The sequence below is a fragment of the Dromaius novaehollandiae genome, chromosome 16 (genome assembly GCF_036370855.1).
Source record: "Dromaius novaehollandiae isolate bDroNov1 chromosome 16, bDroNov1.hap1, whole genome shotgun sequence".
NCBI classification, from domain to species: domain Eukaryota; kingdom Metazoa; phylum Chordata; class Aves; order Casuariiformes; family Dromaiidae; genus Dromaius; species Dromaius novaehollandiae.
The window spans coordinates 19,035,899-19,320,808 of NC_088113.1; the positions used below are offsets into that span (position 1 = coordinate 19,035,899).

General features: G+C 43.5%; 7 protein-coding genes and 1 long non-coding RNA gene across 23 annotated transcripts; 4 read left to right on the forward strand and 4 right to left on the reverse strand.

Moving 5' to 3' along the window:
* Window positions 1–7,758: 7,758 nt before the first annotated feature.
* On the reverse strand, window positions 7,759–24,895 carry YTHDF1 (YTH N6-methyladenosine RNA binding protein F1). Of its 2 annotated transcripts, XM_064521620.1 has the most exons (5): window positions 24,468–24,894; window positions 24,000–24,024; window positions 22,385–22,464; window positions 15,988–17,514; window positions 7,759–9,240 (listed from the first exon to the last, which is right to left on the reverse strand). In XM_064521620.1, the coding sequence occupies exons 1-5, from the start codon at window positions 24,492–24,494 to the stop codon at window positions 9,214–9,216; spliced, it is 1,686 nt and encodes a 561-aa protein (XP_064377690.1). In that variant the 5' UTR covers window positions 24,495–24,894; the 3' UTR covers window positions 7,759–9,213. The 2 variants fall into 2 exon arrangements, with proteins under 2 accessions (XP_064377690.1, XP_064377689.1); XM_064521619.1 differs by lacking the exon at window positions 7,759–9,240 and having other exon boundaries at window positions 12,207–17,514; window positions 24,468–24,895.
* A 73-nt stretch (window positions 24,896–24,968) lies between these two features.
* BIRC7 (baculoviral IAP repeat containing 7) lies at window positions 24,969–59,297 on the forward strand. 5 transcript variants are annotated; one of them, XR_010391949.1, is made up of 9 exons: window positions 24,969–37,290; window positions 39,470–39,569; window positions 40,808–40,889; window positions 40,989–41,034; window positions 42,095–42,313; window positions 43,332–43,403; window positions 43,878–44,088; window positions 51,240–51,352; window positions 58,553–59,297. XR_010391949.1 is itself a non-coding variant. In XM_026092853.2 (8 exons), exons 1-7 carry the CDS (start codon window positions 36,657–36,659, stop codon window positions 44,078–44,080), a joined length of 1,356 nt encoding a protein of 451 aa, XP_025948638.2. In that variant the 5' UTR covers window positions 24,969–36,656; the 3' UTR covers window positions 44,081–44,088; window positions 58,553–59,297. The 5 variants fall into 5 exon arrangements, 4 of the variants coding, with proteins under 4 accessions (XP_025948638.2, XP_025948640.2, XP_025948637.2 ...); XM_026092853.2 differs by lacking the exon at window positions 51,240–51,352; XM_026092855.2 differs by lacking the exons at window positions 51,240–51,352; window positions 58,553–59,297 and having other exon boundaries at window positions 24,969–36,671; window positions 36,762–37,290; window positions 43,878–45,172.
* NKAIN4 (sodium/potassium transporting ATPase interacting 4) lies at window positions 46,982–101,499 on the reverse strand. 5 transcript variants are annotated; one of them, XR_003258068.2, is made up of 8 exons: window positions 101,271–101,496; window positions 74,112–74,249; window positions 72,904–72,984; window positions 63,999–64,196; window positions 56,669–56,729; window positions 53,332–53,416; window positions 48,808–48,892; window positions 46,982–48,345 (listed from the first exon to the last, which is right to left on the reverse strand). XR_003258068.2 is itself a non-coding variant. In XM_026092874.2 (7 exons), exons 1-7 carry the CDS (start codon window positions 101,322–101,324, stop codon window positions 48,336–48,338), a joined length of 627 nt encoding a protein of 208 aa, XP_025948659.2. In that variant the 5' UTR covers window positions 101,325–101,495; the 3' UTR covers window positions 46,982–48,335. The 5 variants fall into 5 exon arrangements, 3 of the variants coding, with proteins under 3 accessions (XP_025948659.2, XP_025948661.2, XP_025948660.2); XR_003258069.2 differs by lacking the exon at window positions 53,332–53,416 and having other exon boundaries at window positions 101,271–101,495; XM_026092874.2 differs by lacking the exon at window positions 48,808–48,892 and having other exon boundaries at window positions 101,271–101,495.
* Window positions 101,500–109,249: 7,750 nt separating this feature from the next.
* On the reverse strand, window positions 109,250–113,083 carry LOC112979012 (uncharacterized). Its single transcript, XR_003258071.2, has 3 exons — window positions 112,960–113,083; window positions 112,735–112,832; window positions 109,250–110,112 (listed from the first exon to the last, which is right to left on the reverse strand). It is a non-coding gene; the product is annotated as an uncharacterized LOC112979012 (long non-coding RNA).
* Window positions 113,039–138,686, forward strand: ARFGAP1 (ADP ribosylation factor GTPase activating protein 1). Of its 3 annotated transcripts, none has more exons than XM_026092857.2 (14): window positions 113,039–113,170; window positions 113,659–113,798; window positions 117,627–117,690; window positions 118,592–118,701; window positions 120,226–120,397; window positions 121,537–121,637; window positions 122,342–122,431; window positions 123,128–123,224; window positions 125,304–125,360; window positions 126,365–126,397; window positions 129,730–129,786; window positions 131,829–131,888; window positions 133,508–133,584; window positions 134,052–138,686. In XM_026092857.2, the coding sequence occupies exons 3-14, from the start codon at window positions 117,631–117,633 to the stop codon at window positions 134,404–134,406; spliced, it is 1,269 nt and encodes a 422-aa protein (XP_025948642.2). In that variant the 5' UTR covers window positions 113,039–113,170; window positions 113,659–113,798; window positions 117,627–117,630; the 3' UTR covers window positions 134,407–138,686. The 3 variants fall into 3 exon arrangements, with proteins under 3 accessions (XP_025948642.2, XP_025948644.2, XP_025948645.2); XM_026092859.2 differs by having other exon boundaries at window positions 122,345–122,431; XM_026092860.2 differs by lacking the exon at window positions 129,730–129,786.
* An 8,306-nt stretch (window positions 138,687–146,992) lies between these two features.
* LOC112979005 (DEP domain-containing mTOR-interacting protein-like) lies at window positions 146,993–176,579 on the forward strand. 4 transcript variants are annotated; one of them, XM_064521622.1, is made up of 11 exons: window positions 146,993–147,143; window positions 147,409–147,543; window positions 158,829–159,027; window positions 162,404–162,582; window positions 166,075–166,198; window positions 167,508–167,686; window positions 168,328–168,513; window positions 169,358–169,498; window positions 169,827–169,897; window positions 172,210–172,314; window positions 173,510–173,789. In XM_064521622.1, the coding sequence occupies exons 4-11, from the start codon at window positions 162,546–162,548 to the stop codon at window positions 173,633–173,635; spliced, it is 969 nt and encodes a 322-aa protein (XP_064377692.1). In that variant the 5' UTR covers window positions 146,993–147,143; window positions 147,409–147,543; window positions 158,829–159,027; window positions 162,404–162,545; the 3' UTR covers window positions 173,636–173,789. The 4 variants fall into 4 exon arrangements, with proteins under 4 accessions (XP_064377692.1, XP_064377691.1, XP_025948652.1 ...); XM_064521623.1 differs by lacking the exons at window positions 146,993–147,143; window positions 147,409–147,543 and adding an exon at window positions 152,928–153,484; XM_026092867.2 differs by lacking the exons at window positions 146,993–147,143; window positions 147,409–147,543; window positions 158,829–159,027 and adding an exon at window positions 152,924–153,484.
* Window positions 176,466–240,290, forward strand: COL20A1 (collagen type XX alpha 1 chain). Its single transcript, XM_026092843.2, has 40 exons — window positions 176,466–176,588; window positions 180,292–180,379; window positions 183,212–183,322; window positions 185,872–186,015; window positions 186,265–186,423; window positions 187,634–187,834; window positions 189,617–189,772; window positions 190,672–190,791; window positions 190,965–191,129; window positions 192,868–193,032; window positions 194,387–194,559; window positions 195,754–195,883; window positions 196,523–196,668; window positions 198,721–198,844; window positions 199,307–199,446; window positions 199,671–199,800; window positions 200,338–200,480; window positions 201,601–201,733; window positions 207,384–207,526; window positions 208,225–208,354; window positions 208,665–208,721; window positions 211,745–211,783; window positions 215,096–215,234; window positions 217,167–217,309; window positions 217,697–217,806; window positions 221,025–221,183; window positions 223,466–223,543; window positions 224,180–224,266; window positions 227,067–227,120; window positions 228,111–228,206; window positions 228,657–228,710; window positions 229,374–229,427; window positions 229,773–229,826; window positions 231,227–231,298; window positions 231,995–232,030; window positions 234,013–234,079; window positions 234,813–235,001; window positions 237,331–237,408; window positions 238,303–238,458; window positions 238,971–240,290. Exons 2-40 carry the CDS (start codon window positions 180,304–180,306, stop codon window positions 238,982–238,984), a joined length of 4,425 nt encoding a protein of 1,474 aa, XP_025948628.2. The 5' UTR covers window positions 176,466–176,588; window positions 180,292–180,303; the 3' UTR covers window positions 238,985–240,290.
* Window positions 240,291–248,190: 7,900 nt separating this feature from the next.
* On the reverse strand, window positions 248,191–270,407 carry CHRNA4 (cholinergic receptor nicotinic alpha 4 subunit). 2 transcript variants are annotated; one of them, XM_026092904.2, is made up of 6 exons: window positions 269,905–270,406; window positions 268,625–268,776; window positions 264,934–264,978; window positions 264,734–264,843; window positions 254,938–256,318; window positions 248,191–248,774 (listed from the first exon to the last, which is right to left on the reverse strand). In XM_026092904.2, the coding sequence occupies exons 1-6, from the start codon at window positions 269,963–269,965 to the stop codon at window positions 248,649–248,651; spliced, it is 1,875 nt and encodes a 624-aa protein (XP_025948689.2). In that variant the 5' UTR covers window positions 269,966–270,406; the 3' UTR covers window positions 248,191–248,648. The 2 variants fall into 2 exon arrangements, with proteins under 2 accessions (XP_025948689.2, XP_025948688.2); XM_026092903.2 differs by having other exon boundaries at window positions 264,734–264,978; window positions 269,905–270,407.
* Between the last annotated feature and the right edge of the window lie 14,503 nt (window positions 270,408–284,910).

The following is a 284,910-nucleotide window of genomic DNA, read 5'->3' on the forward strand; positions in this document are numbered from 1 at the left end:
GTCCGATGTGCTTTTACAGTGCGGGCAACCGCGCGTCCCATCAGACCGCTTCTCTGACGAAGGCTTTTCAAAAAGGCAAAAAAGGGTTTCCCTGCTTTGCATCTCAGAAAATAATCTCTGATGTGCATCGTGCCTTCCAGACCTCCTCCCTCCTCTGCAATTTTACTTCCTTTTTAAACATTCCGCATTTCTCTTTGTTATTATTAATACTTTAATTGCCTACTTGTGACTGGCAGTGAGTGACCTAGTTGAAAAATGCATTCCACACAAAAAAACAGAGTCAGCTCACCAGCTGGTGGAAATCAGCACAGTGTTTGGGGCCACGTCAGTCCACTTCAGCGCAGACACATAGCAATACCATTACTGTCCAAAAGGAAAAGCCAACATTATTTCTTACTCTCTCTCTCTTCAAAGTGTATGAATGTGTATACGTAGACATATAAACACACGCTAGTATCCAGTGGGAGAAATCCCAGTGTTTAGTCCAGAGTTTGGTTTCTTTGAAAGAAATAATTGCTCATATGGTACAGAATGTTCATATTTTACTGAGAATGAAAAATGCCCTGTGGAATTAAATCTAGGAAAGCTACAAAACTAACTGCATTGGAAATGATGAAATGAGATCACCAAAAACCTCGGGTTCCTGTTTGTACAGTATTTCTTCCCTGTAGGCCTCCAGGAGCTGTGGACAGTACAGGCAGAGAGATACTGTCCATAAACTCCACCTCCGTGTGATGTGTTGGCCCTTGTAACATTTTTTGAGCTGATCCAAGGTTTGCTGTAGTTCCTATGCTATAGGTGCTTTCTGCCTCCAAACTTTACCAGACCGACTAACAGCATAACCGGGTGCCTGGGAATAATTCAAATGGCTTCTTTATTGTTGTATGAGCAACAACTTGAGGCACTGTTTAGTAGCCAAGAGCCTCTCAGGAAAGCATGCATGGGCTCCCACAGCAGATGTTTTGGAGAAGCTGATGTCCATACACATTGTGCAACAACTATTTCCCTTCCCCTCCCTCCTATCTTTCTATCTAAGACTATTTCCAACATAATCACAACCTCACAGTTTAAACGGACATGAATAAAAGTCACAAAACTACTTTGGTACGTGCCACTGTTCCACTCGCTGTGCTCAGGTGCAGCTTCCCTGGCCCCCAGCTGTGTCTTTCTGCTCACGCTGCAGAACCGACAGGGAGGCATCTCTTACTCTCTGCTTGCAGACTAATCTTTTCTGCAGGCTTTTGACTACTGATGACCTCAATGCCCAGAGTATTCCTGAATGAAAAACTGCATACACCAGTGACTGAAAAGCACTACTGAATAAATGCCTTATATCTTGCTACTTACCCTCTTCTCTACCCCATGGACCAGTTACTTTCCAGAACACTACTAGTCCGTTGGAGGAGGTGCTGAAGAGAAACTGGGCTGCACACTCTAAAGACCAAACATAGGCCATGTTCACAGAAGCGGAGCATAATTTTGTACATGTTTCTGAAGCTGTTTACACCTCACAATCAACTTTCATTTCACTAGGAGTCTTTTGAAATTCAATAAGAGGAACATCCATGTGATTTGCCGTCCTCTCCAGATTCAGATCCCTGGTTATATTTATTATTTAACCCACATAGATTAAAAAAAAATCCATTAAAAAAGTCACACTATCTGCCAGTCTTTCACGAATTCACTTCTAGGCTTTGCCTTCAATTATCACATGCTTTGGAATAACTGAACTAGCAATATCCAGTGTTTTCCTATCCTCAGCAGCTTTAGCATGTTAAGGAAAAATCTGAAAAGATATCTGGCTCATAAAATCACTCTTCTTCCCCGTCTAGCATTTCACTCTCCATTGGCAGATTACATTTCCCATCGGAGCTCATTACTGCTGCTCTTTGCTTAGCATCAGGAAATCTTTTGGAGTTCTCTCTACTCCCAGATGGTAAAAATTGCTTTTTGTTTCTTCTCCCGACTTACTGCCCTCCCTTCCTCCCTCCTCCCCCCAACTAGATATCTGAAATTGCATGTTTAGAAAAATGGAGTTTGGGAACAAAAAAAAAGTGCTTCTGACCCTGGAGATGACAAATTAACTGTCACGCTATGTAACCAAGCATGCAGCAAAGGATCAGTGAAAGAGACTCGTACTAGACTAACAGGTTAAAACTCTTCCTTTGCCCCTTATCAGATCAAACAAGAAATTACTATTGTTATTTTAATGTCTTAGTTGTAATTTCTGTTTTACAGAGGCCAAACACATAAAGCTAGAGGACACAAAACACTCTCCCTCACTTTTAAATTGCTGCACACCTATGCGACACACAAATAGACCTCCTTAAATGTTTCTTTTGTTCTAAACTTTTCTTGCCTGATCTAGCGGCAATGAAAAAGCATAAATCGTTGCAACAGCTTGGCTCCAACGCCAGGCTATTGTAACTGATGATGGAAAATAAGCTCGCTTAGATAGGCATAGAAACCAAGGAATAATTAAATAAATAAAAGGCCCCAAATTCGGTATGATGAAGTGTACGATTGTCTGACTGCTGCACACAGTTCAGTTTCAACAAACTACAGTTTAATATTTTGATTTAAAAGGAGATCTGAATAAGCTATGCAACCACCCTGAGGTGAACTGGAAAGGGTAAAGTATTAGAAAACACCCACAACTTACCAGTGGCTTATGCCAGAAAAGCTGCCCGTGTACCTCAATCTAATACAACCCTAGAAAGCAAGTTCCCACTGCTAACTTCTTCATTTGTAACAACTCATTGACAGCAAGCAGCCTCCAACCTCAGAGCACCTATGGGAAAGTCCAGAATATCTCACTTGAGGACTAAACTGTGCAACCTTTAAGCAGAACAGTTACCACAGACCTGTGCAATGGCACTACTTTCTAATTCGTCCTAACCTGCAATTGCCTTCCAAGCTTCGTCCTGTCTCAAAACTGAACAGGAGAAATGGGAAGGATCACAGCTTCAGCATATTCCAGAGAATTAGAAAGGTTTTGTAGGACTAAACCATTGGAATAGAGGTCCACCAAGCTTACCAAATAGTAACACTTAAACATTTCTAGTTTTCCATGCTAAATAGGGATAGAAGCTGCTGACATATTTATGAAGATCATCACAGGTCAAAACATCGAGGTACCTCACCCTTCCACAAAAGTATTTTCAAGCGGATACAATAATCACTTTATTTAAAGGTGGTCAAAAGCCTCTGCTGACAGTTGTCAAGATCACAAAAGCATTATTTTGTTACAGAATTCTGAAGAGTTCTTCCCCTCTGCCCCAACTTAGAAAAACTGAAGTCAAATAATTGTATTCTACCTATACTTTACAAATTACATGAAACAGATTTCTATTAGAAAAGGATTTCCATAAGCACCAGGGGGATAAGATTGCCACAAGTCTCCAAAATCCCCAGACTTCCTTAAATTCACTCTTATTTCTAAATGTGCTGATTATCCAAAAGCCCAACTGGAGTGAAAAGGAAGCTGCTCAGCCCAAGACAGCTGCCGTACCATGAGCTGGCATGTCTAACTTGAGACTTTCACTTCGCAGATTTTGGCCCTACTACATGGCATGTGAGCTTCCACAGCCAAGCAGCACTGGCTGCTCTTCCTTAGCCTGCACACAGTCTTTAATTAGGAAGTGAATCTCTGGCAAGGTGTAGACACTGGTCTGTTTTGCTTTTCATTACCTTCCCCCACCCCAAATTCTTAATAGAAGTGGGCTAAATATTATTTCAGTGAAGTGCCTTCTGTTGCAACAATGTACAGTGTCTCTGTCATCTCTGTTTCAGAAAACTGTGTTTTCAGAAAACTAAAAGACGTTGCTACAGCAGAGCTAACAGCAGTAGGAACACTTCCTATACTGGCGGTTTCAAAAACACATTCGTAGACCACTACCTTTTCCAGGCAGATGCAGACCTCTACAGAGTAAGTCAGATACCATCAGCGATAGACTTGCTTTAGTTACAATTTACAGATTCACGTGAAGTAGTTCATTGGGCTGCCAAGTATACAAATTCAAAACTACTGTGCTATAGTTTACAGCAACGCTGTAAAACTGAACATAAGACAGAGGGGCTACACAGAAGATACAAATGACAAGAAAACTCCCCTACCTATATACATATAGATTGACAGATCCCTTATAACATTTACTTTCTTCCTGTTCTCTCTCATCCCACAGAATATTGAGGGAGGGGAGAAAAATCAAGACAGCTGCTTGCAATTTATTTTTTTTACCCAATATATTGCACTTAATTTAAAAATACTTGGAGAAAGACTCAAAGCAGGTATCTATATCCCTTTCAGTGTCTTCATTATTGAAACCACAGCAAAACAGCATATCCTACTGTTGCAGCAGCAGTTGGACAACATTTAGAAATGCAGTTCATGAAGACATTATGAACCGTCTGTTGTCATGGTAACATCTCAGGTAAAAATAATTTCTTGAACAACTTATAAACCAAAACCACATCACTTCCATATGACAGATGGCATAAAACCTTCTTACACTCTCCAAAAACAAAAACAACAAGAAAACCCCCCCAAAGACAGTTTAAATGCTAGTTCTATACAATTCTGTTTGTTGAAGAAACCACTGCTCCAAGATCTACTTCATACTGTCACTCACTCACTCCAGGAACTTGAGCACAAGATCGATCAGGGACAGCACAGGAAGAATAAAGATGACATGGAAGAGAAGCCAGCACCCTTCTGTGTAGGATTGCTCAAGGTGCCCTGAAATTATGATCCTGTATAAAACAGGGAAATTAATCCAGTAGCATACCAGGCAACACAACTCAGTCTCGTAATTCCTAAAGCTCTGCCCTACTTTTACACTTTCTAGTAAATGAGAAACGTTACAGACTTCCATCACAGAAGCAATGCAAAAAGCAATGCACAAGTCAATTTTATAGGTTTTTTTCAGCAGAATTTTTTTGAAGGCAGGAAAGCTGTGAAATCAGTAACATCCATACATAAGCAAAGACCATCCTCTTCACCATACCGTTACGTCGAAGTGCCAATACATGTGAACTGGAAGTATCAGTGTGTAAATGATGACAGCAGTCAAATAGTTCATTGGACTAAACCACACAACTCATGAAATCATGAAATTTCATGAAAACTCATGAAATCTCTCTCTGCCAAGTCATGCTCTAATGAAGTCATTTCAACATTTTGACTCAACTCCCCCACTTTTACAAACAGGCAGAAGAAGAGCTGCTTCCCTTTCTCAAAAGGGCTGAGGACAAGGTAGGCTACAGATGAGGTAGTCATTATTAACACCCCACCACCACCATTGCTACACTCACCCTATCACTGGACAGCATCACAAACCACAATTAAAAAACCGCACTACTCCAAAAATAGCATGCAGCGTTCATTCTTATAAAAGGAGCAGGTGCTGATCACTACTGTCAGAAGAAGCCAAAGATTTTTCCAAGTGAAGCAGATTGTTCAACAAAAAGAATTGAAAGTACTCTGGGAGACCAGGAAAAGGAGTGCTAGACCACCCCTCCACCCCCCTCCCCACAGACACATTATTTGTGCTTTACTTTTATATTTATCTGCTGTTTTAACTAAGTTTCCTTCCCTTCTCTCAACTACTTTTCTCAACAGGTGCACGAAAAAAAAGGCAGTAGGATTACAAAGGTTATTTTCGTTTTGACAGAGTACAGAGTATGACAGTATCTTTGACTACAAGGTTTTAAAGTCCACATTAATTGGAATTTTCTGCCGTGCTTGGCCAAATGAAGTCATTCTTTATTATTAGATTGGAAAAGCAAAGACATTCTTTCACGACACTCATCATCTCTACTGCAGTGGAGTCAGTCTAATGCTAAATAACACAGACTGCTCTTCTTCACTTAGAGCTTGCCGGTATCTATGACTTAATGCTCTAAACAAAAAAGAGTATTTTGTAAAGAAACACCTCCATGCTTTAAAGTCAGCAGTTCTTTAAAAGGTGAAAGAACAGAAAAAAATATTAGGATTTTTAAATTTTACATCCCTAGATATTCATCTCCAAGCATGAGTGGGGTAAACAAACTCTAACCTTAATTTACAAGCACACTGTGTTGCGGCAGAGCAATAATCTTGAACATAACTTTGTTTACTCTTATCTGTCTGTTTCCTTCATTACATCTCAGTGTAGCTTTATCGCGGCCATTTTCTCTAGGAGCTCAAATCACTTAAAACCATCCTTTGCAGCAACAAATATAATCATAAAGATTAAGTATTCAGTACTATTACATTTGATATGACTATCTGCGGATGAAAACATCTTTCTTCTAATGATGTAATGTTCAAAGCTATAAAACATTTACACTTCAGAGCAACACAATGCGCTGCTGTGTCTGATCAGTAATTGAACCAGAGAAACAACTTCGCTTAATTCTGTAATCAGTATTTGGTACTATCTAGTACAGTGAGCTACCTTCTGCTTAAAAATAGTAGGCAGAAGAAACACTCTCATGCATGTACACATTCTAAAAACATCAAAAGTTACTCATTTAAGGAGTGAATTTAAGCACAAGCTCAAAAAAATATATATACTCACAAGTTCTTTTAGAAATATTACTTGGATTAAAGAAAGAATAAAACAAGACCTGTGACATTAGGTTATGGTAGAACAGATGCTGGAAGAATGTTCCCTCCTCCGGCAGTGTAATTCGAACACTCCAAAATTCAAAAGCTAGTGAATAAAAGGATGCATCTTTAAACTGAAAAGGCAGCTGCATGAGAATGAACACAACTAATAGTCTGCTTGACCTGAGCTATCTTACCACTACCACAGTAATAATGAAAAAGGGATTTTTTCACTCTGTTCAACATTTTTCCTCCACTTTAAATCAGATATTGCTGTAAAACACAGCCCCAGCACTGCAATACTTGGAAGAGAAACCTCTGCATATTGAAGCTGTAATAATTTTTTCTGCTACCCACAAAACCAGGTAGCAGGTTGAGACACACTGTATTTTTCTCAATAATACAGCAAAACAGGTTTCAGCTAAAGGGTTGTTTTTTTAAAAGAGCATATTTACACTATGTCAATAGTTCAATCACAGCAATGATATTTCTTTTTTCCAGGTCAAAAAAAAAGAACAAAAACAAAAAAAAACAAACATGAAAGAAGGAAAAATAAGACACTTGTGTAACTAACTTCTCTGTTCAGGGTCTAGATGGAACCAAATCCATTTTGGCTCTAGAATTACCAGTTATAAAAGTGTCCTGTCTTTAACTACAGAAACTAGTACCATGTGCTTCATTAGATGGTAACGCAATCATAAATGCAATATTGTTCAAAAAATCTAGTAAAAAAACAAATTATGAAAGTTAGAGTTGTGAAATACAGCCAACACCCATAAAAGAAAGAGTTCAGAGAGATTTACTTCTATTTGAAAAGTTCTATTCTCAGCCCAGTGACCCAGGTCTTAATACCTTCTCCTGAATGCTGCAGGTCAACTTCCAACTCTTGGAGCATCTCTACCATACAAGGAGAATGGAAAGTACAAGTGACAACCATTTTAAGTGCACATATTTCCTCTGAGGAACGGTAACACTCAAAGCAGCTCGAACCTTCTCTGCAGAGTCCTGTGAAAGATTTTAGCAAATATAAAGTGTGCTGAGAGTGAACATCTATGTCATTCAACCAACACATTTTCAAATTAGACTTAACTCATGAGTTTGTATAAGGGGTTATTGTAACATAGGAAGACAACTCAAAGTAGGGGAAAAAAATGAAAATGACATCAAACTTGCTAAATATGTATTGTTTATTAAGGCTTGTATTCTCCTAGAGGAAAAAGTTAATCTGATGCTGTCCATTACCCCTTACAGGCAGTAACAGTCCAGAGACAGAGTTATACGTTCTAAATACAAGTCTAAATGATACAGCTTAAACTTTATTTAAATTGGAGATCCTTTTGGAGTAAATAGTTTTCAGAAGATATTTGCTTTCTAATATAGTAAAAGATCCTCTACAATAAACACGTGCAGATCAGTGTGCTAGAGCAGCGGACATGAGCACCATTTCCATGCTTAATTGGAACTCCAGTTGGTGACAGGTTCTCCGAAGGTCCCCTCACTCCACAAAAACATGACAGCAAATTCAGTTTCTTAAAACAGGTTTTTTTACTCATCCAACAGAAAAAAATTAGACATACACACTGTCAATTTTAAACATCTGAGGCATAATCCATCATATTATCCGTACTATTAGTTCCTACGTTAAAGCTCAGCATTATTGGTATAAAAACTTTAAATGTAATTAGGATTTGGGGTTGGGGGGAGTAATGAAGGGAAAGATTAAAAATGATCTGCAATTAACTAATAACACCTGAAAGCTGAAACAGGTTTAAACACATTGTCCAAAACCCCTGCAAAGTTGATAGCATCACATTATTATTTAATTATTAAGCTACGAAACCATAAAGCAGAATTATGGCTGAGAAAAAGCATCTCGCTCACTCTCAGCAGGATATGGTATAACAAATGCACACTGAAGCACTGGTTAACAGAATGTGAAAGGGAAATATTTTCCAGAGAAACAATTTCACTGACAATTTGATTTTCTACTAGACAGAAAAAAACAACATGGCGCATTAGCAATTTTAAAAGTGTAATTGTACAGATAACTAAAGAGGCATAGCAGCTGCACAAAGTGATCTGAAATTTATTTTTTTTCATTTCAAAATTCTGAAGTGCAGTATCTCAGCATTTTAAATGACAAAAATTAATGCACGGTTTCTTACGTCTGCCATGAAGAAACAGGGTTTGGGGTGAAGATAAAGGAAGATTTGTCATGTATTCTCCATAACGTCTATTAACTGGCTAGGAACATAATTTGAGCCAAAATAAAGTCTTTGGGAAGCATTAACACTTTAATATGCTCATGTATAGGTCCACAGTAGGTTAATATAACTGTTTAGCAACTTAAAAAAATAAAAACAGTCACACCTTTATTAATGATTTCTACAGAATTTTACATAGAAAAAGATACAAATGAATGCAGATCCACTTGGGCAAAAATAAACTACAATGTACTTAAAGATGCAACAACTTAATTTCCCCTGCACGAGAAGATATATTGGAGCTGAAAGCTTTAGTTTGTCCTGATGCCAGGATACAGCACCAGAATACTTAAATTTTGTTTCTCATAGTCGAATTTAATATCAGTTCTAGTATATATAGCAAACTGTATATGTTTATTCTTATTGTTTGTTTCGATTCTGACGTTCCTGCAAAGAGAAAAAAACAGTTAAAAATAGTTAAGAAAGATTCTAGTCAAATTAACAAGCAAAAAGTTTTAGATAAAAGTTTAATCGGACTGATGTGATCCCCAAGTATGATCATACACTTTTTATAAAATGCAGCAGCAATTATTTACCAGATATCATATATACCCAAGTCCAAAGATTTGTAAAGATTCAAATCTTAAAGTGCAGCTTCATACGGAGCAGCACAGTTACTCCGAACTGAAAGCAGATGAAGGCCACGGCAAAAAATGTGTGGAATATCAACATGCACAGGTGGAAACAGGACCCTCAATATTTCCCTTTCTGGGTTACTTCAGCTACTGCAGTAGCAGCACAGCCACTACAACAGCAGTTCGGGGACAGTAGATTAATGAATTCCACAGAAGAAGTAGAATTTTAACAAACAAGTGACTTAGTTTAGTCACATTCAAAAAATAATAGGATTTGAGCTTTCTAAAAAAATCTGTTCCCAATTTTTTCTACCAATTAACTGCTGTAGAGGAGACTGTGGAATACTTGACAAGTCACAGAGAAAAAAAGATCATCAGGTGGAAGAAGAGTTGTATGCTTTTGCATGGTCTGATAATACCAGTGTGGCTAGACAGAACAACCCAAGAACTTCTAAAAGCATTCCAGTTCAGAAGCTAGGAGCTCTCTTAAGTCCTTCTCAAAAGTTTCTGCTAACCACAAATAAAGAAAATAGATAAAGGTAATCTAAGGGATACCTGCAGGTGTCCCTCAATTACTCTAAGTCTTCATCTAACTTGTGCTACAAAAGCAGTCAATAGCAAGAGCAGATGTCTCAAAGTAAAATAAGCAAATAAAGCTATTCAGAGCAGAGGCTCTAGAAAAGGGCTTATATGGGCTGTTCAGCAACACAGTAACAAAAGGAGAACTTAGCAATTGCTTTAGGAGCACCATAAGTTCCAGAAGTCCCCCCCAAAAGCATCCATAGGTTCAAATTTAGAGCTCCAGAAAGGGCAATTTACTGCTATTAAAAACTCAAAAATATTATCATATTTTTCTTAGAATACAGCAATTTATAAGCTGAATACGGATAGGCTGACATTTGCCTTTGTTTCCCAATTATATTTTTCCTATCCTAAAAAGCCCACAACTACCATAAAACATGTTGCAGTATTTTTAGGCCAGTGCATTCTTCCAATTTATTTTAGGTAAGACACCATACAGATTGAATAGAAAGAGCTCCACCTAACTGATTTTATTTTCATCCTAATAGTCTTCAAAGCAAAATATATACTGCAGAATAGGCATGTAAAGACTCAACTTGAATACATACTGTATTTGAACGACTCAATATGGCTTCAAACCATGATCTACAATACCCCAAGCATCATCGTCCAATGACCAAAATGAAGAAAATCTACTAGATGGAACTGTTGAACTTAGTAGACTTCATGCTGTTGCATGACATGACAAGCTGAGGTCCCCAGCTGTGCAGAATCTACTTAGTAAAGTAAAACCCTCTATTTCAAGTAAGAGGATTGTGAAATAGTATAAGCATAAACAACAGTCAAATCCTAAACTAACACCTTCAGCTTCTACTCAGGTTTTACTTGTTCTGTGGAGTCCTTCCATACAAAACTCATCTCCTAATCATTTCCCTTGGAATGTAAAGCTTGTTTAGAAGTTTACAAAACATTTAAAAATGGTTCTGATTTTATGCTGTGACCAACTGAAGGAGCACATACAGCCTGTTACACTTGCAAATGAGCTAGGTTAGTTTCTGCCTCCAGGCAGAATAATATTAACATTTGCATTTTCATAATAAAATGAAGTCAACACAAGTCTAGTAAAAGTTCTTAATGTAAGACTTAAGACCTAAGTAAAAATACTGAAATTGTTTTACAGGATCAATAAAACAGACTGTGTAAAGTGGTATAGATTTTTTTTTTTTTAATCTATACTCCCCCTATCTTCTAACTGTTGACTTATTATCAACTGTCAACGAAACTCTTTTCTTAGTGGTACGGTATCAGAACGTATTAAGTGTAGTATGTTCTTAATGAAAAGAACTTACAGCTGCTTGCCATTTCAAAAAAAAGGTGGTTAGAAAGAGGCATGCCTGGAATAAAACTGCATCAAAGCAAACCTGTTTTCAGGCTTCCGAAAAAACAATTGTTCATTCTCCTTCCTTTTTTAAGGTGAGAAATACCCTTTCTTCATTTCATTGAGCTACCATGCTCTCAGGCTATTCTTTCCCATTTCCATCTTAAGTAACTTTAGAAAGTTTATTTTGTAATCATTCACTGACTCTCATAATCCCATTTTCTTCAAAAGTCTAAGTCTCCCATTCTCATGGACCAGTGCCATATAACCAGGACATGGGCTAGCACTGGACACTTCCACCCTGTATCTGAAAAGTAGGTGGAAGGCTCATGGCATTCAGAGAGTCATCTTAGGCTTTATACTTCAGTAAAAAGTGCTATTTATTGAGCAAATTTATTCCATAGTTCCCTCCTACCTTGTTGCTCTTTTCTCTCTCAGAGGCTAATCTGAGTCTTCCTTTTTAAAAGTGTCTGAAACCACAGAAACTGACAAAGAGTCTGACGCCAAAATTCTTCATGCTCTTGAGTATGGCTGCTTTGTGGAAGAGCTAACTCTCAGATTCTCTCCCTGATTGCTATTTAGTGCTACCGCAAGCGAGAGCAAGGAGTTTTCTGAGTAACTAACACAGCTTTGTTCATTTTGGTTCTGAAGATCCAACTGGAGCGTTCATAAATTCTCATCTCCTTGGGAATTCTCTGGTATCCCAGAGGGGAGCTCCTGTTGCACTTCTCACTGGCGACATCAGTATGTATAGTCTTCAGATACAGGAAAGACTGATTTTCACAAAACTTGCAGAAACTTCCATTTTGAGACACCTATCCCTGTCAAACTTTATTCCCTATGCTCCACCCCAAAGTAACTGTCAACCTTCCTGCTAAGCCTTGTCTGTCAAGATCAGCAGGATGACAGTATTCGTCTTCGCTGACACAAAAATATAAATGCTATCTTTAAATCAGGAAACATAATTAGTATCAATCTTAAATAGCAATGAAAAGCAATGAATTTAAAATAGCAATGAATTTAATTTTTAGTTTTGGAGGAAGGACAGTATTCCATCCTTAGAAGTTCTGCACCAACGCACATGCTCAGAAAAAGCACGCTGCAGGGAATATCTACACACGCCAGAAGAAAATGAGTGTTCCAAACTGCTAACATGTACTAGCTAACACTTTACTGTATTTAATAAAAGTATCACCCAAAAGAAGAAATGACAAATTTGGGGATTCAAGAGCTGAGATGGACCACACAGCTCTTTCAACATAACACCAAGGTCTACACATTGGAATAGCCAAGTGCCTTGACGCAGACCATACACAGAGGTGGTAGTACAGCAGTCCTGGTTCAATAATTACAACCATCTAGTTAAAAACAGATTTGTGAAGATGAACTGCTGACTTTTTACAGCAGGTCAAACCCTTCTGTCACACCAAATGCCACATGATATGCAAATAAAAAACCCCTAAAATCTGCAACAAGTTTATTTTCTTTACTAAGCTTTTTTGGTTTTGGAGGACAATTTTGTAAAGAGTATGCAAGCTCGTTTCTAGGGAATGTAAATAACTAATACTACATTATACCACATTTTCTTTTTAAATACGCTTTCTCACAAACTTTGCAACTATTTGTTGCTTTAAGAGCATGAACTTTGATCACGTAAATTAATTCCTCAACATAAAGTCAGATTGTACTGGCTGTGGGCACTGAATTTACTGAGAAGAGAATGTGGGGTTCAGGAGAGATTTCATGCCCCTCATTCTGTGGTTATTTCATTCCATACATCAGTATCCTTCTATTACTCCTTTACCAGGTTCTGGGCCACTAAAATGGGCTAAGATAGTTTATTACTATGGCAAATCAAAAGCTGGACTTACATCCAGCCATGAACAAATCTTCCCCCAATTCTACATGATGATACAGTCCTTAATGTTGGTAATGCTTATGAACCTTCGGCACTTCAGTAACTTCATCCAACATTACATTACAGCTAGCTAATTTGACAATTGTCATTTGACAATTGTCATTTGACAATTTAGCGTTAACGCAGAGGTTCCTAGCTCAGTTAAACTCACAGAACACACACTGAACCATACTCTGCATGTGTTAAGGAAACATTGGATAGCAACAAACTGAAACTATATAAAAAGGAATTTAAATATTAATGGCTCGCATTGCATAGATTACATGAAAACATTTTTTCCTACTGAACATTTACTGTGTAAATGAAATAATGTTCGAGCATTCCATGTGCAGATTTTTAAGGATTCCAGCCCTTTGTAATGATGACAGGGATGAAATGGAAGCACAGATTTTTAACAACTAATATTAATGATAAATGAAGTATGAAGAGTGAAAGTATATGGCAATTTGAAAACCAATTAAGATGGTACATATATAAACAACAGAGAAGCCATTTTGGCTGTGAGAGAGTTACCTTAACTAGCACTCAGATCCTTCAGAAATTATTGCTAAAAGAAACTTAATTTTGGAATGCCAAGGATGATTCAACTTCAATAGCAGGAACTTCTCAACAATTAGAATTTAGTTGTGTGTATATCCTGCAAGAAACTCTTCTAGCAGTAAACTGGACTTTTAAAATTTGTTTATTCAAAGAAGGGGGAAAAACTAATTAACTTGCTAGATAACAGTTTTATAGACTGCAATACAATGAGCAGTATCTGTTATTTTTTACTCCATCATTATTGATTTACTTTATCTCTCTAGCGCTACTATCTTCCCCAGTCTACTCTGATTGTCTATATACTGTCCTATTTTCTAAGTTGTTCAGGTGAATCTAAGAAATGTGAAATTAGACTTAAGAGTTTATTTCTGGATGCATCACACAAGCTAGATCCTTGGCTTTAAATGTGGCAGAAGAAAACACGCATTTTTGGAAAAACTGCTCTTGTTAAAAAGCAGTGACCTGGTTAAAAATACTGCATATCCACTTGAACAGAAGGTGGGAAAGATAGTGTACATTAAAATAACCCAAAGTGGGGCCAGCCCAGTAGCTGAGATCAGCACAGTAACTACAAAACCACTTCAGCTTTCAGCATGCAGCCTGCTGAACTTCCTTAGGCCAGTAAGTTAACTCTTCCAGAAGAGGAGATCTCATACCACTTTCACTACTTGATGTAAAAAAGCTCCAACTGTTGAAGCTTTCCCAGTAGCCCCACCCCTCAAACACACACATTATTCTTCCCTCCAGACTTGGCAGCAAGTCACAGAGAGACTAAGTGTTAAAAACAAAGCCAACCCCTGACACACTGTAAACACTTGACGAAGGAACCCCGGCTTTTTGACTCCCATTCAGGATTCCCTCACGCATAAAGAAACTGCTCTTCTCGAGGAAGAGGTTGCATTAAATATAAAAATTGGTAATTGTCTGCTGAAGGAACAAAGTATTGAGGTAAAGGCATTTAAGCTTTAGCTTGTAGAACCCCGCAGAAAGCACACAAGATAAACTTCAAATCTTAAACTCTCATTTCCTCTACTGTACTGAGGTGTGCTAGGTATATCACACCAGATGCCTAAAAGAACCTGAGTTAAAGTTCTTAAGACATATCTCTTTTTCTCATAATTTAAGGGTACATTCTAGGAAGACACTTTAAAGCACTCTTATCTGCACTTTTAAATGGTAGTAAAGCCTTTAAAATGGCAACTTCAATTTCAACTCCAGGAACATGCCTTAAGCCTCTGCTTCAAAAACATTTTGAAGCAAACGTGAACTGCACTAAAGCAGCCTGTCAAATAAATGCTCTATTTGAAATGCTATACAAAAAAAAGTGTATGAAATACTATCAGTATTAAGCAACTCTACGTGCTACTTCGCTAGTAGCCATACATCCCAACACCTACTATTCTGTCAGTCCATTACTTTCGGATGGCCTAGAGAAAGGCATTCTCGAAACTGGGGTTGTGGGACGGGTAGGGGACAGATGATTCTTGGGGCAGACTGAGGGTCACAAAAGCACATGTAAATGTTTTTATTACACTTCCCCAGTTACTGCCCAAATTTCTCTCACTACATCCTCACTCAAAACTTCAAGAACTAGTAGACAGATTATACCTGGGAACTGAAAGCCTTTATTGACCCAAATAATAATACACGAAACTTCAGCAGAAGAAACACAAGCTTTCTAGCATTACTTCAGCAATTTTACGCAACTCTTTCTTTTCCAGAGAGACGAACTGAACAGAAAAGGTGAGGCTGCAGTCTGATTGCTCTTAAAGCTTATGTACAAATTTCAGATGCCAACAAGGGCATCGATTTTGATAGCCCAGTTCTGGTCAGTGTTAAACACCTCGCATTCATGAGGCAAAAAGCTTGTTAAGTGGCAATCACTGTCAGAATCCAATACTGAAACAGAAACCAGTTTCTACTATTAACCATTTTAAAATAAAACAAAGTCCAAAAAACCTGGACATAACATTCCTTTACCTGTATCACTGCTTAACTTTTTGCTTTGAAACTCATTAACCTACGAAATTACGTCACAGACAAATAAGCGTAGAGTTGTTGTGTTGTTAAACACACAAAACCAACAAGCTGAGATGCACTGAAAACATTTTGAATTCCTACTTACATTTTTCCACCATAGCAGCCTTCACATCTCATTTTCCCCATATCTGTGTATAAAATAAATTTTTTAATAAGTTTACCTTCCGCACCACCTCCTCCTCTTCTTGGCGCTTTTCATAATGAGAAAAGTCATCAAAGATGGAGGTCGTGTGCTTGTAAGTAGCAATAATTTTAAGCACTTGTTTTGCTTTTTCTAAGGGCACCTCCTGTGTATCACGGGAGTTTGTAACTGGTTTGTTGTCATTGTTCTCCAGCCTGATGTGTCGGAGCTGGTTGTTGGGCACATCCTTCACAAAGATCCACTTGACATCGAATTTCCCCTTCCACTTGTCCTGAGACCAGACACCTGCACTTGTGCCATAGTCCACAGGCGATTTCATCTCTGCTACTCCACAGAAATGTCCACTGCCATTGACACTGAATAGCAAGTAGACCGGACCCTTACTATTCATGGAACGAAAAGCACTGTCCAGGCGTTTGTTGCCATGTTCCGTACTACACCAAATAGAATACTTAATGGAACGATGAATATCATCCTCAGAATAGCTTTTTATTATGAACACACGTCCATTTTTAAGGTTCCACTCAAAATCTTTAGGGTTATAGCTGTGAGCAGCTTTCAGTTTTTCAAGAACAGGATGGGATTCGCCGCTTGGAACAGGGTTAGGCTGGGTACTGCCAGCTGAGTTGCTATCGTTACCAGTTCCTCCACTTTGGCCAAAAGCTGCATTTCTGTTGCGAGGAGCTACCCAGCGATTCTGGGGTGGCTGCTGAGGGCTCTGATACTGTGGTTGGGTCAATGGAGGAGGCTGAGCTGGAACAGGCTGAACAATTTGTTGCTGTGGCTGCGGAACAGACTGAGGAGAAGGTATCTGTTGGGGGGCAGGAACTTTTGCCACGGGACCCTTATTGTCCCAAGTACCTATGTCCATATTGTGTTTTATAGGTGGTGGAGGCAGCGCTCCTCCAATTACAGGTCCAGTTTTCGTTTTCATTTTAGGCTGTGGTTTTGCAGGCTTGCTAGCTATAGCAGCCCAAGAGGTTGGTTTAGATACTGGCAAGTTTACACTAGATCCACCATTACCAGAGAGGGCACCTGTCATCCCTGCACTGTTGACAACAGAACCTACTGTTTTCACAGCAGAAGTTGTAACATCTCCACCAATCTTAAGTCCAACCATTCCCTGTTCAATACTGTTCATTCCAGGAGCTTTATTTAATGTGTCATTATGAAATCCTGTTTGTCCATCCACAATGGTACCGCCCAGTGAACTAGGTGGATAGCTGTAACTGCTCCCATATGCTGAACTTTGAGTTTGCTGTCCTTGGGATCCACTTGTTCCCCAAGCTGAGAAGGCAGGATTTTCAGGGAAAAAATTAAACCGGTGTTGATAGATATTATTTCCAAGACCCCCAGGCTGTCCAAAAACAGCATCATGCATAAAATGGTGATCTCCATTACTGAGCTGTCCATAGGTGGTGAGATATGGGATAGGAGGATCTCCTCCTGTAGACCACGGTGCTTCACTGAGAGAATAGGGGAACCCAATAGATGGCGGATAATAACTGGACAGATAGGGATCAGTCATTGATGGATAACTATTGTTCTGTTAAAGAAAAAAAAAGAGGTAATTTCAGATATAAGAACTTTGTTTATAAAAAACACAACACTGTACATCAAACAGAAAAGAACAATAGGGCCAAAGTAATTTTATTTCTAGTTAAAGATTTTAATTCACACTCCAGGTTTGCTATTCCACAAACCGTTTAATCCATTTAAAATGGTATTATTGCAGCTTGTTCATTTGTATACCAGAGATGCAGTTTTCACATTTTAAGCAATCAAGAAGTTAAAGTATTTGTAGCTCTATAAATCAAATTATCAGCATTATCTTCCTGTCCATGCTAGTTGTATTTCTTGTATTTAAAAAGAAAGATTCACGGCTAAAATACAATATCTGCACATTTAAAATTCGGTCCAGGAGTATTGCCTCACAGTGAATTTAGTACTTGAGATTTTGAGACCATGTAAGCTCAGCTACATTACTATAGGCTATTTAGTGGCTCCATCTAGATTTTTTTTAATCTATCAATATCATAAAATATTTCAAGGTACTTATATAACAGAATACATTTTGTGACTCATAGCACTTGTGATGGTAAATATTTTCTGATTGCCAGAAGACAGCTGCATACAAGTTTTAGATGAAATGCTTTAATAAAACAGCATATATAATAGAAAATATATAATAGAAAATGTGATTATAGTCCTTATTATGGAATTGTTTTGAGGTACCAACTGTTCCTAAGAAGCAAGATATACTTCAAGTGGTAAAACACAAAAAGGCTACTTCTGACACAGATGCAACACCACAGTGAGATCACACACAAAAGTGTGCCAAGTTTGGTATAAGCAGACCTAATTACTAGAAACTCAGATTACAGGTGACTGGTAGGCTAAAGACAAACACAAGCAAATACAGCATGTGATATATGCCAGTAAGCCATCCAAACTCTGACTGACCCTACTCAAGCTTCTGCAAAGGTCTCCTTCCCTCAGTAGCAAAGTTACAAGCGTGCAGAACTGCTTCTGACAGGCCTTCCAAACTGGCTGTCTTTTCCACTCCAGGAAATAGAGACTGACTTGTTGTAAACCAGCAGAGCCTTCTTCAAAGCTCTAGCTTTTCCTCCCTTTTCTCCCTCTCAACTGCTTTTTAGACCTGAGGAATCTCTCCTTCCACTCTAAATCTTCAGCTGACACTTTTTTTTTTTTTTTGAATATTCTATGTTTTTCTCATAGTCAGCAATGCAAAAGAATACAGACTATTCTAAAATAGGTAGTATTCTTCCTTATAAAATTTGAAACACAGATCCTGGAGCCCTTCCAGAAAGAAACTGTAAATGTAATTGCCAGTGAGGGGGAGGGAAGGTCAACATCTCCTGTTAATGAGTCAAACAGTAGCTAATCTTCCCTTACTCACAGAGAAAGATGATTTTTAAGAAGAGGAACTAAGACTTCTGTCAAACCTTAATTAAAGTTCCAAAATTGAACAAACATATTTTGCAGAGTCAGCTAAATTGCACTGACATTTTAGTAATTTTTCCAAACATAAGATTATTTCTCAGCTCAGTCAGAAAACTAAGTAAGGAACTCCTTGCTAAAGATATAAGCATAATACCCTGATATATTAGAGTCATTTTTATTGCTCATTTTTCAGTGACAGCCTTCCACAAAACCCAGAAGCCAGACTAATTCAATATCCTTATTTTCCATTTAAAGAATGACTCCATAAAATGCCAAGACTTATACACACACCACAGAAACTACTGAGATTTAAACAGCCTAAATCTAATGTTATCCATTTTTGATTCAAGAGACACATCATCTCTACCACTTCTCTTACTGCCTTTATGTGCAAGCTCCATCATTAACAAGAGGTACACAAGCCACCTTTCTGTAAGATGATGATTCTCTAAAATGTATTAAATTTTCTAAGTCTCCCAAGCTAAGAGAGTCAATATTCAACGTATTAAAACATCCTTTCTCTGAGAGACTTTGAGACTGGTATCAATGTGTTTTATCTTGAAGCGTTAATATAAGAAAAACAAAAATAAATGCTGGTAGAAGGTAGGAGCTGTAAATAGTTCTTAGGTAGCACTTATTACCTTTACATATTCTACAGATTTAGTTTAAGATCAAAAAGAATAAGCCTAGACAAGGCAGGTGTTTTGTCCTAAAATATTTCTAAGCGATTCTACACAATTCCTTAGACTGTTACCTTCTGTACACACAGCTTGTAAAGTTTCCACAAGGGTTTTAACAGGATTAGAGGAAAGTTTCAGCAGACATCCCCACAAAATATTCAATCTATTTTGACTGGCTTTATGCCACAGAGCGTAAGAGAAGCCCTAATGAAAGTCCTTCACCGCAACAGTGGTATGTTTATTTCGACAAACTTCTTCTTGACCTTTCTGCACCTCTTCTCTACCTTTTTTAAACCAATCTTTGTGTTAATTAGGAAGGGAATCCTTTCTCTCGAATACGCTCTCACTTACAAAAAAATCTTTTGGTTCTGGATGACAGTACATCTGGGATACCTTCCTTCCTTCAAGTATATCGTATGCGTATACAGTACCTCATTCAGTTTCCTCTGCGTTCAAAAACACTTTTAGTGTGCTTAATAACAATCATCTATCACACTTCGAATCTGATCTGCACTAATTATTACTACTTGAACACTAGACTTTTTTGCCAAGGAAAAAACAGGTGCCCTTAATTAGGTACAGTTTTCCATACAAAGATAGGAGACAAATTACATTTGATTATTTAATATGCTTAATACTTATTTTAAAGACTAATTTGTATTTTTAAAAGATGAATTTTAATACAGTATCATCACCCTATGTTTGATCTTTGATGTCCAAGGTATTGGTTGTGTCAGCAAGATTTTTAATTTCCTTAAGTATTTTTAAAAAATTCAGTTGGTTTCAAGCTTTTTTTTAACATCAGCTATATCTTACAGTAACTTTAAAGGGCATATATCTGACTGAATAAGTAGATAATAAGGCTTTGTTCAGAGATATGGTTGTCTTTATTGTAGAATCTCAGAGAATCCTAATTAATGCTACTGTCACTTCCCACTGAAAAATATAAGACAACCTACACAATTGTTTCTTATAGCATGCCAATTTCTTGTGGCATGCCCATTTCTTTTTGCATTTATAGCTCAGCTAACGGAGCTATGCTTTCATGTATCATCACTTTATTAGAAAACGAAAATTAAGTTATGGAATTCTATAAATCATAGTAACTTTGTACATTTAATCCTAATAATTGGGCTTATTGACAGCTAACAAACATATTACTTAGAATTAAAGTATAACAGATGGTTCTACTTTTCATCTATATCAAGTAGAATGTTAAGTGTACTCTACATTAGAAAACATATCTTGGTTTTAAATAATTAAAAATTACATACAAATATAAGGAAGTGGGATGACAAAAAATCACAGAGAAAACAAGGAGAGATACACCAAGAATATACACAGTCTTCTCTCAAAACTCATTTTGCATAAAGGGAATTTCACTTTATTTTATCTTAAACTTCCTGCATTTGCACTTGCCACAGTATAGTAATTCCAGAGAACAGGACACATTTCCCAGGAAATCACATTAACTTTGCACAATTTGGGAGAATGTGACTAGGCCACACAGAACGACGAAGACCTCTGAGCTCAGTTCAGGAACTAGAGCCCTCAAAGCACAAATCTCAGAACACAGTTCATGTTATCATCTATGCACTTGCCCTGACTTCCACGTTGGTGTCTGTAGGCTGCTTCTAGGACTGAGATGAGCTCAGGTATCTCTATACTGCGCTAGAATCTGCGGCCTCCTGTAAGCTGCTATGATCCAAATCAAATCTGTAACACAGTTCCATCTATCTTGCTTCCCTAACACAGCGTTTAATACAACTGGAGAATAACTGACACATGGTACATGAATTGATAGTGTTCACTTTTGTGTTCACATTCAAGATTCCATCACAATTTCCACAAATGAAACAATATATCACATTACATACTATTTTATTTGTGTGTAGAACAACATTCTTTTGCAAACAAGCTCAGTGATGTCACCAGTATTAACAGTGGCATCTATCAGCTTCAGATTGCTGAATTGTAATTGTCCCGTTTAAAACATACTCCTTAGCCTTTTTGCCAAGAAATAATAATGTGCCTCTCCTAGGTCTTTCTCTCTCACACTGTATTTTATATTTGTGAAAGAAAACTTTTTTTTAGTCTCCAGTTCCTAGACATTTTATTCATTTAAAGATTTTAAAAATACTTGAATTAGAAGATAATTTTTATTATCATGATAATTAAGTCATGGATGTTTAGTGATGTACATTATAATGAACTAGATCATATTCAGAGCTCACATTTCAGTGCCTTACTCTTAAAAAACACCACATTTTTAATTCTTAAGATATTTCAGAGAACACAAAAGAAGAGCAATGTTTGCTAAAGTGTAATAAGCGAGTGGAATCACTCTAATCTTTTCTAGAAAGCACTGAAAACAAATTTCAACTACAGTAATTTTCAGGCTTATTTTAAAGACAAATCAGGACACCCGTCAAAAACAGAACCTCCAGACTCTCATATGTAACTCATCTATCAAAGAACTGCAAGATCAAGTAGTCTGTCACAGTCCAACTGTATCGATAATCTGCAATTTGAGAAGCAATCAGTAGACAGCAGTTGGAGCATTAACTTCATTTTCACATGTGGCCATCTGGATACCCATAGTAATATTAGCTTCATGAGCACAAATGCTAGTTGTAGTACTAAGTAACACAATGCACTAGTCATTTCTTTTTCCATTTCTATTTAAGGAATTTGCTCCCTCAACACAATTCTACAAATTGGTTGCCAATATAGCATGCCTAAGAAACAAAAATAAGTTACAAATACACTAACCTGATTTGACTGCCCAGAAAGGTAAGGTTCAAAATCGTTGTCGTGAACTGTATCCTTCTGGTGTAATGAACCATTTTGTACTGGAAGAAAAGAGTTGCAACAAATTACAACACTGCTTAGTAGCATTTCAGTAAACAGTTCCACCCTAATGTTATTTTATGAAGAGGCATATGCTTCTTCGTGGCACAAAGAAACTTCAAAAACAAAAGGATCACGCTTGTCCCCAAGTAATTTCTTTGCATTATTGCTCACAAAATTACATCTGAATAAGTTTAAACCCCTAAACTTAAAAAGTTGAGTTTTTCTACAGATGAGTGGATCAACATGTCATGCGAACTACTTCTGAACCAAAAAATAATAATCCTTGACAAGAATTTGGTGAAAAATATTGAGAAACCACACCTAAGGTCCTAGTCCATCATTAGAAATCTCAGAAACTAATTAACTCCCTGCATGTATTATTTACTGCTTGTTTAAGTTAAGTTGGCTAAAATAAGAAAATCAAATGAGGTTGTATTTAATTATAAAAAATGACTGCTGCATTTCTTGATATCGTGAAAATACTTTCAAGCAAAATTTAAGTCTCACCTTTCTCATGGAGGTATCCAAGAGATTGAAATATTTGCCTTAATCAAAGGCCTACATAAGCATAAATTAATGTGAAAAGCATTCAAAACCCATTGCTGAAAGATATTACACAAAAGCAAAATTATTAGGTCAGTTCAAACAATTTCCACTGTTTGTTTTAAATTAAAAAAAATATATGAGATCATACAGACTATGTGGTGGGAAAATAAAGCAACTGTTTCATAGAATAGCTAAATTAAAAATAAGGCTACATGAAATAAGATGTTTAACAACAAGTTTGGAAATTTATGAGAACATTTTGAGAAAGTTTGCCAGTGAGAACACCATGTAGAAGAGTATTGATAAACATGGGATATAGAGTCAAGCTTTTGAGACTCCAGACAATTGGATTTTAAATGCTTTCTACTTTACCTTAACTGGCCTATATGAAAGGCAAGATTTAGTTAGTTTCTAAGCCTCAGCAGTTACACACCTATTAGCAATCACAACAATAAGAGTATTTACTTAAAATACTTGCTATTTAATTTTAATTTCAGATTAAGTACAGGAATTGCCATAGTCTTACCTCATCAGAAGTAGGTTAACTATTGTTATTTAAAGTTACTTAAGTGAAGTTTGTAAACTTATGTATTATGACAACTAGCATATATATATGTCAACAGCAGTAACAAAATTGTATTTATATAGCAAGAAAACAATGTGCAAAAGTATGTGAAAATATATCTTGAGTAGGAGGTTTCTGTTATGTTGAAAACTGCTTTAAGGAAATTAGAGCATTATTATAAGCATGCTTAGTGCTAACACACCGTCCTTCCCACTGTAAACTCGGTAACAATAAGTAGGATGCAAACAAGCTCCTACGAGTAACAGCTCATGTTATTTTTGAAACTAAGCACAACTTCTTCCTTTGTTCCAAATGTTACCCATGGGGACTAACAGCAACACCTATCTGTTCACAAACAGTTACCTGTGTGATTGATCTGTTATAGCAACAATTTAAATGGTAAGATCTCAGCATGTTCCTTACCTTTATTATCCTGCCCTTTCGGTCTCTGGGAAGCCACAGCATATGATGGAGTAAGAGGAAAAATGGGGGGGAAGGGGGGAGAAAAGAGAGGGAAACAAAAAAGTTAATTTTGGAAAAATGCTCGTACTGTCATTGCCAAACACACAGCCCATGGGGAGGAAAACAGTCTCTTCAGAAATGGCGAATAACGAGTCGGGGTTTGTCTAACCCGGGGGCAAGGAGTTCATTTCAGGTATCACTCAGCGCCGGCCTTCCTTGGAAATGGCCACTGCCCTGGAAAGGCGGTGGGAACGCGCTGTGCTGCGGGGTTGGCTAGCAGAAAGACGAAGCCCCAGAGGAGCCGGGAGGCAGCGGCAGAGCCTCCCTCGGGAGCGGGGCAGGCCCCGGGCTGCGGCAGGACCCCCACGCCGGGCCGGGGGGGGGGGGGGGGGGGAGGAGGCAGGCCCCGCGCCCAGCTCCCCCGCTTACCTGAGGGTCAACGCTTGTGGCAGACATAATTCATGTACAGGGCCGCCGTGGTTCAGCAGAGAGGGCCCGGGCAAAGGCAGGGCCGCCCGGCGGGGCGCGGCGCAGGGGCGGCGGCGCCTCTCCCCTCAGGCGGCGGCCGGGGAGGCGACGGCGCCGGGGCCGCGGGGAGGGAAGGGGGCCGCTGGGGCGCGCGCACCGCCGCTCAGCGTCTCCTCGGGGGGGCGCGGAAGGCCGGTGCCGCGCCTCGCCTCGCCCTGCCGGCCCCGTCTCCTCACATGCCCCCGGCCCGCGCCGCGCCGCGCCGCCCGGGCCTGCTGCCGCCGCCGTCGGGCCGCAGCGAGCGCCGGAGCCGGAGCCTCCACCTCCAATGGCGGCGGGCGCCGGGCTGCGGTGACGTCAGCGCCGAGCGCGCGCGCGGCACGCCGGGAAAGCGCGGCGAGGCGCAGGCGGGGGGAGGGGCGCGCGGGCGGGGCGGCACCTGTCGCGCAGGCGCAGCAGGGCCGAAGGGGCGGCGGGCGCCGCCATTACCGTTTCCCGCTTCCCTTCTCCCGGTGTGCGCCGGGCGGCGCGCGGGCTCTGTAGCCCCGGCCCGAGGGAGGCTGCCCTCCCCTCCCCTCCCCTCCCCTTCCCCGCACGCCGGGACGCGGCAGCGCCGCCCCAGCCCTCACAGCCTCCGCAGTCGCCTCCGAGTCGGGCGGTTCGGCGCGCTCGGGGACGAGCGAAGCGGCGCGGCAGCTCCTGGCCTCCCCCGGGCCGCCGCGCCGCGCTCCTGGCCCGCCCGCGTTTGGCCGCTGAGGAAATGGCGGCGGCAGGCCCGCGCGCGAGGAGAAGGCGCCGTCGCGGCCGCCCAGGCGCGGGGGCGAAGGGAGCCGCCGGCAGTGCCCGCCCGCCGCAGCCGCTCTCCCGCCGCGGCCGCTCTGCCCCTGGCTTTCTGTCAGGTTAACTCGTTCCGTTGTCCTTCCCGCTGCGCGGGGTGAGGCTGTGGCCCCCTTAGCAGAGCTTAGGTTGATTTCAGCGGGGCCAAGAATTAAAACGGTGGTTTTCGGGGAGGCTTGTGATCCCCCGCCGAGGGGAGGGGGGGAAGTGAAGCCTTAATATGCGCACAGAGCTGTGTTCAGTGCTGGTTTATGCCAAAGTTGCGTATAAGTAGTTGAATAGAAGTAGGTTTTAGGGAGACTTTGGCATTTCCTTAATGGGAAATTGGATTTAATGAAAGCAATGCCCTTTTCATTTCTAGCATTTGAATTCCAGTTGTTTCTCTGCTTCTTCCTGCACATTTTTTTTTCCAAATGGATGGGATCTCTAATGACCAGAATTGTTGCTAGTTCTTGTTAGTTTTTTTGGTGGTGCTTAATGTCCCTGGGTCAAGGGACAGTTTATAGACACTGCACAGAAGAAAAAGACAGCCCTTGCCCTTCCCAAGGCCTTGTAGTTTCTTAGATTACTGGTTATAACATGGAAAAATGTATGATAATCTGTTTCATATCTGTTTCAGTTCTGATGACTAAACCATAATGTTCATGGTGAAACAGGAATCAGCACTGTGCTGCTGTCTTGTTATTTATATTGTAGTAGTACTCAGAGGCCTCACTGTCCTACTGTCCTTGTAAATAGAGCAAATGGTAGTTCACTTGGTGCCCAAATAGAGTGTGGTGGACTGGGAGCCTCTTAGGCCAGAAAAAATAAAACATCATCTCTCTTCTGAACAACAATAGTACTAGAAGATAATCAGCAGCTATTGGAGATTTGTAGAATATGATTTTCTCTGTCCAGTGTCTTTGGGAACCAGTGTGGTAACAGGATTTATAACAAAGAATTATCAGTGATTAATAATATGTTACTGAAATTATCTTTTACCATGTAACAGAGGGGTCTGATGTCTGTTTAGGAAATGGAAGTAATTGACGATAAATTGGCCAGAAACCTCGTATTTTTTTTCTTGAAGGTATCAAAATACCTGCAGAGATTTAGTTTGGTCAGTCTCTTTTTCCTTTGAACATGCCTCTTGTTTGCAGTTTTCTTGACATAAACAGGCACCATATGGTTACCACATGTGAACGGTATAAGAACGTACAGGAGAAAATATGAATCTAAATCTGGCTGTCAACATGCGTGTAATACGTGTAATTGCTTGAGGTAACAACATATATGATACCTAGTAATGAGTTTTAGTTTAGATCACTATTTGATGAAAACAAATAATTTCCATTGTGTTCCATATTTCTCCAAACAAAAGTCTGAGTGGAGGTTGGGCATATCCAGGTTATGCCTCAGTTCTGGTACAGTCAGGATTCCCCTCCTGTGGTGTTTCTCATGCTAAGCAACAGAATACCTACTGTGAAATGGAGCTATTCTCTTGTCACTTGGGTTATGTCTAAAGTAGGCCTAGGACCAACTTGTGTGATGTTGGAATTTAGTCTCATTACTGTCTTACACAGGTACCTAGAATTCTGACCAAATTAGTTAAGACTCTGACGTATCAGATGGTGGTTCCAGAGGTTATAAAGTCCTGCTTGTAACATTTCTATGTTGAATTTTTTGGAGTAAGAGTAGAAAATTCTAGCCTGCATGAAAGATATCAAACAATGCAATCAACCTTTCTTTAGTTAAAGTTAGAAACAGTCTTCCCTGTCTTCAGAAGGTCAAGAATTGTTGAGGTTTGCATTTGTTATTTTGATAAAATACCTCGATCTATAGAAACAGATTGGGCCACTTCCCTGAAATGAATTCCCTTTGTCCTTTTTCTGATCAGTCACCATGAGGTAAGGAAGAAAGATTATTGCATTAATGCCCAGCACCTGGAGGTATTTTAAGTGCTTGGGTTGCAAGTAATAAGTGGCTTGTTGCATCTTAATTTTGTTTGCCATATAGTATAGCTATGGGCAAAGTTAGTAGGTCTGTGCTCTTGAGAGTCCCTGGATGAGATGGAGAGGCTATCCTGAAGAGCAGAGCCTCAGAAAGAAATGTGAGGAGAAAGCAAGCAGCATGAGATGAGAATGGACCATCTGTGTGAAAGAAAGAAAGGCTTGTCCTGGGTGCTTGGGTGGTGGGCATGGTTTTGAAGTCCATGTGATCGTGTATGTTCACTAGTCTTGATATAGAAACTATGTGACTGTGAATCATCCTCGCCATGACTGTGGTGTAGGCAGAATGTTAGAACCGTATTTTCTTCAGGATCCTGTGTTATAGGGGATTATAGCTACTAGACTATATGTATTATTTTAGGCTCAAAGATAGAGCTTATTAAGGTGTGTACACACCGCACCCCCCCACACACCCCTAATGTCCCTAACTCCATATTTGTGGGAATATTTTTTTCTTTTGCATCAGGAAAATGTGAGTTATTGCTTCTTCCTGGTAACTTTAAGAGGAATCTTGCCCATCCATTAAGAAATACACAATCTTTTAGAAACTAAACGAATAAGAAAAGAAGTCTGTATTAAACCATATAGATGTAAACGATATTCAGAATGATATCAACTAAACAGAATCATTTTACCTCAACCCAGCCTACTCTTGGAGAGTAACATTATAACGTACAGCATAACAGATTTTTGTTTGGTTTTGGCTGTGTTGAGCGAAATATGGTCCTATGTTCTCCTAGTGTAACAAAAAGTAAGGCTAACTTTTTCCTCCTTGGTTAATGCTCTGAAATCTCAGAAGAGCTAATGTGTGAATTACAAAAGATCATTTTTGTTACTTAGATATTACAGGGATTTGCTGCAGCCCTTTTTGCAGCAAAAATTTGGGAGTTTGCTTTCAAGCAGGGGGTTAAACATTACCATGCTGGAATCTTCTCTGTTCCTCTTATGGAATGTAACTGAAGCATAGCTCCCGCTTTAATTTCCATCATTTTAGGGTGAAAAATAAAGGCAGACACACACAAAAATAGTATATTTTCTTCTTTTCTGTTTTCATGTCACTGGCCCGCTGTTCTGTGAAAATATGAGAAGGGAAATCTTATCCAAAGTGTGGCCAGTGAATAGATACCATCACCATCACAGACTCGCTGTTATTTACACGGCAACTTCATTGTAAAGCTGTAGCAAGAAGCTCAGCAGAGCAAGGGCTGACCTCACAGCTCTCCCAAGTGTTCCTCTTGATCTTCACTGGCAACTCTTTGTTGCTGTTATCATTTAGTTTCCATTAAATTGTAAGGATGATCTGGTTTTGCTCACTTCCTAAAATTGGGTCACCCATTTTTCACTTCAGAATTCTGCAGCATCCTTCAGACTGATCTGTCATCTTCCTCATTTGTCATTCTTGCTATCAATTATTGGTAGAGAGACAAAATCAACCTATTTGAGTGAATTTATGTGAGGGAAAACAGATGATTGCTAGTGTAAATAGCTCAAGAATATACCTTTTTGCCTGTCATCCCAATAATATTCAGGCAGCTAGGCACATCTCTGTGCAGTATAAACATGTTCCAAGCTATGGCAGAATTTAATTGGAAAATTAGATGTTCCATGTTCCTTGACGGCTGATTTTCCACCAATTAAAAAATGGGATGAGCTCCATTAGATTCATAACAATGCCTGACAAATCCTTCTTTAAAGGTAATTAATGGCTGAATGGTGGAACATACATTAGTCACAAGCTGATAGCAGTATTTTCTGAAGAGCTTCATTATGTTTTTTTTCCTGAACAATCTGGAGTAGCAATGCCACGCAGTTTAGGTGAGGCTTCACCATCTTTCGCTCCCTGTACCTCCTGCTGGGCTTTGAGTTGGTAGAGGGAATGCAGCGCAACTGCGAGACGCTTCCCCGTTGGAATCGGAGGGCAACAGGAAAGGTTGAAGGGGTGAGAGGGAGAGGCAGGCGCAAAGAAGGCAAAGCATGACTGATCTTTGAGAAAGTCAGCCAGATCCTGCTCAGAAAGGGAGGAAGAAAGGCAGTATCTTTCATACTTCAGTGCTAGCTGTGGGAATTGTTCTTAGCTCTTTGCTTCTCTCCTTAAACTGTAAATCATATCCCTAGTCTCCTTTTATGACCATGGAAGCTTCTACAACTCAAGCACTTTACTGCTGTTCAGCAGAGTGATAATTCATTAAATTTGGGGCAGTATTGAAATTCTTCAGGGATTTTTTTAAGCGTTCAAAATTTGGGGGGGAACAAAAATAAAGTAAATAATGGGTTGGGTTAGTTTCTGTGCTTTTTTTTTCCTTCTGTTTTTCCCCCCTAATGTTTGTATTCACTGGCAAAAAGGAGAAAGGGTAGAAAAAGAAATAAAGAGAAAATATCTTTGAAAGTGAACTCCTGAATTTTTCAGCTTCAGAAGCCATGTAGAAAAGTAAAACACTTTCCACAAAAATTCTATTTTTTACCTTTTGAAAAAGTACTAAACACAGTTTTTAAATCCACTGTACCTTACAAAGCGGACTTTTTTTAAAAAAAATAACAAGCTGGACGCTGAACTCTTGATGTTGTGAAACTGAGAATAAAACAGAGTAGTGACTTATGGCAGAAACACTTTGGTTTTCTTTATTCCAAGGAACCTAGCATGTTTTCTTTTCTTTCAAATCACAGCAGGATTTTAAGGCCAATTCCTCTACTGGTTGTTTGAATATCTGCTGTACTTTGCAGATTTTTTTTTTTTTTTTTGGTATGTACTGTGCTCTGTTCCTGTGAGCTGGTATATTAATAGTATTTGATTCTCAGCACTCTTATGAATAGTATTGCAAGCTACATTTTTAGCTATTTGCAACTGTTACAATACATAATGCTTTGAGGCAATGGGGTGCTATGGTAGTGGAGACCATAAGAGTTAGAGGATGAGGCTGGAAGGGTGGAATCCTTAGGAAATCACTTAATAAAACATATGTTTGTTTACTCACCTGTGTATTAGTTCTGGTAGTATATATTCATTGTATGTGTATTTACTTTATAGCTATGTTTTTCAGGCTTCCTGAATTAGCAGTGAATTTCAGGCTTCCAAGCATCTTTGAAGGGACAAATCTTTTATTATGTTATTAATGTGTTAGATTTGGTTTGTTGTAAATGTGTCAATTTTTTTCATTATTATTGAAAAATTCAGTGAGGAATTAAAAGAACCATCAGGTGGAAAGTGCAGTGAGGGAAACGTTGATAAGCAAGCAGAGAAGAGAGCACTTTCAATGTATAGTAGTACTTGTTATGGTTAAAAAAAAGAAGCACCTTGAGCTGAATGAAGAAGCCAAGTGAGACTTTTAAGCTTTGCCCTAGGGGAATGGCTCTGTGTTTCTCTCTGGTGTGACCAGTCACTTTTTGATGTGCCTTGTCATTATTCACTGGGTTACATCATGCTGCCTCTCCGCAGTGGAGTTGTTTTATGAATGCCTTGGAGTTTCATGTCAACAGAGAGCAATATTCTTCGGTCCCTCGGTGCTGCATTGGAAGGCTCGAATTGGGGCTGAACAGACAGGCACCACCGAAGATTTTACCGATGCGGGAAATAGAGTGCCAGCAGCTCTTATGGGAGCAGCAGAGCACAAGTGTTTCGCTGCAGGATGATGCCAACCAGCTGGCTGTTCAGTGCGAAGGGAGCTCGGGGACGATAGACAAGGAAGAGGCAGCCAGAAGAGGAAAGGCAAGGCCATAAATGGAGTCACAGAAGCAGTTACCTACTTCTGGGGCAACAAATTGAATGACGCTACCTACTCTGCCTCAGCCTGGCAAGCAGTTATACCACCAAGTCTGAGCCAAATCCTGTTTTCTTCTCAAAAAATAGATCCTTATCTTCTCGGAGAGGTTAAGGGTGGTTCTGGACAAATGGGAACAGGAATTTTGCTATAAAATTCCTCGATATTGAGCCCACTTACACATCAGTTGCAGTGGCAAGCTATGGCATCTGCATTCCTATTCCCAGCCTCTAGGCTTCATAGATAATACCAAGTGATGTGATTTATTTTTTTTCTTTTCTATTACAAAAGCCTCTTTCCTCAGGAGTTTTTTATTCACTCTTAATTTATCAGTGAAAGCACAATAGTTGTCTTTGAACTAAATCAAACAGAACAGCTTCATCATAGTACGGCTGCATAGAGCCTCAGGATTAGAGATGCTGAACTCTTTTGGAGTTCTTCCAGAGGTTCCAGTCACTTCAGCCTTTTGGGCTCTTCACACTATCTCCAGCTATACTCTGGCCATTGTATTTATTGATTACTTTCCTTTGAAATCAGGGCAATAGTAACAATTAACTATTTTCAATTAGTTATGTTTGCATTCCTTTCTTCTTAGACTTTCAAGTCACTGGCTAGGACAGGTTTCTGGTTAGCCCTGGCACGAGCTCAGCAACATGGAATTTACTCTCTTGCTTGGGGGCAGGCTGGTAACATTTCCACTTGTTATCACCGAACTGTCCTGGACGCCTGGACTGTTGATGCTTACTGATTCCCATATTTTCTTTTGTCTTTAGCTTATTACCCTCCTTGGTTTAACGAATGTTCAGAAGTTCAGTAGGACATTCTATTCTCTAAAAAGAAAATGAAAGAAATTGCTGAAAACAGAAATCTTAACATTTATACATAATTACAATACAAGACAATATTACTTGCATATGTCACGTTACGTAATACATTAAATGCTGTCAAACATTGTTAGCCTTCTAAAATAAACCCCATCATTTGTTCTGGAGTGTGCTGGCTTATTTTTAGTTTCTCTCTGCAGCAGACTTGGTGCCACTTCATGTTCTCCTGCTACAGTCGTCTCACTGGTTCTTCTGAACTTTCCTTTGTTTATGAAATGATCCCCCCAAATCTATTGCATGAGGGTCTCCCCACAGAAAATACTAAACATATCTTGAAGCTTGTATGAAGTTAAAAGAATAATATGTTAACAACAAAGCTAATAGTGCCAGAATTGGTCAAATTTTGTGAATTAGAGGTCAGTGTCAAGAGAATAAATACGAGAGGAACTGTATCGTGGAAGAATAAAAACCAGATTCACATGTTACAAAATTCTGTAAACTTTGCAAATAAGCACTGCCCCCTACTGCTGACAAGTTTTTCATTAAAGTGTATTTAATTAAAAATATAAAAGAGAAAATGCCAACACCAATCTTTTTAATTAAAATGTTTGTATAGGTTTACCTGTAAGAGAAAGACTTACAACTCTTTCTAAAAAAACAGAAAGCTGAATTTATTTTTTACAAGCATGAAGCACCTGTATTAACTTGGATAGTTTATGTTTTGTCAAGCACATAGTATAGAATAAGTAGTTACGTTTATCTTCTCAAACAGAGAAGTAGTGGAAGATAACACATTTACAAACAATTTTACTTTTCAAAACTGACCTTAAAATCTTTCATTCTCAATTATGACCATGGAACAGCAAAGAAAGATTTCAAATTTTAGAGATGCAATGGAAGCAAAAAAAGTCACTGTCTTTTGCTGAGGTAAAGCCCACGTAAGTCATTCAAGCTGCCATGAGTAAATTCTTGTTGCTGTTGTCTATTAGTTTTAAAGTACATTTTCTTGAAAATTATGAAGTGCAAAACATATGTGAGAGCAAGGTGAAAAATTTATAGTAATAGGTTATTATACAGTCACAGAATCACGGAAAGGGCTAGGAGGGCTGTCATCATCTTTACAGGGCACTGTTGTCATGCCCCCATATGACACATGCTCCAGCGTAGTTAACGTGCTTGTACCTTATGGCTGAACAATCCCCATTTAGAATAGGATTATGTTCATCTCTGTGACTATATCAGTAGAAAATAAAGAGAAAATCATGGCCATACAAAACATTAACAGTTCAGAGAAAGAGTAGTTCTACTAAGAACAATTTTATTTCCAGTAGCCGTTGGTGTTCCCAAGGCTCTCGCACTTGTCCAGCGTGGAGTAGAGCCGTGTCGTCTGCTGCAGTTCTGAAAGGCATAAGCAACTCCCGCAAAGTATCTGAATGCATCAGTGATACTTGGATCTGATTTAGTTGACAATAAAATTCCTCTGTTTCACTGTAGGTTTGGAAAGCAGTCTTAAAGTGGGTGTATATTTGCTGTAGAGGTATTTCCTGTCCACTTAAGCACTCCATTATGTTGCCAGCATCCAAAGGGATCTTAATGTACATCAGAATGAGGCTTTAATTAATCCTTAGGACGCACTTCTGAAGTAGAAAATTTAATAGTCTTTATTTTAGGGACAGGGAAATGGGACAGAGCCTTTGATAGTCTCTCTCAAGCTTCTAAACAGCTTAATGCACACCAGAAGACTGCTTTCATATCTGCAAAATCAGGAGCATGCTGATGCTCCTGATGCTGGGAATGTGCAGCAGGGCCATCCCAGGGTGGAGCCTTTGAGCAGTACTGCAATGCCATATTCGCTGCTGCTGCTACCATTTGTTTCAGCTGCTATCCATAGGTCTCTGAAAGTGCTTAAATATGTTTTGTTTCTACATAAGGACAAACATTCTAGGTCCAAGTCATGTCTGCTAACTCAAAATAAGTCTTGTAAAAGAGACTAAAAATGATTTTCCTAGGAGATCCTAGAACACAGAACAGAAAAGCTGAGTATGCTTATGAGATGCTGTACTAAAGAGAAGGAGCAACCTCAGACCTTTTTGTTCAGCCACTTGATAGAGTAGCAAAGCTACTGTAACAAAATAAGAGGATTGCAAATAATATCTGGTGGGATTCAAGATGTGGTGACTGGAAGATATGTTAGATTTTAACCACACGACAAGGCCTTGTTGTTTTTTAGCTGCTCAAACAACTACATCCTGGAGGAAGTTTGAGGAGTAACATTATGTGTTTCCCTTGTGACACCTGCTTAGGCAGGTGAAATTTGGACCATTGAGCTGATAGAGGATCTCAACACAAAGCCAACCAATCAGGGAAAATTAAGCATTAGAAATTGCTTCCCTGCCAGGTGGAATCACTTTTGTATCGTAAGGATTTCTAATCCTCTGATAGAGGCCTCTGCATTACCTAGAGAAGAAGAAAGTAGCTCAAAGTTTGTGTGAGTGCCTTAGCTATCAGAAGGGGTGCGTGCGTGTGTGCGCTCATAAGTTTTGCTCTTTTTTTAGTTTCTGTCTTGCTAAATGTAGGAAATTGTTGATGTCAACTGCAATATCCCTTTGAAAATGTATTACTAAATAGGTATGAGTAGTGGATTGTGGGAGAGTACTGGCTTTTAGTTGTGTTGTAGCTTTTCAAAATACCAATTTTTTTTTTTTGGGGGGGGGGGGATTTTTTTTGTCAGGGTTGTTGGATCTTCTGTAGAATGTATACAAATGTCTTTAACATGGGTAAACCATAGTGGATTTCTCTATGAGCAAAAAAGTGTGTGTGTGTGTGTATATATGCATACACACACGTTTGCTCTCCTATGTTATGCCTCTTACTTAAAAAGCTTTGATTTAGCTGTTTGGGTTTTGCATAAGATAACTCCTTTCCTTTCTCTGGCTGTGAACTGTGATAACTTTTGCTTGCCTCCTAAGTGGAAAGCAACACTTGTAGTTCAGTGGGAATAACAGTTTTTTTGCTTTGACAGAGCAGAAGACTAGAGCAAAACTGATACTGTAAAACTGCCCTAGTTGAGGAAGTCTCTCTGTTGCCTGTTTGAGTTCTGAGAGCAAAATGAGTGGCGCAGGCTGATGCCCTGCATGCTCATGTGTTTGCTTAGTCTTTAAATTCTGCTGTATATCAGTGAGTAACAGGGCTTTTCTTGTTGTTCTTTCTGTATGGATTTTTCTTTATGTGGGAACATAGTTCTTGAGTAACTGCTTCAGTGTAAGTGAAAACACAGTTCCTAAAATGAATATTTAGAGCCTTGTTTTCTCTACAACGCTGGTTTCTGTGATTATAGTTACAGAATAAAATTCTGCTTGCTTTTTTCTTGCTTTCTTATACTGTAAGAGGCATGTGACTGAGCAAGTTATCTTTTGCTTTTAAAATATCAGTAAATACGGAATGCCTGAGCATTTATCAACTTTGCCTATAGGTCTTGCAGCTAAAGTGTTCTGTTACTTTCTCCCTTAAATGTGCTGCAGTGCTTATCTGGGAGAAATAGTCCTGCAGAGATGCTGGTAGCCAAGTGTCTCTCAACAGTCACCTGTGACTGTGCCTACTATGGGGTAGATGTGCCTATTCAAAAGGGAAAGAATGCAGCAAAATGGTTTTCACCTTAACCATATTGTTTGTATACCAGCTTTTTTATAATGCTGGGTCTTTTGGGGTATATATGTGTCTATCTCCATTTATTCTTCCTGATTTAGTATATACCTGTATGATATATTGGATCTGCCTGCTTAGCTCTCTGATAACCAGTATAATCTGCCTTTCCCTGGGTTGAAGTGACATATTGAGTTAGATGGTGAATGGATTGTCAGAGCACTTATTTAGAAAGTGGATTTGCTTGTACCTGACACTTATCTACATGTGTAGGGACTTCTCTTCAAAGGAATTTCTCAGGTATTAGTTAAATCAGTCTTAATTCTCAGTTGTGTTATTGTGTGACCTTTGAAAGTGTATTTGCCAGTCATATAGAAAGCATTGGAAGCAGTAGTTAATTTAAAACTTAGCTTACTGGTATAGGGGAAGGGGCTACTATATTGGGTAAGTAGGATGGGGGTTAGATAGGCATTCTGTAACTCCTTAATTTTATTCTTCTTCTCATATAGAACTACCACAGGCAGAAAATGTCTTGTCTTTCTCTTTAGCTTAAGAAAACATCTCTCTAGAAACTGGGCATAACTATTTCTAGACTGCTTTCTGCAGAAGAGATATTCCTGTATATTCAGTATTTAATTAGCATAATAAAGTCATGGAAAACCTACCAGAAGTCTGGATAATGTTTGGCTATAAACTAGACATTATGAGATAATGTTTGCTTTGGTTTGGCTGTTCTCTACTTTGTTACGGTTTCTTAAATGTGCTTTTAGAAGGGGCGAGAAAAGTTCAGAGCCTTTTTAACATCAGTTTAAAGGCTGAGCAAATGACTGAGCATTTGTCACACAGTTTGAGGGCTGGATTGGTTTAGCCGGAGGGGCAGCCTAGGTTTCGCCCTCTCCCGCCATCTGTTCCTGCAAGCATCTTTCCTGTAAACTGACAGAGGAGGTCAGAAAGTGCTAGTCTCTTCCCTCCAGAGACTAGTGAGGATTCAGCAAAAGCTCAGGGGAAAGCAGCAAAGCGTTGAAGCACTAGGTGCCTGATTGGGTTGCAGTTCAGGAACGAGCTTGGCTTTGAGACCACGAGCTTTCCAGAACGTGCATCGGGATGAGCTGTGGGGAGGTACAATGCGTGACGCAGGCTGGCGGCCTGATGCTGCCTGACATCAGGCATCCAGCTGAGTGCTCTGGCTCGTCTAACCCTCTCTTTCAGAACAGGAACATGGGGGACACAGCCCTGCCGCAGGAGACTCTGCTCAGGACAGCTCGTTGCCAGCTGTTCAAGTTCATCATGAGGAATGAAGCAAGAAGACTGAGAACTTTTTGGCAATGGCCAGATAGCTCACCTGTGTCTGCCCAAGACTTGGCCAAGGCTGGCTTTTTCTTTGTGGGTCCTGGAGATGAAGTACAGTGCTTCTGCTGTGGTGGCATCCTGAAGGATTGGGTACCTGGTGATTGCCCTATAGTAGAGCACCTGAAGTTCTTCCCTTCCTGTAAATTCGTTTGTGGTGAGGATGTTGGGAGCCAACAAGTGTTTCCTCTTGAGGAAATATTTGACTGTGTGGATGGGCAGTTCCTCAGTCTATTGCAGAGGATAGACAGTGAGGAGACAGCCCTTCCCAATCAACCGGAATACCCAGAGATGGGAACAGAGGAGATGAGACTATCTACTTTTCAGAGCTGGCCACAATATACTGAGGTGCATCCTGAGCAACTGGCTAGAGCAGGATTCTTTTACACAGGTAGGTACACTGGGGAAAGTCTCCCTCCATGTAACACTGTAAAACTATGTTTGTATATTTTCCTGTGTGGGAATCCCTAGCTAAATCTTCTTTCAGTGCACCAAGTGCTGGGAATAAATGTTAGCCCATAGCCAGAACTTTCAGTTAGAGGATTTGACTCAGCGTGATGCAAATCTTGCTCAGCTGGGCCATTCTGCATGACAAACAGTCATTCAGTGCAGGGTTTGGAAACTGAGTGATTTGGTATCTGGATAGACTTGCTGCAGTGCAGGGTGAATGCTTTGATGGACAAAAGGACCCAACATACAGAGAAAGGCGTGCTTACTAGAGGGCTTCCACAGAGTAAATGTGGTCTCTTGTAAAGCAGCTTTACTTGCATTTACATCTTGCTGTCATCACAGTATCTTCATTCTAGATAAAGGCATATACTTATTTGTGTTGCAATGGCATCTTCAACTATTACTTGCAGTGCTATTAAAAATTGATGCCTGGTTTCAGGTGTTGCTTCCTTAGATGCTGCTTATGGCTTTATATTGAAGCATTTTCAAGCTTTTGGGTATGGAAGCTTTTCTGGCTCTCTTCTGGTGGTATGAACTAGTACAGTGAAATAGAACAGCTTGTAACTCCTAGACATGAAAAGAAACCTAATGAATTTGATGCTTTTCATCTGAGACATTGCTTTGAAAGCTGCTAAATTATAAACCCCTGTTCAAGTTAATTTTTGAAGATGTCACTATGTCTCAATGCTATTGCTTGTCTGAATAGTTGTATGCCCTTGGAGCATGCTTAGAAACCAGTTTCCTTCTTCAGCCTGGGCAGTTGCACTTACTGTCTTCGCCAGAGTTTAGTTCCACGCTTAGCTCCTTTTTGGGCACTGAAGAGTCTGTTACTGGATCTTCCTTTTCATTACCAGCAGGAACAGAAAAAGTGGCGTGTTTTTAGTGGATGTTTTACTGGCAGAAAAGTGTACAGTTCAAGATACAAAAAACCCTGTTTATTGCTAGCACTTTTAGAAAGACTTTATACGCTTGCTTGGTGTGTGACACTTCATGTAAGCTCTGTGTCATGCACCGCAGCCTTCTCTTCTCAAAAGCCCACATAAAGCTGAGTTAAACCTTTAGATGCTGAGCCCATTTAGCTCTCATTCTGGCTTGTTATTGCCATAAGGATTCTAGACTTGTGTTAGAGAACTAAAAGATATTACATATTTTCTCAGAAAAGTGCTTCTTGTTTAGTTGAATTTCAGTTGTTTCCCCTTGAGAAGGCTTTGCTAGTTAGTTAGTAGATTTGAATAAATACTGTTTATTGGACAGAGCAGTCAGAGCAGATATTTACAGTGTATTAATTCCTAACTGTGATTTAAATATTGGTGGGGAGAGGTTCCTTCTCTGTGTTTTGGAATCTAATGCTCTAGTGCTATTTCTCTGTAGAATATAAATGTGACTCCTTCCATATGATGAAGGAAGTTACTGGGTTTTATATTTACACATCAATGAACTGAGACATGAAATGAAGTGACAGGCAGAGTCCGTAAACTAAAGTCTTCTCAGGAGCAAACCTATCCTGAATCCCTTGTGTTCTTATCACGGAAGTAAAACTGAATTGCCCGCTTCTCCATTTAAGCAGTAGTTGTTGAGCACAGTTCTTACCTGTGCTTGGTGGTTCCCTCCCACCCTCAGCTGAGAAGATAAGCGCAATAGCAGGTTGGAGAGCTTGGGACCATGTTGTGGCAAATTTCTTTATACCTATGAAACAAGTAGCATAGATTGTCTGACCGTACCAGGAACTCGTTATCCTGAGGAGTAGCTTGTGGTGCAGGAAATGAAGTGTGTTTGTGGGTATAATTAATTAGAGCTCTACTCTAAATGCAAGTAAGAGGGGATTGAATAGGGATGTACATATGTGAAAGGTATGATGCTGACATGCATGCTACTTGTTAGCTTGTGACCCAGTGCTGGAATAATCTCAATCAGCCGCAGCTCTGGGAGTTCAATATGCTCATCTGATTCCCTGCCCCTAAACAACTTGCATAACGCTGGTAAGTTGTCATGTGCTCATCTGTTCTGTCCTGTGGCCTGTGTTTTGTACTGCATCTCTCCCTAGCTGCTGATCCTGGGCTTGTATCGCATACAGTGTCTCAGATGTCAAATTGTTTCTTGATGTTTTTTCCTCCTTCCAGGACAAGGTGATATGGTGAGGTGTTTTTACTGTGATGGAAGTGTGAGGAACTGGGAGTTTGGAGATGACCCTTGGAGAGAACATGCAAAATGGTATCCAAGGTAACTCGGTCCTCGCTGATAAATGTCTCTTGTAGCAAGGCCAAAAGAGTTCACATGTTCCATGGTGTGTGGATCCTTGCTTTACAAGATGGGAGTACCACCAGTTGAGAGGCAAGTGTACTGGTAATAGTAGGTATTACCTCCAGGCTCTGTTATTAGCTTAGTTCCAGCTAAGCAGAAAAATTTAGAACTAGGTGATCAGCTAGTTGGATATGTTCAGTCTTGCTTAACTGCATAAACTGCCATAGTCTGTAACCTTCTGGTATTCTCTGAAATCTCAAGAGAAAGGTTCTGAGTCACTGAGGTCAGAATTGCACGGCAAAAGACCATCTTCAAATCCTAGTAGTGGGTAAAGAGGGAGAGCTCGTTTGTAGGTCTGTCTTTAGTTTGTGTAGTCTTCCAAAAGCATCTACCTCCCACTCCCTCCTCACAGGTGGGAGAATCAATAGTTAGCTTGAAAGGCTTCCTGGCAAACCTAATCATCATTTCCTTCTCAAACACACGCACATGAAAAGTGATTTATGTGTGTTTGCAGTCTCCCTACGTCTGTTATCCCTTACGATAGGTTGCTGACTCCAGGACAGTCAGCTTCAGTCCCTTAGCTAGCTGGCTTTCTGTCCCAAAGGTTGATTTGTTAACCATCGTAACCATCATCAAGCAGGTTTCATCATTAAAAAGATCTATACAAAGAGAAGTGACAAAGCCTATACATCTAGACACTCTCACTTTAAAAGTAAAATCCAGCCTTCAAGCTGAGGTGGAATGGCATAGTTCAGACCTGAGCTTTTTTTGACTTGATCTAGAGTTCACCATCCATGAGGTCAGTTCCTATAACTTTCCCTGACATCAAAGAGTAGCCTGGCTTCCTACTGTTCTCAGGTACAAAAGGAAAGATACCATAAACCTTGTGGGTTTTTTGTGGCAGTTCCTGTGGTTTTCTGTGAACTGTTTTATTAAGTTTTCTGTGGCCTGTTCCAAAGGATTGTTGTTCCATTGGATGTTGCAATTGAGCTAATCTTGGAGGCCAAACATGAAGACTGAATTAAGGGGGGGCCATGAGCCTCTTAATATTGTCCTTTTTTATGCAATGACAGGAAGACCATGATAATCCCTCTTCCTTACCAAATATAGCAATTTGGCTGTCAGCTGATAGCACCATTGCTCCTAAACTTCAAACCACTACTACTGCTTTTACTCAGAGATCATGTGCTAACCTATTTAAATCTTTCTGCTCATAGGTGTGAATTTTTGTTGCGATCAAGGGGAAGAGAATTTGTTAGTGGTGTTCAGGAGTCCTATTTCAGCACTCTGGTATCTCCAGTGAGTCATGTGTAGTTTGTGTGTAGTGGATGGGAGTTTGAACAACGGGGGAGCTTTGAACGCGTGCTTCTCTTACGTGACTATCTTGTGACATTTCAGAGAGATTCCTGGCACCAGGCTGACCAAGATTCTTCTGCTTCCCAAGGTTGGTGCTGTGTAATTGCATGATGTTTTGCCTTCTGTTGAAAGTGTTGTTCTTTTTCAGCTCCCCCATCTCAGCTTCTGTGCACTCTGTAGACCTGGCGTTTGAGAGATGTTTTGATGTTCTAGAAGGTGTTTTGTGTGGGGTTTTTTTTTTTTTTTTTTTTTTTTTTTTGGAAATGGTTTCTAGCACAAGAAGTAAAAGTGCTTGCTCTTGTGAGATCTTTTTGCATATGTAGCTATATATATCCAGACTAGCTAAATGTCTTTGGTCTTAAGGAAAAAAAAAAAAAATCTTGTGACTTGTGGACATTTGCCTACGTTTCCTTTGGTTTGTCCATGTTCATGGTGTTTTTGTCTCTGAAGAGTCTTTGTCAGACTGTAGCACTTAACACATGTTTGGTATGAGACCTGAGAATAACTGGAGGGTCCAGCTGTTCATGAAAGCATTGATCCTGGGGATCTATTCCCATTTATTGGCTGCTTCTGGAAACTTAAGTAGGTAAAAATCTGGTTCTTGGAATTGTGGAAAGCTGATATGCCTTGTTGACTTGAAGTTGCAACACCTTCATTGGCCTATGATATATGGTGAGCTTAAGAAAACCTTAAACCTTTTGAAAAGATTGCCAGCTGAATTTCCCACTTCTGTGTCTACTGCTAAATGGGTGGGTGAGCTAGATGGAGGTAGGAGAGGCTTCACTTGGGATATTCTTCTTGATCTCCATGAAAGCAATTTTGAGCCTTCTGTTCTAGGATGTGAAAACAAAGGCTCTGGACTGGTGACAAGCCTGGAAGACTTGGTCCACTGACACTGTAGAATGACACATTGCAAATTAAAATCTTCTGCCTTTTATGAAATTGCTTGTAATGACCTTTTCCTGTGAATCATGATCAGAAGCAACAAACTAAATCTGGACACTGATAGCTACATCCATCTATATATATCAATATATAAATATATGGCTGTTACTGCCACTTTATGTATAACAGTTTTGGGGAGTGGCATATTTTGTTGCCTGAAAGCTTCCCCCTTTTTGGTAAAGTATCTGCTCACTGCTTTACAGATCTGGTGAGGAACTGGGAATTGCAGTCTCCTTCTGCCCTGGATCAGTTTTCTGTAGTGCAGAATATCCTGCAGATGGGTTTTGACCCCACCTTGGTGGCTAACCTGGTAGAGAATAAATACGTGCTGACTGGGACTTGCTACCTTTCTGAGTCTGAACTGATTTCTGATCTGCTTCAGACAGACTGGGAAGGGAGCAGCAGTGCAGAAGGAAGCAGAGGTATGCCCAGCTTGCCTGCCTATATTCTTGGTGGTGGTTTAACTTCTTATTCACTTAGTCTTGAGCACTGCTGTGAATTTGTCTTGCAGGTCTGCATTTTCTCTTCCTAGGCTGGAGTTGAACGTAGTAACGTATCCAAGCCTGCCTTTCTTTGAGAGGCTGCAGAATGAGACTGTGCTTTCATGATGCCTGAGAGGCTGCAATTACTGAACTACTAGTAACTGTATCTGTCTCTAGTAGGGTGTGGTGTAGATACTCTTCAGTCTTTTTTGCTGCCCCTACGTAGCTGGCAGCTCACTATGTGGAGGCTTGTCCATAAATTCAGATCTGTTGGTGCAGACAGTTAGACGCAGGCAGTTGTCTGAAGGAAGGCTGCTGGGGTGAATGCGTGCTCCAAGCCTATCTAAAGTTGAACCAAAGGCTTGGTCAGAAATAGTTGTTTTTCATTTGTTTGGATAATGTACGTTCTCCTCAACTTACCTGCATCTGTGTTGTTACCTGTTCTGCAGAGTCTATTTGCTGAGTGAATTTATTTGAAGGTGCAGTTCCACATGGGGTGTGTGTGATGTGTGGCTCCCCCCCCCACCCCCTTGCCCCCTTCCTGGTAGCAAGCTCACTTTCCAAAGCTCTTGTCTCCATGTGACAATCTACCACCTCTTTAGCTATGTCAAGGCAAAAAATGGTTCCCACCAAACTGAGGGAGTGAATAAATTGTAGCACCAGAGCAGGAATGAGCAGCTGATAGTTACCACTGTCCAGGAGAACTTAAACCAGATTCTCTGAGGAGAGTGCAATGTGGACATGTATGTCAACCTCCTTACCAGGATGTGCAACTGCCTGGGACATCGGCAGAGAACATCAGCTTGGCCAGGCTGTATGTGGGGCTGACAGCTCTGTAAAGAGGTGTTTGATCTGAGGGTAGTGAAACACAGGATGTTACATCTCTTTAAGCACAGCGCTGTCTGAAGAGGGAGGGAAGAGGTAGCATTTAATGTGATCTTCCTTCCTGTTTATACAGACCCTGTTCAGCGAGAGACCGAAGCATCGCATTCAAGAGAAGAAACGCATCCTGTGCAACAGAAGGAATCAGGTGCACTGGAGTGACAGTGGTGGGGAAATCAGGCCAAAACTAGGATGGCTCTTATAGCAGCTATATTAGTGCTCATTATGTTCATTTTTTAATCCTGAAAAGCAATGCATTCTAGTTTGCGTGGTGACTGAACATTAGTTATTCAGGAATTAGGATTCCACTGTGAAACAGACTGTAGTACCAAAAATTTGGCTTATAAGGGATAAATTACATTATGCAATATAACAATGTTGATCACTTCCCACCTAGCCAGTCCAGCATGTGTAGATGAATGTGGAAGCAAGAGTCTAGAGTAGCTGTGGGGTTTTTCTCAGCTTGAAAAGAAATTGCCCGAGAATAGTACTTCTGCCATTTTCAGTCTCTGAACAAAATGATGAGCAAGTTGCAGGAATTTATGGCCTCTGCATATCGTAGGCTTGTCACTCTGCAATAACTGTATTGCTAACACTTTGGGCTTTTTTTCCTTTGTTAAAGATGAGACTCCACTGAGCACAGAAGAGCAGCTCCGACGCTTGCAAGAGGAGAGGATGTGCAAAGTGTGCATGGACAGAGATGTGTCTGTTGTCTTTGTTCCTTGTGGTCACCTGGTAGCATGCGCGGAGTGCGCTCCCAACTTGAGACTGTGTCCAATCTGCAGAGCAGTCATCCGGGGAAGTGTGAGGACTTTCATGTCCTGAAGCATGAGGTACTTAAGGGGAAAGATGGTCTGTAAAATCCACTCATGACACAGCAGATGAACAAAATAAGCAAACAGTTCAACTGATGCTGGAGCAATCTTATTTGCAGGGTAGCTTGGCCTAAAGGCAGGCATTCATCAAACTTGAATGTGTTCCTTTGCACAGCGCCTACAGTGAGAGTTGCTGATATGCTACACTCTTACTGACCTTGCTGGAAGATTGCTCCAGGAAAAACTGTTAGTTTCCTTTACCCACCAAAATGAGAGATTTCTGTTGATAGATTATCCTCCTCCGAAGTCTTGCACATTCAAATGAATCCCAGCTCTGTGTTGAAATCAAGGACTGCTTTCAGTGGACTGTCTCCGATTCTTTTTCTTCCATTTAGCAGTTGCTTAGAAATGATGAAAATAATTAGCTTATCCCTCTTGGGTTGATGTCTTGCCTCCATAAGTCTAAGTAAAAGTTAGACTGTTTTTGTAACAAACACATTCCTCTGAGAGTAGAATACTGAGCAGCATGTATTGTGGGGAAGCAGTGAGTGGGTTTTGTTTTTTTTTGTTCTGAGCTCTTTGCTGTGAGGGGGAAGAAGACTGGACAAATGAAACCATAAATGGGGAGTTGTCTCGTTGAACTGTCAACAACTAAGAAATGTTTCAGTAATACCCAAATTTACATAATTAAGTGAAAACCCTGATGTATTTGTAGATTTTTTTTTTTTTCCAAACTGTATTGTCAGCTTGATGACCTTCCTCACTAGACAGAAGGTGAAAGACTCTTTGATCTGGGTTACTGGATGATGTCCTGCAAGTTTCTTGTGAAGCCTCTTCCTTGGCTATTGGAGACTATCCTTCTGCTAGAGGATAGCTCTGGAAACTTACTCTTCTTAGGACTTATGTTTGCTGGCTAAACTGATGATTCTTAGTTCAAATGTGGTATTTTATCATGTAGCTGTTCCCCCACCCCCCCCCCCCAAAAAAAAGTTTTGTCAGTGATATAGCCTGTTAATAGGTTTGCTGGCTGCAGGGGAAAGGGAATGTATGTTTTTAAAAAAAGTGTTCTTTTTTGCTGAATAAAAGGTTTTTCTTTTGTTTATCTTATGGAGGTCGAAGTATCTGATTCTAGTATAATGCCTTACTTAGGGGGGATCATAGGATGTATAAGAGGCATCAGGCAGTAGAGTTGAACTTCCGTCCTTCAGTATTATGTAGGCACGGGTGAAGGAAGCAACTGTTTTTAGCATGTGTCAGTGGCTTCCTTGGGAGCCTGCAAAAGTGTGTGTGTGTCCATCCTCCATACTCTTCAACTGCAAAAGGAGGGAAATGTCCCTTGAACTATCAGCGAGTCCCAAGTGATGCCTGTGGCCAATAGAGGGCACCCTTATCCTGGCAATAAGGGAACCACTTGAGCAAAACCTTCAACTGCTCTTTTTTTGTTATGGCATGAGAGATGCAAAGGACTGGGAGTTGGTACCCTAACCAGATGTGATATTATACAGACCTGCAATACATGTAGGTATTGCACAAGTAGCCAGGAAGAAGGGATGTGAGAGCATGAGAGGTGGATGGTACTGCTATTGAAAACCTGAGAAGGTAATTAAGTGTAGAATAGGATTCCTAGTAGTTTCTCTACCTGTCCCTGCCTTGTACTGGGCTTGATTTAAGGCACTTGCTGAAAATGAATTTACATGCTTACCTGAACCTTTATTTTACTTCCAGTAAAAGATACTTACCTGTGTACCTCATAGGACAGAAAGAAGGTTTAGCGGTTCTGAAACTACCAGATCATGACACGTATATTTACTTAATTGACCCTTACTGGTATATGTCAAAGCCAAAAAGTATGTTAAGTTCATATTGCTAGAGATATGGATACTTAACCTCTTTAGACTACTTAGCAGGTGTTTTGGTTCAGTTTTCTTTGTAAAGGTGGCATCAAGGCTTGGTCAGTTTGCAAGGTATTCTGTTAAAAACATGCAGACCTGAAAATAATTTGAAGAAATCTTTTTGACTTCATACTGCCACCTACAATAATTCCTTCCTGAACTGACTAGTGAAATATTCTAGCTGTTCAAAACTGAAACCATGCTTTGTCCACCATCTGTGCTGAATTTTTTTGCACTCGAACAAGGCCAATAAAGAATGATGGTATATTATGGACAACATATCTCTCTCCAATAACCTTCTTCCTCAGAAGAGGAGAATTTTCATTAAAACAAAAGTGTAAAGTCAGTATTTTCTAATCAGGAAAGGGAAGATTAACTTTAAAATCCCCAGTCAAATGGAATGTTTTTTTGAACAGTCTGTCTAGAACATGTTTATTCTCCCATTCCTTTTTCTGCCCCTCCAGGGAACGTCAGGTGGGCATCTACAAATGAATGTAATACACAAAAGAACTGAACCGAAAAAGGGGTGAAGAAAGTGCCAAGTGACTGTACCCACACTGCTGTGCATGTTGTCAAATGGCATAGTAGCTTGTGTCCTGCTATTAACAAAAAACCTTTTTTGCAGTGGCACAGTACTGACCGATATGGGAAGCAGCATGTTTTGTCTGGCAGATCTCTTTCAAAGAGGGCTGTGCTTTTTCTTCATCAAATGATGAAATGGGTGGCAAAGCAGGTGCCATGTCAGCTATCCTTTTGGATATGTACTCAGGCTGAAGCTGTGGCTCCTACTGGTGAAGAGAAGGAAAACTGACCTTAGCAGAAATTGCATCCCTGAAATAGTTTCACTTATGTTGGCACCTGATCAGAATGCAAAGTTTCAGGTGGCTGTGGGTATCGTGAAGGGAAATGGCACAGAAACAGTGTGTGTTCTCTTACTGCTCATGTTTTTAGCATTACAGAATAGTATTTTGCCTCCTGGATCCTTTGGAAGGAGACAAAGAAAGGTGCATTATTCCATCTTTAGCGCTTAATGTTTTTATTTCTTTAATTCTTCCCTCACACTTCCCTTCCCCAGCATGGCTTCAGGCTTGACTCTTCTGAAAAGCATTGTTCCAAAATCCCCAGTGATCTTAAACTGATTAGGCAAGACAAAGAATTACAACAGCACTTTAGAATATACCAGCCAAAGAATAACAGGAATGGCTGTACAAATGTTCCTTCTCCACTTGACACTTGCATGCTGGGAGATGTAGCTAACAAAACTGGTATTACGTGTGGTTTTTTCACAATTAATTACTGTAGTCCATTAATGCAACTTAATTGCACCTATATTTCCCATTTGTTCCTCCCCTCTAAATTATCCTGTTGCAAAAAAAAAAAAAAAAAAGACTTCCGGAAGGATGTTGTCAGGCCTGTGTGTGGAATAAGTGTGGCTGCCTGATCAGGAAAGCAGGTACAAAAAGTCTGTGATCCATGAAGAACTAGGCATTTTCCAGTGTCCTGCAGCAGGTGTCAGTTGTGTATATGGCTACACCAGTGTTAAGTTAATGTAGATGAGCAAACCCAGAGTGAGTTACAGCTGCTCTGAGATTGGCTTGGCATGTTGAAATGGGGCTAAGCTCCATGCTGAGCAAAGACTTGGTGCTTGTACTAGATTTTAGCAGTTCAGTGTTGTAGTAGTTAGGTCACAGATCATTGAAATCCAGGACAAATTCCTACTGCTGAGGAGTCCACCACTTAAAAGGGTTAGAGAATGAGGAAGGGAGTCCTGGATGAGAGAGAAATATAAAAAGGCAAGAGCTCTCATCTATAACTTAAAAAAAAAAAAAAAAAAAAAAGTGTGTGTGGGGAGGGCACCTAAACAACTGCAATGTAAATAGCCCCCACCTAGTTTTGTAGAGGCAGGGAGGAGATGATGTTGTGTTAGGGGATTTAGGCTCACTTCAGAACAAGGCGAAAGGAGAGGGGAAGAAACTAACTACAGAACTTCTGAAATGTCCCAGGGCGATGTGCAGCACTTCCTTCATCGATCTGTGGCAGAAGGAAGCAGCTCCTACTTGAACTGTGTCCCTTGAGAGAGGCTTCCAGTGGGCTTGTTCTGCCTCAGCCTTAGGCCTGTGCCATTTGTTGGCTGGAATAACCAGACTGTGGTAGGAATGGTTCGTCAGGGCACTCGTAGATTTAAAGACAAACCACGTGGCCGTTCTTCAATGTACATTCGTTGCATTTGAAAAGAAAACAAGAAACAAAAAATGGAACTGAGTTCACCATTCTGCATTTCCTCTGCCGCAGATCCAGGCCGCAAGGATTGTTTCCTGCAGCACCTTTGACAGTGGAGTGCAAGCTTTATCCATCCTCCAGCATCCTCTTTATTTATGCAGGCCTGCAGAAAGAAGGTGGAGGGAGGGAATCAACCTGGAGCAAGCAGTAAATTGTTTACTTAAAATGACAGAAATGGTGTGGAAATAATGAGGACAAAATTCAATTTTTTCTTTTTTTTTTTTTTTTTGTAAGTACAATTGACTGCAGATAAAGAACAGGATTGAAAGCTCAGATGTAATGTGGTTAAGTAGTCTTCAAGTCTAGAAAGAATATTATGCATATAACGAACCTGAATATACTGCAGTTAGACTAAAGAAACGTGTGAACCAAAGTGTTAGATCCAGATGTCCCCAGCCTTTGCAGCTGCATAAAATTTGGCATTTTAGAAGTTGGGGATCATCTCTGGAATAAAATAACCTCTTGAAATTGCAGTGATGTGCTTTTTGGTGTAGATGCAGTATAAGCAGATCTACTTTTGTAGCTAGCAGTAAAGATGAGTGAATGTTTTCAGCTGAAACATCACCTCTTAAGCCTGCAGCTTCAGGTTGATCAAAAGAGTTTGCAAATTCATGTTGATGTTCAGCAAATTGTTTGGGAAAAAAGTCTACCTAGAAAGAAAAGCAGAAATGTTTTGGTTTTTTTTTTTTTTTTTTTTTGAAAGAAAGTGAATTTTTTTTCCCATTAAGTAAGTTTCCTCTGCAAAGTATTCCGGTCATTAAACAAAAACTTGAAAAGAAAAATTTCAATCCAAAAGATATTTTGTTTCTCCCCCTCCCCCAGTGTTTCACTTTGGATTTTGAACTGAAGATTGTTATTTGCATGCTGGTACTTATCAGTTGCCAGTTGATCTAGAAGAACCTACTTTGAACCAATAAGTGGATGCCTGTTTTATGGGTTTTAGTCCTTTAGTGCTGCATGCCCACAGCTGCTTCACACCTTTGGCTAGCAGACAGACCGCACTACAAAAGAACTGATTAGGGAGCAATTGCCAATTGGAACCTTAGATCATTCAATCAGCCACTACCTCCTGCTGCTCATGTGTCAGTCCTAAAGTCTACAGCTGATAAAAGTCACACCCTGCCTGTTAGCCTGTGACCTCTCCTGAATGGTAGGTGTGAGGAAAACAGGGTCAGTGAAATTGGCCACACAACTAAGATGAAATTAAAGCTCTTAACTTTATTAATTGGATAGGGTATCCAATGTGCTAGATTGCAATAAGTGCTAAGGAAAGAAACCTCACAACTGTGGAATTCTCTGCTTGGTTCTGTAAATGACGTCCAAATGTGGGTGGACCTATTGACTATCTCTCTGTCCTTTAAATAAACATAGGCTAATTATTGTCACCCAGCAGGTTCTTGCTTTAGTGCTAAATCAAGTAGAAAAACATGATTCAAGACTATTTTGCTTTAGAATTAAGATGATGCAGCACTTTGTTTCAAAAAAAAAAAAAAAAAATTCAGAGAATGATGCCCTCTGGCAAAAGACTGAATGGACTTAGCAGGCTGGAAGTGATGATAAGTTATCGTGATGATCTAGGTCTCCTAGTGCCTTGGCAAGTATTTCAGGATACTTGGAGATAACAGCTTTAGTCAGAATCTTCAAAGTAGTGCTGGTTAACCCTTGGAGGGTTATTGCTGCAAGAACACCTCCTTGTTTTAAATGAGGGGTCTATTACCACAACCAAGAGGAAAAGCAAGCCTGAACTGACGTGCTTTCCTGTGAAGCCAAAGAGGAGACAGTGTTGCAAGCAGTTATGGCCTGAGGTTGAGCTTTAGCTGATGCAGGGTGAGAGTTCAGCCTTTCCTTCCTGAAAACTCAGTGGGAATGTGCTGTCTCTTGGCCTCAGGAGACTGACTTCAGTTTTCAGTAACCAAGGGATAATATATTGGTTAAGTACTTTGACCCAGAAATGCACACTGAAAACATTAACATACTTCCTATCAAGATTCCCAGTGTATTATTGATAAAGCTAACAGTCCAGTGCCTTGACTGGGAAGCAGCAGTGAGATTAAGGGCAACTCTTCTATGCGGTGAGGTTTCAAACAGTTTTTCTATGCTCAGTTGAGTCTGTTAAATTTGTGACTTGAAATAGAAATTATCGCAACCAAAAACCCCTAGAATCAATGAAATGTAGAACACAAGCAATTGTGGAAACTGAAGTACAAATGATTGTATTTATAGAAATCATTGTTGCGGTGTGAGTGTTGGAGGTGCTAATTGAGATGAAACATATTTTAATCATGCCTTTGTAAGCAACAGGATGAAAATATCAGTTGGAATTTTTTTTTTAAAGAAAATTTACCAGCTGATAACCACTGAAGTGGGTTACCAGGGAAGACAGGAGTTGCCATTTGAAATCTTTGAACTGTGACAGAATATTTAAAAATAAGCTAGCTCAGATGCTGTGGCCTTGGTACAGAGGCTATGGGGGTGGGTCTCAGACTTAGGCTATGCAAGTCAGCCTAGATCAGCGTTGTTCTGTGGAGCCTAAAGATCAATGAAGATTCAGTGTTTGGAGAAATGAAGAAGAGGGACAAGAGGAATATGCGTGCCAGGACAAGGGAAAAGGGCACATTAGGAGGAGAGGAAGGAAGGTGATCTCATCAGAAAATGATAGATAGAACTGGAGTGATGGGGATAATCCCATTAGCCAGGCAATGATTGAAAGTGATCCTGTTAGAGGGAGGGAGGGTTGCAGCAACAGGGCAAGGCCATTAACAGGAGAGCAGCTGACTATTGACAAGGGGGGGACGCTGTCCTAAAATGAAAAATGACAGTTCGGTGTTGCTGTCTGCCCTGACTCAGTAGTTTCAGAATGAATTTGATTTCATTCTAGGCTTCCTCCAACAAAAAGTAGAAAAGACAAAAAGTGCCTGTTCCTGACCCCTAGTTGCTTTTAAAATTTAAATCTGAAAGAAGTTGGATGTTTTTATTGTTTTGCATCTTTCTGAACAGGGTATAAAAAAAGAAAATGCCTTCAGTCATCATGAAACTGTTTTCACAGCAGGACAACAAGGGCATCTGGCACTCGGTGCACCAGACACAAAACTCAGCAGCAGCACCATTAGGTGAGAGTCATTCTACTCAATAATCAGCTGTTCTTCTCACTCCTGCTCATGCATGTAGAAGAAACACAAGAACTAGGCTGGAATAAGCAAAAATAACTATTTGGTGGTTGCTGTGAAATTTATAGATGGTTGCCTTATCTACTGCTCAGCAGCTGTTTTCCTCTCCAGTTAGCCAGAAAAAAATATTATATTGTGCAGACAGAAGCTATCAATACATGAGTGATGCTCTGAAGAATGGGAATGAAGAGTGACAGAACTACCTCTGCACTTTATTAGTAGCTTACCATCTTAGTGAGTGCCTTGTAGGGAAATTTTACATTACCAGCTTCTGTTCATATTATCACCCCATATAGAAAACTTTAAAAGAAGCTAGTACTTTTTATACAGACAAAACTATCATTTTAAAAGAAAAGCAGCCCAAATCCTACACTGTAAAAGTGTGATGTTTCTTCCCTATACTGCTGTGTCGAGCTAGTAAATCAGAGAACTGCCTGAAGCTCCACAGCTTCTGCACGCTATGGAAAATTGCATCCCACCGTGACAAAATGAGAGGGAAATCAATATTTAATCTCCTGTAGCATCCCTCCTAATAATGCTATTGCACCCCCAAACTTACAGGGAGTTTAACTGCTTGGCAGAAATGACTTGTTCTCTTGGACTTGTGCTGCATGCTGCAGTGAGAAAGTGTGTAGTAACTCTGTACTGCATTACAGAGGCACATCTGCAAATCGATTTGGGGGCGGTTTTTCTTTTCTCAGCCCCACTTTTCTCCCCCATCCTCAAATCTTTCTTTTTGGCAGAGCTCTCTGGTAATATTTTCAAAAAAAAAAAAAAAAAAAAAAAAAAAGACCTCCCTTGACAACTACTCTTAATTTCTGCACGTTGAATTGCCTTCTTGCAGTGTGGATATAAGGAGTATCAGAAATTCAGATCTTATTGCTGCTTTAAACAGATAATGCTGGCCTTTATGTCTGAGAATCTCATTAAGAACCAGCTTTCAAGTGGACTGCATGAAAGCTCTTGTGCATTGAATAGTGGAAGGGGATTATCAGAGGGCAGAAATTGGGATTCAACAACGGGTCTCTATTAGGTGCATGAGGGGAGCTGCTGCAGACAACTCCCTTTTCTGCTCCCCTCTCTCATCTGAACTCCTGTGTTGTGCCACACATACAAGCCACTATTCTTGTAGGAAACAGAAGTTCAACAAAATGAAACCTTCCTGCTTAGAAACCATCTAATGCTCAACTTAATTCAACTCTGGTGCATTAGCTTTGTACTCCACAGGTCCCCTAGGAGTATGAGCAGATACAGGGTGACCCTGCAACCCTGTGCCAGTGATGGAGTCAGAGTCAGTGGTGCCAACCTGAGAGAGGATTATGGGAGGATGGCAAAGATGTGGCCAGGAATCAAAATCATATGGGTACATAGATCAGAGTGTACAGAGTTCTGTGCACAGAACTAAGAGCTTAAATAACTGTAGAAGTTGCATATATTTTCTGTATGTAGAGGTCTGTAGTTGAGGCTCTGCCTGACAGACCACAATTCAACCTTGAGATGAAGAACTACATTCTGCTGTTGCTATGGCTTATCCCCAGCAGCCACTGAAGCTGACCCTTCCCCACAGCTCCTGTCTTTACCTGTTTGGGCAGCATTAACTGCTGAAAAGCCTCACTTTGCTTTCTCCAAGGGAAAAGTGTCCACTAGTTTTTCAGGATTGCTGTCCTACAGCTGGCCCAAGTGCTTCCTGTCAAATGACACTGTCCTAAGTACAGCAATGCCACCTTCACCCTAGCAGCCTTGGGCTGAGCAGAGGCAGTCTCCCCCCTTCCTTCTGTGTTCTGCTGCTTGCTGGTGCCCTCTACATCTGAAAAACCTGCTGGAGAAATCAGCTGCAAAGGAGGAACAAACCCAAGCCCATGGCACCCTTGAGCCAGACTAAGAGGGGTGCGTAGCCTCTTAGCACAGGACACAATACTTACAGGTATGTCTGCTTGAACAAAAGGTTGGTGGGCTTTTCATTGACATGGTAGAGAGGAAATGGATCAAATCCACCAATGAAATCAACTGAAAAAAAATTAAAACTGAAATAAATAAACAAACATGGCCAAGATGTTGAAAGGAAATGAAAAAGAAAAAAAGTTGGTGCATGTCATGACATAACACAAAAATTAGTGAGAGAACAGAAAAATGATTTTTCAGGTATGGGTTGCCCAGTGCTATTTGGAAATCTCTGCCTGTAAAGACCTCTTTTCCCCCCATCTCCTGGGGTGGGAAAGTGTTCCAAAATAGGAGATTTGTCTAACACAAGACTTAAAGCCCAGAGCTAACGAAAGAACCGAACCAAACCAAAACAAGACTCCAGGAAAAACAAGAGGGCTTCCCTCAGCCTCTTTGGGTATTACCGCCACACTGCAGAGACACATGAGAATTGAGCTGACAAAGCCTCAGCCATTCAGCAGCATGCTGAAAGGAGGAGGCTGGGGAGCAGCGGGTGAGTGAATGCCAGCAGGAAAGCTGGCAGCACAGCAATCCCCATGAAGGTTATATACTGAAGTGGGAATTTTCTTGCCCCACTTGTCTTTCTTGCAAGACAGACAACAGCAGCTTTGGAGAACTGCAAATACCCCATTCACTATCTTCAGCTCTGATATTTTTCAGGTCCCCTCTGCCAACTCAGTTTCTTTTAAACCTATACAAATAGGAACAATGCTTCCTTTTTCCAGTATTCAAGAAAGGGCAATGTAACTAAGCAAGGGATGTTTTAAGTGACAATTCCCTTAGTGCCCATGGAAGAATTTTTCAAGCCTCTCTTGGTTCCGCTGAACTTAGGCCAAGTCTATACTACTGAGCTGGCCAACACAGCTAGGTCAGTAGGGGTATGATTTGCGACTGACCTAGCAGGCCTTGCAAAAACCTTTAAAATAAATTCTGCTTAGACCACTTTTCCGTGCCATTAGTGTATGTTGTTTGGAAGTGTGAAAGCTTATATCCCATACAAATGCCATTTAAAAACAACTGGAGAGTTTTATTAACTGTATAAGTGCCTGTTCATTTTTCTTTCCTGAAGGTGGCACTATTATTTCAGATTTTAGCTATATATTGCTAAGGATTTTTGGTATTTTTAATCAAACAATAAAAAAATCAGAAAAAATATAAATATGAAGTGAAAATAACTCTTGAAATTTCTAAAATAGAAATTTGAGGACAATATATCCTCATAAATTCCATCCTCATGGATAGCTTCATGCTGATACCATGATTCTGGAATGACTGCCAGTTAATAGGTGAAATCTGTAGCGGTCTTAAGTAAATCGGAAGCATAATTCTTGGTGGCTTCCAACGAGACCTGGACTCTTTTCAGCCACTTCTGAAAATGTTTATTTGAGTATTTTAAAACTAAAACAGTCTGCATTTTAAAAAACAGTTGCTAACTGCATTACCTCAGTTGTGGAATGTCTAAATTAGGAGACCTTCAAGACACACAGTCTTCAGTAACTGTCTAGCTCCTTGAACAGTCACCTCATCTGAGCACCCAACTGTGGAAGCACCCAAAATATGAGTCACTTAAAAAAAAAAAAAATCTTAACTATAGTTCATTGTCACTACCAGCCATACATTACAATGCATTAGCAATCTAAAATATTCTTGCTCACAAGTCAGCATTAGTAGATCCCTACTGCTGTGTTTTCTCATGAAAATCACGTTAGCATGAGCTTCCTGATTAATGTGCCTCAGCACTTATAATTACTTCATGCTGCATATCAAAGGAACATTTAAAAGAAACCACAAATGGAAAAGAAAATTAAAACGCAGCTCAAATTTGTTCGGGTCACTGGAAGGATCTACCACTGTGAGTGTGAAATATTGATGGTTTGTCATTGTTAATTATTCAAGCTGGCATTTTAACTCCAAGCTGGGAAACTGGGAGGGGAAAGGAATTTGCTAGTGGAAAAAAAAATATGTATCCTGAAAATAACAGCTCTGCATTTCTAGATAATGCTTTCTTCCATGTGATTGCTTCTCCTAACAGATCCCTGCCATAAAAATGAGCTCTGTCAAGTTATTATTTTACAATATTAAAAGGCAGCTCAGAACTCAAACTGGTTAGGTAAAGGGAGTGCTATAGGGCAATTAAAAGAAATATTACTTATAACGTAGCACCTTCACAAAATGCATTGCCAAGCTCCAAATAATCAATAAAGCCAGTAGACTCAGTTCAACCACACAGGAAACAACAGGAAAACATGCAGGCAAGTCAGACCAGCAATTCATCTCATCTCACCCCTTTGAAATAACATTCTTCACATACTTTCAAATGTCCAGTTCAAAGCTGTTATTTTTCAGCTAACATCCATGCCAGCTGCTCTTTACAAGGATAGAGCTACTTGCACAACCCTAACGAATGTCTTGAGGAAGTGATACTGGGATATGAAACCTTTGGATCAGATCCTTAGCTGGAGTAAACTGGCCTGGACCCATTGATTTGAATAAAACTACTGATTCCAACATGCTAAGAATTCAAATGTAGAAAGCAACACATTGCCAAAGCAAGCAGACTTCACATTTATTTGAACCCTATGCATCCATCCTTTTGTGTCAAAAGTATTGGTCTCAAAGGGAGTTTTAGAAGAGCAAAGTAATCCAGGACCAGATTATAGGTATCTGGATAGATCCCACAGACCCAGCCATCCATGTGCTTTCTTCTTTGATTCTTTGCTCTTCTCTGACACTCTCATAGCAAATGCATGACACCTAAGAGAACTGCCTACTGACTGCAAGGGAGTCGGTTCATTCATCCTTCCCGTAATTCAGATATAGTGCTTCCTCTGCTTTTAAGTTAAGTGGTCAGGTCAGTTCTTGGCATGAAACCTTGCTCTCTGCTTCATCCTCAGCTTGTGGCATATGATACTCAGCATGTGGCCTTCCTGCCTAGCTGAGTACCGGGCTGTATCCTCCGCTGTAGGTACTCCTGCTTACACTGGGAATATTTCAGCAGTGTTATGCTTGAGCTATACCAGCTTGAGAGCAGAGGAAGCTGCCCTCTTTCTCTAAAGCCTAACTTAAGTGAGTAGCCAACACCAAGCTTTTCTGTGCTGAAAGAGTAACGCGATTATAGCAGCCAACACATAATGATGCAGGGGGAAAAAAAATCTCATAGTAAAAACAGCCAGTCCTTGAAAGGTAGTTACTGCTGTATCACATAGATGGAGAGATGGAAAGAAGCCTGATTGCAACTCATTGCTGATAGATCAACGTCTGAGAGAGAAAGAGAATTTAATAAAACCTTTGCCAAGGGATCTGTTGATAAATACTTACAGCTGTCTTCTTCTTCTGTAAAAACACTAACAACATAACAGGCGTAGACAAAGCCCACCAGCTGGAAAACACAGAGAAGAAATCATTTTAGCATCGGTCTTGTGAGGTTGGTCAAAACCTGCCTGGCATGACTTCAACAGCCCATATTTGCTCTAAACTTGGCAGCACTACTGTAACAGTGGAGCCAAGCTGTATTTGCTCTAAGGTAAGTGGTGCAGGGGTAGGCTTAGGGGCAGAGGCTGCTGGGGGCAGACTCAAAGCTCAGAACTGCAAAACTGCAAGACCCATCCTTACCTTCAGAGTAGCAGCCTGCTGCTGCTGGAATGACTCACGAGAAAATGGCCTGGTTTTGTTGACACTGCAACTACTGTGCTATGTTTGGTGAGGGGGATGAAGCAGAGTGCCTGATGTAACGTCTTAGATGGACCACTACATACAAGGAAGACACACAGACATTTGGGGTAGGCGTTATTAACAGAGGTCCAGGGACAAGAACTCCTCAGCCCACAATCCCGTCACAAGGGTCATGCAGGGAAAGAGACACTACGTTGGTGTAGGATCTACCAACAAGATGGGACCAGTTTTTATGGAGATGAGATAAATAGCAACTGGTGACTTACTGGCAGCATATACTCAGAAATATTGCAATCTTTAATATCTTAGGCTTGGAGATCAAAAATTCATTGGAATGAAATCCTCGTCTTACTTTAGGTCTAAACTTTCTAAGGGTCTCTTTATCCTTGGTACTGAATGAAAACTGCATGGACTAATCAGGCATTGGGCTTGCAAAGGAAATGGGCCAGAGGACGATAAGAAACAAGCAAGATGATAGTAATGGTTTTAATTCACAAATCACATAGGCTAGGGATAAATCACCACCTCCGGGGAATCAGACAGGAGCAGCGAGGGAACGGTAACACAATAGGGTCTCTCTCAAATAGCAGAGCCTTCCCGGTGCAGTGCAGCCTGCATGCCAAGCAGTTGCCCAGAGCAGTGTCTAGAGCAAAAAACTACAGTGAACATTAAAAAAAGCAGTTTAAGGTATCCTGGTGGCTGTGCACTTAGCAGATAGTTGGTAGATGCTCTGAAGCGTTACAGCCAGGCTTTGCTGTCCTTGTTCAGCCTCAGGAGCAAGTCATTATCCAGCCTGAATAAAGACAGAAGCTTCTGGTACCATGGGAATTGAAGCATTCTAGATCCAGCAGGGTTTTATTTTGCTTTGCTTTCTTCCTGTTAATCAAATATCCTCTCCATCCTTCATTTTACATCTTTACATAACACCCCACTTAGCAAGATCTTGGTTGACACTAACTCTATTAGTAAAGTTATTGTGAGACGTAATTGTTTTCCACTGTGAACTCAATTCTCTGGAACAAGAGTTAGAATGTAACATACAGTGACTCACTCCCAGGGAAGACAGCATGATGCATGGTGCGGCTTGAAAAGTAGAGTCCATTCATTTTTAATATGACAGAAAAATACATCACAGCAGAAAACAAAAGGCAAGATAATGAGATTTCTACTAGGGAGTTATAAGGCATTCCTGGTTTCTGCAGCTCTCCTAGACAAAAAAACCCTTGTTGGAAGGAAATGGAATATTTTTTAAAAAAACATCAGTAAACCTCTTATTTCCTTTACAATTTCCTATAATTGTATGAGAGACAAGCCAGCTCTCTCTTCTGCTCGTGGGTGGGCCCTGTGGCAGCCTGTCCCAGGACTGCAGCGGAGGAGAGGTGGCTCCGTGCACTCACTCTCCTGCTCTGTATTTTCCCAGACAGGGCTGCTTCACGCAGGGCGCTTAACTCGGAAGGAAACCCTTCTAAGTGCAACGGCAACCGCAAAGTGATGGCAATGGCCAGTGCAATTTTACCTTTTGTCTTCCAGAATTAGTTCGAGTAGAACAAGAGCTCTTTGACAGCAGCACAACCCCGCAGCCTTCACCCCTCCTGCTGCGGTGCTGAGCAGCCCCCACGGTGCTGAGCAAGGATCCGTCCCAACCCCTGGCCCTGACGCCACTCGGCTTTGCCATCGCAGCTCCGCGGAGGAGCTCCAGGCTCGCAGCCACGTGAAGCAGCAGCCCTGAGTTCAGTCCCTGCATTACACTCGACAGCGCGTGGAAACAAACCCTAAGTCTGCTGTTCCCCATAGCTGTGCCAGGGAACCCCTGACGTATTAACAACGAAAATCACTTATCTGCCCGCTTTATGGGTAGAATACACAAACACTTATCAGCTGCGCTATCATGGGCAACCTGTTCAACCTCTGAAAACTGGGTTCAGAGTTGGAAGGAGCCAGCGAGCAGTGAGATTGATTTGCAAAGTTTATTTTGCACAGAAATTAATGCCTCATAACCCCCAGCCATCACTCTTCTCTCCCCACATTTGTCTTCCTTTTACAGCCAAGGGGACCTTTTACACTCATAAACAAACAAACCAAAAAAGAAGCAAGTGAAGTAAATAAACTTTGCAAAATCTCTAATCCCAGCTCCATGGAGGCTTATTTATTTATTGTTTCCCTGGACTTTATTTCAAAATGACCTGCTTCGTTTTTAAGATGTACTCTGCATTGACCTTATAACCCATTTCTTCTTGGCATGAGTTTCATCAATAATAAATTACTGTTTATTCAATGGCTTGTTTTCTTTTTATTCAAATAAGTTCTGCGAGTCTCACAACCTAGTCAGAACAGGAAAATTTCAGTGAAAAAGAGGGGAGAGACATACAATATGAATGTGAGTTGCATTTTCACACTGGCTGAACTAAACTATAATTAAACCTATCACCTCAGGGATGAAATGAGCTCCTGGGATCTGCTCTGTGTCTTGCCTCCTTCATGAATTATGAATGAATACAGTTACAGAGGAGAAGTGCTGCTCCTTTTGTCCCATCCTTTTCACTGGGAGTCTGCTAGAACGTGGGCTGAGCAGACTCCAAGAGACACCTACGGTTCCCTTCTGACTGCATCCTTGGTGAAGATGCATCAAGCCCGAGAACATCACCAAGTGATTAACTGCGAGCAGAAAGCTTGACAGATGTCAAAAATACAGAAGTAATTACACTTTTGCTCTGAATGCCATCTTCATTGCTAATTTCAACAGGGAAGGGGGTTTTAAGCCCTATTATGCCAGTGAAATATCAATAATTCTTCCATTTTTGCAACTACATAGGGGAGGTGGGAGAAGAGAAAATAGTCAGTGATGTTAAATGACACTAAGCTATTGCTCTAGTTCCCCAAAGAATATTCTCAGGCTTTAGCCTCTGCTGCTGTTTCCTCACTTGTTCTGCCTGTTCAGTACCAGCTTCCTCCAGGCTGCACAAGTGTCTGACTAAGGTTTTTTATTGGGAACACATGTTGCAGGCAGGTGTGCTCAGTCCGCCTGTCAGGCAGCCTGGGAAAGCACACGCTGCCAAGGAGGAGAGGATGGAGCTGGGATGTCCCAAGCGTTCTGCAGGCAAATGCACAGGGCGGGGGAGACAGGTGGGGACAAATCTGCCCAAAGGAGCTAGGGAAATGGAAGTCCTTTCCATCTTTCTGCCTCGGTCATCTGAAGTTAACAGTGAGCTGAGAAGTGTTCCCCCAAAAGCAGCACTGAACGAAAGTGCTTGAGCTAGAAAGACTGAATTACAGGAAGATCTAAAGAAAGGGACCAGCTGGCTCTAAGTGTGTTAAGCATATGAAGGATGGGAAGGCAGATTTTAGGAGCTGTCACCTGCTGCTTGTGCTAAGTCTTGGCCTTAGTCTACAGCTATCCTTGTGAATATTCTGCGCTCTTCAACTCTTCTCTCGAGATAAGAGAGAAACTTGTCATTGTTTTTTTTCCACCACAAACTGTGCAGAGTCCCCTTCTTTAAGGCAGACGTATTCTAGGTTTCACTTCTAATCAAGGATAATGAAGTGTGTTTGCTCTCGTCAGTGTGAGAGGGAAAGTGAAGAGATTTCTGCCCAATTCCGGAGCTATGAGAAGGTACTAACCAGCTTGAAAAAAAGCTACTGTGATCAGATAGCCAAACAGAGGCAATCAAAACCCTTTGATTCCTTGACCTTCTTTGCTTTTTGGATGCAATTAGGACCACTGAAAAATCCAGCTTCTGCCAACAGCAAAGCATCTCTTGTGCCTTGCTTCTCACATAACATCTGCTGTCAGAGCTTGCCTTGCCGCCTTTCTGGGAACCTTCCAACCTGTCAGCTTGAGTGAAAACAGCAGACAGGCAGGCAATGAGTTCTCTCAGCTGGGAAGACATTTCCAATTTCCATCCCATTCAATGGGGCCTCAGGAATAGCCTGTCCTTCCCCACTCCCAGAACTACCATATGGACAGACCAGAACTATGCCAGGTATTTCAAAACCAGAAAACACTCTTCTCGCTGCTGGCTGACAAGCTCAGGGGATGTGAGGTGGAGCCTTGCTGAGATAAAAACAAAGCAGTTTTTTTCTTTTCTTGACAAACTGGTTTCTGTTGAATTTCCTAATTGGGTTGGTAGGATTAGTTTTACAGTGACATTTCTATACAAGTGCAGACTCTGTTTAGGAGGTTTCATTTTAGAAAGCCTTTTCCTCCAATGTTTTCTGTGCTAAAACACTGAGCAGGATTTACATCTGCATTTCTGCCACAGAATCTACCACCAGCTCTGTCCCATTTGTAACCTTTTCACCTTCAAGAGATGTGGGTTCAAATCTCAACAGGAGGATGTTTGAGATATCTGATGGATTTTAATCTAGATCCTGCAGCTACTTGTATCATGCCTGGTGACCGGTATGCCCATTTGATCCCACTCCAGATCAAAGGAGTTGCTCTTCCCTTCAAGGGGTACAGAAAAGCTCTAAGCAAAGCAGACTGAGACCTTATGTATCTTCTTCAAATGTATACACAGGATCAGAATGATACAGCCAGCAGGATCCAAGGTGACAGCCAACATTGCGCTCACCATATGGGCCAAGGTTTTCCTTCCCCCTCCTTTGGCATGGAAGATCAAACTCCGTGGGATGAACTCAGCCTTACCCCAGCTACCCAGCACGGTGCACTGCGGTTCCTCAGGAGCCTCAGGGAACTGATCTCTCCAGAAAACAGACAAAAAGTCCTCAACCGGGTAGTCCACTGTTAAGGAATGAGGACTTTATATCACTGTATCTGGAATAACTCCCCCTCCCCCCAACTTCTAAAACATTAACCAAAGCCAAAACTACAGAAAAGGGCAATTTTGCCCCTCCCCTCTCCTTCTAAATAGGGTGCTGGCTATTCAGGTCTCGAATGCCTAGCAGACATGGAAGGAACTAGGTCATGTCCCTTGCTGTATCCCCCAAGTCTTCGGTTGCTAGTCATGTTTTTTGTACTATTGATCTGGTCTTCCTGCCTGTCTGCAGCACGGAGTAGCTGCCAGGCGCTCTGGGAAGGACAGCAGCCTGTAATGAAATCTGCCTTAAAACGAGATAAAGAGAATAGAAGAGAAAAAAAAAAAAAGGAAGAAAGAAAAGAAAAACCACTGGCAGGGATCAAAGCGTTTGACCCTCAGAGACTAAAAATGGTGAGGACAGGCTGGCTATTTTCAGGCAAGGTTTAAGTGAGAATATATCTTTCTTTCTGTCTTGCCTCAGCAAAGCAGAGAGGAAAAACTCCATTTGTCCCTCTACATGAAATAATTACATAAGCATTTCAGAGCTGGCAGGAGCTACAGGCCTGGGGCTTCAATATTCCACCTTTATTACAGGACAGGTAAGAAGTTATTTCGCTCTGCACAGCTCAGCCCATATGGGCTTCTCATATCCAGGTATTCTAGCCTCATATCCAGGGTTTAGGATGCAAAAATCTACTGCAACTTAAGTCTCAGGAAGAAGGAGAAAGAAAATATTTACCTAAATCCTATCTTATCTTACAGTTCCCATGCCTTTCTCTCCATCTGGCACCTTATGGTGTTCTGCGCGTGCAGAAAGAATATTCTTATTTGCCTTAGGGAAGCAAAGGAGAAAACACTCCCGGAGACACAGACTAGTCACCTTGCCTCCTATACATCAACATGACCACTCAGCTTAGCACTGTGTGCTAAGTCAGTAAGGTGCCATAAAACAAACAAACTCAGGGCAAGACCCTACCATTTGCTGGCTGAACCTCTGGCCTGGGGCACAGGGGCACGTGCTGTCTTGGGTATCTGGGAAGGATGCTAACAGCGACATTTCTGCACTTAAAAAGTCTGGGATAGTCTGACTTCACTATCTGCCAACTGTTTCACTGAACTGGAGGAACAGCACCAGCTCAGCAACCTCTATCCTATTTCAGCTAACAGTCCTTTATAAAAGAAACCAGGCTCGACTCTTTCGGATACCTAAGTTTTCATTTGTCATACACAGGCAGTGAAGCAACGCTCAGACACTTTAACTCAGATAACTTTCCCTGAAGGAGAACCCCCCAAATATTAACAGCCCTCAAATATTAACAGTCATCTCAGCTAAGAGAAAACGCAGGATCAAGACAGCAGAATGTGGTACCGAAAATGTGCAGAGAAGTAGTTGGCATTCCAGAAGCTTGGAATTTCTCAGTATTTGTTATCCTTTAACATTTAAACCAAAGCAAGTTGCCCTTTTTACAGCCAGACCTGAAATGCTGCAATATGGACGTTTCACCAGTACACGTTGGTCTATGTTTAAAGCCATCAACCACAAAGTAACAAACCAAAGCAGATTAAAAAGATGCGGGCTGCTGACTCTAGTGCAGCTACAAAATGCAGGAGCACCAGCGGAGTAAGGGAAACAATGGACATTTTGTTTCAGTTAATTTCACAGACAAATGAGAAACAATTAATTAACAGTGAACATAAGGACACTGAATTACTGCGGAGTGTTTAAAAAGCCTGGGGAAGACTCCAATGAGGAAACAGTTGATGGAAACATTTAATGCATATCTTAGGTGTCAGCAGAAATAAAACATGCTCCTTTCTGCTTCCTTAAAGTTTGTTTCCTTTTCTGGAGATAAGGATTTTCTCCCCTTTACTTCATCACAGGCACAAACAAATATGTGCTCCCCCAGCTGCCACCAAGTCCTGAGGAACAGAAGAAATCCTTCAGAAGAAGGGTTTCTGTCCTTGTCAAAACATGACATGTTGTTATTGTGAGGTTGCATATGATACATTACTTCAAGTGTTAGGTTGCTGGTATTAGCGTCCAGTTCTTATTAGCAATATTGTTGGTAAGAGAACAGGGGAACAAAACCCGTTAGCTTTCAATAGCATTTACAGAAGCCTTCAGGATCAGATGAGATGAAGTGGGGTAGAAAATATGGGCTAGTTTCTGTGCCTGGAAAGACAGACCATTGCCCTGTGCTGCCCTCGCCGACACTCACCGCGATCAGGATCTGCAAGGAGCTGTGCATGACCTCGATGTAGCGATACTCCAGGGCACAGCCTATCACGGAGACGTAGGAATGGCTGTCCAGGCCCTTGATGCCCGACGTTGAAGCCTCCTTCCTTACACAGCCAGGGCCATTTTCACTCCACCACGATTGGTGCCGGGAGATATTAAATGTCAGGAGTTCACTGTCCTAAAGAGAGAAAAATTGCAAGATCTCCATTTACTATACAAGAGTGTCTGACATGCTGTTTTAATGGAGCTTTTATTAAAACCAGTGGAAAAAATCTAAAGTTTTTAAATCCCCACCATCAAGAAATGCTAGCACAGATCAAAACACATTGGCTTTTTAAGCCTTATTAAAAAGCATTGCTCAGACAGGCTTCTGTGATGGGAACCAAGTCTGAGGCAGCCCTGCAACACTCCAGCAAAGACATTTCACATTCACACAGCAAGTTTTGGAAGCAGGTCTGAGCAGCTCCTAAAGCAGAAAGAACAGTTTCTAGGTTCCAGGTCCAAGAACTCTCTGCTAGTGGCTCCTGCACCTGGAAAAGGACCCTCAAGACTTGGATTTGGGAGGTTAACCTTGCAAATCTAGAAGAAAAGGGTAGACAACGCAGCACTAAGCATCCCACGCCAGAATCACATGTTCACAGGTACACCCTTCCCCAAACTGGAATCTACACAGAGCAGAACTGAAAAATATGAACTTCATAACCCCAAAATGAACTTCAAAACCCAACAGTTCTTCCTCTGTCCCCAGCTTTTAACACGTCTAACAAGTTCCCCTACCATTCCTGACTCTCTGATCTCCTTCCATGCTCTAACATATGGGGTTTCTAGGTTTTCTATTGACCACCGTCAGCCTCCTGTCAAACTACCCAGCCGAGCTAACCTCACTGTGACGACTGCTGCTCCTCACAAACACTTTCCCAGCAATTCTGCAACCAGGTGCACATCTGAAAATAACATTTCCCTCACACTTGAGAAAAGTGTGGCATGTGCTTTGGGATTTTGAGCTTTCAGCGCATTGCAAATCCGTCCCTGCAGATGGGAAAAGAAAAACTTAGGGCCGGCAGAACAGGGCAGGAAACAGCTCAGCTGCATCACTCACCAACACGTGCTAAGTGCTGGATGTCCCAGCAAGCCTCTCCATTCACTTTGATGTGGAATCAACAACCCTTTTTGACTACAGACACAAAGCAGGGTAAGGGGCTGGAAGTTTTGTTTTGTAGGGTAGATTATAAAATGGATCAGGCACAGAATCTAGGTGTCTCTACGGGGTAAAAAATAAGTGCTGGATATACACACCAACCTAGCCACTATTAAGACTTTTAGCACCTACCTGTACGCTACTTAGCACTGGTCTTGCCAGGGTCCTACACAGTCCCTATGGGGAAGGACCAGCTCCCAGAGTAGCAGCATTCAGAGCTGGGAGTATTCACACTTTCCAGCATGGAAATCCTCATGCAGGAAGCTTCTCTGGCTTAGCTCCCTCTAGCATCTAGGGGGAACAACAGATTCAGAGTAGCTAGTCTAGGCTCCTGCTCTGACTTACCCACTGGAGACATCACTTGTCTCCGCTCCAGCACAGGGAGCCTGGCCTGCAGATACACCTCTGCACGTCCACATTTATTTTCAGGGGCAAGCTTGAATTACAACAGCAGGAAGCTTAAATGATAGATAACCTGTGAACAAAAACCAGCTACCCCACTGGGCACATTGTGTAGGTAGCCTCCAATCCACAGCAAACACTCAAAAACAGTTTGTGGAACTGTTATTAAGATATGCTGCAGGAAGCACATGCTAAGAAATGTGGACAATTAAGTAAGAAGACAGCTGCCAAGCTCCTGACATAATCACCACGACAGATGGGATGGATGTGTTTTACAGTAGATGCAGGAGGGCATGAGGATGAAGTGTGGCACCAGTGCAAAAGCAGCCTTAATAGCAAAGGAAAGACAACAGGGAAAGCTGTATTAACCGTTGGGAGTTTGAAAGGGAGCTGTCTGCATTTTGAAGGCTACAGGGAATAATTAGATTGGCAGCTACAGGAGAAGGTACACAGTGCAAGGCACTGGGCTGTCAAGGAAAAACTTCCAGAGACAGTTTTCTTTCGCAGCCTCCTGTGACTTCGGCAGAAAAGTCTTTGGCCTGCTCCCTCTGCCGGGCATTGCTCTTCTGTGGTCCACAGATTTCCCACATATGCACAAAATCGCATCCTCTCTGAGATGCTTGCTTTCTCCCCCAGCTTCACCTGCTCTGGGATGTGTGGATCTTCCCCAGCGAAATCTCTTCCTCGCAGAAACACCCAGCCCTCCAGACTGCTGTTCTTCCTCTTAAAAGCAACTGGGTGCTTCGGTTAGCAAAGCAAAGAATCATCTCTCTCACAAAAAGGACTCGGTTGCTGTTTCTTTGCCTGGGGCTTCTCCCAATTAGCACAGAAACAAAGCTATTCCATGGCGTCCTGTTCCCGGTCCCCAGGGATTTCCCTCTCCAAGCAGATGGTGCTTTCTCAAACCTTCTGCTTCACAGAGGCAAAGAGCCCCTTCGGTGTCCTTCCCGCTCCTGGGTACCCCCATATGGGCACATCCATGCGCATTTGGCTAAATAAGAAACAGGCTGCTTTCCTTCCCGAATCTCCCTCTTGCCAGTCCTTACAGGATTGGCTCTGGCTTAACTTCAGTGCTGAAGCTGAACTTCATTGTGAATTAAGCCTAAAAAAGCAGAAGAATGGGTGCTGGGTACTGGATGGAGGTGGGCAGGTGGAAGAACAGTAGGTCCTAACCAGCACTCACTGCTTTTTGCCAAAAATCATGCTCCAACTCTGTGCAAAAAAATATTATACTCCAGTTAAGAACAGCTTGGAAAAGCTGAGCACATTTGAATTCCAAAAGCACCGCGATGGCTGGTGCGCACGAGCCATCCATCCCACGGCTCACCGATGTAGCAGATACTGATTGCACACTGGGGTCACGGACACCCTTGGGTTCACAACGCAGAGACACCTTTCTAACAGATGTCTTTTTGCAGCGCTGCAGGGCCAGAGGGCAACGCGAATGAAGGGGTCTCAGCACACGATGCTGCTCCTTTGCTTGCATCCCTGGCTGGGTCTCCTTAGAGGATACCAGCACCGGGATGTAATAAAAGAACATTTAAGGAAAACACTTGATTGACTTCCAGTTGTTCAGTGCTTGCTCAGAGTCCAGGAAAATGATCCCTGGATGCCTTCTGCAGCTTGCCAGCTTCATTTGTGAGGAGACGGCTGCAGAGAAACAGAACTAGGAAGCAGGAACAGTGTACCAGAACCAGGAGGATGACGACCCCCAACCCCTGCCTCCAAGAAAAAAAAAACTGATAGGAAGAAATTTTAGGAAACAGCTATTTACCAAAACTACTTCACAGAGCTTTTGAAGCTTGAACACACTGGAATCCCCCCCAAAGTAGGGGCAGCTTGGAAGGGACTAATCAGTCCCAGGAGCAAGCAAGCCCTGCTGCAGGGAGGGGGAGTGATCGGTATGTAACCATGCTCCCCTTGGTTCTTGACAGGCTGCGATGTGAAGGGCCATCGCTTTCTCCTTAACCTCCAGCCTGCAGAGAAATATGAGCAAAGAGTGATACAAGCTCCTTCTCAGGAGCATGCTGAAGGCCAGCCAAAAAATCACATTTCACTAAACTGTTGCAGCACCTGGTTGCTATCCATTTGCCATCACCATGTGGGAAGGAAGAAGACAGCACTAAAACCGTAGTACATACATTTCAAAGCCTCTCTTTTCTGCTCCCGCTCTCACCCCACTCTTTCCAGCAGGGAAACTTGCACCCAGCTCCGACACCCACAGAAGCAGCTGTGTTTGGAAAGCCTCCCTTTCTAAAATACTCTTCAAAAAGCTTTTCAAAAAGGCTGTCAGAAGCAGTTTTATTTCTTGTTAGCAGCCTTGTGAACCTCCTCCCCCAGTATTTCCTTAATTATCAGGCAAGCCAACGCTATAATGGCTCTGGAAACAAATCGAGGCCTGTATGGGAGCCCCCAGAGCTTGAAGGCAGAATCATTTTACATCTTTCAAGTTGGAAACGTTTATTATCAAAATGGGAAATATAATCTTTATCTTTTAGTCACGTGTGCCAAATAGCTGCATCGCCCCAAGACAGCAGGAGAAACACTTTTGTTGGTGCTCAGCAGGGTTGTTGATGATGCCACAGCATTTAAAGGCCAAGTCCCAGACTTCCATTTTCTAAACGTAGGTGGAGTTGAGGGATAGTTGTAATTAACTGTGCTTTTATCCATCCTCCTAACAGTACTTATTCAGGTACTAAGTCATCCCAAATATGCCATCCAGATTCTCCTCTGGAATACAAATAAATACCCCTATGACTAATAAGAGCTGCCTCCATTTGTAGAGGAGACTCAGACCACCACAGCCCTGGGTCCACATCAAAGCACTGGGCAGGCATGAGAGAATATAAAGGGGGAAATAAGTGGAAAAAAAAAAAATCACTGTTCCAAGATGAATAATTCCAGAGGGAAAAGACAAAGAGCAGTAGGTCGAAATACACCACACCAATTCCTGAAACCTCTCTGAATGCTTCTCAGATACATGATGAAGGGTCCATCAGCATGACAGCTGGACAGACAGATGCTCATGTCTTACCAGTAGGATTTTAATAATTAACTCAGACTTACAGTTCCTGCTGGGAGGGTGGCAGGATGGAGTGTGTTTCACACTGCCGTAGACAGGGAGAAGCTTAACATGTTATTTCAAGCTCAGCCCAAATACCTAAGTGAGCTCTCAACAGCTCACCTAGCTAAATGGCCAGATGGACAAAAAGGAGAAAGGGAACACAAACAGACCAGAGGAGGAGAAATGGCAGCCTGGAAAGCAGGCTATCTGCGAGTCCCACCCCTTACAGTGATAGTGCAGTGGTGCAGCACTTTCAGAGAGGCAGTATTTCACCCCGATGCTGAAAGCGTGCTCAGAACTGCGAGGGAGGAGAGACAGCAAGGCGCCGCTGCCAGACCCGCTCAGAGGCTCATCATCATCTCACGGCTGGTGCAGAGGCAACCTTTCCAATCCAGATTGCTCAGTCTCTTGCCTGCTTGCTGGCAAAGCACTTGCAGGAAAGCTGGCATAGCCCAACGTGCTTAGGGAGGCCTTTCCAGCAATAAAGGAAGTGCTTTCTTAGGCATTTCTCTGATGATCCATTTCTCTCCTGCCCACCTAATGAAGTTCTGCTGTGCCATATTTCATATTCTCTTATTTTTACTATGAAAAAGTTTCAAGACAAAGAAAAAAAGACAGGATAGGAAAATAAAAATAAGGTCACAGCTGTCAGTTTAGCTTTTTCAAGAAGTAGAGAATGGATGAACATAGAAGAAAAGAGCATTCTCCCTTTAAAATAAGTCAGAATAGTTATAACTACCTATTAACCACTAGTTACAACTACTCAGGGTGCTGCTGGCCAGGATAGCCATCCTCAGGGTTTCCTTGGCCGGGCGAGAGCAAGTGCTCTTGGAGGGAACTGGGTGGATAAAGGAGCACTCCAGGAAATGTTGTGGAAGGCAGGAGGAAGGAGAGCATGAAAGGTGAGGGCAGACACTGCAAAGGAGGAAGAAGCAGTGGAAGAGCAACTGTTTAGTGAAAAAAGGCTAATAGCCAGCCCCATAAGATACAGTTCAACAAATATACACCTATCAGCCCATTTTCTGCTGATGTTGTGGTGTTTATAACCAGGAGGTTGTCTCTTGGCCTCTTTGCCGAGCTGCTTACAGGTTGACGGATGGGAGGGCTCATTCCCCTCACCTTGCGGGCCCCATGGGCATGGGGTCCCTGGTTTCTCTTTATTAGAGCATCAGACACCCAAAGCAAGGGGGACACGAGAACAAGCATCCTCGCTTGCCTCTGGTCCGTACTGCACAGCACTTCCCTGCCCTCATCCGGCACTCCCTCCCCACCGTGAAATCAGATCTAGGCACCACAGCACGGAGAATTATTTGCAATAAGGTCACGTCACAGTTGCCTCATTTTTATCAGTTCTCTGGGCATTTCCTAAACTTGTTACAGCAGGAACACTTGGGTTCTTTCTCCCCTTTCTCACCCCACCTGAGTTATCACCTGTCTCGGCTGCACTGGGCTGTCATTACCAGGCTAACAAACTCCATCCTTTCTAGCTCGCTGCCCTTTCTGCATTTTGTCATTATAAATTAGCTAGCTGCTGACAGAGATGTCCCTGGCAGGCCGCACTTGTCAGCAACACGGCGGGCAGGAGCGGTGCAGCCAGGAACGCCGCTCGCCCGCTGCCCCAGCACAGGAATCACGGGGGAAACCCCGCGACTGAAGACCTCCTGCAGAACTATCTGCCCCTGAAGGGGCTTGCATGGAAACACAACCTGGTCTGAGACACTCCCGAGCACATTCACACTTAGTCCAGTGGTTAATGAGTTAGCATTTACCTGACCAGCCTGTGTCAGCCCTGCTCCCCCAAAGCTCGCTCTTCTTTTTGCAACCTACCTGCTTGCTGCCAGGATAATTACAAGCTTTGACTTCTTACTAATAACTAGGGGACAGCTTCCTCCCAGGGCTCCTGGGTGAACACAGAAGTCCCTGCTCCTCTGCAGCACCGCTGCTGCAACCCCCAGCTGATGCTACACTGCCCTCACCACCTCCCAGAGCCTGTTCGAGACACCCTCATCCAAGCACAGGTGTCATCCTGGGGTCAGATCCCAAGCTATGGAGATCAATAAGACTCTGCAGATGTCAGCTGGCTTGGGATCAGGTTTCTAGACATGCAGGGAGAGACCAACACCGCTCTCCAGTCCTGCCTGCCTGCAAAACGCCATGCAATCTTATGGAAAGCTTCCCTCCTGTTCCAAGCGTGCCTTTTGCTCTCCTGTGGAAGCGAGGTTTTGTTTTTCCAGGAGATGGGGCACTCCTGGACAGCAAGGTCACATGGACACAAATAATTTCTGCTGAAGGAGGGAGGGAGGAAAGAAAGAAAGCAAGCAGCATTATGAGTTTTTCTTACAAGACAGCCTCTTTAAATGAAAGGAACTCATGAAGAATAGAGGCAAGGCTGCAGAACGATTTTACTCTCTCACAAAGCCAGCACTATTATTCTGTTATTTTTTCCAGTTGCCACCAAACTAGCAGCATGAATTTTTCATTGCATCTCTGGAGGGAAGTCCACTGAGACAATAACAACATACGCTGCAGCCCAATCCTTTCAAAAAAGTCCCCAACCACAAGAGTCATCCTGTAGGCTAAATAAAGGTTCTCTGTGTGCTGGCTTTGCTAAAATGAGCCACGACGCAGAGCAAGGTTATGAGATGAAGCTCCTCTGTAGTGGAGAAAGTGGAGTTTGCTGTGCTCTGTTTGAGCTGCAGAACAGCAGCCCCTCGTGATGCAGGGCAGGTTGGGATTAAACACAAGAAACAGACTATCAGGAAGCAAACACCGGCTCAGGGAAGCTCCCAGAGCAGTTTATCAACCCAATATTTTCTCCTCAGAAGGAAGTTTTCAAATAGCTAAATAAGATTTTTTTTTTTAAGTTGGTTACAACTAATGCTGAGATCATCTTAGGCTTGCTTTTAGACCAATAGTCACCCCTGTTTTAAGCAAGAACTCTCTCAGAGTTTCTATGAATACTAGTGAGGGGAAAATGGAGATTAATTAAGGAATTAGGAAGTTAAATTTTCTTATCTGCAAAGGATTTATGCTGTCATTCATGACTTGCTGTAAGCCTGATTAAAAAAAAAACCACAAAACTTAGTGCTGTTCCAATTATGACTGTAACTTAGACATGTGACCTGGGAATTTAGGGCAGACGTAGTGTTCTGAAGTGAACCTGTATCCCATAATTACTCCAAGTCTGCTAAACTGCAGCAACATTTAGTAATTCATTGCTTACAGTCCAGGCTTAATTTAGGGCCTGCCTCCCATTGTTGTTATTTCTGACTCACCCTCATTAAGCAGACAGCAATACTTAGCTTATCTCACCTTCAAAAAGCTTCACAGATACTAACACACAACATCCCTGGACAAGGGCCAAGGTAACTACCACTGTTATTAGAGAAGGAAGAATTAAATCAGGAAAGCTGCATCTCTCCCGCAGCAGCACTGGAAGGAGACGCGCCAGCCTTCAGAAGGTCCCTCTGGTTTGTTCTCTTGTCCAACACAGGAGGATCCTTTTCCAAAAGGTGTGATGGGAAACACTTTGCCTGGGGCAGCAACAACCAGACACCCACCCCTGCTATTGAACTGTGCTAGGTCTCTAGCAACACTGGGAGGGAGGAGGATTGTAAGAGAGGGTCAGTGAGGGAGTTGCAGGAAGGTGCTTGGTCTGGGCCAGCCCAGCTGGCCAGAGTCCCTGGCTGCAGCTCTTCTCTGGGAGAAGTTGTTAGAGGGAGCATGTAATTACTGCCCCCAGGGCCTTCCCCTCCAAGTCACACACCTTCTTTTGAAGGTGTCATCACAAGGGCATCAGCCATGATCTAGTTGGCTTGGAGCCTGCCTCAGCCACCACTGAATCATGGCTGGGAATTAACCTTCAAACCCCATCTCCCCTCAGGATAGTTCTGCCACCAGGCTAGCTCTGTCCTTTAAAAGCAAATACAGTTTATCCCCCATAACAGACAGGGCTTATTCCAGTCATTAGCTGCACTGACTGGTGAAGGATCCCAGAGATCAGTACTTGCCCCCCATTTTTACCATACAATAAGCACTACTACTCCATCCCCAAGGAAGTCAGCCCCCTCTGTACACAAGAGGACAGGACCTGCTCCAAGCCAGCCCCCAGCATCTCACCTTAAGCACACAGCAGCCTGCCAACTGCTCCCTCAGCTCACAGCTAAGCTCCATTCCCTTTGATAAAAAGGCTGTAAACTCATCCATAAAACCCCTACTCACCTTTGAGAGTCCTCCCACTTCTAAGTAAAAGCAGATGATGAAGATGTTCCAGGTGACCCAAATTGCAGTCCAGATGGCATACTAGAAAGGGAATGGGAGAGAGAGAAGCAATAAACATTAGGAAGTCACTGCAATTAGCTCGTATATATGTGATCCAGCTGGGGACAGTTAAACGTCCTGAGTCAGCATTGTAGTCTCTCTTCCTCTGTTTTTTTTTTTTCTTTCTCCATTCTGAGCTTTACCATCCCTGTGTTCCTCTTCTGAGCAGAATATTCTGATCTGCTTCTGAGAGGTTTGGCAGGGCAGTGCATCACCTCTACTACCTGCAGTACTGGGGCCAGGTTCCTAAGTGGCATCTCTCAGCGCAATGAATTTAGAGCCGCTAAGACAGGCTGGCATCTACAACTGAGGTAAAACACAGTGCCTGGTTCAATAGAGCTATACAGAGGTTTCCTCTTTGGGGGTCTGTTCCCTCTGTGTGCAGGCTGGAGAGGGAGGCTGGAATGGAAAGAGCTGTTCTGTTAATCAGGGCAGGGAGAAGAGGAGAGAGACTCTGAGGGGAGCCATGCCCTGCCTGATGGGGTGATAGTGTCTGATCTGGAGGACAGGCACAGAGAAAAGTTAGGGGAACTGAAAACTATTTGGGGCTTTGGCTGAGTCTGGAAGGATCTTCCATTTAGGAGTGCTATTACCAGACATGCAATATATGACTTTCCAATAACAGTTAGCCTGGGGAGCCTTACATCAAAATAGGGAGACCTTCTGCTGTAAAGAGTGCAGGTGCTATAAGGACAAGTGATGTATGTGTAGGCAAACCCCATGATCAGGCTGCTCCTCTACTGTGAGAGCACTTTTCCATGCGCAGGAGGTCCCTTGCTGTTAGAGACACAGCACCAGAGAGGAACTTTTGCTGTGCATTTGTCTAGGATCTAGTTCTTCCTCTCTGTTGTGCAGCATCTAGGTGTTACTTTGGTACCACTATTAAATATCCGAAGTCTTCCAAGTTTGGAGTAAGTACAGCAAAAATGTAGCATACTGAACAATGCGTTCCTCAGCACAGCCAGGCACCTCCCACTAAAATTGCTTGCGACGCTTATGCCTGACTTTCCAAGGGCTTTGCTCAGTTCCTCATCCCTTGCTATATCCCCTCAGAGTGAGGTTGTGGATGGATGTCTGTGGCTCTGATTCATAACACAGATGTTACTCACCACTACTATGTAGCGAGGTCTATATTGAATGGTGCCGAACAGGCCAAGGATAACAATGATGATGTGGAGGAAGTTGGCTAGAATAGGGGCCCACTGGTATCCCAGGAAGTCGAACACTTGCCTCTCCAACGCAGCAAGCTGGAAGGGAAAAGGAGAAGATGAGTTACAGCTTCTGGACTCATGACATTCACGCTCAAGGTTTTGACGCGCTCACTGAGAAAATCACTGCAGCAGCTGAAGACGTTACTCCCTTCCCAGTGCAATTTACTGCCCATGTGCAGGGTCGGTGGGACAGGACATGTGCATGCACATCCCCTCCTCCACTTTGCACTCTCCCACCTCCTCCCACGGCTAAGCTAACGTGTGAGCTGGAGTGTCCAAGCGTGGACAGGGCCTCCATCCAGTGCACTTTGCATGGGGAAGGTAGCCCTGGCAGAGCGCAGGGGTGAGCAATGGACAGTAACATCTCAAATGGCTGCAGCAGGACTTTCAAGAGCTCGTTTGTCAGAGCCCTCAGCACCACTCCGTCATTCCCAATACGGATCGTGTTTCTTGCTCTCAAGCACACATCTCTCAGGGTGAGAGGGAGGGGGAAACTCTTTTCTTCACTTTCTCCCAGCAGAAAATGCTGCCACCCAGCAAAGAAATTCTGCAAACACATTGGTTTTCCAGGAGGACAGACTGTGTTCCTCTTTCGCACTAATTACTTGGTTCAAGGCTAAAACTATTTTCTAGAAATAAATCTCCATTACTGTTGAAGTGCTGGGCCTGATTTTCAAACCATATCTGCATAAATATGAGCTTTGATTTGACCATCAGCTGTGTATCAAACAAGCAACTGGTCATCTGGTTCTGAACTGTTACGTGTGCAGCTGTAAGAGCAAAATAAACACGCCATTTCATGCCAGCCTGAACATCCTCACAGCCTGGAAATGTCATGTTTACAGGCAAACAGGGAGTGGAGGGGGCAGAATGGCACCTGCAGGTTTTCCCTGGGTGCCCAGCCTTACGCAGAGAGCTTCTCTTTGCTAACACGGTGCACGACCCCCCCGCCCTCCACCCCACCCAGGGATGTTGCTAGTGCTAAAGCACAGCAGGAGCTTTTCCTATCAGGGTAAGATTTCAAAGTGTGTTTAATTATCATAGTAATATACTGGGATTTCATTATGACATTTCATATTTATTTTCACCCCCCAAAATCATTACAATTTACCATCGATAGTCAATATTAATTTAACCACTAATTAGATATTAACCACAGACGATCCTGGTCTACTATGTGCAATCAGCTGTGAAATGTGACATCTTTTCCTAGCTTGGCTTTTAAGTGGCAGCTTGGTGCCAAGCACTGGGGTTTCTGTACTGGCTTGAAACACTTCGGGATGTGCATGGTCACGGGCCCCACCGAGGCTGTACGATGAGGGAAGCCACATATAGCAAATGACCGTTATTCCTCCTTTTTCCCAGATTGGTGGTGAAATCACCTTCACACCTCTCTTGGGGTAAGAAAGCATTGCAATTCCCAACACTATCTTGGAGATTCAACAAAACTGTATTTCAAAGAAATGCGTAGCATCCCCGGCTAGGGGAGGTCAGTCAGTGGGGTGGTCAGCAGCTTTCCCTCACCAACATCTCCCGTCGCTGGAAAAGGGGTGTCGGGAAAGGGGGGAGGCAGATGGAGGCGATCTCAAACACTGTCTCTTCTGCAAAGCAATTAGTCTTCCCTTCGAAGCACCACACACTGCCCCATCGTGACCAATTCAAACGGCCTAGAAGATGCTGTGCAATGTGCTCCGTGGCTGTGTGCGGCCAGCGTGCTGCACCTCCGAGGCCGGAGCAGGGCAGGTGGTGCTCAGTTCGCCGTTCAGCTCGGTCTCCTGCCGAGCACAGGAGATTTTCTGTATCTCCTCAGAAGCAGCAGTAATAGGTTAAACGCGTAATCTTTTAGAAGGGGATTAGCGCACATACCTTAACGATATTTGGAAATCTTGAACCCTGACTGGCTGGCAGCAGGTCACTTGACTGTGACCACTTCATCCAACCAGGCATTTAATTGGCTTTGTGAGTTACATTAGCGCAGGAGTATGTGCCGTACGGCGACAGCACCTCGCTATATCAATTAGCTGAGGGGACACAATGGGTGTATGTTCTGAAGAGATAACACCCTGCCATTGCGGAGGCGATGAAGTGCTTAGCTTCGCCTCTTGCCTTCAGACCCTGCAAAAAGGGATAAATACAGACCCCTCCTACCCATGCCTCTTTGCCATGAATGTTTGCTCTCAAAAATAGAAGCATCCATGCCCAGAAAAGTGCTTCCTTCTCACAAGTGAACATTTGCTGTTAGGGTTATCTGAAAGGGAGAAGTTTGGTCTTTAATTTCTCCTTCTGGTAATGATGTTTACTGGCTTGTTTGCATGAGGTGAAGCATTGGCTTGTGAAGTGGGAGGTGCCCAATAGTCCTGGAGAGGATCCAGGTGAGTCCCTGCAACCTGAGTGTGAGAAGACCTCTTGCAGAACCTGCCGGTCGTCTTGATCGTTTCCTGCTATCGCTCTTGTCTCCAGCTTGTTTCCATCCTGATTTACATGCCTTTTCCACTTTCCCTGCATTTTTAAATGTTTTTGTGTCCCTGGGAGCTGCCAGTGTGGCTCAGCTGGTGCAGAGAGACCTGCTGTGCCTGCCTCTTAGTTCAGCTGAGGGAAGAAGGATCCTGGGTTGATTCCCTTCTGTGTGACGTGAGAGCTCAGGCAAGCTGTTTCTTCATTTGTAAAAATAAAAGCAATTTTCTGTAAGATGTGTATTGATGACAAGCTCAAATGTTAATGATGAAGCTCTACCCTGTATTACTGACATCCAAGCAATGAGTCTGCACTGCGATCCAACTGTCAGAAATGCAGCCCAAGGTTACCCCAGGCTTGTCTCTAATCCCCCAAGAATCCAAGATAAATACAAAAACATTTGCTAAAAATGAACAGATAAACAACCATTTCACTCATTACATACTGTTGTGTATGTAAAGCATACCCATTAAATACTGCTGAGATTTGCGGGTAAACAGGGCTGATACTTGTGCTAACACAGTCTCGATTTGGGATTGGTAACAAAGCAATAAATGTAAAGAGTGTAGTCCCACTCTCCAGATCTGGTTCCTTGAATTTGGCCCAGAAAGGGCAGGGACTGAGTTTGCCCCTGCCTACGTGTACCAATATACCTACACCCTCGTACTGAAGCTCTCTTGAATCACTCTGAACTTGAGCTTCCAAGATTGTCTAGTTGAGCATGGGAAATGCCATCCTTCTCTGCTGCTGCTGCTGCTGCCGAGTTACAGTAGAACAATATTCTTGCTGTAATGTTCTTTATGATGATTCACATGGTTCTATTGAGAAATCCTATTATATTCCAGAGGTACTGGTTGTAAAGAGAAATTTCACAGAGTGTGGTGCTGGTTTCAACCTATTCAAAGCTGACAGGACCTTTCCATCAGGGAGGAGAGATTTTTCTTCTTTATGACTATTCTTATTAAAAGTAGGAATCCTTTTGCTCTTTTTGCTTCTCTAGACAATAGAACGTTTTTACCTTTCACTCCTTAAGTTAAATGATTTGTTGCAGTACTAAAATCAGAATAGTTGCAGCAGATTTTCCTCTCCTGAAATAAACCACATTTCTGCTGATCTGGATGAAACTGGAATAGGAAATAATCAAGTGAAGCAATTGTTAGTCAGGAAAACAAAACAAGCCAAAGCTCTCTCTTGGGCTATCCTTCATTTATATGGCCAAGAAAAATAAGAAAGGCAGAGAAGCTGTTCTGCAGTTTACAGAAAGTCCTACCATATAGCTCACATAGCGGGAGCAAAGGAAGGCTTTGTGAGCTGGCAAGACAGGACATGCTCAAGGTCTTCACACTATTAAAACTTCACCAGCGAGGGAAGCTGTAGCTGAGCTGGAGGGGAAGTTTGCTTGGTGGACCCTACCGCAGAACAGGAGAATGATCTTAGAAAACACCTCAAAATGTGGAACTGCTTCTTTGTGGAGGGTTCAAACAGTTCAAACTGTGTTTGTGATGGCTCTGTTGATGCCAGCAGAACAGTCTGAGCTGATTCAATGTGGGCTGGAGGGGAGGGACTTATTTAAATTCTGGTCCCCCAAATCTTCTCCAACCCAACAGCCTCATCTTGGTCTTCTGCTGCTCCAGTCATGCTGGTAAGCTGAATAGTCCATCCTGTTCCCCTTGTGCCTCCATACTGCTAAGGAAGAAGGGAAGCTGTTAAACAAGTCAGAGTTACCTGCAATCCTTTAACTCCATGTCCTTTATACCCTACTATCAAGGCCATGTTATCAGCTAGATTTCTTCTTCCTAATTTATTAAGCTTTTAAAGCCTTTCATCTTATTTGTTTTGGAACTGTGTCTTTCACTGTATTTCTGAAATCGATTGAGACAAAAAATAACAAGTATCACTTGCAAGAGGTTGGCATGACTGTACAAATGCAATAAAGATGAACAAAAAGCCCAAAGATGGGTTCAGATATGTAGACAGGTTGTCCTGGACACACACATGCATGCAGCCATCTGTATCAGTTCCTGCAGGCAAAGCCGCTCTTACATTTTCCAACCTTAACTTTAATCAAAGTTTTTTTTTTTTTTTTAATCTACATGTTAGGAGAGAAGTTACTAGTGTGCAGTAAATGGAGCAAATGAGAAAGGCTGTTCCTATTGTTATAGGCCAGCCAAGACTTGAGAAAGAGGCAAGGAATGTTTTTATGTAGTGTCTTAATAGTAGAAAGAGTTCTTCAACAAATTCACTGAATCATCTCAATTTCAGTTTTCCGAAGCGGTAATGGCTCCAGCTGTTGCTGAGAGGTTTTACAGTGAATTTTAAAAGGTAACAGACATGAACACTGTGGGTTTGGTTTTTATTTATGTCAAGGTCTTCTAGCTCACCCTGCAGTCAGCTTGACAGTTTGTTCTTACTGGAGATAAACGTTCCCAAAACCCAGTGCTATTTAGCCTTGGGAGGTCATTTTAGGTTTGTCTTTGTTTTTGACGTATCTTTGTGATTCGAGTTTATCAGAATATCACTTCTTCCACAAAAGGTTTAGACTTTGCAGGAAGCGAGTCTCAAGAGGTATAACTGATGGCTTCGGGTTTTGACATAGCAGAATTTTCCCTAAGAAAGGGAGACACTCCCTGCAAAAAATAAATTGAATTGTTTCATCCAGAAACTTAGAAAAATTTCCACTTGTATTATAAAAAAGCAACTTTAAAAGTCTTCTGCATCTCTTTGTCTTTTAACACAGAAAGGACAGAGAGCTGCATAGACAGCTCAAACTCCTGTGCTGCCCTTGTTCAGTGGATGTACACAGCTGCCTTGGATCCCTGAAGATATGTGTGTGTATCTGCAGCTTAAACACAGACCAAATTTGTGACTTAAACCCCCATATTTACTTTCCCTTTGGCCTGAACTGAGAAAAAGCCTCAGCCAGCACCACTCGCTCCCCACTGCACTCCTGTGATTTTCTTTCAAGGCTGATTCCCTACTCGTTGATTCAGCTTTTGATTTCCTGCCAAATGGCTTTGCTTTTTAAGAAGATGCTCTTTGTTTGTCTACTCTGCAAACACCATCAGAGTGGCCAAGACTTTCACTGAGAAAGGTCACTGGTCTTTTCTTGGGGGAAAAATTGCATTGATTTCCTGAGGTATTTTGGCCAAGCAATAGTTGATGACTCGAGTTCAGAGCAAAGTCACAGCATTGCTATCCCTACAAGACATAAGTAAGGACAAAAATATGATTCCAGCTAGACAAAAAAGCAGGAGGAAATTACAAAAACCTTGTACCATTTTAAAATATACCTATTTGTGTTTTGAACACAAGTATCTTCATTTTTTGTTCTTTCAAATAGCAAATACTGGCAAATACTTGGCAATACTGGACACCTGTTATTATACTATAGTCTTCTGTACAGTTTCCTTGCTTTTGTAAATAGTGAAACAATGCTAGATATAAAGAACCCTAAACCCAAGCCCCAGTATGGTGAAAATATTAGCAGTGAGTAGAAGACTACCTTCTGTATGCCAGGGCTTGAAAAGCAAGGTGGAGAAGATTTTTGTGGTACACAGTGACTGTATTTCTAAATAAATATTAATGGTCATAATAGCTGTTTAATTAATTTATCTGAAAAAGAACAGTTGTTCCCTGAGCCACGACTTCACAGCCCCTTAACTGAGAGGCTAGTTCTGCCAGGCACCACGTCCTTGTCTCTTCCTAAAGCACTCTTGCACTAATGCACACTGCGTTCATGAAATCTCATTTTTCTTCAGTAAGTGTTGTCAAGGAAACCTTCCTTGGGGCCTTGTAATCCACAGCCCCTTTCCCAGCATCCCTCACTGAACCACAGAGGTCAAAAGACTAATTGAACAGGAGGTCTCTGTTTGTCACTTTGTCTCTAAGACATGTTTGGTCATTATGGCCACTGGATACAATAAACCCTGTTCTCTTACTCGGTATGGTCCATTTCTTCTTCAGGAGCTGTTTAAACTGCCTTTATTCACACAAACATTAGAGAGATCTCCAAAAGTAGACCTTGCATCTTTAAATCATTTATGTTTCAGAAGCAACCCTCTGTCACTCTGATGGCTTGCAAGACAAATGCCTATGAAAGGCTCCCACAAGGTAGCTGGAGAAGTCACTGTCCCTAGCTGTGAGCCCCCGATCCACTGCTACAGGTCACTGTTCTGTACCAAGGAGCCAGTTCTAGGGTTTTATGCTCCAACAAACATAGCTTCCAGACTGTGCAGTGTGATAAAAGTGATAAAAGTGACAGCTGAAGATCAGACATGTCTTCTTCCACCCCAGTTAAGGTCCAGCAGAGAGGCTGTGCAGACTTAACCCCCCTCAGCACAGTTCAGCACAACTTCTCTGCTGAAGCCCAGAGAAACGAGCTGTTAAGCAACTTGGTGTTCAGTTCTCACTGCGTTTCTTGTCCTCCTGGCTGGGCACCCCTCCGCTCTGGAGTTCCCCCTCCAGGGTCACTGTGCTAGCTGACAACTATGCTCTCAGGAGTGCTGGTGCTTTGACCTTCATCCCTATACGTTCTGCTGCCAGTGCCTTTCAGAAACAACCTAGCTACAAAGATGTGCAATTATTCAGTCCCACATGCCTGAATGCTGCTTAGTATTCCAGGAAAGGCATGCTCCTTGGTAAACATCAGGGAAGAGAGTGGCACGGAAGTGGTGCAGAAGCCTGTTTATTTGTGCCTTGTGATGTAAGGCAGTAACTGGTAGCACTTTTTCCAGCAAGACTCCATGGTCCACAGCGCCCCACAACATGGAACGTGCCCAGCTGCAGCACACGCGTTGCAGCCCCTCTCCTGCTCTGCAGTCCTCTAAGTGGAGTGGGCAGCAGTACAGCTGGATTAGCTGGCTTTTGCACATCAGGTTGCAGAGGAGGAAAGAGGTCACCCAGCATGGCCTGTCTGTCTAAAGGTGCTCAGAATACAGCTCCCACGAAAACAACTGGTTCCTGGGAAGAACGTTTTAGTAAAATTATTGCCCTATTGCCTAAGAGTGACAGGTATACCTAGTGAAAGGCCTGTGTTGCCTAAACTTCTCCCAAACTGGAGTCAGCAACATGCCTGGAGAGGCTTGTACTCTGTACATCCCACATGGCCTCTGACGTGTTTGGTTTTCTTGGACCACATCTTGCCCTCAAGGCTATGTTGGACCTGAGTGGTTGCAGATGCCTGTCTGTGCAGCAGCAGCAGGTACCTGAGCTACTATGTTCCCTTCACTCCTGCTTGCGTCTCCTGATAGCATCTAAGTACCGCATGCTGCTATGGTTGCTGATTGCTGAGATTAGCAATCACACTAAATTAATAAGCAGGTCCCTTTGTGATCCAGACAAAAAAAGCACTCTGACAAGGATGACAAACTTGTTCTATTTGTAACCTACATCAACACTCAAACTCAAGTTTCCCAAACATAATTAAATTAATCTGTTGTGCCCATAATCTGTCTGCCCCAGCCCAGCTTTTTCTCCTCCCTCAGTTTCATAGCGCAGCTTCGGCTCTCCAGCTAAACCCTCGCAACAAAGAGGGAGACACTGGGACGAAGGCAACGTGACTGTATTTACAACAGATACAAAATAATGAGCTTCCTTCTTCAACAAGTGCCTGAAAGGTTTGTTAGCCAGATGCACTGTGAGAGTTGTTAGGAACAGCCTTATCCCAGACTCTGGCTCCAAATTTGTGGCAGTCTCGGCTTTTCCTCACCTGTTGGACAACTTACACTCCTATCTTAGTCCACCTAGTTGGGTGACCTCATACTGATGACCCTGGGCGAATGTCTTTGCTGCTCCCCACAAACAGTGTCTTGCTTGCTGGATAACCCTAGCACTAGAGGGGAGACCTTGGTCCACCAGTAGCATGAATTTCACTGTTGAGTCAAGCATATAAAAGATGTGTCGTTAACTCACCAGTCATTTCCCAGGGGAGATGTGCTACCATTTATGAGGCCATCTAAACACTATAAAGTCTGTGAGGCAGAGCAGTGTTAGAGATGAGCAGGAATTTAATTTTCTAATAGAGAGATTTATTTCCCACCAGCAGGGCATTATATTCAGTGATCTCTTCCCTCGCTCAGCCAGGAAAGGCTACCCAAAGTTCATTTTTGCTCACATGGGGGGGATGTGGGGAAAAAAATGAAACATCAAAATTAGCAAGGGCCAAGTCCAGACATCATAAAATTTTCCATTCAATAGGACCGGTGCAATGCAATGCTGGAGTAGGTGGCTGGCTAGAGGGGCCCTATACCCTCTGGACCTATTATTTTAAACATTGTCTGCTTACTTAAAAGAGATGGATAATAACTTGGTCTTGGAGCCCTGATGCTGAAGGGAGACAGCAAACACATTGACAGGTCTTGTGACTGTTTGGGCCAGGACTGCCCTGCCTGTCTTCTAGTGCTGCAGCTCTCTGGAGTCTCATGGATGTGGAAGCAGCTGTTTGGCAACAGCTCACAGGGGCTGGGAGCTCTCAAGTGCACTAGGAAGACCTAAAAATCACTGAGTGATTGGATGGAAACTCAAAGGGTATATGAAGCCCATGCAATACCAGTTGGACTCCCCCCAAATTTAGACAAAATTGTTGTTATCCTTGCTATTTTATAGGCACTTATTGCAAACTGCACCTTTATTTTGCTTCTGGTTACCCTGAGGTTGAAATCATGACCTTAAATATTCTAGTGGCAGTTTCCTAAGGAAGGAAGAAACTCTTGCTTCAGGCTTGGAAAGCTGAGCTTGGTTCTTCCTCCGTCCTGTCCACACACAGTCTGAGAAAGACTCGTGTCAGCATCACCAAGAACTTCCCCAACCTTTAGTTTCATGGGCAAAACTGTTCACATTTGATGTCCCCTGCAAACCTAATTCATGGCTGGCATCTCCAGGACTTTCTCCTCATGAAGGCTCAGCTGTGACCTGTGAGTTAGAGAAATGCCTCTCTGAGAACACCTGAAGCTGTTTTTCTCACCCAGAGGAACACAAGGATGGGAGTTTCTTAGTGAACATACAGCACGTCCAGCAGAGTCCCACTTTCCACATAGGTCTGCGTGTCACAGCACTCCTGAAATCAGCAGGTTGCTTTCCAGTGCATGTGCATAAAAGGTCTCTGTGTCACTGGTCTTTTGTAGAAACTCCCTAGGGCCTTGGCTATGCTATTTAAAGCTCCCCCCACTCCCCTTTGCTTGATGGTTCCTCTCCATGTGATCCTCACCTCCCTGTCCCCATCCCCATCCAGGCCAAGTCAGTGGCTGCTCTCCCCACTGCCTCATTCCTGCACATTTTAGTGGGAGCTCTAGCACTTGATCCCTTTAATTAGGTCACAAATGGATCACACGTAAAAGACTTATGCAGGCTAGGAAGGAAAAACACAGGCTAGCTCTGCAACCGGGGTAAAGCTAGGGAGGGGATGGACGCCCAAGCTGAAATAACTCTTCAAAACTTTGTCCATAGGAAAGAGCAGCACCCTGTTTCAGTTTCTGCTCAACAGCTGGGTCCCCCCCTCCCTGACACTGTCACTAAGCAGTAGTGTTGCTTTAATTTCCTCTTGCTCCTGCTGCAATGCCAGATTGCTTGGATATTCATAAACAGAAGGAGTTTAATGAAAATTATAATTAGAGCCCTGCGGTGCTCTTGCAGGTCGCCTTTACACTGGGCTGCCTATTTACATTACAAATCAGGCTGGTGTCACTGCGGAGTCTACAGCAACAGAAGAGAATTCATTAAAATGGAAGTGCAGGGTGGGTGAGAAATGGCAAAGGAAAAAAATGATACTGTTATTATTAATAATCTAGGAAATTGGGATCTGCCACGGTCTTTGCTCGTAGAAGAAAAGCCCATTCGTAATCATCTTGCAGCAGGAGGGAAGAGATAGTGGCTGCTCAGAAATTTCCATTGGTAATTACTGTACAAACGGATCCTTTTTCATGGAGCATCTGTTTCTTATGAAAAGCAAAGAGGCGACAAAGACTTTATCTGTCCCACTTGGATACAGAAAAGTGCTCTTAGCACTTCTGCTTCCTAAAACAGAGCTGTGAAGTTGTGGGGGTCAAGGAAAGATAACACGTGAAGCCAAAGACATGGATTCCCCATGATTTTATGGCTTTCCCCTTCCGCTTGCCAGGGGCTATGCGTGACACTTTGTGCTCCATTGTGATACCATGAGCAGCAGCTCCTTAAGAAAGACAGAAGCCGCCATTCAGTGAAGCACTTAAGCATCTGCTAACCTGAAGCACCATGTACTTCCAGCTGAAGTCAAGTGCTGAAGCGCTCTGTAAGATCTGCGCCTGACTGAGCAGGAGAGAAGAGCCAGTGAGGAAGAACACGGATGCTCTCTGCGCCTGGGTATCGATCCACTGACACCCAGCTTGGCTCGGCCGCACAGACAACCCCAAAGGAGCGTTACCTCCAAATACTGATGAAACTCCTGGGTTTAGGTCTGTTCCTACTGCTTCCATCAATGCGCTCCAGTTCCTGCACGAGTGTTAACGTTCTGTTTTCCCATCTCTATTATGGAAATAGGAATAACACCCTCACTTTACACAGATGATAGTTGGAGACTTAGGTTATGTTTGTAAAAAGCTTCTTTAATATTCCATGCTAACGCATCAGCAGAAACCATATCATCAGTGTGATGGTGGGTTTTTTGGATCTCAGAGTGTCTACAGTGATAAAAAGAAGTGGCATTTCAGGTTGGGGACCTTCCATTGCCAATCCCAGCACCAGCCCCTTCACCCTTCCCTTCTTTGCCACATCACAAAACAGAGCGGTAAACTCACCCTGCCTCCACGCCTGCATCCCCCAGATTCCAGCCCTGCCATGGCTTCTGGACATACAGGCTAAATCCTAGCACCGGCCAGGCACCCCGCTGCTGCTTGTTTCAGCTATTAATCTTACCTTGCCCTCCACATTTAGAGGAAGTAACTTTAGTCTAATAAACTGCTGGGAAGTCAGGACAGAGCAGATGAGCAAATACTGCAGAAGCGATCGGGTTTATATATCAAAACAGACCCAAGAGGCTTTCCCCTCTGCACATCATGGCAATATGCAGATAGTTTTCAGGAAAATTAGAAGCTGGGCATGTTTTAGCAGTTCGGATACAAATGGGCCAAGTGATTCGTTTGCATTTCATACAGGATATCGTCAATATAAAATGACTCAAAACTGTGACAGCTGACTTTCAGTAACAGTGTAGAACTATGCTGTGCAAAAAAAACTAACAACCTAAAATGAAAATGTGTTTATTTCAGTGCAAAAAGTACAAAAGGAAAATGTCCCTTGGATATTTATAGTTAAAAAAGTAACCATTTGTCAGCTGAAAAATAAATATCAGTGAAGAAATACTGACAAACTTCCACGCCTGTCATCAAAGCATTAAATAAGAGAGAAATGGGGAGAAAATAGCATTTTGGACTTGAAGATATTTAACAATCCAGCTTTCGGTTCCAGTAAAATGCTTTTGACAGGAAGAGTTTTAAACTGGAACAAACAGGAAACAACTATTTTGTTACAAATAGGGACCGTCAGAGGCTTTCAGGCCACGGCAGAAATTATCCAATAACCACACTCCCCACAAACAACTTCCCTTCTATAGAGTGGCTAGAAAATGAATCAATCACTATGGATTTTCATCTTCTGATTGCTTCACTGGAAGGAAATCAATTGTACTTGAATAATTGATTAATTACCTTAGTAATTACAGGTAACAAATCTAGATTCCGTTGCCTCCCTCTAGACCTGTAAAATAGGGTTTTTTAAGTTTTCCAGTCACGCTGGGAAGCAAAGCCAGTTTTGTGCCCCTCCATAGACTGATCCTGACCAAGATGCCACCCACCAGTTGCTCATCCCCTTGGCATGGCCCCCCCAGGGCATCCCCAGAGCTCTTGGAGGTGGGGGAACACTGACCGGCTCCTCGGCTTCTTCCTTCAGCTGTAACCTCCACTAGAGCATTACAGAAGGGAAAGTAGAGTTCCCGTCCTCTTTTTCTTAAGTGAATAAAAGCAAGAAAACGGAGATACATTAACTGCTCAAACAGATCAAAAAAGAAATACCTAAGTGGAAAGTTCAGGCACACACCTGAGGCTGAACCTCAGCCTCTCTGTTTCCCTGCTTGACCGAGCAGCTTGCGAAGCCCAGTCTGCCCTGGGCAGTCATTAAAGGGTAGCAGCACATGTCTGCTTCAGACTAGATCCAGTGCTAGAAATAAGTGCTTTGGGGTTGAGAGTCTCGGGTTCAAAGCGTGTGTATGAACCTTGACGGATGTCACTAAACCTGTATTTTTCTCATTCTCATCACTACCCAGAGAGGTTTGCCTGCAGAAATCAGATCATGTACTTGAGAAAGTTCACTTGAGAGAGGGTGCTATGTAAAGGAAGATCCTCATTAGGGATCTACTAGCAATCCAGATTCATACTAAAAATGCTAAGATTTAACAAGGCCTCTGACTTGTATTTACAGCACTGGCCATATTACTTTTTGTGTAGCATTCACTTTGCTTTTGCATTTCAGTCCAGGTAGATGATGAAATGAGACCCATGACATTCACATTAATGCAGGTTAGGCTTTCCAACAGTGTAAATAAGGATTCAGTACCTTTTAAAAAGCACTATTTTTAAAGGAAAGCCTTTTGAGTGAGGGCTGGAATGGGGTTATTTTCCACATGACCAAGCATCAAAAGGAGAGCAGCAGCCCAGTCCACACTCGTATCACCCTCCCTGAGTCACCCACTAGATAGATTTGTCACAAGGTGAAATAAGAGCAAGGCCTCAATTTATTATCATTTTCTACTTGTCCTCCTTAACGCAGTTCCTGCCAGGATGAGTTTGCTGTGGGAAAGTGGAATGAAACCAGGCCTTTCAGTTTGCTACTAAATAGGACTGGGGGGAGGCTGCCATGGGGGAGGGAAATCTTCCTCATTATAAAGGGAAAATGTGCAACACAGAGTTTTCGTCGGATGCTGCCCAGCCTTCCAATTAGGAAAGCTGAGACAAACAGTGGTGTTATTATATGTAACTATTTATACAATGTCACTCAGCCATTGTTTATTTTATGAGCATAATTTATCTCTTCTGTTGTGCTACTCAATTTGTTTGGATTTCCAGTCCGGTCGAGTGTCTCTGTTTTATTGTATGTATCTTTTGGCCTCCCACCAACCGACTCTCCAATTAAGTTTCCGAGAGTGTCTCACAATGGCCAGGCCCCTCCTGTGCTTCATTTTTCACATTACGTTTGCGTTCCCTTCATTTCTGCGCTATTCTCCCAGATCGGCTCCTGTCCCTCCCCTGCTGACTCGCTGCTCCTCAATGGCTCATGGTTTATTCAACAGCAAAGCTGAATTTCTCTTTTCCCTCTCTTTTTCTTTTCCTTTTAAATTAGAGGCTTGTCAATAGATGCCACTTTCAGCAGCCCTGGAGAATGAAGCTCTTTCATGACAAATCTGGACTGGATGACAGCAGTGCAAGAGTTTGGTGACCTTGCACGGACTGAACTCCTAACCACGGGGCGATAGCTCAGAAGCAGTGCACTCATGAACTCTTGTATCTCCTCTAACCACGAGAAGGGAACAAAGACTTGCCTTCTATTAACATGTGTTACAAAAGCTTCCTCCACACATTGCCCAGCGGCTCTGTCTTCCCGCTAATGTTATCACTCCCCTTGCAAGTGTGAGACGATTCCTCAGTCCCCAGAACGACTGTATCTTTGGCCTGTCCCTACACCAAACTTCTTGACCAGTTTTTCCAGGTCTTTTGATCTTCAGGTCTGTCTGCAGGGATTAGCTCAATAGAAAAGTGCTAATCCACACTATGGATATTGAAATCTTTGTTGCTTCGTTAAGTTATTTCAAAGAATTTTAATCTGGAAAGAGACTGGGTTGAACACTATTATTTTGAATGATCACAGTACCCGTGCCTTGACTCTTTCACTAGTGTAAATGTACTGCAGGAATAATAAGCGGTGTTATTCTCCTTAAGGTAGCAGGCTGGAGACTACTGCTCTTTCTGATATGACCTAGCAAAATCCCATTGAGTTCTCAGCCCTGGATTACAGCTGGACAAGGATTTTTCTGCTGCATTCCCATTCATTCTGACAGGACTAGTTTTCCCAAGATTTCTATTAGAAAATCTTTGTAGTGTCTCACCCCTAAACACTGGGACTCCACCTGAAATGCCCTTTGTTTGTAGGTTAGCATCCAAAACTGTGAGTGAGGAACTTTACACGGCCATGGGAGCCACCACGAGGAAAAGATTTGGCAGATGTGAAACTTGGGATGCTTTTCATTCGAGGAAAGCATCCTTTGGATAAGTGTTCTGCAAAGGAGTTTATGCCCTCCACCTCCTGTCACTATGAGCTGCTTCAGAAATTCATTGTACTTTAAACGATTCACTCAAGTATCCATTCAGTCCCAGTTCATAGATTGCAGAGCCTTTATTACACAGCCATATATTTAGCACTGGAATAGTTCTCAGCAGTTGTAACAGCTCTGTCATCTAAGAAATAAAACAAAGAGCCATTATTCATCAGAAGGGAGACATAGTCTTTATTGTCTGAAGCCTTGGCAGACTTTTCATATCACCCTATCTATCCTTTCAGGCTGTCACACAACTCAGTTTTAAGCCATTTCAGTGGCAGCCCTGGAAGTCTGAACGCTCCTGTAACTTCTCATATCTAGCTTTCCAGCTAATGTTGTTTTAAAACAACAGCAGGACTGATGCTGAGCACACTAAAGATAGCCAGTTACTTAAGACCAGGAAAGCTAACCTTTCCAGAAAAGCTTGAGGTAGATGTTAGTCTCTGCCTAGGTGAGTTAGGAATGAAAATCATGCAGGATTCCTTAAAAACAGGAGGAAATACAGTCATGGAGAAACAATGGATAAGCTTGTATTTTGTGCACTGATTATATCCAGAAGATCTGGGTTTGGGCTCTGGTTTGATGACAGAAATTTATGTAGACTAGAGGTTCCAAGAACGCACTGAGTTGTGCATACGAGCTGTCTTGACCTGGAGCACAGCAACCCTCTTGGGCAGTGCCATGGTTTCCTCCATGCATGGATGCTCAGAATGGAGTCAAAGGCATGCTCCAGATAGGTGCCCTGGATCTAGGCACCTGGGGGATTAGTACCTTGAGATGTACTAAGCATGAACCAACCCACTGTCCTGCCTTGAAGCTGTCCGACTTCCTCTGCGTCTCTGGGAAAACGCACTTTAGTTTTCTGGGCCAGAACATGCACCTCTCCAGTGCAAACAAGCCCATTAAATGCAAATGAAGCAGCATCATTCACAAAACCAGCTACCATCACTTTTTCTGAGGCCTCTGAGAGCATTTGGGAATCTGTTTGTGTCAGCACAAACGCACGATAAAGAGCACGCAGAGAAGATACGTCTGAGAAGGTGTTCTGCGTGGGCTCTCACCAGCTGCCTGCACAGCAAGGCAGGCCCATCCTTCCTTCCAATGCTTCCACACAGAATAATGAGATGGGAAATTTGAAGACCCAGAATCCTAAAAAGTGGCATATGCTTGAAAAAGAATTGCCCTTTCACAGCTTTGTAATTTGTTTTAAGACTGGCAATCACATCTCCAAACCCCCATGCTCACTTTCCTCCACATGCTCAAAAAGCAGAGGGCACATAACAGACCAACTGCGAACTCCTGTTACGCTTCTCCCAACACCCGCTCTCCTCCCTGCTGAACAGCCAGCAATCTCCCAGGCTAATTAGCCAAAATGTATTCCGAACATATTTAGCATTTCTGAGTAATTAGGATAATCAGATTTCTGCTGTAATTCTGCACATATACATCATAAGCAGGTGTATTGTCTTTCCCACAGTGCTGTCACAAAAAGCGCGTTGTCTACTGGACTTAGGGATGCCAGCCGCCTGTCAGAGCCCGTTCTTATCTCACACAGGGAAATCGGCTGCTAACAGATTACTAGTAGCCATGGGAAATTAGGAACTGGGCTTGATTTAGGTAGGTAGCCAACAGTTCAGATATTCATTCAAGCTATCTAAACGTACAAAATCTTCAAACCTGGCTAGAGATTTGGCCTTTCTCTTCCCAGTCACCAGGGAAGCACTGCAAGAATAGTTCTTCTGAGGTACAGTTAAATAGAGATGTTTGGTGCAGAACCTCAAAGGTGTTTTGGTTTCAGGGAAAGTGTAATAGTCCATTTGAGCTTGATGACTCACGTCTCAGATTGCTGTCATTCTTCACAAGGTTAATCAGCAAATATATCTAGACCTTGGCTCTCTGAGCCTGTTAGCTGGTAAACAAATATATATGGTCTCTGCCTCTCCCAAGGCCTTTAAGTAAAGGTCAAGGCCAGTCAGGCCAGGCCAGCTCTATCTTGTCTTGCTGATGCAGGGTTTTTGGTTCAGGAGGAGTTTCTCTCCAGCCCAGCTTCACTTAGTAATAACTCCGTCTCAAGGGAGCAGACAAGTCGTCTAGGTGCCCATAACTACATTCTTGTTCTGGTCCTTGGACGTTTGGACTTGGTGCTCCCACCACAGTGGGAATGTTTCCCTCTTAGTGGAGTATGAAGGGTCCAGCACCTCTGAAAGAGGGAAAGGGTACTCACAAACACCATGGCATGGAGTTAGGCACTTCTGAGTATTTAGACTATAAGTAATAAGAAAGAAAAGACCCTTGCACATACCTTCCACAAAAGGAAAAACATCTATCTATCTGCTGAGCTTCACATAGGAGAAAAGTTTGCTTGCAGAGTTTAGAGTACAACCCAATATGCTCCCCATATGAAGAAACCATTACAGGACCATTGCCACCAGGAAACAAAACACAGGATGACACTCTTACTGTAGTACTGTAGAAATAATGTCCAAACCTAGTAAATAAGAACAGAACCAACCTGGATTTAGATTCCTACTGATCTCCAGGTAGGTTAACCTTCTTAGCACTAAGACTGAGCTCTAGTTACTGCAGAGATAATTTTCAGGTAGAGCTGAAGACAGTGACAAACTGTTAATTGCAGTGAGGCTGTTTATCCGTGATGGATGAACACACCATACAGAGCACTCCATGCACAGTTACACTCAATATTTTGTAAGTTCTGTATGGGTAATAAAATACTCTGTCCCCTTCTTTAGTGCCCTCTATCTCACCTTCCCTGTTCAGCTGAAATGGCACTTAAAGATGAACTATCTTCAGGGAATAGCATTTGGAAAAAATAATTCAGCAGCAGTCAGTTTAATGGGTCCAAGGCTGTTGTAAGGGTCACCATGGACAAAGGACAGGTCCCTCTTCCCCAGAGAGGCGTCACAGGAGGCATGTTCCCAAGTTTGTGTACTCGCTGTAATTGTGTATTCATCTACGCACCAGGATTCACTTTTTTTAAGTGTAGTTAGCTCTTGAGGGGAATTTTAACTAAACTCTCCTCAGTAACGTTCAATTCTTGTTCTTTAATGTCTTTGATTAGGATGACTGGTTGCCCAAGTGCTCAGTAATGAAGAAGAGCATCTTTCTTGCTCACTTGCCAATTCTGACCTATCTTCCTTAGGTCAATGATGTCCCAAATCCCTCAAGAATGACATAATAATGGTGAAAAAGCCTTGGGGAACTGTGCTGAGAAAAGTGATCATGTCACAGAGCAATAGCCTTCTAAACCTGGGAGCCTGAGCTCACGGGCAGCTGATGGGGCTCTCAAGGCAACTGGGAAGCACAGAACAGTCCTGTGCAGATTCACTCACATCAGGGAAGTCCACAGCTGCCTTTCCTGTATCCTCTGAGAGCAGTGCAAAGGGGAATAAGTCTGCACAGCGAGGCTCTACCCTGAAGTGCAGAGCAGGATATGAAGGCTGGATGACCCACGTTCAGCCCTCCCATCCTGCCGACGGTGCAGCGAGGATTGCCTGCTGCAGCAATGAGGTGGCAATTTATACTCCCACACTTCTGGAAACTGGAAGCTGGAGGGGATGTCTGTGTCCTTGCCCCACTGGCACAGAGAAAGTGATGAGTGCCCTGTTATTCTAGAGTTTCTAGTGTTGGATGAAAGAATTGGAGAAGGAAAAATAAGGGAGAAAGCAGCTATTCTACTGGCCTGAGCATGGCTGGAGAGCAGGTGGAAAGCTGCCTGCTGAGCTGGCCAGTCACTGAGAGGTGGCAAAGGAAGCTGGCACAAGGACTCCCGACGTCTGCTTTCTCCAAGCAGGTGACGGAGGCAAGCTGTCGCCTTGATTCCCACAGTACATTTTCATTAAGGCATGGCAGATGGCAGTGGAGGTCACCATTTCCACACCATCATCCTCTCAGCCGAAAGGTGTCAGGGAATCTGACACCTCAATTACTAAAGCTGGATTCATCCAAACGATGTCCAGGAGGAAGGGGGAAGGGAGGACAGAAAAGCTGCTCTCAATTTCTGTGAGTCCTCACCTTTGAGAGAAAATCTGGGATGTGAGCTTCCCTGGTAAACAACATATTTGTGTCTAACATCCTGACACGGAAGCAGCTGTGCTGCGAACAAGCCACTGACACCAGGAAAATGGCAATTAAATCCTTGTGGAAATGAGACCAAAAAGCATTCCTTGGAAAAGAGTTGATGTAAATGAGCTACAGCGAAGTCCAGGGAGGACCTATTGATCTCATCCCAGCTGAGAACTGCTGCCTGTTCCTCTTTGGTCTGTGAAACTCAGAACATGAAGTGAAATAAAACTTATGTTCCTCACCTTAAAGGGACTTTCAGAAGTGGACCCTGGGCTCAGTTAATCCAGTGAGAAGCCAGAGAAACATCACCATTGACTTTTCTGTGTTTATCATGAAACACAGATGTGATACACTGATGAGAAACAGCATCTTTCTTGAAGCCCCATCTCAAAGATTTTTGTTAGGTATTTCAATGATTTCATTTTTTCTCATCCCTATTATTAATCCCTACTTTCCTGCTATTATTTTAGTATAATTATTTCTCTACTCTTTACTACTATTAATCCCTGCCTTCCTAATTCCTACTATTATATCTGGTAATAATACTGGCTATGAGAAGATGAAATAAGATTCTGACCCTCATCAAAGCTCAATAAACTAGCCAAGCAGAGTCATTTATTATTATTTTGAAATCTCATGAACCTTAAAGTAATATTATGAGTCTGGAATTACTATGAAATATTCCAGACTGGCAGTTTTGCAGGGCATTATTTACTAAATTTTCTTCAACAACAAAAATACCGAAAGTGTTGGCTTACAGAAAATAATACATTAACTCAGCCAGCCAATACACTGCAGGAACAGCCAAGCCTGCATTTTCCTTTTGAGGAGCTTTCCTCCTAAACCCCAATATTTGGGAGCAACAGCAGAGCTCCTGACATGGCAATGTCAAATATATTTGGAATATAAAAATTTCAGGGCACAAAACTCAAAAAAACCCTAACTTTTTTTTTTTTTGTGAGACTTTTCAACTTTGTGATGGAAAGAATCTTGAAAACACTTCTGAAAAGTTAAAAATATTTGGGGTTTGGCGCAATAAAACCCCCATCATTTTCAGCAAATACTGCTGAATGCCAGAGTATTTTTATTTTTTGGCCAGAAATGTCCTTTTTTTCCCCTCATGTTCCAGAGGTGGGGAATGGAAGAAGAATGTGCTACTTCTGAGAAAAAAAAAAAAAATCTGTGAAACTTTATACTTTGTTGAAAACTCTATTTTCTACCAAACTAAAATCCAGATACAACATATACAGTCAGGTGTACTCATCACATCTTCTCCAGCATGGGAGGGGTGGAGACAAAGGGAACTTCACAGTCATAAGGACATTAAATCACAAATTATCTCTCTTTTGTAAGAAAGAAAGATCCAGTTCTACTGACCTCAAACCCAGTGACACATTAATGGGAAAAGGGGATGCTACAGCTGGGGTACTTGGAGCTTGTTATATCGTCTGTGTTTTTTTGAGTGCTCAAAGAGCAATGGGCTATTCCAGAGTTTTCCTGGAGTAAAAGAGACCACAATCTGGCCTTTGTTTTCTAGTTTATCCTCCAAGAATTCCTACTCGAGGGCCCCTATAGCAGATTCTTGGAAAAGCTCCACCTTGCACCCTAGCCAAAACGATCTTAGTTTCCGTATATTATTAGCACACAATGGAGCAACGTCAGCCCTGCTCCGGGAACGTCCCCGTGCTGCGCGGGGCTGCTGGCAGGCGCCGCGCTCCCGGCCCCTCGGCCTTCCCTTAACCCCACACCGGATTCGGCTCCGTGCCGGGGGAGAGGCTCGCTGCAGGGGGAACGGCGGCTCCCTGCCCTCCTGCACGACCCCGGGGATCACGCGGAGGAAAAGGAGAGGCCAAGCGGCAGAGCGCGGCCCAGGCAGAGCAGAAAGTGCTCAGCCAAACGTGCTGCATCAGCTGAAATACGGAGCCAGGGCTCCGAGAAGAGATGACTTCAGTACCATCCTGCCCTCAGCTTTCACTAGGTCTTGGCGTGGAAAAAAAAATCAGTTGACCAAAACCAAAAATCTTTGTCCGTTTCTCCCAGTTGACCCAATTCCACCCAATTCCTCTATGCTGAACGTCCTGTTACTCCTAGGACCTGTGAGAGCCAGTTCAGCAGGGAACGGTGGGAATCAAGGAGAAAGGAGAGCAGAACGGCGGCCAGGGCACAGCCTGGCCAGCTTCACCCTCTGTGCACACAAGTTTCAGAGGCTTCTACCTTTCTTGGAGATGTTAAAAAAATCAGGCTGTGGGACACTTCCCAGTGAGGTTCTAGATTTCATTATAAATTTGATAAAATAAGCATCAGTATTATTTAGATCATCTAGGTTAAAATTCTATTAGAAAAACAATCCTGCAAAGCAAATTTACGGGTCTGCACGCTACAGTTTAAACCACAGCGCAAGACTATCTCAGAAGAAAACTCCTGTCAGGCACTTCCATGCCTTGCACTCCCAGTCCATCTGGAGCGGACTAGCAGCTCGTGAAAGAACCAAACCACACTGCTGCCAAAACATCTTCGGAGAAAGCAGTGCAAAGGGACTGATTTCTGTCTTGGTCTTTGCCAAATTTCTTTCCCGGTCTGAAAACACTAAATAGGTTTCGTGAGAGGACACAAAGGAACTGGATTCCTGGGAGTCATTTGCAACCTCTGCCACCGTTTTGGGAAACACGGATGTGGACTGCCTGGCAAGGCGAAAGACCCGGTGCTGCACATATCCCCAAACCCTCTTCCCCTGTGCTGCTCAGAAGCTTTTGGGCTAAACCACTGTGCTACAGCGTTACTGACTCCAGCTGCTCAGAAAAAGAAAAAAAAAAGAAAAAGAGAGAAAGATTTCCTCATGCAAAAACTCAACTTTTTGTAAGAAAAGCCCCACGACTCCAAAATTAAAAATGTTTGCTAGCGCAGCAAACATTTGCCAGCACATTTTTGATTTTTCGCCAAAATATTCTTGCCAAAACTTTGGAGAAAAACTCAGAATTGTCTATGGAAAGCAGATACTTCTCACGAAAATATTCATTTAGTCAAATTCCCAGGTTTCTACTGAAAGTCCATTTCAGCGGAAAATGCTGACGAGCTCTATTATTGGCACGGCTTTACTTTTCCTTTGTCTGGAACAGACACAGAGAAGACAGCATCTGTCAAACGTAGTCTTTAGGCTTATATTATTATTTAGACTGGAGCATTGTTCGAGGACTTCAGGAAAGGTTCGAGCCATCATTGTGCTAGGTGCTGTGCATATGCACGAAAGACAGCCCCTTCCCCAGAGGGATTATAATTTAAGCACAAAATCTGAAGAAGACAAGCAGATGGGCAGAGCACAAGGTAGCTGTGGAGTGGTTCTGATCAGCATGATGAGCAGGGGGACACTGCGCTCATCCCTGCACCTGCTCTTCCTTTAACGCTCCGTGCTCAGCCATACCACAGCTGTGTGAGCTCAACGCTCCCTCAGGAGATGCATCAAGCTGCCCCGGCTCCCGAGACAGCTGTAGAGGAGGGGTGAGACAGGCTCTGCCTCTCCTAGGCTGCCTCCAGTTCAAAATGTCCCTGCGATGGAGAAGAGAAAGCTGTTTCCACAGCCCCCAAAGTGCAGAAGCCGCAATGCTGCTTGCTCCTACCTTGGGTAGGAAGATGCTCTGCTGCCCTCCTTCTCGCAGGCCCATGCAGCAGCGCCTGATTACGAGATCTAGCAGATAGCGGGCTAGGGAGCCCGCAGCGTATCAGACATTGTCCATGCCCCAAGGAAAGCCAGAATTACAGCAAACAGGCACTCGGTCTGGAATTCCCCAGAGAATCCGGGCTTTGAAGATAGAGGCCCCAACACCAGGCAGAAAGCCAGGGTCCATTTATGAATGCAAATGTTATCAATATGGGGGTGAATATCAGGACCTAAAACCAGCATTGGAGCCAGATTATCCCTACAAGCTTAGGAGAGAAGGGGAGGGCACTTACTGGATCGACTATACCTATTTTCACTTGTGCTGTTTTTGCCCAGATTCTGTCTTGCCTGACAAGCTGTGCAATCCCGAATGCCTGTCTGCCACGTTCCCCTTCTGCCCTGACCCCAGCGTGCTGTTCCGCACTTTATGTCTTGATCAGACTGACACGGCCACTTAGATACAGGAAAGAGTTGTTAGAGAAGGATCTGTGCTGGTTTCAAATAGTTTCCAGAACTGGTCACCCACTTCTGTAAGAGATTAAAAAAGCATTGGCGAGAAGGGAGTGAGGGAGAGAGAGCGCATGAGAAAATAAATAAATAAAGGTATATAGTTACTTTTGGTTAGGCTCAATACACAGTCCCGTCCCGGGGCGCCTTCCTCTGTGCTCATTTCAAGTATCAGTCATTTTTTCCATTAGAACCCCTTATTCTAAGGGGATTTATAATGTATCTGTAAAATTGTCTCCAGGCTTTGCTTGGCATCTGAGCTCTCAATCCATGGACAGAATGTAAAGAAACTACAGTTGTTTGATTTATTGGGACAGGGCACAGGGAGGGAGGGAATTTTTCCATGCGCGGCTTGGTGGAAATAAATTCACATGGCGCCTTCAGTGCGCAATCACTTACTACTCTAGGAAATACACTGCTTGGGTGCAATCTCCTGCTGCCAGAGAGGAAGGGAGGAAAGGAATGATTTTTAAAATATTCTCCCTATCTGAGACCCAGCCCCTATTTGTGCTTCTCACCACGACCCACCCAGTCCACAGTCCTCTTTGGCCCTGCGGGTGCGACGCTTTCTGTCATACTGCAAAGGTTCTCAACTCCTGCCCTTGGCAAACCTTTTCCAGCCCTAATTTCTGTAGGGTGCATTTCTTAACCCTCCACAGAGGCCCCCGCAGAGTCCAGGTGTTATTCTCCTACTGATGAGGCCTATGCCCCATTTAAGTGTTAATAATGGTGCTTAATATGCCAATGCACCGAGGTAGACGGCTGTTGAAGTTTTTCAACATGGTATGAAATTGGTGGGGTCAGAAATGCATTTTTTATTTCCCCTTTTCTGGCAGATCTTGGGCAGGAGGCTGTGGTGTGCAAAAACTCCAGACTACAAACAGCTCTTCACCTTGCTGAAGGTCCTTCTCTGTGCAGCAGCTGAGACTAAGCTCATCTGCAGGGTGGCCCTGATTTGGCAGTTCACCCAACCTATTCCAGAAGAATAGGGGATCAATCGGGAAGAACGGGAGGATTTGGGACAGTGATACACACTGTGAGCAAAGGGAGGGAGAGCCAGGATCTTCTCACAGCCTCCCTTCCGCGGCACCGATCAGCTCAACGGCAGGATCCTAACTTGGACATTTCAAGGCAACAATAATCTAAAATTGGAACTCGGCAAATTATTCATTCAAACTACAGCCTTCCCTTCCCCCCTTTTGATTAGCAAACCACCGGGGAGTCAGCCCTGATTTTCCTCAGACAGCCGCGAACGGCTCTCCTTGCCCGTCTCCGCCACGAGCTCTTCGCCTGTGAGGGGCTGAAGATCTAGTTGGTATTCGCGTTGCGTAGCAGGTCATTGCATTCACATGTTGTTCTGCGCTCTGACTGGATCACAAACTTTTTCTTTGGGAACATATACGGCAATGATTAATATGTTTGTTTTCTGCCCTTTCTCCAGGCAAGCACTGAAACTGCAGTTTGCAAACACTCTCCCATACACCCGCTCAACTATTTGCACCTAATAATAAAACAATCTCCAAACACCAGTGCAATCCTAATTCTTCATTTTGTTTTTTGGGAGGTTCTTTTGTTTTTCCATTCATCATATATAAAGAGCCCCAATGAAGCCTAGACGAACAGACATCAGAATACATAATTTCCAGTAAAGAAACATAAGGTGTGCTGCAAAACTGGAGCTGGAAGTCCAACCGCTGAAATCCTCTCCCCATTTGAGCCAGAGGCAAAACCTTCATTGAGCATAGAGGAGCTGGGATTTCACCCCTGGGACTTCAGTAGTGGCAGACCTGATGCTTGGTGACATACAGGGAAGAATACGAAGAGTTCAAAGTATCAAATGAAGAAGAACAGAGACATAAGAAGAACAAAGGAGGTTCACGCCATCATAATTTATTGATGATCCTGGCCTGATCACTTCAATGCTTTGTATTAACCGAACCCATCACGAACAGCAGCTAGTTCTGCAGGTCACTTGGCTGCACTGATGTGTAAATGATGTGACCATTTAAAGACAAAGTTTGCAGAAAAAAAAAAATCAGGCTAGATCTTGCACTCACCCAGGCACTTGCTGGGAACCAGCCAGGATCTCCTGACCTCACCCCCCTTGGAGCAGAGCTCCAGGAATTCCCTCCCCATAGTTCACATTTTTCCAACTCTACCAATTCACCCAGCAAGTGCCATGGGAAATCGCTAAGGCTGAAGCATCCCAACTTGCTTAAGAATGAGCCAAACCGATTCTTTTCTTCAAGGAGGAGGGTCTTAAGGAAAATAAAATGCTGGGGGTTCTTTGTCCCCGTATCTTGGATACGAGAAAACTCCCACGCTTGTCAGAAATAAGAGCAGCACCAGCAGCTCGTGGGTTTTTTTCTCTTCTTATTCTCCTTTGTGTGTGTGTGTGTGTGTGTGTGTGTGTGTGTGTGTGTGTGTGTGTGTGTAAGAGAGAGGGAGAGGGAGAGTGTGAGAGTGCTTTAAAGCAGGATGACATACTGATGGGTTTAAGAGACAGTCAGCTTTCAGCTACCAATTTCAAATGTGATGCCGGGTACAGCTTTTCTTCTGTGATCACGGGTGAAAAATCAAAGAAATAATCCAGCAGACTAAATATACTCCCCAGCCATTCAACTCACTCATAAAGACGCTTGCTGATATGCTTTGTGCAAAAAAGCAACACAACTTCTCTTCCCTATTTTGTTTAACTACAAGCCAAGTCTGCCATCCACACCTCCTGACTGTGCTAGTCGCAGTTCACAGCACTGCACTCCCACCCTGTTCCCCTCCAGTTCTAGGCTGCTGGTTTTCATTTAAAAACGAGCCGATTCCAGTTTCTTCTAATGAGAGGTTCTCCCCTACCTTCGGGGAAGTGCTCACTCACTGCCTCTTCACAGCAAATAAACTCCTGTGGCAGTAAACAACTCCAAAACAAGGAGTTTTAAGTAGATCACCCCTTGGCACCACTTCACTGTTCAACAGAACTTAGGAGAAAGCGGGTCTTCTCCTCCACATTGATAATAGCCCAGAATAAAGCCAATTTAGATAAACTAAATGAAATTAAGTATATACATGCTGTCATTTCCTTTTTAAGGCTGGAGAAGCCCTGGAGCCTATTAGCTATTGACAAGAAGGGGACCCTCCAGATCCAGGCTGGATGCACAGACCCTCGTCAAACAACCAGACCTTTGTTTATCCCTGCTCTGCACTGACATGGACGCGGATGTCATGGGGACTGGGAATCTGTACCCACAGGGATGACACTTTCTGAACACCATTAACTTTTATATATATATATACATATACACACACACAAAATAACAGCACTTCATCACGAGAACGCTTTAAGCAATTACTCCCAAATCTGCACAGACCCCTCCAGTGCAAACGAGCGGGGTGGGATGCGGACGCCTTAAGCGAGTCCTTTCTTGCAGCCTTGCATAAAAAAAGCTGAAGGTACCGATATGTTTCAGCACGTATGAACTTTGGTTTGGTTTTGAGTATCGCCGCCAAGCTTGCTGGGATTCCTTTAACGGACCGATTTTTTTTAGTTTTATTTTAGATAAGCCACAGACTTAAAAGTTAAGGGCTCTTTTACGTATCCCCGAGTTTTAAGAAGATCGGTAAACGCCTCTGCGTAGCAAAGCCGGGAAGCCGGAGCGCCTGGCAGCGCAGGCGGACATCCAGCCCACCTCCCCCCGGAGAGCCGGCGCCGAGCTGGAAGTTCAGCCGGCACCGGAGTGTTTAGCGGCCCCGGTGGCACCGGGACCGGCCGCCCGGCGCCGGCAGGGCAGCGGGCACGGCGGGGCGGGGGGCTTTTGTCCCCAGCCGGAGGCTCCTGCCCGTCCCGGGAGCCGAAAGCCCCCGCCGCCCTCGTCCTCCGCAGCCGAGCGCACCCCGCTCAGCCCGAGCGCCTCGCCGCTCCCGGCCGCTGCCCCGGGGACCCCCGGCCCCGCCGCACCCATCTCCGCCGCCAAGTTCCCTCCGGCGGCAGCCGCGGGTCGCGGCTCGCCGGGGCAGCGCGGCCACTTACCAGCTGCAAAGTGCAGAGGAAGATCAGGGTGCAGCGGCCGGTGCAGCATCCCATGGTCCCCGAGCGCGGCGGGGCCGCGCTGCCCCGCGGGGGGCGAGAGCGGGGCAGGGGGGACCCGGCAGCGGGGGAGCCCGGCTCGCTGCGGCCCCGCCGCCGCCGCCCTGCGGCTCTGCGCCCCGCGCCCGCCGCAGCTCCGCTCGCCGCCGGCAAGCAGCGAGGTCGCGGCGGCTGCCGGAGCCCCTGCGGGAGCCGGGGGGGCGGCGGGGAGGAGGCAGTGGGGCCACAGCTTAAAAGGGCAATGCCCCGCCGGCGGCTGCGATCGCAAAGCCTGGCGGGGGTTGCGGGGGGGCCGGGGGGGGAGGCTCGCTGCCGGCTGGGGGTTGCCCCGCTCCCCGCCCCCGGCAGCCCCCCCAGGCCCGGCGGGATGCTCCTGCCCCCCCTGCAAAGGGGAGCCCGCCGGCAGGAGCCCCCTCCTCCCCGGGAGGCTGGGCCAGGCGGAACAGCCGGCGGCGGCTCCTTCTCCCCCTGCGAGGGCTCCCGGGGCAGCCCCGGGTGCGTCCCAGCGCCGTCCCGGACAGCGCTGGCTCTGCTGCTGACGGGGTGCCCGGTATGTGCCGGCCAGGAGGCCACAAACAGCCTATAGGGCATCCTGCGGGAAGGGGATCGGGACCTTTTCTCCCCCCCCCCCCAACTCCCATCATCTTCCTCCCTGTGCAGCTGTTGGGCTGCTCACACCAAAATCATTAGCCCCAGAATCAGCCTGAAATGCAGTGCTCCTTCCCGTAAACTTTGTCAGCTACAATGTGCATGGAAGACACACTCCGAAAAGGCGATAATACAAGGAATTCATTAAAATGCATGTTTGTGGGTATTTTAATGCATATACCCAGCTTTGTGTATAAATCACATCTGAATACGAGCAGAAGAACGTAGGGGAGCATGTCTCTTTTTCCTTAGAGAGCTCCTGCCAGAAGACCATCAAAGCACCAAGCACCATATTCTGCTGTATAGCAGAAGCAAAGCAAGCCAGTCTGCCTAAATTGCGAACGGTAGAGCAAATGAACGAGCACACGTTCCCTCCATGAAAGCACAGTGCTGTGCACAGGAAAGCGCAATCCCCCTCCTTCACATCCCTGAGTCCAAGAAGGAAGAGGGATCACATCACCCCTCCCTGCCGCATGCATTTTCGGTCAGGCCCAAGGAGCAGCTCACACACACACTGCGACTGGGACAAACTTGTTGCTAAGCTCCAGCACAACAGGATACGAAGCTTTGGAAAAGACCCGTTTGGTCACAATGGCGACTTCGAAACTTCCAGTGAATCCGATGGCTGCGTGACAAAGTTTGCTCTGCTACTCTGAGACTGTTCTTTCTTCCCCTGAAGCAAGTCAGGGTTCTGCTCTTGCCCCCAGAGCAGGGTGTGACTTTGGTACCTTGAACGACCGATTCCTTTAAATAAGCGTGCAACACTGCTCATCACAGTGGTATTGAAATGAGATGGTACCTGAAATGACAGAGGATCTATCATTCTACTCCAGGAAAGCATTGCTGGATTATACTCTAAGGAAGTAGGATTCCTCCGAAAGTACTACGAATCTTAAAAACCTCATATTAACATTATTGTTATTCAAATCAGCCGTAAGGAAAAAGAACAAACAAACAAACAAGCAAACTCTGAATACCTAAGACTAGGAGACAGACTCTAAAATGATCATAAATCTCTCTGGTTTTAAATGGTAAAACATATTGATTATCTGACCTGTGCACTGAGCATAATCAGTGCAGCAATTAATGCAGTCAGATACAATGAAATACATCTTATTACAGGTGAAAGGGATACACCCAGAGAAGAAACCAATTTACTTCACCCAGAAAACTGTGGATTGAAGCAGCTTTGGCAGTGTTTGTACTCACAGGAAGATAGATTTTGCATGGTGGAGGCGATAGGAACAAAGACTAGTTTATTTTTTCACGAATGCAACTGTTAACTGAATAGAGAAGTCTCACTCTGCACTGGGGATCAGGCAGCCTGACATCAGAATTCAAACAGTAGCTCAAGACTGCCAAGGGCAGGCTGGGATTGGGCTGGTTTGTGTTACATGCTCTAGAAACTGCTGGGAACAGCATGGAAAAGGTCGGACTGCAGCTGTGCAGGTTTGTACCTGGTCTTTGTATCGTTGTCAAGGTTTCCCGCATCTCTTGTACTGACTCCTATTTCTAAAAACCTCTCCCAAGCATAATTATTTTCCAACTCAGTTGCAATACAAAGGAGACATGAGAAACAGCCAAAGATGCTGCTACGGACACAAACAGGATTCCCACCCCCTCCCCCTTTTTATCTTGATAAACTAAGATGGGAGTAGAAGACAACTATGTGTTTGTTGGGACTCCTTTTGCATCTGACAGACACCTTGAATCTTCTTAGTCTATTAAGAAGGGTAAAACTGCAATGTAACTGTACCTCAAGCAGAGAGGCCTAAAGCCTGATCTTGTAGTCTTTATTCGTGTGATTTCTTGTCTGCATCGGTACAGCAGGAGGCCCTGCCTCAGTGGGCATCTGCTTTTAAGCATCCAAGCAGCCTTATTGATTTTAAAAGGGCTGCTTGCATGTTGAAAGTTGGACACTTACTTCAGTACTGTGGTCCTCAGCCTCTTTTGATCATGGACACCAGTGGAGGTGCGTTAAATTCGAGTCTCCTGATACGAAGTTTGCTTTTTTGGTTACTTTTTGCAGGCCAACTAAAAAATCTCCTGCAGACTTCCAGAAAATCCTTCATTTCAGAATGATAAAATATTAACTTAGCAGAATTGGGACCCAAGTGAATAAAACATGTAGAGCTTCACCCATAATTACACTTAATTAGTAGACAGATTAGTAAGGGACCACTAGATAGTAAGCCCATTGGCTGCCAAAACCCAGTACCACCGCTATGTGCAGTATACCACCAGTGATGTACCACGTACCGCTTTAAAGTGGCATTTGGCTTGTCATAGCACCGGGAGTCACTGTCATCAGTGGTGGCACTGGCACAGCAGCTGCCACTAACAGCATCTGCTAAAAATTGTGTGAAGTCCTGACCCAGGCTGAATTCCTGCAGGAATGCCACAGGGCTACATAGCTACCCTGTGAGTTTAACTCATAAAAACAACTACAACTGTAAAGTTGCCAAGAAGAAAACTAAAACTAAGCTAAACTAAACTGAAACTACTCAGTATGCTGAACTTTGGCTTCCCAAAGTATAACCTCATCCTCAGCTTCTACGTCTGAGAGTCCAGTATAGGTGACAGTAAGATTTTCTCATGATTAAGGGGTTTTGGATGGGGTCCGAAGGATTCTCAGCAGGGATATTGATCTCTGCCACGTGTACATGGAGCAAGGGAATTGCAGGCAGTCCCATCCCTTTCTGTCAAACAGCAATCAGGAGGAGACCAGGACAAGGGAATCAGTCAAGGAGTTCTTGTTGCAGTCCTATTCAAATGTTGTGTCCTGGGTATGAGCTAAGTTTTTCTTGTTCCCTCCTTAAGCTGTCACGGGTGCCTCTTAACTTTGAGACCCTGATGCACATGCTGGTCACATCCTGACTTCGTGGGGAGATGAAATCCACTTGGGAATCATCAGGTTTGAATGGTGCTCCAGAGAATGAATGACCCTGCTCTCAGCCGGTGCCTTGAATCGGGGACCCCTTTCTGTCCCTTCGGAGAGGGAAATTCATTATGCCAAGGGGGTTGCATGGATCCAGCTGTGCTACTAGGGGAGAATGAACTGAGGCAATGGGACCTAGTCACCACTTGTTCTATTTACTAGGATCCTTTCTGACTGAGTGCATTCAGATTATTTCAGAAAGTCACAGATTTACTTCAGAAGACTCAAGAAACAAAGTTAGCATGCTTGAATCAAAATTGCAGAGTTTTACCACAACTTGTTATCCCTCATATCCACAGCCTCCCTGGCCTGACAGAACAAGATGAGCAATAGAGGCTAAAAGTATTCACCTGGGACATGTCTTTCCACAGCCCAAACCCTGTAGCTGCTAAAAACTATATATGGTCTTATATCGCATAATACATGTGGGGTGCATTATTCCACTCAGTGCATTTACATCACCTCTTCTCCATTTTAATAACCTCCCTAGGATTACAGTGACTTTAAAGATGTCTGATAAAACACAGTGGTGTCAGAATACTCCAACCTTCTCAGTGCCTTATCTGGGCAATCTCATCACAGAGGCTAAACATGCCTATCTCAGTGCTTTATGGCTTTACCATTTAACTAGCCAGCCTGCTCCCTCCTTCAGCGGAGACGGCAGCCTTTCCAGCATGGCATGTCAGATTGCGTTTTTTTCTATCTGCGTATTTTTCTATATGCGTATTTTCTATCACAAATTAAAAATAAACCTCCCTGCCAATGAGCTGATTGATGGCACCATTCCACTGTGCACAGCAATATTTCGCAGGGGACAAATTCAAAACAGTCAACTGGAGATTCTTTACATAAAAGTTGGCTAAGCTGTGAAACTTCTTGCCACAAGACACTGTGGGTGCTGAAAATGTGTATGGGTACAAAAGATTAGGACAAATCACCTTCTTGGTTGGAGGAGAAAGGGCCTTAGCTTCTGCCCTGTTACCTCAAAAGATGAACGTGGGCTGCAAAGACAGGACCTAAGCCCTGGTGACCAGGGGCAGCCCTTGCTAACCTCAGGCAGTGAGGCCTATCTGTAAGAACCTGACTGTGCAATACTCCTGTATTTTTTACTGGAATTTTTTTACCTAGGAAAGGATTACAGAACCAGCTAGAGGGAGAGATCATGTAAAGGGCAAGGACTTCTTCACTTCTAATTTTAAATTTGTAATTTTTTAACTCTCCCATTACCCTGGGGTACAACAGTACAATTGTTACAGAGCTCAACTGCTCTGGGATTGAAGCCAGCTGAAGCCAGGACTGCCAAAGTAGACGACTTAGGGGAGGTGACAAGAGCACATACATTCCCTTCCTTTTGCCACAGGGACCACAGAGAGGCAGAGAAGCCCAAAATAAGCAGTGCTGTTGCAGTACACCTTCAGCAGGTGATATCCATAGGAACCAGAGTCTGCTTTTCCCCTCTCCTTTGCAGCCTCGTGAATACCTTGCAGAAAAAGACAGGACTGCCAGAGTAAAGCACAATATTCCTCTCTGTTTCTTTTCTTATATAGTGATGTGAGTCATTTTTAAACAATCACAATGACTTTTATGCTTTGAAATAGTTCCCTAGCAGCCCTGGGCAATCCACACAATTTATCAGAACTGGTGTGTGAAAGCTGTCATTTTCTTTGTGATCCCTGTGAAGTCTTGGATGTTATGGCGCAGATGCCTCCTAATCAAGCTCTTTGGCATTTCTACACCACCTTCATCTGTATTCTGTATTTGTAGTTCCCTAATACTAACTTGCTGAGCCGCACAACACATTCTCATCACTTTTTGGTGAATAAGTGGAGGATGGCAGAGGTGGAAGATTCACTGGGCTCTACGGTATGTCAGAATAATAGCAAGGTGAACAATTTCTCCACGTCTAGCTGATACGGTTATCTTGTTTGTACAATCAAAAGCTTGTATGAAGGAAAAATGACCGGTGTCGTAATTTTTCTTCCATGGATCAAAGGTACAGGCACCCATTTACAGCTACTGTGGAGTCACAGTTCAAACTCATACTTCTACAGCAATAACAAGATGCCTTGACAATTCCACCACAACATCCCCCCAAGGAGGCTTTATAAGACCCTTTTCTGCTTCTCCAGGATCAGAAATACCCAGCTATAAAGGAATGACATAGAAATAGAAACATCCTGGAACTTGCCAGCATTTCTGTTAGTCTGAGGTAGGGATTTTGTGCCGCAGATCATAACCTCACTTGAACAGCAGCATTAAAGAGCTTCCATTATTCATTGAAATTCCCAGGTGTTATTTACAACCAGGAGGCTGAGAACTCAAAACCAGCCGATGAATTGCTTTGGGAAGTGCTGCTCAAAATAGGGCTCTAGCAGCTCTTGGAATTGCAGCTCCGCGTTCCAGGGAAGACAGCGCAGGTGCTCTCAAAGGCATGGCCTCGGGTGAGCATGAGGAGTGCCAGAGGAAGGGTTAATTCACGTGGGAAAAGCAAGCTGTCACAGCTGACACCCGAACATCTCAGGCTATGCAATATGAGTAGCTGGCATGATTGCAGCCACATTTCCAGCTGCAATTTCACTAGGCAGTGTGACCAAGAAGTAATTCAATGCAGCTGCCAAGGTCTCTGGGTATTGATACTAAGTGATTATTCAAGGCTTTCATGCAACAGTTGCATTTCTCAAATGAGATGAAAACAAAATGAGCCAGAAGTGTAAGAACAGTCTCCAATTTTGGGCAGTCATTTGGGGGCTTTCTTTTATACAAGTTGCTTCCCCATTTGCTTAAGAATATTTTTTTTCTCTCAAACTATTACTTAACAAGTCTGGTGTGATATGATGGAGAAGAAATCAATAACACATTTACTTTAGAATGTCTTTTGAAGAGCATCTACAGCAGCGTGTGCATGAATGTACAGTGTCAGGAGCCAGCATATGAGTACTGTCTGTCTCTCAGTAGATATGAAATGTGCAGTCAGAAGCACTTCTATTCAAGCACATACATGCACAAAATAGAGCTACTTTTCTGCCACGTCTTCATTAATGCTCTTTCCAGTTCCAGACAGTAAGACCTAATATGAATTAAGAAGTCACAAGTAGCATCAGGTGCCAGTAGGCTGAAGGAGCAATGCATTTTTTACACACATTTACTTTAGAAACAATAAATTGCCCATGAAATAAGCCACTTTAGGCAGCCTCCCGAAGTTCATTCTGAATATTCAAAGAGTAGATACAGACCAAGAGTAGCAGTTTCAGGCTTCTTCATCCTGCCTGGACCATTCTAGACGGCCATTCTGGAAAGTCTGTTTGACATTGATACAAATTGTGATGTTTTTAGGCTGAGTAACTCTGTGCTTCCAAGAAGCAGAGGAGCCTCATGGCTTTCTCCAAGTGCTTTATGGGTATGAAATAGAAAGAAACGAAGCAGCTCTCAGTGGTTTTGGTTGCTCATATGTGCACTGTGCCTATGCACTGACCAGCTATTACATATATGTATGTGACATTAACATGAAGTTTCAGCTGTGTGTAATAATAGCTGCTTGTTAAATAAAAGCTTTTGCTTGCTATTTTAATATTAGACGTAAGAATTCCTGCTGTCTCACACAGAGACTTTTCAGATTTTGTTACATTCCTGAGACGAAAAAATTTGCATGGGCAGCAGGTCTGAAGAAGCTATGTAACATTTTTTTCAGTTCTAGCTGGGAAGTGTCATTGGAGAAACATAATGAAAGGATGTCTTAGTAACCTGATTAATAATACAAATGCAATGTTAAAATGTATTCCCAGCTGCATGACGAAGTGGGCATAATGAGCTTAAATCGTAAGTGAACTTCCTATAAATATTCTGTGGAAAGATGGTGGTTGATTAGTCTCCTAATCTTGCCATGTTTCAAGAGCTGGACATGAAATTCAGCACTGGTGGCTGCAGTGTGCTATCCCCAGCGTAAGCAGCACTCCTGGCTTTAACTGCAGGAATCTTGCCTAACCTATAGATCCTCTTGCATCATTACCAGTAGGGCTGTACTGGCAGTTAGATGTAGGTCCACATTTTGCCAGTATAAATTTAACTAAGGAAACGTGACAGAAGAGCCCTTATGCACAGGTCTCTCACTTGAAAAGGAAGGACAGTGAGAGGGAAGCAATTATATTATCCAGTGCATGTGACATTTCCATAATGTAATAGCAATATACATTGTCGCTTGATAAGGTTGCTACGTCATGGCTGCCAAACACAATGCATACCAATAGGGCTGAATGCTATAATTACTAATAAATAAATGTTATTTATTCATAGCAATAAAAACATCAAATAAACAGTTAGTAACAATTGGACTGCTATTTCATCCTATGGCAGAAAACATTTCAAGTTTTATTTTTCTATTATTTTTTATGTGACATAATTTTAGTACGTATGTGATCCCGTAGAAATTTAAAAATATAAGACATTCCCCTGATGCCACTTGGAGTTCTGAAACCCGTTAGGTTAAAATGTGACCAAGTCTTTCGTTGCATGGATGAAAACCTGCTTACAGTTCACAGCATGCTATTCAGAGCATGCAACATACAGAAGAACCAAAAAACCCTACAAGTAAAAGGTGTTATCACATTCACATCAACTAATGAGCCTACTCATAAAGCTAAAAGGGCTGAGTTCAGTATTTTTTTATTATTCACACAGTTAAAGCTTCATAAGTCATAAATAATGGCAATGTACAACTTGAATGGTGGCATTTACAATGCAAGCAGGTCTATTCCTTTCCACTCGCTCTTCAGATTTATTAAACAGATTTATCTAACAAGCGTATCTACGTTTCTTTTTGCTCCCCCTCACTTTAAGTGTTGTGACATCCTGCACATTACTCTGATGTACTTGCTAATCTCAGGTGTGCTGTCAGGGAAGAAGGCAATAAAAATCTATAGCTTCTCAGTCCATGAGAAGTGCGACTAGTACTGTATTCATCCCATGTAGGTCTTTATAAATAAGTCAAAATAGGACTTTGTTGTTGTTCTTTTTTCTTTAGTATTTTAAGGTTTATGATTCTCTCCCATCCACATAGCTGATGTCATCATCAATTCTAGAATTTTTCACATTCTTTTGTGGAATTTAAAATGTCTGGTAGTGCTACTTTGTTTATATCAGGGACCACAATATTTAATGGCTGAAATCAAGTTTTATTAATAGATTAGAAAGAGTTCGGGAAATCTGTAAAAGAGGAAAAAAAAGTGAAAAACCAATGCTCTTTCGTTGAATTCTTCTTTCAGAGGCTTTTTTGAGAAGTTTTGAAAAGATCATTAAAAAACATTAACTTAGAAGCAAAATTCTGAGCTAGGTAGGTTAAATTAATAGGCTTTCCCCTGTGATTAGTCTTCCTCATTGCAATTAGATGCACATATTTATGAAATCTTTGTTGAGTTGGACTCGACATCGAGTTGGACTCTATGCTCTCAAATCAGACCACCCTTCACGTTTTTGAGACAGCACAAGTATTAACCCTTTGTAGCTATGTAAAATTACTTCTATCTGAAAAATCTCATTGTGAAAAACAGCTGAAAAAGACTGCGTTTATTATTCCACCCTATAGTTTGTTCCTTACTGTCACATTTCTTACAAGTTTGAAATTAGGCATAACAATTATAACGATACGCTAAAAATATTTATAATTTAGTTTCAAGATAGAACCAATTTGGTAACTAACAAAAGGGAAGAAGTGGAGAATACAATGCAGGATGTCTTTCCAAATGCTTCTTGTTGGCACATGAAGTGTTCTCTTCCTAGCGTATAATAGATATGTGCACACATTGCAGAGATGGGAAGAGAGCTATGCACCCGTCCCAAATTCCAGGAACAGAGCAAACTGGACTTGCCAGGGAATGCCATGCATTTATTTGCTCACTAAGAAAGGCAAATGCTTACAGCTTCCTTTCATTCCTGCTGTGAACCAGATAGTCTGATCTTATAACCTTTATTCATGTGGGTAAGTATTTCTTTCCATGGTTGAAGATGAATCCAAACGTAGGGCAAATTGCAGTATTATTACCATAGTGAAAATAGAAGCACTGTTTATGTTTCTGAGAAGGACAGAAATGATAGCTTCAGTGGTAGATAAGACATTCATTTAGTGGGCTTTTTTTTAGTAGTAGCAATTTTGATCTCAGAAAAAACAAACTGCCAGAACTTGCTGCCCAGGCAGAGTGTGAACATTCACATTTGGTAAATTAAGTAAGAATACAAAAGGCATTAGTATCTCAGTCCTCCATCACAACAGATGAAAAATGTTGCACAACAGTGCTCCCCTGAGGCTGTGAGCACGAAGTATTGAATGTGCAATGTGAGCCCTATCAGACACGCTGCAGAATCAACACTGACACCAATCACTGGACTCTGTACCAATTACAGAAAAACTAAGATTAATATTCTCATTAGATCCTATAATACAGTGTCTGTATAATGGGAACCTCATTGCCCATTAGTTCCTGTTTGCCAGAAAATAACGGTGCTTATCAGAAGAGACCACTTTGCCCTTAACTGGAAGAACAAATTGTGTAAGTAGAGTGTGCTTTATGTTTTATACCCCTCCCTCTCTCCTTTGACTGTACGCACATTTAAGGACCCATTATCTTCTTGTTGATGTAAGGGGGTTAGGTATGTAGCTACCATTAACAGAAGCAATTCTCATTACCGTTAATCTCCCATGCACTGATAGTAAGATAATAGCCTACTTATTAAGTATGAAGGCCAGAATAGAAGTTGTGCTGAAAATGAACAGCACATTCTCTGTGGGATTCACGTGTAAATGTTAAAGGATTGCTCTGAAGCATCTACAGTTGATGATTAAAAAGAAATTAGAGATAGTATAAATGTGCTCTCCTGACATTTGGCTCCAACCATTACAAAGCAGTTCCACATGCTCTTTTCATATCATCTAATATACCTTCACCTTTAGAGAGTACTGTTGGATAGCAATTAATGGAAATCATCCTCTGATATCAAGCAAAATGAGGTTTACGGTTTCACACTGTTCCCCATAGACCAATCCCTCCAAGAGCCTGGTCTTGCAACCTAACATCATTTAAGCAATCTCAGGTGCCTAGCCTGAGAGTTCGCAGAAACAGCTTGCAGACTAAATGTGTAAAGATGACTTACAGTGCTCAGCCCCATAATTTGATATAATTCAGTTTTATAAGGAACATCTGCTCAGAGAAGTCTAGTGCTAAAGCATCAAGCATCAGTTTTTCTGTTTAGCACCGAACTGAATGAGTGAATACAGCTTTGTTCAGTTTTGCTTGGTTTGCAATGGACCCATTTTTCCTCCCTTAACGTTTGATAATTTAACATTCTTAAAGATTTCATTTACCAAAAGCAGGCTTTGGAAATAAAAAGTCTTGAACCAGCAGCAGTTTAATTACGGTTTCAACAGCATGTTTTGTTTAAAACACCCAGATACAACTTTCGCACAAAAATGATTCCCACGGTTGTTTTCTAAGAAGCAAGTTTTTGCTTTTTCTCCCCCTTTTTGTGTGTCATGATTCTTACCACAAGCCTCGTGATATTTTTTGCCCCTCTTCAACCCCAGGACCACAGTACAGCAACAGGGCGTTTCTCAGCTTTCCTTAAAACTCAGCTCCAGCTTGCACGCTGGTGGAGAGGGGCGACGACCAGCTCAGACACCCCCCGGACAGGCCCCGCATGAAGAACCCCCGTCGTGGGGCCTAAATCCCCTCCGTTTCAGGCCAGGGTCCCGGTTTGGGGGCCTGGCTGCTCGGAGGGGCCGCGCTGTCCTCTCCTCTGGCAAAGCCCCCCCGGGGCCGGGCTGCGCGTACCAACCTGCCTCTGCAGCTCTCACCCGGGGGGATTTTCTCTCCCTCTGCCACCGTGCGCCCGCGTCCCCCTGCTCCTGCCTCTGCCGCCACAGGCCGCAGCTCCTACGGGGCCGAGAGATAACGGGGCAGGTCAGCTTCCCCGCGGCCTCCCCTGCCGCCTCAGAGCCCCGCGGCCGCGCCACACGGCCCCCCGCCGCCGCCATCCCCTTCCCGCCGCCTCCCCCCGCACCTCTCCGCCCTCCTCTCCGCCACTGCCGCTGCCCGCCCGGCGCGGCCCATCCCGTCAGGCCTCCGGGCGGCAGCGGGTTAATGGCGGCACCCATAATGCCTCGCGGCCCTGCAACGTCGCCGGCCATGGCGGGGGCAGCGGCTGCGCCGTGAGGAGCCGGGCGGGACCGGGAGCCGGCGTCGCCGCCGCGTCAGGACTGCCGCCGAGGCCGGTGCGTTAGCGGGCCGCGGCCCGGTCGCTTCGCACCTGTTGGGGCGCGGGGGGGGGGAAATCTTCCTCCGCCCTCAGCCCCGGCGCTGCCTCCCCGCGTCCCCTCCGGCCCCGGCTCCCGGGGGGGCTCTGCCCGCCTGGAGGCGGTGGCGCCTCCCTCCACCTCAGCGAGGGGCGCGGGCGGCTCTGCCGGCGGCCGCCGGGGAGGGGGCGGCCTGCGCCAGCGGGACCTCGGCTCGGCTCGGCCCTGCCGGGGGGCGCGGGCCTAACCCCCCCCGGCTCGCGTTTTTGGGAAGGAAACTCCCGTAAAGAGGTTTTTGGGAAGGAAACTCCCGTAAAGGGAGGCGGGGTGCGGGGGGGGGGAGTGCCAGGTGGCATGGGGGCAGGGAGAGCAACCGGGGCCGGTTTTGCCCTGCCTGGTGTTCGCAGCATCTTTCCCCCTCATTCTATTTTCATATTTCTGTCTTTCTCTCTTTTTTTCCCCCCCAGAAAGGAGAAGCTGATGTGTTCCCGGTGAGTCTGGCCATGTTCTGAAACCCTCCTCCGGGACCGATCTGAGAGTGGGGCGTCTTGGCTCACGGCTTTTCTGGAAGAAGGTTGCCAGCCCCTCGTCCTTGGTGAAGTTTTTGGTAAGTTGGCTGTGCTTAGTATGGAAAAGCTCTAGGCTTTAAAAGTGGATTGAATGCAATGTTCTTCAAAAAGTTGAAATATATTTCAAAGTGAATAATGCCTGTTCCGTGCAGATGGATGTCAGTGTTTTGTTCAAAACTTTTCTGCAAATCACAAGGCTTAAAAAGGCTTTTTGCATTGGTGAGACCCATAGGAGTACTTCTGGCACATGAAGTCATGCAGATCATTTTGCACAGCTAATCTTCATATATTGACCTGCAAAACTCTTCACAGGTCAGCTGTATGAATTTGGTGCTACATCAGAGTCCTCTTATAGTTTATTTAAACTTAAAATACATAGTGCTACATCTGCCTTATTTATTTGCTTTTAGCAAGCTAAAGATTCATAATGTAGAAATTCATATGGTGCATGTGTATTTTTTACTGTAGAAGCAGATTATTTGGCTGGGAGAGGAAAGTGCAATACTGATCTGTCTGAACCTGCTTGGAACCCTCAGCCCAGAGTGCTTAGGCTTCTCAAAGAAAACTTATTCCCAAACTATACATTCTCTTCACTGCTCATGTCCACTTACACTGGACCAAAACACCAACTTACTTACTTAAGGTGTCCAAGCACAGTTGTTTTCAGTCTTCACTGCCCATGATCTAAGATGCAGCAGGGGTTACGTGCCCAGTCAGTTACCATGGCTCAGCTGATGGATGATAAAATGTGATAATTTGATCATTTATGATTTTGTGGCCAAATGCAGTTGAAAATAAACTAGTCACCTTGACTTATTGCTAGAGAAGTCAGAACTGCTGATCTGCTGTTACAGTGCTTAGAGCTTGACCCGCCTCCTCCCCTCCGCCCCTTCATTTCCAAACGATTTGTCACAGGGGGGATGGTGGAGGAGCGGAGAGAAAGGTGGGAAGCTGCTGGCCTTGGTTTCCTGCTCTTTTTCTTGGATGAAGCAATGTGGCTGGAGCTCTGCCTTCTCCTCAGAAACACTAAGTGGTTTAGTTGGCCCTTCTGGAATAGGGCATACACTCAGATTATAGTTGGCCAAAGGTCATTTGATGAAAGCTTTTCATCTAAAAAAGCCAGTTTGTTAAAATGAAATCTATTATTGGAAGTTGTTCAGCTGTCTTCTGGTGGGAAGATTACTAAAGTTGTTAATAAGCTTTCTTGCTGAGGGACAATACGTAGCTCTGAGCAGACAATAGCTGCAGCTACTGATGGCATTTAATGAGACTTCAAATGTAATTGCCTGTTCTGTCAGCTTTGAGTCAAAGATTCCAAATTCATACTCTTTGTAAACTCTCAAATGGTCTGGGTATTGGCTGTAGAAGGATGGGTATCTCTTTCTGCCCCCAGACGTATTGAAAAATCTTGGCTTATGCTGAACTGGAATGGGGAAAAAAGCTTTCCTGTTCAGCTCTAGTAACGATCGTTTGCCATTGAGCCTGTGAGGACTTTACAGTGTAATCAGCTGTATTCATGTATAATGAATACGAATTCATTATTCCAAACGAAAACCTGCTTTAACAACCTGAGGAGATGGAGGAAAAAATTATAATAGTGCTTTAAAAAAGAAGAGCAATAAGGAGAACAAATGGCCAGCCAAAGAGGGACCCTGTGGTATACTTCAAGAGTTCTAAGTCATTATCAAACTACAGCCTTGTGAAAGGGGAGGTAACAGAGAGAGTCTAACAAAAATGGCAAAGAGGGAGGCCCAAAGTGTATTGTCTACTAACTGGTTAAGTTGTCAAGTTATTTGCTTAATTTCTGCTCTGAGTCAGGAGGGAGATTTTCCCTTATCTTTCCAGTGACACAAAGTAGAATCAAAGGCCTGGACTTTGATTTGTGCAAGTGTGTTTTCTTGTGGTTTGTGTTTAGAATATGAGCAAACACATTTTATATGTAGTGCTGTCGTCTTCTTCATATGCGTATGAGTAAGCTATATACAATTAAAAGTTGTTATTGGAATGTTGTTGGAAAAAGTGTATTTCATTAAACAAGGGATTGCTTGCCATGCTTTTTTCACTTTCATAGAAGTGAAACAATTTCCATCTGATTATTGATTTTAAAAAAAATCCTGTTAAGTTTTAATTTTATATGGAATGACTGGAAAATTTTATTCATTAAGCATTGGTTACAGCATTAACCTAGTAATATTTTCAGTCTAAAACACATACTTTTTCACAGCTAATCTGTTTTTGTTGAATACAAATTAATTAAGATTAAAAGATGGCATATTCTAATCTTTAGTGGGAAGTTTAACAAGAAAATATTGTCCCTTAAACTACACAGAATTAAATGCTTGTCAACAAAGGAATGTATGCTTTAGATAAAAGGTAGTGAGTTCTGCCACAAAAAAAATTTTTTTTTGAACGGTAATAATATTTAACTGCAATTTTGAGCTTATTTCTTTCTGAGTGATGTTGGTTTAGCTGGCGATCCATATAACATTTGCGCTGTTTTGTTGTGCCACTGTGTGCTGTGGCCATAAGTTCATAGGAAAGCTGTTTTGGATTAGAGACATCTAATAAATTGATATTGTCACTTTTGTACAAATGTAAAGTTAGAATTTACATACCTGTAGGTTTTTCTTTTTTAAAATAGACTTCCTTTTCTATTTAAGATGTGTTCTCCTGCCATCTCTTACCAGATGATGATGATTGTATGTAACACCTAATCATTTACCTTCTAGAAGTATTGCATGATTGTTAATCCTATTGATAACTTAAGGACTTAAAACTGTTTACTCAAACAGCAAAGGGAATAAGTGTCAAAGACTTTTATGAAAGTGAAGGTGTTTCTGCCTTCAGTTTTATGAAGGCTACATTTAGTCTGTGCTGTTTCTAGTCAGCCTGCTGACATCTCTGTTTTTTTACTGCATCCTTAGAAGTCCCTTTTCTGGAGTAGAAGTCAAAGGGCTGTCTATAAGTGAAAAGGAAAAACTGATGATATTTAAAGCTCATTTAAATACTGTATTACCAAATTAGCTGGAAACTGGAATTCATTGTTTTTAATCTAATTTGCAGTCTTGTGCTGCATGCTAAATGCTGTATTTTTTTGATCATGAATGTTTTATGTCCTTCAGTTTTTCCCAGGATATGTACTATGAGTGAATCACATTGTTTTCTTAATGTGAATTTTATCTGTAGCTTGACATTGTTCTCTCCTGCTATGTTTCATGCTTTGTAAAAGTGAGAATAAGATGATATGGTCTGCCAACCAGACATGACTTTGTCGGAATTTGAATTCTGTTTTGTGTAATAGGTCCCAATAAGTTTTGCTATTTTCTTGGAATTTAATTGACAAGGAAACTCAGCACTTCCAGAAAAACTTTTTTTTTTTTTTTTTTTTTGTATCTTCTAATAGAGTGCATGTCTAGCAGGCTGTTCAGCACTTGAAGTGTAAGAATCTCTGCTATTCTTTGGTTAGGTCTATTCAGTTGTGTACGTATGATCCATGGAATCACAAAGGATTGTAAAGCTATTTCAGCGAAGATAGCAGATGGGTTGGGAAGCAGCATCAGTAAGTGTCTGTTCTGATACCTCAAACAGCACAAAAGAATCTCCATGTTTAGCTTCTCTCTGCTTTTTTATGTATGACTTAATTATATCTCGCCAATGCGTGAGGTAGGACTATGTGTCAAAATGTACAAAGCAAATGGAAAAATAAGGTTGTGGTAAGAGTTTTTCCTGCAGTTGATTGTGATTCAGTGGTTTAGATTGTAAACGCTTCTTTGTAGAGATCATCCTTATATAGTACTGAGCATATTATCAGTATCAAATCCTATAAAATGATTTAGTTTTGTGTTTTCTTCTTCCTCCCTTTGTAGAACCATGGCAAGTCCAAGGACAAGGAAAGTTCTTAAGGAAGTCAGAGCACAAGATGAGAACAACGTGAGAAATTTCTTGTTTAAATTAGTTTTGTAGCACCGAATTTCCTTTTTGCCAACTCCAGACATATGTTACTGTCCACCAGAGCTAATCTGTTTATAGCACTGGTATAGCTAACTAATGGTAACATATAAATTTGGATATCTCACATTTGTGTTAGTTTTAGTAACTTTTATTCATGTTTGTGTTATAATGCATGGTTGCCTATTTGTCACAGGTCTTCCAGAAATTGTAGTAATGCTGTAAGCCCTAACAGTTTGTTGAACAAGTGATGTCTTGGGCATAGCTTAGTATAAAATGATCTATTTAAAGAAGTTTGTTTATACTTCACCTTAAATGTGATAGCCCACAGACAAGTTCATTTTAATTTATATCAGTACATTGATATCTGTGGACACCCCCAAAAATTATTTGCAACCCTGTTTGAGCAGTGAAGATTTTTAAGAAAAACTCCATTTCGATTTGCTATCATCTTTGTAGTTTACTGCCAAACTGTAGTACGACTGAATACATGTTCCAAAATTAGAAGTTGTATGTTCAGGAAGTCTGTTTGGTTATTTCTTCCTCCTTCAAAACAATCTGAAAATGAAATCAAGATGACTTCTTTGCTGATTAATTGCAATTCGCTTGTCTGTATTTCCTTACTGGTTTTTGGTGCCTGGTTCAGTAAAATAATCTGAATCAGGCAGGTTAATGAGTATTTCTTTCCATGAACTATAAATAAATACTTAAAGGAAGCTTGGGCTCTCAGGGAAGATGTTTTTTGAATACTAAGAATTCTCTATTCTGAATTTATTTTCTGCATGCAATATCTTGATGATTTGACTTTATGAGTTGTACTTTGAAAGCTGTACATAGATAAGTAATGCTTGAATGTTAGAGATAATTGTTTTTCCTCTCACAGGTCTGTTTTGAATGTGGTGCGTTTAACCCCCAGTGGGTGAGTGTGACCTATGGAATTTGGATCTGTCTTGAGTGCTCAGGAAAACATCGAGGCTTGGGAGTTCACCTCAGGTCAGCCTTGCAGACAGACACTGCGCTGGGTTACCTTGGGATACACTGTGGCTGTGAACAGAATCTATTGTTTTGAAGAGATACAGAATGTCCCAATTTCAGCGTTTCACAGGCAGTTTTGCTTCATGCTTCTCTCCAAAGCATATTTTACTCTCTGGGTACTCTCTGTGATTATTTGGGCATGTGCTGCATTTGGTGTAGCTGTATTGTTCTTAGTTCAGAAAGTAACACCTCTGCCTTCATACTGAGAATTGTACTGCAGAATCTGGAAAACACTGCTCTAGTTTAGTCCTCCTTCATTTGTAAACTGTTTTTGTTTTGTTTTTAAAAAAAACCCTTGTATAATCTTATCGATTGAAATTAGTAGTACTAGAGCAATTTAAGATTTGAGCCAAAACAGTCATAGTATGATTACAATGTATTTCTGTAGTGTGTGCCTGTGTATAAAACAGTTCTATTCAGTTCTAGAGTTTTTTTTTTTTTTTTTTTGATAATATAAATGATAGCTCTTATTTTTTCCAAGAAACATACTCAACTGAGCCAGGAAATTATGGAATAAGAACTATTATGTGTTCCAGAGACTCTGCGGTCTATAATAGGGGCAGAACATGGGACAGTTACTCAAATGAGAGAGGGAAAGAAAGTCCAGGAGGGAGATCATCAAAGCAAGGAGGCAATTCAGAAGTATGTGCTTTGCTTTTTAAGGGGTGATTTGAAGTTCCTTAGCGAGTTAAAACTGCATAAGAAATAAGTTTGAACTATTCCATGTGTTGTATGAAAGAAAATATAAAGTACTGAGACAAAGGAAGATGTGATGAAGGGTAATGATTTAGGGACAAAAAGACAGAAATCAATCAAGATACAAGTTTTAGAGAGCCTTGCTGAGGATGATGTTTCATTTTTTTTTTTCTGTGATCTTGTAGTGAAACATTAACGATAGGGCACTTTTTTTTTTTTTTTAATGTAGCTTAATGAGCAGCAGCAAGAATTTATAGCCCAAAACAGAGCTGAGATGTTAATTGCAGTCATAAATGCCCTGGGATGAGGTCATGGTAGATGCTACAGTGTAGCTACTTAAGACAGCTGAGCTGTCGGGTACCTGATAGTCATTCTGAGCAGAAGCATGGAGTAAGGGAAAGGAAGGGACACGAAGTATCCTTACTGATCCCCTAAGTGTAACTGCAAAATAAAGAACACGAAAAACTGCAGAATAAAAAAGGTTGGGAAAAGCTTTCTTTTGTATGATGGGTTAAGTCAATTTCTGAGCTCGTAGAAGAAAGCTGCTTTTTCTGTCAGTTGCCTTCTGTTGGCCGTCTTCTTTAATTGCCTATATAGGCATGATTTTAGATCTTTTCAGTGAGGATTTGACCGTCTTGTTATGGGGCTCTTTCCTTCTATACTTTGAAAGTGATTCTAAAATTTCCATATCCTCAGTCTTTGAGATGAGTTGCAATAATATCAGTTCCTGCTGTTATAGCAGGATATAGCATAACAAGCTGTGGATTTTTTTTAACTAATTTTCAGTTTTGTACGCTCTGTAACTATGGACAAATGGAAGGATATTGAGCTGGAGAAAATGAAGGCTGGAGGTAACAGCAAATTTCGAGAGTTCTTGGAGTCTCAAGATGACTACGATCCCTGCTGGTCAATGCAAGAGAAATACAACAGCAAAGCTGCAGCTCTTTTTAGAGATCAGGTAAATCTAGTTGCATAGCAATGTGTGTCCTCATCCCCTTCTATTTGAAAATCTCTAAGATCTCTAAGTACTTCATAAGCACTCTGGGGGGGGGGGGGGGGAAGTAACCCTTCAAAATTCTGCAATGATTTTCAGAAGGGGTGAGTCTGAGCTACTCTTCTCAACAATTTTAAGAGTTTTTTTTTTTCTTTAGACACTTTCTTTTCGGCCTTTGGCTGAGGTGGCTTTCTCATTGATGTGATTTGTTGTCACTAGTTAGACGGTGGAGCTGTCTTAATTTACAGTAAACAGTTTACTATTTCAGCACTACAGTTTTATCCAAAATGGTTGCTGATAAGTCTTATTTGTTTGTGGTAACAAAATGGCAAATTAATTGCCCAAATACAGGCAGGACTAAAAACAGTAAATAAATTAATTATTGTCATAGCATTACCATTTCGAGGAGGTTTGGAATTTCAAAAAATGAAATGACAAAGTATTCGAACTTAGAAGCTTCGAGACTGTACAAAGATACTGTATTTTTATGCTGACCCTGCCATTGACGCGTTAAGATGTTGCATTTTTTGCTCACTAGATTACTCATACAGCTTTGAAGTTTGTCTTCTGTGTTGTCTCTGCTTTTCTAGACGCTGCTAGCTATCAGAGACTGCTTGTTGAAAGCAGAGTATCTTAATTAAGGCAAAGAATTCTTAGGTTCTGTACTGCATAGGCCTTTTTAGTATTAAAAATGGTGAACAATGGAGTTTTTGTTTAAGTCCTTCCTTTGAAGGAGGCAGAGAGAATGTTTTAGTTCTGGTTATATGCTTTTGCCACTATGTGATATGGTATACAGTCACCTCCGTCTCTCCCTCCATTATTCTGTGACTAGTACCTATGTCCCTTTGTTAATCTAGGCTTTATTCTTCAAACCTAACTTGCCTTTTTAAAAAAGTTGCTTAAAACCACCTGAAATAAAAACAGTGTTCAATTCAACATTATTAGCCTCAGATTCAACAAAATTTCAGTTTCTTGTGAAAACAAATTAATTGAACTTTAAAACTGGCAGTGAACTGGCAAATCAATTGTTTTACAGGATCAGTTTATAATTTGTATGAAAATTTGGACCACTGACATTCTAATCTCTTTCCTACCACTTTTAGGTAGCTACTGTAGCTGAAGGCAAGGAGTGGTCCCTTGAAACTTCTCCTGCAAAGAACTGGACCCCACCACAGCCTAAAATGTCACTCTCTTCAGCTCATCGGTATGTATTCATATTTTCTCATGTTGATATAACAATAGCAGGATCAAACTCTGATGTTGGAATGTCTTCTGTTTTCATTTTGTCTACAGTGTTGTTTTAACAAGCATTTTGTTTGCTGAAGTTAAGGAATCTGAGGTAGCAGGGCTTTAATTTCTGTAATCAATGCCCCTTCCTTGGCCTTTCCTGAATCTTAAAAACTGTGGCAGAGACAATGACATGTGTCAGTCACGCTTAGTGTGTCACAGACTTACCTTAACTACAGTGCTGTTCTTTGGTAATCAATCGCAAACTGGAAGTAACAGTCTTTTCCGTGTGGATTTAGTTGCTAATAGGTCATCAAAGTTAGAATGCAGCAGTCTTGTTTTTCTTCTTTTGCATGCTTGTTTGTTATTCCTTGCAATTAAGAGTCAAGATGACTGAAAAAGCAATTGTAAATCAGACAAACAAGTGCTTTGTGCCTGGCCATCATCCAGCAAGTTCAGTGGGCTAACTGTCTGAGTAACACTGTCTGTATTTGGGTCTACTGTTACTGTATTCATTCAATACTCTGGTGGCTTTTAGTGGTTACATGAGAGTTCCCTACTTCATAGACCAAAGAAATAATCAATTTTACACCTGTCTTATGATGATATATGACAAGCTGCAGTGCTGACCTAGTGGTTTTTGCTTTACACAGTTTGATTCTTTTAAATCTTTCATTTCAGTAGTTCTGCTGGACAATCTCAGAACGCAACTGCCTCGTCTGACAAAGCTTTTGAAGACTGGTTAAATGATGATGTCAGCTCCTATCAAGGGTAACCTAATACTTGTGAAGTTAACTTTTGTGTACCTTGTCCTCCAGCATAGCGTAGACCAGGATGTTACGCTATAGCTAAATAACTGTGATCCTGATTCACTCGGCCTAGGTAAACAGTTGTCTCATTTACTGTTGAAAAAAAATGTTGATAATATGTGATAAGGGAGAAGATGAAGGAAGATGCCTTTTAATGCATTTTTGTCAAAAGGGAACGTTTGAATAGTGTTTGAAAAAAGTGCTTGTAAATCACAGTGTTGCTGTGGTGAGCTCCAAACTAGGAAGTTTTTAGTGTATCTGGTGTATTGGGTTAAACTGGAGTATTTATAGTACTAACACTGATTTCTTCCCTGTCCCTCTCCTACTCATGTTTTCATATATCATTTCATTAAGATTTATTTCAGATTTCTGATCTGAGGAATGTGTTAAACCATTAGAGAATGATTTAGACAATGTTAATTTGCATAGGGAACACTCATTTGCACGGGTTCACTAGTGGACCCTTGGTAGTGTTATATTTTTATGAAAGGGTGCTAAGTACGTTAGGAATTTGGTGCTCATGCAGATATTGGCACTACTTTTTTTTCCGGGTGTATTTTAAAGGCTGTTAAACAACTGTCATTCTTTCATGCTTTGTATTTTTAGTTTTAATGAATGCATACAAATACAGATGCTATTTATCATTTTCTTATGGTAGTGGCCAAGAGAATCGCTACGTGGGGTTTGGGAACACAGTAACTCCTCCAAAAAAGGAAGATGACTTCTTGAATAATGCTATGTCATCGCTGTACTCGGTAAGGAAATACTCTAAGCTTTCTCTGACCTGAAGTACCGTTTTCTTCTATTTTATGCCATTTTGTGGGAATGTAACTGGAGAATACAAACTGTAGACTGCAGGTAGGTACAGAGTGAATGTAGGGTAATAGCAGTATTCTCAAAGAGTGAGAAAGATACTGGAGAACTTCAAAACAAGAAGGGAAAAGTTTGAGAGAAAGTTAAGCAGTATGTCTGGTATCCTCATTATTTCTATGAACTGATGTATAGCAATGAATTAAGATCTAACACTCAACAGGACTTAAAGAAAAAAAAGTGGTCACATGATGAAAATAGTTGAGTTGATAATGACGTGAAGAAATTAATCCTATTAGATGTGTTCAGTAGAAAATAGCTGATATGTGTGCTTATATGGATGGCAGAAGTACTGAGCAATGATGAAAGAATTCTAAGTACTTGTGGCCAGACATGAAGAGAGATCAGCATATGGCTGAACAGTTGTCACGACTGAAGTAGAGGTACTGAAAAATACATTGTTGAAGGAAAGTGAGAATAAAGTCAGAGCTAGTCAGGTGCATCTTACTGCTGTGATGTGCTGCAAAGTAACAGTGCAAAACAACATTTGGTATTCAGAGTCACTTTGAATGTGTGTTAAGGATTTCTATCAGAGTTTTCTGGAGGCTCTCAGCATATGATTTGGATATAGAAAGCTGTCTCTTCCGTAATATGCTTGGAAATTGCTATAGGTGGTTACTTATCTTTAAGTTAGAGTAATTAGGCTTTGGAACAGACTTTTGGGACAGATTAATGGTGACAAATCTAGCTGTTTTCCAAATGTACCTGGTAAAATTAAAGAAAAGGTTTAAAAATGCTTGTGATATCAAGGAAAGGACTCATTTATCCATGGCACCCTTTGCAATACTGTATTCCAACACAGCAGGGAGGCACATGAGAAATACTGCTTTTTTTGTTTGTTTTTGTTCTTGGTTTGGGGTTTTTTTTGTTACTGATGCACAGCTTTTAAATACTTCTTTCAGAAGTCTTGACTCTTGTGGTGTAGTAGAATACATCTGAATATCCACAGCAGACTCCATTTTGTGTTTTTACATAACTTCACTAGACCGTGATAGAAAAAGGGAATTCCTGAGCCATTGAATACTATTCCAAATGGTCCTACAAGAAAGATGCTTAGCCCGTATGGCTCTGCTGAATCTTTTCTAGGTTTTCCACTGATTGCGGGCCAGAGAATTAAGATTAGAAACCACATCCGTAATGTACTGCAAATGTGCCAAGACAGCAAAGGAGAGATGATGCTGTATTGTCTAAGTTACTGTCAACCATTATTTCAGTATATGATCTCATTGAAACTTATGATTAAAAAGCCCTCTTGTGACCACAAATATATACCACAGTGTAATTTTAAGACATTATTATGGTGATACTTACCTGCGCATATAGTTCATCCTAGTGAGGAAAACAATTTTCCTTCTACGGTACATGATCATATTTCCCACATGGTACATTTACATATACACATTTATTTTTTGCTGCTACGTATCAGAAGGAGCAGCTTCTGTAAAAGTCACACTAACTAGACTATCCAGCCGGTTCTGTAAAGAACAGATAATTTCAATTTAGGTTTGTCTTGAGTCCCTTCAGACTGCACTTAACATAAGAACTACAAGAAATATCACCCTGCCAATTACACACTGGTGACATAATTATCATTCAGTGTTCCAGCATAGGACAAGCTGAGGAGAGACTAGTAACAAAGAGACTTTAAAGGGATAGCCTTTTTTCACATTTTTTCTCTCTAGATAGAATGGATAGATAGGTGAAACGTTTTGTTGCTTGTGTGTGTGCAAGCAAATAATGGGGGTTTGTTGCAATATTGCAGTTCAGTGAGAGACTATGACTTTTACTCTCACTAGTGGGTAGTTCTGACTACAAGACAAGCAGTATTACAGAGCATTTTGACTTTATTTAACATGTATTAGTGAACTTTATGAATAATAGTCAATATAGAGTCAATATATAGTAAATAATAGTCAATATAGTAAATAGTCAATACAGAGTACTGCGTTCTCTTTCTTTTAAAGGGATGGAGCAGTTTTACAACTGGAGCTAGCAAGATTGCCTCAGCTGCTAAAGAGGGTGTAAGTAAGCAAAATATATTTTGGTGTAATTCTTGCAAACTCAAGGAGACTCTATTAATGTGATCTGAAATCTAATAGAGGTGTATCTTTAAAAGTACCACCAAGGCAAACGAAACTTCTTTTTTGGTATGTCTTTGCTGATGGCGTATAAAACGTAGGCACAGTGAGTGCACATCTCTGCCTCACTTATGTCTCATGTTTCTGGATGGGCATTTCTGTAAATTTGTCTGCTGGATGTAAGCATCAGGGAAGAGCTCAGCTGGCATTTTTGTATTGACTTTATAAATGGAAGAATTATTTCTGAAGCAGAAATTTATGTCTGTGCTGAGCAAAGCCAAACTGCATTTTTCAGCAGGAATTTAATATCAGTTGACAAATTGTTGATGGCTTTTTTTCTCTTCTTTCTTTGACTTCTCTTGAGCTGTGACATTTTTCAGGTTGGTTAGAAAGCTTGTTAGGCGGAGGTTGTACTAGGAGGGATGTTCTGCACAAAACTAGGGCATGGTCTTCCCACTCGGTGTGTTCTGGCAGATTTGTGCACTTAGTTACATAAGTGTCACCTATAGACTGAAACCAGAGGAAGTAAAATTTTTTCATGTTTTAAGATAATGATGGTGGAAAGAAATGAAATAACTTTTGTGAAAACTACTTTTTTTTTGTTCTTAGTCTTCCAATCTTTCATGAACATAACTGTTATCTCTTAAGAAAAATACTTAAGTGTGCATTTTGTGAGACAAATTTTGATACTTGTCTGTGTGGGCTCACCAAGATCTGATGTAGATTGGGGAGCCTTTCTTACCTGTGTTGTAAGTTGAGAATCATGCTTCTCAGGATGATCTGGAATACCAAATGAATTAATATGAATATTGCCCATTCAGTGTGAAATTCTAGCAAAGGTCCATTCATCTTAGAGAGGGGTCATGCAGCATTTCTAAATGTGTGTGTTTACTAGGAATAAAACCTGTGGTTAATTTAAATTTTAATGTATTTGCTGCTTTTCACAGGCTACCAGATTTGGATCTCAAGCAAGTCAAAAGGTGATTATAGATTTAGCTGTGCTTTATTGATAGTAACTGGCTTTAAATGTCATGCATTTGCTTGCACCAATTGATTTAGATTTGATTATCAGGAGTTTATCCCTCGTGGTGCATAATGATATTTTAGGATGTCATCTGAAAAAACTTAGGTTTTATTTCCGTGGGGATTGCAATCAACTGTCATGGCCATATTAAGCAGAAGACAAATAGTAGTAGTTCTGCTGTTTACATAATTGTAGCGGGTATTTGATAGGCAGTAGAATTAAATGCCTATTAAATTCATGTTTGCGGCTATAAAATATGCTACTGATTTTATTTTTGTGAAGCTTAAATGTGGTCTATCTGAAGTAGTTTTCTGCTGCAGGTTATCCAGTGGAATGCAAGCCATCATTCCATTGCTAAATCCTAATAGTACATTATAAATGTAATCTGCTTAATATTATTAAACTAACTTGCTTCAGTGTATTTAAAAAAGGGACAATTCCAAAAATGTGATTTCTTTCAAACTAAGATTGAGAGAGACAGTCAGACCTGATTTATACAGAGCTCTGGCATTATCAAGATCTGTTTGCATTGAAAAGTTTTAATTTAAAATGTAGAAATCTATAAACAGGATTCTTCACATGCCAATGTCCTTAGTGAGAGAGGGCTGATATATATTAATATATGGTATAGGGAATTTTACTTTGAACTGTAGGTCTTCTTGTATGTATAGCATTAGCCTGGCATGCTTCCTCTTATGCATAGGATACTATTGCTCAAAACAAATGCAAAGCTGCAGGAGTTGGTGTTCAAACAGGTGTATGCCACAGGTTATCAATATTCCACATAGCCAGCCAAACTTGTGCATGTTTTGCAGGATTAACAAAAATGTCTTGTGAAAGCACACAAACTTGATACTTAGAAGCTTTAGAATATTTGCTGCTTGGCTTACGTAAGAAAAATTTAGTGTTTTACAGATCTTCCTTTTTCACTTTGTCCAGCAGTTTGGCTTTTAGAAAACTGTTTGTCCTTTAGTATTATCAGCATTTGTATGCATATGTAAATATAGTATTAAGTGTAAAAGCTCACCACAGCTACTGACAAGAACCTCAGCAATGTGTTGCTCTAGAGTCTAAGCCCTGTTACTATAGCTGAAGTTTTGTTCCTGAAACATCTGATCTGTTGCTCTGTAGCACAGATTTAACATCTCTTTGATGTAAAATATTGATTAAAAGTGTACTTGATGTCCAGAGACCAAATGTATTCACTGTCTTGTCAGTAGATGTTAAAATTCGAAAAGGTTCATGCTACTTAACTTGCCTGAAAAAAATGCTTCCAGTTTTTTGCTAAAAGCTGCTTCTACCTTCCTTGCTCTTTCTCTTTTGCTGTCTGGGTAAAGTTTTGGGGCTACAAGCAGCAGCCAGAGCCGGTAACGCCCTCACATATTTTTTCATGCATGGACTCCTTGTCATTGTTCGTGCTAAATATGTGCATTTGCTCTTGAGCTGTCTTTTCTTTTTTGCCTTAAGTCAAATCTGTTTAGAATAATGTTGTGTTTCATACAGTGATGTTTCTTCAAACTTGCTTAAAATAAGCTAAACTGGATAGAAATATCCAAGCTCTGCACTCTCAGGAAACATTCTGTACTTCTGCCCATGCTTTTCATAAGCACGGATGATTTCAGGATCTCCTTTTGCATGTCTGATTCAGGAATGCTATATACCAAGAATTACGCTGGGGAGTTGTTTACAGGCAGACTCTGTAAGAAATGCCTCACTATGTAGCATCTGTAGTGGTGGGTAAGATGCTATTTGAACTTCAACAACAATAAATATGAAATGATTCAAAAGGGAACACAATTTTATCCAAATCTCCCTTTTCTGTATTTATAAAACTATGTGGTTGAGTAAATGGGATTATATGACAGTTTTCACTGATGCTAGCAATGACTTCACTTAGCACACCTCAACTATTAGCCTTAGCATGTTGGACTTTTTATTATATAACATCAGTGGTTAATTTATCAGTTTAATAGACTGTGCTGAGATATTTTTCATCTTTAGAAAATCCTGTTCAATCCCCTTTTTTTATTTTTCTTGAACACTTTCTTAGCCTGACTTCCTATGGGAAAAAAAACCTAATGTGATTTGCTTTCACGTTTCTTATGAGGTGGGAATGGGGTTACCTTTACCCCTTGTCTTCTCAAATGACTTTCAGTATTGGAGATAATGGTGGTTGGGTGGAGGGGAGATCCTAGCAGTGCTGTGGCTAAGGGAAAAGCTTTTTAGACACCTGGGAATCTGGAGAGGAAAGATGTTCACATGCACCCCATCCCCAGGAGGAACTTCAGCAAAGGCTCACACCCTACCCAGTGGTAGTCAGTCGTGAGATGCAAACCTGTAAGAAGCTGAACTTCATTACTCCCTTGTGCTAATGGCTGGGAATGATGTTTGTCTTGCAAGCACTAGTTGGCTCCTTTGGACTAATCAGTGGGCTAATTCAGAAATTTATCAGTAGAATATAATTGCCAATTCTGAAGAAAGGCAACCGTTACAGGCTTATTACGGTAGTAGGGAAAGAAATGATTTTGCATCAAACATTTGCAACCCTTGCTGTCCTTGTCAATATGGTTCTTTTATGAAAATTGTTTTGTGATATAAACTGTGGACTTGCGTTTTTGTAAGTTTGCCTCTAAAGTACAATGCCCTTATGCATCTTTTTTTCCCAGATTGTTAGGGATACCTGAATTTCATTGTTTTCTCTCCCTGCAAACCTGGAGCCATAAAAAAAAAAAAATTACAAAAATTTTCTGTCACAACTCTGACTCTTGTGTATTGCCTAGAAACAGAGCTGGATTGTTATTAATAGATGACATCAGCAGCCTTACAAGACAGAAGAATCTGTGAAAAATTGGGGCTGAAAAGGCCTAATTCTATGAGTATTCCCATTAATTAGAAAAAGTAAGGGTAGAGGAGCTTGGTTTTCTCAAATATTCAGCTGCAGGTATTAGCAAGAGACCCACCTTCCAGGTTATTGTTGATGGAAACATTGCTTCTGCTTGCAGTGGAAGGTCAGACCTTGCTTGGGCTCTGGGCATTTCCCACAACCTGTGGCCATGTGCATCTGTTTTTAAATTTATTTTCTTTTAATGTTTTCTGCAGCACTGTACTGTATGTGCTTTCAGCTCATTCTGCTTGTACGAATCAAACCTTAAGGCTTTATGTGTTTTTGGAGATACTGCTAAGAACTCATCTGCAGAGAATGTTGGCGGTGTTTTTTTTGTTTTTTTGTTTTTTTTTTTTAATAAAGGAAAATATAACTGACTTTGTTTTTGTTTTGCTTTTAAATAGGCATCAGAGTTAGGTCAGACATTAAATGAAAATGTTCTCAAACCTGCACAGGAAAAGGTAACTTTGGAACTAGTAAATTACTTACAGAACATGATTATGATGCCTTGGGGAGTGATTGTTTCCTCCCATCATAACCGTCCAGTTTGTCAATGCATCCTTCTGTTTTTATATACTAGCACAGTAGCAGAGGGGAAATGTCAAATAATTCAGTGTTAATAGGGTAGCAACGAAATGGTAATAGGGTATATTTTCCCCCCACCAATCTTTCCCATGTCCTCAAGAGTCTTACTTGTTACACTCTTTCTCCATTAGATATTCTTTCATAGATATTGTCCTTTCAGTAATGGAAGAGTGAACAGGATGAAAGTACACCTTAAAGGGATAGAGAAATCAGTCATAAAAAAACTTTTTTAGTAGTAATACATTCAAAGTGTTCCCCCTATCTGCCTGCCAGCACTCTTTCAATTCAGCTTAGCCTCTTTGAGCCCCATTAGATCGTCTGCTGCCACATGAGGGGCAGTGGAACTTGGAGCAATAGCATATGTTTAAGATGAATAGGGACAATTTATTAATACAAATAATATGTTCTTGTAACCTTTATTCAGCATTCTTTTAAAATATTATGGTAGTCCCCTAATATGAAGGTTTTCATGCAGTCAAAAGCAAAGTATGCTCTAAAGCAACATTCGGATTAGTCATTCTAATTGCTGTATTGTTTCTAGGAAACTGAAATACTTTGAAGTAGATATTTTTTTTTGTCTTCCTTTTACGATTGTTAATGACCATAAACGTAGCTAATGGCACTTTCAACAGCGCTGCGTGGAAAGCACGTTATGTTAATCTGGATAAATACTAGTCAGTGGCTGGCATATAAAAAAGCAAAGCAGTCAGTCCTCCTAAGTGACTAATCATAGCTGATTTTACTTATTTTAGTCAAAGATTCTCCATAGTGTCAAATGTTGCCTTCCTGTTTCATATGTTTAAATATATATGTGTGTGTGTGTATATATGTGTATATATATATTTATATATACACACACACATACTGTTACATCTTAGCCATTTGGCATGGATTTGTTCTGTGCTTCTAGAATTCTGGATCAACTCCGAGATTTTGATGATGCCTTTTCTGAGAATGTGGTAATCTAATTACCTACATATCTTTTCCAAATACATTGTTTTTGATAAAGCAGACTAACTTTTTTTTCGTGAGAGAAGCAATGCCATCACTTTGGGATATGGATTAATTTTCAATTTGAAAAGTATGGTTTAAGCACATCAGAAAATAATTTCTTTTGCATTACCTTTGTTAATTCAGCTTTCTTTACATAGCATCTCAAATCACAGGAGAAAAGTCTAATTGGTTTCCTATTCCCTAGAATTATCCACCGTTTATTTTAGAGTGCTTAGATATATGATTTTTAGGGTGCATTTCCTTGAGCTGACTTATATTTTGTAGGACTATTTAATGAGAAATGTTGCACTCTACTTCAAAAGAAAAAAAAAAAAGTATTTCCCTTAGGATGTTGTGCTGTTAGTTCTAAACAAGTGTTACGTTATGAAGTATGTATTCAGTGGTGGCCTGACACGTGACTATAAAGTCACTTACTTTGGAATGACTGCAACTTATTAGTTGGTGAAGGACACCAAATTTCAAAGCTGTTTTAATATTTACGTAAGCACGTATAGCAGATAATAAGATAGATCTGGTAAGTTTTTAATTTTGCTGTTTTTAACCTCCCCCCAAACCGTTGCTTTTTTAAGTAGTAAAATATATTCTTTATAAAAGTCAAGTTTTCAGGTTTTAAGATGGTGTCTTTGGTTTTAGTGCTTAGTGTTAATGTAATGATACCTTCCACAAACCCTATGTATTCCAGTAGAAAATTCCCGTGAACATCAAAGTACTGAGGTTCACCCCATTAGAGATCAATGGACTATATAGATTTTAATTTATTAACCTTGTTACTTTGAATTAAATATATTTTGATTTGCTTTAGGTTTTTTACTTTTTGTTTTTAGCTCATATCATAAGTAAGCTTGTTTTAAGGTGTCACAATATTTTGTTTTATGATTAATTACTAATACTTTGATTCATGTAGGTGAAAGAGGGGAAAATTTTTGAGGAGGTCACCGTGGGGGTATCACAGTTGGCCAGCAAGGTAGGAAGTGGCCTGCTTGCCTTTGAGGAGGCCAAATACCAAGCCAGTCTCCATATTCTTATCAGGTGTTTTTAGTTGAAAGAAAACCCCAAAGCAGCTTTAGTCTCTGCTTATGTTGAGTATAATTAAGTTTTGACAATGTGGTTTTCAACATGCAGTACTTGTGCTGTGGTGTTGAAAAACCTCTGTACAGATAGGATGCAACTTTCACAATGGCTACACTGAGGGGCATGGTGGCAGTCACGTAAGGGAGAGTAAGTGTCCCAGGCAAAAGGGAAACGTCTGCTAGAGAATATGGAGACAGCTTGCATTACATTTGTACTGTTACACTTACTAATGTTTTGCACCTTTTCTTCTTTGTTCTTCTTTTGCTATCATTGCTTGGTAATGTGGTAAGTGCTCTCTACAATTGCAAAGTACAGAGTACTGCAGAACCTAGTGCCTATTTTGATAACTTCTATGGTATTACATAGGAGGGTCTGTCTTTCTGGCACAGTGAAAGTCAGCACTGGAAGCCATATCATGTACTAGCTTAGTGTCTTAAATAGTTGAATAAAGTAAGTGACTTAGAATAGTGACTTCTATTGATGTCACTTCAGAATTCATGTTTCTAAGACAACTCCAATCTAATATATCCCCAAAAGGATTCCTCCAGCAGTCATTTAGTCTAGAACTTAACTTTTGGCCTGTTACATGAACACTGAAATAAAACTGGTGAAAATGGTTGGGAGTAGTTTCGTAAGACAGTAGAAGTATAAATACTAATTACGTACATTGTAATACTTCTTGGTAACATCAAAGCACCAATACTATCATTAATTTGAAACTTGCTTAACATGGACCCTAAGTTCTTGAAAATTGTTATGCTCTAATAATTTAAAAGATCTGGACAAGCTTCCTAATTTGAGTTTTTCATATTAGTGCTCTTCAAGTTTTTTTTGCTTACAAAAACATCCTTGAGTAGTTTCTCCTCATGTGCCTCATATATACAGCTCAGTGACTGAGGCCTCCAACTTTGACATTTGACAGTGCATCCATATAAAGCTTGTTAGGAAACACATGACAGTGCAAGTTAGCTTTCAAACTAGTAAAAGCTTTAGTGTGTGGAACTGGAGCTTATTTGATTTCTGAGCACCTGCTACTTATATACTGAAGTGAGTGCATCAAACTGAAACAAGTTCTAAAAACTTAGACATATTGGCTTCTGTTTCTGCTGACTCTGTCCCACTTTTGTAGTAGTGTATAGTAGCTGGGAAATACTACTATTATGAGTTGCTAATATTTTTGCAGAGTGCAATTTAAGTAAGGAGTAGTTCCAGCATTTTTGTCAAGAAAGCTGAGGACAGAATTCAAAGCTGTTACTGACAACAGTAGGTGAAAAAGCTGAACTTGACCTACTTTTCACATCTTCCAGCAGCATGATGCTGTCAAATGTATTTTCTTTACATCAACCTTGTAACTCCTCATCAAAAATATTAATACCTGGTGAGTGAAATTTTTTGATGAAATACGTTATATTCATTTGAACAAGTGGAGGAATGTGTTGTGTTTTTTGCTGTTTGGACTGTTAGAGCAGATGTTTGTTCTGTCCAGATGAATGGAGTGTCCTTTTTCTCTAGGTACAGGGAGTTGGAAGTAAGGGATGGCGAGACGTCACCACTTTCTTTTCTGGCAAACCAGATGATAATTCTGAAAGGTATTTTTTTTGTTGTTATTGTCTTCTGCGTCCCTTTAAACACATAGTTCCATCTCCTGTACATTGTCTGTAATATAGTAGTAGCAGATAATTTTTAAATATGAAGAAATGATTCTGTTTCCTAGAAAAATGTTGCTAGTAGTCCTTCTGTATGTAATACAAGGGCACACAAAGCTCAGTTCAGTATAACTGTTTATTTATGCCAGTTAAACCAAGAGCAAATAGTACACTGCACCTAGGTTTTACATTCATGCCAAATGCCCCCAATCTCTTAATATTTTAGAATGTGACCAAAAATCTGTGATTTGGAATATATGCCATTCTGAGCAATACTTCTAGTTTTTCTGCCTTTATCCTCAGTTTTTGTTTGAGCAAAGGACAGTAGCATTATCATTTTCTCTGTTTATAGTCATTTATGTTATAACTTATTTTTTTCCCCTCCCCTTCTTTTCTTTCCCCCATAAAAGACCAGCTGAGGGAGACAGCTACCAGAACAGTGGAGGGGAGGGCTACCAGAACAATGCTGTAGATCAAAGCTTCTGGGAGACCTTTGGCAACTCAGACCCACCAAAAGCCCATAAATCTCCAAGCAGCGAGAGCTGGACGTATGTGGACAATTCCACAGAGAAGAAGAGCTCCGACAGCTGGGACGTATGGGGTTCAGGAACAGTCTCCAACAACAAGAACAGTAACAGCGACAGCTGGGAAAATTGGGAGACCAACTGGGAAAACACAGGAGGGGAGAGCAAGACCAAAAAACCTCCTAAGGCAACAAAAAAGGCATCTTCAGCTGATGATGGGTGGGATAACCAGAACTGGTAGAACTCTGTTAACCCTGTTTTGCACAGCTAGGGAAGGGAGGCTATGCTGGCCAATTGAGGGGAGACAGTTTCACACACAATTGGATTATCTTGGTTGACTTTACTGATCTGTTACTTTTGTGCTTCCTTCCCATTCGTTCTCCTTTCTTCTGTCCAAGTTTAGGAAAAAAATTAGTGTCTGAATCTTGTTATTACATAAAGATGGCTCTCCCATTTTCAAGGATAATGTTAAATATAATCTCCTTGCACTATTGAAGCTGAGTACAGTAACTTTCTTAACAGGGATGTTCACAGGAAAAAAAGTGCAAGCACATTTTCATGGCACAACCTTGCATGTGTAGTTTTATAGGTCTTCATCCAGTCTTCGTATAATTTGAGATGACCTGAAGTGTTTAATACAATCAAAGGGGAGGGTGTGTCTTAAAAAGATAGCCATTAAATAAGCAAATTGCAGTTGCATAGTTCTAGTTCAAATGCCTTATGGATTGCTGGGACCACTTTAAGTCTGGCAATTCAAAATGGTCTTTAAGATACTTTTTATTGGAGATGTGTTTTTAAACTTTGAGGTGTGAAGACTTTTAAAACTTTTCTCCCCTTAGAACTAATAAAGAATCTAGAGCTAGCTTATCTAGCTTATTTGTATAAACTCATTGTTTTGACAGCGTAAGCTATCAAGGGATATTTAGAATGGCTCTGCTTGTCCTTCTTACTCATTTGGTTAAGAGTTTACACAGTGCAGCTTTCCTACACATGTAATGCAAAGCTGTGATATTCTCCTTCCTTTTCTGTATTCCTCCCCCGATTTGAGTATTAGTAGAATCTGTCTTTTCTCTGTCTGATTTTCTTCCTTTTACCCTTCTATTTCATCTATTGTGATAAAAGTTACATCTTTCTTTTCTGTTGCTTATGGCCTTTTAGACATTTATTTGGCAACTTGGCAGTGAAACAAACTTATTAAAAAAAAATACAGTTAGATAAAATAGGTGGAAAATATGAGAACATTGAGAAGCGAGACTGCCAGCAAGCTGCTTTCCAGATGAGTAGATGTCTGGATTTAATAGTCAAACTTAAATTAAGCAGATGTTTTCCAAATTAATCATTAATTTGTCAAACTATATGTCTGTTTCTATTATGTCTTTCTCCAGATTTTCTTCCTGGATCTTGTTAAAGGAAACACTCTTTTGGAAACTTTAGAAACTTCTTGTCAGCATTAAGGGATGGAATAGGAGATTCAGTTATGTCATGTTTTTGACCCCACAAACTGGTTTGCATAACACACAAACCATAACTTCTGTAGAAAAATTGGGACTCCCTCCTTCATCAACAAAGGTGTCTTATGTATGCCTACTGGTCCTGTTTTTGGGGATGCGTTGAGCTGATTATTTGCAGCTGTATTTGAAAACTGTAAATCGTGATGTCTTTACATAGTCTACTTTGGTACCAGTATGGAGTTCTTTACTGTGGACACTGTAAATCTTAGAGCATGTCCAAAAAACCTTTTATTTAAATGAGTTAGCTGTTCAAGCAAATGATCAACTCCAGTCATCAAAGTTATCTCAAATAATGCATTTCTTTTTCTCTTCACAGAGGTTTTCAAGTTTATAGTAATAGTCAAAAGTCAAGAGGCCATGTAATTGTATTCAGCAGCCAAAAAAGAAAGAGAAGGGGGAGGTAAATTATGAATTATATCGTTTTTAAAGTAGCGGTTTTTAAAGACTTATAGTCTAAGTTAGATTTATATCCCCGAATTCTGATCTTGCAGACCCACTGCTGTATTTCTATTCGTATGATCTTTCAGATGGTCAAAAAATAATTTTCTAGCCTTCTCTAGCCCTCTCCAGCAAAAGTTGGGATTTTTTTTTTCCTTTTGCTTCTCCTGATAAAAAGGTTTCTGAATCTAGTGCAGTTGCAGGAGCCAGTATTGCTCGTGACCCAAGCACCAGCCTAAGCTGAGCCACGCCAGTTGCGCGAAGCATCCTTGCTGATGTGATGAGCCTGTGGAAGAGACAAAGGCAGAAGAGATCTAAGTTTTCAAGGCTGCTTGTGGTACTGTTGGAAAAGAGGCTTACAGCCTGACTATAAAACAAGGATTTTGTTCTATGTTTTCTTCTGTTCCAGATACACTTTTGTCATAGCTTAATTGCATGTCATACATGTAACTTTGTATTTTTATGCATACACATCTGTTGCCTTATTCTTGTCCTTCGTCTGCTGCCCAGTACGAAACTGTAATGCACGTACTTTGAAGGCCATGCTGTGTAATTTATGTGAATTGGCATTGCCAAGTCCTTGACTGACGGTTAATCTTCGTGAAGTGTTGCAGTAGTGGTGACAGCGTAATGCATCTGACCGGCTGCGTTGTCTGACTGCTGATGTCTGTCTGAGGTGATGTGAAGCTGATTCAGCTTCCTGTGTACAAATTTGTTACAGTTTCTCTTTCATAAACCTCCTGCAATAGCTTGTAGAAGGATAGGATTTATTTCAATCCATTCAATCAACAGTACTGTGGTGGATATGCATACATTTTCCTCAGTTGTGTGTTTTGCCTAGGAGAAAACTAGTTTACTTGTATATCACTTGCAGCTACGAATGGCATAGGCCATTTGTTTTTGTCAGGTTTTTTTTGTTTTGTTTTGTTTTTTGAAACTTTATGTTCTAAATTAAACAGCCAGAGTCCTACTAAGGCAAAAGTTTTGGAATACTGATTTTTTTTTCTTTCTTCCAGTTGAGTAGACGGTGACAGAAAAGTTGCCTTCTTTACGTACTGCTGTAGAGATACAAAGCTAGGCTACAACTCCCAGAACAGAAAGGTGTTAGTGGAAGATACTAAAGACAGTATAAAGAGCTGGCAGAAACTAAAGCTACAGTGACAAAGCTAACGTGCTGACTGATCTCAGTTTGACAGGTGAATCAACATTTTTGACTTGTTTGAATCTGAATAATTTATTATGTCTTCCAGAGGAGATGATGAAATGAGGGCATTTTCTGTTGCAAAGCCTTTGTTTTGATTTTGCTGTTTCAAAGAGTAGAGGGCTAGGAAGTTTCTGCTTTGGAAAGCAGTTTGGTAGAACACATACAATCAAGTTGGATTTGTGGAGGGAGTGTTTATGAGTCGGAATTTTCATTATGATCTGGACTTGCTTAAAACATTCCCCCTTTCTTTTTTTGGCTCAATCGTGAGCACTGTAAACAGAGGCACTGATTATAGCTGGGCAGAGCTGAGGCTGCCTCCCTTAAAGATATGGCTTGGTGGTGAATTTGAGTCAGCATCTGGACAGGCAAGGCTCGAATGTCCCTATATTTCACTTGCTTGGAGGATGAATAGGGCTCCACTTTCCATTCAGTCCTGCACCTTTTATTAACACTTTTAAAGGTCATACAAGCAGATTGTTGGGAAAGAGAGCTGTAGGTGAAATGACACCTGGAACAACTGGACATTGCAACATTCATTTCACATTTCCTAGTGTTTCAAACTTTGTTTTATTCCTTTGTATGGCTTGAATTTTGGAAGATACAGAGCAGCTGGATTCCTGCCAATAGTCTGAAATCAGAGAAACTTCAAGACATTCAAATTAAGTGCCACTTGCAAAGGACAGAAAAAGACAGAAAGTCTTGGTGAGTGTTCCTAAGCCAGGCACTGAGCCTAATTCTAGGAGTTAGGGGTTATTTTAAAATGTTTCATTTTTGTCTTGAAGCCTGTTAATAACTATTACATTTCAAGAAGTCCTTGGCCAACTCTCCCTTATGGTTGAGGTTTCAAGGATAATGCTGCTGCTTTTATTTTTTCAGTCCAAACTGTGTAACATTCCATGGGTTCATAATGTATTTATCAGTGTAATAATCTGTGCAATAATTTAACAAGTGTAGGTAAAACCTTTGTTGTTTAATTCAGGATACATTTAAAGATACAGTGGTCCTCTTTGAGAATAGCAGTCAACCATGGTATTTCAGTTTTCGCCTTGCTTTGGCAATATTAAATTCCAGTAACCTTGTCAAGGAGGCAGATATTTAAACAGAAATCAAGAAATGCTATAATGCCCATTATTAGAGTTTTATTGTAATGGCTTAGAAGGACCTCTTAAAGCCCCTTTTTAATTTTCATGCCCGTGGTCAGTGTGGAATACTGTATCTTTAATTTTCCTGATGTGTTTTACGTGAAATTCACAGGAATGGCAACTTCAGTGAATGCTATTCATTGTTCTGTAGAGTGGTACTGGACTTGAATTGCAGTGTCATCTTTTAAAAGAGCATTATAATAAAGCAAAGAGATACGGAGCAGAATTGCGTCTAGCCCTTTTTCAGGAGACTTCAGTTAACTTTAAAAACACTAGGAAAAATCATCGATTTGCATCAGTCTAACTTGTCTAGAATGCAACAGTCTGACTTACGTGGCCTTCTGGTTGGAGGGATGGCTAGAACTGGCTCCATGGGTTCTATGGAACTGGTCTCTGAGAAATGAAGTAGCTTAGTTCTCAGTGTAGTTGGATCATAGAATAAAGTCAAATGGGATGCTTCATAATTAAGAAAGTAGGAAAGTATCGCTACAGTATCAGTATGAAAATTGTCTTGTTGGAGGAGAGTAACTGACATATTGATCCTTAACATGAAATTGCAGGGCACTCAAACAGTATAAATGTATGTCCTGATGTGCTGGTGTCGTACACATTCTTCAGTGGAGGTCAGGGGTATGTTGTGCACTCTTCTCTGCCAGTGATGAAGGAGAAAGGAGGCTGCCAGTGTTAATGACAGAGCTGAGAGCAGGTATTTAATCTTTCAATTTCCTAGTCTAACTTTAAATACCAATTTAAGATTTATTTAAATTAGGAACAGTTTAAGACAATATTAGTTGTCCCCTTTATTTAAAATGAACTGTAAAATAGAAATTTAGGTAGTTGCGCATAGACTTATGTACTATTGGATTTTATTAGTTTGTCTGCAAAGGCACTTAACACCATGAAAAAGCAAATTTTTAAAGGATTTTTCCCATCCAAGAAGCTGAATTCGTTTTGGGTACTTCAGCTGGCGGTGATTCTTCATGATCAGATTCCAATTTCTTTAATTAGACAATCATGTGAGTACTTTAGATGATTCATCATTGCACTGACCTTTATGTAAGTTTAAAATCTCTCTTACTATGTTATCGGTCAGCAGGATTGAACCTTGCTTGTCTTGTGCAAGTAACTGCATTGGTTTTCACACAGAGAAGTGGACGTTTAGGTAACTAAACTAGTATTATTCCACTGATGCATTGTCTGTTCTTGCCATAACATCCTCTGGTAAGGTTTGCTGTGTGTATTGGATACAAAGCTTTTAGCAGGAATTATGTCAAATAAACAGGATATGCTAGTTTTGGAGGGAGGTTTTTTGGGCCCTTTCTTCTGAAATCGTATGGAGGCCGGTTACCTAGAAACATAGCAAATACCATGATAATATATGTTCAGAGTTTCAAACTGAGCACAATCAGCAAAAGCTGATAGAGTGTGTAGACTAGAAAATATCTGTCACTGACCTGAGGGAAAACAGATCACTGCTACCGTTATGATGTCCATCTCACTTCTGCTGGGTAGGTTTTCTTTGTCCCTTCTCAAATATCTTTCTGTGCTGTGATCCCAGTTACATGAGCAAATTCGTTTTCGAGCTGCTTTACCATTACATAGCTGTTTACATATGCTTTCATAGCAGACTCAGGCTCAGAAGAAGGCTACTTAGGTCTCCTTGGGTTCACAGCCCATCATTGATTTTTAAGGCACCAAATGGTTACGCATTCTATGGTTTTTGAGAGCAGACAGTTACGAAGCATCCTGGATGTGCTGAATTAGTGGCAGACTGCATTAGATAGCATGACTGCTTTCCTGAGACATAGTCTCAAGCTACTAACTGTAAAGTTTGAGGATCCCCTCTCGTACGCTGTAGCTATATCAGTGGTTTCATCAACATGAGCTCTGCCTTTTGAGATGTGCTTTTGGCTCTTCCCAGAGCTGGCTGACTTCCGTATTTTCCCCAAACTGCGCTGGCTTAGACCAGTACACGGATACCCCAGTGCAATATAGAAGTCTAGACAGGGTGAAGGTGGCTCTTCCCTTCTCCACTGCTTTGACAAAGGGTGGCTGGATGTGGCCATTATGTGAAAACTGAAAGTCTTGAAATTGAAATGGAGTAGGGTTGTCCTGTTTGGAAGCAGTAAAATCCACAGTTCCAACACAAGCACAGAACAATCATTCGTCATCCTTTAAGGCACTAATCTGCAAGTAGGCCAAGACACGTTGCCTGGTCTGTTTTAGCTCCAGCTGTTGATGCTCTGCCAGCAAGAAGCTGTAGGTCATCAGGAACACAGGAAAAGAATGGTCACACTCCTCTCCTGAGCAATTCATTGATGCTTTTAAGCAAGATGAAGTTTTACCTGTTTTTTCAATCCTCAAATCGCGCTCTGCCTCCAGGCTCTGAATTTCATCAATGCTGTCAGAATGGCCACATTTAAACTGCTCAGAAATAGAAGGGATGAAATAAATACCAAAGAGACCTCATCAGGAGAAGACTACTTGTGCTTGCAGTTGCTGAGTGCAAGTGGGAGAGACTGGTTCTCTCAGGCTGTGGTGGCTGCAAGGACTGCCAAGACTGCAGTTGTGTTGTGCCTCACCAGGACTGTGATTGCTACTCAGGCAGGAAAATCCAGTGCTATCAGCTCTTCACAGTTTGTAAACCGGTCTTTGTCTTTCCCTTTAAGCTCTGCCAAACCATATTCCCTCTGAGAGGCTGTTCAGCTTTGTTGAGGTTGTTGAATTTTCTAGTAGATAAATTGGCTCCTGTCAGGAAACACAGAAAGACTGGAGTGTGTCTTTCTGAAAAAAATATTTCATCCACTTCTGATTGAAGTGCTGCTGCTTAGTATCTGCAGTTCTTCACTGGACTGCTCAAATTGTTTTAAATACAAGTGTTTAACCTTGACTATATACGGCAACTATATACAGTTTATTCCTACCTTGCTGAGAAGTATGTTCAATATATGTAAATAGGCCTACCAGCCCATGTGAGGCATGTTGTGATCAAGGTCAAATTTGGAATTTTTTTTCCCTTACAGAAACCTTTCTGTGTTTGTTACTGTATGCAAGCCTGTTATACGCTGTAGTTCAAGAGTGAATTGCTGTTTTAACTCTTGTCTTTACAAATTTCTATCGACTCCAGCAATCAGCTGCCACTTCTGTGGTGAACATCAGTACAATGCACTGGACTTGAACTGCAAATTCAATCCACCTGGACAGGGCTTTCCATTAATCCCCAGCTTTGACCTGACTTTCCTGTTGAAATTGGTGTGAGCTTTACCACAAGATTTGGTGGAAACAGAATCAGTTCAACATTTTGGTGTTATTGTATTTATTCACTAGATCAGAGGGTGTGTGATCCTGCTACCCAGTGATCTCTTAAAGGACTGCTTCTACTAAAGATGCTTACATAGCTTATTTTGCAAGTTGACTGTATAGTCTACATACTTACAGCACTTACCATTCAACTTGGACTCTCAGGTGTTACTGCAGTGTGTATAATGGAGAGAACCTGAACCTAAAACCTCTATCAAGCCCCTCAAACTTGCCCATATCAAGGTGTGTTTCTGAGCTGGTCACAGAACTTCGGTATGGAGCACAAAACACGTCAAAAAAGTAGAATACTTTTTGTGTAGCCTAGATGGCTAGCGATATCCAAACTAGTTAACTGCAGCAAAACAGACTTTTCCACATCTGTTAAAAGCATGTCTTCTCCATGATGGTGTTTATGCAGGGCTTTTTTCACCTGTAAAAGACCACATACGCTCTGGGCCCTGCTTGTGGGGCAGTCCAGAGGCTCATCTGCCTTTCATCATTCATCATCTCCTTCCAGAATCCTCAAGGAATCAGAGGTGAAAGCAGTCTGTTATACTTGGCCACCACTGTCAGAGGAATGGGAGATGAAGTAAGAAAACTGAAGGTGACGTGTTAAGGTGAAGTGTGTCTGCATATCAGTGCAACTGGGAAATAATCATGCTGTGAATAGCCTCCTCGTGGCACCCACTCAGAACCAGTAAATTTTCTCTGGGCCATTTTTCGTTTGCATTTCTAATCTTAATGCTAGCTAGGTTCTACAGAGTGTGTTCCCTGGGCTGAAACATCTACTGCAGATCAGACCTAGTGCATACCGTCTTATTTTGCACAGGTTGAGATAAAGGACTGGGGCAATGTACAAACTGTCATAGAAGATGCCCCTTTTGGGAGCTTGTAGTCAGAGTAAACATTGCTGCTTGAGTAGTCTCACTTCTCCATCCTTCCTCTAGAGGGGATTATTTTACTATACATAGCTGTTGACAGAAACCAGCTTAAATTAAGGTTCAAATAGCTGGATGCAGGGTTAGAAACTTGCTTCTGCTTGTGTATTTGCTTATCTACAGCACCGTCTTGTCCTCTGCCTTTGAGTTTCGTGCTGTCTTAAGCCTGCGTGATGTGAATTACCTGTCCGCAACCACACATGCATACCCTTTTGGTTTTACTTCTTACGTTGTAATTTCGTCTCTTTTCTCTCTCTGGCTGGATGTACCCAGCTGGATAAAGCCAGTTTAAAGTTCAGGCTGTAACAAGTATCTAGGCTGTCATGTTAAGCCCTGTTAACGTAGCAAGTCCTTTGCTGTTAAACCAATGTAACAGCCCCTTTTAATGACAGGGAAGCAGCAGACTCTTGTGGCAGAGAACCAAGGACAGGGCTCTCCTCTCCATTGCTTCTGATCCGGGCCTGCCACAGCAGTAGCTAACAGTTCTTTTAAATGGGTTATGATAGGATTGCACTTAGCCTGCCAGGAGTGGTTCCTTTGGCTGTGTTCAGTGAATGCTAATTGTAACATAGTTAGCACATTCCCATTACAGCATGAGACTGAAGATGAGTCCAAAAAGCACAAGGCTTATTTTTCCCACTTCTTTTTGAGGTTTTCTTCTTTTCTGGGAGAAATGTGGGTCTAGAATCAGCCCCTGTTCTGTGGCAATTACAGAAGAAGAACTCATGTGGGCAAGGCACTGCACTTGGAATTGGGACATGTTGCATTGCAGTCATGGGCTGGACCTGCCGTAGTGTGACCTTGAGCAAAGCACCCCCTTTGCTGTGTCTTGTTTTCCCCCTTTCCGCTCTGGTTAATCTGTTCATGTTCAGAACTCTGTTCTGTGCAGCATCTGGCATGAACCTGACCTGAGTTAGGGTCTCTAGGCCATGTTGGAGAGGGGTGAATGCAGATCTCCAACCCACTGCTCTACGGGAGGTTTCTATATCTAGGCTGTAGCTAGATGGCAGGCTCCTCTGCCACCAAGTTGAGGACCGGTCCTCTGCTCCGTGACTGCAGGAGGCTGAGGTAGCCCTGTGTTTCTGGGGCTGTGGGGTGGAGGTAGTGTGGATGAGAGCAGTGAACCTGAAGTTTGGAGCACAGAGGAAGCAGTGTCAACAATTTCTTGAGATCTCTCTGTCAAGTCAAGTTAATGAGACAGTGTGTTGGGATGGGGAGAGAGCTGAATGAGCAGAGATGCATCTTCCAGCACCCCTGCAGTAGAAACCAGGGAGCTCCTGTGTCCTCATCATAGTTGCCTGCAACTCCTGACTTTGATCTTAAGAAACCTCACCCTTGGAATGAACTGAAAGAATTAAACCCATCTTGCCTGCTGTGAAATGTTCTACCAGAGCACTGGTACTGGAGGCTGAAAGTCAAGGACTAGTGGAAATTTTTAATGCATCTCCTAGCAGATGACAAGGAATGGGGAAGTAAAGATGAGGTAGGTGCTATGTCTTGTTGCATACAAGTTGTTTCTTTTGGCAAAGAAAACCTTAATTTATTGTGAAGATCATAGTATTTAGTGGGGTTTTCATTAAAGCTGCAGATCCTGAAGCAATATGATTGTGGGAGAATTTTGTTTTTCACTGTATTTTTTTTGCAAGGTAAAGTTCTGTTCCTTATAATTCTGGAGATCTGTAACTGAGCTGTAATTGTTTAAAATTTTAAGGGAAACAAAAAGATCCCTACATTCACTATTTTGAAGCCAGGCAGATTATTTTGACTTGTGTGTGATTGCTTGGGGCTAAGAGTCCTTTGTATATGTGGAAGGTAATAATATATATTGCAGTAACACATCCGGATTTATTTTCTGGAACAAAATGAAGGACACTCAATGACGTGAAAGCTCTGGGTTAGATTTATAACTGGCTAATGAGCAATTGTTGAATAACGTGCTCATTTTCTGCCAGTACTATGTAATAAATCTTCCCAAACTTCTCAGACTCTAATAGACCTCCTGTCTGGTCTCATTATCAGCTTCCAGCACAGAAACAAAGCCTAGGCCAGATTCTGTACAGTGCAACACAGTTCTTGCTGCTTCCTCAGCGCACAGCAGCGTTAAGGCTGGCTTCAATAGCTGTGAGACTGTTCCCGTGAGCATTGTTGGTAAGTAAGTAAGTTAGCATCGTGTAAGATGCTTCTAGTGTTGCTGATCTGCTATGTTAAATGCTTTTCTGCTGTTGCTGAGTGTGGAGGCATGTGCTGCGAGCTGGCCTCCAGCTTCTAGTATTTGTTGTTGCGGGGCGGACGTCAATGAGTTAAACAGCTCATAGCCCCGGGAGTGGATTGTGAGCTTTATAGCCAAATATAAACTTCTTTCAGAAAGCAGCCGGGAGAGCCTGACTTCCAGACAATGCCCTGCTTTCTACTGCCCAGCCCTGCTGGCAGGACTCCAGGCCAGGTTAAACACACCTTGCTCAGGACAAAGAATTACCCCGAGGGAAAATGGTCTCTGGCAAGAACAGCTTGCTGCTAGCTGGTGTGGGGCAGTCTCTTTCCTGCTGAAGAGGAAGCCCAGGCCTGGCAAAATCGGGGATTTTATTGTGTAGATGTTGGCTGTGAACTGCTTTTTTGCTAAGCCAAATCAAAATCACTTGTGGGGGTAGGGGAAGGGATGGCTGACTGCCAGCTGCTGGTATTGCATGTGCCAGCCAGGAGCAGGAACAAAGCTTAATCTGCTGCCAGGCTCTCTTGCCCTGCACAGAATACCTCTGCGGTTCTCTGCCTGCCTGCTCTGCATGCAGACCCTGGCCTGCCATGTGGAGGACAAAGTTTAGGTAAAGGACTAAGGCAAACTTTGCACTTGTTGGCAAGGATGACTTTGACAGTTTGTGGTGTCCCCGTGTTCATTTTTGATGTGCTGCTGCATAAAAAATACTTCACAAGCAGTTTTTTCCCTTTTGACAACTTGTACATTTATAACTTAAAAACAAGCTCAGCTAATTCCCTCCCGTGCTTTCCTCAGCCCTGCTTGAAAAAAAGCATCAGTGGGTGCTAAAACTTCTGCTTGATGTTGTAACAATGTGGGGGGCTGAAAAACACGAGATCTTGCTGTACTCAGAGGCCCCTCTATCTTTTCTGAACACTTAATGAGTCGAACTACTTTCTAATCTATTGAAACAGAAAAAATTCAGACACTTCAGTTCCTCTGGAGAGGAAACCTAGATGCAATGACTCTGTGGTGCTCTATGCATATTCATTGTAGCCTTGGACTCCAAAGCCATACTGTCTATGAATAGCACCTTTCATCTGTGGATCTAGCTGATAACTAATTAAGTCTAATTAATCCCTGCACGTACGGAGAGTGGAGAAGATATATCCAGGGATTGTTTTTCCCAGTCCTGAAATGCTGTCATCTCTGGGGTGAAGTTTAACAGATGCTTGCTGGGTATGTACCCTCCAGTGCCACGTGTCAAAACTGTAAAGGACACTCCTGAGGTTAAATAAGAACTTTCTGCTGTGAGCACGGGGCATGTTTGGCTTTTATTTGACATCCCTTTTCTCTTGAATTAATGAGATACTTGGGGCTCCTTCCTTCCCTTTTCTCTTCCAAATGCCGTGTGTAAAAACATAAGATCATGACATTCAGACTGGTATGCTAACGGAGACCAAAAGTTGCTTCAGGCCTGGATCCTTTCTGCTATGTAGCCAATAGTAGAGGCCAGGCAAAGAGAATAAGAAGCAATGAGTAACCTTTTGGTTAACCTATTCTTCCAGCTTCCAGCCATCAAGAATTGGTGATTTCCCAAAATGGAAGTAGCATCTGGATTATTGTGCTCAGTACGTAGACCTCTCCTCTATTAATTTACCTAATCCATTTGTGAATCCATTTAGATTTTGAGCCTTAATATCTTGTGGAGATGAACAGCACAATTCAATTTCATGCTGGTAAAGGGGGAAAACCTATAGTTTGTTTCAAGGCTGCTCACTTATTTTATGGGCTCTGCCCTGGTTCTTGTGTTGGGAGAATGCCTACTGCGTAGTCACCTTTTTTGTAAAAGGTGCGATTTTTATATCGGCCCTCAAATGACTTTCTTCTGACAAGTTCTAGTCTCTATATCTGTCCTTTGTCCATATGCATGTTTCATGTCTCTGGTCATCCTTGGGATCTCTTAGGATGCTCTTTCCAGTTGTGTCCCCTCATTTTTGGGGTGAAGGATCAGAACTGCACGGTACATTCAACCTCTGGAGGTGCAATGGATCAATGAAGAGGAGTCATGGTGGCTTCTGCTTTTCCTCTCAAGGGAAAACAAAAGCCAGGGGTTCTTCTTTGGCTATCCCCAGCAGTGGGAGACAGGCAGGACAGCTCCCTCAGTATGGATCCGTGATCCTCAGCAGATCTGGACATCTCTAGCTTCATTGGGAGCTGGAGCACCATGCCTTCCCTCTGCTTACCAGACCAGGTACTCTCAGGAATTGATAAGAGAGAGTATGTTTTAGTAGCTTCTCTTCCTTGTTTTTGTGGCTTAAGTAAGACCATTAATGTCTAGCTTAAAGGGTACCTTTTACAAGATTATTTATAGAAGCAATAAGCTTTTCCCCCCCCATGTTTTTCATGAGCAAAGCTGGCAAGAGCTGCAATCCTTTGCACTGTTATAACAGCAAAATATTCACTCTCAGCCTTGGAGCTTCACTTGAAATAGTCTTTCATTTTAATTTGTTTTTCAGGAAGACATTTAAATCTGATGAATAAAACACCAGCAGTTTCTCCCCAGTTGAAGTGAAGAATACCAGACCCAAGAGGAAAGCGAAGGGGGAACCCTGGTACCATCTGCACCTCCATACTGAGAGGACATAATTATGGTACAGATCCGGGCAATGGGATAAATGAGAACTAACGTGGGAGTTTAACAAGGTGGCAGGCGAGTCCTCTCAGTCCTTTGTGCTTGTAGTGATGTGATATTAGCCTTACACCTTTTTGGTCTGTGCTGTTGTTGCTACCATCAGAAGCATCCCAGCGTGCACGGTGGATGTAGGAAAGCCAGCTGGCTACAGGTGCTCTTGCTGCGCAAACTACAAACTAGCGAAGGGCTAGGAGGAAAGGTGGGGACTGTGGTGGCTCCACAGGTTGGATGGCCTGGGGGCTGAAGGATGAGAGCTGAGCTTGAGCTTTGATGTTGTGAGGTTGAATGCAGGTTTAGCGGAGCAACGTGCTGTCTCCTCTGTGTGCAGGCAAGGTGTGGGGAGCTGGCTCCACTGCCCGCACGCTGTGATGAGAAGGAACGATGGGATGGGCAATTCTGAGGGAGCTTTCCACGTCAACACACAATCACACCCCAGCGTCATGTTATGAAGGACGTTCCAGCGCTGGGCAGTGGCAAGCCGTGCCCTGCCCTAAGAGCACTTTAAAGGCTCTTTCCCTGAGATTAGCATAGACACATCAGCATCAGCGATGTCAAAGTGGATCCCTTCAGGAGACAGCCTGAGAGCTACCCTAAGGCTGTGGAAAGGGCTGTCAGCTGAGCCTGCCTATGAGCACAAGGGGAGCCTGTTTGCCTAGGTTGATGATGTGGCATGATCAGCAAGATGGACAGAGCCAGGACGCTCTGTGAGGTGCCTGGATAGAAGCAGCCTTGTTGATACAGTCTCTCGCTGCAGTTCTTTGCACAGCCAGACTGCAGCAGCTGTTTGCCTTGAACAGGAGCACTGTGACTGTCTGAGATTTGTTCAGCCTGCTAACTGCACTTCTACTGCTCCTGCTCCTTCACGACCAAAGAGGGCCACCAGAGGTGCTGGCTGGAGGAAGAACATGCTGCAGGGGTTCCTTTACCCTGTGTCAACTGTTTCTTCCTGCTGTGCCTCCATCTCTGCATGTACAGAAATGTTTTCTCCTGCCTTCTTCTCCTGTGCTCAGAATATGCTGGGTGCTGGGTCACTTGGAGATGGATGATGCCTATCGATGTCCTTCCACATGCACTACCCAAATGTTTGCACAGGAGTAATGAAATCCCTTTCCGTGTCAGATGTCTTTTTGGCCCCAGGCAGGTAGTGGTACCCTCTGGAGGAAGATCTCTGCTTGCATCCCAAACAATGGAAAGGGCATAGGCATGGTGGAATAAATTTTTGTGCAACTCTGTGAAAGGCTGATATAGGGCTCTTTTACGGGGGCAAGAACCTAGAGGATATCTTCTGAAGTCAACAGAATCAGCAGCCATCTAAGCAGGGCAGAAGAGACTGCGACTGGGCCCTCAGTCTCCTGCCAGGGAGCGTGGGGAGCTGTGCTGCGAAGGCAGCTTTCCAAAAGGAAGGTCAAGCAGTGCCTGCACCCCTCAGCAAAGTGATTGTGCAAACTCCACGCTGAGGAAAAAGCTGCATGAAATGTACTTCACTTCTTATAAAGATGTGTCTTGGCACCTACAGAAGAGCAGGCTTGCAAGAATTAAGTCTCTATTGGCATGATACGAAATTCACCATCTGGCTTGGCAAAAATTAGCAATGTCTGTCAGTGACCTTATCAACAGCTAGGTGTTACTGGGCCCTGCATCTCAACCAGAACTCCTCAGGGCTTGCAAGGGGCCTATCTTCCCTCTGAAATCTCTTTATCATCCACATTTTAGGAACCAAAGAGGCCAGCTGTTGCCATCTTAAATCTCACTTATAACTGGTGACGAAAGGAGGGTGTTTCAATGATTTTTTGGTGGAGAGAGGTCAGGAAAGGTAAGGAAGACACCAGGGGAATAGACAGTCCAGGGTCAGCTCAGCCATGACAGGAGGCAGTCTGTAAAAGCTGGTCCTCCTCTGTTCACATGCCATCCAATAACCACAGACGGTGAGTAGTAATTTAAGACACTGAGCTCATTTGGGAGCGCCAAGAACATGTGGTTCCACATGCCAGCTCACTGCTCTTTCAGTGCAGAAGGCACACAGCTCTCCTTTTGATTTCAGATCTTGGCCCTCACTGCAGCGTATAAGGCTTCTTGAAATGCTAACCTGAACTTGTTTGATTTAGCAGTATTATGGTATAGGGGGAATATAAGCCTGGAAGGATTCGCTTGTGTGAGTGCAGCCCCTGCTGTCAAGGACACCATGTCACAGAATGTCTCCTGCAAACAGAGCAGGCTCTGTTTTAAAACCAGCTGGGCTGTTGCTTCTGCTAGCGCTGCAGAGGATCGTGCCAGAGCCTCCTGACTCCTGGGTGGTCAACAGCCTCCTTTCTAGACTCATTTTTTCAGGCCCACTGGTCTTGTGTTAGCATGTTCCTTAACTTTGATTTCTTCTCCCCCTGGAGTCTGTATCCTTCAGTTATTTTAAAGAGGAATTAGATGGCCTTTTACTGACAGTGAAAGTGAGAGGGAACGATGCTGGCCACTGCCCAGCAGGCAGAGCTGGGAATGCAGCCTGCTTCTGCTCAGTGCTCTACCCACTGCAAGGGAGCCTGAAGACAGAGCTACTCTTCTGCTTAACAAACTGACACCCAGTCTCATTTATGTTGAAATTCCTTTGTACAGTGCTTTGGTGTTACCATTGTCATACCAACGTAAGAAAGTTTTAGGATAAATAAACTCCTCGTTTCCTTTAATAACTAGCAGGGATTCCTGCTAGCCCAGGAAACAATACAGCAAATTGCGTTACTAACAAAAGACTTTGAAACCACAGGAGGAAAGGGAGGTGGTTTGAGGCCGGATGCAGATTCCCTTGTTCAGCTGGGATATTCCTAACTGCATAGACAGCTCGCTCCCTCCACATACTAGATTTTTTTAGAGAAAGGTGTTACTTAGCAGGGCAGAGAGTATCAAAATCTGGGCTTTAGTGAAGCAAACCTATGCAGCTGTGAGACATGATGAAATATATTTCAGCTGGAGCCAGATTCCCAGAGAGGATTAGACCTCACTGAGTAACTGCTGTAGGGCAGACCTGGACTCATGTCCAAGTGGTTTCTCAGTGCCCCTCCTCAGACTATCCTCACTTGCTTGCTTGCCTGTCACAGAGGCATAAAATGATAAGAGATCATTTATTATTGATAAAGTCATAGCTTTGATTATTAATAAAATGGAAGTTTTCTGGGTTCACCTTAGTAATTCAGTAGCCCCACAGGATATAGCAAAGATCATGCAAACTAACCAGGGTCCCTGTTCCCTATTACTCTGTAGCAGTGGGTGCCACAGAGTAATCCTGGCTGGCGGCTGCTGGGGAGTTTTCAGCCACCTCTTCCACCAGGTACTGAGCCAAAGGTGGCTCTAAGTCGCTGTTAACTTGACGAGCACAGTACAAAGGCACTAAGAAGCAGCTTTCCTGGTTTGCTGTCCCTTCTCCACTCTGGTATGTTCTCTGCTCTAATTCAGAGAATACTCCTCTTTTCTGTGTTCACCAGCCTTCATACAGACTTGGGATATTGGCTAACTAGCTCCTGGCTGATGAGCTGCTGCTAAAGCTGATCTGATTAAACACAGCATCTAGTTTACTGCTGCTTTTCTAAGCTTCTAATTGAAGCAAAGAGCCTTAGCTGATATGATTTCCTTCCATTCCCTCAACCCCATCTTCTCTGTGTTGTCTTTTGTTAGGATTTTTTCCCCTCCTTTGCATTTCTGGGTTTTAGTACTCTTTACTAGCTTGTATTTTTCACTCTGGATTTAACTAATAGGAATGTAATTACACATGCATCCAATGGCAACAATAGTTATTATTAACCTGCTCCATATCCCAGTTTCCCAAGCCTATTTCATTACTGAACATTATCACTTCCAGGTCAGCTGGCCTGCAGAAAACATGTCTTGAATAATAGAAATGGCTAATGGTAGCTGAGGCAGGTATCAGTGCCTGGAGGTGGATTTTAATGGCCAAAGCTAGTAGCATCAGTGCCAGCTCTTGTTAATTAGGTCCTGGTGCTGCATGTGTTTGATTTCAGTGAGTGCAAAATTAGTGGCAGTAAGTCTTCACAAGACCCAGATCCACAGCTGTATTTAAGCCTCTGACTCCTATCTTAGGATACAACTCCTGTGGATTTCATGAGACTGCAGTAGAAGTTAGATGATTAGTGAAAAGTGCAAATGAAGGGAACTGCTAATCAGTATTTGAATAACTGCATTATTTTTATTGTACGTGTACTTCCTGTATCAGTGTGAACTCTAGTACGTTCTGACTCTGGGCTTAGGTCATTTGAAGGGCTTAGGACTGACCTGAAGGTCTAAAGCTGGTGGGCTGTTGAGTTTACTGCAGAACTAGATAGTGGAAAACGACATATCTGCTAACAGCTAAGGTTAGTAGGAGACTTGGGTGGTGTGGTGAAAGCTGTACTTGGCCTCAAGATTCCCTTTGGAGTACTTGGAAGATAAATTGGTGAATTCTGTGATTTCGTTTTGGTTATGCTAGACCTCTCTGATGCCATCTCTGTGCACAAAACTGTGACTAGGGCCATGCAACTTGCCCAGCTGCTAGGGAGTGTGCTCATGCTGCAAACCTTCCCCGGCTGCAAAGCAGTCGCTTCAGCTGTGTGACTTCAGTGATACTGGTTAATTTGAGAGCAGGAGCCTCAATGGATTTTGATTGCTGGCTCTGAGCAGAGAACTTCTGTCTTTGTGCAGTGAAGGAGCTGCTGATACGCAGTTCTGGCGATATTCCAGTGGCCTTTCCAGTACAAACACAGATGACTGAATCAACAGTGAAGCTCTCATCTGCGCTAGCTAACCTGAAATAACAGCACCTTTTGTTTCTGCATCCAGAGGCATCCTCTGAATCAGATTTCTGCACCCCTTGCGTGGTGTCTGCATGCCTTCACAACTGCATTGTTGTGTGTGTATTTTACGTGTAGACTGACTGACTTTGCTTCCTGCCAGAGTCACAGCTAAAGCACCTGGCTGGATGCTGGTACAGTCTGGATTTTTATTCTCTGCTAGGTATGATAGAGAAGGGCTTCTGATTTCTAGAGAGAAGGGGTCTCTACCAGGCAGGCAGTTTCTGTGGGTAGTGGGGATGGAGGTTGACTCATTTCTTCTGTCCTACAACCTGTGCTCCTCCTCTGACTTCTGTGGGGGTTGCTACAATGAGGAAGGGCCCAAGCTGTTCTGAGCCCATTTTTTAGCAAGTATTGGCCATGATGTTAGATGCAGCCCACTCTGGGGAGAAGGCCCTTGGGGAAGAGGTGGGAACCAAGCCGCCATGCCGAGACTGTGCATGAGAAAAGGCATTTCTTGAAACCTTTGTGGGAAAGTAACAGCATGAGGGAGGGGATACTTGTTGGCTTTGTCCATCTTGTCACTAATCGGACCACTCAGCCTACAACCTGTGTTTCCACAGAGCTTGCTGGAGTCATGTCTCATTTGCACACAGCAAGCAGAAAGCTTGCTGAAAACCCAGCTCTGCCACCTTGCAGGCGCTGAGAAGGGGGCCTGGGAGACCTGTGGGCAGTGGGAGCTCTCCCTCCCCTAGGTAGAACGCTAGGCTTTCAGCAGAAGCCTTCCTGGAGATGTGCCTGTGAGAAACCAGCAAGCCAGGATCAGATTGCAGCAGGCTCCTCCTCCAGACAACAGAGAGGGAAGGAGAGGCGGGGAGCTGGGAGCCAGCAATTTCACACTGCCTACCTGTACCTTGCCAGCCAGGCAGAGGGACTGCGGTGGGGGCAAGCATCCTTGAAACCTGCATCCCAAGGGGTGTGCTGAGTCCCCCAGCACTCCCTGCTAGCCAGAGCACATCCCACCACCACCACCTGCCTCCAGCCTGGCATGGAGAGCCTGAGCAACAGCCTGAAGAAGAAAGCGACAGAGAGGCACCACAGGGCAGAAGTGATGATTGCTGGAGAGCAACTGAGGTAGGAGGCAATGGGATCCAGGTGTACTCCTCTCCTCGAGGCTGGGGCAAGGGTGTGCTCAGGGTTAGTCCCTGGGACTTTTGACTGCTTCCGATTAACAGGAGGCTCAAAGTATTATCTTTGAATGAGCACTTTTGTCCCAAGTGGTAGCATCTCCCCCTCTTCTTTGCCAGCTGATTCTCCCCTCTCCTACCTAACCAGAGGTCAACCAGTTCCTTTGCTTTGTTACCTTGTTCTGCTGCTCCTCTCTGCACGGCTGGGGCTCACCTGCCCTCTACCACCAGGTATCTCAGGTAGCAGGTGTTTCTAGATGAAAACAGGTTTTCTGCTCCCTTTGCATCTTCCCTCAAGCTTGGAGCTGGCTGTGGTGATACTGAACAGCCGTGGTGAGGTCCCTGGTTCTCAGCTGCATGGGAGCAGTACTGCCTGTATGCAGTTTTGGTCCATGGTTGGACTTCCAAAGGTGATTCAGGAGGCTGTCCCATGGGTGCCATGCTCCTGAAACGTTTTGCACAGCAAAGTGCAGGGTACTCTTTTTTTGAAAGTCACTTTTGAAAATTTGCTTTTTTGTTGTCACAGTTCTTGAGCAACTTAGGGGATTTTTTTCTTATGACAATGAAAATATATTCTGCTATGCAAGAAAACCTGTGTGACTGAGAAAACATTTTCCTTTTCCTTGTGGATCTGGGGTTGAGAAAACAAAACTACTTCTAAGCGTGTGACTCTAGGCTTTTCTAGCTGTTGAGCACGGTTTGCTTGTTTGCATCAGGGTCCATTCTGCTTCATTTTAAAATGTGGGTAGAAGCTGGGAAATATATCTCTGAATAATTTAAAGAACCCAGAACCCAAGTTTGCTCATGCAAGATTTGTAAAATCGGCCTTGTGTATCTATGTTGTCCATCCTCAGTGAGTTATGTTAGCCTCAGCTTTATTTATTTGTATCATATTAAGGATTTATAATTTCCAAATAAGGATTAGGGCTCCATCTTGCAAGTACAGCCCGTGTCCAAAGTGGCTGCATTTTAAATATGTGCTGGTGGTCAGCTGCATTTCCAGTGTGTTATCTTTCCCCAGTACTGCTGTTCTGGCTCCAGAAATTAAATCTTTTCCTTAGGTAGCAACTGAGAGAACTGTTGTTGGGGCATGGAGGAGTGCATCAAACCCTTCTGCTTTTGCAAGACTTGCAGCCCAAATTATAAGCCAGGTTTTGAAAATGAGTTTAATTTTCTTATAGGGAAAAGCAGCAGTTGATCTAAGAGTGAGTTGCTTCATTTCAATAATTCAGTGCAAGAGGGGTAAAGTTACTACTTTTTCCATCCCATTGGCAGAGCAGGCTTATTCGTATTTATTTTTCTGGTGTTTTGCCCATCCCAAGTGACTGTGGTTTAAAAAGAGTCTTATAGCCTGGGCTAAAGGAGAGGGCGTTCAGGTAGTCAGAGAGACGATAAGATTATGAAGCCATGTGTTAAAACTGCAGTCAGATCCGTGCAAGGGGAATGATGTGGCTTCCTAGTTCTTTTCACAGGACACCAGCATATCAGATCACCTGTAAGTCTGGTAGTTATGTGACTGTAGAGAGGAGGAAGGGATACAATAAATCTGTTTGAACAGAACTATTCTCCCATACTGCACAATGCTCTAGTTCTTAGAAGCACGGGAGAGACACAGTACAAATGTCATACTCTTCTGACGACTGACACTACCAACTCATTTTTTTCCTCACGATATTTGTCTGGAAACTTCACTCCTCACAGCTAACCTGAATGTGCCCTGAACCATTAAAAAGGATGCTAAAATCCTGAAGGAAGACAAGGTTTGTGCAGGAAGGGAATATCTGGATGGGATGATCTTGGAGAGAACTTTAAACAGCAGACATACTTTTTGCTGCGCTCATCTTTTTTTTTTTTTTTTTCCCAAACTGGAGTGCCCTGGAGTATCCTTGTCTGACTTAGGGAGCTCACAAAATCTCAAACAGTTTTCAGGCTGAGCCCATTGCAGTGAGACTGCATCCTGAGCTGCCTGGTCCTCTTCAGTTTCCTATTTTATGATGACCTCGATGCAAGTTATTGCTCTGGGAAGCATGGTAGAGGGGTAGGAGGGAAGCATAAACCACGTTCAGGAATGTGGAGACAAGCTGGGAGCTCTCACCTCGGAGGTTAGCATACACTAAGAACAACAACACTGGGAGACACGTGCTGTTTTGCAAACACCTGACTGTAGAGAGCAGACCTGCTCTGCCCTTTGCTTAGGGACCAGCAGGTGCATTTCATCCAGCACAATGGCTCTTTTCTTCAGCTGTGTTTTGTGGGTGATGGATCTGAATGCCAGTGAAAGTCCCGAAGGTGTCCAGTGCTCACAGTGATGGAGAGGTGGGTGGGATCAATAATCCTTTCGCTGGTGCCTTGGTACGGAGCAATCACATCGTTCTCCTTTGGGCTGGGCAGGAGCCTATTCTCAGCGCAGAAAGACTGGAAAGACAGCTGCTGGACAGCAAAGAGTTTAAAAGCCTGGAGAGGCAGGTGAAGAGAGAGACTCCACTAACCTGCTGGCTCCCCTCCTTCTTCCTTCCCTTGCAGCTAGTCCAGCTGAAATGAGAATTACCTGCAGCTAGAGCACAGGATGCTGAATGCAGGAGCCTGTCTCTGTCTCTTGCACTTTCAGGAACTTCAGCTTGACAGGTAGAGAGCAACGGTATTTCACAGTTGATATGAAACTTCCCAGGGCTCTGGGTGTCAGATAGGCAGGGATGGGGAAACTGAGGCAGGGAGGCTGGAAGACCTTGCCTCAGGCAATAACAGGGAAGCAGGACTGAATGCTTGCATTGTGCTCTGCAGCTTAACCACAGATAAGCAATGAAGGAACCAGTGCAAAGGAGCCGTGCAGTTGTTTTGGGAGCTGCAGTCTGCCTGGCTTTTCATATGTGAGTTCTGTAAGCCTTGATCAGCAAATAATGCTGCTGTATCTATATAAAATCTCAAACATTTGTTTTCCCTACTTTCCACTTCCTGCCCTGCCTCCTCCCCACCATTGTATTTAATCAAACAAACCTTTGCTCCATCTTCATGATTCTTTGGCTTCCAAGGAAGTTTGCAAATCCCTCTCAGTTTGGTTTGGCCAGAGAGATGAGTCTGTTCAGCATCAGGACAGATTCCTGAGCCAGAAATAGCTGCACAAGTGAGGCGTGAGGGAAAGGTTCATGGGGATGGCCAGGAACAAAACCGATCCTAAAGAAATCAAGGGGCTACTGGATGCTGTGCATAGGGTCTGTGAGGGCCCCTCAGCTTCCATGGGGATGCTGCTTTCTAGTCCACAAAGAGGGAAGAGGAATTGGGCCTTGGGTCTCTGCTCATCAGAAAGATTAAGATAAAAATTTCCACTGCTATCTTGGTATTGTGTTTGAAAGAGTTGCTGTGACAGACTCTCGTTCTTCACATCTGCTGCCACTCTGTTTGTTCCAGGCATACACTCTTGCATGAAAATCTCCCTGGGTGCACTGGGTGTTGTGTGTGTGCAGCAGAGAGCAGGAACTGGGTTCCCGGGTGGCATTTTGTAACAGAGTCCAATTAGTCTTGTTGGAACAAATGGCTTAGCTGCACAGACCTATTCTGGAACAGCTGCTGTACTTTAAATTCACGCTATCATAATCTGAGTTTCTTCAAGTATAGGTGAGTCGTTGTACAGTCTTTCTTCCAGGTATTTTTCATGGTCAAGTGAACCAGCAGTTCTTTAATAACTGCATTAAAAGCATTAATCATTCTCAGATGTAAAATATACTCAGTAGATTTATGTCTCAGTCAAAGAAGTAAGAGGAAGGCAGGAAGGTTTTCTCCCATGAAGAAAACAATTATGAGTTCAAGTACTGTACAAGATGTTCAAAGGTGGTGAATGATTTATTTGGATACTTAAATTGAGACTCTGTTAAATTAAGTGCTAATGCTGTGTGCTCTGAAGATTGGGCTCACTTAGATACCTAGCTGAACTGCCAAAGGTTATATGCCTGGCCAAAATACTGGGCCCACAGAAGCTTTGGTGGTTCTCCATTGAGCTCAGATCTTTGAATGAAGTGGGGATGTCTTTCTAGAAGAATCATGTAACACAGCTTGATGTGAGAGTCACCAGGTAGAATCTCGAGGCTACATTATTCAGAAGATCAGACTAAATGATCAGAGTGGTCTTGTCTGGTTTTAAAAAGCCCATTAGTAAGTTTTCAGCACTGGTGAAAGTGAAGACTAGAAAGTAGGCTTGTACCTGCTGGGATTTCTTTATGAGATTCAGGTCCCATCTTCCTGTATGTGTATTTAAATATAAGAATGAAAATAAAACACCTTTGTACCGCTTTGGCAGAGCTGGCAGTCGTGCGAAGCTCTCCCATCCTCTCCAGAATGTGCTCGTGCTTCTGCAGACACGGAGCGCAGCAAACGGGGTTGTGCTGAGTCTGCTTGCAGTGCTCGTTCTGCTGTATGGCCTGCATTGTGCCTCTCTAGCAGCAATTTCACAGTTATGCCTGTGTGGCTATTGCTGCCTTTTACTGATCATTTAACTGTAAAGATAGGAATGGAAACGATCCTTTTGACGAAGTATCTTTTCAAGGCCATTCATCTGTATTTGATTGCTGTGGGAATGTGAACTGGAATTAATAGTCTTGAAAGATCTACCTTGGCGTTTGAGATGCTCACGGTCTGTTTACATGGGTAGGAGGTGGAGGGGAGCTCAGAAGAGCTATTCCCCACCAGCTCCTGTGGAGGCATTCCTGCTTCACACAGACACGCTTTGTGCACGGTGGCTGCAGCTCTAGGGATTGCTCTGCCTGTCCAATAACAATACAGGAAAACTAGCACCTTTTCCATTACAAGACAGCCCCTTGCTTCTGTTCAGACTCTCAGCTGTGAGAGCACACGAAACGTGAACCCTCGGGAGTAATCAGGAGAGGAGCTGCTTGGGTTCCTCCAGCAGTGGACTTCCAAAGCATCCCTGGAAGAGTGACTGCCTTTGGAAAGAGCAAGGAAGGCTCATGCCAAGAGTACAACTTGGCCTATTATTTGTGAAAGTCCTTTCAGATGGAAGACACCACACAGATGCTTTAGGGACTCTCTTCAGAGCAGAGGTGTGCTGCCAGCCTGTGTTGTAGAGGGCAGCTGTCTCAGCCTAGAATTTGAATGGAGAGGAAGGGTAGGGCTGTGGTCATGTCCGTGAAAGTAGCTGTGATAAATATTCACGTCTGGCAGAAGAGAAATGCCGAGCCTCTGCACTAAAGGAAAAACGTTCTGAGTCTTGTCTATGCTGATTTTATGTCGTTAGTTATGGAGATGCCAAAAAAAGACACAATGCTTTCCTTTTTCCCCAGGAATGTAACACCTGCAGTAACGCAGCCAGAGAATCCACTGCAGAAGAGAGAGTTCAAATGAGCTAGTCTGGACCTTGGCTTACAGAATAACATTATTCACTGAAAATAATCCTGTCAAACAGTACAACTGCCTTTTGATGCAATATATAAAATATAATTAAGACAACTGCAATTGGAGGAGAAATATAGGAGAAAAAAGGTATGTAGGTAACACCTTGCATTTATTTAGAAGATTAATAGATTTCACTCCCTTTACAGTCATTCAGTGGCTGATTAGAAATCACTGGGGAAGGCTTGATTCTAGTCAAGTGTGTTGTTTTCATAAAAATAACTACCTAGAAAAGAAACAGTTGCTTAGAAGTATCAGGAGATGAAGTGAACAGTAAACATGTTCAAAAATGCAAGGGAAAGAGCTGTTTAAAAAAAATTCTAAATTTTCTAGGAAGACAACAAAGAATATTTCAACTTTGGCAAGGAATAATAATAAAAATAGAGTTTGTGTTTGTCAAAACCTAGAGGAGATTGAGGAACACCTATTGACAGATTTGAATGGAGCCACTCTTTGTGAGAAAGGCACAAATGCATAAGTGTGCAGAGAATTATAGTACTTCAAGCCCATGTAGGAAAATTCCCTTTCTCTGGCATCTTCTCCAGAAATTGGATGTGTTAGAGCAGATGCTTGTGCCTGCACCAAGCTCGGTCAACACAACCAGCTGCCCAGTGATGCTGCCTGAAGCATCTGGGATATAGTTTCATCTAAATAGGAGGAAATAAAAAGCAGGGAAAGGACACAGCAAACAGGAAGAAGCTGGATCCAAGAGAGGGAACATCTCAGATCGGGAAGAGAAAATCAATCCGATTTCCAATCCATGATAAGTTCTATGTTGTATTTGTAACAACTGAAGTGACTTACACACTTGAATCCTGTGAGTTTTTTTCTGTTTACACTGCTCCAGATCTGCCTTTTAGCAAGGTTACACGGAATGAATAATGATGTCTTTTTAGCGACCTTGACAAGGAAACAATTTGGTTATGCAATGCAGCCTGTCCAAAGCAAATGCGTGTGAAAGCAGCACAGTGACTGCCAAATGAGGAGTATTTCGTGATAGTCGATGCTCATGTTCCAGCAAGCATTTTATCCTTGTATTATTCTGTTTTCTTTATTTTTCCTTTTGAAGAAATAAAATGTACGCAGGGAAGGTTTTGGCATTTAGAAAAGTCATAATATTGCGTTACACATCCTTCCCTAACAATTTTTATCTGGAAGCATGATTATAAACCAGTCAGTTTTACTAGCTTTGTTTTTCCAACCTAATTTTTTGACTGGTTTATAGGGAGTCAGCTGAGCTGCGCAAAGACACAGTTGGGTTATGTCCTTCTGTATGCGAAGGACAAAATTTGTCTCCTCTTAATTGACAGGAAACAGTAAAGGAGAGGAAAATGAACAAGGACACAGGGCCACTGAGTTGTGTGTCTTCTGGTGCCTGCTGCACTGATTGCAAAGGCAAAATGGCAAACTTTTCACATGAAAACAGCATGCAGTTCCGAGACACTGCTGCACCAGAGATACATAAATACTACTTAAATTCCTGTCTTGATAATTGTTCATGATGGAGTAGTTTTCAGAATATATAATACATTAAAAAAATTGAAATTGCTAGTTTTGTTAATAGTATTCATTTGCTGAAAATCTTTTTCCCATTTTTCACAAGATGTATACATTTTCTCTGGTAGTCTGAAAAAGAAAACATGGTGGAAACAGTATTTTTCCAACCAGTTTATATTCAAGCCTTGCGTGATTATAGTCTATGTGTCATTGTGGGTGAAGTGTACGTGTATATATATGTATATATAGTCTTTATAGCCTTCTGCAGATACTCAACAGCAATAGAGTACTGTAGGTTAAACAAAGTAAAAATAAGTAAAAGACTGAGTGTGGACTTGAGAATTTGAGGCAGGCCAGTTGAAAGTAAGATACCTCTTTCCAAATACACTCAGGAACTGGGCACACCTGAAACTTTTGGTTTGGTTTTTCCAATTGCTTTCCTTATGTCTCTGCACTGACAAATTTTGCTGTGCTTTTTTGTGTGTTTACCTGGAAGGTCTGTAAATACAGCAAGATATATGTGTCCCTGCAAATCTCTGTTAAGAATTAAGAATTATGTTTGCTCATAGTAGCCAGAACATTAATTGCAACAATCAATGAATAAATCTTCTTCATCCAGCCAAGGGCCATATCTTGAAGACTTCTGAGAGCCTAGTATTCATTAATCCTATAATGTAGAATAATCCATTGTTATCTGTTAGATTTCAGGATATTTAGGAATTCTTATATGGTTCCTGAAAGCATTGTCCAACAGACAATACCATGCATGATGTGAAGTACAGATAGTTTCTTCAAAAATACTAGAAAGAGCAAAAGAACTTGAAGCATTAAATAAAGAAATGATCCAGTGATTAATGCCTTTGTAAAAAATACTGGCCCAAGGCAAAACTGTGAATTGAAATGAATAATTTGAAATGTGGAAAAAAACTGGAGTTAGGGAGAAGATATTAAACTTCTCTCTGAATCTGCTGCACACACTGGACATTTTCCAGTGTTAGTATTTTGAAAGCAGCAATGACTACAGGGCAAAAGTTTGGCTTCTAGTTAGATCTTGTCCCAGATTTGGTTAGCTTTGGCTTGACTACGCAAGATGTCTGTGCTTTGTGGCTTGCTCATGTTAAGGTCCTTTTAAAAGTAAAAGCCATACTCACCTGAATAACCTTTATTCAGATATATCTTTCCATCAGAGTCACAGATTAGCCATTACACCAGGATTTGCAGGATAGGACTCTTGCAGGTATGTTCTAGTAAACTCTGACCCAGTCTATCCCAGCATGAACCAGAAAACGTCGGGACTGACAATGGGATTGAAGGCCATGCTTTCTCTGAGTGAGGTGTCTGGTGTGCGTTCACTGGTCAGCACTACTACACTTGAGCAGGACTGGTCTGATACTGTGCACTGTCTATTAGTGGGTACAGGAACACAGCAGTGCGTGGAATTAGCCTGACGTTCGCCTTTGTTAGCTACGTACAGAAACAACACATGTTCCCATTAATGTTCCCACCCTGAGCTGTGACTAAGTCTTCAGCCTTTGTCCTGGGGGCAGCTACTGTTCTTGCTTACATAGTTATGGGGAAAAGAAAGCTAGGTACAGAACTGTTCCAAGAACACGTGCTATTATTTTTCTACTTTTTTGGCCCTTCTTCACAAGCTTCAGGTAGCTGCTGTGGTTTTTTAGAGGCTTGTTTAGAACAAAAAGACATGTAAGGTTCAGACCAAGTCTGCTGCAGACAGTTACAAAAGCTATGTAGTGATAGTAGGAGAGAAGGGGATGTTGAAGAGAGGCGCCTTAGATTTGAGTGATGCAGTCTTGCAAAGCAAATAGGTTTAGTTAAGCTTATAAGTCACTGGGCACTTGCCAGAAGTCCCAAAACACCAGTGGTTTCTCCAGACTGGGTAGATACTGAGCTATTAGACTGTGATGTCCCTGTAACTCCAGCTATGTTTAATGGTGTTCTTTTGCTCTAGGCTTCGCCTCCATGATGGGAAGCTCATTAAAGACAGACGTTACCACCTCCGAACATACCCAAACTGCTTTGTGGCAAAGGAGCTCACAGACTGGCTGATTGACCACAAAGAAGCACCTGACAGAGAGACGGGTATCCGCCTGATGCAGAAGCTAATGGATCATTACATCATCCATCATGGTTTGTGGATTTTTTAGCTACCCTTTAACTCTCCCCAGAGAGGATGTCTGAGTATCTGATCACAGTGTTTTTCAGTCGGTCCGGAAATGGGAGCGGTTGAGTACCTGTTTTATGACCCTCCCATGGGTGAGGGCTCCCAGAGGAGCTAGAAGATTACAGGCAAGTACAAGGCCATACAGAATTGTATCTCTGTTACATTGTAGTGCTTTGGAGGATGTCCTAATTCCCTCTGCCACAGAGAAGAGATTAAGGCTGTGTACTGGTAACAAGACATCTTAAGTGCCTCTTATTTAAAAGCAAGTTCAGTAGTATCTGACCTGTATTCCCTAGAGCAAATGCAGCTGCCTAAACAGAGTGGTGGATATTTTTACAGATGCTAGTCTTAGCCCATGTATGTATCATGCAGAAATGGAAGCTGAATGATAGCGGATACTTCGCGTGTGCACCAAAGTTCATTTTTTACCATACCAGCACAGTGTCCCTTGGTTTCTCGGCATATGCTGGGGTGGGAGAAGTGTAGGGGTGTGGAGTCCGTGCCTGTCAGTGCAAAAGGTAATCCAGTCCCTGTAAACTTGAAGCCAAAGCCTTCCCACAGGAATGTCTCCCTTGGAAATTAAATGTGTGTGATGCCATTTTAAAGGCTCTTCTTTGAATCGGAATCAGACAGCCACTGCTGAAGTCTTCCTGTTCTCTTGATTCCTGTGTGATGCTGGCATGGAGAAAACACTGTTTATTGTGTGACAATTGTCCATATCCACACAGAGCTATGATGAAAAGACCAGATGTTCAGCCAAGTCTGGGACTCTTTCCCTGCCTTGACCTTTCCTGCCTTTGACAACACATCTCCCACTGACAGGCAAGAGCAGCGGTTCTTAAATAGGAAGGTTTTCAGTTTCAATGAAAATTTCTTCAGTTTTACCTTAATCAAGGTTTTCTGTGGATATATCAAGGTTTTGCACCAAAAACTTTTTTGCTAATAAAAGAAGAAAATAAGTTTGGGGTTTTTTTTTGGTTTTTGTTTGTTGTGCATAGAAAGGTCTTTACCTCAGAAAGAGCCACGTATCAGTAGCATGGTGAGGGACCCAGCTTCCCTGGGTCCCTTTGGAAGGGAAGCTTTATGCTGATATAAGTTTATATGAAGAACGGATGGCCAAAAGGATTGTTAAATAGTTGTCTAAAACCTAAAGGTTTTAGCATGCTGTTTATCTTTAGTGCTTGCTGATGAGGAATGGTATCTTTAGGACAGGAAATAGCAGTGCTTCAAATCTGTGGAGAACTGTTTCTCTCCCTGGGATTTTCAGGCCAACTAGACTCCCATTAGGGAAGAACAAAGTCCCAGTCTTTCAAACAGACCTGGGAGACTGTTGCCCTCCCTGGGGAGGTTTGTGACCAGGAGTGGCTGAGCTCAGAGAAGAAACCTGCCTACTCCCCTTGGCTGAGCTCTCTTGCAGACCTGCTTCCAAGTCTTCAGGACAAGAGGTGTGGTAACCTGGAGTTGGTAGTTTATTGCAAGAGGATGCAGCTGAGGAGATAGAAGCAGATGACAGTCACACAAAATTCAACCTGATCTTTCTCCCTCTTCTACAGAGTCCAGAAATAGCTGTCTTTGCCCACTGCAATGCAAACTTTCTCAGTTGCCATCTGCTACTTGCTGAAATTAATGCCCTTTACATTAAGGTGCCTTGAATGAAAATAAGCTCTGCTGCTGTGCTTTATCGCAAAAGAATAAAGCTGAGGCAGTTAGTTCTTGGTTAACCATTAACGCTTAAAACTGATTATTTTCCATCTTTCCAGCGATTTCTTCACAGCCAGGCTGTCAGGTTCAAATAAATCCATTAGTTGATTAAACCTATGCAACACTGGATACCAGTGCTGTTCTGATTGCTTATCATGGACACGTCCCTGCTGTTTCTGTGATAACTTTTGTGTTCTGCAAGGAATTGACTTTCTAACCCATCTTATGACCATTAATTTTCATTAGTTCTGTGGTAATAGGCCTGCCTTCTAGCCACAGCACTGTGCTAAGTGCTTTGCAATTGGCTGTCCAAACTGTTTGCACTCTTCTTTGTTGGGATCCAGAAGGCAATAATTATCTCATGAAGATCATTGTCTGTGCTGCTGCTTAATGGTCTGATGTGGTTTGAGCTGTTATTCTATTACATGCTGGAAACATGTTCAAATTAGTCTTCAAATAGCAAAAATGATTTGGTTTTTCCATGTGCTCAGTGCTGTAAGGTACTGTGTTCAATTCTATCAACCAACTGTAATGACATTCGATTCATTATTCCTTTCAGTTAAGATGATGAAAGCTTTCACCTTTTAAAACAGCGGTCTGGACCTGCCTCCTTGCCTGATGAGTCCTGTGTTTGCAGCATCCTGACTTTGCACTATGAAAAGCGTTTAGGGAGAATTCTGAACTCCAGAAAATCTGATAGTTATTAGCACTGAGCTGGTCACCAAAAAGTGAATGAAGTTTTATCAGTCCGTTCAGAAGAAATGAACAACTGTTACTTAAAATTTTCACAGGAGGTGTCTTGTGTCTTTTGAATTTTTATATGCACATTATTTTAGTGAGGAAATCTCCCTTTTCTTTTTCCCCTTGACTAGTTTTCTTTGTTTTCTGGGCATATTCTTACTTTATTCTTTTTTTACCCCTGAAACTAAGCAGGAAATCTCTCTGTTCTTGCTTCAGACGAGTAAACCTGAAGAGAGGTAGGACCTATTTGATAGCTGGACTGTGATTTTTAGGGGAGGTTTAGTCTAATAATCTGTTGCAGACAAGTTTATCTCAAAACTGTACCTCCAATATTTGCCCATGAAATGTTACATACACTGAACAGCCACGCATCCACCGGCAGTGCACTCATTCCCAAGATAAATGTGAAAATGAGGCTTTTCATATTGATTGAATGATTCCAGTTATATGCACCTAGCTTTAAAAAATGGCTCTCCAGAGGTCAGCCTGCCGTACAAATAAGTTAGGCAGGGTTGGCACAAAACAATGTGGAAAAGTTGATATCATTATACATTTTTATGTACAAGTATTTTCAACAGGGACAATGGTGATCTAATGGGGTTTTGGATGCACTGTTGGAGGTCCACCCCCCCCCCCCAAGTCTGTTTATGTGTGGCCGTAGCTGTTCTATTTGTTCTCTTTTTGTCTAGACCTAAACAGCAACAATAAAAAAAAAAAAAAGGAAAAGTTTTAATGGATCAAAGTGTAGACTCAGATTCAAGCTTTCCTAAGAAATTCTATATGGTGGGACTGACTTCTCCCACCAACTGGGCTTCAGGCATTTGTAAGCACCTAATTTGGGCACTGAAGGCCCAAATACTAGTTCCAGTATGAACTGGTTACTGCACAGATGGCTTCAGCAGCATGGTGCGTGAGGCCTAGGGAAGGGCATCACGCATAAGCCTCCATAGCTTTTAACCTAGAGATAACTAAAACTGCTGAGTACTGATGTGCCTGCTCTGAACTTCTCCTTTCAGTTTGCGACGAGCACTCAGACTACAAGGATGCCAAGCTGTTGTACCGTTTCCGCAAGGATGATGGGACCTTCCCTCTCAATAAGGACGTGAAGGTGTTCATGAGAGGACAGAGTCTTTATGAGAAGTGAGTGAGTCCTTTCCCTGCGAAATAATTCTTAGCAAGGGCTTTGGAAATGCAGTCTGCTGGTTCCAGTTGCTGCTGATGCTTTGCACCTGGGATTCATCACTATAGCCAACCTTTCTCTTCCTTTTGTTTTGTACCTCATGCTGTAGCATCAGGATATACTATTTCTTGAGTCTTGTTACAGCAACAGAACAACAGGCCTTTTTGGAGCTTAGAGAGGGAGAAGAGCTGGAATCTGAACTCACCAATATTTTGAAGGGCTCCTACCCAAGTGCTAGTTCTGGGATCCAACACAAGGAAATGCTAGGATCTAATTTGTAGTTAAAGTGCTGGTTGGGATGGACACATCCAGTGTCTGTTCTCAGCACTCGCACAAACTCCCTGGCTGAGTCACTTTTCTGCCAACATTTAGGAGTTATGTCCCACTGAAATCAGAAGGATATAGGATCTTCAAGGCCCTTGTGGACCTGGATCCCTGTACCTCACTTAGTCTATCTGTATAATTTCCAGTGGAAACATCAATTCTCACACAGTAAAGAACAATTCCTACCTATCTAGGTGTTTACTGAGAAATATTTTGTTCTTTTTGATCAATTCTGATTCTAAATTCAAACCATCTTCACAGACACCGAATAAGTCCTTTCATTAAACTGGGTTCAACTTCAAAGCTCTCCCTGGACCTGTCTCCTTTAATAGCCTCTTAATATTTTCTTGATCCTTAACACACTGGAAGTCAGATTCACAAATTAGCAGTGAGGGAGAATTCCTTCTTCAGGCAAACAGATGGGTGATTTCTGCTGTCTCCCTGCCCCTCTGGCAGAAGTGCATCATTTGTATTTTGCTTTTGCACTGCTGTGGCAGAAGAAATTGGGCAGTGGAGAAGAGCATCTGGCTCTTCTCATGACTGAGGTTGCTGCACCCTCTCGTGGATGCACTGGATTTAGCTTTCACATACGCAGCAAACAATGCACTTGTCTTTACTGAAATGCATCTTCTCCATCAATTTGGATTATCTGACATTTGGACAGACATTTTGGGTGCTTATTTGGCTTTCCCCTGCAGTCCAGCTGAACTGATTTTGCTGAAACTGCTTCTTCCTTTATGATGAAGATATACAAAACAATCTGATTAACATAGCAACTTGCATCTGTGCATTTCCCCCTCCCTTCCCACTGATTCCAGACAGAAATATTTTGTCTGGAACAGTTTGCCTGCTTCTCTTGGTCTGGCTTCAGCTCCTGCTGAGCTCCCTGTGTAAGTAGGCAGGGCTGCTAAGGGTCACTGGAGCCATATTCCACCTTTGTGCCAGGCTGATCAGTATTGAAGATTCAATTCTGAAGGTGAGAGAGGAAAACTCTGTGAAGTACCAGAGGACATTCTTGGGCTGTGAAATGATTGACTGGCTCATTCAGGAAGGAGAAACAGCGAACCGAAAGGAAGCTGTGGAGCTGGGCCGTGCACTTCTGGAGCATGGGATCATTCAGCATGGTGAGTGAAGGTTCAGGCAGAAGCAGAGAAGGAAAGTAAAAGATGAGCATAGTTCTTAAGGCTTTGCTAGGAACAAATCCCCATTCATGTCATGCAACAAGTGCTGGTCAAGTGCCCACTTGGAGATGGTAATGGATCCATTTAATTCTATGTTTGGCGTTTGTGACCTTTGAAATCAGAGCAATCTGGCATCACCCGCAAAGGCTTTGAGACGAAATTCAAGTTATTTCTCTGCAATTCTTCAAAGCCTCAGGCCAGAGGCCTGGGATCTTCCCCTGGGTTTTGAAGGCTGTTTGTGAGGATGTGATGTTCAGTTCCGCTTTGCTGGAGATTGTAACCTTCTGCAGGAATTGAACTTTCAGTTGAAAAGGCATCAAGTCTTCTGAGTGTCTTGGGAATGGGGCAGGTTGAGGACTGTGACTCATAAAGTGGCCTACCTCTGGGAGATGGCATCTCTGAAAAGGCTGCCTTGCTGTTCTAATTTCCCTGTGGATAGCCAATGGGTTGGCATTCTCAAACAATTAGAAAGATTGAAATATAGCATAAAGGCATTAAAAATAATTAATTTGGGTCCCTCGGTATATTTGTTTTATATTTTTTGCACACCCTCAGCTGCTCTCACCTCTTCTATTCTCTCCCAGTGTCCAGCAGGCATCACTTCTTTGACAGTAACATCCTCTATCAATTCTGGATCAACTTCCGCCGGAGACGTCGCCTCACAGAGTTACTCAATGAAAACTCTTCTCGTGCTCTGTCCGAGAGCCCGGACAGTCCCTTCTGTCTTCGCAAGCTCAACCCAGACCAGGGCAACACCAGCTTTCTTTCCGGTAACTGTGGGTTTATTTGTGGAAGGGCACAAAAGCAATCCTGTCATGACCAGAGTAAATCAGAGCCTAGAGCGTTGTTCCAGGCATACTATGAAGCAACCACCCATCCCAAGAACTGCTTTGTGGTGGATATTGTGATGCAGTGGCAATATCTCCCCCAGCTGCCCATTCCAGGAAAATAACTTCTCAGGTTTCTAGTATTACTGTTTCTAATAGTTAGAGGTTCCTTGTCATCTATAAATGATTATTTCTTTTCCTGGAGGTGAGGGCATTTGTATTTTGAAACAGGACATTAACTGGACTCTTGGACCTGATCCAGTTATCCCGCATGCCTCAAGTTCCCATAGACCAATGTGGGCTGTCAGGAGACAGGAATACCAGACTGGCATGGGAATGCCTCCAGTTCAGCTTTTAAATGAGAAAAAGAAAATCAAGGCATAGGCAGAAATAAACAGAGGAAACTAAAAATGAACAGATTTAGGGGTGTGCGTGTATAGGTACATGTGTGCCTTTAAGAGCTAGAAAATCTGATTCCTGTCTTTCCATTTGCATGGACAGCAAAGAACAATTGCTGCAGACACAGACCATTCCCTAATATATGCAAAACTCCTTTAGCCTCAAAAACAAGGCAGAAATTTTGTATTTAGAGTTCCACCATGCCACACTATGTTTTGCTGTTTATCCCTGAAATCTCTTATTTAAAGCTAGTTTTATACTGTCTCTGCTCAGCTGCCACCTTCAGTTCATGTTTACCCTTCAGGTGTAGGCCAGGCTGATGGAGTAATTTTGTTATTTTAGGCTAGTTTATTCCTTCCTTAGGTAATTATTTTTTTGCCTCTTTCAGTCCAGCCCAACAAGGAGATTAAAGTTGTCTCAGCAGTTCGAAGGAGCAGCATCACTTCCCTGGCTGGAAATTCCAATCCCTACTTCAGTACTACTCCTATGTTGGTATTCCCTCCTGTGGCTGAGTGCAACCCGAAATCAGGTCAGGGTTCCTGCATTGCCCTGTTGTTGCATAAGATATTTCTACACCCCTAGGGTATGGGCTGGCTCAGGCCTTAAGTACAAACCTATCCACCATCTACTTGGTAATGTGCAAGAAGAGAGGGTCGGCCTCACCTCTGGGGCTTGATTAGAAAGTTGTGTAATTATCTTGGAAGAAAAATGAGATGAGTTCAAATATTTCTATGTGCAGTAATTGTAGCTGGTTCTAACATCTGTTTCTCAGCCTATGGTAGTCCTCATAATTCCTATTAAGCAATTTACTGTATGAAACCCTTGATTCTGATAAGATCTGTCACCTTCCTCTCTAGTGTTAAAGAGACCAGTCACCAATGAAGAGCTCCTGTCCCCTGGGGCCCCCTACATCAAGAAAACACTAACTGTAAGTGATCAGTATGAGCGGTATTGCTAATCTAACAGTACTGAACTCTCTGACCACTCTTTGATAGCTTTGTGTCTGCTGCCGTGACCTCTGTATGTTGAAACTTTGATTGCATGTCACATCATCACAGCTAGCTAACTTGATGAATTTCAGTGGGTCGATGTCTTCAGAGATTCTTGTGGGTGGAACTGATGTTCACTCTCTGCAGCCCCCGCTTTAGTTTGATGTATATCAAAGAAGTAGAATCAGGAAAAAGGATGTTTCCTGGGCAGGAAAAGTCCCATTTCACCCAGCTCCATGCAAACTGAAGATTCAGTCAAGTTTTGTGCCAGTTGAGACTCTTGACATCCCTTATTCTCTCAGTCACAAAGATGTCACCTTTCTGCACTGTTTTATGCTTTTTTTGGCTTCATGTTACAGACCAGATATGGAAGGCAGCACTAGGTTTTATGAAGGAAAAGAGTTGTATGGAACAGAAGTGAATGAGGAGCATTTGAGGGCCACTCTGCTCTTTCTTATAATGGGCTATGTCTTGCCTGTTTTTTCACGAACAAAATAAATATGCTGCAAAATCTCCAGGATGCTGCAGAAAACCTTAGTTTTGGGTTTTCTTTTCTTCTAATTATTTATAGAGGTGTAGAACCTGATAGTTGCAGCCAGTCAGAGCAGGGCTGTTGGGTGCTGCCCTCTAGATCCTGTCATGCTTGTTTATTTCTGTGTGAATGATCATTTGTCCAGAATTGCCACACTCCCTACTTCTCGGACCTTTGCTATCCAGCTCCATCAGGGGAAATTCCATATGGCCAGTCTAGGAAGTGTGATGGCTGTCTTGCTTTGCTAGTTTAATCCAAGTGAGGTTACAGAAGGGAAGGGCTGTGGATCAGGTCCCCAGATTAACTCTGCCTTAGAAATTGATGGAGAGGAACAAGAAAAATAAAGCAGATGATTGGTGTGGTATGTATGAGGACATGCTGTTCATTCTCCTCCAGAATGCTCTTGCCCTGCCCTTCAACTCTGCCAGGCTGGGCTTTTCATGGCTCATTTCCTTCTGCTTAGCTGTGCAGTTGCTTTTATTTGTTTATATGGGTAATACGCAGAGTGCTTTGAGAATTTGTTTTCTCTTTAAGTCACATCAGATGGCCAGCATATTACAGCAAACTGCTCTGACAAGCTGAGAACAGAGTGGGAAAAGTTGAAAGAGTGGATATTTCCATCCTGGAAATGCTGTCCTGTGCCAGCAAAAAGGCAAACACTGTGTGTGTGTTCTGTAGAAATGTTCTCAACATGTTCTTAGTGCATGTCCTGTGTTTAACTTCATGTTGCCTGTGTTTCATTCTTCTGTACTTGCTGACATGACATATTAATCAGAAAGCAGCTTTGCAGATAGCAAGTAATTCTGCATCTCGCATGACACACAGCCTAGGAATATTCCATAATACTCTCCCAAATGATGGTAGTGTCGGAGGAAACCTCGAGGATTAAATGTTTCTTAAAAATGTGTATTTTGCCCAAATGTAGCAAGACACTGAACAAGGCAAGGAGAAGTGTTAACTATACTTGCAGATAAAGAAATAAACAATCCAGAAAGGCAAAGGCCCCTGACATGCTGGATTTGCAGATGCTGCCTGTTTGAAGACTTTCACAACCTCAAAAAGTGAAAGCAAGAACTTAGTCTCTACCCACAGTTGAGCATGAGACAGGAGAAAATGGAACGGATGTTTTATTGCCAAGCACTCTTTCTGAAACACTGCACTGGCACAGGTGAATGAAAAGGTCCACCAGAGTAAAAGCAGAGGGAGACAGAAGAACTCCCCTTGAAACCAAGATTCTCAGGAGGAATTAGTGCCCAGTTGCCATGCTGAGAACTGTCAGAGATTTATAACTGTGGGGATATGGAAAGCTCACTAGTGTCCAAGTATGTCTTCCTCCAACTGAGAGGCTGAGAAAGAACTGTTGGGTGACACTGACTGTTGCTAACAGAGCTGGAAGCAGAACGTAAAGGTCCTTTTTTTTTTTTTTCTTACTGGTCAGAGGAGCCTTGAGGCAAACCCTTCTTTTCCCTCCCACCCATCACAGAGATTAGGGTCTTGATAAGAATTTTCCACACCACTAGAACTGTTGCATCTTCTCTATCCAGGTACTGCGATTGGAATTGGGTAGCATGTCATTGCTGTGTGGAAAGGTGGGACATGCACTTGTGGAAGTGTTTAAGCTAAGCAGTTAACCTTAGCTTCAGTACAGCAGAACCTCTTCCATGTGAAGAAAGCAAAGCCCATTCCTTTGTTTCTAAAGCCCTTTTGTTCTGCTTGTAGATTGTGGGGGATGCTGTGGGCTGGGGGTTTGTGGTCCGAGGAGGAAGACCTTGCCATATCCAAGCGGTAGACCCAGGAGGACCTGCTGCTGCTGCAGGAATGAAGGTACTTCTTGATCATGGTAACTTAACATAAGAGAGGACTTACGTTCTGCTTGAGCTTTTCAGGCTGAAAAGATCCTCAGTGATAATCCCACCAGCTGCAACAGAGATAAATCTGATCATGTCAGCTCAGGAAGCTTCGATAACATTGTGAGAGGCAGAGTGAAAGACATGCTGTCTTGCAGACAAAGTGTACTGCGTGTTTCTATTCCATGGCTGGGGCTTGGCTTTTGCCCAAGCACTTCGGAGACTAGGCCGCTAAAATGGTCAAAACTAAGCTGTCCTGTGCCAAACTTTAGAGCTGTTGAAACACTATTTTAGGTACTAAAAGCAGGGAATTCCCAGTTCAGCTTTAGTAACTATATATAACTGAAGTGAAGCAGGAAAGGAGCAGAGCTTTATCATGAATCATTTGCTCTTACCACTCCTGCAATGCAATGTGTTTTGTGTTTGTCTGCTATTAACAACATTGCTCTCTGCAGAACTGTTTATGTTCAGGAAAGCTGAATGACTTTAGATTGATAATGTCCCCTTGATTTGATTCATCTAGTAATCTCCAGTATTTCCAGCTCAGGTGAAATGAGCTGAGGTCTTCAAAATCATTTTAGACCAACTATTCAAGCAGACGTGGGCTGTGTGTTGAGCTGCAGACCTAGTTTTAGGAGTGAATGAAGGAAATACGTAGTCTCACTGTTCCGCTATGAAAACCCTAGCAGTGAGGGAGTAATTTCAACAAGCTGGTATAACTCTGAAATCGCTTGGATATTTGAAATAATGGGATTCTTCAGAGGAAGAGTTTGACTCCTTGTTTGCTTCAGGCAGGATTGGAAGGGGATGGGTGAACTCATTTCATTTGCTCAGGAGCCCAGTTCATCTCTCCTTTACTAATCTCATTTGCTACCAAATTGCCAAATGTTAATATTGTGCCTCATTTCCATCTGTGAAATGAACCACTGCTCATAAATGAGTCTCTTTACTTTCTGTTAGCTTACTGTCTAAATCCCTTTGGTCCTTTTTTTAATGATACAATGATTATAGCACCGTGATTATTAGCGTAGCTTATAGAGTGGTAATGCTTTCTGGTTTGTAGGATTTTGTAGCAAGTTATTTGCATTGCAAAGTCTGGCTCTAGTTAGTCATGAGCAGTAGTTGCCTTCACGCCTCAGTCGAAGGTAACCAGCCCTTCGTCTCCCTTGCAGGTGTGTCAGTTTGTTTTCTCTGTGAATGGCATGTACGTTTTGCATTTGGACTATCAGACCATCAGCAGCCTCATCATGACAGGACCACGAACTCTTGTCATGGAAGTCATGGAAGCCATTGAATGAATGAAGGACTCTCTCATCCCACCACTGTTTGGAAGAGCAGGACACTTCACAAAACAAGCATGGACTGTGGGGAGGGATCAAGCGTGACCTTTCACTCTGAAATATTACCCTAGCATTTTAACATATTTTCAAATAAATACGTTCTAATGGACAAGTCTTGGATGTCAATGGTGGTGAGATATTTGGTTCTACCTGATTTTGAGAGGGTCTAAACTTTCAGAGCTGCTTTTTAATGCCAGCGGGAGAGTTGAGCACATCTTGAAACCAAGTCTTTAGAACAAATGGTTCTTTCACCCAGCCAAGTGGCAATTCAGGAGGTAGAAGCTGACAAGTACCAAAAAGTTTGGTACCAAGGAAGTGAGCATGGCTAAGCAACTCCAAGTGCCAAGAACAACGTGCATTCCAGATGGTCCAATAAGTCATACTATCAATTGTGTCAAGAAAAGAAGGAAATGAATGCAACGATGAGTTACCTTTCTCTGTAAAGGAAGTCCAAGACTTCTGCTACTCTTGGCTCAGCCACACTTACAGCTAGCAGTGGTTACTTTTTCCTAGTTGAGTTTCTTGAAGAGATCAGACTTCTGTGATTGTGATCTTTGTCGTTCCCCACCACCACCACCACCAAACAACTGCTTAGATTCATTAGCCAGTTTCAGCATGGAGCAGGGCAGAGTCTGGAAGGTTTTAGGCTGCTACCAACCTGCTGACAGCAGGCAGTGGGGGAAAGGAGAGGTACTAAATACTGTCTACCCTAAGGGCAGTCTGCGTTCAACTGTAGCACTAGACACTGGGAAATCTAAGTGGGATGGAACAGACACAAGTGAAAGCCACCCAAAACTAGGCCTTCTGAGCCATACTGCTCCCAGAATGACTTCATTTAAAGACAATACAGAATATTCATATGTGGCCTACCCTGCAAATAAATTAAATGTGGAATAGCAGGTAATAACAAGAAAATAGGGAGGTTTCTTGCTTTCCAGTTCACAGAGCATCCTGCTCATAATTGGCCTACAATATTGTGCATACAGCAGGATGATTTCCAGCGCTGCTGCTTGGGGCAGGTCCCTGATTGCCGCTCTATTGGCCACCAACCACATCTTAACCAAAAAAAAAAAAAAAAAAGGAAATCACTTTGATTTGTGTTAAAATGGGAGCTGATTTTCCTGGAAAATCTGGTGTCAGCTGTTTATTAGGTATTTTACTGCTGGCTGCCTTCTTTTCGTTGGTATAAAGGGATATTTACTCTCCTAGTGCTGGTGCAGAGTTGATAGTCCTATTTGCAGTGGTATTACTGGAACATGGTTCAAGCGAGATGTTTGAGTTGATAATCCACTGGGGTCCTTCCAGGCCCTGTGTGAAACCAGACAATCTTTTAAGCTATTTGTCAACATGCAATTGTTATTTCCAGCCATTCAGTGCACAAGGAAAGCAAAGCCTGTTTGCTTCTGCCTGTTTGCTTTTTAAATTCAGTTTTGTGTTGCTGTTTTGGGGAATGGTTGGGCGTCTGTGATGGCAGCAAGGTTTACTCTGGAGTATTGGGGCTTGAACTGAAGCAGGGCAAAGCCGGGAGACTGTACAGCATTGTTTATGTATCTTGGGAAGGGTCGGGCATAAAACAAAAACCTTAACATAAACACATTTTTCTGATGTGAACAGAGCATGAATTTTAGCTCTCAGTCTGAACTTCCCTGAAAGTGAAATGTAGGAGACACATGATCTTTCCTTTCTCACCTCCTCCTAGTTGTAGAGTCAACTGTGGCAAATCTAAGCAACTATTAAAATGCAACAGGAATTACAGTAATTGTGGTATTTAAATGTAGGGTAGTAACAATTCTGTTTCCACAGACTACCAAGTGCAAAATACTACAAGTATTTTGTTTTAATGAGATTAATAAGATTAAGTGTTTTGTTTTAGTGTTATCCTTTGACTTGTATATTGTGGTACCTTTAAATGCTCATGTATAATGCAAAAGTTGCAGAGAAGTACATAATGTTTGTTTTGTTGGGGATATATTTTAAAAACCCTGCAGACATATTGAGAAACTAGGATCTTTCCATCCAATTTGACAGTTTAAAAAGTGTCTGTATTTCCTGTAGAACGGCAGTTGTGAGTTTCACGTAGCTCGTTCTGCTGCACTACGAGAGCGATGCTGTCATTCCCGGGAGTACAGCTGAAAATCTGGTCTCCAGTTACAGTGAGGAATGCCGCTGTCAGTTGTTCCACTCTTGGCAAGGAGGACAAAATCTTTCAAAAAACGTTTTGGCCCAGAGCTGGGCGGCTCTCACAAGCACTCCTGGGGCTGGGAAGCGCATACTATTTGAGGTCAGAGCTGTATCAAACAGCTGGGAAATCTGCAGCACCATCAAGCTCCAGTGCATGATTCAGACTCTGGCCTTGCAAAACGTACAGATGTGCTTAATTTCCTCAGATGAGATACTGTATGCCTTCAGTGCAAACTCTGGGCTCTCAAAAATATTTAATGGGATGTGAATGTGGCCAAAGTGACCTTATTCCTGAGAGTATAATAGCGGGTGGGAACGATGACTTTTTGCTGCACTCTAGGAAATCAGTATGCAGTTTCCTATATAGAAATTTAGTATTTGGTTCCTCCTAGAAAAAAACAGTAAAAGCTGTTTACTGTGTTTCACAGAAGCAGGCTCTTCCTCTTTTTTTTTTAATGTGCTTTATTTAGCCGCATGTAGCAGGCCATGCGTAGAGTACTGCTCTCTGCTACGTGGTGAGAAGGAGGTGGGGGAATCGCTGTCCCTCTCCCCCTTATCTCCCTCCCCTTCCTCCCCTTTCCTAGCTGTCCTGACGTCTGGGCTTGAAATCTCTCTAAATGCTCTGAGAAGCAGACAAGGAGCCGACTTCTTCTCTCACAATTTAAGAATGTAGCTGGATTCTTCACGCCTCCCAGCTGACTTCGGGGGAAAAAAGCACTGCTCAGCAAAGGTTTGTGACCGAGTCCCCTTTGGGGTCTGAGTTTGCCTGGATGTCACTGGGCTGGGCTGGGGGGGCTGCGTGGTTTGGGGGGATGTGTGGGTATTGACAGAAGGGGGAATTTCAGCAGACTTTCAAACTAGGAGAAACTTTGAGCTAGTCCAGTGGTGCAGCGCAGCTCAGGGGCAGCACCTCCAGTGTCATGTAAGGGAGGGCAGGTCCTGCATGTCTGATCCTTGCAAGGTGAAGTAGTTTCAAGAGTCAAATTCACTGGAGGTGAGGTCTAAATATCACCAGGACTGTTTTTATAGAGAGCGATGAATTCTTTTAGAGTGGTGGCTGTGGGAAATGGAGTTTCACTGGTGCTTTTATTTTTCTCCTTCAATGGTTAATAGGTAAAACCTGGGGGAAATTTCAGCAGAAGAGGACAGTAATTGGAACAGCTTGCTAGCTTATGGCTGAAATTACAGCTGTCTGGGTTGTTTTTTCCCACCTGTAGGTGTGGTGTGTGTCTGCGTTGAGCCAGTGTTATTAAACCTGTCTGGGTTGTGGGGAGCTACAAATGCTCAGTCCCAAAGTGAACCTTGTACATTAGTTTTTAAGAGAGGTGCTGAGGTAATTGAGGATTTTGGTTCGGTGGTTGAACAGAAACACAGAAGACTTTTTGGAGAGTAAAGAAAGGGTTTGCTGAACATGTTTTTATCTGGTTTAGGTCCTTTAACTAGCAAAGCATTCAGGGAGTGTAGGACAGATTTATTTTCCGTAGCTCTGGCAGGAAATCCTGCTCTCCTAGGGTTGCTGGTTTCTTCTGTGTGGTTCTCCCATAAGAGTCTCCTCTCGTGCATGAACCAGCCTCAGGGAGCCAGCCTGGGCTGGGATTTGCTCACAGGCTGACTCCCATGTAGCTTACTGCGTTTTGCCCAGAGGAGCTGAGGAGCTGCTCTTCAGGTTCGTTCAGTGAACGCTTCTGAACAGATGAACACCGCTCTGCTGCACTGGCTCCAGCCAAGGTGGAGAGGGCAGAAGGTCTCATGCTGCTCGTGTGGCTGGCAATGAGTAGGCTGTAGAGTGGTGTTGCTTCTCCAAGTGCTTCGTGGCAGACTGTGATGTGCTCTGGCATGAGGAGTGATAGAAATGTCCTCAAACTGTGAGCTGGCTTCTGTGGCGGTGGAGGCTGGAATTAGTTCATGGCGCTCCAAAATCCTCACCTTCATTTGTGCTGATTTAAAAATGTGGCAGGGCTTTATGGGTAGAAAATCTTTTTTCTTTAATTAAAAGTGACTATTTTTAAAATTTCCTGTACAAGTAAGGCGATCTCAGACTGGCTTAACCTCCAAATCTCCTCTGAACACGTAGCTGGGGCAAATGAGAAGTCATGTTCCAGCCCACTTTGGGAAGTGGTGCGTCCCTCGCACACCCATTTTCCAGGCCCTGCAAATTCTTACCATATGCTCCATGTGTTGCTGCCTCCAGATTCTTTCCCTGAGGGAGTAATGGGAGAGAGGAGTCGGCATGCAGGAGGTTCCCTGCCCCCTGACAGGGTGATGACACTGTGGTCCTGTTGGCCCCACTGTCCATGGTTCAGCCTGGCTGGATGGCTGTACTAGCAAGGGCAGAAATGGATGGGAAGGGACCACGGACACTTGGGTGGGAGCTTGGGAAGTAGCAGGTATCCTTTGGAGCAGAAAGTACTGTGGGGTGGGGAAGCATAGCTCCTCCAGCCATATATATCTTCAGCCATCTGAAACAGGTGCATCTTCTTCCATCCCTGCTTTACAGGTAGGAAAATGAAGCTTGGAGGGGAAGCAAAATATCTGTGGGCATATCTCTGAGCTAGGAAAGAAACATCAAGTCCCTGTTCCTTGCCTTAGCTGCAATGCTGTAAGAGTAAAGATTTACCTTCTTGGGAACTTACTTGGCCCAACCTGAGCTGATGCTGAATTCATCTTATTGACACATCAGAAGTAGAAGCTGATGGCTGAGTCAGACCCTACAGTAAGCCTGATTCAGTGTAGGTTGGAGAAGTCTGTGCATTCTTTTCGCTGGACTTTGGACCCCATATAACATTTGTTAATATGAAAAGGTCATATGCAATCCAGTGTTTTTGTCTGCAGCTGACATCCTGTTTGCCAGCAGAGCTGCAAGGAAGTTACAAGGAAATTCAGAGTGACTTGGGTGGCATTGCAAAATGACAAAAATAAACCTTGTTATTGATTCAGGGAATTTTTCAAAAATGCAGACTTCTCGCTGTTGCTCAGCACAAGTGCCTAAATAACAAGGTCAGGCTTTGCTTTTTTGGGTATGATGGTCAGATTCCTAAAACCTACCTGTAAAATGTTTGCTATTTTTTAAAAGCAATGACTTAATTTTATTAGCTGGGGAAAAAAAAAGCAAGTGTTTCCCATGGCCAAGGGCTACAATTACACTGCAGTTGTTCCATATAACCTGATCTTCAATCAAAGGAAAAAGAAATCCTCCGACTGAGTAGTGTGCATGTGTGCGTCTGTGTATGGGGGTAGGGTGGTTATTAACATCTGTCTGTTACAACTTGCATATTTTTCCATTCAATCTTACAACATTTTAGAACTCCTGATTTAAAACCTAGGAGATTACGGCTGGATCATTCACTTGCATATATATTTTTCCTTTTAATCACTAAAAAGCTGACATATTTGATGGGAAATAGGCATTTGCCAGGAGTCTCTAAATACCTGTCCATCAAAATGAACAAAACAGAAATGTCACTGCAGACTGCAATGAAAGAAGCTCATGTATAGTCTGGTCCTGCCAAAAGCAATAAGACTGAACTGGGTAGCACAAAAATGACAGATGCCAATGATGCGTTGCAAAAGGCCAACAGCTTATGTTTTAAACCCTGTATATTGAAGACTGAGGCAAGGGGGAGGCACTATTTCCATCAGCTAGGATGGTTTTATGCTGGTATAACTTTTCTGAGCCAAACTGAGTAAAGGTTAAGTCTGGGCCAGTGGAGACAAGGTTTGACTTCCTCTGAAGTCAGCGAGCTGTAGACTGAGTGATGGGTGTCTGTCTGTCTGTCCTTAAACTAGCCAGCCCTGGGAATGCTGCAGAAGTTACTTTTTGGCCAGAGTGATTCACTGACGTGGTTAAGTCTGTAATAATTAAGTAGGTGTTACTTGAAACAAAAATTGTTCTGTAATCTCTATCTAACCATTGATTTGACCAATGTCATTTATGTACATGATCAGAGCAGAACCCTGCATGTACTGTTGTACCTCTGCTGATCTTGTCCTACCAAGACAGCAGTGCCTGTCTCTAGGACCAAGCAGACTCGGAGGCTAGGTCAAAGCCTACTCCCCATCACCTGTGTAAACTCAGTTTAGTATTGGTTCAAGGCACTGATGAACAACTGTGTCAGAGAGACCAAGACTGTAAACTAAAATGTAGGAATCATAGGAAAATTCAGTATGTGCTTCTCAGTTCACCCTTACAGTACTATCAGGGATGTATAGAGTAGTAGATTTCAACTTGTCTCTCAACTGGGGACTACAAAAAAAACATGCCAGGAGATTTCAATTCACACCACCACAGGAAAGCCCCAGATGATTCCTACAGACACCCCTGCAGAAAGGAGAGGGGATTCCAGGGCAGCAGAATTAGTCAAAAGAATGAAAGTGGCTTTTGGTCTTGGTAAATGCAACTTTACTTCTCTTTCCTGATGTTTGCCTTCACGTAGGTCCTGGTCACCATGCAGATTCACACTTGCTTCTTTTTTGCCTGCCTGACTGTGGTGAGTCGTGTCTGGGGCCGAGTGAGCAGCCAAGGTAAGGAGCTTGTTTGTGGTTGCTCTGAAGGAAGCACTGGGCACAGTCACTTAGGGTCTGGCTGTCAAGTGGGCTAACCTTGCCTGTGAAGGCCACTTCTAAACACACACAGAATTTCAGGGGGCTGCTAGGCTTCAGTGTCCATTGGTGGAAATCCAAACAGCCGGTTTCCACACATAAGAGCAACAGGAGATCAGGGGACTCATTTAGGGAGAATATCTTAATCCTTCCCCATCCTGCAAGGCCTGTCCTCATCACTGGCAGCAATTCAGCATGCCACTCCCTTACACCAGGGATGCGTTTCTGCCTGTATAAGTAATGAGGAATGCTTATGTGATCTGCAAATGGAGCTTGAAAAGTGATTTAAAAAAAAAAGAGTGATATTGCTTCTATTAATCACTGCATCTGTCCTGCACTCTGAAACTATTGCTTTGAAGCAATACGTTGATATCTGCTGCAACATCTGGATCAGAAAGTACACAAGGTGTATTCCTTCTGTAACATGCAGCGTTCCCATGGTATCACAAGTGAACAGAAAATACCCGTAGAACCTCATCATATGCTTTTTGATGTTAAAAGTCTACCTTTATCTGCCTCTATGTAAGTGGTCGGTACAAAGCTTCTTGACAGGTGGTGGCACTTTAGAATTTGGACAGATGTATGTCCATGCTGTGTATCTTCCAGACCTGCCTCTGCAGTGTATCTGGACTTAACTCCAAAGCAACTGGAGAGCAAGGTTACAGCATCAAATAGTGCATATCCAACACTAGGCAGAGAAACAGTAGAGCTTTCATGGCACTGGGATTCATTTGCATCCAGTGCATAATGGAGCTTTAGAGGATGTTGTCCTTTCAGATCTGTGTGTGGGCATTTTTGCCTTTTTAACTTTTGGGCTCCTAGAGTGATGGCTGAGGAGCTGGACCATATGTGTCCAGAAGAAGACAGCTCCATGTTTCATCCAACTATGAATTCCCCTCATTGTTCCAAGATCTTTTACCATTTCTCTTAGACGTGATTCTGGGACTTGATTTTGCCTCTAACCCCCCTTCCTTATGTTTTCTTTCTTCCCCTTCATATTTGCCTGGGGTGAGATGTGAATCTGAGCTTTGTTTTCCTAACATAGTTATCTGCCTGTTGGGCAGTCTGCAGGAAGTGTCCATGAGGAGAGGTTAAGGCACAGATGTCGGGCTGAAACAAGCAAGTCCTCACTGCCAGCTATCACTGCTCTTTTGGGTTGTGACTTCATGGAAAGGATGTCAGGAGATGTCTGGGTATCATGCAAGACCAGATTAGGAACCCAAGGATTCCTGTGCAGCACACAGAGTTTGCCAGCACCGAGCAGGAAACTCCATGTCTTCCTAAGCTTTTTTTTAACTAATGATAAAGATATGAAATTTCTAAATATTTTTCAAAATGTCAAAAATCTTATGTCTGGGTTCTGTCCACACTGTGTTTAGATCAAGAATATTATTCATTCTTGCCTTTTCTTTCTTTCTGACTCTTCTTTCCCCAATTAATGTCCATGCTTTTACTGACCCCTCCCACCATATATTTGTATTTGCAAAACACATGCTAGGTTATGTCACACTTCTACACCCAGCTCAGTGTTTGTCTTCGGTTATCCACTTTCCTTGCACTTGTTGTCAGTCGTGGAGCTAATCTGTGTCCACACTTATTGCAGATGTATGTGCAGTTCTGGTAACCATGCATGCAGCTGAGTGCATGTGGCCACTTTGGGCATAGTAACTGATTGGTAACAGATTGGTAACGGATGCAGACAAGATGGGCATTTGAGTGCAGTTATTTATAGTATGCAGGCAAAGGATGTGCTCATTCATTGCACATTAAGGAAACCTGCTGAAAAGGCAGTTATAGATAGACTCTGCGGAAAGAGAGGAGATAAATCTGCCATCCTTCATCCAGTGAAGTGAAAAAGTTTCATATGGTGATGTGTGTACAATGGTACGGCTTTATTTTATTGAGGAATCATTGTTTCAAAGAGCGACACATGAGTTCAAACATCTAGTTGGGGTTTAAAAGATCTTTCTAAAATCTGGAGATGCTAAGGGAATGGGCTAGCCCTTTTTCCTTTTCTTTTTACTTCCTTGTCTGATACTATTTTTCCTCAGGATTTGTCTTTTTAGTTTGCTGCTCCCTGCAGCACACTAGTACAAGCTGGCACCCATGAGTTATGGTCCTATCAAGAACTGTTATTTACTGTTTATCAGGTTTTCTTGTTCTTTCCTGTTCTTTCTTAAGCTGGTTCTTGGAGCTGCCTCTGAAACGATCTTTCTGCCAAAGTATGGAATCCATCACCTTGGATTTCTGTATTTCTCTGCGGCCGAAGTCTACTGAACAGCCTTACTGATCCCTTTTATCTGTCTCCTGCCATCTCATTTCCTAAGTGTGCGCTCTAACATGCTTGCTGAATTCCACCCATAAAACATGCTGCAGAAAAGCTCTTGGAAATGATCCTCCCAGGATGTGGGGGGTGCCGAGAAAGCCACCACTTCTGTTCCAGACTGTTTCTTCTGTTCGCAGAAGTGTATACTGAGGTCTCAGTCATTACACAGGGAAAATCCTCTTTGCATAGGATGAAGGCTGCAGATTTGACAGAGTAAATCTTGCTAGATTTCCTGGCAGAGGTGCAGAAGGACTGTAGGAGTTGAAGTGCAGTGTCAGGGGATGCAAAACACTTGGTGGGACAGCGAAGGTTTCCTCTACGCTGAAATTATTCTCATATACCCAGAGGAGATAGCTCGTGAGGCATTTTGTGCATGTGCATATGGGAAGAATTCCATACGTAACAGCACAACACTTCTCCTCCTCCAGGGTCAGGTCGACTGAAGCTCACTGTCCTTTCGGAAGACAGGCTCCAAATGAAATGGAAGGAAACCGAAGGGAACATCAATGGCTACAAAGTTCGGGTAAAGCCCATGGCAGGTATGTGCTAATGGGTTGTACGTTAGACTGAGCAAAGATTTGTGTATGAGTGGGGATTGCGCCCCAGTTTTTGGCTAGTGTGTATCTTGGACAGCAGAACTTAATTACAAGCATTAGTTAGTGTGCTAGAACTAAGGAAAAGGGAATTATATACCGCTTGCTTTCATTTTAAGTGCTGATTAACCTAGATCAAAAATTTCCGTGGGGCTGTACAGAGCACTCTGGACAAGGAGCCTTTCTGGCCAGCCTAAGAGCAGTCAGTAGTAGTGCTATGTTAGTGTAGGCATAGGAAAAGATTATCAAATCACTCTATCACAAATTCACAGGAAGGATGTGAAATTCAGTCCCCTTCATCCTAGGGAAATGCCTTAGCCAGAAACTGTTACTCTTTGGGACTGTGTGAGAGAAAAGATTGGGAAAGGTTTGTTGTTTGATTCTTCTGTGGGAGCTGTTCCACTTCTGTATAATTAGTTGTGTGTTCACTGAATGTTCTTCTCTTGCCTGCCACTGCTGAGTATTTATCCAAAGTGGAGGGAAAGAAGGAAACAGATTAAAGGTGCTATGGTTATAACTGTCTAGACATGGCTGCAGGATGTCACTGCCACTGCCCTGATCCCCTTTGCTGGTGTATCCCCTCTCATTAGAGCCGCTGTGCCCATACTTGGCTCATCTGGGGATTCCTAGCCGAAGTCCTTGACCCTGCAGCGTGTGTACTGTAGTGGGGCTCAGCCTCTTGGCTCCCTGCCCTGGCCACGCTCCAATTCTCCTGACTTTTGACACTGAACCTGGTGGTATTGAAAGGATACTACATCCCTCGGCAGGAGCAGTGGTTGACAGCAAAGGGGGAACCTTAGTTTTGGCTGGCATTTGGTTTTCAGAGAGATCTGCAGTCACTGGCCTTATCCCAGCAAGCCAGAGGAGGGGAGCTATGAGCCGGGAATGCATGCACGCAGAGCCACTGATGGGAGGACATTTGCTCCCCTGCCTGCTTTTAGCTCAGCCTGCACCTGTTTACTGAGTGGGAGCAAAACGTCTCTCATTCCTGCCTTCCCCTGTTCCTCCACAGGTCTTGGTGGCGGGTTGAGAGCAGCGAGCATCCCGGGAATGCAGGGAATTCCCTTCCTGCGCTCCAGCATGCACTCCCTGACACATGCCTAAGGCTTTCCCTGCTGCGTAGGCTGGGGAACTGCATTTCTAGCTCTCCAGCTAGGCATGAGCACAGGAACTGAGGGGTCAGAAACTCTTCCATCACCATAATTACAGAATCATGGATCTTTCTTAATCAGAGAATTTTAGGGAGCCAATTTGATTGTCTCTTTCCCTTTATTTTGTTCCTGTGATCCCAAACTTTCCCCATATCACCTGGGATAGTCCAGCCATCCCAGTAGCAGAGAGATCAAAGCAGCAGCCAAATGCAGCACAGAGAAGAGCTGTCTCGCTCCATCAGCTCCCTGACATGTTAATGCAGAAGCAACCCAGTTCCCAGCTGATCGGGGGATCACAGCCACAAAACAGCTTCCATGGGCCATGAGATACTGCTGGAGGTCCAGGAACCCTGCAACATAAGGAGTCTGGCCTCAGAAACACCACAGCAGAGACAGGGAGAGCCAGAGCTGAAGGTCCTGGACTTGCAGGCAGCAGTAAGCATAGGTTCTGTGTGCCACTGCCAAAGGGCTGGCAGCTCCCTTAGCAAGTGTCACTGCAGCTGTAGCCAAGTGCAGATGCCCATTCCCACAATGCAGATGCACTGGACAACCTGATCTGGATCAGGGCCTTAGTGCCCATCTCTTCTGTTCTCCTCCCTCTTCCTTACAGTCGTCTCTCTCCCTGCTCACTGCTGTCACTGCAGCAGCGCAGGCTAAAGAAGGAGCCAGAGTGCGTTTCCCTTCCGGTGTGCGAGTCGGAAGGAACCTGCCTGCCTTCGGAGAGCAGCGAGGCCCGTCAGGAGGCCTGGTGGCAGCAGGAGTGTGAGCAAGGGCAACAGGGAGCTGGAAGCAGTGCTGATTCCAGAAATGAGCTGTCTATCTGCAGACAGCAGCTGATCCTCTAGAGAGAGATGGGGCTTGCTGGGATAGGTAGCACGGCAAGAGTGGCTGAGATGAGCAAAGTGAATCCCAAGTGCCAGCTAGGGCCTCAGGAGATGCAAAGCCACTTCCTCGCTTTGTCACGTATGACCTCAAGCCAATCACTTGGTTGGCTGTTTTCATAAGTGGTCTTTATGAGTAATGGCCCAACCTTCAGCCTCTGAAGACTGGCTTTTCAGAAGTTTAAATATCAGCAACTCCTGGAGAAGTTGGTGAGAGTCACACTAATGCTGGGTGGAAATTGGTTTTCTGTTTTGGGCATGTATCAGGGATTTTAAAATACTTGCTCAATTCTGGACTGGGAAAAAAGTCAAAATCATGAAGAAATCCACAAAATTAAATAGGAAATTAGAAATGATTGAGGTCCCTAGACAGGCATTCTCTGCATTTCAGCTATGCTTTTGCTACTGTCAGCTTAAATTTGAACGCTAACAGGCTCTGAACTGTGGCTTTGTCCTACCTCAGGGGACTCGGAGCAAGAAGTTATGCTGAAAACCAAGACTCCCAAAGCCACAGTTGCGGGGTTGAGCCCTACCAAGGAATACACGTTGCAGGTCTATGTGCTTAATGGCTCCCAGGAAGCCCTGTTTGCCAAAAGGAAATTCGTGAGTAAGTAGAGTGTGCTACTTTTCTTTGCTCCATGCAGAGAGCCCCTGCGGCTCTCAGAGACTTGGCTTTTCAGAGTTCATCCTCTGGTATGTGCCCTGTAGACTGTGCTGCAATAACAGCGCTGTCTGTTATCATTTTGATTGGAAGGTTAGAAAGGGAGTGGTGAAGACCAAAGGGATGAGCGATGAACTGTGAAGCTCACAAACGTGGCTACGTTGACTCTATCTTCCTGTTTTGCTGTTCCTATAGTTGAGGAGCTCAAAAATGCATCCCAGACGAGAAATAACCGAAGAAACGCAGGAACTATGTCAGAAAAGAATCTCACTTCTTCAGGAAGTTCAGCAGCTGAGCACAGCTCAGTGGCAGAGGCCACTCCACCACCCCTGAATGCAGTCTTGACACAGACAGGTAGGTGCACAGAGCATTAGGGGGCAATGCCCAGAGGCATGGTGGACTGGTGTTTGGGGAAGGATGTGTGCTCGGAGGAAAAGGGCCATGTGTCCGATCTGTGTTCATACAGCATCTTTCACTCGGCAGCTCTGAGCCAGAGCCTCTGCTGTGCTACCAGAGCGTGTAAGAAATGGAAATCCAGTCTGCAGGTGGACAGGCCTGTTGGGTTTGGAGTGGTCTTCAGATGACAGCTCCTGCTTTAGCATCAGGAAGATGTTGCACAGTCCAAGTATCTTGTGGAATTGAGTCACAAGGTCTGTTTGGAGTGTTAAGCACAACTGTCCCCCAGCATCACATCCACCTTTCCCCATGCAATCCTTATCTTGTCAGGGGCACTCATTCAGTAAGACGTGGTGGTTCAGTCACATCCTTGGCATACATCTCCTAACTACAAAAAACACAATAAGCAGCTTAAGGTATTTGTCCCTCATCCCAGCCAAACTCTCCAGCCAGACAGAGTACATCCATGCATGCCTGGGGCTGACAAGTATTCAAATTCAGCAGGTACTGTCAAATCCTTTAATGGAGTGCTGATCTTTTGAGAACAAGTTGTTCCACGAGCACTGGAGCTAAAGATGCCAATTTCCTAAGCTTTGTGTCCCAAGCCTGGCTGCAGTTGGTCTCCAAAAAGGTGTGAGCTTGCCCCTATGCCTGATGCTTGTACATAACCTGTGTAGATTCTCTTTTGCCTAACAACAAGGTTTTCATTTGTTTAAAAAGCAGATCTTGATGTTCATGGAAGAAAGATCTATCACGGGCCATTGTACATAAAGACCACTATTTGCTGAGGATGTTTTTGAGTCCCACGTTGCTGGAGTTTGGAGAGTAAACCAGATATTTGATATCATGATATGTTTTCTCTGGTTTTATACTTTATAGACATTCATTATTCTTCAGTGTCAAAGACAATGGAATGGACAAACTTTTGATGTGATCTACATTCTTATGTTAACTCATGAGCCCACGTGCAGTCCTTCCCTCAGAGAGGCATGAATGGAGATGGTCTTCTCTATCTAGCCGCCTGTTTTCATAAAGCTTATAGGACTTTTATCTTCTCTGTGCCCCCTACACTTCTGTCAAATGTGGCTGAAATCAGTCAATAAATGCAGCAGTTTGCATGGGTGATAACACAGCTAGAGACAATGGGATTTTTCTTTTTGGAGCACAGCAAAGGACAGAACTGAAAAGAAAAGGCAGAGAGGGAGTCAGTCAAAGGTCTCAGGTGAAGCTGTGAGAAACCAACCCAGTGCTGAGGCCAGTGTGACAGAAACAACACCAACAAGCACTAAATCATCGCAGCGCACTCCTGCAAACTCAGGACGAGAATCTCTAGGCAAAGAAAAACCCACAAAGGATTCGCTGAAGAGAGGTGAGTGGAGTTTCAAACACATTCCTCCTTTTGCACTGTGCTCCCTAAGGTTGTTGAATACAAGCCTTCCAGCCCACTATCTGTCACCAAGATTTTCAGGAATGAGAGTGCTGTTGATTTTGCTTTTATTTGCCATGTCATGCTTTGGGGAACTATCACAGATCACTGGAAAAGTTTGCAATTCTGCAAAGCATCACAGATTTTAAGGCAAACTGGAGCTAGGCCAAAAATTCCTTCTGGAGCGTTCATTTATTCATTGTCTTCTATTCTTCATTCATGATTTTCCAGCTTACAGGTTTGTGTTACCCACTGAAGAAGCAGAGCAATACCGTGTGATTTAGGTGAGCTGTCCCAAACTGTGAGGCTTGAGTAGTCTGAATGTAGACTGTGAGTTTCTTATTCAGACTTTCCAATCCTTGTCTCGATTATCCTAATCTATTAATCCATCGAGGAGAAGAATGGTCTGTGTTTGGGACAGAGGCAGCCTGAATTCAAACTCATATTCTTTTATCATTTTCCCACTTATAAAATTGGATGTATAGCACTCCCCAGTCACAGCTGCTGCTCTCCAACATGGGCCATAAAATGACATCTATAGCTAACAGCTTTTATCACTACAGCTTTTAAGGAACAATTAAAATCTGGACTAGACTGATAATGATTTTCTAACTGGGAAAAAGGACTCATTCTACCACTGATAGCAGTGGCAGTAACTCCTCTGACTGGCAGCAAACTCCAGCTTGTTTAAAAGGTTTCTTCCAGTCCTCAGAGGCCTTGTTTTCACAAGTGTAAGAATTTGTGTTCCTGACACATGTTGTCACCTCCCCAGACTACTGACAGATGCATGTAAGGGTTTGCATTCTTGAAGAGTCCCACCCAGCCATGGACCTATCCAAAGGGCAAATAAGTCTTCAGAAGGTGAGGAGTGCATCAGTGGTGTTGATTACCCAACCTGCTCCACATCCTGGACTTGTTCTTCATGTTTCCCAGATAACTGATCCATTCTGATCCTTCATTTTTGTCAGTTGAGAATATGGCAGGGTAGAGGGTTCACAGCACCTTCGAAGAGGACGCTTACTGGTGAAAATGGGATTGGCCAAAGCATCTGCATTTGGTCCCTTGAGAACAGTTGGAAGCCATGGCTGTGAGTAACTTGTTTGCAGCCTGCTGAATCTTGATGGTATCATGTATTTTACTCCACCGCAGATGTAAAATCCCCCATCTGAAAAATATTCAGGGAAGATGCATTTGATCAGCAACATGCCCTATCTTATCCTCTGTTAAGCTGCAGGCCTGGGGTGGGGAGAAAGACAGGACTGAGTATCTGTGATGCCAGCAGGTTTTTAGGAAGAGATTGGATGGAATATAAAGCCACTAAATAATTATAGCCCACAGGGAATCTCGTGGTGGAATGGAATTAAACAATCACCTGCAATTCTTTGAGACATAGAGTGAGATAAAAGGGAAGCGCTAGACTGGGGCTGAGATGTAATCAAGTTGACAGTTTGCAGAGAGCAGTGCCTAGATTAGGAGCACGGTTTTTGATAAGTTTAACCCCTTAATTGGAGAAATGCAACTGCCTGCCACTCAGCTGTTTGGTACCGAGACCTGTTGCCCTTCACTGCATGGTTTTTGCCAAGATGGTGGGATGTGTCAGGCTGGCAGAGGGTCCAATCTGCCACCCAGACAAGGCTTTACACTTCAGATCTGTTTCTTATCTTAAAACTCAAGCATTTTTTCCTCCTTTTTGCTCCTTTCAGTGTCAAACATTTTCTCCCTCAGGTTCCCAGTTTCAGTGTGACACGTCCGCAATGATTGATATCGTCCTGCTTGTGGATGGGTCTTGGAGCATCGGACGCAGCAATTTCAAGCTCATTAAAGAGTTCCTGAGCACTTTGATTTCCCCGTTCAATATTGCACAGGACGAGATAAGAGTAGGTAGGAGACCTTCCTGTTTCCTGACCTTGGGAAATTTCTCTGAAAACATAGCTGTGTTTGAAGGTGCTGTGGTCTCTGTTTCTGTGTTTATGTGCTACTCTGAGGAGCTTTTTTTCCTGTAGGCTGGGGTGTGATATGCCAGTCTTGACAGCTTTTTCTGTCTGGTAGCAAGCTCTGGCCTCTAGCGGCTGTAAAAAGTAGCTGCACAGTGAGCAGAAGCGGTATCTTCTGAGCTGCACTGGGTCAGGCATTTAGGGAGCAGTCAATGCTGGATACATTTGAGGTTTCCTGCCTAGCTGTGACGAGGTGCTCAGTTTACACAGCGGTGCACTGAATGATGTCAGTGCTACCCTGGAGTTGCTTTGGTTCAGAACAGTGCTGCTTCCAGTTCTGACACTCAAGCTAGCTGATGGCACTGGGCAGCCTGCGCACAAAACAGGAGACCCACGGTGCAAAAGCTTTGGTTGAAAATTTGGCTCATCTCAGCTAGGGAGAAAACTGACAAGGTATGGAGTGGAAAGGAGAAAGATTAAAAAGAACAGAATGTTTGTGGCCTGTGTGGACAGTGCAAATCCATCCGACTCCTTGCAGCTGCTTAGTTTGACCTGGGGGCATTCCTGACTGGTGCTGAGACATTGTCAGCTGCTTCAGAGCACCACTGCAGGGGTAAGTAACACTGCACCCAGTGAGGCTTGAGGCATCACCTAGTTGTCTGTGTGCTAAGGACCATGTAGAGAAGTGGAGCTAGAAACCAGGTCTGTTGACCCCCAGTCCAACACTTTATTCACTATTTTCTGTCATCCTATCAAGACAAGCCTGTAATCTCCTCCTCCTGAAACCAGTCCCATCTTCTGGCTTTCCTTGGCTTGCGTGATGCTGATAGCTCTTGCCTTCCCCAGGGTTGTCCCAGTACAGTAGTGATCCCCGCACAGAGTGGGATTTGAACACTTACGCTACGAGGGACGAGGTGCTGGAGGCCGTGCGGAGCTTGCGGTACAAGGGCGGCAACACATTTACAGGTAACTCCAGCTCTCAGGTGTCTGCTACATGGTTTCTGGGGCTGCAGACCAGAAAGCTGTTCTCACAGGATATCCTCCATGGGGAACAAGGCCACTGTGTGGCAGAAAAAGAAGTAAAGGTTGAGGGTTATCTGCGAGGCTCTAGCATACCATCCTTCTGTGTTCCTCCCCAGGCCTTGCTTTGACTCATGTCCTGGAACAGAATCTAAAACCAGAATCTGGTGCCCGACTGGAGGCAGAGAAATTGGTGATCCTCTTGACTGACGGAAAATCCCAAGATGATGCCAACCTGGTTGCTCAGACCTTGAAAAACATGGGTATAGAGATATTTGCCATTGGTAAGATCACAGCTATTGAGGAGCTATTAAGCTCTGTGAAAAGGCTAACCTACTTTCACTCTTCTTCAAATTGAAGGCTATGTTCCCTCAACTTTGATAGGAGTAGCTTGAAGCTGTAAAACTATGATAGTGGGCAAGACCTTATTGCATTGTGGCTAAGATGAAAATTGACTCATTTGTTCAGCACAGGCAGTGTCTTTAAAGGGGATTTTGTTTGTTTAAAAAAAAACAAAACAAAAAAACCACTAGTTCATCAGAAAGATTTCACACCTCCCATCTGTAAAGACCTTGTCAGCCTCAGGGACCTGTACCATGAGAAGAGTGTTCTCACATGTGGAATTAGACAAGTGATATTGTATTGGGGAGGGCAGGGGAGCTCCTTTATGATTACTACCTCTCACAACTTTCCATTTCTTGGCGTAATAACATTGTCTGCTGTTCACTATCTGGCAGCAATAACAAGACACAAAATGTGCAGCTCTGTCCTTGATGACTAAATGAGTCTGCTAGAGACTAATACCTGGGCAATAAAGTTACAGAGAAAAGTCTCTTAAAATTGCATTCTCCAGAACTTAAAGGGCTAATTTATGCCAGGAGTACACAGGCAAAGGGTTTATTACATAGGGTTATGTAGCTACGTGGCTGGCACTGTGATTTGTTTCATAGACTGAAGGGAGCTGCTGATCCTCAGCTGTATATTCTGCAGCACCATGGATGAAAAATCTGAAATCACTTAAAGGTGTGTTCTTGGCTGGGCTCTTTCCCTTTCCTCTTTAACTAGAAGATCATGTCATTTGATCTTTACATATCAGAGCCTGAGCTATAATTTCCAAAGCATGTTAGTTGTCACTACAAGAGCATGTAGTCCGTGTGGGAGCTGGTTTGAATGTGAACCCTTCCTGTACATGTAGTGGGGGCACAGCTGCTCTGAGCCATGTGGCGGGGTGAAGTCAGGGCTGTGCTTGAGTGCGATAGGTTGAGGTGTCATCTGATGAAGCAAAACATCCTTAGAGGGTTAAGCAGTGAGTTTAGTTTCCATGGCCCTGCCATTAATGTCAGCACTGAATGTTGTGAAAAGTGAGGGTGAAGGAGGAATAAACCCTGATCTACTCTGGCTCCGATGCTGTCTCTGAGCTGGGAAGCAAAATCTGTGGTCTGTGGTGGGGCTTGGTTTGCAGAAGATTAATGAGGATGGCGATGGGGCAAAGGATGCTTTGCGGTGGTGAAGTTCTGCGAAATAAATGGTGTGCTTTTAATTCATCCCCAACTCTTCGAAATGCAACGTGATGTTCTGATGAACAACAGACTCTCTGTGGGGAATGCTGGCACCTCATAAATATAAGAAATGTTGTTTATTCATTCACTCCTTCCCCCATCTATGCCAACTGCCTCTCAGGGTGAAAAATATCTGCCTTCCTGGTAGCAAAGCCTGCAAGTGATGGGGAGGCAGGAAAACACAAGAAGGATTCACTAAACTGTCTCCAGGCCACAGAAGATCTTTTGACCCCACAGAGTTTAAAGCCATTCCCAGGCTGGACTGAGGCTGTAGCTTCAGAAAAGGCCAAGGCCGTTCTCAGAAATCACCATCTCACTGGGAAGACTGGAAGGCTCTGCTTGGAGAGCACGATGATGGCAGCCCCATTCTGCTCCTGTACAAACAACACGTAAGCAGGGGGAAGGCCTGAAAGCTGTTCTTTGGGGAATTTTCTCAGTCTTGTTCTCTGCACTCTGTTACCAGGGGTGAAAAACGCTGATGAGGCAGAGCTGAAGCAGGTGGCCTCGGAGCCGCTGGAGCTCACAGTGTACAATGTGCTGGACTTCCCCTTGCTGAGCTCTCTGGTTGGCAGGCTCACCCGCGTCTTGTGCACCAGGATCAAAGAGAAGAGGAACAGCGAAAGCACAGGTGAAGTGAAACCTGCTCTGTGTGGGCTTGGCTTCCTCCCTGCTGGCTGTACACCTTGCTTACCGCCAGGCTGGATCCTTTCTCCTGTCTTTCCCTCCATGAGCTCTACCACCTTCTCAGCTCTGCCTAGCTCTTCTCCTCCCATGCCGGTCTCCTTGCTCAGCTCTGTTTCTGCCTGACAGTGCTCCTGCTGTGTCCCCTTGTTGGCCAGTTTCACATGTGGTCATTATTTTCTACAGGACCCTTTGGATGTAGTTCTTCTCCCTCACTCGACTGCAGACTCACTACTGTCTGTAACAAGCTACAGAGAGATGTTACCTGTAGTTGTTTCCATTCTGCTGCTCTCAGTTGAGTTATCTATTCTTGGACTGTGTGTCAGTACGGACAATGACCATTCTTACCAGTGGTTTGGATGGCTCTTAGTGGATATAATTATCCAATGACAATAACTACTGTTGCAGCGAAGAGATGGCTTATCCTCCCACTTCCGTTATCCTACTGTGAGATAACTGTGTTGTCACCTTTTCCTTCTCTGAGTTTCTTCCAGCCAAGAGGAGGCAGAAAAAACAAAGGGGCTAATATGGGAAGAGATTAGAGAGAGATTAAGGTGAAAATGTGGAGGTTGAAAGAGGAAATAGCAAAACATCTAAAAACAGTTTTTCCCCACCCTTTATTTTAGATGATGGATCTCCAAGGCATTTTCAAGTTAAAAATGAACAATCTATTTCTTTCCTTTGCTGGAGAGCAGCTTGTGTGATGAACAGAAGAGTGAAGAACCACTCCAGATGTTAGCTTGCATCCTCAGGAGAAATACCATGTACATATTTTCATCTCTCCCTGCTCACAGATTGGCCTAAGGAGAATGGGAGAGTCAGACTTTCAAATGTACTTTTATTCTAATGCTCTGGAGATTCGTAGAGATAAATTGACTCATCCCTACTAATTTGTACTTGTTTGATACAATTAGACTGTTTTTTCACGGGTACAAGTTAGCCTAAAGAAAGTTGGGCTATTTAAAAAAGAAACCAAAATACCTTCTGCTTGTTCACTTTGACAAATCTTTAGGATTGAAAAAAGCTGGGTCATCTTTTGTATATAGGCAAAAGTGCAGGTTTTTAATGAAAACATTTTCTCAGCATCTATCAAAATATGCAACTTGTTCTTAGTGGAGTATTTATGTTCTCTGTATGCCCAGCTTATTAATATTTATTTCAGAACAGTTTGGAACAGTTTTTGTACTCTACAGGGAGGGAGGCTGTAACTTGATTTGAAAAATATCACTCGTATTTATGAGTAAGAAAGTACATCTGGCACGAGAAGATAGTATAAGAAAGTAACTGTTTTGAATTCCTAGGTAGCACTGTGAAAGATATCCCTGGGAACTCGAGACCCCAGCTGAGCCCAACTGACCTTAGAATATCAGCTGTGACCTCTAAGGGCATGCACTTGACCTGGAATCCTCCTCTGAGACCACCGAAGAAATACCGTATTGTGTATTATCCATCTAGGGGTGGCATCCCCAAAGAGGTGAGAGGCTTTTCTTTGGACATCTTTGACAGCAGTATCTTCCAGGTGGTGGCTGGGAATTTAAGTAGACTTGAACAGACTAAGAGATGAGGGTTGAAGTGTGATATCACAGGATATCAACTAAAGCCAGGTATGAAATTAAATGAACACTGTGACTACAAATGTGGTCAGCTGATAGGATGGCAAGACAAAAGAGAAATAGGAATAAATATGTTGCTAGACATACTGCAAGATATTCTGATGCAGATTTTTGTCTCTTAAACAGTGTTATCCCCTCCCTGAAGCTTCTGTTCTGACTAAGCTCAGTCATGTACATATCTGTCCTTTAGCGTTTTCTGTAAAGCATTTGCTATCGCCATGGTGTCATAAAAATAATAATTTGGGGACGACAGGCCAAAACTTTCAGGACCTTGCTGTTGTTGAGGTGGCAAGTACTGCCCTCCATTCCGCTTGTGTAGCCTCGCTGAATCTGGGGTGGGGTGTTCAATGGACTTTGACTCAGGAGAAAACTGTCAATTTTGCCCTTAGATCTTCAGCTGGGCGGACAATCCTGGCTTGCAGTTCCCTGAATGCCAGAATCATTGACGCTTTTCCACTGTTAATATAATTTTCTGATTGCTCAGCCTTTCAATATTCAGAGAAAATAGATTTCTAGCTTCCCAGCTGCCATTCTTGTTTCTCAACTTGTGGGCGCTCAGCATTTCCTTTCTGCCCCCGCTGCTCTGAACCCCCACCCCTGCCCTCCCTTGCAATGAGGCTGACCCATGTCACTGCACCGGCTGCTTGCAAGCCCATGGGGCACTGGTATCACTTGGAGTGGACATGCTAGTACATTGAGCTGCCTAAGGATGCTCATCTGTGATGGATAGAATAAAACAGAAAAGCAAATTCAAATGGTTGATGGGTTTCCGCTGATTTCAGTGAGAGTGCTGTTAGAGCCTTTGATAGATGCTTGTACAGATCCCATCCTTAGAGGGTAGGCTTTCTTAAGGCCCTGTGTATTTTGGGGAGGGCAAGAGAGCCTCCCCAGAGATACTAGGTGGCACAAAATTAGGAGGGCAATTGGACTTCATGTTTCTGGGCACAGAACTGCCACAAAGAAGTCACACCTGCTAGGGAAGGCTAATTCAGCTGTTTCTTTGCTAGAGACCTGCTGCACCTCACTATCTTGACAGCCTTCCTTTGTGCTTTCAGGTGCTTTTAGATGGAGCAGTCTCCTCTTTGCAGCTTGCCAACTTGACCTCGCACACAGAATATTTGGTGTCAGTGTTTGCGCTTTATGACACTGTTGTGGGAGACGGGCTGAGAGGCGTCACCTCCACATGTAGGTTGTGAGTAGAGAGAATTACACTGATGGACGGTTCTGTGATAGCTATACAAAGCTCTTTATGACCATCTCAGGCTGGAGCCTGGCACAGTACTTTTCCCCCTTTCTCAAGTTTGGACAGTCTGTGTACAACTATCTCTGTCCTTGGCAGATGTTCAGAACTTGGCTGGACAAGACCCTGAGGAATCCTCTCTAATTTGGCCCTGTTTTGAGCAGGGGGTTGGACCAGAGACCTTCAGGGGTCCCTTTCCACCTGTGTCATTCTGCAGAGGAGAGCACTGTGTTAAGCTTATCCTGGCGTGGGAGTAACATCCCTTGCTAGAAATGTTTCAGCCCCTTGTCCCTTTTTATCCTAGGGTTCCACGTTAATTAATCCTGTTTATCCATAAGGTGGTTGCTGTACTGTGTTAGATGCTGGGCAGATGTCCACTGGCTTACAGTAGCTGTTGCAAAGCCAGGACTCCTCTTGGGTTTGTGGTAAACCTCATACACTGAGCATGTTCTTCCTGTGAGTCCTAATTGCTTTCCTTAAACTGACAGTTTGGCTTTGATACACTTGAACATCTGAGGGGAGGAGGGGACTGTGCTTTTACTGGCTTATTTTGTGAGTCTTTCTGTCATGTTTTTTCCCCTCAGTGCCTCTGTCTTCCCCCCGTTCCCTGCGCGTTGCTGAGCTGAGTCACAACAGCATGAGGCTGAGCTGGAAGGCAGCCCAGGGAGCGACGCAGTACCTGGTGCTCTGCTCAGCAGCCCCCAGAGGAGCAGAGGACTATACGGTGGAGGTAGAGTTCAAAAGAATAACGACACCATTTTCCCTCTGTCTGGGCTGTCCTCAGTAAAGTTAGGCCAAAATAAACCCTCAGTTCTGTATTACCAGTATGCAGGTGGGATTTAAATGCTGGCTAGTTTAGATGAAGCAGATTCGAAACACAAAAACCTTTGGGAGAGTTCCAGTTAGTTAATATGTGAGCTGTGGAGAGTTAAATGTAAACTCAGGGGCTCTCTGGGAAACAGGGGAGTTTGGTTCTAGCTCCAACATTTGTGAATTGATGTCATGTCTAAAAGTATCATCATTATTATCAGCAGCATCTTTCATGAAAGATTTTTTTATTTTGTATCTGAAAATACTTTATAAAGGAGGTCGATGCAATTGTGAGGGTTTCACACGGGGGATACTGAGGCATAGGGAGAGAAGTGACTACTTTGTAGAACCCTGGAAGCCCTGGGATTGAAACCACGTCTTTTGAGCCCCAAATGTAATTGCTGTGTCCTTGCTGATGTACAGAAATGTCTGTTTTGTTTATCTTTAAAATTCTCATTGAAAATTTGTCAGGGCAGTTTCCTCTGACCTCTGAAACCAGGCTTATGACACTGTATAAAAATAAAATAATAGTAGATGAATGGAAAACCTTTAAAAACCTCTAAGGTCCTTTTGTCTTGTGTGGATTTTAATAAGTTTTCTGGAGTACCTATGCACTGAGGATAAGAAGTATAGCAAAAGGGATCTGCTGCTGCTTTACCCCCTTCGCAGAAGGATGGGTTAGCTCCTTGCTTGTGCGTGAGGCCTCTGCCACGTGTACTCCATATGGCTTTGGGGAATGTGTGTCACCTCTCTGACTCAGATTCCCCTCCCAATGGCATAGCAATAAGAACAACTACAAGATGGTTTTCAAAATACAGCAATTAATGCTTGTACTCTGCTTCCAATGTACAGTTGTGGTTTTTTTAAGATTCAGATCATTTGAGAAGAGAACAACATTTAAAATTGTATTTTAACATATTAGAACATTTCTACTGTTACTTGACTTACCCACTGTAAAAGTTCAATGAACTAGGGCTGCGTGAGGTCTACAAAAACAATGTTAAAATGTTCCCTGTCTTTTATAAAAGCATGCTTCTTTGTACGCACACTCCTAAAGGACTCGGAGGTAGGTTTCTGCAGTAAACATCTTGCTAAAGAGGAGATGTGGCTGTGCTCTGCTAGCGGCAGGTGGCAGCATTCCAGCTGCTACGGGCCTGCGTGCAAGCGGGCAACTTCTCTGCAAGCCTGGCTTTCCATGTGTCTCAGCAAACAGGATCCTCATCTTTTCCTTGAAACCTCAGCTGCTATGCATCCCTTCCATCCTCTCTTGCTGTAAGACCTAAGGCACGTTGCCCCCCCCCAGACATTGCAGGGAGAACCAGCTGCATTGCTCACCGCAGCAGCCATTTGGTATATTCTCCTCTGGCCTTCATCCCCAAAGGGCTGTGCTCCATCCTGGGGAGGTAGGATGAGGAATGTGCCTTCTCCTTGCAAACTTTTGGGAGTGTCCCAGAGAGGGCTGGGTCCTCTAAGGGGACTCATCGTTGTGGGATGGCTGTAAACGAAAGTGATTGAGCTGACTGTTATGTTGCCTTCCTTTTGAGGGATTTTCATTAAGGATATGATTTTGGGGTACTGTGGTTAGAAAACAGCCCTAAACTGCATATTCTCAGTTGTGGAAGCTGCTCTCCTTTCTTTCTTCTCCATCACCTTCTCATTTTAGTAAATTCCCCAGACAAAGAATCATTTCTTGTTCACTGCAGGTGAAATGTAAGAAACTTATACATCTGCAGGCTAGGGCAGGAGAAAGTGATGTGTCTTCCAGTGTGGTTGGGTCCTCTAGGAAGTGGGGGGACAAAGCACTGATGACTGTGAAACGCCTACCCAAACTGTGAGTGTCACTAGTATAACCAAAAGGGGCCTTGGCCTCAGCCTTTGTCTCTGTAAGGTCATGCTGGGCCCTTGCTCTTTTGACGGCATGGGAGGGCACCCCAGAATTGAAGGGTACCCCAAGGTGGCTCTCTGTTGGTAGGTGAAAGTGGCCCAGCCTGAGGTTCTGCTAGACGGGTTGTCGCCCAGCACAGAGTACTCTGTCGCGGTGTATGCAATGTATGGGGAAGATGCGAGTGATCCAGCCAGCATCCAGGAAACCACCTGTAAGTGTTGCTTCCTACTAAGGTGTCATTAAACACTTAAGTGAGAGATGTTAAATGAGGTCCTTCCCATATAGTTCATGTGGCTTATAAACAGACTGTCTCTTCCCTGCCTGATCTTAAGCAAATATTGTTCCCTGAGGGGATCTCTAATCACATGATGAGCTGTGGAAAGGAGTGATTTTCCTCTGATAAAAGAGGCCTCTCGAAACAATGTTCCCCAAGGTGTTTGTTTCTTGAGGAGAAAGGGGAATTCTTTGGCCCTGTCTCCACCTAAGGCCCAGGTAGTCTTTCTTGACATCCAGAGGCATGTATGGCAGTGACATAAAGAGAATATTTTCCCTCATGGCGAATGAGCCTCTTGGTTTAAGATGGAGCCCTCTAAGAGCAGTAGGAGGCAACCAGTGGCATTGCCTTTGTGCAGCCTTTAAAACATCTAAGTGCTGTCGCTAATTATTGTTGCAGTGGCCTTGAGTCCTCCTAGATACCTGAGTTTCTCCGAGATCAGCCATGCATCGGTCAGAGTCAGCTGGGAGGCTGCGTCTCAGGCAGTGAAAGCTCACCGCGTGACCTACGTCTCTAGCAGAGGGAGCAACACCGGAGAGGTGAGTCCTCAGTCAGCTGGTGGAACGAAAAGAAATTGGGAGGTCAGGCACTGCACTGTCCTCCCTTGGCTGCACGGTTCATGGAGGGCTTTCCTGCTGGCAGCGTTTTAACAGCAGTGACTCTGACATGGGCACCTTTTATGCAGTTGTCCCCAGTGTGCTAACCCCAGGGAAGTTTGACTCCAGGCTTCTCTCCTAATACTCATGTTACTCTTCCCTTGTAGGTTGAGGTTCCTGGCACTGCATCATCCACTGTCCTAAAACCTTTGTCCTCATTCACTCAATACTTTATCAGTGTCAGATCTACATATGATGAAGGCGACTCCTTTCCAATTACTGGCAACGTTACCACGTGTAAGTAGGCAACAGAAATGCTGGGAGATTCAGAAGGTCTTTGGACCCAATTACAGGTTACAAAATTGGCTTTTGTGGGTCCTAAATGGGATGTTTACAGACCGGTCCCAGCAAGTTATGGCCAAAACCCTCACACAAAACCTAGAGGACTGTTTACAGGGTTGTTCTTTGTGTGTGGAATGTGCCCAACTACATTATGTGTAAAATGAGATGGAAGGAGGCAAACAAAGAGAAAGCACAGTGGTAACCTCTGTTGTCCTTGAGTGCCCTCCTAGCCTTCTCCCCATTAAAGTGCCAAAGTGATACAGGTCCTTTCCGCAAATTAAATTATCCTCCTTAACTAGGGTTTTAAAAATAATTTATCCCTCTCTGTCCTGATGGCTGTTGTCATTTGGGCCTGGAGAAGTGAAAGACAGGCTGGTCTCAGACATCTGCCTGGTTGATGTTTTGTTCCCCGACCATCTGCTCCCTACCTCAGCTCTGACAAGGCGCTGTCAGTGCCTGCACTTCAGCTTGTTTTCCTTCTGCATCCCTCAGTAAAGGTCCCCCCACCACGTGCACTGAAGGTTACCGAGCTCTCAGGAAACAATCTCCAACTGCAGTGGGAAGCTGTCGCTGCTTCAGATGTGGTTGTCTATCAGATCAGATGGAGTATCCTCGGTGGAGAGAAGTCTCAGGAGGTACTGAACTGCGCATAGCTGGGGATGCTGGGTTGGCCTCGTGCCTGCTTGATGACTCCGAAATCACCTGAGAGTGGAATAAAGAGATGTAAAACTATTCAGGTTAATGGACTCAGGAAATTCAGTGGTTCACCACCCGACTGGAGGAGCCTTTGGAATAAGAGAGGGTCTCTCCTGGACCTGGCTCTGTTCAGCGGATTAGTCTACAAATTGAGTGCTGGAAGAGAGAGGAGCTGGGAAGGACTACAGGAGGGCGGACTTAGAGTCCTAAAGAATCTGGGAAGATTGGAGAAGTGTTCTCGGAAAAATAAAAGGATGAAATTCAAGAGGGGCAAGTGCAAAGTACTAGGCTTAGGCAGGAATAATTAATTACGGGTCTACAGGATGTAGAACAAATAGCCAAGTAGCAATTCAGCAGAAAAAAATCTGGGGTTACAGAGAATCACCAGTCCACAATGTCAAGTTGCTGTGGAAAAGACAAACATCGTACTCAGATATTTATAGCTAGAGGTATCACCTCTAAGATAGCTGAAGCGACTTCTATTCTGCTCAGTGCTGGAAGCACTAACTACTTTTGGGTAGTTCTTTGAGAAAGATGTAGTTCTTTGCATTTGGACTGGAATAAGGGTGTATTGGGGCTTCTGTTTTCAGTGCCTCTGAAAGGTACACCAGCACACTTCCAGTCTCATTTCAGCCTCTGAGTGTGAGCGTGACAGAGCAGTGATACGAACACTTGTGCCGTGCAAGACTATCTCAGAGATACCTTGTACGTATTCTAGCTTGCCTTACAGAGTTGGGATAGGAAATGATACTGAAAACCAGGCAAAGTGATTTCATGCTCAGGATAGGTAGAGTACCTGGTATCAGAGCACTATGTTGTGTAGTAGTAGCTGCTAAATATAATTGGGCAGCAATGCAGCGGCATCTACTCAGCATTAATTAGGGCTGGAATTTTGCCACTGCTTAAATTTGTGCAACCCATGACAGTAGACTTTGTCCCCAAAGCCCAATGATAACTCATTTATACGAACAGGGAGTCTGTGAGCCAGGCACTTGGATGGCGTGAGCTAGCTTGGGGAAGCCTGGGAATTCTCCTGACTCATTTCTTCCCCTGCTGCAGCTCTCGGTCGCTGGAAATGTGGCAACCACCGTTCTGCCAAGCTTGCAGAAGAACACAGACTATAAGATATCCATGTGGGCCTATTACAAAGATGGTGCTCGGAGCGACACAGTTTCGGTTCAGCACAGGACCAGTAAGTGATCAGTGCTCAGTGTCCATGGCTTAGGGAAAATACACAGGGCATGGGATGCCTCAGAACAGATCACGGACCAGCAGCTTGGATCTGGTCCTCTCCAGCTCTGAAAACCCAAAACTAGATGTATGAAAGTGGCTAGCAGTATTTATACCCCCATTTTAGTATTCTGAGTCTCTCCTGAGAAAAATAGGCTGGGCACGCTTAAGCAGGCTGTTGTATCTTACAGGTATCTGATGCCCTTGCAATGTACTTTGTATAGAATACATTGCTTTTTTCCCCCATTTTGGTATAGTGTATTGATGCAAATGTACTGGCTTTCCGTAGGGTGCTCAGCTGACTGTGTCACAGCGCTGCCTAATAAATGTTTCCTGTTAGTTAAACATTGTCTGTTAATGAGGGTGAGGAATTCTTTGGCTACGTAATTGCTGAATCATGCTTCATCTGAGGGCACTTAGGAAAATGAGAGCAAATCCTGCAGTCACACTGTGTGGAAGCATTATCTAAATCTTGCTTTGTACAGACAGGATATGAGGTTAAAAAGTGGCATTCCCTGAGGCCCTCTTAATTAATATTGCCTGTGTAATGGCTTTGTTGTCAGCAAATGGAATAGGATTCATTGAACAGTGGCAGTCCACTCCTGCGTCTCTCAGCTCTCAACTTCCTTTGCAGAATAGACTCATTTAGGTTGATGTTGAGTTGATAAAGCTTAGAGTAAATGGCAGTCTTGGAATAAGAAGCTGAGGTTTTATTGATAATGAATAATAATAACCTTTGTTTATATAAAGCTACCTCAGGCAAGTATGTAGGACAAGAAAAAAAACCATGCCTATAAGAAAAAGAAATGGAAGCATCATACAGCTATGCAAGGATAAAAGGACAATTAGAGCTGTTTAGAGGCTTCAGTAAACAGATGTCTGTTTTAAGGCAAGAATTACAGAATGCCAGAGGAGCATCCTCAGCCCACTGCGAAAGGCATGTGATGGCACTCTTTAGGTGTATTTGGACAAGCCACTCCTTGCTGGAGTTGGCACCCCAGTGGGACAGCGAAGGCAGTTTGACTTCTGCCTGTCAGCTGCTGTCCTTGTGCATGAATAGGGATGCATTAGGCATATCAGTTGCTTCATGAAGAAAAGCAAAATAATAGATTCAGATAAATCAGGTGTGTAACTGGGCAGCCAGCTGGAGCCTGCTGCCTGGGTGCTGCTAGCCAGTTTGCAAGAGCAGTCAGACCAGTGCCACGCACTCCTCAGAGCCGACATAGGCACGTGCTCTCAGTGTCTTTGGGTTACAGCCTGGTGAACAGCTATAATCAGGCTGTGTTGAACAAAAGCAAACTATGGTGTAGAGGGGGATGAAAAGGCACTCTTCTTTCTGTTGCTGCTTTTCTGTTTTCTTTTCTTGGCAGCATCCCCATACTCAGAAATAGGTAAAGGTGTGAAGTTTCTCTTAAAAATGCTTTAGTAGAATTTGCAAGAATACTGAAGCTTAAGGGCAGTGATGGAAGTGAAATTCAGCAGGAAGTTCTGGTAACACATGCTTATCTCTGTCCTTCATTCTCCCCTGAATACTGTTTTCTTGAAGGTTAAAGGAAAAAAAAAAGCCAGGTCAGAGTGATGTTCTTTGCATGCTGGTTTTGTGAAGCAGAACTGTATTCCTCCCTTGGGGGTGAGGTGAGAACACCCAATTCACTTTATTCAGGACTACTTTTCCTCTTGCACCAGGTAAAACATCGTGTTTCAAGGTCGAATGGTTTATGCTAAAAGGATGGTGCAGAAACTTCACAGAAACAGGCCCCATCGGCAGAAACATCATCTTCCCTCCTAAAACCTGTCCATCATTGCAATGTGTTGTTCTGTAGGCTTGGGCTAAGGTTCCTCTTTTTCTTGGCAGGCAGATCTTTTTTTTTTTTTTTTTTTTTTTTTCAAAATTATGGTTTGATTTATCCCCAAAGTACTTATGAACTCAGTTTAAAGTGGCTGAATCGTTTTGTCTGGAAAAGGAACAAAAGTTGGAAAAAGACTCCTGCAGATCCTTTAATCTTTTAGCTCTGTGCTTAGTATTTAGGTTCTCATGATGTAATTAAATATTCAGTGAGCAAGAGGGTCTGATAATTACTTCTGGAGTTAAGATGTGTAGCTGGACCACCCCAGGTTCTGTAAGCCTAATGCCTCACTGTTGTTGCTTCGCTTTTATGAGTCTGAAAATGAATTGAAAACCTAGCGCCAAGGGGAGAGTCCTCTAGTCAACAGAAGATGCATGGACTACATGTTTTGATTCTTAGCTATGACTAGGGAAAAAATAAAAAGTTTAGGAATTTTTACCGTTAACTCAGTTAAGCAAACCTTTCTCTTCAGGTTTAGCAAAACACAGAGTAGGAACAACAGTAGACTGATGTATTTGCCAAGGATAGCAAAATTGTTACTGTGTGCTTTTTCCATTGTTCTGTTGTATCTTCTTGTCTCTCTGTTATATTTGGACCGAAGACTTATTTGGGTTAAGAACTGTCCTTTCGTTATGTTAGTATATATTGTCTAGCATAACAAAGTCCTCATCCTTGACTAAAGGATCTACACACTGTTGTCATATGTCACATGAATAAATAACCTTAGCAATACTTCAAAAGGACATAAACCTTTCATGCAAACTAGTGAGGATTCAGGGGATGCAATTTTGGAGAGGAAGCCACAGAGACACAGAAGTGGTGTTGACTGGTGATCCTTGGAAGGATCTGTCCTTGCTCAGAAGCAGACAAGGACCTCTCATACTGAGGGGAAAAAAGAAATCTCACACTGAGGTAAATGAGTTGGCCTGTTCTCCCTTGAACAGAATAAAATTGTCACCTATTTGTTCTGAAGAACAAAGCTATTGGGGTCTCTTTCTGCCACTGCATTTCCCGAGTGGTGCTCTGAGGCAGCGGTGGTGTGAATGTCCCTCGGAGGATACGTAAGCAGTTCGTGGTGATGCACAGCCTCACCCTGCAGCAGAAGGGCTCTGCTGTGACTCGGGGACCTGGGCACAAACGCAGGACTCTAAGATCTGCTGTGTAGGTAGTTGAATTACAGCAGCATAAGAAGATATGCAGCCTCTTGCCTGAATTATACTATCAACATAAATGTTTGGGTATACATTCACAATCTGTACCCCACTGTGATAATCAGATGTAGCTCAAATCTTACTAAAAAAGTTTAAAGTGAGACGACATTATGTCCCAGAGAGGAGGAATCATGGCTCAGTGGGGGAATAGTCACTTGTTAAGCCATCATACCCCAGCTATGTTTTTGACTCTTAATTGTTTGCTAACATGGGCTTTTCCAGGCAGCGGGAGGAACAAATGGGGCTGTAACAGGGCAGCCCGTGTTGTATGTCACTTCATCAGACAGATCCAGAGCTGCAGGGTCGTGAAAAAGAAGTCCTTCAGCTTAGGCAAGATGAGGTAAATATTAGTAAATATGGACTTAGGAAGCTTTTATTTAGCTTTATTTTTATAGCTGGGACATTTTGAAATGTTACCCCCACCCACTCCCCGTTCCTTCCAATCTGCTCGTATACTGTTCCTTAGTTGGAAGTTTCTGCCATCAAAGCAGAGCTGGCTGAGCAGAGCACATAAGCGTGTCTCATCTTCAATGCAAAGTCATCAGTTTGAATGAGAATCGATGATGAAGCTGGGCTGAGCTGACCCAACTGACTTTGCACTGAAGTGGATTGTGAAGTGCTTATGTATCCCATTCCTCTTGCTAACTACATGAGCAGAGTCTCCAGCCCGGGACTGATATATGTCTTCAGCTTCTGTCTAGCTTCCTAGATGATGTCTTCTCTGCAGGCTATACATTGCAGATGAAAGGAGTTAAAACATAGGGAAGAGGCTTCAACCCATGGCAATGAGGGCAAAATTATGATCTATATAATAATTGCAGATAAATATTCTGATGGAGTGGGCTCTGGGGCTTTACTCTTACTTGACAATGTGTCTGTTTTACTAGTTAGACCCAAGAGTGAGCAGCCTGAGATTCCTGCTGTGGAGGAATAGAGAGCAGAGGTTCAAGAGGTAATGCAAGGCACAGATGGTGTCCTCTGTGTTGGAGATACTTTTTTCTTCCTGGACAGCTTAGAAAAGTGACCTTTCCCCTGGCTGTCAAATCCATGCCATCAAATTCTGCCAGGCCTGGGGGCCTTCCAGAATAAACCTGACTTGGAAGACTTCCCCTAACATCCCTCTTTGTTCACTTAAACAGTCTCTGGCTTATATCAGCTGAATGAAATAGCCAGCACAGATAGCAAAGAGGCAGAGGTTTAGCGCGGCACTAAATAATAGTGCTGTTGATGTGACTTTTGCTTCCACACTTGCTTTCTGCTCCACTTTATCTTGTCGTGAGGCATTGCAACAGCATCTAGCTTGATTCAGCTGCCAGCAAACTTGGTTCAGCTTCAGTAAAACTAAGCTCATTTTATCCAGGAAAAGGAAGGAGGATCAATGAAGATGCAAATAATCTTCATTCAACAGGTACTTTAACGTCACCTCAGACTCTGCTGGGTGGGCAGAAGAGCTTGTTTGCATTACAGTAAAACTGCAGAAGAGAAATCTCATAGCCTAAATTAGTGTTCTTGACCATCTTTAGGGCTCACCCACCATATTTAGTCTCTTCTGAGTCAAATGCTTCCTTTTCTTTGTCCACAACTTCTCCGTGTTCACACCAGCTTGGATTCAAGGCCAGACACCTGCCTTCATTCATAGCAAGAGACTGGAATCAAACTCCTTAACTTGGGGTAACCTATTCCTCAAGTCCCTTGTTTCAGTAGTGGATCAGATCAGCCCCCTCTGGCATTTGCTTTATAGCTCTTAGCTCCTGGTCAGGACAATTACTCCAGCATAGCCTCTTCATTGCTAGATCCAGTTTCCTACACAGGGGAAGGAAAGCATCTAAATAAATAAAATTTTCTCAACTATGCTGTCCAACAAATCCTGTTCTTGCTGATGGTGCCTCAGCCGATTACCCATTTGGGATACAGCTATGCAGCACAGTTTGGTGCCAGAAAGAGGAAGAGTAGCTCAGGTACTGTATGCAGTCTACTCCCAGGGTTGTTGAGTATTGGGGTGAGAAGAGCTAGACAAGACTGTTGTGTGCTGGCTGCTCCGGGTTATTTTAGGATAGTTTTAAAACAGCTTTGAACAGGATAGTCTTAAAGCCAAACACGGCATTAACTGGAAAATACTAAAAATGATAATGGATGAACTCTGAAGTGTGATCCAGTCCTAACCACCAATTGAGCTGTTTTTCCAGTGTGTCTCAAAATCTTTGATGAAATAAAATTTCAGTTTGGGCATTTATAAGCGATGTATTTAAAGGATCACTTTTCCTCATACCTCCAGCACTTCTTTCTCCTCTTCAAAGTTTTCTTTTCAGGTCCTAGGCCTCGAAGTGTTGTGTGTTTGAATTGTACTGTGTTGTGTCTGGGCAATCCTTTTCCATCTGAGATCTGTTGTCTTTCCCTCCTCATCTCTGAGGTGACTATTTCTGCTCTGAGCTCTGGTTAACAGTACAGCAGAGCAGTGAAACGTTCAGTAATGGGTCCAAAAGCAAGTGTTGCTGGCCCTGTTTAGACATCACTATCTGCTTTTTATGTGGTTCACCTTTAATCCCTGCTGCAGATTCCCGGGGCCCACCCACCAACCTCTTCATCGACTCTGAGACCCCCACCAGCCTCCAGGTCCACTGGAAACCCCCCGATGGCCGCATACAGCACTACAAAATCACCTACAGCCCTGTTTCTGATGACAGTGCTCGGCAAACAGTAGGTCTTCAGCTCCTTCGTAGGTGACAGGCTGTGGACTAGGGGGACATGGGGACAATTTCACGCCTAGGGGAACTCTGCTCTTGCCAGTGGGGATTACCTTAGGGATAACTGGTTTACAGGAGTGCAAGAATAAGCCATGTCCCCTGACTTGCCAGCACGTTGCTTTGTGGCAGTCTTTTGACTACTGGAAAGGGATCCCGGTTCTGCAGAGGAGCCAAAGTCCTCCAGGCTTCTTTGCTAGTCAGGTATTTGTGTCCATCAAAGCTGCTGCTGCTGCAGCTTTCTCCTGTTCCTGAACCACAGTGGGGAATACTCAGAGAGAGGCGTAGAGGATAGATCTACTGCCCCTCTGACTTGGGGAGGTTAAGCACTAACCTGTTAAAACTCAGGATTTTCTACTCAGGCCCAGCCTGGTTGCTATGTCATAAGGAATTTTCAACCCATGTCAAAACGTCTGTGTGGAGAGTATGGGGGTGTGTATATAGGGAACTACTCTCCCCCGGACACAGCCAGTCTGATGTCAGTGCACAGCCAGGCTTCCTTGGTTTGTTTTTACTGTTGCCTGAACTAGGCGGGGTTGCTGTCCTGAGCCCTGCTGTCTCAGGACTTGCAGCTTCGTGCAACCCCAAGGCGTGAATGAGAGCTGTAGAGGGAGGTCTGCATCAACGCTGGGCTCTTTTTCCATCCTGCTGTAGGTAATGGCTTCTGGCAAAAGCAGCAGTGTCACCCTGCAGTCCCTGCTGCCCGACCGAGCCTACAAGGTGACCATTTCTGCTGTCCACAACACAGGAGAGAGTGAAAGCATGTCCACAACAGGCCGAACGGGTAAGTGAATCAGTCATCACTTGTGCACTGCTTGTAACCTGTCATCCATCAAGATCAAGGCAATGTCCGTGGGGTGGTGTCAGTGCTTGCACTGGCCTGTGACTAAGGCCAGGGTTTTGCTAATCAGGATAGACTGCTAGCCCTGAAAAAAAAATCCTGCCCTAACTTCTGCACTCCTCCCAGGCATTATTTGTTGTTCCAGGATGTAATTCCAGGATAACAGGGGAGGGCTAGCGACCGTACAGATCTTGAGCTAGCTATCATAGCCATCCTGAATAACAGAGCTCACGTGCCTTGTTTTCTCTTTCAGCTCCTGTATTGTCTAAACTCCCTTCAATACGAGGATTTGTTCCATCTAAAGCAGAGGGTAAATCACCTGCTATAAAGTATTGCTTTAGTTTTTCCAGTAACAAATCACCTTGCTTAGTCCTTGCAAGGCAGGCAGGAATGGCTAAATTGTTTCTTGACAGATGCCTCCGGGGACTGTGAATATGTGCAAGGAAAGCCTGAAACCATGCAACCTCTTAAAATCAGACTCATTTAGTGAAGAGACTGGTAGTATTTTTGAAGGGTTTCTGCACAACTTCACCAAAATGGAGCAAAGAAAATGATGACATGTTTTAAATTAAAGTTCCGTGTAAAGTCCCTTATTAAATTTAATGAGCATATGTTCTTGTAGCTGATATAAAGCAAACTATGAAGTGGATTAGTGAGAAATGTTGAATTAATGAGGTTGTAAAGAGCTGATAAGAAGCAAATGTTAGAATACAGATACTGTAGCGGTAATGTCCTTTCCTATCTATTTGAAATGATTCTAAATACAACTTCAGTTTTAAAACTTAATGAGGGAATCCAGTAAGGAAGATTGAAGCAGATCAGCTGAGAAAATTGTAGTTTGTACCAAGCAAAGAACATATCAGGTTAAATTTTCAAGTGACTTATTGACAAAATCCACTGTGTTCAGACTACAGTGGGAAAGTCCTGTGAACTTTTAAGTAGAAATCAATCATCCCATAAGTTTGGTGAGCCACTTTGTAGAATTTAATATAGTGTGTATGGCTATGATAGTTGAAAGACAATAGGAGAGAGATTAAATTCTGTAGATTTTATAAAGTAATTTATTTGAAGGAGCAGAGATGATATGTAATAATGTTGGGAAAACTGTGGGATGTACAGTGAAAGACTAGAGTATTGATATGTAACCAAGTTACTGAGAAGTTGTCTGTCATGTTCCCGGATTGGATGTTTGTTGTACAGAACGGTAACTAGGACTTGGGGGGAAAAAACAAAAACCAAAGAGAGCGAGACAGCAGGACTATGTTGGAAAGTCTAGCAAAAATGTTAAAAGTAGAAGGGCAAACTGGCGGTGTCAGTCACTTTCACTCTTGCACACTTTGTCTAAGCTGAGTATTGCCACATCAAAGAGCTGCGAGCAAAGTGCCTCCATCCTGGAAAGGAGGAGAGCGATTGCCAGGGACATCAGCGAGAGGGACACTGGGGTCTGCGGAAGGGGCCATAAGGAACTCCCCCAACTCCCAAGTGGGAAAGTTAGATGCCTGGTAAATGAGCAAGCATATAGCCCGTTTAAGTGATTTTTGGAGGGATTATTTTCTATATCACACTTCAATTCAGAATAATGCTTCCCGTTAGGAAAACTGTTTAGTTTCTGATTACCCTGCCATAGTACCACGCAGGGAAGGGAAAGAGCTGACCTCTATCTTGTAGACATAAGTCAGATTGTCCTGGATACAGGACATGGTTCTACAACCAGCGGCTGATCAAGCTCAAAGAGATGGTTTCAAGGTGCAAGTTTCAGTAGCTAACTACTTTTAAATCCAATTCTACGGGAATTATGGAATATATGTATAAGCCTATAGTTTTAAGTCAGATAAGGGAGGTTATGGAGACTTATCAGTCTTTGTGTTTTAACTCATGGCTCCAATAGTCCCATAACCATCAAAGTCATAGGTTTGGATGCCCTTTCTTTTGTGAAGGCCTTGATCAAGAATAATTGCACTGAAATTGCTACAGACTTAGGAATATAAGGTGCCTTAGGGAGGGTATGACACCCTCCCCCCTCCTTTTTTTTTTTTTTTTTTTTTTTTTTTTTTTTTTTTTTTTAACATCTTTTGCAGAAGTTAGTTAGAAGCACAAGTTTTCTGATGAGGTATGAAATGGCATATGATGTAATAATAGAAATAAAAGGGTTACAATGAAGCCTTAATATAATGGTCTGCTAGACTGCATCATACTGATGATCTAGAAAATCATTTATGAAATAGCCCATCTTGTCAAGTGTCCTTGATTTTCAGGGACATGTCTCATTTTGCATCAAGCATTCCCTTTGTCACAGCTCTATCTGGCAACCGTGGAGTGGGATTTAAACGGCAGCAGATAATTGAAAATTGCAATCGTGCCCTGTTCTCTAGAACACTCCTTTACCTGAACGACTTAAATGGAGGGTGTTCATAACCAAATCTTCACCATGGTGCCTCAGGTTCCAGCCTTTTCTCCTTTTCTGAGATTTCTGCTCTGTGGCATGTTAGAGGGTTCAACAAGTGAGTTTCTGAAAGGAGAACTGTAGAAGTTTGCTGAAACTCTTCATGTTTCCCTAAAGAGTTTAAAGGCCAAGCTGTAGAGACAGGATGTCTTCAGAAGAATAATAAAAATATTATTTTTTTGAGCACAAATTTTGCATATTGCATGAATACATGTAATTTGAGTGTATGGTGACACGAAGCCACTGCATATACACAGCACTGAAATGCCCCCCTTTCTGAGAAATGTAGCATTATTTGTTGTGCTGTTTGTTCCCTTTCCAGGAAGTGTAACACTAAATGTAATGCTGTTTAAAAATGAGGCGGAGAGAGGTATTTTTGCTAAGATGAGTTTCAGGTAGAAAAATTGGGACTGCAGATATTTTCATGTATTTTACAGCATCATTAAGGTGCTCGTTTCAGTAAAAGTAGTACTTTTTGAATGTAGTGTTTAGTTGCCTATGAGTGAAGAGAAACATGCTGAATATGGTGCTCTTTTTTTGTTTCTTATTGCACAGTGCCAGCTGATTTAGTCCAAAGAAAGTGGACATGAAGTCTGGTGACAGGCAATATTTTTATTTGCTCGTGTGATGGGCAAGCCAAGGGAAACTTTGAAAACCTTTATGTTTGCATAAATATAAAGTATGTATATGCATATATATGTGTAAATATTAAATCAAGGTTCAAGGCCAAACTCTGAACTAAGCTGTGGAATATTGTAATATTTACTAAGTTTTCCTATGCTTTCTATTCCTCTGCACAGAGGACCTCTCTCTCTTTTGTTTCTGTAATCCCCTAGCAAGACTATCTTTTTCCCTAACACGGTTGTTTTCCATTTATTTTCTTCTTGCAGCCTGCCCCACCATCAGCTCTCCTGAAGGCTCTGTACGAGGTACAGTATCATATCACACCGCTGTGGTGCTGGGTTGTGAATGCGAAAGCACTATCTGATCTTGTCTATTCAGAAATACGCAACGTCTGAACAGAGGGGAAGTGGTTTTCCAGTCCTGCCAAAGTCTGAGAACTGTAATAGGAAAATATCCTTCATCAGGTAAAACCTGAGACCTGTCAAATGCTGACAAAGAAGAAGACCTTGCAAGCTGAGGGACAGAAATAGAGACAGATACTGATCCAAACCTGAAAGGTTAGAGTATATTCATAGAATATGGAAGACATGGGTTAAATTACTGTTCTGCTAGAGAGTTGGCCCCTCCTGTATCCAGGGTGGTTGCTCTTCCTACCTGGGTTTGGGCTGTTGTGTGAGTCTGTCTTTCCTGTTGGAACAACTTCATTTCATATGAATGAATATTCGTTAGGTGAAAGAAGGAGAATGACTCTGTTGTTTAAGGCACTTACTTGAGGCATGGGACAGCATTCTCATTTCCTTGCCCCAGTGAATGTGTAATGTTAAATATGTACAATGGGATGAGTCCGGATGGGGTAGACAGCGAAAGGAGCACTTGGGGATAAAGCTGCAATGGGCTGCAGGACACGGATGTTCAGGTTACCTGAAACTCCCCCAGTGCTGGGTGCTTTGCTAGCTGCCAGGTCATGAGCTCCTCTGGGTGTGATGTCTTTCTGCCTGTCTCAGTTTTTTTCTGGTACTGCAAGAACTTCCACAACCAAATATTCTGTCATCTCTGCAAAAAGTTTGGGGTTCAGGTTTTCACCACCCTCCAGCTGGGGACTGTTTAGATGAAGGTTCCTGGTGGTTTTCCCCAGGGCCTTGCTTCGCATGCCCACAGTCACTGTTGCAGCTTCCAGGCCAGGAAGGAAGGCTTAGCACTTATCTCCCTTCTCAGCAGCTTGGGTACAAACAGCCCTTCTCATATGAGTGTCGTCGTTTCTTTCTCCCCCACTTGTCTGTTGCGTCCATCAGAGGGGAATGGCAGCAGTCTGCTTTCCATATGTCACCCTTATGGCTGGATTTAAGGCTTCTGACAGGATGGTTTCATCAGACTATACATGAGATTGCTTGAGGATTATAACTCCTCAGGGCAGTCTTTTCAAAACAAAATCCTTTTCAAATATTCTCTTTTAATTATGAATGTCCTCCCACACTGGTATTCCCTTGTCTTTTCAGCCTGCTGTGCTTGCATCCCGTGCATGTGCCTTGCCCTCCTCTTCCAGTAAAAGTTTGCACTAACTGAATTGATATGCCCCTGCTGTCCCATCAGCTTTTGCTCTCAGCTGTTAGTGTTTAATGCTGGGATTTTCGCTGGCCTTAAGGAAGTTAGGCTTGAAATGTCTGTTGAATTTCAAGAGCATTTCAATGTCCTAAATCATACAGGGCCTTAAAAGAAAATTGCAGTCTATCACCAAGATCACCTTTTCATCCTGCCAAGGAGCTATAGATACCCAAAGTGCTCTCTGAAGTCTGGCTGTACAAACAGCTAAGTAACATGTTTCTATTTATCCTCTCTAAGGCATATCCCCCCTTTATGCTTTTGGGGCTGTTGTATATATTTGCTGCTCCTTTCTCTCTCACTTAATCTTGTGCTCAGCTCCCACCAACTTATCTTACCACTACCATGGGGCAGTGCATCCATGCCTGGGAGTTTCTCAGGTGCTGTTCAAAGCAGCTGAAGTACAGAGCCACAACAAACATTGCCTCCTTCTTCTCCTTCTCCTTTTCCTTCTCCATATCCTCTTGGCAATGGCATCAGGAGTAGCCCATTTCTTTTTCAGCTCCCTGAATCCATTACACAGCAGGTCACAACACGATTATAACTGTGACTTAAGCTTTGCTTTCAGTCTTTATACTGCTATATTTAATGTACATTTTAATGTAGTTCCAGTGCCAGGACCCACACATTGGAGATAAATAGCTTTCAGCAGGTAATTTCTTTTGACAAACTCCCTGGTATTGTTGGGAAATGAAAAAAATGCACCTTGTAGCAGCCCCCATGCAAAATAACATCCCAAACCAAGGCACTACAGAAGATGGAAACCGGGGAAGGGGTGAGGAAATCCAGACTGAAAGGACCATATTGCAATGAAGTTGTAGCCTTTCCTGTTTCTAAAGAACTAGATATCTCCATCATCCCAGCCTGCTGCAAATTCAGATAAACTAAAAAAAGAATCCCAATTGCAAGATCTTGTCCTACTGAAAAAAAACTGAAATGAGAAAATGACTCAGAGCTTTAATGATGAGCTGGGAAAGTGAGATGAAGCTGCATGAGCCAGAGAGGTGATGTCAAAGATGTCAGAGGAGAATCTCTGTAGACTGTATAAGGCAGGTCACCTCTGGGTATTTCATGAAAATAGAGAGAAATGGAAATGCTCATATTTTGAAGTTCTTTCCTGATTTTTATGACTCTTGCATATGAGGCATTTCAGAGCAGAGATAATTCTCCCTCCATGCTAGCAATTACTGGACTGATTCCATGTCTTTTGAAGATAATATTTTTGCATCAACTTGAAAAGGAAAAATTGTTTGAGTAACTTCTTTCTCATTTGTTTTTCATTCTGGAGATTTAAAAACAAAATTATGAAAGTCTGTGTCTGTAGCGTACCCTTCTGCAAGAGGAGATGTGATTACAGCAAATGTATGCAGAGAGTACAGGGGCACATTATTTTCCTTGGCTACCACTTGTGGTATATGCTGCAGGTTTCCAGTGAGTTTGTACAGCCTGTGCTGATGTCTGTGCTTCTTGCCTTTCCTCCTATTGCCTCCTTCATGCTAGCTAAAAGCTAATTCTGCATGCTCTGCAGTCACGCTGCCTTCCTGACAGAGGAATGTGCAGGCAGAAATACCTCCTTTCAGGTTTGATACAGTAATTGAGTTTCCTTTATGAAAGATTTTATTTATTTTTTAATCGAAACAGCTCCACCAGTGTTGCCTGATTTGCTGGTCATGCTGCCTCCCAGCCAGGTCACAGAATTACCTGCGCTCTGAAAAGCCTTGACTAAAAATGGTTCAGCTAGTTCTTTGCATTGCCATAGTCCATTTTGTTTTCTCAAGATCCCAAGGGAACTGGATCTGTGAACACCTCTGCTACGCCAAAGAGGCAAACCTTCACCCTCCTTGGACCCCCTGTTTTCATACAGATCTCAAGTTCAAACTGGCACCAGTTGTGCCAGTTTGCCTACCCCTTTGCCAACATTTGAAAAAAGCAAATCCCTGTCACAAGGCAGGGAAGTCCTTTACAAGATATTTGCACTATTTTCTAACCATTTCTTTTTCTGCTTTTCTTTGTTCCAGGATTTGACATGATGGAAGTTTTTGGATTAGTAGAGAAGGAATATGCCTCCATTAAAGGAGTAGCTATGGAGCCGTTCGTGTTCAGTGGTTCCCGTACCTACACTCTGTTCAGAGATACTCAGCTCACCCAGAGAACTAGGTAATTTAGGAACTTAGCTGTGATCAGCATCATGTTGATCATCTGTCTGATGCATACACGTTAACTATGCTCCCAGCAAAGAAAGATCACTGGTTTGTGTATGAATGATTAAGTCCCATTAGCAATTTCAAAACGAAATTATACCGACAATGAGTCTGTAAACTCTGTAAGTCTGGAGTTGTCCATAAGCCTGTTGTGGTTTGAGAAATCAAACCATTGATAGACTGAAAAGAATGCCGGCGATTATTTTTCCTTAATATATTAAGAAATTGCCCCCTGACTTGCCTCAAGATGAATCAGAATATGGAATGTATCATGCAGAAGTCAATAGGACACAATAGGGCTCATCCTTTTTGTTTTTTTTTTCCTTTTTCTTTTGGCATGGCCAAAAATCCTCAGACTGTGAGGATGTTCCCTATTACAGAATCACTTTTTCTAGCAATGTTAGTTACCTGCCAAGAGGCTGTGATGGACCTAAGGATTATGTCATATATTGATAATATACTATTCTTTAGGCATTCCATCCATAAATAGAGACACTTGAGTGATGGAAGTTGGAGGTCACATTTTTATCTTCAACCCTTTCTCCCAGCGTCTCTGGTTGAGAGACACATCCTTGCTTTTAGAAAACGTTTGGCTCATAGCTGCTCTCAGCAGGTTGGTCTTTATTGATGAGAAGGATTAACCATTGACTTTGGGTTGTGACTTTACCCCATTTGTTGCATAGGAAGCTTCATCTCAGGGTCCCACAAGTTGCACTGGGCGAGCTTTTGGCCGAGGCGGCTCCAGTAACCTCTGTCATTTTTTTATAATTATAAATCAGGAATGATTTGACTCTTGACATGCAGTGCTATTTTGTTTTAAGCCTAATTACTGAGGCAGTGGCTAAGTTTAATCTTAGTTACAGAAGCAAAGCTTCTTAGAGTAAACAGTTGGGGAGATTCAGAGAGCTCTTTGGTCTAAGTACTCAGAAAATTATGGCTGATCCTTTTGTTCAGCTGGTACTTATGCCTTTCCAAGGACATTACTATTTCAGAAACAGAGAGAGACATAAGAACTTGACATTACTTATGAATCAGTCCTGAAAAGATGCTTGATGAGTTGTGTACATGCCCATGCAAATGTGTGCTGTTGCAGATCACAGATGTATTTCAGGCATAACCAATTTGACCTTCCTTATTGCCTTGTATCCTCTAATTATTGCTTCTGCCTGGTGCTTTCTAACAAGTTTGGCACACAGCTGGGAGGAAGCTAGGTTGTGCCAGCAGCTGGTGGCAGCATTCGTTGCATGTTCATGAGTTCCAGAGTGGAGCCCAATTTTTGCAGCTGGGACATGGGGAGGATCCAGAGGGACTTTCTGTGGGCTATGTGCCTCTCCATGAAGGGCACCTCTATGAATTTCTGCCAGAGCTTAATGATTTACCCCATACAACATGATCATCATTCCTCTTTCTCGAAGAGATTTGGGGGAGAATGGAGGATTGTTTTGGAGCCTAGCAGAGATGTTTTATAAGCTACAGCTGGGCTCTGTTTTGAAAAACATTAAGGCTGCCCATGCTGTTTCTTCAGCGCTCCCTGAGGCGGCTCAGGCAGTGCTGGTCCGACACCGATGACCACACCAGCATCTCTGCATGGCACGAGGAGAAGGCCCTTTGAGAGCCTCACAGTGCATGCTCAGGATTCAGCACAGACTTTAGAAACATGAGAGGAATGCATAAAATAAGGGCAGCTTCTCTCCTGATGTATCTTGTTCCACTGTCATGCTTGTGCCAGGAGAGAATTTGGCCCTGTGTTTCATTCCCACAGGTTGATCTTTTCTAGGCCATCATACCTGAGAAACACTACAGGCAAGCCCTGTCTATCTGAAGCATGTTGCCTGCTGACATTTGTCCCTTTAAGCCACTGATGCTTTCTCGGCTTGTCTGGTTGCAGCGACGTGCACCTCTTTGCAATCCCACCTGAGCACACCATCAGCATCCTGCTCCGCCTCCTGCCCGACACCTCCAAGGAGCCCTTTGCTGTGTGGCAAATAACAGATGAGGACTTCCAGCCCCTCCTTGGTGTTATCCTTGACTGTAAGGTTTCATGATGAATAGATTAAATTCAGGTATTTGTATACGTTTCTGGGAGCAGCAGAACTGATTTCTTTATTAAATTTGCCAGTTTGTTATTTTAATGATTTTGTTATACACCAGCAGTCATGGGGAAGATTTGCTGCTGCTGCCAACATAACACTTTAAATGTTTCTTAGTGCAAGTAAAAGCTATGTTTTCATTTTTATTCTATAACATATTCTTTATTTTTACATATTATTTTTCTTTTCTACTGTGTAGAAATACTTGATTGTGAAATATTAAGTCTTTCACCATATTTAAGCCTATTTATTTATTATTGTTCAGTATGTGGGTGAAATCAAATTCTCTTTTAATTCTAAGTTGTTATTTGTCCTATTTTCCCTGTAGCCAGTAAGAAATCCTTGACCTATTTCAATCATGACTACAAGGCTGATTTACAGGAAGTCTCCTTTGACCAACAGGAAGTGAAGAAGATTTTCTATGGGAGCTTTCATAAGGTCCTTATCAAGAGAGGGAGAAACGTAGCTCATGATCTCACTCCAGTCTGAGAATATTATGCCATCAATGTATATTGTTCAAACCGAGGAGTGATTACGAAAATGCTTTGCATCCAGACTGCTAGGGAACTGGCAAACCTATTTGATATGCTGAAGTTATAACTGTGAAGAATTTGGGTTCATCCCTTGTGCGCAATATATGATTTTCACACATTGATTCCTTCTTAAAATGCATTGCACACTTATCCATTTTATAAAGACTAATGGGTATAGATAAATTATTGCCACACTTTGTAACCAACATTATTATACATAATATGTGGTAGTAACATGAAGTGGCATAGAAAAAATATACAGAATGTATACTAAATTATAATCATCTTTATAAAAGATGAAGCTTTGCCATTTCAATATGTATTTATACAGCATATATTTTCATACATACATCTTTCTAAAGATACAGCTTCCCTGCACCAACTGTGTGTTTTCACTCTAAGGGATGCATTTGATGAATTGCACAATCCTCTAGTTCTGTCACCTTGATTTTTTTTGTCCCTGGCCGATTCATTTTTGGGAATGTGTACTTCTTCCTTTCTGATGTGATATGGTGGTCCCTGTGGTACGTAGTTACAGAGAAGAGCTCAGGCTAGCTGCCAGCTGCACTGTCCTTTCTTTGGGGACTTAGGTCAAGTCACCTAAAACCGTAACCATGCAAGAACAAAGTATGCAAGTGGTCCCTCCATAACCAGGTAATTCATGTCTTCATGGTTAAGCCTATATAGAGGCAAAGCCTAAGGATAAAGATCCAAGATATCCTCATAATTTATTACCTAGGCACAAATCCCTCCTTGCTTGGGCACACAAAGCTGGGCCACCTTGGCAGGATGCTGGGTGTTGTCAGTGCTAGGAGCAAGTCCTGCGTGGTCCCCAAGACTGCTTGTACCTTTAGGTTTGGGCCTGGCACACCTCAGCGGGAGCTGTTGGTACCACTGTTCACTGAGGACAGAGGACAAGTCCAGCCCTACTGAGCTTGCAGGGGGTCCCAGGGACGAGAGACAGGCACTGTTAGATGTACGCAGAGGAACAACCCCCAGGCAAGGAAGAGGTTGTGGCAGAAATGCCAGAGAGGTCGCAGTCCAGGAGAGCGTGAAAACTGAGGGCAGCGATGAGCTCAATCTAGAGGCAGGAGGGAACGAAGGGCAATAGCAGAGACCCAGGAGCAAGGGCTGTTTTCAGGGTCATTGGCCACTAACAGCTTGTTTTTGCAAATGCTTCCTTTTTGTTAGTCTAGCGCCTGTCTCCTGGGGCTGCCTGTCAAAGAGGCTGCGATTCCCTGCAGGGATGGCTGTGTGCTGCCCCGTGGCTCTGCCTTTCCAGTTCCTCTCTGCTTCCTGGCTTTCCCCCCCCCTTCCCAGCCAGTGATACTGTCATCAGTCGCTGCAGCACTTTCTGCTTTGGGTTTTTCGTCTGTAACTCCTGCAGGGCCTGTGTTCTACCCACCCGCCACAGCTAAGACACTCCCAGGAAAACATAACTATTGAGGCACTTCTCAGCCCACCTTACTACCTGAGAACCTGCCCTTTATGACCCTGTTTCTGAGTATTTATGATCTTAGCTAGGGCTGCTACAGATAGATCTGCTGTAAGTGAAAGAGGCAGAGCTCATTTCCAGCTTTTAATTCTGCTGTAACTTTATTTGTGTTGTATCAAATATGAGCTAACGTCACCGAGAAGCTGTCACCATTCTTGTTGCTTAAATTTCCCTTGAAATTTCCAGTCAAGCCCACTTGATAAAATTAGTGTCTTTTTTGTTCTGCGAGTGATACATCACCAGATCCAAAAATGCTTAGCACTGCAAGTGCACAGATCAGGTTCTCCTGTTTTTATAAATAAACTCTGCAAACGGAGTGAAATAGAGATGCACCCAAGCTAAATCCCAGCTCCAAACAGCCCTGCTTTATGTTGAAGTTCAGATCTGAGCTCAGATTTTAGAGCAAAACCTCCTCCAGGGAGTGAATCACATCTCATATCCAGCCAGACCCAGAACTTCAGCCCAAGTCCCACCTGGAGCACAGTTCAAAGTAAAGCAGCACGGTGTATTTTGGCCTTTGCAACCAGATCAGAGCATCCCCTTCCCCCGCGTGTAGCCAAGTGCTAAGGGCCTAGATTTTGGTATTGCTGAAGGCTAGAGTGACATGAATTTGCTTAAGTGCCTTTCAGAAAGGTTTCAAAGCAGTGACAAGTGCTGCATGGATTTCATGTCACATCCATCAGTCAGCCCATGCCGTACTGCCTGCTGCCTAGAAGGTCTGAATGAGATCTGTGAAATGTACTTGTTTTGTGTTAAATATGCAAGAGAAAAATATCCCTTTCTCCCTAAAGTAGCAAACATTGTCTCAATTAATGCCATGGATATTAACTTCAGTCACTAATTAATAACTCTGAGTCCAGAGAACTGGATTAGAAACTGATAAGAGGAAAGGCCTCAAGCCCCGGGTTCCCTTATCTAGTGGAAAAAAAGGAATTTTTGTATTGAAGTACCATTTTGAAGGGCCTCCCACAGTACGACTCAGAGACTGCTAGTGAGTTGATAACAAGAGTGGAATGAGTTGGAGAGAAAAGAGGAGGAGGAGACATTTCCTGGCAAGCTCCTTCCCTTTCCCCCAGCAATTCTAAAAATTAAATTTTTTGGGGTGGTCTTAATAACCAGGAAAATTTTAAAAATCAACTTTTTTCCTAGAATTTGGGATTTTAGTGACCATTCAGTGCTGGAAGGAAGAAAAAAGACATGTCTAGCCTTGTGTGAAAACCACATCGTTATTCATAAGAGGTTTTTTTGGCCTTCTATATCCTCAAAGCAAAGGTACTTCACCCAAATGAGCAATGAGCACTTTTTACCGGTGTCTATAGGCAGGTCCATCATTAAGCTAGTTCTCAAAACTGAATTACTTAACACTGTAGCTCCAGGAAGGTTTCTCCCAAAGCGAGTTGACGTATAGCAGGGAACACGAGGGAGGAGTGCATCGTTGCATAGGAGACACACCATATATTGAAACTTATTTTCTAGCCCATGTGCTTTTGATCCTTTTGCTCGTTAAAACATGTCACTAGTTGTAAAAGCACCAGGTGTAGGAATTGGGCAGGAAGCATTAGCATGTTTAGAAGATGCCCCTGTCCCCTAGCAGAGGTCCAACCTGACTCTCTCCGCCTCTCGCCCAGGTGCACGTGGCAGTGAGCCATTTCAAGATCAAACTCTACCTGGACTGTAAGAAAATAGCAGAGAAACCTATCAACACCATTGGTAGCATCTCCAGTGCTGGCTTCATCATGCTGGGAAAAGTGACAAGGACTAGAGGGCCAAGAAGTGGGTCAGCATCGGTGAGTCTCTCAGCGATGCGTGTTTTTGGAGAGTGGGGAGCTTAAATATGGAGCTGGCTGGGGTGGGCAGAGGGAGAGAACTGCCATCTCGCATCATTCTCACCCTGAATGCTTCCTAGCGCTGCTGTGACGCAGGACTGTGCACTGATCCCACTGATCTCTGAGATTTAATGAGCTTTCCTAGTGCAATGTCTCTCTTCCTCACCTCCTCCCTCTGTTTGAGGTTTGTGATTAGAGGCAGCAGAGTATGAGTGTTGTGTAGCTGCCTTCAGCTGGGCTCAGAGCAGGAGGCATCATGCTATGACACTGCGTAGTCTGGGGACCAGGGGAAATACAGATCCTGCCCTAACAGGCTGAAGATGACAGATGAGTTAGGGAATTGCATCTAAATGTGAAGGCTGTGTACATCAACCCCTACCAAGTGACAACAGGAAACGCTAGTGACTGAGAGCAACAGGTCTGGTGGTGCTTTGTTTGATCTCAGTCTCTAGTGTGCTTGTGCTTGCGTATCTGCATGCAAATGATGGAAAAACAATTTTCAGTTTAGAGGCTCTTTGTCAGCTTCTGCTTTAAAAAACAAACCAAACAGTGCCAGACTGTGGGCATGCCTTTACTGCATAGCACGGCACTGCAGAGATCCTGCTTTCTTGCAAGAGGAGAGAATAAGTGAAAGTGCGGACAAGGTGTCGTGCCCTATGACAGCACAGTGCACAGTCCTAAGGGCAAAACCACCTGTATCTGCCATCACCTGAGAGTCCGTTGCTGTGTTTACCTTATGCAATTGGAATGTTAAGTGTATCCAGAAAAAGAGGGATTTATTCACTCATGATATGCTGAATGGGTCTAAAAAATCACTCATGACTTATGTGATGCTTCTACTCACTGACTCTGCTTTTAGAGCTAAGAGTCTAGGAGAAAGTAGCATACCAGCTGACTGCAACTTCCCTTGCCTCAAAGCAGCATGTTAAAATCAGCTTATCCCATGAGCCTCCCCAACTGCTTTGGCTTGCAAAGAAAGAAGCAGAGGCCTGGGATATACCAGAGAAAAAATGGTTTTTGGAACTGTCTATTAGGTATCGGAGCAGTTGTATAAGAAATGAGGGGACACTGGGATTCAAGCAGTACTTATTTGCTAAATAAACGCTGCCATAGTTTAGACTGATTGCAAGCCTGTCAGACAGCTGCCAAGGAGGAAAGAATCTGTGTTTGTCTTGTCCCTCCAAAATTTTCCCTCCTAACAGGTTAGCTAGACAGATCTTGTAACCGAGGAAACAGTAACAAAACAGCTTCATGCCTTCTCTGCTTCCATTGCCTTTCAAGCCTAGCAAAGCTTCACATCTTCCACAGTGCCACTGCCCTTGAGAAGACAGAGTGCCTCATTATTGGTTATGGTGGCACCTTATTTAATTTAAGATGTCTTTAAATGCTGCTTGATCTACAGGGCTCATCTGTATCTGTATGCTGCATGTCACATTCCTGTGGCTGTGCAGCTTACTCATTGTTAAATGCATGGAATGGAAGAAAAAAAACACTAGAAATGGTATTAAGGGGAAAAAAATCTCTCTGCCTCATTATTTTTGTCTTGCTTTGTGCAGTATGTGTTCCTTTGTTAATCAAGATGGGAAGATGTGGCAGTCATGAGGGATGTGGTGAGAAAGACAGGATGGGGGGTTCTTGGGAGGAGAATCATCTATCTCCTAGGAACTGCTGCCACTTTTACTCTTAACTCCGTTCCCCTGAGGGGCAACAAAAGCAAGGTTTATTTTCACATTTTGGTGATGCTGAAGCCCAATTACTTGAGGACCTGCCACTGTTGCAGGGCTGTGAGTAAATTGGAAGCTTGGCTTTTGCTGCATATTGACTTCTTTAGCAAGACTCAAAGACCTGAAGACTTGTAAATCACTCAGCAGCCACTGACACTTTGTACATTATGCATTAAGCACATCTACATTTAATATAGCTGCCTCTTGGAAAGGAGGGTGCACAGGGGGCTAGAGGCTAGTCTTGTCCTGATCTCCCGCAGTACCTAGTACAGAGCTGTGAAATGTGTGGCAATTTGAGAGCAAGGTGCCAAAGTGGGATCTGCCCCCCACGGTTGTCAAGGTGAGACCAGGGGCCATAGGACAGCATTGTTTATATAATGGCACTTGGGACCATATAGAGGAGTCCTGTCAAATCATCAGTGAAGATTATTTTCAGTACCTGAATGTCACAAGATGATTTGGTGATGGGCTAGCTATGCCAACACTGCCTTCTTGTCAAATTCTCCTTTGTCCCCACAGTTCCAGCTGCAGTCTTTGCGGATTGTGTGCAACAGTTTAGGGGCAGAGGAAGACAGATGCTGTGATCTTCCTGCATTGGTAAGACAAAAGGGACCACTCTGCCAGTTGCGATGAAGTTGGGGATGATGGAACAAGACCATGCAGAAGGAGGTGACGCTGCAAATGATTTTGGTAGACACAAAAGGGAAACTATTTTTTCCTCATCCTTTGGGATTACCAACAGGATATTTCTTGGTGAAGTGAACAAAGTTGTTTGCTTCAAAAGGCAAGGTAACTCCTCAAATTGCAATGCAGTGTATATCCTTTCTGTCATGAACTCTTCTATGACAGCAGCCCCAACAACTATACAGCTCGGCTGCCACCCTTCAGCCCAGAGTTACAACATTGCCCTGCTCTACTATTCAAATTCTCTTTTGAAAAGAGGAAGTAGTAAGAGGTTGAGTGCTTTGTGGGGTGTGCAAATACTTAGCAAGGAGCAAATTATCTTCCAGTTTGCTATGCAGATTTCAGACAGAGCAGATCCATAATTTTCTATATAAACTTGTTATTTGACAGAAAAATAAAGCATAAAATCTTTCACAAACATCTCTCAGTGGGCTGGAGAAATCTTTTCTTTTTCTCCAGTGGAAAGACTGAATTTTGAAATACAGAAAATGTTGCGTTCTACTCTTGCTAAGCAGCTACTCATGCCACCTTGGATTGCTTTTGTTTCAGAGAGATGAAGAGACCTGCCCTACCTTAGCTCCTGCCTGCACTTGTACATCTGGCCTTCCAGGCTTACCAGGACCTCCAGGGCCCCCTGTAAGTTTATCCTTCCATGTCTTCCTAGAAATGAGTATTTTGTATGTGTTGGCATTGTTTTGTGCTGTTCGGGCACCCCGAGGCAAGCCAGGTATGAGGAGCCAGGTGGGTAGGTGGAGAGAGGTCAACACCCCACTGCAGCGAGACTGTAGTGGGCTGGATGATCACGGCGTCCACAAGGTTTTGTTTTCTCTCTCCTATCTTGATCCCAGACCTGATTAAAGAGGAAAGCAGCTCTTCCCTGCTCAGCACAGACCCCAAAGCTTTGCGTGATGGAGTTTTGTTTCTCTGTACGTGTTTTGGCTGATTTTCAGAATGGCGAAGTCTGGGCTTGGCAGGCTAGCTCCTGCCCTGATGTCCCAATCTGAGGGAACATTAAGGTCCTCCTCTTGCCAGTCAAAGGCTGAAGTGGAGAGAGACCCTTCAGGTTTCCTAAGGTCATAAAGTGGGGAGATGGCACTTTGGCAAGGCAACAACTGCAGCTGGGAACAGGCAGAGCATTTCCTGATGCTACATTAATCCTCTTATGAGAGGACTGGCCACCTTATGTGCATGTTGCTGGAGAGATTTAATGGATCAGAGGCTTTGAAACTCTTTGTAAATGAAAAAAAATTTGGTTCTTCTGTTAACTGGGAGTCTTATACAGACACCTGGTAAAACCTCTCCCTTCTGCAAAGCTCAAGCCCATGTAAATGGGGGTCAATAAAGAATCTGGTCCTCAGCAACTGATTATATCCATCTGCCTTTTACCCACTGTACAAAATGGACAACTTTTAACCACATATTTTGAATTTCATAGCCCACTGCACATGGAGCATGTCTATGTTGCTTGCAGGGAGACCTCTGTTCAGAGCAACGTGAGATTGCTGGTGACACGCAGCTGCCTCGTGCACCGCAGTGTGGCTGAGCCACCTGGGAGGGCTTTGGAGGGTGGCTGCGGGGCTGGGTTTGTGCTACGTCCCACCGGCTCATGGGCAGGCTGGGTTCATGCTGGACTGCAAGCGTCTGCATAGGTGGGCGTAGTGTAAAGAGAAAGGGGAGACTTTACAATGCTGTCTCTCCCCAAAGCGCTCTCTCTTTACAAAGGACATAACCTGCAAGAAAACCCTGAAGGAAATGGGGGGATGTGATGATAGTCTTTAAGCATATAACATGCTCTGGGATAAAGGGTGAACTCAGTCTTTTGCCCTGTCTATTATGGACAGAGGAAAGTCACCATGGGGTTAAATTGCAGCAAGAAATATTCTAGTTAGACGCTAGTAAGCAGTTATCCAGCAGTAAAGCTGGTGAAGCTGAGGACAAGGCAGTGCAAGAATACTGTAGGATCTCCATTAATGGAGGCATTAAATAGATTAAAGAACAATGTAAGTGGAGCTGATCCTGCCTTGGAACAGGCAGACAGACCAGAAGCCGGCTTCTTCCTGGCTCCATTCCTCTAGGATTTGTGGAGAAGCTCTTGGGGGGCCAGTGGTGACTTGCCTGGCCATCGTTTAATAGCCAGGGCAGCCAGTTCAGTCCACAGCAAATGTTTGCACTTCCAAAGTGTCAGTGGAAATGTTTGCGTTTGCACATGGCAGCTGAGGGCTGAGATGCTGTCCACAGCACCCAATTTTAATCATGCCAGAAGCTTTTCTCCTGGAAAATAACTGCTTAAGCAACAATGGCCTCCTTGCTCAAGTGAAGATGTTTTAGATCATCTTTTTTAATACTGTGCTTCTACTGTGAAATCAGTTCCACACTTTTCTAGGAGCAGCGTCTTGTTGCGTAGTAATTACATGCTCATTCCAGTGGAATTTTAATTACACAGCACACTGTACTATCACAGTATGTTTCGATATACGAAGTGCATAATTACCATCTTGCATTGCCCTGTGGTTTAAACATCTCTGCAGCACAACTCTTAAGAGCTGGGTTCTTTTGAGCACTAGAGAAAATACGGTTATGACACATGACCTTATCCTCACACCATCAAATTTAGGAATTTGCTGCAGTTACGTGAGCACTCACTGCTGCTTTTAAAACTCCAATAGCTTAAAGTTAGCAAGACCATCTCCCACCTTGTAGTTATTGCTCTTTCTTAATGAGTGTTTTTGACCAGGCCAAGCTGACTTCTGAGATGAGCTTCTGGGCATTTCTGAAAGAACCTTTGGCAAGGCTTCCTGGATGTACCTCTTAATCCAAATCCATTGTTATTTAGATTCAAGAATAGAAACTTTCAGATTAAGATGACAAAAGTTCACACAGTACCGGTTTATGCCAGAAGATTAGTTTCCTCTCAGATCCAGCAGTTATGCAGATGCAGAGCTAAGCCGGGTCTCCCTGGAGCTGGCCACTGTCCCTGATCTCTGCGTGTGTGTATTCTGTCAGGAGGATGTTACATAAAGCAGCTTTGGCCTAAAGGGATGTAAACATGAGCCCTTTTCTTCCTTTCTTCTCTGGTGCATTCCCATGTTCCTGTGTGACCCCTTCTCCATTCATTGTCTCAGCTTGGATTTACTAGTGGGATGGAGGAGGTCTGAACAGGTCGAAAATCCATCTCTTCCTGTGGGTGGTGGGTGCAACATGCCCACTGCCTGTCACAAAGGGGGCTGCACTGTATTCTCTCCTCCTATTTTCCAAATTGGCTGGATGGCTGATTCGTTTCCTTCTTGGACCCATTTTCTCCAAGTTCTCTGGGGCAAGGACTGTCTTTTCATTGTGTGTGTATAGCAAATGGGCCAACTTCTGTCCCCTAGGCTCTTTGTTACACTGAAATAAAAATATTAATATTATTAAGAGCAGCTTTGTGTCTTATTGGCAGGGCAGCCCTGGTAGGAGAGGACCACAAGGGGAACAAGGAGAGCCGGGGCCTAAGGTGAGAACTGATTCTCAGCACTACTGTTGGCTTTCATTTGCTTCAGGTTATGTCAGAGGAAGGATGCAGGAGTGCAAGCTCCTCCTTTAGTGGAGCTGGATGTGTTCGTTCCAGGTCTGAGCTTGATTCCTCTGAGTCCTCTCCCTGTTTCACTGCACCAAGCAGAGCCCACTCAGGGCCCTAAGAACCAATGCATTGAGGAGTATGGGATCACTTATTATTAATTAAATGCTCAGTTAGGTTATAAAAATTAAGATGGGCCTTATTGAATTGAATTAATGCAATGCGATCAGCAATGTTCTTGGAAAGCAGCCACGCTGGAAAATGGTCAGTCTTTGTGCTGTGCTTGATCTGGCTGCCAAGGACACCTGGGTTGGTAGTGCTCTTGGTCAGACTGTGGTGAGGTGTGAAGCAGAGCAAGAACCACACAAAGACTTCAGGAACAGCTCCAAGGTGAGCACAAGGAATGGCTGGGTCTGAACTTCCCAAACACTGGGGACTAGAGCAAGTCCTAACTGAAGTGTTAGCATGTTGAAGTCACTGTTCCACTAACCCGTGGACAGCAAAGCCAGATAAACGCACTTCTTCCCTTCTTTGGGGTAACCGCTCAGAAGGAAGCGGAGTCACAGGGGAAAACAGTTTGGGGAGGGAATAACAATAGATGTGGATTTCACCTACAGGTTAAGGAACGTTTCTCTTCGTTCTCTAGCCATCTTGAATAGCTGGAATGATCTGCTGCTTGGGTGGGTGAATCCTGCTTTGCCAGGCATCACGCAGCACTTTGCCATTGACTCCTGTGGACAGGGTACCAGAATCTTGGACCAAAAAGGCAAAGGCAGATGAAGTTTCTAGAGATCTCCACTGTCCTGAATTCTTCATCTTGAATCCTGTAGAGGGTTCATGCTGAGGGCTCATGTGGTGCAGCCTATGTGGAAGACAGGCTCTAATTGCTTTCCTTCTTTATGTTTGATTTCATGTCTTTGGCTTCAGGGTGAACCAGGCCCACCCGGACAAGTGGGGCCAGAGGGTCCTAGTGGCCAGCAAGGCTCTCCAGGTTCCCAAGGGATCACGGTTCAGGGTCCTGTGGTATGTGATCCCTTCCACTGCCTTATTTGTCACTTGCTCTTTGTACTACGAACATGTCTCAAAAAAAAAAAAAGCAATGTTTTTACATCATCCTGTTAACGTCTGGGCAGCTGCACTAGAGAAGGATGATGATTATTTTTTCATGCTGATGAGGCCTTGGGCTTGGTCATTCTGCCAAAGACTGCTCTTGTCCAGACTCTTTAATGATAACAGCCCAGTGGTGTGTTCAGGCATTTCTTGGTCATCATTGTTAGGCAAGGAAGGTGGAGGTGACTCTGTGCATGTCTGTAGGAGCATTGCAGATCCCCATGGACATGTGATTGCAAAGCTCCTTTTTAGCACTTTGGAGAGCATAAGCAAACTGGGAAGTGGGTGTGGAGCAGGCATGGCCCTGTTTCCCTTAAAGGATGGTGCAGCATGTGTAAGAATGTTCTTCTGTTTTAATCCAAGGGACCACCAGGAATTAAAGGAGAGAAAGGAGACACTGGAAGTCCTGGCATGCAGGTAACAGCAGACACCATTCCTTTAAATTATCCCAAAGATTTCCCCTTCTTTCCTGGTAATTAATTTAAGCAAGATTGAAAAGCAATGGAATTCTTACTGTTACCTGTTTTGAAACTCTTTCACTCCGGAGTGTCATCCCATCTTCCTGTGCTGGTCTACTCCTGCTTCCTAAAGTTTTAGGCATACAATCATCCATAGCTTCATCCTTCCAAAGGAGCAAGTATCCTACTTATTTCACAGAGTGATAAGACAATCTCCAACAAGCAAGCCATAAATGAACTGTAAATCAGCAGCAAAGGTAGGAAGGAAAGTCAGCTTGACTGCTTACTCTCTGCTTTGGTGTTTTCCAAGAATCCTCAGAGCAGAAGAGGCAGGAGACAGTGTCTGCAAAGTGCCTTAGGACTCTGTTATCAAAAGCACTCTTTCAGGGTAGGGTGCAGTGGAGGGGGGCGGGGGGAAGAAGCTGAGTCAGTTGGTGGGAGAAAGAAGAACCTATCCAGAAGCCTGGAGACGATGCAGGTTAAAGATGGAATGACAATGATTGTTCTGTTCCACAAATAACTCTGTCTCTTTTTCCATCTTTTTTTATGTCCTCTGTTACAAAATATAAAATAGGGAAATGATAATCAGATGCCAACTTTACCCAGCAATTCTGATTTACAGGGCATTCCTGGTGTGCAGGGAGCTCCAGGCAGGGATGGTCTTCAAGGTGCAAAGGTAAAATACCTCATCTCTGAGTTTTCAAGCATGGGTGCCATAAAATCCAACTGTGAGTATACTTGGCAGAAACCCAAAACATCCAGCTCTCCTTATGCACTTAGTGCATAAATGAATGATGCTTTCACCAGGCTGAAAGGACTGGAGAAAAAAATATTGGGTCATCTCAGGTTTGGCCAAATTTCATTACTGACCGGGTGCCAACCTTTTCGTATACTTGGCACATATATTTTTACTCATTTCTGGCAAGCTCCTATTAAAAACAGCATATGGAGAAACCATCTCATTGCTTACCAGCTCTCTTTGAATCCTCTCGTTAATGCATGACTGGATTTGGCTTTGCAGGGGGTGAGAGGACTAGAAGGCACAGCTGGGCCTCCAGGACCACCTGGACCAAGGGTAAGTACATGCCCTGAGCAATTCAGTTGAAAACTCTTCCTCAGCAAGAGTTTGTGGTTTGTGTTGACAAGGCATCATCCAGAGATGTTGGGGAAAATCCCTTCTCAGGGTATCCCAGGGCTCTACCTCAGCACATTTTCACAAGTCCACCTCCCCTGGCGCTGTCAGTTTAAGGAGTAATGCCTTTAGCTTCCCCTCTTGGAGATACCTTCTGGGGAGGCCTTGAGGCAGGGAGCAGTTGATTGCTTTACTATTGCTACTTCCCTGTTGCTACTTTTTTTTCAACTACTGGCTGAGTTTGGGGTGTATGGGGGTTGTCACACTGAAATCACTAGCTGGAGCTGGAGGGTGCAGGAAGATGTGAAAGAATTCCTCACCCACCTATTCCGACACCCGTTGGATCAAGGCTGTGTATAGGTAGGCGTATTTATACTCTTCTTCGTGCCCACGATGGCAGAACCTTAAGATTTGTTGAGAGATTTACATCCATCCATCTGCTAATTTGAAGGCATAACAGCCCTCCCAAGTTTTGTGAAATTTGGCAGACCCGAGCAGTGTACAATGGAGATTGCTCACTGCTGTCTTTGCGTAAGACCTCATAGTAGTTGTAGTTGGGTATTTATAGAAGCTAAGTCTGGATTCAGCTTATGACTGTGATTTGTTCATCCTGGGAAGATGTGGAGGAGGCAGGATTGAACCTGAGCTTTCTGAATATGAGGAAAGCGCTATAGCCTTCACACCAGACTCTGAAAGCCATTCTAGTGCTGCCTTGAAGACTCCTTTCATTTTCCACAGGTCAAAGTAATTGTTAATCACTGAGTTTAAACCTAACAGCTGGAAAATTGTAAAGGAAAATACGGCTTGTGTTTGTTTATCTTTCCTATATGGCTCCAAAGAGCACAAAAAAATCACAAAGAGGAGATGACCAGAGAATGCACTTCCCTTTCTCTAAGCTACTCTTACTGTTGCAGTAAAGCATTAGAGGCAAACACAGGTCTTCAAGGAAAAAAACAACAACGTGGTATTAGCAGGCTGAAGAAAAGGATTATGCTGTAGGCAAAGTCTAAAATAATCTGAATATATAATGAAGGATCTAAAACCTGCAGGGTGAAAAATGCATTGCAGTTTGTTAGCAAAACTGAACTTTGCTGGCTTGACCATAATTGAGACAGTAATAGGAAATGATGTGAGCATGACTCATACATGATATACTTTTAACATCGTATTCATGGCTGGATGAGGCACTGACATAAACCTTAAGGACACAAGGCCCTTGCTGGAGTCCTCTGAACTCAAACTGCTGGTGCCTCTGGAGCCGTAGGGAGATAGCCTCAAACAGAAAAAGAAGAAAGTTAGGAAGTAACTGGACTTTTATCTTCTTCTTGTAATTAATGCTGCAGGGTTTCCAAGGAGTGACAGGCTCTCGAGGCAGCAGTGGAGAGAAAGGACCTCCAGGTGACGTTGGGCCAACAGTAAGTTTCTGCTTGTGGGTCTTAAAGGTGAAGACATGGAATAATTTCGGAGTAAGAAGCTGTTCCCACAGAAGGTTTCCCTCATTGTAAAGAACAGTTTTAGTTTACACTCATCCTTGTTAAGAAGATCCATGGATATGCAAAGCCCGGGCTACTATACTGTTGATAAAGCATTTAACAATTTTTTTTATTATTTTTTTTAACAAATTCCTTCAATCTCTGTAGATGTACGAGCTACACAAAATCCAGCAGGCAAACCAATTTCTAGTGTGAGATTCTAGGTCAAATAAAGAATTAGAGTCCGGCCCAAACAGGACTAGTTCATGTTGGGCTTTTGCAGGGCAACCTCAAGTCTAGATGTCACAGTTATTTCTTCTTCTCAGATGTTAAAAAACACTTAAGTTGGGAAAACTGTCCTAAGATAATATCTGAGGAATTTCTGCTTCCTTGTTGATGGTGTTTTATGCCATTGCTCCAGTAGCTTCTTTATTTTTGATGTCCTTTAAAAAGAAAACAAAATATCCCTATGAACTTGAAGCTTATTTAGTCATTGTCATGAGGTCAAGGAAACAGCCAGAGTGTTGGAAACAAACGTTGTGCCATGTACCACTAATGTAACCTGTGCCCCACTGAACTTTTATTTTCTTTTGCTCCTCCTTTCTCTAGACTTTTATTTTTCCTTTTGCTTTTTCACAGGGGCTTCCAGGTCCAAAAGGAGAAAGAGGAGAGAAAGTGAGTTTTTTGGGTACTGGGCAACGCAGTCATTGTATCCAATCCTCAAAAGAGTGGATGTGGTAATCTGCTTCACAAGTTATGCTTACATATTTAAACCATTTTGGTGTTGAATAACTTAACGTAGCTGTAATTCATTGCCTTTCCATTCTCCTGCACTGGCTATTCTCATGGGATATATATAATCTTACAGCAGTCAGGAGCTGCTTAGTGTCAGTTGCAGTAATGAGAAAAAAAAAAAGAAGCCAATCGAAAATCCATTCTTTGCTGGGAAGGAAAATGCAAAAATACTTGAGTCACTCATCCTGATTTTTGGTTAAAGAGAAACCCTGTATATTTCTGGGAGTCCAGGTCTCATTGCCAGGACTGACTTACGTGAATTAGGCTTCAAGCAGGAGAGAGCTGTGCTGTGTAATGCGTGAGCACATGCCAGCTGAGCCCAGGTAATTCACCATGCATGTGCTCCGAGCCTATCTCAGACGCAGAGCAATGTGCGCTGGCTTAAGGATGACAAGGCATTAACAGTCTGACATGTCTTCCCTCACATTTGAGGTGGCCTGAAGAGATTGCTTTTACTACATTGCTTTTACTACAGCCCAATTAACCCTATAAACTGCTGCAGGTTCAGTGTGCAAATCTGTATGGAAGTCAAGGGGACTTTTGTCACCTAAGATGTTTTGAAAAGTCTGTGCTTTGTTACTTGCCTGCTTCTAGACTGCTGTTATCATTAGTGGATTTGTGCATCCTTTGCACCTCTGTGTAGTTGGTGTGTTCATAAAGTACACCTGAGAAAACACAAAGCTGCTCTGCAGGAGCAGCTGTGGGGTGTGCAGTGATATGTTTTCCCATTTGGGATGGGGCTGAGAACCCAGCATCAGTGGTTCACCCTCAGCTGCCCCCTCCAGTGGGTTTCAGACCAGACCCTCAGAAACCTTGGGTGTGTTTCATCAGGCCAAACCAGCCGTCTACCCTGGAGACGTATGCGAGCTCCTTTCCCCTGGCTCCCTTTATAGACAATGGAGAGAAATAGGTATGTTTAGGACATGATTCTCACCCAAAAGCAGAATAAAATAAATCAGATGAATTGTGTCCTCCAGTGCCTATTGCCCTTCCCTGCCTTTCTGGGCACCTTGAGGATTGGCTCAAATTGCAGACATACACTCCAAAAACTATGCGAGATGAATCCCCCTTTTAATCTCTGAGACTTTTTGCAGATCTTGAGGCTAAAGACTGCTTTAGTTTCAAGTTAACGCCTCAGTATTGTAATTTTTAACACTGTTCTCCTTCCATTCCCACCAGCTTTTCCTTTTCTGTACTTACTTTTGCAATGGAACTGTTCTTTTTTCCTCCCTTGGGTGTTGTGCCAAGCTTTTGTTTGGTTTTGGGTAAGTCTGCACACTGATCCAGAGAGAGGTGTATGTTTTATAATGGCTTTGGAGAGATGCAGTGGTTTTTAGTTATGAATTTTCACAGAGACAGTGTTTATTTTCAAGCATTTTTTTTGCATTTTGTTTTTCCTTGCTCTACTAAAACCCTCAATATCATTTTTTTCAGAATACGATAACGGTAAGAATCAATATTTGTAAAAGGTGTAGACAAAGATAGCACGCTGTAATATTTGATCTTATTAAATGTTTTACATATCACAGGATGTTAAGTTACAGGCTACACGATCTTAGCATCCTTTGTGATAAAATTTGCAAGTGAAATTTATTCTCCTTTTTCGGTAGCTTCATAAATTATATAGATTCAGTCTAGCCCCTTTGATGTGCAGGAGAAAAGCAATTATTGACATTTCCCAATTACAATTTTATGGCTTCAGAGCTTTGCGATAAATAAATAAAGCTGCATTTCATAGTAATGAATATCTCTGTAAACCACGCTGACAAGAAGAACGGGCTGACAGATATCCTGCATTATGATATTGATCCTGCTTTAACGATATTAATACTTCCTTTTTTTAAAAAAATGTTTCACTTTAGGGGGAACCACAGTCCCTGGCCACAATTTACCAGCTAGTTAGCCAGGCTTGTGAGCGGATGATTCAGAGTGAGTATAACCAACCCGACTCCTGATTTTGTGCTGCCCCTAGAGCAGTGGTGAGGCATGAACAAAATCACAGGGGAACAGCCTGAAGCTGTAGCAATCCATAGAGCTCCTCCATCCTGTGCCATGGCAAGCGCCAAGTAAAGCAAGTGTCCCAGGCCAGGCTGTCAGTGCTATGTTGTTTTTATTGGGGTGGTATTAGCACAAAGAGCTGTGAAATATTACTTAGGAAATCCCTTTGGCACCTTGCAAAGACTACTTTTTCCTCAAATGGAAGAGATTCAGCTTGAAACTTGATCCTTTAAGGGAAAACTGCAGTGATTTGTGCTGAATCAATGACTCACCTTATGCAGCAGAAAAAAAAAAAACTGGGCATGCCTGTTTCTGGAGACATATTTAATCTGGAATGCTCAGCTCGGAGGGTACAACATGAACAGAGCGCAGCGTGTATTAAGTGCAGAAGGAATTGCGTGGATCCCTCTTAGGATGAAGCATTTGTAGAAAAGTTCCTGTGCTGTGATGTGCGAAGAAATGAAACAGTTTGCCCAAGGTCAGATAGCAAAATCATGACTCAGCTGCCAGTCTCCTCCTCAGCTTCTGGCTTTTTCAGTTTGGACTGACACCTTTTAGCAGTACCTGGTACTTTTAAGTATCTTTTTAGACAACATCCTCTGATTTTGTCCCTTTTCTGAGTTCCTGGACAAGCAGACATTGATTTTCTGGCTTGTCTTCTCAGCTCATGTGTTGAAGTTTGACTCATTCATTCATGAACATGCAAGGAAACCAGTTCCTGTTTGGGAAGAAAAATTAAAACCAGGAGAACCAGGACCACCAGGTCCTCCAGGTCCCCCTGGGAGCAATGGAGAAAGAGGAGAAAACGGCATCCCTGGACAGCCAGGCAAAGATGGATATCCTGGAGAAAGAGGTATGGATAGAAGTATTCTTAAGCATATTTGACTACATGTTTAATACTTTAGCTAAGCACTTCAGTACTTCAAGCAGTAAAAATACCTCATGAGATTATCTCATCTCATTCCTATTTTCCTCTTGGATTCATCATGATGTCTAGAAGAAAAAAAAATTTAGTGCTATCTACATGAAGTGGCAGATGAGATTATCCAAAGTTGTTAAAAATACATTTCTGCATATGTGCATTTGTAAATATTGGACTTCCATGAGGGCCTTTTCTAATCTTGTTGGAAAGCTTCAGCAGCCAGAGGGATTATGTCAGTGGGAATTTTTACTGCAAATAGAGTAACCCAAGTTAGGTCAAAGAACAGGGAGAAAACAATTGCAGCCCACTCTTTTTGCAAGCTCTGCTTTGAGAGGAATGCCAGTTTGCTACCATTTGTGCATTTGGGGGGTTGGAAAGTTTGATTTTAGAGAACTGGATACTTTCCTTACAGAAAGGCAAAAGAAATAGCCATTTGAATGAACAGTGTGGCAGTGGAATGGATTACCTCTGGGCAGAAGAAATGACAGGTCTTGGGAAAAGCTGAAGGAAGGCGTGAGGCAATGGAAGTAATGCAGATGGTGGAAGTAGGTTTCTGGAACAATAGTTCCAACAACAAAAGCCTCACACGTGACTAAAGAAAAGGATTAATATAATCTCAAAATCCTGAGAATAAGCAAAGGTCAGCAACTGGGGGTTGAAAAAAGCTATTAAAAATAAAAACAGTGTCTCGATATTTTCAGGGAAATTGTATCTTTTTCAGGGAATAGCATTTAACTATAGCCCCCAAAATATAGAAATCTTGATTAGGCTGGCTGCCCACTTTGCCAAATTAGATTTCAAACTTTGCCATTTCATCTATCATTATATAATAAAATTTGCTCTACGATATTTTCAGAGGCTCAGAACATTTCCGACACATATTGTCTGCGTAGTGATGGGGGACCTAGATGATCCAGAAAATGACAGTAAGCTTAGAGATATTAATGAAACTGGGGAAAGCAATTGGAAAATGCAGATGTGGCTCCCAAAAGCAAAATGATGAAAGGCTTTGAACTGCTGGAGTAGTCCTTGTACATAAATTCAAAATAGGAGAGGATCCTGTTCAGAAGCGTATCTCAAACATTGATGCAAGTATGCGATTGTACAAAAAGGGGTAACAGTTACTGCACAAGAATGAGTGAATGATGAGATTATACTTTGTTTGGATTTGACGACAACATTTGTTAGAAGATCAGGTAATTGTCAAAGTAAAGCCAAACATACTACTTTCAGTGTGGCCTAACATCTCTAAATAACTAGGGACCTTCTGTTTCACCCTTCCAATGGTGTTATTCCATTTTAGCTGTGATTTGTAGAACCAAAATGTCACTTAAGAGAAAAAGGAAGATAACAGCTTGCAGATGTTTCAAGCCTGTCAAGTGAGGAGATAGGAGGAGATGGATCTCACTGAAAAAGACTCTTAAGGATACAGCTGATCAAAATATTTTCATCTTAAAAATATGAAAAATGATATTTCGTCAAAATGCACCCATTTTGCTGAAATGTACTAGTTTTGATAGCAATTCCATGAGAAAACTGCAAGCCTGACGTAACCAGCAGCTGGTTGAAGAGACTGTTCAGCTGTGTGGTTTGCCTGAGCAATGTGAAGAACACAGGGGAACGGATCTTATATTCAGGCCACTGCACCAACACCAGTGTTAAGAATTTCTCTCTAAAAAATCTCTGTTCTCACCCATGTTGGGCTGCAAGTCAAAGCTGGTGGGAGTCCTGCGGGTCCTGGGCAACTGGTCATTCTGGAAAAGAGAGTGGGAGATGGTAACATTCGGTTATAAACACTGACTGAGAGAAGTGATGAACCAGGGAGGAAGAACTTCAGGAATGACATACAGACCTGAATTAAGAAGACATTTCCCTTTGGTCACTAAAGGAAAATTCAAGAACAAAGATTTAGTGCCTGTGTGTTAAATACCTGCTGATAACCTGGACTGTATAGGCTGCCCTGTGTTTAGAAGGACCAGGTGTGCATAGCCACAAACAGAGAGGTCTTTCAGGACCAGTAAATATCCACTAACCCTCAAACTGAATATACTGGTGTCTCTTGGGGACAATTCTCTAGTCTGCCCCATGGTTCACAGACAGAATTGAATAAAATAGATATTTGACTGTTTTGCCAAAGGCTGCAACCCTCCTGTGCTTCTTAAACAATGAAGAACAGCATAGTGAGGAGACTGCAGGAGCTTTAATTTGGGGTGAAATGCAAAATGCGGGTACGTGAAATTTGTCTCTTCTCTGTAATTAGGCGCACCGGGGCCCAAGGGTGAAAAAGGGATGCCTGGAGCCACTGAGGAAGGAATCCAAGGACCCAGAGGCAGAACAGGTAGAGTGAATAAACCTCTTTATATCAACCGTGGGGTCATCCAGATCTTCCAGTTGCCAGATTCAAGGCACCACTCAGCCTTAGGACTGTTGCGGTGGGCAGACTGGCCTTCCCACTGCAGTGTTGCTGGCAGAGCTGAAGGCGCCGATCAGCATCCTGGATCAAACAGCTTAAGGGTGGTGTTCGCTGCTGCAGTTCCGCTCTGCTAAGGTGTAAGGATCTATCTGTACCAGACAGCCTTCTCCCTTTGGTACCCAGCTGCCAGTGTGCAGGCTGACGTTCTCGGCTTCAGTGCCTGCGTACCAGGCAATGATGTGTTTTAATGACCTGCAGCATATCCAGGGAGTTTTAGTTTTTCCAGCCAGGCACTCAAGTGATGGAACCTCATTGAAAATTCGGCTCCTGAAACACAAGGGGTTTTGAGTAATCTGTTAGGATTTGGTGTATTCTTCCATCCTGATTCCTCTGATTTGAAATCAGTGAGAGGTTTACCACTGACTTAACGAACCAGGCACTAACAAGGGAGTATGGCCAAACGTATTTTTGTGTATACAAATTTTTATAGTTGAGATGTAAAAACACTAAACAATGACTTTAAAATGGATCCTGGGATTAAGGTGATTTTCTGCACTGTCACATAGGCAGACTTTAGATTCTCATAAACAGGCTCCATTTTTAGGCAAGCTGGACACCCGTAAAGTCAAGGATAAGACTTGTAGTTACTGGGATTCAGAAGAGGTTTTTCCAACTGGCAGGTGCAATTCTTCCACCGAAAAGAGGAAACAATACTCAAATAATTAACAGCCACGTAGGATGGAGGCAGTATAGCATGGAAATTACACAGGACCAGCTAAAGTAGATGTGCTGCTGCTTACAATGCTTCTCCTTCTGCAGGCCCACCAGGAGAAATAGTGCTGGGGAAACCAGGTCCAAAGGGTTCCCCTGGAAATGCCGGTCCTCAAGGTTTTCCTGGCATCAGAGGGCATCCTGGACAGTCTGGATATCCAGGGGGTTGTGATATGTCTGGATGTTATGGGACAGGTAGAAGAGGTAAGCCTCAACTATCTTAATGCAAAAGTTTTGGTTTTAGAACTGGTCTCTCTGGTTACTTCTCTTAAACTAGGTAGAGTCCTTTGTTCATCCTTCAGGCACTGTCATTCCTGGAGGAGCTTACTTGGTAAAGCAGTTTTGGTGAATCACATGCAATTAGTCTATTTACATGGACAAAAGCCAGCTCAGTTGGCTGCTCCTTGGCCACCCTTCATAGATTAACATATTTAACTGCAGTAGCAGTTGGGTGCAAGGAGTGATTGTGGGTGTATCTTTAATTTTTAATGTCTCCAGGAATGTTTCTGTAGTGGATAGAGAGGACCAATATCTCAGTTCCTACATATATATTTCATAGAGGCTTGACTGTGCAAAGTCACATAAAATAAAGAAATTCGCTTATGCTGAACCAAAGATTTGGAAGGGAAAAGGAATAAAACTGCACCCTCCTCCTCAGTACTTGATGTTGATTTATTCTCTTGTTCACTGGTATCATCACATGTTTCCACACACAGATTTCATCCCCTGACTGCTGATGCAGAGGCAGCTGAGGATAGTGCTTTGCCCTGGCAAGCTCTGGGTGAAGGCTCCACATACTCTGAGAGAAGCAGCAATCTGAATGCCAAATGCATTGTTTGTTTGTTTGTTTTTTAAACCTTCCATCATTTCTGTAAGGACATGTCAATCAAAGACTGGAGCCACCAAACCAGACTGCATACAGATGAGCTCCTGTCATCCTCTCCTGTTTTTCTGATCAGCATCGGACAACTGTAGTGTTCAAATTCACATCGTGTGTTCCACACAAAGCAAAGACACGGTCAGCAGTGCAGGCTGATAGACTTTAAAATAATAATAATAATAATGTATTGAAATGCTCAGAAATAACATAGGTGATTTTTGCCAGTTTGTGCTTTATTTCTGTCACGTTACTGTGGGTCCCTAGCGCAGACAAAAACAGCACCTCATGCCTGAAGATGCAAATCCACTGGAACAAAATTGTTCTCTCTGTTGGCTGACAGTGTAATAAAATCTAGCGCCCCTTTGACCGTTTCTGCTTTTGGCTCCGTGCTGATGGCTTCCTCGCAGTGGCATTGTGTGCACAAGCACCACAGACAGCGCGATAACCTTCCCGTGATGTGACAAACCCACCGTTTAGTCGTGCTCTCTGGGGCTTGATATCTGTCAAGCAAGGCCTTAGATCAGACAGAGCGCAATCATGTACCGAGAGGAGCTGGAGATTAACCTGGTGGCCTTTTCCATCTCTGCCTCCTGCAATCTTAGTAGCTACTTTACATTTTATCAGGTAAAATATTGAATAGCTCTGAGCCTGACTTTTACCCATATGACATGGAGGTAATTGCCACGTTACACCCTTCTCCTTGTGTGAGCTCCAGTCTAATATGTATTCACAGCAGACTGTACCGATGCTGATAAAATGTGCCTGCTGCTTTGCGTTGCTGCTTTATACTGTGCTCAGTTATGCTGGCTGTAAACTTCCTCTGCTGCCAAACAGTTGTTTATGAACTTAGATTTATACAGCGAGAAACAAATTCTGTGAATGAAGTATTTTGTGTTTGTAAAAGCAGAATGGAGCAAAAAGTATCAGTACAGATTTTCAGAGATGCTAAGAGGCAAAAAATGGAGTTTGATTCATATTCCTGTGCACTTAATTGGGGTATGCAATTTCTGTAGCCATGTGTGGGCTGGTAGCCGTGTGTTCACATGGCTATAGCTAACTTCTGAATTCTTAATTCCAAATAAGTCCAGATTTAGGAACCAGATTGTAAAGCATCCAACGGAGAGAGGCTTCTCTTAAGAAAGTAAGGTTGTTTCAACACTGCATCCGAGTATTATTTCTTTTTGCCATTGAGTAAAAATCATATAGAACTAAGAAGTTTTGCTAACAGTGATTTCTGAACATATCAGACTTGTTTGGGAATCATAAATCCTACTACAAGAGTCACATAAAAATAGGATTACCACATTCTGCAAGTATTTAAAGTAATTCTTGGCTTAGGCCATGTCAATTCTCTAGAAACTCCCAATGATGAATATTTGCAGTATGATGTATATTCCCCTTGGTAAATGCAGAGAAGTGCAAAGAAATACCACATTGACAGAAGTAAAATTTCTGTTCATGTTGGTGCTTTCCAGACTTGCCATAACATATCAAATAGAAATCTTTCCAGCTTAGACTAAGTATTACCACAGGCAAAAGCTCCAGGCAGAAGAAAGGAGAGGTCAGAAGAGCTAAAATATACAGTGTATTATGAATGCAGTAGTTAAAACAGATGTATGCACTGGGATAGACTCCCTGCATACGTGGTGAGAAGTTGTATGTGTTTCCATTTGTACAGGTCAGAGAGCTTTTGATCTTCATTTTCCCTATTCTTTGAAAAACGGAGATGTTCTGAAAATAGGTCTAACACCTATGTTAAGTTGCATTCAGAATGTTTCTGTATTTACCGTTGGTTATAAAACTCAATACTTGTGGCAACTCCGAGAAACAAAGCAGTGGGCAGGAAAAGCAGGGAAGTAAAAGGGGTGCTCTTTGTACAGCAGAGCTCTAAAACTGGGCCCAAAAAACACTCTCAGAGTGGATCAAGTAGTTCGATGCACAGCGTCTGAATTTAGCAGGTAATTCTGCTTCTATTCTCATTTAAATCAGTGCAGCCAGATTCCAAGTCCTGAATTTGCAGTTCCGTCTGTGCAAATCTAGTCACTGCAGGTTATTTGACATAGAGCTCTTTCGTTTTTCTTTATTTTTGAATCATCTCATTGCCTGACTTGGGATGTTGTCTGTTAGGTAGAATTTCAAGTGACATTTGCTTTTGTCTGGTTATTTCAGATACAATGTGAAGGGTCAGCTGTTAACAAAACCTGGTGCCATGAGGGCTATTGATTAGGAGAAAGGCAACCTGCACAAACAATTTGTCCATTTATCTTCCTAAATTTTGCTCCATGAGTGGTTTTATTTACTTGAAATTATGGATGTTTAGTCCGTTTAGTATCGTAGATTTGAAAGTTACCCCTTGAACAGAACCTGGAAGGTTTTTGTGTCCTGTTCAGACACAGGAAAAAATACCTGCACAAAGGTCCTAGGAGAGGAACTCCTAGCTCGCATTGGAAGGTGCTTGTTAGGTGGTTAAAGGCATTCGCACAGCTGGAGGAACTGGTACCTGCAGAATTTCGAGCTGCTCCCCCAGATGCAGCAACCAGCAACTCAGCGCTTGGCTGGGACGGTGCCCTGCCTGGGGTGTTCACGGCGGGCGGCTGTGGCCAAGGCCAGCTTGGTGCGTGTACTCGTGTCTTTGATCTGCTTCATCCCGTCTGGAGCTGGTGTGTGCAAGCGTGGATCAGCCCAGGAGCGTGCAGGAACGGCGTCTCTGGGCTAAAAGGCAGGCAGGAGCCTGGTGGGCACCGTCAGCTGTGCTGGTTAGTGGCTACGAGACAACCTGCAAGTGGTTTGGAGAAGAGAAACTAATTCTGCAGAAGGAACATGGGGGCTTTTGGTACAAGTGGTGGAAAAGGTGGAAGAACAAGGCTGTGCCGCTCTCCTTGCCCAGGCGGGCGGCCTCCCCGGGGGCACGATGGGTCCAGGAGGAGCAGAGCAGAGCGACAAGCGGCGAGTGGTGCCACCTCCCTGCTGTCAAGCGCCCTGGCCCGCCGGGGAACGGTGACTCGTTAGACTTAGCTACTTGCCCTGGACGTCCTTCGGCAGCAGAAACTCGGCCACTCCTAAGTGACAGCCACTGAAGTCACTGCCGGAGCCTCCCCTTCGGAGGCAGCCGGGGACAGGGCTGATGAAGTCCCCGAAACGCTGCAGTCACCGTGGCCAAAGCGGCGTTCCCTGCTTTCCGCACAGCCTTCTGCTCTGCTGGGAAGAAACGCTTGCCGGCAGCCTCGCCGCGCTGCGTGAGGCCAGATAAACCGGGATTATTGACCCGGTCCAAAGTGCTCTTCCCTCCTCTGCCAGTGAGTACTGAAACCATCCATTTGTGAACATTAATTTCTCATGCTCCTTTTGGTGAGCACAACCTGACGTCTTCCCTGTTGTGCTGTTCTTCAGTATGCTTTGTACTTTTCTGGCCCAATTTATCACTTTTCTTGTAAACTGCAGTTAAAAACAGTACCACGCATTAGCAATGCAGTATTGAAAATTCCCATGCAGATCTTTTACCAGTAGCGACTTTGTTCTCAAAGCTTTAGTCACCACAAATAAAGAGTTTGGCCTTAAATTTGGGGGATTTAAGCCTGATTTCTTGGTAAACCAGGAGTTTAATGAGGCCCTGAGAAATCTCGCAGGTACCTGCCATTTCCTCATCTTTACAAATTAATGACTATTTACCCCCCTTTTGTTGAGCCTTTAATGAAGTGCCTGTTCTGATTTGCTCGTTCTTACCACTATCCTCATGTAATTGGTGTTGTAGAGACTTTCTTCTCCCACATCTTCAGTTTCTTATATCTTTAAAGTTTCTATCCTCCAGTCCTTCCCTTTGAATGAACTCGGATTTTTAGGCAAGTGAGGCTGTGAGAGGGGATTCTCTCTTTAGCGCTGTACCTGGTCTTAGATGTCCGTCTACCTTTCTGTCTGTCCATCTCTGGCAAATGCATTTCCTCGAGTGCAGTTTCTAGATAACTGGCTGGAGAGAAACTTGTGCAAACGGGAGGTGGTGCCAGTTGTGTGGATCATCTCACAGCAGATGAGAGGCTATCGTGGAGAACAGTCCCCTAGATGACCGGGGCCATGGGGGTTGCATAGCTTGTCCTAACAGCCAGCTGCAGACGAAGTACCCTGCGTGCCTTGTGGCTGGAAAAGTGACCCAGACAAGCTGAGCATTATGGAATCAGAAGGAAGACAATGTGGGGAAAACTAGAAAAATGGTGCTAATTTAGGTTATTACAGTCAGGTTTCTATGCTTTTGCCCTTCTTGCGTCCCTAGTACAGTGATTCAGCTGGGGTCGATGGGGTTATGCTGGTGGGAAAGTGGGAACAGCTGTGGTGAAGATAAGGTCTCTCCTCAATGAGTACAGCAGAAAAGATTAGCATCTATGTTTGCTTTCCACGATGCCTTTGGGGTCTTTCAGCTCAGTTTTGCGTGCCCTGATCCTGAGCAACAGTTACTTTGCTTTCCATCTCTTCTAAAGCAGCTTTAGGGCACCTGCTGTATTACTACTCTTGCTTCCTTACTCTTTTTCTTATATTAACTTGGTCAACCAAGTAGTGGGAATCACTTCAGAGCTGGGAGCCTTACAAATATTAGCAGTCTGGCTGCATACATTTTTCTAGAGTCTTTCATGTGCTAAAAACTCTCTCTTTGTATTTCATCTTAGCCACTGCTGAGCAAGGGGTTAGAATAGCAGAATTATTCATTTTTCCATACTGATAGCCTGGTTCATGTCCCAGTTTTATTCCAGTAAGGCTATTTCTGATCTTTGGTTCCTGTGGAGGACAGCATCCTCCTTAGCAACTTCTGTAACCTATCCAAAAAAGAGGGATGGAGATTGATTCATATTTTCTGCCTTAAATTTTACCAGGAGGCATATTGGAAACAGAAGGCAAGTCTTTACTTGAACCATAAGTTTGTAGGGGTGGCTATCTCTTCCTAAGATTGTCTCCTCCTTTTCTTAGAGGACTTTGAGGATACAAGCCTGCTTCTGTCTTCCATGTCTTGCCTAATGCTGAGACCTGAAAAAAGTAGCGTGTGAGTGAGCAGGCACTTGGCAAGTCTTGCTGGAATGTGATTTTTCAAATCTCAGCACAGAGGTGGCTGAAACAAGGATATATTAATGCCACATGAAAATAAATGGGATTGCCACTTTATGAGAAATCTGATGACATTAGCAAAACAGAGGAGGTCAGTGACCGGCATTGCTAACCCCGTGGGGGCTTTTCAGCATTATCTGGGCTGCTCTCCAAGCACCAGTAGCATCTTTGTAATGGGTTTCAGCTGTCATTTCTCATCTCGTGCTGCCAAACCTTGTGATCGCAGGGTGGTGCTGAGTCTTCAGGGACACAACACCATCCCTGGCACTGCTAATCACCCGCTGCTTTTGAGGTGTTGATGGCGCAGAGGTGTGTGGCTCTTTCTTCCTCCTCCGGCGCAGCAGGGCAGTTCTGCCAAGGAGGTGGATTGCGGTTCTGTGGTCCTGCCGGTCTGGCCTGCTCCCCTGCTGTAAGGGTGCAACAGGCCCCTGGAGGTGCTGGGGCTCCCGCTGCGTGCGCTGGGGTGGAACTGCTCGTAACTTCTTGCAGAAAAGGTTGTGAGATGGGTCCTTTGCTGCGCACATCCTAAAAATGTACCTGCAGTTCAAGCCTCCCACCTGCTCCGTTGTCACTGCTCACGGGCGCAGGAGGAGGAGGAGGAGAGTGCAGAGGGAGCCAAGCGTGGCTTTGGCTGCAGCCGGGGGCTATGACACCTGTGACCCAGCTAGATGCCTCCTGCCCTCATGAATATTTTACTGGTGCACACGAAATGTGAAAAGCCACTGGCGAGAGTCCGGGCTGCCTCTGCGAGCCCAGACTGCCTGGGGCATAAACTGCAACCCAGCCCCACCGCCACCGTCCCCGGCTGCTGAGCACAGCCGCGGCAGCACAGGCTGCAGCTGCGTTTGTGCATTTATGCACTAGACCTCGAAGATGTTTGACTGTTTGTTTTCCTTTTGTTGTCATAAGCAAACTCACTGACTGTGAAAAGGCATAAATTAGCATCTCCAAAGACTACAAGTCTCTCTTTATTCTGGAAACAAGTAGAGAACAGCCAGCAGCAGTTCAGACTCCCTCACCCCACCATGCCCAAACGGGTCCTCTGAGAGCTGGTCCAAGCCTTGGCTAGTCTGGGTTTGTGTGAGCCCCTCAGATTTTAAGCCCTTGGCTGAATTTGTGAAATGGAGGTCAGTTGTAGCATCTTAGATGGGAAGACCAAGCGGGATGAGCAGGTCAACTAGGCTGATAACTGCATGGATTTTAGCTTGTAGTGCTTGGATTGAGTACAATAACTTGTGTTTGAAAGAATTCTCTTTAAACCATATTATTGCATTGAGCTATGCAGCATGACCCAGCTTCATGTCCTAGGGTATCGCGTAGGGGTGCAACCCATCGCACCCAACACAGGCTCTTGCTTGTGCTGGACCTTCTGTGCTGCTCTCCAGGCAGCTGCCCACCTCTCCCCACGTGTGCTCTCCAAAGCTTCATGCTAGCTAGAGCTGCCTAATAATAAACTTCCTAGTGGCCAGAGAGCCTCAGGGGTGCTGATCCCAGCTGCAGAGGAGCTGCTGCGTGAGGTCCAGAGCCCCTCAGCTGCCAGGCTGCTTTTTGAGGCATGCAGTCACGCCAGGTCCCCGAGGAAGCCTGTATTTTTAGGCTGTGTCTGTCTTCCCTCGCGCGCTGCAGTAACTGTTTACGTGCCCTTCCGCCTGCGAGACCTCTGAAGCAACCAGGACGCAGGTCCGGGCACTGCTGTGCTGTTCCCACCTGCGATCAGCAGTGGAGGTGGGAGCTGTGGCCTCACAGATGCCAAATAGACGGGATGCGGGGCTAGATGGACTTCAGGTCTGTCCCAGTGTGGTTGCTCTTCTGTGGTTAGAAATGCATATAAAGAAAAGGCAGAATAGAGATGAGGCCGGTGTTCAACCTCTGTCTAGCTCACCTCTATCTGGGCTGTGTTGTGCTGGCCAGCGCTGACTGCAGCTCCCGGGGCAGGAGAGGGCTCCAGCGGCTCCCCTTCCCGCTGGCTCATGGTGCTTGTCCCTGCCTCCTTGCCGTGGGTCCCAAAGCAAGGGCAACACTTGCGTGAAGGATTGCTTCGACGTGGAAAGAGCAGAGTTGCTGAAATAGCAGTGAACAAGGTGTTGCGTTTGTAGGAGTTCATCATCTGATGCTCTTGAAACGACGTCTTCCAGCCCCTCCGGCAAAGGCAGGGAAGCGGGAGGGAGGGAGGGAGGGGGAGACCTGCTGCGGGAGCAGCACGGCGAGGAAGGGGGCTCCGAAGGACGGATGCTTTGTAGCACGGCCAGCGCTGTCTGAGATGCACGAGGGTGGCTGAGAGGCTCCAGGCTGGAGCTGCTGTTTGAAGGGGTGGTTTTTGCTCAGTTACCTCAGGGGACTGAACCCAGAATCTCCGGACCAAAAAATCACGACCAGGTGGGTCCGTGAGCGCAGGGCCGGGGCTGGGAAGCTCCGAGGGACCAGCCCAGCCCAGGAACTGATACCTGCCCCAACCACCCGCCCTAAACCAAGCTCCGTTTTGTGGTAACCCCTGGAAGACAAGGCTCGAGGGGTTCGAGGGAGAGGTTTCCATGGTCAAGGCTGGGCTTTTTGGTGGCTGCTCCTGGCATGGCAAGGCCTGATCCAGCGGGAAGTGGGGGATCATAATTCCCCACCCAAAACCACCCTTTCTGCCTTGAGGCTGCAGCCTGCATGAGCCGCTGTGCGGGGGGAGATAATTCACATTCACCGCTTCTCCCCGCCTCGGAGGCAGGAGCTGCCATCCCCTGCCTGGCCGCGGGACGGTTGGCTAAACCGGACTCTGGGCTTAAAAAATGAAACTTGGCCAAAGTAAGCCGCCCCCGGGGGAGGTCAGCAGCGGGGGCCGCGTTCTGCTCCCCGGACGTGAGGTTGGCTCGGCGCGAAGGGAGCTGGCTTTCGCCGCGCTGGAGGCGCTGGCCCAGGCTGAAGAAATTCGGGGAAAAATTATAATTCAAAACCGCAGCCCGGCAACATAAACAGGGGCTGAACAGAAACGGAGCTGCTGCAAGGCTTGGGAGAGCACGCTGACTGCAGCCCGTTCCTGGCAGAGTAACAGCAGCATGGGTTGTTACAGGGCTTGTTTCACCTTTGAAAATCCTGACGTGGAAACAGTGATCTTCAGGTTGGAGCTGAGCGGAGGGTCTGTCCTCGGTGCTTTCCCTGCTCCCCCCGAGCCAGAGCGAAAGTGGGGAAGCCGAAACACAGAGGGCCGAGGGGCTTCCCCAGGCAGTGCCAGGAGCAGTGGCGGGGCAGTGTGCTGTTCCTGGCTCCCAGGCCGCTCTTCAGACCTTCTTCCCATCTCTACTGTAGCTCTAAAATAATAATAGCTCTAAAAGCTACTGTTCACCCGTGTGGTCACATGGCTCCTGGAGCCGGGTTGCAGCAGGGACTCGCAATCTTCCTGGGGAAGAATAACAGTGACAGAGATGCGGATTAGCCCACCAAGCGCAATAGCAAGCGTGACATGCGCCAAGATCTGAATCCACATATTTGGGAATGGTAGAAAACACACTAATCTCTGTAATAAATTACTCATTAGCAGGCTGGGCTGTCAGAGGTGACTGATGCAGCCCATATTGCCCCCTGAGCAGGTTAGCGCGTGAGTGGCCTTGTCTGCGCCCGGGACAGCCCGTGTCACCCCTTGTTCGTGCTCCCTAGGGGGTCAAGACCGATTCTGCTGGTACTTTGGTAAAACCACGGGCCTTTCTTGCTTTCTGATTAATCTGTAAATCTGGCCTTCTCCACAAGATGCTCTTCCCGAAACTGCCCCTTAAAATAGCATTTTCCAAGTGTTTTTCTCACCAGTCGAGGCTGGTGGCAGATTCAGTCCCTGCTTGCCCATTCGTGCCTCTTTCTGCTGTCTACTTTCACCGGCTGTTGGAAAGTCGATCAGCCCAGCGTCGCTTGCCCTGGTGGGCCTGACCTCGGGGACCGCCGAGCACGGCTCAGCGTTACCTTGAAAGCACAGACCACGTCCTGCACGGGAATCCCAAATCTGCAGCTTTATTTATAAAATGACACATACAGGGACAGACAGTCCCGAACCGCGTCAGCTCGGCGGGGCGAATTGGCTAGGCAGGGCACGCTGGGACCTCTGAGGACGAGTGGAGCTAGCTTGCCAGGGCTGGCTGGCACGCGCAAGCCTCCGCAGTGCTGCTGCAGGGACGCGCTCGTGCTCGCGCACTGCTGAATGTGTGCCGGTGAGTGCCGCCATGCTATGTACAGACCGGAATAACAGCTTTTCCCCTGACTTAGATGGAGGAGATGAGAGTGGCTTGGCAAAATGATGTAGCCTCGGAGAGCGTTCCCGCAGTGCTCCGGAACGACTCACGCGCGGACACCCAGTAAATTATTCAAGCGGCTCTCTCCATTGCTCTGCTCATCTCCTTCCAGGTGAACTAAAGCCCGTGGAGTGGGACCTACTTTCCTCTTTCTGGGGTTATGTTTAGATCATTCCTGCCAGCCAGGGTGGGAGGAAGAGCCCAACAGTTCCCAGCAAGCACACGATGATGAACATCCAGAGAAAGATTCGGTCGATGACCATTGCAACGTACTTCCAGTCTTCCTTCACCTGGGAACACAGAGAGGAAAGGCCGATTCTTAATGCTTTATCGAGATCAAAGCTTAGTAAGACTATTAGTGCTTTATTCCAAAATACAGTATTTTAGTTTAGCTCCAGAGAGAGCAGGGAAGGGAGGGGTCTCCTTCACACGCAGCAGTCCTGTGCCCTGGCCAAGATTTGTTCTGGCAGCCACGCGTGGGACAGATTTCCGGACGCGCAGGGCGTGCATGTGCGGTTGCACGCTGTTCACAGCTCTCCGCGGATGACATACACCAGCGGATAATTAAGCTTGTCTACACACTCAGTCCCATTTTCCATGAGCAACAGCTGGAATTGGGTGTGTATTCAAGCTGAGAGGAAAAAAAAGTATTCATTTTCCCAGACTCACTCACAGATTAACAAAGCCAAATTCTTTCTAAGAAGGGATTTACAGCTTTGGCAGAGTACGAAGTGAAAAGGAACTAGCAAATAAAAGAAGTGGTCTTCCTCACCCGTTTTTTTTCCCTACTTTTGCCTTGCCGTGGAGGGTTTTCCAGCAATTCCTCTCTAGGGAGGTCTGATGCTCGTTTATACCAGCAAGAAAGAATTCTTGTAAATGCTGATTTCATTAAGTAAGAAACCACATGCACGTGAAAACCTCGGTTATGATATTGCTGTTACTAATTTCTTTCCCAGGAAGAGGACCGATCAGATGGCAACATTTTAATTGATGCGGCTGTGCCCATTATAACTTCCTCTCACATACTGCTCCGTGATGAATAGCCCTGCCGCTGCCTCGAGCTCTGCGCTGAAATTTGGCACGCTGCCTCGCTCTGTAGGGAAACCATCTCAGAGGGAGCCAGCTCGTTGCTTTTTTTTTTTTTTAATTTTTTTTTTTTAATTTTTTTTTTTAATTTTTTTTTTTTAATTTGCTGAATATGCTGGAAATTCACTTAGGTAAAGGAAGCAATGCAAGTACCAATGAATAGCCTTTTGCAGCGTAGCTGTAGATGATGTTTTCAGAGGCATCTTCGTTTTATAAAATGCTACGATCTGTCAAGCATTCACACAAGCATGCTCGCTGAGCACAACACAACGACTCTGTAAACTTACCCAGAGTCTTTTCCTTCTTCATCAGTCATGGATGCACCACCAAATTTATCTTATACCTTGCAGGTGGCTCACAAAAATCATGATGTGTCACAGGGAGACACTCCTGGCTTCTGTTACAAATGTTGAGATGTTTTATTGAGCAAATAGAATTATTCCTTGCAGGCAGGATATGTGCATTTACCTCATTTTGGCTTGTTGAACCCTTCACAAACTAACTATGAATCTGCCAATGGATTTGCTAAGCACCTGTGTCTGCTCTGTGCCTTAACACAGACAGCCTCCAGCTGAAGCAATGCCTGCAAAGGGATCGCTTTAACTACACCTCTGATTATTTGCTTATTCAGGCCTTTAGGTCATCTGGTCTTGCTTCAGCTCCCTGCCTCAGCAAGCAGCTTTGTAAATTGGGAAATAAGAGGTGAGCACTGGAGAATATGTAATACTTTCCCATAATTTGTTCTCTGAACTAAGAATCTTAAATTTCAGGAATACTTGGAGTACTTTCAAAAGTGTAAGAATCAGTTATATATTTCCATGCAATGGATAATTTTATTCCCTTCAAAAATAGCATCAAGTTAAGCAGGTCATTACTATTGAATGGAGAGGAAACCAAACAGGCTGATCCCGAAGCTTATTATCTTCCTGGGAGAAACCATGTTCTTTTGCAGCACCTAGCACTATAATTAGAGACAGTAAAAGCAATGGTGACTCTCAAAATTTAAAGGAATTCTCTTATCCCAAGGATAAGGTCACGGTGGATAATTTCCCTTTGCTGTACAAGTTTTCTGATTTATTCATTATTTGCTGAGAGCTGGGGTGAGATTCTCTCGGTCTGATGTTTAATATTCCTGGTGAGAAGGACAGCTAAGCAAGCTCTGGGTGACCGTATTCCAGGGTTTAGTGGCTGTGATGTAACCAAAGAGCAAAGAAAATTTGCATTTTACAATCTGATGTCCAGCTGGGAGGTTGGATTGAGGAAATATTCCCCTATTCTAGCGAAATAAACTTTTGTGAGTATTTGTGCTAATAAGTAATAAGTGATAGCTCACTCCAAGAAAAGACATGAGCTAGAGGAGTTTCTCTTTGAGAAAAAAAGGGGGAATGGGAGAAGAGGAACAACTTCAAGAATTCAATAGAAATTTGCTTTCAGGTGTAATGGCATATGCATAAATACTCCTCCAGTCTCGAAAATGATGGCCGGGAGTGAATCGAATGTTTGCAAATCAATATTCAGCTTCAGCCAGAGAGCACAGAAAGGTGAAACTGGAAATTATGGAGACATTATGAAAAAACAGCAGAAGGAAAAGATTTTTTTTTTTTCCTGACTGCATGTGGTGTTTCTTTGACTGAAACTCTCCAGCAGCTCACGTGGAACATGATCTGCAGTGGCATCTCTGCCAACGTGTATGCAGCTGTCAACATCTGGCAGCCCAAGTTCTGATCTGCATTTTGATTAGTTTTTAAGAAGCTCACTCAAAACTGTTTTAGGGAAAGGATCAGGGGCAGGAAGCAGCAGATTCCTTCACCCCCAAATTCTTGAAATGCTCAGGGATCTGCAGCTCCGGTGGAGCCCCTGTTCCTGCTTCCCAAGTCCATCTGCTCCCGTACATAGCAGTGGGACCAGGGCAGGAGCCCAGCAGTTTGACTGGTGGCCTGGGGCACCTCGGGGACCTCCAAGTGGCAGTCGGTCCTCGGGAGCCGTAGCCTGCAACACAGATTAGAGCAGTCCCGAGTGCGGTTTATTGTACTTTGTTAAAAATAAACCAGTGAGATTATCCCGTGTTCCCTCCCCCTCAGATTTACTCTCTCCCATTTTATTTTTAAACCATCTTCAAAGACTTTCTATTAGAGCAGTTATGAAAGAAATGATACAGCCACGAGGACGACGAGGCTTTCCAGACTGGAGTGTTGGTGTCTGGCTGTTTTGGCTCATGTGTGACATGCAGCTTGTCTTGCTTGTCCGAACTTCTTCTCTGGACTGCTTCTCAGTCTGGGATTAATTTCTAATGGCGTTTTTAACATATGCTGGGATGATTCAGTCTTCTTGTATTTCCCCCAGTGTACCTTTGTGTCTGTGTCGTTTGCAGATATTTTTGTAACAAGCAACTCCTTCTTGCATTTCCCATTTTCTCATTGCTGAAGCACTTAATTAAACGAGCTATTTACTTTTAATTTAGAAACACTGCCCCTGTGGCAATGTTGCTTTAGAAAAAAGACAGATGCTTCAAAAGAGGCTCTGCTCCTGTTCTGGGGAGGTGCGTGTCTCTAAAAATATTGCCCAAGAGAGAGCGAGCTGTGTCCAAGGGGCTGCAGCTGCATTAGAGGTGTCTGCTGATGTGTTTTTTGGAAACTTCCATCCCGGGAAGAAATGCCACAGTTTGATTTTTAAGATGAAAACAAATTTCAGAGTACTGATTTTTTTCCCAAGAATTTCCCATTTTATTAGCTCAGCTCTGCTCCTTACAGTAAATTTCAATTCCATGTGATAGTATTTCCTTCTTCTCTCTCATTTCCATCCAGAAAAAATGTGCTCTCCCACTCAACATTATTTGGATCCAGAACAAGAAAAAAACTATAGACTCAGGCTAGGCTCAGCAATGATTCCCCCAAATCTGAAACAGTGAACTCTGCCTACAGTGCAACCCTCGACTGCTGAGAAAGAGCAGAAAACTGCGGGCAGATGGATACTCTGTCCTCCCATCATGCCAGGGTGGGCATGTCTGCTTCTCTTTTATTTTCTGAGAATATCGCCAAGCTCCCCATGGCTTCGAAATGGCCTTGAGGCACTTTGGCAAACAAATGAGACAATTTCATATCACAGGTTGGCCAAGCTGTTCCAGTGGAGCCTGGTGTGTCGGTGGTCCTGGTGGTGACTGTCCTCTGTTCACCATCACCTCGTTGCTGGATGTTTTCTGGGTGCCTTAACCAAGGGGCTGGGCTGGGGCAAAGGGTCTGGCCAGAGGCAGCAGAACTGCTCCACTTCTGCTTCTGATGTTTAGCACTGGGAAGAGCTTTCTCCCCAGGCAGTTGCCTCATTTCAAGAGGGAAGAGTAGTGGAGAGTGTAGGAAGAAAATTGGTGACTGCGAAGACTGTTTTCATTTTAAAGAAAGTTGAAATGATGGATTATAAAGAAAGAATCCACGATGCTCATTGACTCGGTTCTCGTGTGATAGCCATAAGCTTACCAGAAGGAGGATCAGTAGAAATAAGAAGTATCATTGGTGCAGTATTGTTTCAATTGCACCATGGAAAAATGTATGAGTCAAAACCCACTGAATTGCATGGATTTACTTGTGATTATTCCTAGTGGGAGAGAGCAGAGATAAATTCCCATAGTCTTAAAGTATCTGGGAAGTGCCTTAGCCCAGCAAAGAGAGCTGGGCTGTTGACTAATGGAGATGGGGATTCACATCCCTTCTCTGCCACAGATTTATTCTGTGACCTTAAACAAGCCACTTCATCTCTGTGTTTTGGCTGTCAGCCCTCAAAATGAGGAATAAACAGTTACTCCCTCAAAGGGATGTTGTGAAGTGAAAGACATTAAAGAACAGAAGCATCTCAGTGTGGTACCAAAGGGTGCGTAAATGGATAGTACCACGTAATCTTTTGTTGTTGCTGCTTGTAGAGCTAAGTGCTCAGTGCTGTGAAAAATGGAAATATATAAAGACGCTCCTCATGCCCAAGAAGTCCTGCATAAAAGCACCTTGACTTACACTGGCTGTAAATCTTAAGACAATCAAACTATAAACACAGCTGAAAAAAATGCTTTTGCTGACTGATCCCTGTGGAAAAAGCCAGATAAGACTTTTTTTTGATGCAAGAATACTAACATCAGGTTATCTTGTGGCCTCCTTCAGTGCTGCCCTAATTAAGTAGCCCATTGTATCCCTAGCACCATGGGGGAAGAGCTACAAGAGGTGCGGAAGGACGTGATGCTTGTACGTGTATCAACATCTCCAGTGCAATAAGTGCCTTGAGTGTCTCTTTTCTTCCCGAGCTTGCAGCCACATTTACCCCTTCAGAGGACGTGTGAAATTTGTCTGTCCACCCACCTTCCCGCAGACAGAGCCGCCTGCTCCAGCGGAAGCCCCTAATGAAGAGTCACATCACGCTGAGCCAAACATACCCTGTAATGTCCCCACGCTACTACATGCTGCCCACATCCATAACCTATTTTTGGGAATTTGTTTTCCCAGACTCAATAACCGAAGTCGATAGTTAATAGAAAACAGAGAATGCTAATTCCCTGTCTGTCAGAGGCTTATCTATAGAGAAAAAGTCAACTAAATTCCCAAGAGATGACTGCTTTTTAGTTCTCTTTCTTTCCTAATTTTAGGGCTTTCTGTTCCCTGGTAATAGCTTTAGGGATGAGCTATGCCCAGCAATGCTGAAGGGCTCCAGCAAGGCCCCGAGTACCCTCAGCTCTCGCAGAAGTCAGAGGCATTCGCAGCTCTCCGCATCTTGCAGGAGATGTTTAACACTTGGCAAAGCCGTAGGACCGGGACGGAGGAGCTCAGGCAGGTCAAGACGGTACAGTCAGCTTTCAGGGAGGACCCTGTTTCTATGCTGTCTCATTATGAAACAGTCTTTCGGCCTTTTGCCTGTAGAAAACTGAAGACACAGTTGAGAGCTGTGGTGTGAATGGCTAAACCACCAAAGCTTGGATGTTAGGGCCATGTTGTAGCAACCAAAGTTGAAGTGCACCTGCTGACACCATTCTCAACAATGCTGAAACAATAAATTTCACTGGCACCTTCTCTGGCCGTTTCCTACAGCAGGCAACAGCAGATTCACTATGTTGAGTGAACCTGGCCCCTTGCCTAAAATCACATCCTTGACTGCAACTAGAGGGCTTTTGCCAACGTTCAGGCTTTGGAGTGCCAAAGGATTACTGCGTTCTAGCTAAGTTTTGACCTCAAAAAAGAAAAACAAATTAAAATCCCCCCACCCAATAAATAAATGAAAAAGGGAAAGCCTGCATTAGCAAGTGCACAGTCTGTATAGCCCACGGGTTTGGTGGGTCTCCCTTAGCAGATGGTTTTTGACTTACCCAAGGACGAGAGGCTAAATTAGCACACTTACTGAGAAATCTGCATCTTCTGCTCGCAGGTGATCTGCAATATAATGAACTCCTTCCACCGCCAGCTTCAGGGCCGGAGACATCAGCAGAAGATGTTGGTCTTTGGCGCTGTGAGTGTTGGTCCCTTGACCTGTCATGCCAGCGGCCTCGTTCTTTTTGCACTTACATTTGCACCGATGGGGTTTGTGCTGGGGCTGTTCTGCATTCAGGTGGAACCGCTGGGATGCTGGAGAGCCGCTGGACTGGCCGTTGGTCTGGGAGGAATCCTCCTGCAGGTAGCAATACTGGATGCTCCGGGACCTACAGCGGATGCTCCCTTCCTCTGCTTTGTTGGGACTGTACATCTGCTGAACACTTAAGGAGCGGCCTTTGGAGATGGATGTGCTCTGGGTGTCACTCAGGGGGTGGCAGGAGGACTGTGGTGAGGAGCAGGACACCTGAACGGGCTCTGGGTGCAGCACAGTGTACTGGCTGGAAGGGGATTTGCAGACAGGTTGGGGCTTGGCTGGCTCCTCAAGATGGGCGCAGAAGGAAGATGTGGGGGAAGGCTCATTACTCTGGGGGCTCGGCGAAGATGAGGTAGTGAAGTTGGGTTCCATGTCAGTCTCAGACCAAAGCCTTGGTGCGTTGGTTATTTTGTGCATGGATTCAATGAGCTTCTTACAATTGTCTTTCACTGCAGAGGGCCGTTTCATAAAAAGGAGCCGTGGGACTATATCAAGGAAGATCTTCCTCACCCAGTCGGGCATAGTGTGGGTACGTGGGGAGCGATGGTGCACGTTGAGCACAAAGACAGTGATGATGATAGACAAGGTGACAAATATCATGGTGAAGAGCAGATACTCTCCAATCAAGGGAATGACCAAGGAGGTTGAAGGGATGATCTCTGTGATGAGCAGCAGGAACACAGTGAGTGACAGCAGCACTGAGATGCACAAGGTTATCTTCTCTCCACATTCAGAGGGTAAGTAGAAGACCAAGACAGTCAGGCAAGAGATAAGCAGGCAGGGGATGATCAGATTGATTGTGTAGAACAAGGGCAGCCTCCTGATGATGAAGGAGTAAGTTATATCAGGGTAGATCTCTGTGCAACATTCATATTTCTTGCTGTTGTAATTGCCCACCGCATTTATGATGACCCATTCCCCACTCTCCCAGTAGTCGAGCTGGTCCACGTGGCTGTGCATGCTCACCAGGTCTATCTTGGCTTTGTCATAGGTCCAGGAGCCAAACTTCATTGTACAGTTTTGCTGGTCAAAGGGGAAGAAGGTAACATCGATGCTGCAGGAGCTTTTATAGATAGCGGGTGGCATCCATTTAATTCTCCCATCATAGAAGAGGTGGGCCTTGGTCAGGTGGGTGACTGCAAAATCACCATCAGCACTGGGGAGAGATTTAAGATGAGAAAAGACTGAGGAAATAGTGCCTTCAAAGCTTGCAAGCTAGGGGTTACACTTAACAAGTCTTCTCCCACCTAGGCAGGCAGAGCACATGCACATCTGGAAAACCTCCTCAGTGCCTACACCTGCCACATCTATGTGCCACTCGAGTGAGATGATGACAAAGTTGGACTCTGAGGGTGATATCCCAAAATGTCTCATGGGATATCCCATACTCTGAGATGGGACACCGTCTGTGGAGAACAGAGGAACCCCAAGAGAGATCTTCTAGGGCACACAGCAATGCTGCCTGCCTTTCCAGGGCAAGAAGTGAAGAAAACTATTCCATCACATCTGCGGGGAGGCCTTAAATATGACAGCTGTGACAATATTTTATCTTTAGACTTTTCTGGGACTCCATAACTCTTACTAAAGAAACAGGATATTTCACACCTGGCTTCCAAAAAAAGGCACTCAGGACATTTTCTAACATGCTTCTGCACTTTGCAGAAACCCTGTATCCATCCACACTAGCCAGTAATTTTTGAAATCCGGTGGCCTGAGCAAGCACTGGATTTGCATGCAAATGTCAGGCCTCACCTTGCACAAGCCAGGCCCCAGAGGTGCACGTATATAAATTTTCCTCGAAGCCCTCCCATAAACACCCCGGCAAGGGCTGAGTTTGCCTTGCTTTAGCGAGGTGGGAGGATACACTATCAAGTAGTGTGGCTGTGGGCTATGCAGGATTAATTGTGACAGCTGCTATAAATAAAACAGTGTTGGATAATCTTTCAGTCGGTTACATAGAAAGCAGTAAGAACATCCTATTAATAGGAATAATAAAAGTTAAACTGTTGATTTCCCACTCAGGGAGAGAAAGGCAGTGGGGGAATGCTGTGCTTGAGCTGTAACAGAGTAGGAAATGGGAGGGAGACTGAGAAAGTCTGAGCCCTTGTGCCGGCGTTGGGATGCCCTGGCCCCCGAGACAGCCCTGTCCCCCCTCTCCCGCTGCAGCCCCAGCCACGGCTCCGTTCCTCTCTCATACCCGTTGCTCTGCTAGTATAAATTACACGTTCAACCTGCCGCTTGCCCCGGTGTGTGGAGCAACAGAAAAGAATTAGCTCACTAATAGAGTCAATTAGCAGAGCGGGTAATTAATGCCCTGCATGGCTGTGCCATCAGGAAGCCGTGTTCCTCATCGCCTCTCACGGAGGGGAGCACGTGGATGCCAACACTTGCTTAAGCGCCAAGTCCGGGGCCAAGTCCACAAGCACCTTCTCTACAACGACGTCCATCCTCCGAGCACCTTTTGGAGGATCTGCAGCCTGCGTGAAGTTTGCACACAGAGGCAATACTGAAGCATATAGAGGTGCACAAACAGCATATCTCCTTGTTTGAAAAATCATCATGAAAGAATCTGGGTGTTCAGATCACAAAGTTATCCCTTCACTTGAAAGTGAGCCAGATCCTTAGGTTTGTAGCCCCTCTGTGTAATGACTTTCCAAAAGTTTAAACCCTCTCTCCCCTAACCCTGTGCTTTGCATTTGCAGTCAGAGTTTTGGTATCTACAGACAGTGACAGACCCTGAACCAGACTCCCAGATCTGAGCAGCCTTAAAATGTGCATGACATTTGGACACTGCTGCACATTTTTCATCTGAGTAAATGTCCAAAAAAATGCCAGTCAGAAAAGGCAGGAGGAATCTGGGAAGCTGAACTCTTGGAAGAGTGATGCCTCTGTGTTTGCCTCTGCTGCGGGAACCACATCAGTAGAGAACGGTACAGCTGCAGAAGGAGGGCACAGCCAGAACCCCAGGATCAGAGCCCAGAGCTTTAGCTCTGAGACAGTTTTCCAGGTTGGTTGAAATAATGGAAAAACAAACTTAGAATTTTTGCTTGGTGGAAAACTGGGGTTTTGAACTAAACTTTTTTTCTTTTTATAATGGAAAGCCTTTGTTCTTTGTGACAGGTTTTGGAAAACAAAAGAACACAGAAGGGCTCGGTGCTTTTTGTCCTCTGAACTTTCTCCAAAGCTTTAAAAATCTCCTGTTTTTAAAGACAGAAAAGCTAAAAATATGCACAAACCCAGGCTGCTGTCCCATAGGGGTCAAGGCGAAAAACCATCATTGCCTTTTCCCCAGCACAAACGAAAAAGAGCATTACCATGGTACCATCCAACCCACTCTTTTCTTTTCTTGGCTATTCTTTCTTATACCTAATTTACAATCCAGGACCACTTTCTTTGGATGAAAACCATGTTTTTTCCTCCTAGATTTGCCTGCCCTGTAAAGCCAGACTGAGACAAGCATACACAGCAAGTAACACTCCAGTGTTCGCTGTTCTTGGTGGTTTTTCTCCTAAATCTCAACAGGAATTTGGAAGCCAATTCTTCATTTAATGAGATCTCTGAGGCATGATTAAATCATTCATTAATGGAACATTATGTTTATTATTGGACTCTCGTTACAGAAAAGAGATAATGAGCATCCACCAGTATTTTCCCTCTCAGGCAGAGCATTAGATAAGTGGCCAGATAAATAATATGCAGGTGTGTTTTCCTTTCGAAAACCACTGGAAAACTTTCAGCTGCTGGTTAGTGCTGAAGGCTAGATGGTCCTGCATTAAAGTCTGCAGGCTTCTGGACACAAGCACTATAACGTCTTCGTTGCACAGAAACGTACCCCCGAATTTTGGGGTCAGAGTAGAATGGAAGTGGGGTAAGGAATAAAGTCACCAGAGAGCAGGGCATGACATTTGTTAAAAATGCAATCAGGAGTAATAGTAGTAGTAATTCATCTACATGTTGTGTAGCTGGTTTACATAGACGTTATATTTTGTTGCTGGAAATGTCTCGTCTGGCAGTTCTGCCATCTGCCCTTGACCACCTGCATGCTCCCACTCTGTGATCTCCTCTAGGCACAGCACCCGTGTGCTGCTGCAGAGCTGCTATCTCAGCTGCGTCAGGAACGGAGCTGCTGCTTTGATGAGAAAGATTTTTTTGTATTTATTTGCTTGCCTCACAGATCCAGCCTCAGCCTGGGTCTTTTTTTGGCTCACATGTTATTTACAGATAATAATGGCACTGCTTTCCAAGCTGAATTTTGCTTGCACTCATATGTGCGTGCACACACACACACATATATATATAAAATAGAAATATAAATATATAAATATATAAATGTGTATATATAAATATATACATGCCTAATTTCCCAGGCAGCATACCACCCATGCAGTAAGCATATGCTTACCGGATTTGAAGCTATGCTTGCTGGCATGCTGGCAATGTGGGGGTGATCCTAGAGAGGGGCCTTCGTTCTGGGTGAATCTGCTCATTTTGACACGGGAGGGCGCCAGCAAGGTCACCCAACTGCTGATGGTCTTCCAAAGTCTTTCCCCATCTCCTCTGAGGGACGGAGTTGCACCAACTGGCTGCAAGTGGTCTGGGGTTACAAGCCTGGGAAATCCCGTTTCCTTGCAGAAGGCTTTGCTGTGGGAAAACCCATTCTCAGCCAAGTTAAACCAACAGCTCTGGCTGTGTAATGTGAATGTTTCCTTAAGCAGAAAGGAGATCTGACACAGTGGGATAGGGAAAAATCCGTTTTGCAGCCATTCCTTTATAGTGGTAACACGTTGTCATCTAATTCAATCTAGACCACTATGTTGTGACAGTTGTCATGAAAAACCATTTGGAAGAGTGAGCTAGTGAAAGGTAAATATCACAGCAAGGACTCAGGAGAATTAAGATAGTCAGGCTCTCCTGATTACTCCGACCTGACAGCTCTAAATATCTGTCAGTAATAAAGTACCAGAGCTCTAATATTTTCATTTCAAATATAGTGCACTCCAATAAAGAGAGAAGACAGTTGCTTTTTCCTTTTCTGATGGAAATAATTCTGCAGCCTTTGATTCCTCATTTCTAGAATAAAGGCTCTTCTTCTAAGAACTTCTGCTTTTCTAAAGGTTCAAGAACAGCATTGTTTTACTGGCAGACATCAACTGTGCTTCATTAAAAAGCTCTGCTGATGGAGAATTTTTTTTGCCAGTTTCTATTTCCCCTGCAGTTGGGAGATACATCATCTCACAAATTAAATGTTTTCAGAATGCATGTAAATGAGGCACACATTTATTTTAATTTCTGATTATACAATTTTAATCCAAACAGAGCTTTGAAAGCCTGAAAATTAGCTATATGCATATATGGATATAGCTAAAATGTCCCTCATTTGAAGCATTTTTCATCTAACAGCACTAACCAATACAGAACGGGGTCGCAAGACCTTTCCAAACAATCTGGTAAACATTAGATGCATCTGTGATGTTCAGATTAAAATACTCTCCAAAGGAAAATTGCAGAATTCTTTATTCAGCAATTATTTTGTGCTGCCAAAATGGTCACGACAAATTCACAGGATCACAGAATAGTTGAGGTTGGAAGGGGCCTTTGGAGATTGTCTAGTCCAAAGCAGGGTCAGCTACAGCAGGTTGCTGAGAACCTTGTCCAGTTGGGTTTTGAGTATCTCTGAGATCTTGGCTCCTTGGGTACAAGATGGATGAGTCCATCTACATTTCAGGTACACAGATGTAGATGTCTATGAGGAGATGTGTACTTTTGTACAGATGTGTACTTCTGTCGGTCCCATCTCAGTTTTTGCTTGCTTCAGATGTTTTTAAACCATTAGTAATGGAGATTCCTGTCATTCCTCAGTAGAATGAGCACCTGTCTCAGAAATAGTAACGCTACAATGATAATCTTTTGCTTATTTCATCACAGGGCTCTAAGCAGTGCTCGATTTGTGCATTTTGCTTTGACTCTTCCCTTTGCCAAGAATCCTCATCAGCACTTTGGAGACAAATCTCTAGCTCTGTCCCAAGAATAAAGGCAAGAGAAAGGCTTAGATGCTAACTCAGCAAGAGCCCATGAGCGAGATCTCTCTTATAGATTTCATTCTATCAGTTCCTGCATTTCTGGAAAGAGCTTGGGGGCAAATCTCAAAGACATCTAGAAATACGATTTGTCTCTAAAAGCATAGTCATCTAAACTCCCACAGGAGTCAGGAAAGCTTCAGTGCAAAGTAGTAATTATGGGGCCTTCATAAGCCCGATCTAGTACAGAATGACAAGATAGGCTCTGTTGGGAAAAGTCAGTAAACCCAAACAAAGAAAAACGTCAAGAATGTTTCCAATATTTTTAAGGTTAGACTAGGGCATTTTCTGACATTTCTTTTCCAAATAGCTTTGAGATGAGTCAGGAAACTGGTGTCACTCCATAAGCCTCACTGGTTGCACACATGGTAGTATAGTTCAAAAGAACAAGTCACTACAGTATAGTTCAAAAGGACTCCCCACTTTCTCATGATTTTCAAAAGCCGCCTACCAGCTGATCTTCTAACCCAGCCCAGTAATCCTTTGTGTCCGTATTAGCACTGGGTGAATTCCTTAAGATATTTCCTGCTCCTAATTACAGAAACTTGTATTTGAATTCTCTTCATGTACAATCTTGTCTTTTATTCATTTTTTGTGGCTGTGAAGGCTAAAGCAGGAATTGCTTTCTGGAACAGCTAACACCAGAAAATATTGAGAAAAAGTAAATTCTGAAGTCTGAATATTCCCAATAGCTTCTTCCCAGGTATAACAATCACCAGGCTAGAGACAAGAAATGCTATGGTGCTATCATGACTATCCAGTCGAGAACAAGACAGCAAAGTTCACATTTCAAATTTCACCTTAAATATACCCAGAAAAACATAAAATGTGCTTAAAGTCCATTCATGACTGGGGAAAGAAGCCAAGGCAGAGAATTAGATAATTCATTTATAAATGATTTGATTGTGTCTGTAGAGCCTTTACAACCTCAGATACAGAACAGCTGGCCTTCTTGGCAAAGAAAGAGAAAAAAAGAGGCTCTGTCATTTCACTATTAACTCATATTCCTCTGTTATACATATGTTTTGTCACATCTAGTAGGAACTATTTACAGAGTCTTGGAACTTATCTCATCAAGCCTGAAAACCCAATAGCATATTAATTTCCCCACAGGATATTAATTTGGTTTTAGATTCCTTATGAATGTTGACAACTTAAAAATACTCTCTAGGCCAAACCAGCCAAGTTTACTGATTTAATTTGGGCCTCTGGAGTGAATAAATGCAAGTTTTTGACAATAATGAGCTTAGATATGAGAATAATTCACAAGTGGTTAGATTTCCTTAAAGATGCAAATCTCAAATCAATTTAAATTTCACCATTTCTATATATTCCCCAAGCTGAAAACAGGAGAGGCATTAGCTGAATCTCCTGTCCAGAAGCTCTTTTTTCCAAAGCATAGTATCCCAAACAGAAGTGTCATAATTCTGCCGGTGTACTTTGTATGCAGGGCAACTGAAATAACAACTGCAGCTGGAGGCATGGCTGATAAGTTGTTAGATAGAAGACAGAAGTGCAGGATGTTGATTGTACATCCCGAGACAGAAAATAGTCCACACAAGACATGTTTGACACTGTTTGCAAGAGCATGGGCAAATATAGTATTAAAGAGGTATAGAAGTAATGGAAAACCATTACTGGCTAATGGTTGGCGTCTACATACATGTTTAATTCATGGATAAAGTAACCAATTAAAAATGCATGATAGACTCATGGCAACCAACAGCAGAATATATGATTATTGATGATTAGTATGGAGAAAGGGAAAGTCATAGCTTGGATTTAAATAGCTAGGGCACTACGAGGTCCAGAGCATGGTAGCAGAGCAGCTGAAGCCTTCTGCTTTAGTGCTCAGGCCCTCCTTTCATGGCCCATGCTCAGTCACCGGAGGAGAGTGCGGTGAGCCAAGGAGGCAGATGCAACGAGGACGCAACAGGCCCTTGTGCACCAGCAGCTCCAGCAGCTTGGTGGCTTGAAATATGAGGGTCCCATAGAGCATGGAGGTTTGTGTAACACACTGATCATTTCCTTTGGCACTACTGTCTACCACAGCAGCCTCCAGAAGCTCCTAAAATAATAATCTTTATCAGTGTCATTAGTTAAGCAATGATTTCTCCATGCATAAGACAGACAGGCACATTCAGTTTCTCCAGCACAAGCTGTGAGGACCTTTCTGGGCTGCAGTGTGAAGCACTTGTCATGTAAGATTCTGCTCAGAGTGTGTCTCTGTGGGGTAGGAAGGCCCAAGTGCCCATGAATTAATCATTTCCATTGGCCTCATCTCTCAGAGGTGCTGTGTGAGGGCCCAGTGATTTCCAACAGCTCCCCACCACTGAGGATCAGAGACAAGCTATTGGAAAAGATAACAATTTCAGTAGTCTCCAAAGCTCACAATCCCCTGGACAGATTTCTCCCTCAGCCACTTTTTAGGAAAACAAACGCAAAATCATGTCAAACCAGAACCAGGCAACTGTTCATTAAAAATGGGTCTGCCTTCTGCTGTGAGTGTTTTCTTTGAGTATTAGCCACATACAAAGCTGGTTTTGTTCGATGCTTGCGGCAAGTGTTTTCTCTGGAGCCGGTGCTGGGTAGGGAGGCTGGGGTATCCCAGCATCCGAGGAGGCTGCAGAGCTCTGCTGCGATAAGCAAAGCCAAGGGGAAGAAAAAAAAGTCTTGGGATGAGGACACCCTTTCCAAGAATATAGGCTCCAAAGGAAAGAAAGGAAACAACCACCTGCTCCCCCTGAAGTGTCCATGTGGAAGACAGATTCCAAGCATTTGGGATTCACGTGACAAAAATAATAAATAATCCTAGATAAATAATAATAATCCTAGAATTGTGTTGCACTGACCTGAAGACTAACCTACAAGCACCCCTTTGACCTAAGAGCTGCAGAGAGTTTATAATACCAGTATCAAGAGCCTTCCCTCGCTGCTGCTAATGCACTGCGCTGAAATGCTCTGCCTTAAGGAAACACTATCGATCGGGGATGAGAGGCTGAGTGAAACGCAGATCACAGCTTGGTATGAGTGAAGACCAAAAAAATAAAGTTTGCCTTAGTCTGTATTTGGAGACATGGCAAGTCTGACATTTTTCAGCATATTTTCCTTATTTTAGCCCATCCTTAGAAGTCAGCTTTTCCAACTGATGGTGAAGACTTAGGGCAGAGCTGCATGGTGAAAGGAAACCAAAGACGGCTGAAAGCTCAAATCCAACTTAGTTATGTCTCCAACATGTGAAAACAAAACAATGCCTGACATCACCCACGTAATTTGCTGTCCAGAGAAAGGGTCAGCAGGAGAACCAAACCCTCGTGAAGAACTTAGTCATGTCATTTAAAGTGTGTCTGGGGGAGGTATTATGAGAACCTACTTAGACTTCAACCAAAGATAACAAAATACGAATAGATAAATGCAACAATATCCTTGATGCCACAAAACGAGCAAACGTGCAAAGACTCGGTTTGCCTTCCAGTCACCGTGCTCACACTCACTTGTTGTAGAGAACAATATCTGGCCTCCAGATGAGCTCCGAGGGGATTCGAATGGATGTGACGTTTTCGTATTCTTGGGGATCCCAGCGCAGCTTGTAGTCGTGCCACTCCTGCCAAAAACAAGCAGTTGCAAAGCTGGGGGAGTTTGGATTGCAAAACTGAAAAGGAACAGGGGAAAGCGTATATTTTGGTGCACCCACCTGCTTCACCCACACATTTGTGGTCATCATTTGATTCTTCTCATCCTAAAATGCAAGATCAGATGTCTGTTACAGGAGCAAATGAAGTGGCCCAAGGAACTCATGAAACTTTTCTTAATTGTGATTCATTTCTGTAATCATAAACCACCTCAGCAGTAAATGCAAGTTCCATCCTGGAAATAAAAAGCAGATGTTTCTGCCATTTAACGTGGGAGAGGGCACAGCTGTCTGATACTGCCGAACAGCTGAGCCTGCACCTAAGCGATTTTGAGAGCAGACCAACTCAGATTTATTGGGATTTGCCTCAGTGTCAATGGATTCAGCCTGGGACCATGGGGACAGGCAGAGGAAAATGCACCACAGCTTGGCCCTGACCTCAGCTCAGAGGGAAGGGATTGCCGGAAAAATATATCCCTCCTCACATGTGTGTGTATACATGAGCGTGGATTATAACAGCTTTATTTACAAATACTTATACTGTGAAACATTGTTGGTGTGCACAGTTCTGGAAACCTGAAGCTTAACAGTATTCTCATTCTACAAAATACGTGAACTTAGAGCATATGGGTTGGCTTTCATGAACAAACCCAAGTGGCTCTGCTGAGGCATTACCTTTTGAAAATCTATCATCTGGTGTGTACCCATGCAGTCAGTTGGTAGACTTTTTCCCACCTCTAATCACAAATAGTATGAGAAGGTAAAAATACGCACATATTTTTAAATGATGTAGGGCAGACGCAATGCTGGCAGCACCGTAGCAGAATTAGTTACTATTTGCTGTTTGCCTGGCATGCTGATTACAACTCTGGTGTAAATAACCAAGGTGAACTACTTGGGGCAGAGCCTAGACTTTGCCCAATTAAAGTGCTGCACCAGAACTAAGAGATTATTTGCGTGTTTGTCTCGTTTTGCTCCCTATTTGGCCTGGCATCAAAAGCAGCTCAGCTGACAGGGCTCCTTTGGACCAAACCGCTCGTCATTAACATCACTATTGTGCCAGTCCAGAATTAATTCCGAATATTAAAAGCTGTGAGATTCACGGTGGGGGTCTGAGCCTCCTCACTGTGGTTGCCTGGAAAAACCTGATCAGAGGTGCCCCCATGCAGGGGTTTGGGACAGCAAGTGCTGTGGCTAACATTGCTCTCTTCCCACTTAGATTTCTGCATCTAGCTCCCAAATCAGCTCTTTCCACTAGAAATGGTGGAAAAATGCCCCCCCACAACCCATTTCCCATGGAAACCTTTTTAGGTTTTCAATTAAGTATCAAAAGAAGTTTGGTGGTTTTTCCCCCTCCTTGCTCTATTTCTTATCTTCCCTTTTCTGAGAATGAGGGAGGGCAGAAAGAAGGAAATCACTTGAAAAAACGTCTTCAATGCTTAATTTTTTTCGCAGTGTATCCAACCAATCAGGCAATTAGAAAATACATAGCTATTCAAATGAACAACAGAGAAAGGAAAAATCTAGCTAGTACTTTGGGTTCAGGTGGGAGATCCTGGAATGGCACTGGCGGAGGCCACCGTGACCAGGACTGCACCGCTCCTTGGGCCCCCACACCCCGTATCACTTTGCAAGGCGAATATCTGGGGGTGTCCACCACCGTTATTGGACCGGGGATCCCAAAGTCAGAGGTGCTGTCCTTTCAGCGGCACTTTCCTCCCTAGCTGGGTGCAGGTCTTGGTGGAAATTCCCGCCTGCTTTACACCTGGACACTACACCCAAGGGCTCTGCCGTCCCCCTGGCCTGGGTGGAGGGTGAGGCTGGTCCCACGGGTTTCTCTTGTAGGAGGATCTGCAATGTGCTGATGAGTGCCTGAGCCTCAGCCCCTGCAGCTCCCTTCTTCTGCGCAGCGGTGGCCCGGAGGACAGCGGGTGGTCTCCCAGCTGAGGGCGATGCTGGACTGCACGGCCTCGCTTCCCAAGGTGAAGGCACCACGCAAGGGCCTGCGGAGACGGGGGCTCAGCACTCCAGACGTGTTTCCCAGTGGCTGCTCCCAGGCTCATGCCTGGATCCCCTGCCACTCTGCTCTGGCCTCAAAATAACCTCAGCGCACTGGGTGATCTAAGGATACGGAGGGATGTCAGGTTTCACATCGATTTTTTTTTCTGCCCCCAGCTTTTGTCAGCGGGAGCTGGGATTTGAACTCGGCTCCGATTTCTCTTTCAGACTTTCTGCTGTTGGGAGCAGAACGTCGGGTCTCACAACCACACCGGGGCTCACACCCAAACGGTGTCACTGTCGGGAGGGGAGAGACAGTCCAGAGGCCACTGTGATGGGCAGAAGGACACGCTGGGGACAGGGTTACCCAACAGCAGTGCGGGGTAGGAGGGAAGGAGACCTCTCTTCCAGCTATTCCCCTGACGTACCCATCAGCCCCTCCACAGAAGTGCCTGCTAGCTGCACTTCTAAACACTGACATAATTTTAAAAGATTATTTCTTCTTAAGTACTCTGGGAACAGCACTACAAAACATGTGTATCGATCCCGCGCTTCCACGATTCGGCAGCTGCAGCATAGAAAGTCTCCCTGATGCCTCCACAATCACCGATGCCTCATCTGAGCCTTATCAATTATTCAAATGAAAACCATACAACTTCGACAGGAGCAAACAGCTCTGGATCCCTCAGGCTTACGTAAGGGAGCGGAGGAGAACGGAAAACCATCTCTGCACCGCACAGTTGCAGGCTAATGCTCTTGCACGTAAGGAGCTGCAACCCTCGAGGTGCTCATGTGTCTGATTTCCCAGCTCCTGGCTAGTCCAGGCTACGTCTCCGTGCGTCTCAGGCCGAACTGCGTGGGCTGCTCACCCATCACTCTGATGGCTGCACATTTGGGCTGCTCCCGCATGAATGTAGCAGCCCCAAAGATTATTCCTCCCTGTGTAAAAACCCGCCTTTCTACTTTTCCCTCCTCACACAGAATAAAACCCAATGACAAATTGCAGCCCTGAATATTGGGGGATTCACTGAGGACGAAGATCATAATTTCCCACCATTGAGAAAGAGGCCAAGCAGCTCCTGTGGCCTGGAGTAAACAGGCGGTATCACTGCAATACTATGTGTGAAAAAGGTATCGAGGGTAATTTAGGATTTCTGCTTACTGCTTTGGCTATTTGAGTTATCCCTGGCTGAGGTGCTGGCACTAGGAAATCTCAGCTTCTTCAAGGGAGAAAACAAAAATTATGGCCAGTCATTATTTCTAAAAGTTCTTTCTCCTATTACATAAATTTTATAGTTATATAAATAAATGCATTTAAATTATGAAATAAATCTCATATTTATACAAACCATTTCAGTGCGTATCAGTACACAGCACAAATCCCTCCATTTGGTACGTAGCATGTGGAGCTTGCATGCATGTAGCTTCTATTCCAGCAAGCATTCAGGGACGTTTTTCTTGCTAATACCTGCCAAATTAGCTAACAAGCCTCAAAACCTCCCTTTGCAGAAAGCTCTTTAGGGAAGCTCTGTCCCAGAGCTGTGTAAGTTACTGCTCCTATAAGTTCGTGTCAATTATGGTGTTAATAATTATGGCTCAAATTCCAGATTAGCTGCTTGGTTTTTTCTTAGCCTCTGGCACTTACACAGGCGCTGCCGTGCCCTGCTCTGATCCAGCCCCCGGGTTTGGTGACAAGTCCAGAATTTTGCCTGTAGCAAATACAGCCCCGACCCGCCGCGCTCGCGGTTGCACTTACGACGTCGATGAGCTGGGCGATGGACAGGCCGAAGCGGACGAGGACCACGTCGGAGATGTTGGCCACGGGGCGGGACCACTTGTTGTAGCCGGAGAAGAGCTTCTTCAGGAGGCGTTCCTCGGCGTGGGCGCGGGTCTCCACGCGGCCGCGGGCTGGGGCGGGCGGGCAGGGCGGTGAGAGGTGCCACCCCGCCAACCTCCCTCCTCCGCCTGCCCCGGCATCGCTCCCTGCCTTCGCCCGCAGCGGCTAATCCCCGGCTAAAGCCTTGCTGCTGCACGAGGGGGCGACTGCTGAAACCCTTGGGAAAACACAGCACGGACCGTTCTCCCCCCCGGAAGCGTTTGCAATTTTTTGGCCACTTTGCGGCAAGCTGCTAGGGTTGAAGTCTGCAGCTGGGGGAGAGGGATGCTCACGTCGCTGGCGTACGGGCACCAGCTGGGGAAGCGAGTAGCCTGCTCGGGGTGCGAGGAAGGGCAAGCCGAAAGGGAAAAAGAAGCTTTTTGGATCCGATTTGCACATGAAAGCTGGGATCAAATATATCAGAAAAAAAAAAAAAAAAAAACGGGCAAATATGCAGCTCTCCAGACAAAGCTCCATAGCTGATCTTTCCCAAACTGGTGGATGAGGGGAGAGGAAGGGCCGTCGAGGGGGAGACGCAAACCGGGTAACCAGAGTGCAGCTTCTCCCAGCAACGACTTTAAAAGTTGGACGCTGCCTCGAGGAGCGTTGACCCTGCCCGTCCGCTCCGCACCCGGCAGCTCTGCCCGCCGGCCGGTGACGATGAATCCGGGGTGGCCGGGGAGGCTGCGCTCCGGTGCCGGGAGCGCGCGGGGGGCGAGGAGCCTCTCCCCCAGCCCCGCGCGGCTCCTGGATAGCTTTTCCCCTGCCCTGGCTCGTCCGAAGGGACCCATTCGCTGAGCCCTGGCTCCGCTGGAGCTGGAGCCGGGAGACGCATTAATGCACTTGGTAAGGGGGGAAAAGCCTGGGCAGGGAGCAGTCAGGCTGAGCCCCTGCGTGGGTTCAACCACCCCTTCCCCATCACGGCTTTAACCATCCTCCCCCCCCCCCCCCAAATTAGTTAATAAGCAGAAAATAAAAGCAAAGCCCTACTTGGTAGAGGCTGGTATTTCGGGGACCTGCAGTAGAGGGGCAGGAGGATGCGCGAGTGGGGAAAAAGCCTTGCTGCAAAGGACGGGGCTCCCCAGCACGTCTGCGACAGGGCACAGGGAGAAAAGAGCTAAAGAGAAGAGCAGGAGTGAAAACAGCCTCCTCAAACTTACCGGGGAAGACGCTGGCACACAGGAGAAGGAGGAGGTTTCCGTTAGACAGGCGAAATCCCATGGTGGAGCCGAGCTCAGTCTCTAGTGCGCAGAGTCTCCTGGCAGGGCAACTTTTCCTTTCTGAGTCTCTGGATCCTCCAGCTTCATTCCCCTAAACTGCTCTTTCTCCCTCTTTCACCTGCCTCTAGCCGGGGGGGATAGCTGGTTCCCCCCCTCCCCTTCTCTTCCAGCTGTTTCCCGGCTCTTCCTCCTGGAGGATGCTCGTCCCTGGGACACGGATGCACACAAGTACTTGCAGGAGATGTGCAGGGGCTGCAGCGAGCCCCTGCAGACAGGCACAAATCGCCGAGGCTCTGCCAGCTCTCCCGCCCGCTCCTCTCCGCTCTGCAACGGGGGGGCTTGGCTGCTTGGTTGCCTTGCTGCTGCTGCCGCCGTTTCCACCCTCCCCCCAGCCCTCTGGGCAGCCTCTGCTGCTGGCGGCCACCGCTGCCAACGCCAGCCCGAGCCGGCAGAGGATGTTTGTGTATCTGCTGTGCTCAGACCTGCCCACCTCCCGCGCAGGAGGAGGAGAGGGGCTGTGCACTCCAGCAAACAGGCTGCCGAGGAGGAAAACTTTCAGCGTGAGAAATAAGGGGGAGAGCCGGACCCGGCAGGCTGCCAGAAGTGCTGGATTTGGGGCCACTTGTGCGCTTTAGAGCACCTGAACCCCAAGCAGCGCTGCAGCCAGTCACAGCTGCTCAGCTAATCCTGACCAGGTGCTTTCCAAACATCAGTCCTGCGGACTAACAGGGTGGTCAGCGTGCCCGCTGTCCGGGGACACGTCCGGCCTGGGCATGGACCTGCCCTACGGACACTTCTCCATCACAACAGGGCTCCGCTGTGCTTGGCACTGTGCAAATGTGCAATAAAAATACACAGCCTCTGCTCACCGGCAACCTGCAAACCGAAGGTGAGGCTGAGGAAGGAGCTCACTTGAATATATCTATTATCACAAATAACCCTGCTGAAGATTATCTGCGGAGGAAAGTGTTGCAAGGGAATAAGCACTCCGGCCCTTCACCTCACCTCCCCAACCCTGTGCGCAGGAGACAAGGAGCAGAGCCCTCTCCATTCATTTTAAAACTGGCTTTGATATTAACACCGTTATTTCCACACCGATAGCAAATGGATCTCATTTTCGAGGAGGGGTAATTTTGCCAGCTGCAGGATTAATCAAAGTCTGTTCTAATAATACTAGCTACATATTTTATGTATAATAATTTCCCTGCTCCCAAAGAATCTCAAATATCTTCCATTAGGCGAGATTGCTGGCTGGAAATGGGGAGGATTAAAGCTACGAAAGAAATTAGGTCTGTAGTGAGATTATGGATAAAATCAGAGTAGTACCAAACTCTTTTCCTTGCGTTTTGTCTCATCTCTTCCTCAACAGTTGTCAGCCTTTCTGCATTATCCCAATTTTTTCTATTGGAAGTACACATTTCTGTGTGATTTGCCTTTGGTGGCAAGAATTACAGGCTAAACACCTCTCATTTGCACCCAGCCTTACGGCATCTGAGCACCTGTGACACGCTATAAAAGTCTATAGGGTTACTATAATGCCAATAGCATGGTGTGCCACTGCGCCGGGGCCGCCAGGCATCTATAAAATGGGATTTGTGCCGGGCGTCTGTAAAATGGGATTTGTAAAGGCCATTTTTCAGGGGTTGGTACTCTGCACAGGTCATGCGCTGGGCAACCAGACCCAAGGGAACCAAAATCAGCTAGTCCCTTTGGAAAATCTTGGCCATAAATTATACAGGTATCCTTGACTACAGGCCTCTCTGTGCAGAGCGATTCAAATCCCATGGACATACTCCATCCATCTTCACCTTGCATCATTTTCTGTGCTGGTGAGCAAGGAAGCTGGCTGGCAAATACTGCCTTTAGATTAACCCTATAAATAACTGTGATTAAAAATGGATTTCCTTCTTTTGGAAATTAATCATAAATCACCATCGCCTCTAAGTGAGAAGTTTATCCCTCACCTCCCTGGCTCTATTTTTATATGCTGTGGGGGAACGAGCATATTTTACAGAGGTTTCTGTGCCTTAAGTGACCTTGTTAAATCTTACTGCCAGTTTCTTTCTGCATCATTGGGCCATAACAAAATTTCCATCAGCTCCTGGATGTATGTGGAAGGCAATGTTTTCCACCAGTACATGTGCTAGGGACTCAGCCTGACTGGGACAAAAGATGCCATTTAAGGGTTTTAATAAATTTTTATTGTGGGAGAAAGCTGCAATTCTGGCCTGATTCTCAGGCACCCAGCTCTGAGCCTCATCATTATTATTATCTTCCTTTGTTTGGAAAAGATGTGGATAATATGGGCAATCCAGATGTTCAAAAATTGGGTCTGAGCAACTCAGCTATTGAAGACTGAGCTGAACATAAAGGCAGTGTTTCCTCCAAGGTTTTCAATGAAATCTCAGACTTGCTCTTGGAATATTGAAATATGGAACAAATCCACTGCCCACAGAGGCACGGTGCCAGCCGTGAATTGCACGGCCAGGGCACCCGAGGCCTGGATGCTTTCTTTGAAGTTGCCTTGTCTCTCTCTTCACGGTCTTGATTGCCGCTGCCAGCCGTCCAGGGCAAGCCCTCGGCCCGTGTTTGTTTTGCAAAATGTCATCTGCATGTCTGGATGTACAGAAATAAGACATAATAATAATAATAATAATAATAATAATGATAATGATGATGATGATGATGATAATGATGATGATGATGTCTCCTCATAGTTTCATATCTATTTGGGCTTCGCACAGGAGACAAAGCCAGTTAATGGGAAGTTTGAGAAATACTCTGCATTCAAAGCAGTTTTCCCCACAGATCTGACTTTTTTTCCTCGTCTCCGTTCCGGTGGTAAAGCAGATTTCTCTCTCTTGCTGCTGACAGCTTCGTTGTCAACAGAGATTTCAGGTGGAGCAGAAGCAGCAAGAGTAAAACCAAGAGGCAGGGAGAGAGATCTCCTTCCAGTGAACGGTGCATTGCAATGGGCAGAGAGGAGGGATGTGCAAGGCTGTTTCTGAAAGGCCCAGGATGGATCTGCCTCCGGGGAAATCCTCGCAGTACTGCTGGCTTCCCAAGAGTGACTGATTTATTCAGATGTATCTCAGATTTTCTGTGGACTGTCAGAATACCTTGAAAGGCACTTTGAACCGAATCAAACACATTCACTGCACAGGAGGCTTCTGGCCATGAGGGGAAGCCGAGACACCCGCACGGCAGTAAAAATGACAGAGGAAAAAGCAGGTGTACGTAATGCTTGTTTCCAAAGCAGTAGATGTTTAATAACAAGATATTAAGTCTCCCTCCAGCAGAAGCTGAAGTACCAGGCTGGAGCTCGTGGTGCAGCCCTGACCCACACGGACACTACGGACACTGCTCATTTTCACTTTCTATTTTTCCATGAAAAAAAGTAGCAACTTCAGAGGAAGCACCCAACATCTGAGCTGAGAAAGCTCATGGGGCAGGTGGCTCAAGGCTGTGGAGAAACAAGGGATGCTGGTAAGTGTGGGGTATCAGAGCCTGCAGAGCCTTCCTCACGCTGTTCAGGACCAGCCACGGTCCTGGAGAAGATCTCTCCACAGGTCCCATGAAGGCTGCAGAGCTTTGTGGGTGTGGAGAGACGGGAGCCACACGGAGAGAGTCCAAGCCAGGAGATTTCACTCTTCCCTAAATGAACATAACCATTGGGATGCTGCGAGTGCAGCGTAATCCTGGCCCACGGCAGCCCCCACAGCCCCAGCCGTGCCGAGATGCTCCATGGGGCACGGAGCGGCTAACACATACGCCTCACAGCAGGGCACATTCGCTAATGCAATCACTCTCCCTCCTCTCCGAGAGCTGATTAGGATTTGAATCCAAGCGCGAGAGCTCTAATGCATTAAGCTATTGTGTTGCCTTGAAATCCTCAGGCATTACTGAGCTGGGAGCTCAGTGCCTTGCAGGATTAGCTCCATAATAAAGCTGTGGGGAACCTCAAATAGTATTTACCTCTACGTGGACCGTGCCGTTGCAGAACAGGGGGAATTCTCTCATCACCTTGTCACTGCTTTATCTCCTGGCTCGTTCCCACCTCTCTCCTCCACAGCTGTACGATGTGGTGATGATCTTTCTCTCTGGCCAGTGATGCTTGGTGACAACAAGATGCGCTAATCCAGACACTTCTTTTACGCTATATTTTCTCCATTTCTTGTTCCTCACCCGGTCAGTCAGACATGTCTTGCAGATAGCTGAAGAAGACTCATTTTTATTAAGTCAACAAGGGAATTTGTGATTCTGGCTATGCTAAAAGCAAACAAACAAAATGAGCCAACCACTGAAAATGGAAGGGCAGCAAAGCAGCAAGTCATGGCCTCATTACAGCAGCCAGCCCTACCACTATTAGAGACCTCGTATTACAAATCAGATGAAGCTCAACTTCTTATTTGTAAATGCGAGACATTATTGTAAAGAGCACAGAAAGAGCAAGGAGGCAGCTTTAGCTTCTCTTGAGATCCAAGGAGATAGATTTTAAATTAGAGAACAGAAGCTTGTCTTGCCAGACAAGTTTGTTCTCCAAGGATAGCTTTGGTTTCACTGCTTAGCTTTGTAGATCTAAATTAGGCTTTTGTCCTTCCTCACCAAAGGGCAAATGCTGCCCAATTTGTTCACTAAAAAAATCTGGCGTTGACTGGTTGACAAATCCTTCCCCTTTTCTCCCCCATGATCAGCACTAGCTATAGCTCGCGTCTTCCCAACCAGTGCAAACCTGTCGGAGGGCCTCGCTGCTATGCACGAGGCAGGACTGGAGCAACAGTGCAGCTCTGATCTACCGTCAGGGGCTCAGCAGTGTCCATCCAGCCCAGAGAGCAGGAGCTGGGAACTTCTCCAGCCCCCCCGCGCCAATCACTAGAGCTCCTGAGGTGCAATCCTCTTTTAAAGGTTTCGATTTCGGTGCATAGACAACATCTGAAATCATGCTGGTGTCAAGCACTGGTGCCCTGAGCAGTGGGCGTTCTAGCCAGGGTGGAGAGGACAGCAGAGCAATCCAGGCCTGCTGATTTCTGCTTCAGGTGCCCCGATGTGATTTCTGCTTCAAGACCCTTGCCTTGCCTGCTGTGATGGCAAGGATGAGGTTCAGCAGAAACAGACCCTGCTCCAGATTCTCCTCCAGAAACTCCGGGCTTCCATCTGGTGCCCACTTCAGTGTGAATGTGATCTGTGTCCTTCGTGCAAAAATCAGCATTAAAAGATGCAGTCAGTGCTGAAAAGTCGGTCATAAATATTGTGCTTGGCACAAAGCTTTGCCCATAAATATTTCCTTGGTTAACCAATAGGAAATGATAGCTCTTAAATCTCAATTACAGTTGAGTAGAAACTGGCTCACACTGCTTGGCACTGGGGTCCTGCCTTGCTCACGCGGGAAACAAGGGCAGCTTTCCTGCAGCATCTTTGCCTCTTGCAAGCAGCCCTGAAATGATGATTTCTGGCGGTTCCTGGAGTTGAACACCTTTTTGTCCTTGTTAAGTTTGGAAGAGCTGGGATTAAAAAAAAAAAATACTACGTACTTTCTTAAGCTCAGTCAAAAAGCTGTCTGCAGTAGGAGTTGCTAGTGACAGTTCTGTTCCAGCTTCTTATGTTTCCATCAATCCACTCATTGCTGGCTGGATTCATTCATATGTAGCTGATAGATGTTCTTAGGAAGTGAATCTTTCAAACTGCTGTCCAAAGCAGAGAGAAAAGGTGTTTTCAGGAAACCTATCGAATGTTTTTTATTTTATTTTATTGCTTTTTGTTGTTTTGGTACATTCCTGCCACCAACCTGTCCAGTAGACCACTTTATCAAGGCATCTAAGATCACCTTTGGTACCTGGTATAGACTCTACACTTAAAAAAAAAAAAAAAAAAAAAAAAAAAAGAGGGGTGCAAAGCATAATCTTTTTATGGATGCCAGAGAAGCTGGGGCCAAATTCATCATAGAGACACCTGATTCAGGTGCTCTGATGGCATTTCTCTGATGTGCCTCTAGGGAGATGGAGAGCAGGCAGTCCAGGAGCTCATCGTACTCTTAGAAAAAAGTCTGAATTAGGGTCAGCGATCCTTTCCTCATTATAAACCCCAGCACAACGTCTCTTTTTGAAGAAAGAAAGTTTATCGATAAGCAGGGAAGTAGCATCTGGGTGTCTGTCTGCATCTATACCTCCCACGTTACTGTACCTTCGGGCTCAAACTTTCCTTCTGTTCATTGAGAAACGCGCTTACTGCTGACGGGCCTACATGAAAAGAAACATCAGCCATCTGTTCCTCCCACATGTTTCTGGATCACAAGGGTTTTGTTGATTCAGGAGGAAGTTTTTCAAAAGCATAAATGAGTTAGGCACCGATCTCACACTGAGATCACACTGACTTTTTCCAAAAACTATACTATCTCCCCCTAAAATTATAGCTTCTTTTCCTGCCTTCAGAGCAGAAGTCCTGCATATTAATACCACTGAGGCACTTACCTGGGACCAGATTCAGGTACAGTGGATGTGTTGTACAGCGGTTATTCAGTCCGAGTAGAGGAATATAAGCACTTGCTTTTACGAGTGTAAATATCTTTGGAGACCTGGGCTGTGCCCTTCAAACTATGGTCAGTAAATCACAGCAGCTGCTACTTGCTTCTTAACAATCCAGCTATTTTTTGCACTTTTCTGCAAAAATATCTTCTCATATTTTCTTTAGGCCTTATCCTGCCACTCTAAACACCCAGAAGAGCGGCTCAGGGCAGGGATATTTATACCTGCGCTGCGTCTGATTTTGCCAATCAAGATGATTGTGCTGGAATGACTACAATTAGCCCCCCCAGCATCCCACTGAGTACAGAGCTTGGAAACAGCCTGAAGACGCTTTGATGTATTTCATTCCCGATTCAATTCTTCTTCGTCTGGCATTGACTAGCGTCCCATATGGCCTATTGTTGGACCCTGCACCAGCTGAAGGGAAAGCACGTTTGACTGACACTTGAAAATACCAAGTGGTGCCTTTGGGCTGGCTCAGGCTGAGGACGCTTTTGGCAAATGGAAATAGTCATGTCATTTTTATTCCACTGTTCAACAGGAAGAAGACATTTTCTACATTGAGCAATATACATCAAAGTTTGTTCTCTAAAGGGATAAAATATCCCTCTTTTGATCTCCTATAATATACTTCCAACTGGAAATGGGTTTCAGACGAGACATTTAGCTCTGAATAAAACTTAGGGAAATAGAAATCCATTCCCAGCTCTGGCATATGATTAAAAATCAAATGGCCTCTTCCTTTACAGAGTGAAACCAGACTCTTGACAGTGTGTTTGCAATAGAAACTTGGAGGAAAGGACACTGGCATATTCTTTTTCAAATACCCTCCCCAAAAGCATAATGACATGTTTCTGTTACTTGCTCTGAGGTCATCAGGACTATCCAGATCATGAGTAAAACTTTACCCATTGTTTCAAATGCAGGCTTTGGTACTAGCAGAGAAAGGAAAAGAGACACCCCAGCCTATCTTCACAAAAGTAGGTAGGGATAAGTGAGCTGTAAAACAAAACCACTGTTAGCAGCAAAGCTTATGCTGACTTTAATTATTTCTCTTGTAATCCCAAAGAAAACATTCCTGAGCAGTCAGAGAGGAGCTAATTTATGGCCTGCAGCAAGATGCACAGTTTGTGCAAAGGAAGAAAAGGCAGGCATGGGTCGATTATCCCCACTGTCTGTCTGGAAAGTGCTCACAATAGAAAATTTGGAATCCTCAAATCTTCTTGGTCACAGTCTTGTTACTGGCAGAGGAACGAAATCAGGCACTTGGAAGAGGAAAACATTGAATTCGCAGACATTTTCGATTTTGTGGGATGAAAATACTGGTGGATGCTGAGCTGTTCCCAAGTAGGAGCAGTTGAATTTGAGCCTATGGCCTAGATACATTAACATCCATATAACATAAACTCCTTGAGCAACACAAAGTTTTTAAATGGAACTGACAGCAAACGGACAGCTTTATACAGCACAGAGTGAAAATCAATTAGTTATAACAGCCAGTGTTAAAGGGAACAGACCCGCTAAAGGCCGTGCCGCCAGGACCTGATTCAGCAAAAAGCCATTTCACTCTCCATATTGAAACATTTCCAACAAAAGAGTTTCCTGTGGTGTGTCATTTCTGCCAAGGAGGCATTGCCCTTCTTTCTTCTTAGTGAAGACTCAAATCACTGAGCTGAGCTTGGCTTTCTGCAAGGAAAAAAGTCCAGACAACTCAAAATACAAACAAAAGAACCCCCAAACATGAGTCATACTGCAAAAAAGCAGGAGGTATTCTTAAAATCATAGGATTAAAAAATATATTTGAGATTCTTTTCATTCTTTGTCTGCCTCTAACCTGCAGGGAGTGCATGCTTCACTTCTTAATCAAGCTTTTTCTACAGCTAGCTTTCTTCTAGAAAAAGACCCAAGATTCTCAGATACTTATTTAACTTTAGCAGGTGAGGCTGTCGATGAAACATTGCAAGGCTGGTGGAAAAACCCTGAGAGCTGGCAGTGCCAGGTTTCACCCCTTTACTCAGCACACGCGTGCAACCCGCTGCTACTGCCGCTCCGACGTGGAGGCACTCTCCAAAAGCAGCGTCCTTCTCCGCTGTTCTTCACGGGGTCACGTCTGTTATCCATGAGCTTCTGGCCCTTTTCTGGGGGGAAACAAGCTTAGAAAGCCAGACAACTGACCACATTTCAGCCTGACCTGTTCTAGTTTGGAGAGCGTTATTTGCTGCAACTGTGGAAAACTTCCTGGATTGGAAAATCCACATTTGTTCTGTTTTTGGAGTCGCCTAGTTTTTTCTTTTCTTTTCCCCAAGAGAAAGAGCTCTGGAATTCATGAAACAGTATTTCGTTGGGGGATATTTGCTTCAAAGGACTGTCTGCGAACAGACCAGGCCATTGTTTGTTCCCTTTATTCACAGGAGGCAAACACAAATGTATAAATTATGCAGGCAAAATCAATGAGGCTTCTGAGGGGGGATTCACTGAGACTGGTTTTGAAGGCAGAGAGCCGCTCAGCTGTGTTACGACCAGTGACTCATAAGTACCTAGCACACCAGCCCTGGAGTTTATTAAAAATCAAGTCAGGTCCCATGCAGAAATGATGTTATTCTAATATTGCAATCATTTCAGCAAGGTGTAAATTGCTGGGTTGCAAGGAATGACGTTGCCTGAGGCAAGCGATCAGTTTTATGGAAGGGGGCAGGAGATCATTTTGCGGAACAGCCAGTATGAGAGCAGGCAAGGGGCTGACACTGAATATTTCCATCAGGAGCCCTACTGCAGCAACCAAAGCTTCAGTCAAAGACAATTATTGCTAGGATACAAGAAAATCTGTCCAGAGCCATAGCAACAACTTATTATGAGCAATTCCCCAAACGTTCCAGGGGACGGTTCACTCTGGATCAGCAACTTGACTTCTCGGTGTTTATCCAAGATGGAAACATCTTTATCCAAACAATCTAGCTGGTATGCAAGCAGAACAATTAACTGGGAAAGCGGATGCCTGCAAAAACAGTCCCTGCAAAGACTTCTGCTTAGGTGAGATCTGAGGGCGTTCGCAATGACAGTCTCGATGTGGGAGCTCAGAGCCATGCACATCCTTGTCCTTCATGCGCATCAAGTTGTGCATCTCTACTAAGGCTCTCCTTCCCTATCGGATGGCATCGCTGTCTTTGGCTGTTACTCTGAGACTCCAGGGAAACACAGCACTAGTTTAACAGGACAAGAGCACCCCCTTAAAGACATAACACTGATTTTATTCATTAGGTTTGGACACTTGCTTGGTTTCACTGGTGCTGTTCCTTTATGTGAGATGGCCTAAAGCCCATCTACCATCATACTGGGTGCAAATCCCATCTCTGGTGGAGCTGTTGGGTGTTTAATACAGACAAGGCTAGAGGTGGCCCTTGGCTGGCTAGGAGCGTCACTCGGGGAAAGGAGGGTACGATCTGTCCCACAGCATCCTTCTCCGTGGCAGTGCTGGCCACAGTGAAGATCCCCACTTGATGGACAAGGTCGATGGCTCATAAATGCCAAGGCCATACTCTGGTGAGAGTATGTCACAGGCAGAAACAGAAGAAATAAATTGGAGAAGAAGAGATTTTCTATGAAAATCTCCCTTTTAACACCCTTGAGAAACTCAGACAAACCTTCCGATGCCATTTAGACCTCCCTTTTCTAGCGCTGCTCTTTGGTGCCTCCATTCTTTTTTTCTGGGGTCCTTATGTCAGTCATAATTGTGCCGGAGAGACCTCGTGCTTTGGGCATCTGCTCTCGGCAGGGACGAACAGCTGGCTCACGGCAGCCCCGAGCTCTGCTGCCTCTCGGCTCGAGGTCTGGGCTGCAGCTTGGACTGACTTAGCAAGACACTGACTTCCACCACGGTGACCTTAGAGATCTTTGCTCCAGGCCAGAAGAAGAAAGCCTCTGCCAGGACGGTCGCATGCATCTGCACGGTCAGCGCTGACCGAAGGAGAGCCGGGAGGGGAATCCATCACGTGCAAGTCTCGCCGAGGCGAGGGAGCCACGCACTTCTGGAGACCTTCCTCCAAAGGCTGCAGGGCTGGAGCTGCAGCCGTTGCAGTAGATGGAGATTTGGGAACAGACTGCGGGACAGGGACAGGGTTACAAATGCTCACCAGAGCTGCTTTCCCAGGTTTATTTCCTTTTCAAAAGGTTTTCTGGCGCGGGAAGGCTCCACACAGCCGGTGTGTCATCCACCAGACTCCCCCGAGCTCCTTTGAAGGCTCCCAGCCTGAGTCCTTTTAAAAACACCTTTAAAGTCAGATTCAGTAATGTAAAGGAGAGGAATATTTGGGCAGAAAGAGCTGCTGTCAGAAAGGCTGCCAGGGCTCAGGGACAGCGGAGAGCCTGCCCGTGCCCCACCAGCAGCGATGCGTGGTCTGCCGACGGTGGGAGCTCCAGCGGGTGCTCCCCACCTGCTCCCGAGCTGGTGACCACGGCTGTTATTGGGCTGTTTGGGGGATGATTTTGGGTTTTTTTTCCCCCAAAGCAGTCAGGCATTCCTCACTCACTTAGCCATAGGTAATAATGCTGTTTTTGTGCTGGGCCTCGACTAACGGCAGGTCAGCGAAGCTATGGAGAGGCTTTGGCAGGAGAAGCCCCCACGCAAGGGAACTGCTCGCATCTGAAAACGCTGCGTTGCCGTACGGAGCAACGCTCTCCCGCGCTCCCGTAAAGAGGCAGCAGAGAGGCAGCTCGCCAGATGTGCTCCTCTTCTCCAGCGTGGATGGGGGGCTTGGCCCTCACCCCCTCTCCGGAGGGAGAAGCCCCTTTCCACGGTCTCCTAATTTAATTTTCCTCCTCCCTTCTCCAAATCTGTTCTCCGGCGGAAGATGTTGCATGTGAGCAAAGTGTGCAGAGCTGGCTTTAAGGGGAATTAAAAAATGACAACCAGAAAGCCTGAACGAGTAAAATGTGCACAAGGGAGGCTTTGTAAGTCTAATCAGAGGCAATTAGAAATCCTCCAAAGCAATCTGACAAAGTCCTGCTGAATACTTACTGCCCGTTCAGGGACTGATCACAGGTATTCTCCAAGAGGAGTGGTAGTCTTTTCAGGGAGATAGTGATATATTTATTTTCAAGGCCATTTTTTTGCCTTAATTCTGGGATGGTGTGGCACTTGGTGCCAGCTTGGAGCCCAGAAATGCAGGGGAGGCCAGAGCCTAAGCTACGGTTTCTATCAGAGTGTCCACCAAACCAAAACACCCGGTGCATTGCTTTCTTGGCAGGAGAGCATTGCATGGCAGGTCACACCAGCGAGCTGCTTCTCCCCTGCTGCGGGAGCCAACAGCAGAGCCCCGCCTGGGAAAGACGCCCAGGTGCCTCGGATCCGGGGCCAGGCCGGGGAAGGAGAAAGGCGCGTTCACCCCCTCCCAGCCACCCTGGCAGGGCACCTCTGCCCCCCGCCAGGGCCACATTTGCCCAGCTTCCACTGAAAGCCAGCCCCTGCACGAGAAAGCAGCTACCGGGGTGAGGGGGAGAGGGAGGGAGGGAAGGAGAGAATCAACATCACGAAATCCAGGCAAGAACAGAGGTTGCTGCAGGGCATGTGCTATGTAGAGGGATGGGTGGGATTGCAGTGGCTTTTGTACTTTATTTTAAATGCAGCTGATGTGGTCTGGAAGTAAAGATTATTCACCAAAGTTGGCGTTTATGCGACATACTAACAACCGATATATGAGAGTAAGGCACATATGATGGCTTTGCTCTTGTGATTTCAGCGCTGAAAGCATGTGATAGATTTTGCTGTGCAACTTTGATTTCAATCGTGGGACTCACATCTCTGAAACTATGCAAATACTTCGAATATTCAGCCCACCCTGCAAACAAAACCTAGCCAGTGAGCCCCTACACACCACCTGTCCTTCCAAGGAGACTAGCAGAAAGGTTTATGCATGCTTGTGATTACACAACCTACAAATCAACCCTCCTTTCCACACGAGTCTCTGGAAGACACGCTAGACAAATACAGAGGAGGCAGCATCGCAGCTAATTAAGCTCTTGCAAAGGTGAACTGCTGAAGGTTTAATTAGCTCCATAGCTCACTGATGTTCCTACTGCAAGGGTGTTTAATTTAAAGTCAGCTTGATCTGGATCAAATCTGCAATGTATAGGGATCCAGGGAGGTGACCAGTCTTTCGCCTTTTATTAGAAACAGCATGTCGCCGTGAGCAGCAGGAAAGATAACGCAATGACATCATCAGGGCTCTGCTGGGCAAGGTGCTACACTTTTCTGTTAAAATTAGTCATCAATTATTCAGCTTAACTTTGCAGCTATTTTTACTGGGATGTTCAGCTCAGAAATCCTATTCTCAATTCACTCCTGATTTCAGTGTTGGTTTAGCGGGAACATGCTCGGGCAACTCTTGGCTGATGGCTCCTAAGTGCAGGGAACCTGCCTGAAGATGCCCTGGCTCCTTGGCAGGGCTAAAAGCTTGCACTCCTGCAAACTTATGGCACTTTAAACAGGAGATTGATTAGCAGTTAGCGCAAAAGCTGGAAACTCGAGGCTGGTGAGCAGGATTGTGGAGAGGACTCCTGGCTGCATGTTTTGCCTGGAAACCATGATCAAAGCCGCTGCTCAAGGCCAGGCTGGAGCAGCACTGTTCACTCTGCACCAGTCGCAGGGCATGGGCACTTCGCTGTATGGTGGGGAGTGTTTATAAACCAACACGAGTCCTACTTTAACTAAATCTGGGAAAAGGCATCTTTTCTAAGCCAGGAGGAAAAGATCGGGCATCAGTTGAAGACTCGCCAGAGCTTGAGAGCAAAAATAATCAATGCACATGGAAAGGCACCAAAGAAAAAAAAAAGGGACATTTAGTACATTTTAACTATCAAAGCTCCTTTTTTTTTTTTTTTTTTTTTTTTTAAGAGGCAAAGTCCACTATCAGGCATCACCACCCCTCTCTTCCTCCTCCACAGTTCCTGCAGTCAGGTACCCTTGCTGCAGAAGCATCCTCCATCTGACTCCTCTGCTGCCCACACGTTTACAAGGAAATAAAAGCATAGAAGATTTCAAAGAGATTTCTAACCATCTCCATAATTTGGCCTCCCCGAAGCACCCTCATAGCACTACAGCCAGGCGCGAGGTTTCCCCTCGGGCATCGCGGGGCCTTTTCCCCAGTTGCCGCTTGCCCCGCTGGGCTCCCAGCCAGGCAACGGGGAGCTGCATGGGGGCCCCGAGGAGGAGGAGAAGGAGGAAGGCCAGAGCTCACCTGAACTCTTCACACTGCTTCAGCCCCAAGCTGTTGAACTGGAGATCTCCTGGTTCAACATTTACAATCATCTTCCACAGGCAGAAAAACAGCACTTTACCAGTTACTCGTCTGTGAGTCAGGCTCCTTAGCTGGGCAGACAGTGGCTATATAAGTGGATTTATTTAAATACACAGCAGTAAAAATAACCCTTCCCATCTTCCTCAGATGTAAAATCAAACCGTTATCTTAACACCGTCTCTGTATGAACAAGTCAGCTCCTCTCTTCTACCCATGCGCAAGCTCTTACCCATATGCAAGCTCTTATCCCACAGAGGAAGAGACATACTTGGAAGCGGTTTGTCATGGATGATTTAAAAATACTTTTTCCAAAAGCAAACCTTGTGTGTCAGAGGTTGTCCTAGACTCAAGTAAATATAATAACGTTTCTCCCGTCTAATTTAATCTTATCCACAGTCCTTTGATTTATGCTGCCGTAGGAGCATCTTCCCACCAGTATCAACAAATGTTTAGTATTTTTGGTGAGACTTGTTTGCGCCTGCCTTGCTTTAAAATGAGCAGAACGTATGGCTTCTTAAAAAAAAAGAGAGACAAACAGAATATGCCAGTGGGGAGGAACTATATAGCGCCTGGAAGAGAACAATTAATATCTTCTGAAGCTGAGTAAGAGCTACAAAACTCAGTTCACTTGTGTCCTGGCAGGATTTTCTTTTTTGTGAAATAAAACATGAAATATAAATCAGCCATTGACATTTCTCCTTGGGGAGTAAGAGCAAAGAAGTGACATATGACAGATGGCAGGAAAGTGACAGCACACTTTGCAGAGCTGCTCACATCATTTGTTGACAAGGAGAGTTTAAAAGCTTGAACAAAATAAGATATTTTTGCTCATGCATTTAGTCAGCCACTGCTTAGCTGCTTTTGTGGTAAAGGGGGAGAAAAAGCTATTTAAAGTCTATGAAGATTTAAAAAAAAATAGCTCTAGGATGATCATTTTCTTTAAAGTCCAAGTTGGGAATAAGTGATAACACATTGCTGTAACATTTTCTCCAGGATAAGGCTTGAAAGCTATCACAGGAAATAGGTTAAACAAACATAGCTCTACTCATAAAAAATTGTAGGTTTGTGTTTCTCCCAAAGTTTTTTAGGAGGCGGTAGAAACTCTTTGAAGCCTGACTTCAAAAAAATCGTAG

Excerpts from the sequence above, each read along its gene's own strand:
- YTHDF1 (XM_064521619.1), bottom strand. The coding sequence starts at position 24,494 with ATGTCTGCCACAAGCGTTGACCCTCAG. Across the intron at positions 24,025-24,467 it reads CCACAAGCGTTGACCCTCAG|AGACCGAAAGGGCAGGATAA; the intron begins GTAAGCGGGGGA and ends GTGGCTTCCCAG. Across the intron at positions 22,465-23,999 it reads GAAAGGGCAGGATAATAAAG|TACAAAATGGTTCATTACAC; the intron begins GTAAGGAACATG and ends CTTTTCTTCCAG.
- BIRC7 (XM_026092853.2), top strand. The coding sequence starts at position 36,657 with ATGAGCTGTGGGGAGGTACAATGCGTGACGCAGGCTGGCGGCCTGATG. Across the intron at positions 39,570-40,807 it reads CATGCAAAATGGTATCCAAG|GTGTGAATTTTTGTTGCGAT; the intron begins GTAACTCGGTCC and ends TTCTGCTCATAG. Across the intron at positions 43,404-43,877 it reads TGTGCAACAGAAGGAATCAG|ATGAGACTCCACTGAGCACA; the intron begins GTGCACTGGAGT and ends CCTTTGTTAAAG.
- NKAIN4 (XM_026092874.2), bottom strand. The coding sequence starts at position 101,324 with ATGGGATGCTGCACCGGCCGCTGCACCCTGATCTTCCTCTGCACTTTG. Across the intron at positions 56,730-63,998 it reads CCTTGCAGATCCTGATCGCG|CTGGTGGGCTTTGTCTACGC; the intron begins GTGAGTGTCGGC and ends TGTGTTTTCCAG. Across the intron at positions 53,417-56,668 it reads TACAGAAGAAGAAGACAGCT|TTGATTTCATTGGTGGATTT; the intron begins GTAAGTATTTAT and ends ATTTTTTTTCAG.
- ARFGAP1 (XM_026092857.2), top strand. The coding sequence starts at position 117,631 with ATGGCAAGTCCAAGGACAAGGAAAGTTCTTAAGGAAGTCAGAGCACAA. Across the intron at positions 131,889-133,507 it reads TATCACAGTTGGCCAGCAAG|GTACAGGGAGTTGGAAGTAA; the intron begins GTAGGAAGTGGC and ends CTTTTTCTCTAG. Across the intron at positions 133,585-134,051 it reads CCAGATGATAATTCTGAAAG|ACCAGCTGAGGGAGACAGCT; the intron begins GTATTTTTTTTG and ends CCCCCATAAAAG.
- LOC112979005 (XM_026092867.2), top strand. The coding sequence starts at position 153,399 with ATGGAGAGCCTGAGCAACAGCCTGAAGAAGAAAGCGACAGAGAGGCAC. Across the intron at positions 162,583-166,074 it reads TCATTACATCATCCATCATG|TTTGCGACGAGCACTCAGAC; the intron begins GTTTGTGGATTT and ends TTCTCCTTTCAG. Across the intron at positions 167,687-168,327 it reads GCATGGGATCATTCAGCATG|TGTCCAGCAGGCATCACTTC; the intron begins GTGAGTGAAGGT and ends ATTCTCTCCCAG.
- COL20A1 (XM_026092843.2), top strand. The coding sequence starts at position 180,304 with ATGCAGATTCACACTTGCTTCTTTTTTGCCTGCCTGACTGTGGTGAGT. Across the intron at positions 194,560-195,753 it reads GGGGTGGCATCCCCAAAGAG|GTGCTTTTAGATGGAGCAGT; the intron begins GTGAGAGGCTTT and ends TTGTGCTTTCAG. Across the intron at positions 232,031-234,012 it reads AAGGAGAAAGAGGAGAGAAA|GGGGAACCACAGTCCCTGGC; the intron begins GTGAGTTTTTTG and ends GTTTCACTTTAG.
- CHRNA4 (XM_026092903.2), bottom strand. The coding sequence starts at position 269,965 with ATGGGATTTCGCCTGTCTAACGGAAACCTCCTCCTTCTCCTGTGTGCC. Across the intron at positions 264,979-268,624 it reads TCGCCCAGCTCATCGACGTC|GATGAGAAGAATCAAATGAT; the intron begins GTAAGTGCAACC and ends CTTGCATTTTAG. Across the intron at positions 256,319-264,733 it reads GATATTGTTCTCTACAACAA|TGCTGATGGTGATTTTGCAG; the intron begins GTGAGTGTGAGC and ends ATCTCTCCCCAG.